Source organism: Pristis pectinata, chromosome 30, assembly GCF_009764475.1.
Source record: "Pristis pectinata isolate sPriPec2 chromosome 30, sPriPec2.1.pri, whole genome shotgun sequence".
NCBI lineage: Eukaryota > Metazoa > Chordata > Chondrichthyes > Rhinopristiformes > Pristidae > Pristis > Pristis pectinata.
The window spans coordinates 21,314,696-21,603,053 of NC_067434.1; the positions used below are offsets into that span (position 1 = coordinate 21,314,696).

Consider the following 288,358-nt stretch of genomic DNA (forward strand, 5'->3'; position numbering starts at 1 on the left):
CTTTTTAAAAACTACTCTGCTTTTGTATTTTTTCTACTGAATTGATGCCTTCACATTTTCTACATTATATTCTACCTGCCATGTCTTTGCCCATTCAGTCAGCTTGTCTATATCTCCATTAAATCTCTTGGCATGCTCCCCACAATCACAGCTTTGCATAATCGGCAAACTTGGATACATTATAGTTGATCCCCTCTTCCAAACCATTGAAAGATTGTGAAATGGGCCTCAGCACAGAAGGAAGGATGTGGAGGCTTTGGAGAAGGTGCAGAAGAGGTTTACCAGGATGCTGCCTGGATTAGAGGACATGTGTTATAAGCAGAGGTTGGACAAACTTGGGAGTTTTCTCTGGAGCGGCGGAGGCTGACGGGAGACCTGATAGAAGGCTGTAAGATTATGAGAGGTGTAGACATGGTAGACAGTCAGTCTCTTTTTCCCAGGGTCGAAATGACTCATACCAGAGGGCATGCATTTAAGGTGAGAGGGGGAAAGTTCAAAGGAGATGTGTGTGGCAAGTTTTATTACACAGAGAGTGGTGGGTGCCTGGAATGTGCTGCCAGGGGCAGTGGTGGAGGCAGATACGACAGTGGTATTTAAGAGGCTCTTAGACAGGCACTTGAATATGCAGAGAATGGAGGGATATGGATCATGTGCAGGCAAAAGGGATAAGGTGACATTAGTTTAATTAGTTTGGCACAACATCGTGGGCTGAAGGGCCTGGTCCTGTGCCGTATTGTTCTAAGTTCTTGAGTGGCGTCTTATGGCACCTTATCAAACACCTTCTGAAAGACTAACTGCACCAAATCTGCTAGGCACCTCTTTTCTATTCTGCTAATTACAGCAATAAAGTACTCTTACAGATGTGTAAAATATATTTTCCATTTCATAAATCCATGTTGACTCCGCCAAATTTGATTAATATCATCTAATGGCCTTAATAATAGAATTTAGCATTTTCCTTGCAAACCTCAGGTTAACTGGTCTGTAGACCCTGATTTCCTCTCTTCCTCCTTTCTTAAATTGTGATGTGGCCTTTGCTACCTTTCCATCCGTGAGAACCGTTCTGGAATCTATGGAATTCTGGAAAATAATAACCAATGCATCTTCCATCTCCATAGCCATTTCCTTCGAAACCTTGGAATGGATGTCATCAGCTCTCCATTTGCAATGTTTTAGATTTGCAATCTCTCTAAATATGTTATTTTCCACTATCACTGGACTCTTTTTCTGTCCCGTGGACTCAAAATAGTTGTTTAATTTCTCAGCCATTTCCTTATTCCCCAACATAATTTCTGCATAAAGGACCCATGTTAACCTTAGATGATCATTTCCTTTTCCTTTATCTGTAGAAGTTTCTAAGTTTGTTCTCAGGTCTCTCGCTTGATTTCTCTTACATTCTAATTTTCCTTCTGTTATTTATTCACGCTGCTTAATGCATACTTGGTCACGCATTGGCTGGTGTTGTGAATAGGAACACTTTGTCACACCTCATCACTAATGGCATGCCTGAACGGTTGATCCTGACCTTGGGAATTTGCAAATTTCCCCAGGATGCTCTGGTTTCCTCCTACATCCCAAACACACATGGGTTAGTGGATTAATGGTTACTGTAAGTTGTCCCTGATGTGTAGGGGGGTTGTAAGATCTGATAGGAATTCCCTTGGGCAGGTATGTGGATTGGTAAGGTCTAGAAGGTTATGGGCCAAACACTGGCAAATGGGACTAGCTTGGATGGGGCATCTCAGTCAGCATGGACCAGTTGGGCCGAAGGGCCTGTGTCCATGCTGTGTAACTCTATGACTCTATGAATGCGGGGAGAATTCTTTTTTATTCATTCAAGGGATGTGGACTTCGCAGGCTGAGCCAGCATTCAATTGCCCATCCGTGACTGCAGCTGAGAAGGTGGTGGTGAGCTGCCTTATTGAACCGCTGCAGTCCTGAAAGTGTGTGTGTACCCACAATGCTGTTCGGGAGGGAGTTCTAGGGTTTCGACCCCAGCGACAGTGAAGGAACGGTGGTATATTTCCAAGTCAGGATGGTGTGTGGTTTGGAGGGCAACTTATAGTGACAGTGTTCCCATGCTTTTGTTCCCCTAGACCTTCTAGCAGGTAGAGGCCGTGCGTTTAGAAGGTGCTGTCTAAGGAGTTCTTGGGAGTTGCTGCAGTGCATCCTGTAGATGGTACAAACTGCTTCTACTGTGCATTGGTGGTGAGTGAGTGGTTGTGGATGGGGTGAGTTACTTGCTGCAGGATTACTAGCCTCTGACCTACTCTTGTAGCACATTGTGTATATAGCTGCCCCAGTTCAGTGTCTGGTCAATGGTAACCCCCAGGATATTGATATGGGGGATTCAGTGATGGTAATGCCATTGAATGTCAGGGGGTTAGAGCTGGATTTTTTTTTGTGTAGGATGTCGTCATTGCCTGGCACTTGTGTGACGTGAATGTTACTTGCCACCCATCAGTCCAGACCAGGATATTGTCCAGGTCTTGCTGCATTTGGATGTGGACTGCTTCATTATCTGAGGAGTCATGAGTGGTGCTGGACATTTTGCAATCATCAGCGAACAACCCGGCTTCTGACCATATGACTGAAGGAAGGTCATTGATGAAGATGATTGGCCTAGGGTACCACCCAGGATGCTCTGGTTTCCTCCTACATCGCAAACACACATGGGTTAGTAGATTAATCATTACTGTAAGATGTCCCTGATGTGTAGGGGCGTTGTAGGATCTGATAGGAATTGATAGGAATTCCCTTGGACAGGTACATGGATTGGAAAGGTTTAGAAGGTTATGGGCCAAACTCTGGCAAATGGGACTAGCTTGGATGGGACAACTTCGTCGGCATGGACCAGTTGGGCCAAAGGGCCTGTTTCTGTGCTGTTAACTCTATGACTCTATGAATGTGGGGAGAATTCTTTTTTTTTATTCATTCAAGGGATGTGGGCTTCGCAGGCTGAGCCAGCATTTAATTACCCATCCCTAACTGCAATTGAGAAGGAGGCAGTGAGCCACCTTCTTGAACCACTGCAGTCCTTGAGGTGTGGGTATACACACAATGCTGTTAGGGAGGGAGTTCCAGGATTTTGACCCAGGAACTCCTACAGAAATGTCCTATGGGGTGAGATGATTGACCTCCGACCATCACAACCATCTTCCTTTCTGCTAGGTATGATTCCAACCAGCACAGCGTTTTCCCCCAAATCCCATCGACTCCAGTTTATCCGTACTCAATCAAATGTTGCCTTGATGTCAAGGCAGTTCCTCTCACTTCAAAATGTGAAGAGTGTAAGATTAGTGTAAACGGGTGCTTGATGGCCAGAGCCAACTCGGTGGGCCAATGTGTTTATTTCTGTGCTGTATGATTCTGTGAGCACTTCAGAAACCCAACTTTAATATGGCAATAATATTCTGAGGGGGTTGACAAGGGAGATGGTGAGAAGATTTGGAGCAACAAACAATCTGCTGGAGGAATTCAACGGCTCGAGCAGCATCTGTGGGAGGAAAGGAATTGTCGACATTTCGGGTTGAAGCCCTGCGTCGGTAGGTAGGTAGTTATTTATCCTACCTATTTATGGTAGGATAGGTACCTACCATAAATACCAGGTGACTCTACACATTCATCTAAAATCAATACACATGTTTAAAAATAATACAATTCCATCAGCACAAGTACAAAACATTTCATGAACCTAAACGACCAGAAACATTGACACTTCTTTTCCTCCCACAGATGCTCCCCGACCTGCTGAGTTCCTCCGGCAGATTGTTTGTTGCTCCAAATCTGCTATGTGGCTATGTGGGAGGGAAGGGTTAGATAGATCTCAGAGCAGGATAAAATGTCGGCACAACACCGTGGGCCGAAGGGCCTGTACTGTGCTGTAATGTTCTATGTTCTATTGTTTGTTGCTCCAAATTCCAGCAGCTGCAGTCTCTTGTGTCTCCCTGGTGAGAAGATATCTCTCCTTTGGAGATATCTGGTACTGGAGAAAGCTTTGGAATAATCAATGGAGATGTCGAGAAATTTCTTCTCTCCGAGGACCATGAATCTATGGAATTCTTTATGTTGGAGAGCAGAGGTGGCTGAGATATTGAATATATTCAGGGCTGATTCAGACAGATTTTTGGACTGCAGAGGATTCAAAAGGAATCAAAGGGAACAGGAAGGAAAGCGGAGCTGAGACCAAGATCAGATTAGTAATCGAATCATATGGGAGTAGCTGAGCTGATGGCGCGTAGAGCTGGTACTGACATTACAGGATAAATGGACTTCTTACATGCAGCAACCATTCATGATCTTCAAATTCTTGTTGAATGGTGAAGCAGGCTGGAGCAGCTATGTGGTCAACTCCTCCTATTTCTTATGTCCTTAAGTAATCACCCACTGTGATATTGCTGTTAAGTTCAATAAATGGTAACTAATAATGAATCAGTGTGTAACTAAACAGCCAGGAAAACCTTCACCACTGTCAACAACCCTGTGTATGAGGGTTCTAAGTTACACAACGTATTTTCTCTTAGAACCATAGAATAATACAGCACAGAAAAAGGCCCTTCATCCCAACTCATCCATGCTGACCAAGATGCCCATCTAAGCTAGTCCCATTTGCCCATGTTTGGCCCATATCCCTCTAAACCTTTCCTATCCATGTACCTGTCCAAATGTCTTTTAAAAGTTATTGTACCTGCCTCAACAACTTTCTCTGGCAGCTCGTTCCATAAAGATAACATTGCATATTCCTGGGGCCATGACATTTAATAATTGTTCCCTAAACATGGTCCAGATAAACAAATCAAAGTTTAATCATTGTTCGCCCTGACAAGCAATGATTGTTAACTACTCATAAATATCAGACTTCTAATCAGTAGAAAGCAGGATTAAGTGACCACCCTACTGCTGTTTTAAGATTATTTTGCATCTCCACCAAGACTTGACTTTTGAATGATGCAACAATGTCACAGGGAGACACAAATTATCAGTTACCATCCTTAAGTGTTGAAAATTTAAAACAGTAGAAATTCTGTGATTGTTTAGTAAGCAGGTGTAAGAAATATTCAAAGCAGCTTTTATATTCGTACAGTGTCAGTGGCTTGCTGTCTTGAAAGCTTCTATTTCCTTCAGGGCTTTGTCAATCATGAGGCAGTGAAGCAGTGAGGAATTCCACAGGGGCATCATCAGTGACAGGAAAGGGTCTGCATGATTGACACCTCATGTGCAAACCTCTTCAAGCTCGAAACTATGAGCGCTCGTTAACTGTTGCTCAATCTGTGGATGTTATTATTGCAGGTGTGAGCCTGGTCTGTAGTGTTGACAACTCCCCAGTTGGACACTAACCGTGTAGTGAACCAAGAACAAAGGCTTATGTACTGTCGGTTCATTTGGTCTAAAGGGTTGCAGTGCCCATTTCAATGTGCTAAACTCTTATCAGAAATGCTAGATTAATTCTAGTGATTAGGGGGTGGCACAGTGGTTAGTGGTGCTGCCTCACAGTTCCAGCGACCTGGTTCAAACCTGACCTCGGGAGCTGTCTATGTGGAGCAAGCTCTCCCAATGACCGTGTGGGTTTCTTCCGGGTATTCTAGTGTCCTCCCACATGCCAGAGATGTGCTGATTGGTAGGTTGCTGTAAATTGCCCCCAGTAGAAGTGGCTGATGGGAGAATCAGGAGTGGAGGAGTGGACGGGGAAGCAAGAGGGAAGATAGGTTTAGTGTAGAAGGCTGCTGGATGGTTGGTGTGGATGCAGTGGACTGTAGGGCTTGTTCCCATGGTGTAAGATTCTACGACATCATCTCACTGATTTTATACAAGTTGCTTCTGAATTCATTTGTGCTGTGATATTGGCATTTTATGACATAGAACATAGAACAGTACAGCACAGGAACAGGCCCTTCAGCCCACAATGTTGTGCCGAACTAATTAAGTTAATGATGCCTAACTGCACTAATCCCTTCTGCCTGCACATGGTCCATATCCCTCCATTCTCTGCATATTCAGAGCCTCTTAAATACCTCTATCGTATCTGCCTCCACCACCACCTCTGGCAGCAGATTCCAGTCACCCACCACTCTCTGTGTAAAACACCTGCCCCGCACATCTCCTTTAAATTTTCCCCCTCTCACCTTAATTGCATGCCCTCTAGTATTAGATGTTTCAACCCTGGGAAAAAGGGTTGCCAAAACTCCACATAGACAGCTCCCAAGGTCAGGTTTAAACCCTGTCTATTCTGTCTATGCCTCTCAGAATTTTATAAACTTCTATCAGGTCTCCCTTCAGCCCCACCACTCCAGAGAAAACAATCCTAGTTTGTCCAACCTCTTCTTACAGCATCTGCCTTCCAATCCAGGCAGCATCCTGGTAAACCTCTTGTGTGGCCTCCCCATCTTTCCTGTAATGAGGCAACCAGAACTGAATGCAATGCTATAATACCATCAGCTGTGGACCCCAAGTCCTGAAGTTTATCTTATTGTCTCAAGGATATGGATCATGACAGTAGCAGAAAATGTGATGGGCTGTACCTCTGTACAGTAGTGTTAGAGCTTGTAGATTGACCCAGCGACTCTGAAGTTGAGTTCAAATCGGGCAGGGCAAGTACTGAAGTTCAGTTTGGAACAGATGGGAACTTGTGGCTGAGGAAGAAGGAGATGGTGCCAAATTGTCACCAAAATGCTTTGATCTGGATTCTGTGGCAGTAATTTCTCATATTTTACACAGGAGGCTATTCAGCCCTTCAAATTTCTGCTGACTCTCAGAGCAATCCCACCACTCTCATTGTCCCATTTATTTCCCTGTAACCTTTTCTCTCTCACATGCTCATTGACCCCTGCCTGAATTCCCCTACTATCCACCTCCACCAGGGGTAGTTTACTGTGGCCGATTAACACACCAGCTCTGCTTTGGGATGTGGGAGGAAACCAGAGCATCTGTGGCCGACCCATGTCTCCACACAGGGAGCGTCCAAAGTTCCTGGAGCTGTGAAGCAGCAACACTAACCACTGCGCCTCCTGAAGTTATTGATGTTTACTGCCATTACTCAGAGAAGCCGACAGCAGCTTCAGGATTTCCACCCTGTGCTCTGTTTAATATGGAAATCTCTTCAGTGTCATTCCAGCTGCTGCATTGCTCCAGCCTTCACCGCTGACAGCAACGGAAATCACTTGAATTGGTGTGAACTTCAGCTCTTTACCAACTATAAAATACTCTGGAATGTCAGGCTTTATTTCATGAGGTCTACTTGAGTTTACAATGTCACAGTTTGGTTGAAATGTTTCAGTCTGGTTTCTGCGCCTTTTTTGCATCTTTCCATCTTTAAACATCGACACTTGACCACATAATTGAAGAAGGGTTTCAGTTAAAGGGTGAAAGAAGTGATTGTCCTTTGCTGCTGAAATCTAATGAAACTCTAGCTCTAATTTTCCTGAGTGGTTTTGTCTCTTCCTTGGTTTTGCATTTTTGCAACTCAGATAAATCTCTGCACGAAAACTCCTTATGCAATATTTATAACTGGTAGGAGTAATCAGGGCTTAGATCAGGTAATTCAATTCAAAGTCTGTGACTTACAGCCCTCCCCCCTGTACACGCTCCACAGCTTCTCCTTACAGGAATGATGTTCCTTCCTCATCCTGCCACTGTTGCTCTTAAACAGCTTGAATGAGACCCTCAGCACTTTCATCTCTTCATACCACAGCTGCCATCTTCGCCTCCAAGGATGAGAGCGATGACATGTCTTTGATGAGGAAACATCATTAGGAGAAGCTTGAAACCATGTCAACTGACCTGGTTAATTTGGCTTCTGTCTCTCTGATGTGTATTTGCCCTCAAGGAATTTGTGTGTGTGTGTGTGTGTGTGTGTGTGTGTGTGTGTGTGTGTGTGTGTGTGTGTGTGTGTGTGTGTGTGTGTGTGTGTGTGTGTGTGTGTGTGGTGGTTGCCTCTGTGTGTGTGTGTGTGTGTGTGTACGCACCTCTGTGTATGTGCATGTGTGCCTGTGCATGTGTGTGCAACTCTCTGCATGTCTGTGTGCTTCCGTACGTGTGTGTGTGCGCACATCTGTGTGTGTGTGTGTGTGTCTGTGTATTTGTGTTTCTGTATGTGGTTGCCTCTGTGTGTGTGTGTGGGTGTGTGTGAGTGTGTGTGTGTGTGGGTGTGTGTGGGTGTGTGTGTGTGAGAGAGAGTGTGAGTGTGAGTGTGAATGTTTGAGTTTATGTGTGTGTCCTGTGTGAAATTCAATCACCCAGATATTCAGGGCTGAAATATTCTCATTATATGAATGCACAAATGCACAGGAACTAATCTTCTAAGTAGATATCTTAATAATTGGCTTTCCTTCAGTGCAGTATTTTGCCTGTAAATCTGTTGTGCTCTGGGACTCTGCCAATGGTGCTAATGTCAATGTTGAGGATGGAATGTGTGCACCAAATGTGCAACAAATCAGCGCAGGTCATTCTACAACATTTCCAAAATGGAACCGACTTTCAGAAGTGAAGGAAGACATAGAGGTGATAATCTACCGGGAATGGAATTCATTCTTATAGCTGGTGAGGTTAAATAGTAGGTGGGCTTATAAAGGGAGCGACTCCAGCATCAATCTTTCCTCAGTTCTGGAAAGACAAATGACTTGCATTTCTATAGCACCTTTCACAACCTCACCCAAGTGACAAAATACAGCTGGTGAGTAGACACAGACTTAAGGTAAGGGGTATGAGATTTAGAGGGGATCTGAGGGAGACCTTTTTACACTCAGTACCCAGAGTACACTGCCAGAGAGAGTGGTGAAGCAGAGTCACTGACAGGTGTCCAGGTGAGCACTTGAATTGACAAGCCATTGAAGGCTATGGGCTAAGTGTTGGAAGATGGGATGGGTGCCCGCTGGTCAGCATGGTCATGGTGGGCCAAGTGGCCTGTTTCCATGCTGTATGACTCCATGACTCTATGAACCAAAGAATCAGATAAACTATAGTCACAGCTGTACTATGCACATTAAGGACCCATAACCAAGGAACCAGATGATATGATTTACTTTCCTTAATTTATTCATGGGATGTGGCTGGTTCTAGCAAAACCAGCATTTATTGTCCATTCCTAACTCACCCTGAACTGAGGAGTGATTCAGAGACAACCACCTTAGATGGTTTGGAGTCACATATAGACTCATGGAGGGCAAGGAAAGGGGATTTTCTTCCCCGAAGAACATTAGTGAACCAAATGGGGTTTTACGACAATTCAACAGCTTTATGGTCACTTGCTTTTTTTTAAATATTTAGATTTAAATCAGTGATCACAGTTGAGAGGAAGGTGTCAGAAGGGCTGCTTCAGTAACTATATGACATTTCAACAAGTATAATCCAACATATATTAATTAAACTGCTCCTAGCTTAAATAAGAAATCAGAAGAAATATTTCCTATAGAATTTCTTAGTAAGCAGGAAACAAATAAAAAACTAGCACAAGGTGTGTAACTGCTCTACAGAAAGCTATGTTTAGTCCGCAAGGGGGAGTTGCCTGTCACTTTAATTCCTCCCCCCTCCCACCCCCCCAACTCTAACCTCTGTCTTCCATCCCTGTTCCAGGAACTTCAATATCAGCTCAACATTCATCTTCTTACAGTTGTCCACACTTAACACCAAATCCAACAACTTTGGAGAATGATTCTTGTACCTTACATTTCCAACATTCATAGTTATCAACGTTATTTGATCACTTTGCACTAAAATAGACTTTTTTTGTTCTAACTGTGTTCTTTCTTGTAAAAATTGTGTATAATTTATGTTGAGTTTATGTTTTTCTTGTGACTGCTGCTTATCTGATGCTATGTACCTGTGATGCTGCTGCAAGTAAGTTTTTCATTGCACCTGTGCACACATGCACTTGTGTATGTGACAATAAACTCAACTTTGATTTTTCTCCCCTTTTAGTAATTTCATTTATTATTTACTCTTTATACTTGACCAGATATATCCTTAGTTATTCACTAACCTTTACAACCCTCTTTTGGTTGGTTCCATTACCTCGCGGGTCTTTCAATCTTTCCTGGTCTTCACCCTTACACAGATTTTGTTCATTTTGTTCTCTTTTGTTCTCTCCATTTTGTTCTCTTTGTCCTTCCTTTCTCTGAATCTTGAAGACTTTCCTTCTCTCTAACTTTTTCCAGTCCTAATGAAAAGCCATTGGCCTGAAACATCAACACTGTGTCTCCCTTCGCAGACACTGCTTGAGGTGTGGAGCATTTTCTGTTTCAATAAAAATAAAAACTGCTCATCCGAATTCAGTCACACTCTCAGTGCCGGCTCCAAACTCGTTCCTTCTCTCTTGACCATAAGGTTCCCCAAAGGTCGATGGTACCCTGAAATTTCCTCTCATGTTCTGTGTAAGGTCAGAGTTCCCCCTTCTGCCAACCCTTCCTCATCCCAACCCTCCCATCCTCACTCTCAGTTAAGAAACAACTGGGAAGGGTTAGTATTTTGGAACCTATATGGCTATCTCATCAAATATTTGAGATCGGTATATCTGATTAGAAACAAAGAAACATAGAAAACCTACAGCACATACAGGCCCTTTGGCCCACAAAGTTGTGCCTAACATGTCCCTACCTTAGAAATTACTAGGCTTACCCATAGCCCTCTATTTTTCTAAGCTCCATGTACCTATCCAAAAGTCTCTTAAAAGACCCTATCGTATCTGCCTCCACCCCCGTTGCCGGCAGCCCATTCCACGCACTCACCACTCTCTGAGTAAAAAACTTACCCCTGACATCTCCTCTGTGCCTACTCCCCAGCACCTTAAACCTGTGTCCTCTTGTGGCAACCATTTCAGCCCTGGGGAAAAGCCTCTGACTGTCCACCCAATCAATGCCTCTCATCATCTTATACACCTCTATCAGGTCACCTCTCATCCTCCGTTGCTCCAAGGAGAAAAGGCTGAGTTCACTCAACCTGTTTTCATAAGGCATGCTCCCCAATCCAGGCAACATCCTTGTAAATCTCCTCTGCACCCTTTCTATGGCTTCCACATCCTTCCTGTAGTGAGGCGACCAGATCTGAGCAAGGTACTCCAAGTGGGGTCAGACCAGGGGCCTATATAGCTGCAACATTACCTCTCAGCTCCAATTCAATTCCACGATTGATGAAGGACAATACACCATATGCCTTCTTAACCACAGAGTCAACCTGTGCAGCTGCTTTGAGCGTCCTATGGACTCAGACCCCAAGATCCTTCTGATCATCCACACCCCCAAGAGTCTTACCATTAATACTATATTCTGCCATCATATTTGACCTACCAAAATTAACCATTTCACACTTATCTGGGTTGAACTCCATCCGCCACTTCTTAGCCCAGTTTTGCATCCTATCTTTTTCCCACTGTAACCTCTGACAGCCCTCCACACTATCCACAACACCTCCAACCTTTGTGTCATCAGCAAACTTACTAACCCACCCCTCCACTTCCTCATCCAGGTCATTTATAAAAATCACGAAGAGTAAGGGTCCCAGAACAGATCCTTGAGGCACACCACAAAACACCGACCTCCATGCAAGCTAAGAATATTAAATTATCTATTTTACACATATCTAGTTGAACAAATACACAATTGGATTGCAATTGTAATTCTACCCATAGATCAACATATATATAATTATTTCATTAGATATAAAATATTAACAAGTCAATTACTTAAAGGTTATTTCTAAAAATCCATATCCACCAAAATAGTTAATTGAGGCCTCAGGTAACTATCCCTTACAAATGATTAAAGCAGTATATGTTCAATAAACATTATTTTACAGTTTAGAAGAAACCTATCCTGTTAACATATAGAAAAGGCAGAGTTGCTGACGGCTATAAAGGAATGTGATTTAATAAATATGCCTCTTATATCCAAGCAATATTTTATTGCTAAGGAATGGGAGTTATGTTCTATGTAATACCTTCAACACACCCTTGGACCTAAAGTTAATTTGGTCAAAATCAGGTAGGTTCTATAAAAGGCATATGAACCACATGCCAAATCATTATCAGATTTAACAAGGAGAGTACAATCCAGATGGAATTAATGTTGAAGGTCACCAAGTTAGTGTGCCATTGAACAGCATTCTTCCTAACAGTGAAATGCAAAGGTTTAATTCACTGGGAAGGAAATCACCAATGGAATAAAACAGGATATTCTAAAATCTCTGAAATAACGACTCATCCCAAAGCATTTATTGACACTGCTGTATCAAAATGTGAACTAGAGGGAGACTAAGATATGGAAGATGAAATGTATTAATCAGTCTACTTGATAGTAATGTTTGTTTTACTCAGCAAACAGTACAGTTATTTTAAACATATCTGTGAACTACACAACTCAAGAATAAAGCAAAGTCCCTCGATGAAAGCAAATATTTCACAAGAAAACTGCGGTTAGCTACATGATAAAACTTATAAAACAGAAGATGCTAGAAATACTCAGCAAGTCACGCCTCATCTGTGGGAAGAGAAGCAGAGTGTTATCAGGTTGAAGACCCTTTGTCAGAACTGGGGAAAAAAACTTATCATTGATAAAATTCATAAAACTGATAAAATTTATTTTAGCCAGAAATTCATCTCCAGACAGCAGTGCTAAATATGCTGTATAGTTGGGCAAGTGCATGAACTTTGCCTCCAAAATTCATTCCGTCAACTGCAGTGGAAATGAATTTCAGAGTACAATATGAGAACCTGACTATATAATGTGTTTACTGGTAGTGATCAGGCATGAATTTCCAGACTATGGACACTTAAAGCTGTGTGGAATCAGGGACAGGGAAATGAAACTATCACCTCCTTTCTGGCTGTGATTATATGCATCATTCCTGGGTGTTCCAGCTAATAATGAATTGGACCACTGGTATGACCCATCCCTCTAATACAAACTGAGTCAAGCATCTATCTCAAGCCAAAAGGGACCAATAATATCCTGAGAAGGGAGAACATTTCTACAGGAGAGAAAGGAAAACATAACAGAATCATCCAAGTGAGGCAAAGAATGAATCTCCAAATAATTACCTCCACTAATCACATTGTAAAAGAAGGTGATGCAGCCCAGAGGATAACTTCACCTCAAAGATTTTGACATTGAAACCGGCAGTGCAAAAGCTTCAGCCTTGTTACTTTGACTTGACATTGTAATTTTCCAAACTGTGCTAAGTAATCGACAAAGTAAAAGCCATTCTCAAGTCTGTAATGAAGGATCATCATTTCATCATTGTAATTGGACTGTTGGAATGAATTGTGCTCCTACAGTTGAGTGCTGGCTTGTGTCTGATGAAGATGAGTAATTTCTGCTGTCAACACTTGATTGCCACAAGTCAAAAGAGCTACAATTAGGATTGGACATGGACAAATCAATATTGGATTGAGTCTCAAAGTTAAAAATCTCTCAGGCTTAGTCAATCCAACATGAAAGTATGGTTCAGATACTGTTGTTGAATAATGACCTATTTGGGGGCGGGGGTGGGGCGGGGTGGGGGGTGGTCACAGCTCCTTTCAGCTGGGTTACAAACATCACTTCAAGTTACCAGGATGGAATCTGACAACAGCTCATTATACTATAAAACACTGGAACGATCATATTACAATATGAACCTCTCGCTGCCTTGGTGCAGCAGCCAGCATAATCAAAGACCCCACCCACACAGGTCATTCTCTCTTCTCTCCTCTTCCATCAGGTAGAAGATACAGGAGCCTGAGGGCACGTACCACCAGGCTTAAGGACAGCTTCTACCCCACTGTGATAAGACTATAGAACGGTTCCCTTATACGATGAGATGCACTTGACTGCATGATCCACCTTGTTGTGACCTTGCACCTTATTGCACTACACTTTCTCTGTAGCTGTGACACTTTTCTCTGTACAGTTATTGTTTTTACCTGTACTACATCAATGCACTCTGTACTAACTCAACGTAACTGCACTGTGCAGTAAATTGACCTGTACTATCGGTATGCAAGACAAGTTTTTCACTGTACCTCGGTACATGTGACAATAATAAACCAATTCCAATACAATAGCCTTTACATTTCAAAAGTATTTCACCACTTTTAAAGCACTTCAGGACAACCTTAGGTTGTGAAAGGCACTGTGTAAGTGCACATTTTGCTTTGAAAAGCAGCACTCATCCTGCCTGATGTAAGAACAGAAAATGCTGAGCGGGTCAGGTGGTATCTGTGAGCAGTACAGCAGGTAACGTTGCTACCTTACAGCTCCTGTGACCCAGGTTTGATCTTAAGTGGTCGAAATAGGTACATTAACAACTTTTGAAAGGAACTTGTTCAGGTACTTGGAGAGGAAAGCTTTAGAAGGATATGGGCCAAATGTAGGCAAATAGAACAAGCTTAGATGGGAATCTTGGCTGGCATGGACCAGATGGGACACAGGGCCTGCTTCCATGCTGTATGACTCTATGACCTTGGGTGCTGTCTGTGTGGAGTTTGCATGTTCTCACTGTGCATTTCCTTCAGTTTCTGCCAATGTCCAAAAACGTGCTGAGAGGTTATTTAACTTCTGTAAATTACCGATAGTGTAGATGGATGGTGGAAGATTTTTTTGAGGGGGGGGGAGTTAATGGGCATGTGAGGGACAACACATTAGAAAGAAATGTCAGAGAATGATCTGAGAGCTAGCATTGTCTCAATAGGCTGAATGGCCTCCTTCAATGTCATAAGAATATATGAGAACTTCCTATTATATTTATTTACTTATATTTGGCCATATGGGATTCAAACCCATGTCTCTGGGTCAATAGTTTGTAAGTCCAATAACTTAACCAATACCTGACTAAATCCTCCGCCATTCCACTATACCCTGCCTTTTGATCCATTGTATATATTCAGCCAGAAAGAATTATGTCCTTACAAGATGCTGATCATTCAGTGGTCAGATGCTACTGTAAGTTATGTATCAGAGTCTAAGATATTTTCTTGTTGAAAGCAACCAGATTCCTGTGCATGGAAGACCAGCCAGGGCACTGAGCACCTTCTCACCCACCCCAACCTCTCATAATATTAAGTATTTTAAGGATGTGTGCATATACATGCATATGAAGGGCATGTTGTTTGAGGACATCACGATTCTGCGACAGGATGGAGACGGATTGAGTGACTGGATGAAAACCTAGTAAATGGAGCTTAATGTGGGGAAGTGTGAGGTCATGCACCTCGGTGAGATGAATCAAAAGGTGGATTATTATCCAAGGAGGGAGACTGCAAATGAGTGAAGTCCAGAGGGATCTAGGTGGTCTAGTGCATGAATCACAAAAAAATTAGCAGGCAGGTCCCACAAGTAGTTAAGAAGGCAAACAGTATGTTGGCCTTCATTGCAAAGGGGTCAGAGTAGAAGAATAGGGAGATTTTGTTGCAGTTGTACAGGGTGTAGGTGAGGCCACACCTGGAGTACCATGCTCAGTTTTGGTCCCCTTACCTAAAAAAGAATATAGCAGCATTGGAGGCAGTCCAAAGGGGATTCACCGGGCTAATTCCTGGGATGAGAAGGTTGACCTATCAAGTGAGGCTGGACAGTTAGGGTCTGTATTCCATGGAGCTTAGAAGAATGAGGAGTGACCTTATTCAAACATCAAAGATCCTAAGGGGGCTTTACAGGGTGGATGTTGAGATGTTTGCACCAGTGTCTCAAACAAGGGGGTGTAACCACAAAATAAGGGGTTGGCCATTTAAAACTGAGGTGCATAGAATTTTTTTCTCTCAGATAGTAGTGAATCTCTGGAACTCTCTGCCCCCGAGGGTGGTGGAGGCCAGATCATTAGATATGTGTAAGGTGGAGATAGATAAATATGTAATAGATCGAGGAATTGAGGGTGATGGGGAACTGGCACAGAAGGGAGCTGAGGCCAGCGTAGATCAGCCATAATCATGGTTTATGGTGGGAGAGGATTGAAGGCCCTGGTGGCCTATTCCTGCACCTCTTTTCTTGTGTCCTTGTGTAAAATACGTGGTTTAAATTGTCCCTCCAAAAGCTGTCAACTTGAAATTCCTTCAAGTTCCCTGATAGCAACAAAGATGTTTTCGAATTCAGAGAAGGAAAGGGTAGCTTAATTAAAAGTTGATCACATGTATAAGCATTTGCAACACCAAATAGAAATACAGGATATTTTGGTTACATCAGATCCTTATCTTAATGTGGTCAGTTGGAAGGTAAATTGTGAGTGCTCCATTTTTAATTGCACACCTATTTGTGTGCACCACTTTGCTCATAGATGCAGGGCTAATGAAGTTGAGTTTATTGTCATATGCACAAGTACATGTATGCACAGGTGCAATAAAAACCTTACTTGCAGCGGCATCACAGGCATATGGCATTAGAGACACAACATTCACAAGAAAAACATCAATTAAACACATACAGGAAACGGCGCAATTAGAACAAAAAAAAACAAAGTCCATTGTAGTGCAAAGTGGTCAAAGTCTTGCTATACAGGTAGTGACAAGGGTTGCGCAAGTTGGTTCAAGAATTGAATGGTTGAAAGGAAGTAGCTGTTCTTGAACCTGGTGGTGTGGGACTTCAGGCTTCTGTACCTCCTGCCCGATGGTAGCTGCAAGAAGATGGCATGATGGGGATAGAACACAGAACATAAAACAGCACTGCACAGAACATGCCCTTTGGCCCACAATGTTGTGCCAACATAGCTATTCCCTCCTATCTACAGAATGCCCATATCCCTCTATTTTCCTCTCATTCATGTGCCCATCCAAGCCCCGCTTAAAAGTCCCAATGAATTTGCCTCCTCCACCCCATCAGGCAACGCATTCCAGGCATCCACCATTCTCTCAATAAAAAATGCACCCCTCACGTCTGTTCTGAACCTACCCCCTCTCACCTTACATGCATGACCTTTGATGATAGATGTCACCTTCTTGAGGAAGCGCCTCACATAGATACTTTCGATGGGGGGGGGGGGTGGTGGGGGTGGTGGGATGTGCCCGTGATGTATTGATTGATGTAACCTCCTGCTGCTGAGCTGCTTCACCCATTGCCAAACACACATGGAAATGACGGGAACTCTGACTGCGCCCTCTCTCTGCTGACAGTCACTGGATATAAATTCCAGGCAGCATGCCCACTTCTTCCTGACATGGAAAATAGTGAGAACTCAGGAAATTGGCCCTGTTTTCAACCTTTTGTGCATGGTTAAGTCTTCACAAGAAATGTAATTTCTCTACGGAGAAGTATTTATGTTGTTAAACTGGGGGATAATTACATTCTATATAAATGATTAAAATACCCAACCAAAATAAAATTCAATCAGACTTCTCTAGATGGAAGTTATTTCACTGAAATAGAACACTGGCAGGAAACCAGCACAGTAGTGGTAGGGCTGTCAATGCTCAAAGCTTTCTAACAGATGAAGTTGCAATCACGTGTTATTTTCGGTGAGGATTTGCGGGAAAATAGATGATTGTAAAGAGGTGGCACATGCTGGAGGCTGGGAGAAGAGATATACGTATTTTGCTGCAGGCCAAACAGACCACTGCGCAGCAAATAAAGTGAGTTTACGGAGAAACAGATTTGCCTAGAGGTTACATCAATCAATACATCACGGCACATCCCTCACCACCATTGAAAGTATCTACATGAGGTGTTTCCTCGAGAAGGTGACATCTATCATCAAAGATCCCCATCACGCCATCTTCTTGCAGCTACTATCGGGCAGGAGATACAGAAGCCTGAAGTCCCTCACCATCAGGTTCAGGAACAGCTACTTCCCTTCAACCATTCAGTACTTGAACCAACCGGCACAACCCTGATCACTACCTCAGTATAGCAAGACTATGACCACTTCAACAACGTTGCACTACAATGGACTTTGTTTCTTTTGTTCTAATGTGCAGGTGCCTAGAAGGTGCAATTGTGAAAATCCCCACTCACAGCACTAAATGTGCTGAATAATCACCTCAGCACATTGTAGTTTGCCTCTGAAATAAAGAAAAGAACTTTGTATGGGGACCAAGGTCAGTCTTTTGCCCTTGGAATAGGTGAACTGGGAGCCAAGCCTGGAATGGGTGAATAGGAAAGGGGGAACTAACTAAAATGGGGTCTTCACATCTGGAATGATTAAGTGGCTAGGATATCCAACCTCTTTGGCATAAGGCCACAAGATATAAGAGCAGAATTAGACCATTCAGCCCATCGAGTCTGCTCCTCCATTCAATCATGGCTGATAATCACGGCACGGAGCTGCATTTTCTGTGATCCTGAGAAGAAGCCAACAGTTTGGAAGGACAAATGATGGAAGGAAAGGTTCTATAAGGTGCTGAAAGCTGGGAGGCTACTCTCTGTGATTAAGGGCTTGAGTGTGAACTTATGATTGATTAAAGAGAGCCTCAGAAGATTTTCATTATAGTGGGGTCTTGATAGTAAAAGTGCAGGAAACATCAGACAAGTTTTTGGGCAGCCAACAGATAAGTTGGAAGCAAGAGCCAGATGATGAGGATACATGTAGTTGCGTCACCTAGCTAGATCATAACATGTAAGATACAGAACCACCTATCAGATATTGGAATGTATCAAGTATTTCTCAGATGGTGACAAGATGGTGTACAGGACTGAGCTAGATCAGCTGGATGAGTGGTGTCACAACAACAACCTTGCACTGAACGTCAGCAAGACTGAATTGATTTTGGACTTCAAGAAGGGGAAGTCGGGAGAACACACACCAGTCCTCATTGAGGGGTCAGCAGTGGAACTTCAAGCTCCTGGGAGGATCTACCCTGGGCCCAACACATTGATGCGATCATGAAGAAGGCACACCAGCAGCTCTACTTCGTTAGGAGTTTGAGGAGATTCAGTACGTCACCAAAGACTGGTTGCATCACCACCTGGTATGGAGGCTCCAACGCACAGGATCGCAAGAGGCTGTAGAGGGTGTAGACTCAGTCAGCTCCATCACGGACACAACCCTCCCCAGTATTGAGGTCAGCTTCAGGTGGCGGTGCCTCAAGAGGGCAGCACCCACCACTAAGGATCCTCACCATCCGGAACATGCCTCTTCTTGTTACTACCATCGGGGAGGAGGTACAGGAACCCGAAGAACCAAACTCAACGATTCAGGAACAGCTTCTTCCCCTCTGCCATCAGATTTCTGAATGGTCCAGGAACCCACGAACACTGCCTCGTTATTCCTTTTTTGCACTTTTTTTATTTTGTAATCTACAGTAATTTATGTCTTTGCACTGTACTGCTGCTGCAAAACAACATATAAGTCAGTGAAAGTAAACCCGATTCTGATTAAAGAATGGTCACTTTCATCACCACAAGTTGACTTAGAAGGGTTAATTAACACAGACCTAAAATGTTTCAAGACCAGAGACGTTGTTCAGCTTGATTTATACTTTAATACGTTATTTAAGAACTTAATAGCATTATGTTTTACAATCATTTTAGTGGAATAAGCAGGCAAGTACCTGAAGTTAACATCAATCAGGGGATTGTCAATGCCGACAGCCTGCGGAGGATCAGGTATTTCTGGCAGCAAGCTCTGATGTTCACCTTTAACTCTGCATTTCCAGATACCAGAAGCTGCTGCCAGATATAAGGGAAAATGCCAAGAGGCTTGCTAATATTACAGTAAAATTAGGGACAATAAAAACGAACAAGGCTTCTAGAGTGCACTAGGGTAGCTTCACCCCGGCTTCAGTAGTGCGTCGGTATTACTACTTGCTTTTTAGTTTGTGTTCAAGCAATGACCCAGAATTATGTGGGGGGTTAGACAATTTTAATTGAAAATGACTTTTTCTTTGTTGGATTCTTATTTTTGACAAAGATGAAGTAAGAGCTTCTCATATTTGGCATCTTATTAATACTATTCATCTTAAATGCCCTGAAGCAAACATGAACACAGTGATTTATGGAATTGGACATTTTACAACATAATTACCTTGCAATGTTAGATGTGAAAGTTAGCCCAGTCTTTCTTAATGTTATTCTGCTTATTATTTGTATAAAGCTCGTCATATGATATAACGTATTACCATGCCCCCAATTTCATCTCAAACACTCGCTTTGGCTGGAGAATTGTCTGGACATAAACCGTACAAATTAATTTCATTAAGGGATGCCGATAACATAATCAGATTCCAGCAGTGCAATTAATTTCCTGAGGGTTCATTTTGATGTTTTGCACCTTTTAATAGTAGGGATTTAGTAATCCATGAACAGCAAACTAAGTATACACAGCAAGGGGAACAAGTTTTTTTTATTCCAAAAATAAATTTTATTCATATAAAATATGTACATGAAATACAAAACAGTACATGGCTTTCTTTACCTTCGTGGTATTGTCAAGTCAATACATTCATAGTGTAATCAAGTTAATACATTCTATGTACAAAGGACCAATGCCACTTGTGTGGCCTCTTTAGACAGTACACCCTTCCAATGTTTGAGGGGCTGTTACACAGGACCCAGTCCTTCAGTGCCCAGTGGCAGCAGGACCTTAGACTGCAGTCCTTCCCCACAAATCCTTTGCGTTGGCTGCACCTTTCAGTGCATCCTTTAGCACGTCCTCTTGCAGCCTGGAATGTCAGTCGGCAGCTTTCACTCACAAACATCTCATTGTACTGGAAGACCAACAAGTTCAGATCAAAGAGCGCCCTTCACCGAGTTGATGACCTTCCAGCAGCATTTGATGTTTGTCGATGTGCATCCCTGGGAACAGCCCATAGGTCAGTGACTCCTCTGTTCTGCAGCTGCTGGGGATGGACCTGGACGAGGACCCTTGCATCCTTCCCTAGACCTTCTTTGTAAACGCACAGCCTGCAGAGAGATGGACGATCGTCTCGTCCTCACTGCAGCCGTCTTGATGACAGCGTGCCTTGGGAGTGAGACTCTGACTGTTCAGGAAGGACCTGACTGGGAGGACACCTCTCACTTCCATCCAAGCGAGGTTTTGGTCCTCGTTGGTGAGCTCTGGCGATGAGGCATTCTGACAAATGGTCTTGACAGACTGCTCAGGAAACCATCCCACAGGATCCACTGTACCCTTCTCCAGCGGAGCCTGCAGGATGTTATGTGATGCAGGGTCTTGACCAGAAATGCTGACTTTCACCATTTGCCTCCATAGATGCTACTTGACCCCTTGAGTTCTCCCAGCGTTCTTGGTTTTGCTCAGCTGGTTAGTCTTTGCTTTCAGGAGTTTTATTCATCTCAAGGGAATGGATGGAGCCTGTCAGCTCCCCCAGGGTCAGTGGGTGGTCCAGGTTCCCAAGCTTGTTGTTGTCTAAAACCTCTGTGACAGAGGGCAGGAAGTTTCAGGAGACTGTGCAGCCTATGGCCTTACTGTCGTACAGATCAGATAAGGATTTGTAGATCCTCAGTGTGTCCATCTGAGGATGTTACTCAGCCATCCTCTTGCCCTGGTGAACCTTTTGGAATAAGAAGCACAAGCCCAGAGTAGACTCTGGATTGGAAGATGACCTTGGAGGGTTTCCCAGATAATGAGAGAGGCTTGTGGGCTCTTCACCTCTTGAAGTTACTCTCTCCTCACATCCACCCCTCTCAACTGCAGAAGAAGAACGTTCTGCAAGTTATTCCTTGATAAAATTCGGCAGATTAAACGGAAGGAAACCCTGGAATGCCTCATTACTTGCACATGATGGTATGCACCTGATGTACAAATAGAATTTCACAGCAATATGGGCTGCCACATACCACCGTTTCGCACATTCTTCCAGGTAGCAAACAATTCCTAGGTCAAGGTATTTATACACTGCATGAGATTTAAATAAGCTTTCTAATTGCCTACTGAGCTGTAATTAGTGCTTAACAAAACCTCTAACTCTGACATTAATTTTATTTATGTGGACTATAATTCCCTCAATGTAGCGGTTAGCGTAACGCTATTACAACACCAGTGACCCAGGTTCAATTCTGGCCACTATCTGTGAGGAGTTTGTACGTTCTCCCCGTGTCTGCGTGGGTTTCCTCCGGGTGCTCCAGTTTCCTCCCACATTCCAAAGATGTACAGGTTAGGAAGTTGTGAGCATGCTATGTTGGTGCCGGAAGTGTGGCGACTCTTGCGGGCTGCCCCCAGAGCACTCTACGCAAAGATGCAGTTCACTGTGTGTTTTGATGTACATGTGACTAATAAAGATATCTTATAAAAAAGTATAATAGCTTTTAAAATGATATTTTTAAAAGTCTAATGATTTTTTTTTACTTTCTACCTTTATATGTATGTTACAGGTGAAATGTTCCACAAAAAAGTTTAAAGTATTAGCTAAAATTTGCCCTTTTTTCCCCTGGTTTGCTTTCTGTGAGAATTCATAAATGTCAAGAGGTCTTCAGAATTAAAGATTAACTTCTTGGGCATTGCTGTGATCAACCTATGAAAATAATCACAGAAGCTTTGAGATTCTTTACATTTTTCCATTTTGTTTAAAGATTCTTATTATGTATAAAAGTGAAGTGGGGAGAAAAGTTGCTTCTCTGCAGGATGGTTGGAGGCACGAGGTCTTTTGATGGATGTTTCTAGTGTACATCCACCCAGAGCTGGGATCCAGAACTCAACACACCATGGGTGTTTGGGTGAGAAACCAAAAGATCCTGAACTTGTGATTCAACAACATTATGCATGTAATACCTTTTGGACTGTTCCACATGTAGTAGGATTACTGAAGCTCGACGGATACATGAGGGACTGCTATGCTGGAAACTGGAGCAAACCACAAACTGCTGGAGGAACTCAGTGGGTCAGGCAGCCGCTGTGGGAGGAGAGGAATTATCAACGTCATGGGTTGAAGCCCTGCAATGGGGGAAAGATAGCCGATATAAAGGGAGAGAGGGAGGGGTGAGACAGGGGCCGGTAGGTGATAGGTGGACTGAGGAGGGGTGAAGGAGCCAGGTGAGGGAGGGGGAGGGGTGCAGTTGGGAGACAGAGGCAGGTGGGTGATAGGTGGAAGCAGATAACGGGGATAAAAGAAGAGGCAGATGGAGCCAGATTGAGGAAGGGGAGGGTGAAGGTGGAGGCAGAGGCTCAGGGTGTTAAATGGGGACAAAAAGGCTACAAGTGCTGGAATCTGATGCATGGTCACCTAGATGTCTCCCCTCCAGCTCCCGCGAGCAGTTGGGCACAGCAGTGGTGTAAAGGATTGCAGGGACTGGAAGCAGAGTCTCAACCCAGAACATAGACAACTCCTCTCCCCCCACAGATGCTGCTCGACCCACTGAGATCCTCCAGCAGATTGTTTAATACTGAAGCTCAACATGGCTGCATCTTTACAGTTCAATTTATTTCGATGTGTCTCTAACTGCTGACTTTTAAAATAATTGTTTCCTTAACAACTTTGGCCTGCCCCCATTACAGATGCCCCCCTGCGTTCTCTCCATCCATCACGCAAACCAGCCTCCCTTTCATTGACTCCGTCCACACTTCCCACTGCCTCGGGAAAGCAGCCAACATAATCAAGGGTCCAGTCATTCTCTTTTCTCCCCTCTCCCGTCAGGCAGAAGATACAAAAACTTGAGGACATGTACTACCAGGCTCAAAGACAGCTTCTATCCCGCTGTTATCAGACTCTTGAATGAGCCTCTTATACGCTAAAGATGAACTCTTGATCTCTCAATCTGCCTCATCATACACCTTGCACTTTATTTGTCTACTTGCACTTGCACTCTCGCTGCAACTGTAACATTATATTCTGCGTTGTGTTTTTCCTTTTTGCACTACCTCGACGTACTTATGTATGGAATGATCTGCCTGGATTACACTCAAACAAAAGCTTTACACTGTATCTCGGTACATGTGACAATAATAAACCAATTACCCTCTCCATCTCTGCATGCTTGTCTTCTTCCCACTCATGGGCTGAGAGAAGATCCTTGACCTGAAACATCAACCGTTTCTCTCCCCACTGATGCTGCTCAACCTGCTGAGTGTTTCCAGCATTTTCTGAATTTGTTTTGAATTTCCAGCATCAATTTTTGCTCCAATTCCTAAAGTTTGCTTTCTTTTTATATGCTGGGAAACCAGGACCTTGTCTGTGTGCTATGAACAGGAGGTACATGAAATAATCAAGATAAATCTAGTGGCTACCTCATACATGTTTTAAGAGCTTGTAAATTGCAACCGTTTTATGTGCATATACATCTTACAATGTTAAATAACCCCAGTTTGCTGTCATACTATATAACCCTGGTATGGATCTAATATCCTCCCTACAATGATGGGCAGAGCTAGTCTGGTTTTGCTTCTTATTTGGTACTTATGAACAGATCAAAAATACTAGGAGTCACAGGGAATATACAAGGGGAAATAAGAGGTAAAGTAAGAAACAAATGACAAATTCAGATAAAGAAATAAAACTATGAGCTGATATGGTCTTATTATTTAAATTACATTTGTCTCTATGTGTACCAGTGATGTGGTTGTTCATTGGAATTTCTGTATAATTTACAAGATTGCATATGCATTAACAACTATAAACCTTTGGAATACGAGTGAATTTGTAATGGATGTGCTATTTCTTGCTAGCCCTCAGGCTAATCAGCGTCATACACACTCATTGAATTTATTAAAATTTTAAGTAATTGAAGTCTCCACATTAGTAAATATTGATATAATGATAGTTTAATAAAATCCATTCAGAAATGCAAAAGGACAATTATTTCCTTCATTTTAACTTATTGATGGGATCTCAGGAAAGTTCAGTTCGGAGATACGAGCTGTGTAAAATTGCAGTTGCAGTAGGAACATATTAACATACAAAAATTGTTGCATGTCAGTGTGAAAAGTACTTTCCAGCTGACATATTGATCCAGATTTCAGATGGAAGAACTATCACAATGGGGATTTTAGACAGACCTGCTGTAATGACAGCTTGAGTTGAATTATTTTGGTTTTCCTAAAAGGATAATTCCTTCCCTCTGATGCTCTGTGCTAAAAATCGGCAAAATATTTTGTTCATCAAAAGGAGGCTACGAACAATCGAAATTTATGAGGATGCTGTCAGAACTCGAGGGGCTAAGTTATAGTTAGAGGTTGAGCAGGCTAGGACTTAATTCGTTGGAGCGTAGGAGACTGAGGGGTGATTTTATAGAGGTGTATAAAATCATGAGGGGCATAGATATGGTTAATGCACACAGTCTTTTCCCCAGGGTTGGGGAATCAAGAACTAGAGGGGATAGGTTTAAGGTGGGAGGGAAGAGATTTATTAGGAATCCGAGGGACAACTTTTTCACCAAGAGAGTGGTCATTATATGGAATGAGCTGCCAAAGGAAGTAGTTGAGGCAGGTACATTAACAACATTTAAAAGGTACTTGGACAGGTACATGGATAGGAAAGGTTTAGAGGCATATGGACCACACGTGGGCATACGGCATGAGCTTAGATGGACATCTTGGTGGGTATGGACCAGTTGGGCCAAAGGGCCTGTTTCCACGCTGTGTGACTCTAGTCTAATTGAGGATCGGTACCAGCTATTGCAGGTGCTCTTGGGTAAGTTACCATCTCAGATTTTATTGAATCATTGTCCCACAATTATAACAGATTAATGGGCATTACAATATTAATAATAGTCCAAGAGCTGGTAGAGATTAGTGTTCATGTTATTGTTGGCTGATCTATTTTACTTTCCACCAATGAGATTAAACTGTCAGATGACGCACGTGTGAAATTCATGAAACAGTTCAACAGCTTAATTAAATAAAGCCCGTCTCCTGTTTGCTTCTCTCCATCCTGCCAAATACTCAAAAATACAGCCACTATTTCATGAACAGGGAACAAAAATCAATAAGAACACTGCAGATGCTGGAAATCTGAAATAAAAACAGAAAATGCTGGAAACACAGCACGTCAAGCAGCATCTGTAGGTAGGGAACCAGAGTTAACATTTTAGATCAGCGAGACTTTTGTCAGCACTGGGGAACAGACAAAAACTTGTTTTGAGTTGCAGAGAAAGTGGAAGGAGAGATGGACAGGACAAAGGAAATATCCATGAAAGGCTGAGGATAGGGTCACCATGGAGATAAGCTGTAGAGATCCCCTGGTCAAATGTGTTATTAGTGAAGTGTCGGCTGACACTGTGGTTCTGGAGATTGTAGGGGGCAGGAGTAATGACAGAAGATAAAGTTCCAAAGTTTGTGCAGAACATGGCAATTCCAGCACAAGAAATATTCAAGAAGGATACAGGTTGATCTATTTGGAGCTTTAGAGGAAAAATAGGAGACCATTTGGAGTGGAAATATCTATGAATTGAACAAAGGAAAATACGAGGGAGGTGTAGGAAGACTGAAGGTTGCATGGCTCAGAGCACAAACCTGGGTGGGATTATGAGGATGCAGCAAGGTTTAGACATTGGGTAAATACATGCAAAATGCAGTATTATGTGGATAACTGTGAAGTTATCTAGTCTGGTAGAAAAAATGGAAAGGCAGAGTATTAGAGAGTCATACAGGAGGCCAGAAACAGGCCCTTTTGGACCAGTTCATTCCGGAATGAACAAACACTAATAGATGGAGGAACATTCAGCTCTTTCAGATCTCATTCAAGAAAATTAAATCTCTTTTATTTACGAACTATTATCATAGACTGATGCATTCATAGAGTCATAGAGTTGTACAGCATGGAAAAAGGTCCTACAGCCCATACACGTCTATGATGACCAAGATGTATATTCAAGCTAATCCCATTTCCCAGCACTTGGCCCATATTCCTCCAAATTCATATTTCTTTAAGTGTACCTCATGTACCTGCCTCAACCACTTCCTCTGGCAGCTGGTTCCATATATCTACCATCCACTGTGTAAAAAAGTTACCTTTCAAGTTCTTACTAAACCTTTCACCCCTAACAAATCTATGTTCTCTAGTTTTCGATTCCCCTACCCTGGTTAGAAGACCGCTCATTCCATTTGGAATACATGATAACAAATTAGGGTTTATATGCACATAAGTTTCATGTTTGTGAACTTAACCAGATGATGGGTTTTCCATCTCCATTTTCTTATTCTGTGTCACAAAATCCTCACTCAGCACAGGTGGACTGAAACCTCTGCTTCAACTACACATCTGTCCACAAAGATGGGAGAAGATTCCTACTCTATCGTTCAGACACCATCTCAGAAAGATCTTCTTCCTTCAGTAAAATTATGACTACATGGGCAGCTCTCACACACAAGAGTGCTGCAGATTGTCTGATCGTCAGTAGGCTGGTGTTTGTGGCAGCTTCCTGTGCACAAATTGGCTATTCTCTCGTTCTTCATTAGTTTTCAGGGGCTTTCGGATGTTCTGGATGGAAAACGTACCTGAGAGATGTCTGGCTTTAAAAAAAAATCATAGCCCAAAATGTACTGACATAAGAATGGAGGAAATAGGAGCAAGAACATTTAGCCCCTCGAATCCTCTCTGCTATCCGACAAGATCATGGCTGACTGGATCGTTGTTTCAGCTCCAGTTATGGGTCTGTTTCCTATAACCCCCACCACCCCAGTGAGGACCAGAAATCTGTCTGTCTCGGGCCTGAGTAATTCATTGACTCAGATTCCAGTGTCTTCTGGGTACAGAATTCCAAAGATTCAGAGAAGAAGTTCCTCATCTCAGAATCAGGTTTATTGTCACTGACTTAGATGACGTGAAATTTGTCGTTTTGCGGCAGCAGCACTGTGCAAAGACATAAAATTACTATAAATTACAAAAATAAATAAATAGTGCAAAACAAAAGGAATAAAGAGGTAGTGTTCATGGGTTCATGGACTGTTCAGAAATCTGATGGCAGAGGGGAAGAAGCTGTTCCTGAATCGCCGAGTGTGGGTCTTCAGGCTCCTGTACCTCCTCCACGATGGTAGTAATGAGAAGAGAGCATGTCTCCATCTTAAATGAGTGACCCCTTATTGTGAAACCATGACCTAGACTCCCTCATGAGGAGAAACATCCTTTCCGCATCCGTCCTGTCAAGCACTCCCCCCACACCTCAGAATCTTTCAGTCAGATCACTTCTCATTCCTCCACACCCCAGTGGGTACAGTCCCAACCTGCTCAGCTATTCCTTACATGTTAATCCTTACATCCTAGAAATCAACCTGATGACCTTCCTCCAGAACACCTCCAACACAACTTTAATTCTTAAATGAGACCAAAATTGCATGAGATATTCCATTTGTGGTCTCACCAACACCCTGTACGGTTGGAGCACAGCTCCCCTATCCCCAACTTCCATCCCCTTTGCAACAAAGGTCCAGGAAAACTGCCGGCATGGAACTCTGCGTAGGTCATTTCACCCTGCCTTCTGTGCTTGCAGTTGAGGTACAGGAGTCGGAGGAGCTGGTGTATCTGACCTGCTCTCTTGCCGGGCTCAGCACGGCTTCCAGAGTTGAAGCACAAAGCTGACGGGCCAGGTACACTTGGCATTGGGTCCCTCAGCCTTCTACCAGGCACGGCTGGTGCATGTAGCAGAGTTCCATTCATTGTATGAGGTGGCAGAAAGGCAAGTCTGGGTCAGTGGTTTGTTTTCCTAATGTTAACACTTCCAACTAAGCCTACTTCAGGATATTTGTTGTCATCCAAATATCTCAGAAAACTTCACCGTAATTGTTGCCGATTCCTGTGATCACAATTGTTAAGTGTGAAGCAAAATTGCCAAGGTTCTAACTTCTGTGCCAGGATGACACTTCTCCCACTCTCGGACCCCCTCCGGTACCCAGGAAGAGCGAAGTCATGAAGCAGACTAAGTATCCAATCACATTGAAGAAATCTAACGGACAGGAATAAGTCCTATTTTAAATTAACTTTTAAACATGTTACAAAGTATGAAGTAAGGATTATAATACATTTAAATATCACAAACTTAATTTATGAATTATTTTAAACAGATAGGGAACTTTGAACTATTTAACCAAGGGCAGGCTAGTTCATAAATAAAAATTTAGTTTCTTGGGGCCAGAGAACTTGCAATTATCAGACAGCAAGTCATTAAAAACAGTTATGTTTCGAGGAATGAGATTTTTAGGGAGGGTCTTGCAGTGAGAATATGATGTAGTTTGCAATTGTTCACTAATTTCCAGATTACTTTGAAGGTTGCACACGTGGAGCCTTAAGGATAAACTGTAGATTTGTTGGGAAAAGGAATCACTGGCACATATGGACATAATGTTTAGTAGCTTACATGTATACTTTGGAAGCTGCAGTCAGGCTTGTTTATTGCCATGGTGAGCATCGATAGATCCTCTGCTATTTTCCACCACATGCACCAGGACTTTGTCTTTCTGCGTGTGCACTGTTGCAAATGCATTTGGATAACCTCCTCCCTTTCGAAACCTTTATCGTGCACTGATCACCATCCTGGTTACTACTGCCTTGTCCCTGGTCAGACTACAGGCCCCCTGCCAATGGTGCTGATTACTGACCCTTCCACTGTCTAGTTGGTGTTTCAGCCCCGAATGCAGCTTCCAATCCTGCCTTGAATCCCAAACAACTGACATATCAGTCTCGTGGGCCGAGGAATTACACAGTGTGAAAGGAACATAGGAGTAAAATACTTTATCAAGGCAGTTTAAATGCTGCGCAAAATACAGCGCTTATCAAAGGTACAATAAATGAATAGAAACCTTGCTGATAAAATTGCCAGTTGCCTTATTCCTGAAGATATGGCTTTGCTAGCAGAGGGCAAGCAATCTGTCACATGTCATTAGCGCATCCCATTATATTTCACCTGCAGCCAAATGTCGCTCATCATGGACATGTCAAGAGTTCAAGTAATATCCCAACAGAAAACTGGCTGCTCAATTAACTAGAGATCGCCAGCAAGCTAAAGTGATGAAGCAATCTGAAACAGCCCCCTGTCATCTGGCGTTCTCTCTTATTCCCTAATGGTTCCTGCCTTCTCTCATTCCAGTATTACGCATTTTACTGATTTACTGTCCTGTACATCCTCAGCATTATATTTGCTGTATGTCATTCTGCCTGACACACAGTGATTCTAGTTCAGTGTTTGAAGGCAATTCCCCCAGCCCCCAGAAATCAATATCACTGACCAGCTTTCTATACACATCTACCAAGATATATTGAGCTAAACCTTTAATTAATTGCACATGGTGAACTATTTGCTTGAGGATGAATCCAGTAAAGAGCGTTAGCGTAAATTTTGATGTCTAGATTTTGGAGGGGCAGGAGTGCCTTCCAGCTAGACATTATCATTTGAATCCATCACCCGGACCTTTTTTGAATGATTATTCAGGTGGAGGGGATCATTACACCTGCTTGTATCCCCTCACCATGTCCTGACTCATGTCCCTGAAGCTACTTAAATTGATAAAATACAGCTTCAATGACATCGGGGAACATTGCATTGAAATTAGAACATGCAATATTGATGATGAAGTGCAAGAAAATTATTCAAAAACATGTTAGATGTATACAGTATTTCTGGAAAGTTGCGACACAGGATGAGAGGCGACTTGACAGAGGTGTATAAGGTTATGAGGGGCATAGACAGAGTGGACAGCCAGCACCTTTTCCCCAGGGCGGCAATAGCCAATACCAGAGGACATCATTTTAAGGTCAGAGAAGGAAAGTTTAGGGGAGATTTCAGAGGTAGGTTTTTTATACAGAGAGTGGTGGGTGCCTGGAATGCACTGCTGGGGGTGGTGGTAGAGGCTGATACAATAGAAGCATTTAAAGGACCCTTAGATAGGCACATAGATGTAAGAAAAATGGAGGTTTATGGGCTGTGTAGGAGGGAAGGATTAGACTGATCCTAGAGTAGGTTTATATAGGTCAGCACAACATCGTGGGCCGAAGGACCTGTACCGTGCTGTACTGTTCTATGTTGTATAACTATGTTTGTTAAGTCCTGAAGCAGGGTTTCAACCCGAAGTGTTGACAGTTCCTTTCCTGCTGCTCGATGCTGCTCGACCCACTGAGTTCCTCCAGCAGATTGTTTGTTCCTGTATGTTTGTTAAGTACCTTGTCATCAGAATGCCTCACACTATTTTGCAAGCAATTAGTTTTGAAGTGTAGCAACTTCTCTAATGAGAGGCCATATATGTAACACAGGTAAATGACCGGTTAATCATTTCATAGTTTTAATTATACGATAACTGTTACTAGGAATCTGACAGAGCTTCCCTTTTTTAAAATCAATAACGTAGCACTTAATTCATGCACTATTCCTACGGTTGCAATTATGTTTTGTGGGTCCAAATGCTCTGCGGAGTTAAATGTTAAATATCCCAACTAAAACCAGATCCTCTGACAGTGCAGCACTCCCTCAGTGGTGTACAGAACTAACAGCAGACAATCTACTCATATTCCTGCAACAGATCTCAAACCTGTTTTGCTAGACAGTACTCCACTTAATAATCTAATCAAGACTTAGAGCTCCACCAATGTGTCAAATCATTTGGTTTTCTTTCAATATAGTGAAGAGCCAGCCAAGAAATACAATCCCTAGTATTTTAGTATGCACCAGTTAGTCAATTAGGTTTTGATGCCATTTTTGAAATGTACCTCTCGTATGCACAGGTCAGAAATCAGTATCTGCATTACCATATGGTCTGTCAGGCTGTCTGGTTATTCAATGCTTCCTTTATTCCTGTGCTGTGCATAAACTGATAACTTCCTGGACAAAGTTTGTGCACTACAAATAAACAGGCATTTACAGAACAGACTCTATCAAAAATGACAGCACTGGTGGTGAAATGCAGAACTTAAAAATATATGCATTTCAAATAAAAGTGCTTCTTTATATAAATAAAAGGATTTGCAAAACTGCCCAAGCTCTGATGGTTGTCAAATGTCAATCATCGAACTTCAGTGGCTCTTCTTACATTCATGAAAGCCCTTACAGAGGTGCCTACTGAAGATGATGATCTCAATTCATTGGTGATGTCTATACAACAAAAGTTAGTGCAGTTCAAATTATCTGTGAAGAGCTTGGAGACAATTTTGAAAGACATGCCATTCAATAAGCATTGTTCTGTAACAACGGCTGTTATTTTTCAGTTCATTCTTGTGAATGCCTGTCACTATTCCCTTAATAGGCTGACCACAAAATTCTGCTTCATTGTGTTAAACTCTACAAGTAGTTTTTGATACTAAATCCCTATTTATCTAGACTGTACATACTTTGTCAAGAATTATCAAAACACACACACAGCACAGGAATAGAAGTAACAGAAGACTTGACCCTTTGATCTGTAAATTCATTTAATGCTGATGTGGTAATGCAGAATTCTGCCTTGTGCCTACACCACTAAATACTGTACACAAGAAAAAACACTGCAGTTAAATATGTCACAGCAATATACAAGTCAATTGCAAGTTTAATAAGAGAACATAGCATTTACCTCAGCAAGTGGATCAAGGCAGGCTTCAGGATGATGCAAATTCTACAGTGGACTTTTCCAGTATACCTAGAAGAGCTTGGAACTTTATCTCTGCTATGTATAAGAAAACTTTGTTAGCAATGCACAAATTCTTCAAAAATTCTTGAGAGATTTGCTCATGATATTCGAGGTTTATTATGTAATGAATTACCATACCAAAAATCCTCATAAATGTTGTCACTTTTTTTTAAATAAAAGAATTTAGGAGATTACTTGACACAGATCGATCCAAGCATATGTTGACACCATGAATTGATACGAGAAGACTGTGATCAAGATGCAGGATGTGATCCATAAATGTCATGTGTGTCCAATTTAATGTAGGTCACAGTTTAAATCTTTACACGACAAGGCTATCACAGATAGAGATGTATGATGACAAAGAAAAAGGGGATCATATAATGCGATGGAGAATCTTATGGAAAACTGTCCAAGGGATCACCGATTTGGAAGTATTGATCTTGCTATATTTTGTTTTAGGGAAGCAACTTCCAATACTTGTGATTTAAATAACATACAACTATTTTGATAAAATATGAATTAAGAAAAGGGGTGTGATTTGGTAGGCAATTTACCAGATTTACTATGGCAGGTGGGCTTCTCAAAAGGTCAGAGCAAGCAAAGAGCTGTCCTACTGTGCTTTCTTTATTGACCTCACACTGCCACACTCTGAACATAATTTATGGGCTATGCCTTTGATGTCAGTTAACTTTAAAGAGTTATATTTACTTATCTCTGTGGGAAGATTTAAATGCACCTATATAACCTCAACTTTAAAGCGTTCTTCCAGTTACTGGGGAAGAACAGAAATCAAAGCAATTAGAGGAGAAATTATTTTCTGATCTGCAGATATTTTTGGATTTACTCAGCAACCAAAATGTTTATCACACTGTAGAATAGATTATTTGATCATACAGCCATAGCTAAGGAGTTTTAGATCATGAAAGGAAATGGGGATATCTCAATCAGAGCATCCGAAACAAAATGGAAAATCAGAATACATAATCATTAAGTTCTCAATGAAGTGTTAATTTTGCTCAGTTACATTTTGATGTGGTGTACCTGCAAACCCAGCACACAAATAGGTCAGAGCACAAGTTAAAGCAGAATGAAGAGGATTTAGGGTATCCAGCAAAGCCTGCAAAAATGAGAAAGGCAGTGGACTTTACAATGAATGCGTGGGCGTGAATAAAAATATTGAAAGGATCAGCACAGAGGCAGATAATGTAGCGGTAGATTTAAATAAGAGATAGAAGGAGCAGGCCATTCTGCTCCTCGTGCTTGTCACGGTCATAGAGTTATACAGCAAGGACATCGGCCAACCTGTCGTTAAGCACCCATTCATTCTAATCCCAGTTTATTTTCCCTACATACCCCCAGATTCTATCACTCACCTACACACTACGGACAACCTAGGGTGGACAATTAACCTACCAACCTGGTATGGGGTTTCGACGCAAAACGTCAACAATTCCTCTCCTCCTGCAGATGCTGCATGATCCGCTGAATTCCTGCAACAGATTGCCTGTTGCTCCAGATTCCAATGTCTGCCTCTGTGTCTCTAACCCTACCAGACTGTAGGTCTTTGGGATGTAGGAGGAAACCCATGTGGTCAAAGAGAGAACTATAAACTCCACACAGAGGGCGCCGGAGGTCATGATCAAACACAGGTCATTGGAACTCAGAGGGCTTAGCTCTCCCAGCTGCACAACTGTGCTGCTGTTGCTGAATTGCTGAATTGCTCTGCTATTCGGGAAGTTCATGCTTAATCTTTAAGCTTGGCACCACTTTCCTTCATTAACCCCATATTACTGCATTCTCAATGTCAAGAAAGCTATTGACCTTGGCCTTGAATGTACTCATGACCGAGCCTCCAGAGTTCTCTTAAATAGTGTAGTGGTTAGCGTTACGCTATTACAGCACCAGCGACCCAGGTTCAATTCCAGCCACCGTCTGTAAAGAGTTTGTACGCTCTCTCCGTGTCTGCGTGGGTTCCCTCTGGGTGCTCTGTTTTCCTCCCACATTCCAAAGACGTACGGGTTAGGAAGTTGTGGGCGTGCTATGTTGGCGCCGGAGGCGTGGCGACACTTGCGGGCTGCCCCCAGAACACTCTACGCAGAAGATACATTTCACTGTGTGTTTCGATATACGTGGGACTGATAAAGAAACATCTTCTCCCATCCAAAGATGCACCAACCTCTGGGCAGCACAGTGGTGCAGCTGGTACAGTTGCTTCCTCACAGTGTCAGAGACCAGGGTTCAATCCTAACCATGGGTACTGTCTGTGTGGAGTGCTTAGCACACTGCTCCACTCTTTCCACACTCATGACTGTGTGGCTAAGCACAGCTCAAACACCATCTGTAAATTCGCCGATGACACCACTGTTGTTGGTAAAATCTCAGATGGCGATGAGGAGGCGTACAGGAGTGAGGTAGATCGGCTGGTTGAGTGGTGTCCCCACAACATCCTTGTACTCAATGTCAACAAGACCAAGGAACTGATCGTGGACTTCAGGAAGGGGAAGTCAAGAGAACAAATGCCAATTCTCATTGAGGGGTCAGTGGTGGAAAGGGTGAACAGCTTTAAGTTCCTGGGTGTCAACATCTCAGAGGATCTATCCTGGGCCCAACACATTGATGCAATCATGAAGAAGGCACGCCAGCGGCTCTACTTCGTTAGGAGTTTGAGGAGATTTGGTATGTCACCAAAGACTGTTGCAAATTTCCATTGATGCACGGTGGACTGGTTGCATCACCGCCTGGTGTGGAGGCTCCAATGCGCAGGGCCGCAAGAGACTGCAGAGGGTTGTAGACTCAGCCAGCTCCATCACGGGCACAACCATCCCCACCGGCAGTGCCTCAAGGTGGGGGCATCTATAATTAAGGACCCTCACCATCCAGAACATGCCCTCTTCTCATTACTACCATCGGGGAGGTGGTTCAGGAGCCCGAAGACTCAAACTGAATGATTTAGGAACAGCTTCTTCCCCTCCACCATGAGATTTCTGAACAATCCATGAACTCATGAACACTACCTCATTATTCCTTTCTTTGCATTATTTATTTATTTTTGTAAGTTATAGATTTTGTGTCTTTGCACTGTACTGCTGCTACAAAACAACAAATTTCATGTCATATGTCAGTGATAATAAATATGATTCTGATTCTGTGACTGTGTGGGTTTTCTCCAGGTGCTCCGGTTTTCTCACACATCCCAAAGACATATGGGTTAGGAGGTTAATTCGCCACTGGAATCTGGGGGGAGTTGATGGGGATGTGGGAAGAATAAGTCAAAGAGGTTAGCGTAAATGGGTGGTTAATGGTCAGCACAGACTCAGTGGGCTGAAGGGCCTGTTCCCGTGCTCTCTCTCTCTCTCTCTTTGACTCTGGGGGAAGTAGTTTCTTCTCATCTCAGTCCTAAACAGTCAACCACTTATTTTGAGACTGATCCAGGTTCTAGACCACCAGCCAGGGAAACATCAATGTTGCATGTACTCTATCAAGTCTATTAAGAATTTTGTACAATGTGATCAAACTCTCATTCTTCTGAACTCAAGTACAGGCTTAATTTGCTTATTCTGTCCCAATACAACAAAAATTACCTATGTTGCCTTGTATGCACAGGAACAGGAAAATGACAGAGGAAAGGAACAGCCACTAGAAGGAGAATGAATGCAGACAGGAGAAATGAGGCAAAGATAAACTAAGGAGAAAAATGGAAAGTAAATTAGAACGGTGTGGAGAATGGATAGGAGAAATTATTGACGATCATGCTGTGCCATCAAACAGTGCCTGCTGCTTCCATCAAGGTTGAGATCATGGGTTATTAAAGGAATAACAAACAATTATTATCCTGTACAGCAATATGTGGTAGCTTAGTCGCTGTACAAATAGAAGAACAGAAAAAGGGGGAAGGACAGAGGTGGGAGGAAAGGTTACAAATGATACAGCAGAATATTGGCAGAAGAATCAGGAAGCGGTTAGTGGGGAGATGAAAAATCTGAAGGGCAAATGAAGAGACAAAAAGAATAAACACGATGAAAGCTCAGTGAACTTGCAGCAGTGGATGTTTGGAAGGTTTGGGTACTTGTGCTCCTGGTCCTCAGAATTGGTACTGACCATTCTCAAACACATTCTTTAAAAATTACAGTTTTTCTCAATTTGACTTAATTTTATTTGGCTAATTAGTTTACATCAAGCTAACTTTCCTGAAAAGTTAATACCAGCTGTAATTTCAGTCTCTTTGTTAACACACACAGGTTATCTTGTGATCTATATTGAGACTTCTGGTTTGAACCATCACCTCTTTTTCCTTTTTTGGGTCAATTGTCTCGAGGTGTTCCTTACTCTGAAGCTCACATCAGGATCATTGTCTAGTCCAGTTTACACTGAAATTCAGTCCGGCAGCATCAATGGTCTAATATTTTCTTATCAATGGAGATAACCAAATTAGTAACAAAAGAAATCTGCAATCTGTCATTGCCTTTATTCACATCCTTTTATTTAATAAACCTTATCAGTAGCTTCCGGCTAGGACACTGTATAATTGTCTTCTAAAGTTGAGGAAGCTCATCAACAAAACCAGTAGCTGAAAAATAAAGTTACAAATATCTCCTATTTGAACTCTGGGCTTGATTCAAATTGGGAAGAACCATTCCACTAAGTGCACCAGACTTACTGCAGTTAACTTGCTAAATATACAAACGTTCTCACTGTGTCTCTTTATTTTATACTTTTGACTGGTTTCTTGGTCTTAACGATGCAACATGTTTCCTCCACCCAGATGTACTTGGTAACTTGATTTCTGCAAATAATTTGGCAAAAATTATAAAAAATTACACGTGTTACACTGTTGCAACTTAGAACCTGTAGGGACGCCAATGTCAATATAATAAATCAAAAGTGATGACTTACACTGCTCTACTGATATTACTGACAGCTGATGCTGGTCACGTGCCAGCACTGCTTCATATTTGGCAGATCAATCCAATCTTTTTGCCTTTGAAAAAGAACTGAAATCTACTCATTTCTGTTCCTGGGCCGTTGCAGACAACTAACATCGCCAAAGTCTGTGTGTACCTGCATCAATGCAGGTGCCAACTTCCAATTTTCCACAATGTAGTGGCCATCCATCAGGACTAATGAACCTTTCCAACAATCCCTCAATAGTCTTGAGTATTTTAGAATAACGAAAACATCATCTTTATTTTGGAATACAAGGTAGTAGCCAATGCATTCACTCAGCACTTAAGTACTACAAACACCACAAAGTTGGCTGAATGACTCCCAAGAAAGGAAACATTAAACATACGGTCAACTTCTTTTCATTTGGCTGCCATGCATCATAATTTGATTGGCTACAATAGGGTATCCAAATATCTAGGGAGGAAAAAGGTCCTCTCTTTCAGGAAGTGATAGAAAACACACACAATGTTCTGAAAAGTAAAATGCAATTGATGTCCATTTGTTGGAAGATACCACGTCAAAGTGCACAATTAAAATGTCAGCTTCAGTACTGGATTTCCTTTTTTTTACTGGGGAGTTAGAACAAGACCCTTTTGTAAAAGCAGAAGTCCAAGATTATATGGAAAGAACAAATAGATTATAAAATAGATGATATATGGGAAAACAAGCTGCTTCAAATTTTAATCCTCGTTTTTAACCACGATTGCAAACATTGCAAAATGGTATTTTCTGTCAAATATTGGCAATTCTCTGCAACTGGCTGTTCTGCTGGTCATGGGTTTATATTCGTAGTTGCTTTATGAATAATCTGAGGCAGTACTGACCCATGCTGTCCTAGAATGAGACATTATTCATAACGCAACAGTGAGCAGAGTCCTATTCCATAAAACAGTTTAATATTAGACTCAAGGTTGGGCTAGTTGCTTTTTTTGTAATATTAAAAACTGAGTCCATTTTCTGCTCAATGAAGTTTCATTAGAGAGAATAGATAAGCAGAGTTATTGGCACACTACAGGTTCTGTGTTACAGGAACTGCAGCGTAAACTAACCAGGAGCACTCTGAGCTAGATGCAGTATGATCTAGAATGGCATTGATGAAAAATCATGACAATTTTACAGACTGAAATTACACATGAACTGCATCTGGAATAGACTAAAACAGTCACATAAATGTCAATGTGCTGTTTCCTCAGGGTGGTGAGATTTTCATTCCATGTGTTTCAGACAGCCAATGCTCTACTATACATGAAATGCATGAGAAATAATTAAAATGGACATACATTATTCTGAAAGTTTTGCTTTGCAAAATTTGATAATGGTGCTGATCTTCTGCTGCCTTGAGCTCACTTGCTCCCATTCCAGTGTGGCTCCTTGCACATTAGCACAGCATAGGGACTCTCAGTTGCAGTGCACCGTCAGATTAGACCCTGCTCCCTAGGCTACTGCTATCCCTGAATGTGTCTAAATGTCTTTGGCATTTTTAAAAAGATTTCAAATAATTTTGAAAATGTTAAAAGTTCTGAACACTTAAACTAACATAATCAAATGAAAATAAGGTATACTTATCCTTCTGCAGCTGGCTTCTCTCATTCACTTGGTGGGCTACTGCACTTACGGCACATCCAATAAGGCACTGGCTCTGCAAGCAGAATTCCCAGCCTGTGGAAGATGGCTATAGGACACTGGACTCAGTAAGAGGACCACCAGCACAGTGCAGGTATTGTGGGGCCAACACTCTGCTGACCAGAAGGTTGTGCTTCAATCTACTCTTGGGGATGGCCCGGTTAGGTTATTCTGCTTTCATATATGATCTCAGCCGAAGATCTGCACTATAAAGCTGTTTGCACTCCATATGTCATGTGAACCTAAAACCCACGAAACACATTGCTACCATTTTTAAATCTTCCTCTTCTAAAATGTTTGATCATTTTGGTATCATATCACAATCATTGTAGTTCATCTGTAGTTAGTTGAGGATGTGGCTTGGTTTCACTTCATAATAGGATGCACCTTATGGCGATTCATTTATAGTGCTTTGATGAGACCACTGGGACATGTCACATGTTTTCAAGGTCTCTCAAGTCAGTCAGTTCCATAAGGATTTCTGCCAAATATGTATTGAAACCATCTATGTTTTCCCTTCTTGAACCTAACCCTATCAACAGTACGCCGAATTCTCCATATTATAGACATTCAATCTGGAGATGGGAAGTTGAGCATGAGCACAAGTCCTGTGTAATCCCGACGCAGGGTTTCGAACCAATCCGCCAACAATTTCTTTCCCGTTAAAGCTGCTGCTCGACCTGCTGAATTCTTCCAGCAGATTGTTTGTTGCTCCAGATTTCAGCATCTGCAGTCTCTCGTGTCTCCTGTGCAATCCTATTCTTGTCCTTTTTCAGTCTGCAAATAACTATCTTTCATCTTATTCAAGAGGTTTATGACCAATCCTAAACACACAATGACAAAGAATTCCCCAAAACCTTGTAATCAACAGAAGGTCTTTATTTGGACAATTAAAAAAAAATACTTTACAGAATTTCCCCTTTATGATTGCTAGCAATCAATTGGACAGCAACTAACATTACTGAATATTTTCAGCATTGCGCTCCACAGTCTAACAGAATACACAATTGGTATTTGAAATCTTAGGTATTTTTAAAACAAAAAAAAAGACACCCATTTTATTGTTTTGCCTTGCGATACAAGCCCAAGAGGATGAAGTGCTTGCTCCTCCAATTTGCTTCTGACATTCTCACTGCCAGGGTTAACAAGGGCATGCTAAAAGCATGCTGGGATTTCAACTTTGACTCAAGTCATTTAAAAACAGTTTATTCCAAAAAGAAAATAGGTAACTGGTTTATTCCTTCAGAATAATTGCATTCAAGTATAATTTATATCGGTAGCTTGTCTTCTATAATAATTGCATAATATGTACTATATAGAATAGGTATATATTGCCCTGGTTAGCCCATGGGCTAACAGATTCACACGGTTACTCTCCCTGAATTTCCACTTTAGGTTTGACTGCTAGCACTGACAAGAGTTCCTACCAAAAATACTTCAGGAAATATTCACCGTCAAAATAATGGACTGTGTTTTGCAAGAATTTTTACACAAGAATGGGCCCCGTGTTTTGCAAGAATTTCTACATAAGAATGGGCCTATAGTATCAAGATCACTTGGAAGGATAATTTTTATGACAAGTTTAAAGACAGCCTTTAAAATGTTATGGACCTTGAAGTGTTGTCAATCATCATCCTCATCTGTTGAATCTAGATACAAGCCTACAGAATCATAAATGAAGTTGTACAGTTTAATGTTTGGTCTTGAAAAAGAACAGGGTCTGCACACTTCACTCCAATATCGTTCCAAAAGTTTGTATATTTGACCTGGAAAAGAAAAGGTAGAAGTAGTTTACTAGTTAGTTCAGTATTTTAAGACTTGAGCATTTGTATTAGAATTTGTTCTGCAAATTCCTTGTAGAATCATGAAGAAACCAAGGGAGAGTTATTCAGAGATTTAACAGAAATGTTGCACTTTTACCATCAATCTACAGAATTTAAACTCTTTAGATGCAAAGGATCTTTTACAATAAAACAGGAAAATGTTGCTGTCACTCACAATCTGCTGTTACATGCCTGGGCTGTAAAGGTTGACAATTACACTCTGCATTATAAATGAGTTTGGCTTACCAACAGTCTGCTCTTTCTCAATTAGGAACTTATGCATGTCGTGTATCTCGGTCATTAATTCTCGGTCCCCGAAGGTGAAGTAAACCACATCTCGCCCTGCTTCTGCTGCTGCCATCATCTGCAACAAGGCTGCAACAAATTCACCTTATATCAGTGTCCTTTGTTTGGACTGTAGTTGTTGAAAGAGGAACTCATCCCCAATGGAGGATCCTCCCGAACCATAATCTATTTCTTGCTTTCAAATGCTGACTGACCTTAAGGATTTGTACCAGACAATATTTTTAAATATACATTTTAAATAGGAGGCTAAAGAAATTCAGCATGTCCTCTTTGACCTCACCAATTTTTAATCGATGCATCACAGGAAGTATCCTATCTGGATGCACCATGGCTTGGTATAGCAACTGCTCTGCCTGAGACAAGAAGAAACTGCAGAGAGTTATGCTGAGCTGTGTCCACATCACGGAAACCAGCCTCCCCTCCATGGACTCTGTCTAACCTACTCCCTGCCTCGATAAAGCAGCCAACATAATCAAAGACCCCACCCACTCCAGACATTCTCTCTTCTTCCCCTTCCCATCGGGCAGAAGATACAAAAGCCTGAAAGCACGTACCACCAGGCTCAAGGACAGCTTCTATCCCGCAGTTATAAAACTATTGAATGGTACCCAGTACGATAAGATGGACTCTTGACCTCGCAATCTACTTCTTTATGGCCTTGCACCTTATTGTCTGCCTGCACTGCACTTTCTCTGTAACTGTAACACTTTATTCTGCTTTCTGTTATTGTTTTCCCTTGTGCTACCTCAATGCACTGTTGTAATGAAATGATCTGTCTAGATGGCACGCAAAACAAAGATTTTCACTGTACCTCGGTACATGTGACAATAATAAACCAATTTAAAGCTATCTTCTGTCTGGCTACAACATTATCCTCCAGTGCTTGCAGTAAATGTACATTCAACAATTTAAAGTTAAATAGCCCACCAGCTAATGCATGAGAGCTGTTTGAATACAACACTATTCTTGGTTGGATCAGCATTGAAAGAAATACCTCCTGGATACACTCATTATCAAGCAAAACTTAGTATTGTAACGAGACCCCTGGGACCAGTGATGAACTCTAAAATAACATCACTACCGTCAAACTGCACACATAATGAACACTATTTTTCCATGCTAAAAACTTTGAAATATTTAGGTGTTTACTCTATGTGGGGGTGACTTTTGCTTGACCTTCTGTACTAAGATTGCCAGACCTACATGTCTTGCAAAGTGACGTGCTATTGTCATTTAATAAATGTCAATGAACCAAAGACAATGTTCCTCTGCATGAATTTTCTACATCTAAAAGTGAGCAATATTCATCAGTTATTTTAATGGAACTGTCAATTCTTTGCACAAATCGTGGCTGTATTACTTGTTCTCACTATGAAGAATTTGGAAAGTACTTGTAAAATGTGCAATATCTATATATTTTCAGGATGGCCTCAAAAGCATTTTATTACCAAAAAGTTATTTTTGAAGCACAATGCTATTTTGTATGCAAATTTCCACGTAAAGGAATAGGATGAATCCCCAAAATATCTTTGTTAAAATGGCACATCATTTGGATGTATTTTAATAACAATTTACTTACACTTTAACTTGGCATCCCCACCAAAAGCTCCGCACCCCCAGTTCCCTGTAGCTATTGCTGAAAGATTCCTGGGATCAACACCTGGCCGGACAAACCCACAAAAAGCCTGAAAAATAGTAAAGAGCAAAAGACAGAGGAAAATATTTAATCTACAAAATTGACAAAGAAGAAGATCTGCTTTTTAAACAGTTCTAATTTTTGTTCACTCTCAATGCATTAAGAGGAGAAATCCTGCAGTCTTTATTAAATACTTCAACAGTTTGCACATATGCTGCAGATATGGGAATATTTGGTTTGTAACAAATTTTTCATTACGGACATTAGCAAGGACGACTCTTTCTGCTTGGTGCAGTGCAATCAGAAGATTAGTACATTATTGTTCTGTGTCTAATTAGCTAATGGCAAACTCTAGTATTTAGTTTACTTGACTCCTGAATGGCTATTTATTCCAGAACCATTTTTATCTTGTACTCTCAGAAAAAGGCAGTAACTTTCTCGTTCTACTTACTGAAACCCTGTGGAGAGCATTAGGGATCATAGAAATCACAAGGGGGAGCATTTACGCAGCAGCACAGCTGCATTTACAAGACTTGAATGCACACTGGCTTTATGTGCAGATTTTAACTGTCCCAAAGGGTTTCAGCCCTACAGAAGTCACATTTTGGAAATATACTTTATTTAGTTAGGTTTTTAAATCCTCTTCTTGCTGTTTTTCCACAAGTTTTAACATAGTTGTTCCATAACAATTTGATTAAAATATTAGTACTTCATCACCATGGGAGGAATTAACTCCTGCTCCCCAGTGGAAAGGTGCTAAGAAGTGCCGCTTGGAGGAGCTGCCTTCTTTACCCGCTACTTAGATTTTATTCAGCATAAATGGATTGAAAATCATGCTCTCTCTCTCTCCTTAGTTGTGCATTGGATACAATGTGATGGTGATGAAAGGGTAATGGAATTCATAGATTGACAAAACCAGCTCATTCGGTGTCAAACGGTGCAATTTTTCAAAAAAAAAAATCAGAACAATCAACCACTGGAAAATCAATACTTTAGATACTAAAAAGCTCATTGATTTTTTGTGATGGCTATGTGGTCTTCTATATAATTTTTCTCAGGACTATCATTATACATTTAAGGGCATATTGCCTCCTTGTTGGAGCCTGCACATTTGAAAATATAAATTTAATTAAACCTAATCATCATTTTACTTCAGACTTGTTGCTTAGTCTGCATCACTGACATTTCACAAGAAACCGAACTGAAATAATTTGGCAATATCACTGGTTGCATCACAGACCAGTACAGAGGGTCCAATGCGCAGGATCGCAAGAGGCTGCTGAGGGTTGTTAACTCAGCCAGCTCCATCACAGACACAACCCTCTCCACCATCAAGGACATCTTCAAGAGGCGGTGCCTCAAGTTGTCGCATCCATCACCGATGATCCTCACCATCCGGAACATGCCCTCTTCATATTACTACTATCAGGGAGGAGGTAGAGGAGCCTGAAGACCCACACTCAATGATTTAGGAACAGTTTCTTCCCCTCTGCCATCAGATTTCTGAATGGTCCATGAACACTACCTCGTTATTACTCTTTTTGTACTATTTATTTTGTAAATTATAGTAATTTATGTCTTTGCACTGTACTGCTGCTGCAAAACAAATTTCACTTCATTTAAGTCAGTGATAATAAACCGGATTCTGAAGTGTTCTCCTACCAAATGTCTTTTTTGAAATGTAACCACTGTTATGTAGATGCTAATTTGCAATGAAACTGTAATGTAATAACTGGAAAATCTGTACATTACTTGAGAAATAATCATAGTCCAGGATTGCAAAAGCATGTAAAGCTCTTCATTACATTGTACTGTGCAACATATAGAGAGCATACTTGGACCATACTTTTAAATCTTATCTAAAAAGATGACATCTCTGACAAAGCAGCATTACTGCACTAAAATACGAAGCAAGCTTATAGCTCAAGTTTCTGGAGTGCAGCTTGAACCCGTGTCTCTGGAGATGGAAGTGCTACTGCTGAGCCAAGATGATAATCTTTAGGCATTGTACTTATTGCAATGAGGAATGTCATTGCTCATCTTGCAGTGGCTTAGTTAGATGGGCATAGTGTCTAATGGACCATAGCTGAAGGTACAGAGAGGTCCAGAAATATCTCAGACAAAGCTACACATTTGAAATCCTTGGAGTTGTCAGAAATTCTGTAGGAAGGCAAGGTAGTTCTTGAATTCTGTAACAGGGAAGCATTGCATTATTTCATCTGCTATACTTTGGATGAGCTATTAATCAGAATTCTCATGTTGCCATTTAAGTGGACATATAGTAATCACAGCCTTATATAACAAAGGTTGAAGGCGTCTCTAATTGATAGAACAGTATCTAGTCCAAGTAGCACAGATTGATTGGAGATACAAGAGACTGCAAGATGTTGGAATCTGGAGCAACCAACAAGAAGCTGGGGGAACCCAGGAGGACAGGCAGCATCTGTTGAGGGAAACAGACAGTGGAGATTCTAGGTTGAGACCCTTCATGATTGGGTAGTTAACTTATTTTCTGTTTGTGGGACCTTTCCATTGGCTACTCTATTTGTCTATATTTCATTTGTTGGCTATGCAGCCCTTTGAAGGCTTCCTGAAGCTCTCTAGTGTGGTTTCTTTCTTTCTGAATGTTGTACAATTTTTCAGCAAGTTTGCAAAAGAAATGCAGAGGGAGAGATGGAGAGGAACTTTGATGGGCATGGTTCGGGAATCCAACTGGTGGTGGCAGACAAATGGTAGATGTCACGGTGAGAAAAAGACAGCACAAGATCATCCATCTTAGAGCACCGAAAATTCATTTACAATTTTTATGATGATAAATATGAAGTTTTAACTGCATTACATAAAACAGATAAAAAGTTATGAAATCTACAATTGAATAATCTCATTATTTACAAAGAAAAAATGACAAGATTTATAGCAAGATAGACTCTGTAAGTAGTAAGTTATTGCTGTATACCCCCCAAAATTACACCTAAACATGACTTCAGTAACTCAATCAGTGCTAAAAGTTCTTGAAATTGCAACAGAATAAATTTTCATTTAGCAAGACACTCTCTGAAGCAAGTACTTTTAAAAAGTAATTTTCTTCTCTATCAGTGAAGATATACTTTACTCACTTTATATAATTTAAATATTATGCATTAATCAAAAGGTTGTTAAAAACAGCTCACAAATCCAAGCCAATGAAAAAACAGACAATTATAGATTATCTTCCAGTGGGAGCTCTTCATTGACATATGTAGGTATAATGCAATCTATTTTATGACCAAGCTTATCTCTCACAAAAATAAGTTGTCATATTTATTCCACAGCAAATATACAATGTTGTAATGGGTTAGCATCAGTATGTGCCCCCAGTCTGACTCAATTACCAAAGAGATATGTGTGAGCTTAATAGCCATCTGAACAGAGACAGGGCTTTGTGTGCTGATGTGATATCTCACAGGAGTAATTCAATCCAGGTAAAGTAAGTTGCTCTTTGGCTGGAGCAACAGCAGTCACTAAATCATAATGTTTTCAAAACCCACACAAAATTAGGGTCTTGTACAAAATTAAAAGCACAATGTTAAATACATTGAGTTCATAAAACTAATATTAACACTAATTTTGACACTGGCAAAGGATTATAAAAATGCAGACTTCAAAGAAATATCACAGCAAAAGATATTTTTGGTTACAGTAAAACAAAATTTGTTGGCCTGCAGTCAACATCATCTCTGAACAACAATGATCAATTACAGTTAACACAATTGGATGAGAATATAAGAAGATTTTGGGCGGGGGAGAAGAGAGAAAGGGGAGGAGAGAGAGAGAGAGAGAAAGGGGAGGAGAGAGAGAGAGAGAGAGAGAGAAAGGGGAGGAGAGAGAGAGAGAGAGAGAGAAAGGGGAGGAGAGAGAGAGAGAGAGAGAAAGGGGAGGAGAGAGAGAGAGAGAGAAAGGGGAGGAGAGAGAGAGAGAGAGAAAGGGGAGGAGAGAGAGAGAGAGAGAAAGGGGAGGAGAGAGAGAGAGAGAGAAAGGGGAGGAGAGAGAGAGAGAGAGAAAGGGGAGGAGAGAGAGAGAGAGAGAAAGGGGAGGAGAGAGAGAGAGAGAAAGGGGAGGAGAGAGAGAGAGAGAAAGGGGAGGAGAGAGAGAGAGAAAGGGGAGGAGAGAGAGAGAGAGAAAGGGGAGGAGAGAGAGAGAGAGAAAGGGGAGGAGAGAGAGAGAGAGAAAGGGGAGGAGAGAGAGAGAGAGAGAAAGGGGAGGAGAGAGAGAGAGAGAGAAAGGGGAGGAGAGAGAGAGAGAGAGAAAGGGGAGGAGAGAGAGAGAGAGAGAAAGGGGAGGAGAGAGAGAGAGAGAGAAAGGGGAGGAGAGAGAGAGAGAGAGAAAGGGGAGGAGAGAGAGAGAGAGAGAAAGGGGAGGAGAGAGAGAGAGAGAAAGGGGAGGAGAGAGAGAGAGAGAAAGGGTATGAGAGAGAGAGAGAGAAAGGGGAGGAGAGAGAGAGAAAGGGGAGAAGTGAGAGAGAGAGAAAGGGGAGGAGAGAGAGAGAGGGGAGAAGTGAGAGAGAAAGGGGAGAAGAGAGAAAAAGGGGAGAAGAAGAAAGATAGATTAAGAGTGCAAAAGAATGAAAGAGGGAGAGGAAGAGAGAAAGCACTTCTATAAAAACTTTGCACAATTTCAGGATGTTCCAAAGCGCTTTCCAGCAAATGAAATAGCCATTGAAGCTCTGTAATGTAGAAAATTAGTAGAGACAGGTTGTCAAATTCAAGTTATTAGTTACTTCTCAGCTGTTTTTCCTCCTCAGAAACAGGAATGAAAGGTGCTCAAACCAGATTTCCAGAAAGGCTGAAGAGAACCTCAAAAGGTACGGTGATATATGAAAAGCCAAAAACTGTGGATGTGGAAAATCTGAAATAAAAGCAAAAAATTCTGGAACCACTTAGGTCAGGCAACATCTCCGGAGAGGGATCTTAAATTAACATCTTAAATTGATGATCATTCATCAGAATGATGATGCCCAACCCTCTGAGTATTCCCAGCATTTTCTGTGTTTGTTTTGGTATGCTGATAATGATGCATATAAATAGATAATTTAATCCAATTGTTATCCAGGAAATCTTTCTAATGTTGATAACACAGGACACCACAGAAAGTATATATTGGGGCCTTCAAAAGGAGGGGCTTTGAAAATTCAAGTTTATTGCCATGGTCATACATACCCAGGGCATAAATGCCACGAAAATTAGCTTTTTGCAGCAGCAGCACAGTACATTACAAACATAAATTGCATTAATATAAATTATACATTACAAAATATTCCTTAGTAACATTGAGAGCTAAGGAAGAGTCCCAGAAAACAGGGCAAATCACACAGAGCAGAAAATGAGTTTAAAAAACAACAAACAATTGCTAGTATTTCATCCACGGTTGGAGGTGACAAATGTGCTAGTGTTCAGCACTACTAACAGTGATTAATTTCTCGGCTCACTTAGGCAACTTGTTCGGCATGAATAAGTTGGGCCAAGGGGCCTGTTTCCATGCTGTGCAGCTCTACGACTCTAAATAGGTGACATTTTAGATGGAAAGAAGTTGAATTGTGTAGCCCAAGATTTGATCCCAACTCTTTTGTTCAAAGGTCTTAAGAAAAGAAACGATTGTAACTGGAAATTTCTGCAAACACAAATCATTAAGAATATAAAAAGGGATTCGGAAGAAATTAAAGTTTTCAGGTGACTGGGTTAATACTGATGCAATTCAGTATGAAGCAGGGAAAAATAACTAGTATTGAAGGCATCTGAAGATAGGGAAAAAGTATTCCATTTTTACAACCGCCTTATTACAACTCTTGGAAATGACCTGGTATTTATATACAACACCATGCTGAAATCTAGTGAATATATTGTGGTGGCCATTTTGAACTAACCAAGATTTCACTGCAGCAAAACTTTAGCTTGTGTATTGCATATTTAGGGGTGACTGCTGCATAAGGACAGCACGTTCAATGAATGCTATGGGGTCTTCAATATGCACCTGAAACACCTGAATGAGGAAACAGGTCTCAGTTTTAACGGCTCATCCACAGGATAGGAATTGTTATGTGAGGCAGTATGATTGCTTTCCCAAAACATTTCCATGTGGGGTTACTTTAAAGCATTATGAATGTCAAAATAAAAAAGGGAGACATTTTATATAAAGAACATCTTTCAACAACAAAATTCAACTAATTTATGCAACAGTTGTAAGACTCAATTTAAAAAAAGGGGTGACTGACAGTTCTTTGATCATTTGAACACAAGAACATTTTGCTGGTGAGACAGTCGTGGGTACTTATGCAACATTCCTTGCTAATTCAAATTAAGGTATTAACTGATGCGTTAAATTGGGTAAGGTATTTCAGACAATACACATTTCATAATATTGCAGAATAAAGCATCACCTGATGATGAGCCAACAGCAGAAGAAATTTAGCACTGTTGATCTGGAGGTTTGAATTTTACATCTATGATTTGCAGACAAGGGAAATAATAACCAATTGACAAATACAGTAAGAAATCAAAAGCATTACGTTGAAGCTACACAACTCAGCACTGGCCTTTTTGACTGATAGAGTTACAGTTGAAATGAATTAATAGCTGCATATCAGCTCTACAGAGACTGCTGAGTTCCAATGTTCTGAAAAATTGTCATGATTTACTAAACTCAGGTTTACATTAATTAATGGAATGTGAAATCTCCCTACTCAGCACTTTCACTAACTTGATGAATTACTGACAAACAAATCCTAGTTACAAGCACTGTTCATCCATTCACAAGTGAAACTTAGTAATTCATAAATCTACCCCAATACAGATGAAAATACTCCTTATATGATTGAACAATTTGTCAACAAAAAAAATGTGGTTGGCCTGCTAATTTAGTTTTCCAATTAAACTGCCACTAAACTTTACTCTATTCATTTATTGTGCATTTGGACCTCAGGCATTTTGACCAATAAGGGGTGCGATATTTCTCTTTGTTACTTGGACAACTGCCAAATCTCCAGAAAGTACAACTTGAAATTAAAAATTTTATATTATAGATCCCACACACTTAGAACTTCAATGTTTTACTGTCTACACAGTTCTAAGACGTTCAGCAATTTGTAATGGCAGGAACTTCTAATTCAGATAAACATTTACAATATGATCTGAATAAATTAAGATGGAGAACTTGGTGGTAAAATTATGTTCCTGATGTGTCAAATGAATTGTGCATACTACCAACATCAAATTTATCACAAATGGTTAATTTAGCTGATTTTATTGTTCTAAACAGTACCTGAACATTAGAATAGAGCATTTTCCTGCAGCTGTTTGGTGTATTGCTTTTTTCTCCGATCAGCCACCTGCCTTTAGGTTCCATTTAAAATGGAATTTGTGCCTGTGCCATGTATCCTTAATGTGGATTTTTGTATGTGTTAATTCTAATTTCCCACTGGTAGAGTGATACAGCACGGAAACAGGTCCTTCAGCCCAACTCAACCATGCCGACCAAGGTGCTTTCCTGAGTTAGTTCTACTTGCATGCATTTAAGCCCATCTCCCTCTGAACCTTTCCTATCTGTGAACGTGTGCAGATGTTTCTTCAAAAAAAAATGTAATTGCATCTGCCTCTACCACTTCCTTTGGCAGCTCATTCCATATACCCACCACCCTGTGTGTGGAAAAACTGGCCACTCAGGTCTCCTTGAAATCTTTCCCCTCACCTTAAACCTATGCCCTGCACTTTTAGGTCCCTGTTCTGGGAAAAAGCCCACCCACCCTCTCTGTGGCCTCGTGATTTTTTTTTTATCAGCCTCTATATGGTCATCCTTCAGCCTGCTTTGCTTCAGGGAAAACAGTCGCTGCCTATCCAATCTTACCTTATAACTCTAGCCCTCCAGTCCCAGCAACATCCTTGTGAAACTTTTCTGCACCCTCTCTAGCTTAATCACATCCTTCCTATGGTATGGTGACCAGAACTGCACATAACATTCCAGGTGCACTCTCACCAATGTCTTGTACAACACGATGCCCCAACTCTTGTACTCAATGACCCGTCCAATGAAGGCAAGTGTGCCCTATGTCTTCTTCACCACCCTGTCTACCTGTGTCGCCACATTCACGGAACTATGTACCTGTAACTCTTAGGTCTCTGTTCTACGACATTTCCCAGGGCCCTGTCATTAACTATGCAAGACCTGTCCTAGTTTAACTTCTCAAAATGCATCACTTTACACTTGGTTGAGTTAAGGTCCATGTGCCATTTGTTTGTCCACTTTCTGGGTGATTTTTTTTCCCTCATCTCCCTAAAACTTCTATTAATTACCTTAAATCTACAACTCCTGGTATTTAACAGAGCCAAGGGAAAAAGCTCCGTTCTACTTACTCTTGCTAGCCCCCTCATCATTTTATAAATCTCAATTGAGATTCTCCCCTGCCTTTCTCTTATCACATTCTATCTAATCATAGTTGCAATTTTCCAGCCCTGGCAAGTCTTTGTAAACTCCTCTGCACCCTCTTCAGTGCAATCACACAGTTGCTGTAATGTGGTAGCCAGCACTGTAAGCAGTACCCAAACGCATACAGTTCTAGCAGTACCAAATGCATACAGTTCTAGCAGTACCTCCCTGCTTTTAATTCCATGCTTGAACCGATAAAGGAAAACATCCTAATTGCCTTTTTAACCACCTTATTGATATCCAGCTCCCTGTAAGAATCTGTGGATGGGGACTCTAATATCCCTCTTTCTTCCCTTCTATTCCCTTGCCTTATTGCTCATCCACACATGCATTCCCTCAAACTTTTCTGGGACTAAATTCCACTTTTCTGATCAACTGTTCAGATAGTCTCTACCCACCTGCAGTCTAAAGCTTTCTTTTTCAGTGTCAACCATGTGGCCAGTTTTTGCATTATCTGCAAACTTCTTTATTGTACCCCTAAATTTAAGTCTAAACCATTAATAGACATCACAGAAAAGGAAAGGAATCGACTACTGAGCTCTGTGGAACCTCACTAACAACAACTTTTGAGTCACAAAAATCCCATCAACAATTAATTTGGTTTCCTGCCACTGAGCCAGTTTTGGATCAAATTTGTCACTGGTCTTTTCCTTTTCTGATTAACCTTTCATGTGCGACTTTGCCAAAAGCCTTACTGACATCTATATAACCCACTTCAAACATACAGGCCTCCTTATGATCTCAAAGAATTCAAATCAAGTTAGTCAGACATGACCTTCCTTTAACAAATCCATGCTGACTGTTCCTGATTAAATCAGTCCCTTTCTAAATGAAGGTTAATTTTGGAATCCATTCAGAGTCAGTAATCTGCCCACCACTGAAATTAAACTAACTGGCCTTCAGTATTTTTTCCCTAAAATGGAGGAAGGCATAAAAAAAATGCCACGTTAACAATCCTTGATCCTTCTGGCAGCACGCCTATAGCCAGAGAGGACTGAAAAGTTGTAGTCAAAGCCTCTGTAATTTCTGCCTTTGTTTCTTTTAACAATCTGGAATAGTTTGGGCTTGGTAATTCATCCATTTTCAAAAAATTATATACTCCTTACTAAATTCCTCCTGAACTACGTTTATTCCATGCAATATTTCACACTTGTTCACCTTAATTACATCGGCATCCTCCCATTCTTTTCAAAAGATAATGTTGAAATATTCATCAAGAACCTTACCCACATCATCCACCTCCCCAAAGGTTATCTATCAGTCCTTTATAAGCCCTACTCCTTCCACAGGTATCCTCTTATTCTTTATGTACTCATGAAATATCTTTTAATTTTTTTTTGAATGGGCATCTTCTCTTCTGGTTCCACAGTTACCACTCTTACAATAACAAAAACTCTTAATATGATGGATTCTTTAAAGCATTGAGTTGGTTGACTGAAAATGCATGGAAGACATGGTTACAATGAAGAACAACAGCCTGCTACAGTAACAGCAGGAAGGACAGAGAACAATTAAAATTCCAGAGGAACATTTGAGCATTTTTTTTTAAGTAACAGTATGACAGCTAAGGCAAATAATTTATTATTCAGAGGAGCTCAAAACCTAATTTTCACTCCTGGGACTTTTTAAATGTGTTTCTGTTGTTCTCAGGCAGAAATATTGCAACATGAAGACAACAGATCTACAGAACTTAGAAACAATCTCCCACTACTTTTCAATGGTTTTCTCAAACTATATCATGTTTAAACTTAGAAAAAAAATTAGGAGTGGCACTGTTGATTCTTCGCTTAAATTTGAGGAAGTTTGGAGTCCATTCATTCAATATTTTCATATGATATAGATCCCTTTTCAATAATCTTTGAACAGAGAAGTGGAGTTGACGACATAATAATGCTCTTTGTTCATCAAGAAATATCAGTCCAGTTGTTTTCTTTTGAATTTTTTTTTGAAGTTTGTTTTGTTTTATTTCTTATAATTTTTTTTTCCGATTTGGGTTTTTTTAATATATAAATCTTTTTCTTTCTCTTTTTGATTTTTTTTTGTAATATATTCGTTTACCAAGAAACCGTGGGGCCTAGAGTATATTTTTTATTCATGACTATATGTTATGATTGTCCTCCCGATCTCTTTGTATTATGTGTACAATTACCGATGTTATATGTATTAATCTGTATTAATTTGAAAATTAATAAAAAGATTGAAAAGGAACTTAGAAACAAGCCAGGTATGGTATACTAATAACAATTAATAGCACCATGATTATTGCCTCAAGGATGTTTTTTGTTGTTGAAAATTAACCTACCTTTTAAATATAAAAGACAATATATTAAAACAAAATTGGAACGCAAGAACCTGGATTGAAAAACGAAACCAGAGTATTTTTATAGCACAACACTCCTCCATTAGATCCACGTTACTAGTAATTAATGATCTTGCTCGTGTTCAGGAAGTTTTAGAAATCTAAATTTAACATCAAGAATTCTGCTGCAAATTTTGTACATCACTCGCTACACTTTTGGAAATCTGGTATTTATTTCAAGTAGCAATTTATGCAATGATGTTCTTAAAAATAATCTTAGCTGTCAGAAAACCAGTAAGGATATTATGAAATCTGTATGATCAGCCATCATTAAAAATCTTCAATTATAAGTGACTGTGATTGAATACCTTGTGTATCATGAACAGATTATATTAAAAAAAATCTGATACCAATTTACTTTTCATCCACTTTAAATGCAAAAAATGTCATTCTTAAACCTCCTACTGAGTAATGATATCAGAACAAGAATTCTGGAAGATTGATATTCACAGGAACATTGTTAGAACCATGGAAGGTTGCAGGGGGAGGTTTTTCACCCAGAGAGTGGTTGGTGCATGGAATGCACCGCCTGGGGTAGTGGTGGAGGCAGATACATTGAACAGGTTCAAGAGCTTGTTGGATAGGCATATGGAGGAGTGTGGGATGGGGGGATATGCGGGAGGAAGGGGTTAGGTAGTGTGAGGGTAGTTTGATGGACGGCACAACATGGTGGGCCGAAGGGCCTGTTTTGTGCTGTATGGTTCTATGGATCAATACAGCACAATACAGGCCCTTTGGCCCACCATGTTATGCCGACCTTTAAACCTCACTTAAGATGATCTAAACCCTTCCTCCCACATATCCCCCTATTTTAAATTCCTCCATATGCTTATCTAACAATCTCCTGAACTTGACCAGTATACCTGCCTCCACCACTACCCCAGGCAGTGCATTCCATGCACCAACCACTCTCTGGGTGAAAAACCTCCCTCTGATATCTCCCTTGAACCTCCCACCCATTACTTTAAAGCCATGCCCTCTTGTATTGAGCATTGGTGTCCTGGGAAAGAGGTGCTGGCTGTTCTGAACACAGTTGGTAAAAGTGTACTACAGGGGTAAAAAGAGATCTACAGTTTCATAAATTATCTTTGATGGTTCAGAAAAAGATATGCTGACCAGAATACTGCAGCAAAAACACATCAACATCCCCCTATCTGGAAAAAAAAGCAAGCTCTTTTTGGAACAGTGCTCACAAAGTGTACTTTCTGCCTATAGAGTTACAGCTGGTTAGATGTCCAATTACATTCTTATCCTTACATTTCTCTCTTGCTTATTATGAATGCCAACGCACACTTCAGAGGGTTACAACTCCCATGGAACTCAAGAATCTCTGCAATTGACAAGATTGTTTTAGGGCAATGGGAAATTTGGCTGAATTGAGCTCATATTGCATGAGTAATTACCATGTATGGAAGGATCGGCTATTTTAATTAAACAACCAGCAACTATTGAAAAAATATTTCCATCCATCAGCATCATATTGCACGTTCAGGCTATGGATAGGAAGAAATGGAAATTTTCAAAAGGAAGGAACTGAAGTTAATAAGTAAAACGTTGTGCTTTAATTCTGCTTCTGGAGATAATGGGATTCGATGTCAGTCTTTGGAACTTTGTTTCTTTTGAAAAAAAAAGCGCTTTAGAGGGCACTGTTACTGCAGACAGGCTACCACAAGATACTCTAGATCGAGATTGTCTAGATTGAGAACTGGAGATTTGGACAGGAACTAATTATGTTTTATGAGATCTAGAACTAGTTTATTTCACATTTTTCATTTTAACAGAAACTGCACTTCAAAGTATTTCTTTCATTATAAAATACTTTCAAGGACTTACACTATACAAATGCCACTTCTTTCTTTTGCTAGCTATCAATTCACTAGGCATCAATTCCAGGTGCACATTTATTCCCCCAGTCATTTTAGGAACTCCTGAATATTCTAGGGCAGTGTGGGATCTCCATTCTCATTTCCTCTTCACATCATCGGACACCAAAAGGATGACAATTTTAGATACAAACACTAGAAACTTTCTCCATCTTTAAATCAGTAGGATTTTTTTTCTAGAGATCCTTACACTGTTGCATTTGGAGAAATATAATAGAATGCTTTTCTAGGTATCTTATAACAATTCATGACAAAGCAACAAAATGCTCAACAACAGAATGAGGTTAAACCAGACTGTGGAATACACAGATTATATTTTCTAGGTAAATTTTTACTAGAGTTGTACAAGTTAACATTATAGTAAAGCTCATTTGACATCTCCCTGACATTGTGACAACTGTAATATATTTATGAGAATGTGGTTTCAAATTTCCATTTTTATGGGAGAGGAAATTGAATTGAACAGTGCACCCAATGTATTTTTTTCCCCCATCATTTCTGAATCAAGTGAAGCAGGCAGGCTAACTCAGATTGCGCACTGCAGAAAGTCAAAATAAAGCAACACTTCTATCTTCATAATCTCAAAAGTGTAACCGCTCTTTTCCGTGATGAACAGAACACCCTATCAAATACAGGTTACATTTTATTTTCTCTCGGCATGGAAGCAAATTATATGGAGAAACTGGGACAAGGGAGACAGCAACTATTAAATTCAATTAGCTACGTTATGATAATGATGTAATTCTCCCATCTTAAAATCCCCAACACACCAAGGCATGGAGTGATGGTGATATGCTTACTGGAAAACTAATTCCAGAAAAAAAAATTACTGGTGGAAAATGCACTTGTTCTCCAAGAAAGTGTCTGAAGCCAGAATTTCCCATTCTATTCCTTACTTGCATTAAGCCAAGGCAGAATGTCTCAATATAAAGTAAAACAAAAAACAATTTTCTCAAATGTTGATGAATTACTATTATTTTCCTTTTAAAATTGTAAGAAATTGCATTCTAAACACAACTATAGCGATAAAGGCCAGAGTCATATAGGATACAAAGAATGAGTTGACTGCTGTGACTTTGGTAGTTAGAATGAAAGACTAATTGGAAGGCTTTAAACCAGAAGCTGCGCAAGTGTAGATGAATGGCTATGCCTATGCCAAGACTTGAGAAAGAATGAGTACTCGTGATCAGTAATTAGAAAGGTTGCCGGTGTGGAGGATATTTTTAATGTCACCCCGGTTCAATATCATTCAAAGTTAAGCCCACTTTAGAGATGTGACATTGATGCTTCCAGGGACATTGAAGAGTACTGTACTATCAGGGGTGTCTTAGGCAAAATGTTAACCTTGTCACCTCTTGGGTGGACTATTTAAAGAACCTAAAGGAGGTTTTACCAAAACTTACTCAGCTAAGGTTATGAGATTGGCTAGTCATTTACTATTTGTGGAATGTTGAGTAATTTTTTGCCTTTACAATTACAGGAGGAGCTCTGCCTCAAAACAGCAAATTCCCAGATGTTATGGAAGATATTACACTAAAGCAGGTCCCTTCCTTCGCTTTTTTTCCCCCCCGAGCAGGAGATTGAAGATAGTAGGGAACCAAAGCACTGCAGATGCTGGAATCTAGATGAAAAAAACAACAAGATGCTGGAGGAACTCAGCAGGCCAGGCAGCATCCGTGGAGAAAAGCAGACGGTCAACATTTGGGATCAAGACTGTTTTGAAAGAGTTAAGACTCAGCCAGAGAATGGAAGGGAGTCAGTGGATAACTAGTGCAGGGTATTTTTTCATGTACTTTTAAAGTCAAACTACCCCTTTTTGTATTTATTTAGTATCACCAAAGCATGAATTTTCACATCACCTAATGCCCCACACTTCTAAAAGATTCGTCCAAAATAACAATTACTGACAATGGGAGCTGTGGTACTTTTCTATCTCTACTCTTCCAAAGTATATCATTTCTTTTAGGTCACAAAAGCCGAGTTGCCTGGTGTAGTGAGCAGAATGCTCTCAGCCTAAGTGGCTCTAGAACAGTTCAGCTACAGATCCTGAAAATCAGTAACCTATACAAACAAACTCCACCCATCCTTATGAGCAGCCAATGATTAGTTTATCCTTCCCGAAAAAGGCCCGACTTCTGGGTTGTGTGAACGATGACAGAAGGTAGAACAGCAGTGTAGGAACAGACACTTTGGCCCACCATGTCTGCATTGACCATGTTTGCAATCTAAACTAATCCCATCTGACTGTGCATGGTCTGTATCTCTCTATTCCCTGCCTGTTCATGTATCTGTCTTAAGCATTGCTAACATATTATGCTACTCGCTCTACACTCATGACTGTATGGCTAAGTGCAGCTCAATGTAATCAACCCATTGCCTTCTTTATTGTGAAGGCAGCAAGGTATCTGTCTAGGGGAAATAATAGAAAATAATGGCCCAACTGCCATGAGGTACTGATCTGGGGCCCAAAAGATCACTTAAGCAGCAGCATTTTTTTTTGACCACTAGACCCAACAGAATCAGGCAGATTCTATTATAGACCATATATAAGAGGCTTTTGTCTGAGAATTTAGGGATAAAACTAGGCACGTGGAAGAAAGATTCACACAAGCTTAAAGATTGACATGGGCAGACAAGAAAGAGGAAGCCAGTGAATATAATGTCTGAAGGCTGTGAGCAACTTGTCAACTATCACCCATTAAGCAGAGCAGCATTTAACTCTTGATCTTGTGCACAAACTACTAACTGCTGCTCATTTTGTCTTGTTGAAGGATGGTTCAAGTCATATACTGGCTTTAGTTTTTATGCTAATATTAACCCATTTGTTAATTAAGAAACTTTATTATTAACTATTAACTTCATAGCTGAAGTCTTTAAAATCATAAAAAAAGCCTCAATAGGATATATGCATAAAGATACCTGCCCTTGTGGAAGATCCAAAAATAGCACTAATAAATACAGTTAGTAATATATCCAGCAAAGAATTTGTGAAAATTCTTTACTCAAGTGAGGTTAGAATGTGGAAACTGAGACCATGTGTAGTAGCTCAGGCATTATAGATGACTTTAATATACGTGGGTGGGATAAATGTATTGGTAATTGCAGAAGTCCAAGACTTAGAGGGACACCATCTCAATATGCCAGTGACACCACTGTTGTTGGTAGAATCTCAGATGGTGAGCAGCTTCAAGTTCCTGGGCGTCAACATCTCACAGGATCTATCCTGGGCCCAACACGTTGCTGCAATCATGAAGAAAGCACATCAGCGGCTCTACTTTAAGAGTTTGAGGAGATCTGGTATGTCACCAAAGACTCCTACAAATTTATATAGGTGTACAGTGGAGGGTATTCTGACTGGTTGCATCACAGCCTGGTATGGAGGCTCCAATGCACAGGATCACAAAAGGTTGCAGAGGGCTGTAGACTCAGCCAGCTCCATCACAGGCACAACCCTCCCCACCATTGACAACACCTTCAAGAGGCGGTGCCTCAAGGTGGCGGCATCCATCACAAAGAACCTTCATCATCCAGGATATGCCCTCTTCTCATTACCATCATCGGGGAGGTGGTACAGGAGCCTGAAGACCCACACTCAATGATTCAGTAACAGTTTCTTCCCCTCCACCATCAGATTTCTGAACAGTCTATGATCCCATAAACACTACCTCTTTATTCCTTTTTTTTTTGCACTATTTTTGTAATTTATAGTAATTTTATGTCTCTGCACTGTAACTGCTGCCGCAAAACAACAAATTTCACATCATCCAAGTCAGTAATAATGAATTTGATTCTGACATTTGCTTCCGCCACCTCCCAAGCATGTACTCAATCTGAGCTCTTGCCACTATATACGGAGTTGATGCTTGCTGCTATTAGACAATCAAAATGCCATAAATTTGTTTCAAGCGACAATTTACTTTCCTTACCCAATCTGTACTTTAAGCTGTCACTATTCCCACTGTTACTTCATTTTTCAGTGAGTGAGAGATTTAAAGATGCAATATTACTGAATTCATAAATATTGGATTGGTTGGTATCAAATCTCTCTGATGTATGAGGGGCTCTAGTATCTCTCAAATGGTTTATCCCAGTTTGATAGATTATTACCTGATAAATCTGCATTGCAAAAACAACAAATATGTACTAGTCACTGGAAAACTTAACATATTGTTGATCCTGATGCTTTTGGTAAAGATATCTTGCAGAATTCATAAAATATTTTTATAGATAAAAGTACAAAACTTTCATAACTTTGAATCAAAAATGAAATCTTTTACATTATGCTTTGGTGTCAAAGGTGGATTTCAAATTTACTTTTGCATTTTAATTTAGAAACACATCAAACCATTAAATTGTTTTTAAACAAGAATTGTCAAGGGGCTCAAGGTTTTTTCTGAAAAAAAAACTTTTATTTACAAATGGGTTTCTCACTTTTGTAATGGGAATGTACATTTGCAAGTTTAACACACTCAGAAGTGACCTGTTTAACACTTTTTTAAAATGCTATTTATATACTAGTACCAAAATTTCAGTTAGCCATGAATTTACACACACGCCTCATTTATTCTGTATTCTTACATATAGTTGAATGAGTCTCAATACAATTGACATTTCCACAATTTTTAAGCAAAGAAAGTCTTGAGTTTCATTATTGATTTAAATTGTTTTGACGTTTTTCTTACCAAGGCTTTAAGTTAATTCTAATAAATCAAACCTTCAGATTGAAGTGACATTTAAACAATTGCTGATACTATAAGAACTCATTTACAAAACTGCATTTTGGTTCATTTATTAAAAAAAATTATAATTTTAATTTCCCACATCAGGACAGATTGTTCAAAAGTACGAAGGAGATACAAGATAAAACAGGATTTAATTAGAGGGAAATCAGAACACACAAAATAATGAGATTTAAACACTCACCTTATTAATTTCTCTCTTTAAATCAGATGGCGAAAATTGATCTAGATAATGGTTGAAAGGTAATGCATCTATGGCTACAATCTCTGTGTGGTGTCTCTGCCAAGCATCCCTGCATAAACAACAAAGAATCTTTTTAAAAGAACATCTGAGTTTGTATGCTAAATCTAAACTGGCAATTCATATGCACCTATATCATCATGAATACATGAATGAAACAAAGACAGGACTATTCCCCATTAAATTATCAAAGTCAGCCTCGAAGAGTAAGGTAGGGGATAAGAATTTTTTATCCCCCAAAATATATAAAAGCAGATTAAAATAGTACATGGCAATTGATAAATTATACTGTCCTTGCATAATACAATGATGAGACCAACTACAGTTAATAAATCTGGATAATTTCAAAGTCTTACAGAATACACGGATTTTTCTTCTTGTTCAAAACTTAATGCAATAAGAAAACAAATTATATGAATTCAGGAAATCACATCTTATTACGAGGGTACTGTAAGGTTTTTATTTCAATAATCAAAGCATTTACAGCCAATGAGCAGCATGTGAAATAATTTTGTAAATCAACTAACATTTTCAACAATGATACAGATTAGATTATGCCTCTGCTTAATCAGAGCATGACACCAATTATTCCATTTTCTTTAATTCAGCTTGTATAAATTGTCAAGAAATATTTCTCCACGGTGTCTCTTCACCATTTGTAGTGAAATAGGCAGTCTGATAAACTACTTGATGTGACTTAAAGCTACTCAGTGAAACCAATCTTCCAGACCTGGTCTCCAGGGAATTCCCATTTCCCTTGTGTAAGGTAACACTAATGAATGATCTGTACAAGAATGTAAAGGCTTGCACTGTTTTATAATTGTATATAGTTTGTCTTTTATTATGAATAAAGTTTATTTTGATTTAAAAATTTCCCTTGTGTATGCCAAGAGAAAGGAGCAGAAGGTAATCTGGCTGGATGTTCATTACCGAGATCTTCTGAGCACAGTACAGTGCAGCTTGGTATCTTATTTTCCCAAAGGAGGGAAGGCTAATATTCAAGTGCAGTCATTTGCAGATAAAATGACACTGTGACGTGCTTCTGCATCCTTAATGACCAGAGTTTAAGAGTGTTCTAGCAAAATATTAAAGCCTTGAAAATATACATGTCAGATAGCAGATATGCTGCCGGAACCTGATCTCCAAGGCCTGATGTAAAGTTACAGGCCTGAGAATACCTTGCCTCCCTACTCCACTACTACTTGCCATGTATTATAGATATCGCCAACCATAAATATCCTGGAATGGAAAGCTCTGGTGCTACTGTCTTAATAGGGATACACGGCTGCCATATATTGCCCAAATAATTCATTCCTCCAAGGTTTAATCACTGGCTTCTGTCTTGCAACACATAGCCAAGGACAGGTAATAACAAACTTTTCTCCATGGTAAAGGTGTCCAAGACTAGAGGGCACAGGTTTAAAGGAAGGAGCAATATATCTACAGGGGATCAGAGGAAGAATTTTTTTCCACTTGGATGATGGTTGCAATCTGGAATGCATTACCCGAGGTGGTGGTGGAGGCAGGTACTCCCATGTTATTCAAAATGAGCACTTGAATCACCAAGAAATAATAAGGCTAGGGAGAAACCGCTGGTAAATGGGATTAGTATAGATAGATATGGTGGGCAGACAGGCTGTATGACTAAGATCTCCAACCCACCCATTAGAAATGTGAATGAAAGTCTTGCCATATCCAGTTTTGGCTGTCCATACCCTGATGCATCTTTTATTAAACAGTCAAAATCTCAAACAGAATAATTTATTTTTCAACAGATTTTTAAGTTTGTTTTATTTAATGAATGCTCTTATTTTTCAGCACAAAATTAACTACAAGTAAACAATTAAAATTATAACTGTATATATATGGAGACTAGTATTTTGCAACTTTTTCAAATTGTGTGCACAGGACGTAGATTTCACAGAAATACTGGCATTTAGTGTCTATCCTTAATTGCCCCTGAACGGAGGGGCTAGTTAATGATCAATCACATTGGTGAAACTGAAATCACATCCAGGTCATATTTACCCAGAATGGCAGATTTCCTTCACTGAAGGACACAAGTGAATCAAATGGGTTTTTACAAATCCTGCTTAATGTTACTAAAACTAATTATCTTTTAAAACTCAGATTTATATAATACCCAAACTTAATGTCCCACTGCCATGGTGGCATCGAATTTCATCTCAGGATCAATGGTCCAGGACTCCAGCTTCTCACCCAGTAAAGTAGCTGCCATATTACTTGCAAACATACCTGTCTAATACACATCATTCATCTATTATCTTATGCTTTAGAGAAAGCAAGATGCTATCTTTGAAGAACAGACATTATTTCTGCAGTGCAACCGAAACATTCTTTAAATAATACCTTGGAATCAGATCATTGCAGCTCCCCACCCATCTGTAGGTGTCTGCATAGCCTTCGTAGATGCTGTACTGCTCTGCACCTACAAATGGAAAGATTGGTTGTAACAAATTAGAATTCTTTTAAAAATGATCAGCTACTTAATTTTGAAATGCCAGAAATTTAATGTCAGTGCAGATCAGAATGATTCCAACACTTGCTGAGGTAAGTCAACTTAGTTACCAGAAAGTCCTTCAAATAAATAAATAAATGCAGAGATAAAGGAATGACAGAACAGTTTTGGATATATGACATTCACATTCAGATGCACTTCAGTTAAGCTCAGTAAGAACGATCCTGCATTATAAAATGAATGAACCACCTTAATGCAGATTTGACAGATTTGAAGTTTTATTTTTATTGGTGGATGTTGACTAAGGTCCAAGATCGTCTAGGGATGAAGGTTGCTAAGTGCACAATTGAAGATGAAGCAAGTCAAGACAGTGTGGCTGGATGTTGCTTGCATCGGTCACTTTCAGCATCTGACTCCCTCAAACGTCACCAAGGAATTGTCCCACTTATTGTAACCACTCCATAAAAAATATCCTTTTGCAAATTTGGAAGTAAGTCAATTTTAGACAAACTAATTAACTAAATAAAATGTCACAAATAGGTACAAATTTAGGATACATTTCAGTTGCACTAATGGTACGAACATAGCAATATTGACATAATAATAGTAACAGTATTCATATTGACTGTATAATTGAAGCAAGCCTGGAACAGACAAAAAAAAGTCCTTTTAAGCTTTTGATCAGCACAAAATCCTTAACTGCAACGAGTTACCCTTTTATTATTTTTCTTTTTTCTTCTGTTCGCTTAAATTATACAATATTCTTGACTTGATGCCATTTTAATAATAGCCATCTACAGTGACAACACTGTGGCCATGCAGAATTGGCAACTCCCTTGTCAATCAAGCTTGCTACGCTTATTGTGGCAAGAAAGATTTAGGCACAAAATTTCTAAGCAACCATTTTCCATTCACTATCTCTTTATTTTTGAAAAGAGGAATTGCGATGCTATGCTGCATATCATCTAGCCCTTCCCATCCAACTCAGTGGGATGTTGTCAACATATAATTTAATGGTCTGGATTTTCCAGGAAATAGTATAGAAGGACTGCGGGGGGAAAAAACCTGCCTATAAAGATCAAGCTGGCTCTGTGGTACAGATTTCCAATTGGGCCCTATGACAAGGAATCTGTGACATCAAAGGTGAGCTGGTCAAGTAACTAAAAGGCTGAAGAAATTTCACTGGCAGCAAAATGGGAAGTAAGAAGCTGATATTACTTAATTTTTTTTAAAAAACCCTTTTACGAAAAGCAAAATAAAGGTTTGAAAACAAACATGGAATTGAACTAATCACTGAAATATCATTCAGAAACTTAAAAAAATTCTTATACTTAAACCATGTAATTTGCAAGATCTTCTGTCAGTGTAGACTTTTTGATGGGTAGACTACAGTGACTAGAAGCCCTCTGAAATCTCCACCATTAGTGACCACTATTTGTAGGTGAACCTTGTAAGGATCAATTGCAAGAAATATCACAGCCTAATCCAATTCTGACCTGAATTCTCAGAAGTCCGGTAACTGGCTAACAATCAGGATGAATCACCATGACTGAGCTTGCAAGCTACTCACCAGTGTATCTTCGAACTGACTTCTTATTAAACATGATCATTCAAATATGTGCATACCATCAAAAAAAGGTCTTGCTCAAAGTTTTAAAAAAATTCAAAAATCATTAAAAAAAGAAAATCATCTATATTTATTATTAGTGACAGGAATTAATGTAATTGAATCCTGAGATTCTGATGCTTTCCTCTTGCTATTCATGATATTGTTTCAAGCTTGAGATTAGTTTTGTAACCCTATTAGTTTTTAGTTGCTCAAAACAATGTAAAATAATACAACTCCAAATGTAAACACCATCTGTCTGTAAAATGAAAGTACTGTAGCTTTCTGTTTTAGCATTTGACATCAAATTGCACTTGGTGGTAATTTTCCGTCAGGATTTTCCCGTGATCCAGCTACATAATTTACTCCGGTCTGAAAAGAACTTGACAAAGAAAAAAAATCCAAAGATAATTGGCAAACTCAATCATTAATGCAATAGTTCCCTTTTCAGTGAATGATAATAAGCAAATCACATTAAAATTAAGCTTCATGGTGCAGTCACTCTGCTCTGAAGTAGTTAAATTACAGACAGCTGCCAATTTATTACAATCTTCAACACTGCATTTGATTCCTGACCGTCAAAATACAATAGCTGTAAGCTTCTGACAACCAAAAGGTGTAGTATATTCAGAGGTCTGCGTGTTTAAAGCTATAGTTATTAAGCCAAGCATATATGGTTTAAGACTAACAAAAACTGATTTCCGCTGTTAGAAATACCAACTACAGCTCCCTCTACTGTTGAATCTCAGTTCTGCTGCCTACTTAGTGTAATTTTCTTCCAGTTTGAACAAGAATCATCTTGCATCAGTCACTTAAAGAAAACAAGTCTAACTGGAGCTGTGGATTTGTTAAAATTGATCCATTTTCCCCAATTAACTCTTTGTAGGTCTGAATGTTTTGATAAGAGAGATTAAAACACAATTTCACTTCAGCTTGGACATGTTATTTTGAGGAAGATTCTTTGGTGGAGATGCTATTTGGTGCACCATCAACTGACTGATGTTTATAACAGAAGGGAAAATCAGACTGTATGAGGCAAAGTTCAGATACCAGAAAAAAATTACTTGCTCTAAGTATCACGAAAAGTACATCTGTTACTTTCATAACAAATGACAAAATTTCATTAAAATTGAATGTTTATCACTTTTAAATTATTCTAAAGTGCTTCAAAAGTACTTCTGTAGTATAGACACTGGTAATAGAGGGGAGCCATCTTGTTTAGTATAATGTCTGACAAATAACTTTCAAACAAATAACAGTTTTAGTAATATTCAATTTGAGACAATCTAAGATATGTAAATAATGTAAATAAAGTATGTAAAATAATATGGCTAGTTTGCCACTCTTATTTAACTAGTAACATCTTTGTTCTATCTGCCTTCTCAGGTAATTGTAAAATTCAACAGCTGATTCACAAAACAATCTCAAGACAACTCTTTCACCAATGTGGATGACTCCTGAAGTGATTGACTAGATAATGTGTTCATCCATAGAAAGGACATGGAACCCAATTTCCTAACTCTGAAGTGAGAGTGTTACACTGAGCCCAAGTTGATAAAAATATTTCACACCTGAATGAAAACTAAACACAAAAAAGTTTTATGCACTATTGAGCCACTCCATTCAGGTGTATCGGTACCATGACAATATGAAAACAGTGATTTCCAAACATTAGCATTCCAGGCTAAAATTTTCACTATTCATTTTGCAGTTTATTATATGTACCAATGTCTGCTGTAAATACTTTGAAATAGAAAATAGCACCAAATGTATTTTTCATACCATACTTTCGTTCCTAATTTATTTGGAAAAGCAGTAATATCTCAATTGTGCACAGGATACACTTAAGTCTGGGACATAATCAAAAGATTTATGACCAAGACTGAGTAATGAGGGCAATAGTGCTTCCTTTCACACCACATCCTTCTATCTTCTAATTTCCTTGATTTTTTATATGTTAGAATGCTAATTAAGTAAAATAGAGAGCATGTCAAATTTATATTAAATGCAAGTTCTGTATAATTGTACAGAAAAGCTGTGCAGAAGAGTTTGTCGATTTTGATCTTGCCTAAGAAAACAGAACTAGTTTACTTATCTATTGCCTACCATTTTGAAATTTTAGATAATTACAAATCAAGGTTATTTAATGAACGCTACATTTATTTGCCTATGTTTTAACCATTGAAAACTTTCAGTCCTTCTTTCCACTGGAACTACAAGAGAGCATCATTGAAATGGGTAGTTTCACAATATTACCCAAACACAGAAAAACAAACACTTGTAAGATTTACAATAACAGTATTAACAGCATCACAGACAGCAGCATTCAGTTATATATTCTTTTCAATGGCTAAATATAAATAAATCAAATTAAGTTGATCCAATTAATAAGAATGACACAAAAATCCATTAATGGGATGATGCAATGTACTCCGTAACGGCTGAATCATAGAATGGGTATAGAACAGGAGGCAGCCATTTGACCTATTGCGTCTGCACCAGTTCTCTACCAGTGAAATTCCCTCCTTCCACCCCCTTCTATATACCTTTACAATTTTTTTCCACACCATATATTTATCCAATTTCCTCTTGAAGCCACAATGGAGCCTAGTTCCACCACATCTGCAAGCAGTACATTCCAGATTCCAAACACATGCTGCATTAAAGTTTTTCCTGGTGTAACTATTAATTCCATCCCATTTTATACCTGTCACTCCTAACCCTCAATCCTTCCACCAACAGGAACACCCTCCCACTATCCATTTTGTCCAGACCCTTCACCATTTTATACATCTGTCAAATCTCCTTCATCCTTCTCCAAGTAAAACAGCCTTTCTAATCCAGTCTTGTAACTGCAGGCTCTCATCCTGGGAACCATTCTTGTAAAGACCTTTACTGGACCCTCAGCATTGCCTTCACACCCATCCTGCAATGAGGCAGCCAGAATTTAACACAATACTGCAGCTGAGGCTAGACCAGTGTTTTATAAATGGGTTAGCATTGATTTCCCTGCTTTTGTGCCTCTTTTGATAACACTCAGAAGTCTGCGTGCCTTATCAACTGCTCGCTCAACTAGCCCTGCCACCTTGTGACTTGTCCAACCATGCCTCAGGTCCTTCCGCTCCTGCTCCTTTTAGAATAGTGTTCATCATTTTGTCGTGCCTCTCCTAATTTTTTCTAACAAAATGCAGCACCTCAGAACCCTCCGCATTATGCTTCACATGACATACGACTGCCATTCCACCAGCCTGTCTATATCCGCCTGCAATTTCTCCACTGTCCTCTTTACAGTTCACAATACGACCAAGTTTTGTGTCATCTGTAAACTTAGAAATTGTGACTTGCACCCACAAGTCTAGGTCATCAATAAAAGGCAATGGCCCTAACTTATCTCCTTGGGGAATGCCACTATTCACCTTCCTGCAGTCCAAAAAAAACATTCACAATGGCTCTCTGTTGTCTATTGCTTAGCCAGATTTGTATCCGTGCCATCAATGTCCCTTTTCTGCTTTGTGCTTCACCTTTGCTGATGTCTGTTATGCAGCATCTTTTTGGAAGCCTTCTAGAAGTCCAGGCATACCACATCGACTGCATTGCCCCCATGTGTTACTGGAGGAGGTAATTAGTCAATGGGACATTCAATGAGTCAATAGTCACATTGGGGAACTGAAATGCGAAGAGAAAAGTGTCACTTTGGCCAGACCCAATTGACAAGGATGGTATATTTTACTGGGAGACTAAGGGCAGGCCACATCTTAGCAAGAGGACAAGTAGGTCCTCCCCAGTTATAAACAATTGTTCTGCTCCTCAAGCACTAATCCAGAACTTACCTGTTAACATCCCATCATTACAAGTTGTGAAATTAAACTCAATAGGTTTGAGAATTTGAGAATGATCATCCAAACAGTCACTGTTGTCTAGAGGTCGAATCGTAGTAAGCGAGGCCCTTTAATGTCAATAGCTCCAAGATAACATGACTAGCAATGGAAATCCTGAACTAATTCTATCACCTTTGCCGAAATCAGTAATCTGACGTCAGGGTTAAGCAATTGCCTTGTAATATGGGGTGCTGCTGTTGATTGACCTGCCATTTAGGAGAGGCATCTCACCACCCAGTGCTGCCATTTTGAGGTTGGCATCTTTGTCCCCACTTTACTCCAGAGAATTCTTAAAATCAAGTGGGCAAATCTAGCTGGACAAGCAGAGGGAAGCTCAACAGTGCAAAAGCTGCACTGCTTTGGATAGTAACATTACAACAATATCCCAAATACACTTCAGGCCTTGGTTCTGCCAAGCTGTGTCTGACTCCCTGCACTTAATTATGTGCAGTATGTCTATGGATGGGTTTTTATACAAAGAGGAGTCCAAATTACATAAATAGAAATTCTGCATCCAGATTACTCAGTGGTTTGATGTGGAGACCTAAACATCGCAACTGATTTTCATGAACTTCAATTTTGACTAACATTACTTTATCAGTTGCACATTTTATGTGACAAGATATTCTTAGAAATGGATATCTTTGTTAAAAACAATATTTTAAACCAGGAAGCATGGTAATACAATTGTTTCATGAATAGGATTAAGTTTAATGTGCTGAGCAATGATTTTCTGTTTACTGACCCACTATCTTTCTTTTATTAAACCATTTAATGCAGACATATGACTTGTTTTTCAATACGTAATATTCAAAATGACAGACAAATCAGGACAATGCCTGTTAGCTGACAGAACAGAAAGAAAATGCATTTTAATCATGACAGAAAGAAACTGATATCAGCTTCATGTTTATTTACTGCTGTGGGCAGTGAACTTCAAACACCAGCAGCTCTTTACTGCTCAGAATTCTGACAAATTGACAAGCTGGAAAGGAATGTCTCTGTTAAGTGAACGGTAACAAAAGCAAGAAAAAAAAGTGCGGCTTTTTTGTCTGCTCTCCAAGGACAATCTCAAAATTAAAGTGCAATGAAATTTAAAAATTGCTTTGCAATAAATCAGTGAAACAATTTGTTTTTAGCTTCTTGAAAAACATTGTTAAATATATCAGTTAAAAATATTTAAAATTGTCACACAATAAAATTTGCATTAATTTAGGCCTAAAGTCAGCTTTATAAAATTCATTCCAAGGAAATCCCTATCAGTTGAGAGTGACCTTTAAGGGCAGTATATGTATTCAAATAAAATGCTGTTATTCATTAAGATCTAACAATCCAACTTCAGCATAATCATCAAATTCCTAACATTTCCTCCTTCACCTCCAAAATAATTTGCTTCTTCTTGATACGACACAAATTTATTACCAAAGAAATTCTTCCCATCTCTTTCAAGCACGGTATTAGCAAAGAAAAATTTAATCATGTGCTTTTGAAATGCTCAGCCCCTTCTTAACAGCTAGCAACTTGATTACACCCATTAAGCCTTCGGCAAGATTTATCAGAGTTAAGTATAATGAAAACATCAGGCAGACATGACATTAAGGAGACTTGGTTAAAGTCAGGTAGAGAAATAGATGTGCTGGACTTTGCATAACAAGTGTGATGAAATATTCCTTTCCATTAAGTGGCTGCAAGCTTCACTGTTGATAACTGCATAACAACACTAAGTGGCCCTTAACTGTAAATCCCTGAAAATGGTAGGCACATCACAGAAAGTGAGTCACCACAACCCATGGCCATTTGGCTTAAAACACAAACAGCTTGAAGGGTGCTCAAGGTAATTTCAATACCACTTTCAAATCACTCGTTCTTTAACGATGAGCCTTTCAAGTAGGATTTCACACTCTGCTATAAAGCTACATCCAAAATTATGCTCATTTTGCAAAAGACCATCGAGATCTAAATTTTATGCAAACTTATGAATATTTCAGATTGCATAAACAAGCAGAGTGCCAAATTCAATCCATATAATCTTTTTATAAAAAGCAAAATTAAACCTTCAATCTATCCAACAACCACTCATACAAATTAGGGACAGCACATTTGTCATCTAGCCCTGACATTTTTTGAATTTATAACTGGATATACTAATGCCATAAAATGCATTTACATAAATAGAATATTCATTGCAAGTTTTGGCACAGATAAATTAAAAAACACACAGAAATAGAAAGAAAAAGTGATGTGCCAAAATTATGTCCTTACTATTGCAGCTGCTTTGAACCGAAATACTTGTAGCAATTGTTTTTGTCTCATAAAAGACACAAAATGATGACTAAAATGCCTTTTGAGGAAATAGATCAATGGATGAGAGGGAAAGGAAAAAGAAAATGTATTTGCTCCAGTGCTTCCTCAATGTTTTGTGCTGATATTTACTTCATGTCTCCGTATATATCTCTGGTGAAAACTGACAGTGAAAGTTTCATTCCCCACCATTTGGTTTCACCTGTTGCTGTTGTGACTGGCCTGGTATGGAGGCTCCAATGCAAAGGATCGCAAGAGGCTGCAGAGGGTTATAACCAGCTCTATCAAGGACACAACCCTCCCTACCATTGGGGTAGTGCCTCAAGGCGGCCATATCAATCATTAAGGACCCTCACCATCTGGAACATGCCCTCTTGGCATTACTACCATCAGGGAGGAGGTACAGGAGCCTGAAGACCCACACTCAACGATTCAGGACCAGCTTCTTCTCTTCCGCCATCAGATTTCTGAATGATCCATGAACACTACCTAATTGTTCCTTTTTTTAAAAAAAACACTAATTATTATTGTCATTTCTCGATTTTCACTGTACTGCTGCGGCAAAAACAAATTTCACATCATACAAGTCAGTGATAATAAACCAGATTCTGATTCTGTAGAAAGAGTGCACTTGTTGTACGTGTGACAACTTCAAATGATACACAGAATAAGAGAGTCATGCAAGTACAAAATAGAAGTATTCAAAACTTTGTGTACCAAAAATGTTGATACACAACAAATTTTTGAATTGAAGCTACATTTTCTTAATGAAAAAAATGGTTAATATACCTGGAATATAATTTTCAACTTCGAAGTATTGATGCCAATCTAGTAGTAATGTGATGGGAAGTCACACAGGGCAGTATAAATACTGAATTGAACAATGGCCCAAACTAAGTTAATATAATGATTTATCTTTGGTACCTGGATGCAGAATTTTTGTTTTACAATATTGCATGAATATTGAAAGATCCATTGAGGATGATGCAAATAAGGGACAATGCACTTAATAATAAACAGACATTCTAAATCTTGCAAATAGTAACAGCTTCTACTACACTTCTAATATTTTTCACCTCCCAACAATTATTTAGACCGCTAACAGCTTTATAACTCAATTTAATTTTGAACTACACAATCAAAGATGATGCATTTCCTGTTGTAATAGATGACTATGCAATGTAGTGGAGCCTTGTGACAACAATACAGCAAAGATTACAGTTTAACATCCATCAAGTGAAGAGGAATAAACTAAAAACCAGACGTTATTTACTATCAGCAGAACAAAAGTAAATTGAATTTTATCGTGTGAAATGACTAATCAGTAATTCTCAGAGCAAAATGTCATATTTGCAAGAATCTTGCACTTAAAACTATTTGGCCACTGCATTCTTAAATGTACACCTGGTATCTACATGTATGCAGATGACATCCAGCTCTAACCCTTCACCATTTCTCTCAAGGCCTCCATTGGAAAGATTGAAGTTACTGTATGCTACTGGTTGGTGTACATCCAGATGTATAAATACTGAAGAACAACAGAAAAGTGGCATTATCACTGCCTTTAATGGGATAGATTCAATGCAGATCTAACAGCTCAAGACAGGGCATCCATAAGATACAAGACAACAGCAGAACTGTATTCCATCTTAACCTGTAATCATAAGGTCTGACATGTCCCTCATTCTACCACTGACAAGCCAGGGGATTGATCCTGATGCAAAGTGGAAGAGCATGCCTGGAGCAAAGTTAAAATAGTCTAAAGGTGAGGTGCCGATCTGGGTAAAGCTGTAACACAGGACTGTATACAAGCTAAAGTTAAGTAATTCCACAATCAGCAAATTGCGTCAAGCTTTGCAGTCCTCCATACCTAGGTCAGAGGCCAAGTACATTGCAGCATGATTCAACTCCTGAACCTCATTTGCCTTTCCACCATATACAAAGTACAAGACAAGAGAACAATGAAATACTCTCCAACCGTCTTGATAAACTTGCCTCCCAACCATACTCAAAAGTCAATATCCAGCACAAAGCCCATTTGACTTGCATGCCATGCACTATTTTAAAAATTCAATCACTCCACAATTTATGCAGCTTGGCACTTGAAGGAGAATAATTTTCAAGGCCATGGGGAAAGAGTGGCAAACTGATGGGGTTGCTCTCCTAAGATATGGGGAGAGCATTCTGGCACAGATATACATGAATAGAATCATAACAATTCTACGATCACCAACATCTTGCCAAGAGCTCTTGGACTGCAATTCACAAACCTGTAATCTTTATCTCTTGGAAGAGGATAGTGGCACTTGAGAACACCATGACCACCAAATCACACAGCAAACTGACTTGGATGTACAACATTCCAGAATTTCCTAACAACACTTTTACCCCATGCAACCCATTCACGTGGTTGTAACAATTCTTTCAATTTGTTACATTTCATTTGTTCTATCATTTTGGTTCAACGGTTGTTTTTAAAAATAATTATTACTTTTGTTACGAACCAGCAACAAAAGAAACACACCGAGTCATGATTCAGTGTTAAAAACTACTTTATTAATAGCTACTTATGATAATAAGAAAAATAAAAGTAAAAATGTTAGAATGTTAGAAGTAATAATGTTAGAATCTTAAACATTAACCCCAAAACTAAACTCGTAGTGTGTGTGTGGCAAACTCCCAAACTCCAAGTCCAAGAATGGTTCTTAAAGTTCAGTTCAGCAAGCCATACGGTGAAACGTGAGCAAAGGCTTCTTCAACAACCACCGTTGACTGAAGACAAACCATAGATGTAGATATAAAATAGAGAGTAATTACAAAATCCAAATGGTCCACTTTGGAACCAAAATGACACCTCAGTGTTTACTCCGCAGTGACCACTCTACCGCATCTTCCTCACCCCGAAAGGCTCTTGAATCGTGGCCGTCCACACAAATACCTGTTTCCTTCTACAGGTCAACAACAAAGTGAACTCCACTGCTTTGTTCCGAAGTATCTGCCACCCCAAAAGGCATCCAAATCATGGCCATCCACACAAATACCTGTTTCCCTCTACAAGTTAACGACAAAGTGGACTCCACTGGATTCCTCCAGAAATCCATACGTGGATTGTAGTGACAGACACAGTTACTGTTTCTCATCCATTGATAGAGAAACTAGCAGGCTGGTGTCTCTCTCTCTCCTCTGACTGACTGCTCCAAAAACGTCATTATGTCCTTTATCTTCTGTTGACGTAAGCACGCCACACACACACACACACACACAACTATGCTCTATCTTAAAGGGACATTCACCAATAGTAACCTAGTCCGTAACACTTTGACAACTTTGGTCTGCACTCTACTACAGACACTCACTCAACTCTCCACTTTTCTGCAAATTAAGAACACTCGTCCTCTCACTCTTCTCTGCTTTTCTCACCTCTGATGCTGCTTGACCTGCTGAGCATTTCTAGCATTCTCTGTTTTTGTTTCAGATTTCTAACATCTGCAATTTTTTTGCTTCAACCTCAGAAGTAATGACCTACATTCATTCATCATCGATCAAGAAGTATTTCCTCAATATAATAATGTCTGGATCTTACAGGATTGACAATGTTTTGCTTTAAAACTTCCATAGAGGATACTATCAAAATAACATGGTATACCATGTATAATATTGCATCACCCTGATCAGTTTTTGTTACAATTCAACGCCTAATTGTTAAAAATGCTGAGTTAGTCAGACTAAGTATGAAATCAGTGCAGATTGGTAATAACATCTCCTCCCTGCTGAGGATCAACACAGGAGCACCTCAAGGATGTGCACTTAGCCCACTGAACAACTCTCTCTACACTCATGACTGTGTGGCTAAGCACAGCTCAAAACACCATTTATAAATTTGCCAATGACACCACTGTTGTTGGTAGAATCTCAGATGGCAGCAAGGAGGCATACAGGAGTGAGATAGATCGGCTGGTTGAGTGGTGTCGCAACAACAACCTCACACTCAACGTCAGCAAGACCAAGGAATTGATTGTGGACTTCAAGAAGGGGAAGTCAGGAGAACACACACCAGTATTGAGGGGTCAGCGGTGGAAAGGGTGATCAGCTTCAAGTTCCTGGGCATCAACATCTCAGATGCCCAACACATTGATGCAGTCACAAAGGCACACCAGCAACTCTACTTCCTTAGGACTTTGAGGAGATTCAGTATGATGCTGGAGGAACTCAACAGGCCAGGCAGCATCCGTGGAGAAATGCAGGTGGTCAATGTTTCGGGTCAGGGGTCTTGACCTGAAACATCGACTGCCTGCTTTTCTCCACAGATGCTGCCTGGCCTGCTGAGTTCCTCCAGCATCATCATGTTTTTCATCTGGACACCCTCCCCACTATCGAGGACATCTTCAAGAGGCAGTGCCTCAAGAAGGCGGCATCCATCACCAAAGACCCTCGCCATCTGTGATATGCCCTCTTCTCGTTATTACCACCAGGGAGGAGGTACAGGACCTGAAGACTCACACTCAACGATTCAAAACAGCTTCTTCCCCTTCGCTATCAGATTTCTGAACGGTCCATGAACACTACCTCATTATTCCTTCTTTTTTGCACTATTTATTTTTGTAATTTATAGTAATTATTTGTCTTTGCACTTTGCTGCTGCCACTAAACAACAAATTTTACATCATACAAGTCAGTGATAATAAATCTGATTCTGATCAAGTTTCATCAGTGGAGACACAAGAGACTGCAGATGCTGGAAATCTGGATTAATCAGTGGGATGCCAATGATTGCTGTAAAATGAAAGAAAACAAGGTTGGAGAGATACAGAAGTCAATTAATGGTGAATAATTGTTGCTTCTGTGTACCCTCCTCACAAACAATGCTTTGTTCAACACTGAAGAAACAGTCAGGCAGCGTAAAATCCTCCTGAGAATAACCCATAAGCAGCTCTTGGTACCCATCTTGTAACTGACAGATGAATGGGTGTAGTTGTGATTTATTCACAGGGATCTGTTCATACCTGCTTGCACAGATAAAAGAATGGCAGAGGTAAAGTGGTTGCTTCCTCCATGGATAAAACTCAAGAATCTGCTTTAATAACCAAAATAACCATACACACATAACACACAGGCGCTGTGATAATGATTTTCAAGACTTGACATCTTCTCAGTGACAACGCAGCACTGATACGGGATTATTTTATAAAATGTCTGAAATAATGACATTTCCCAATTTTATGACATGTAGTCACATACAGCCATTTTCTGCCTATTATTTCACATGTCCAAGTTTAAATTGGCAGGTTGTCAGCTGGCAGAATGCAAGTAACAAGTTACATAAGCTGCATAATCAAACTTACGGACATGCAAGTCATTGCTAAACCTATGTTACGTAAACAACTTCCATTAGAAACATTCTACCATGGTGTAGAAATGCAAAAATGGAAAAGGAGAAATCACTAAACAGTGAAGAGATTGCTTTCTGTAATCTGTGCTCTTAAGAATATGGGGAAAAGAGTCATAAGGTATTGTAAACTACACCAGATCACTTCCAAAACCAAGTTTTTTGTAGAATTAATATTCAGAAGTTTACCAGGTTCCAACAACATTGATTATATCTAGTTATACCTAGAAATTCATTAAATTTAAAGGATGCCTCTTTACGCTATGCAACTAAACAATGAGTTACAATTTACAAAATGCCAAAAACAGAAAACAAACCAGTAATGATGAGACATTCATTGTGGTCCAAGGCTTCTGTAAACAGTCGTGAAACAATGAGTTCAGGGTTTATCAAAAACCGTATTTCTTCCTGCACAAGACCACCACGTGTGACACCACCTCCAACAAATCTATTTGCAAAGTCCACCTGCAAATAAAGATAGATATCATGTTTATTCATTTTAGAGTTTGAAAACAATTGATAAAATTTGTATGGATATTTTTCTGGGCATTACCAGATATCTGCTTGTAACCATTGTAACCACTCCTGAAGCAAAAGCCCACTTCCTATAAACCACAGCGCACCATGGCTTATGGGTGTGTACTCTGGGTTAGGAATGTCAGTTAGGGTTAGGATGAGATAGTGTTGGCAGATAAGTTTGTACAAGTGAGAATATCTGTGCTTAGGTTGGGCATGGATACGGGAGTCAAGGATCACTGCACTGCAGTGGAATGACGGGAAGGAATTCAATTCCATTGCCTTGTTATTAAGTTTGAAGTTGCGACCTTCCCAAATGACCAAGTATTTATTATTCTCCTGTCTCAATTGATAATTTCACCTTCTCTAGGTTTATTATTGCCTGGTTAACAGGGATGGCATCTTGCTAAAGTTATGCAAGAACATATGAAAATAGGAGCAGGAACAGGCCACTCAGCCTCGATATATCCTACCATTCAACATGGTCTTGGCTGATCTTCCTCAGGTCTCAACTCCTTTTCTGTGCCAGTTTCCCATAGCCTTCATTTCCCTGATCATTTAAAAATTTGCTTCCTGTTCAAAGCTCAATGATCTAGTCTTTGCCACCCTTCAAGGTACAGAGTTGCTGAGATTCTACTCACAGAGGATGGTGAGGTTCCTAAGCAACTCAGTTTTAGATGACCATCCTCTTATCTTCAAGGTTCTCCCATGAGTGGAAACAGCTCAGGATCTTGTATGTTTCAATGAGGTTACCCTTCATTCTTTCAAACACCAAAGGATTATAGATCTTGTAAATGGAATGGCCACCTTGGAAGAAAGTTCTCCCATTAATGAATCACTTATCTTTGCCCAAACTTCACTAATTCAGCACAGTCCAGTTTATGGACCTTGCAACTAACCAATGTGTACATCAACAGTGCATCATCTGACCAGCTAATTGTCATGAGCCAACACAAATCAGTCAAAACCGAGAGTTAATCAGTTTCCAAATATACTCTGTAGTTTTGGTAATTTATATTAATTTACATCTGCTGAATCCCTAGTTTACTGGACACATTTGCTTTGTAATGCAGTTAACTCTAATGGATACTTAAAAGTAATTTACTAAAGACCTTCCCAACAAAAGCCATTTCAATGTGTAATACTCTGTCCAATGGGGGTTCTTATCTGTTTTCATAAAAAGTGCCATCATTAACCCACACTTTCCTGGATACATTCTTCTAGCACAATAAATGAGATCACCAAGCCCAGAGTACAGCTATACAGACAGTTCCTGGGTTATGGAAGGGTTCCGTTCTTGAGAACTGTTCTTAACTGATTTCTCTGCGTCAGAAACACTACCCATAATTAAACTAATGGAATACATACTGTATTCAGTCATTAATAAATACCATGAAACAATTTATTATTACTAGCTTGAAAAATGCTTTAAAAAGCATGGGAGAATTTGCATGGTCAGATTTCCATAAGTCAGGTCATTTGTAACAGGAGGGTCCCCTGTATTCATTTTAGTCTTTCAGCTTAAATGCAGATAGAAAAAAAAATTATAATCACAATGGAAACGGGTTTTAAACAAAATACAGTGGCATGGCACATGTAGAAAACTACATTTTCTAAATTGAAGGTATTCACACAAATCATGTGACGTAAGCAGCACTATAAGCCAAGCTGTCCAGTAATTTAAATGATTAATTAACAGTTTCATTAATATTTATACTAATCAATAAAATATAGGTTTTAACCTCATTACTTTTGAACAAGGCCAGCAGCCTATTTTCAGAGCATATTCTGTTTTTAAATGCAGTAATCATCCGTTTTACTCAAGTATGCACATTGTAGCACTAATTAGGTAGTTTAATTACACAACACAAGTCACAGCACAACATATCAGTTAGAAGAGCAATAAGGATGACAGAGTTAACACAAAGGCTCTCTTCCCTGTAAAACAGTTGGATTTTTATGACCATCTTGCAGCTTAAATAGCCACGTTTTCCAAGATTAACTCTGTCACAAATCACATCCCTCCTCAATGTCAAAGGACCACCAGCAAACATTTGGGAACAGGTAATGCAGACAGGTATTGTAACAGAAAATGGGAAGGAAATGGGAAAGTAGTAAGATACTTTATGAAATAGCCAATCAATCTGGACAGGTTTCAAAAATTAGTAAAATAGTCTCAAGATTTCAATTAAATTACTGTTGGTTCTAGCTCACTACCGTAACTACTTAATCGAAATAATGGAATGAGCACAAAACCTTCTATCATTTATGATCTAGTTGCATTCTGTAACCAGTATTTAACAAAGAATGGGATTGAACTAAATCAAAGAGATGAAATAAATGTTAAAAAAAAATGTTTGATTTGCTCCAGATTTCTGCAGGTTTCTAGTATAATACATCTGGTGTTGTTTTGTAAAATTCTCAAATTCACAAAGTGAATTCCTCTAGAATGCCTCTAAATAGGACTTCATGACATTACACTCCAGCAAAGAAAAAAAATCAATGCTTTCAGAACAGGATAAACATGTGCTTGAAAAACATATCAAGTCTGCAAGATTACACATCATACTTGACAGACTGGACAATGGGTCCAGAATTCTGGCATCAGAGTGGGCACTATTCTCAATGTTGTACTTAAGTGCATTGTCCACAGAAATTGAGAGAGCGCGAAAATGCCTTTCCTCCATGTAGCTTAACTGAACTTAACAACTTGCAAGGAAGGAAAGACTTTATGCACTTTGCTGTCACTGTTTCGGGCATCAATATAGTTTGAAGTAGTGGAAGATCAAAGACAAAATCGGTCTTGTATTTAACACCAAATCAATAAAGCCTCCAGTTTAAGGCTGTAAGGGTTAACTGGTCAAATCACACTTCTGGGTTTCAGATTAAATCTGCACTTCTGTAAATCAGTTCTGATGCTGTCACATTGAAAGCCACAGGATCCTTTAAAAGCTCTTTGCACATTCAAAGAAAAAAAAAAGGAAGAAAACTGATATGAAGCTATGATCTCATCAGAGCTTTGCTCTGGTCTCCGACTTGCCAGATGACAGCTGCCATTGCAGTTCCTTCAAGCATGTTAAAATGAAGTGAAATGATAGAAACTGCCTCAGGGACAAAATTTTAAGTAGACTTTTCAATGACCAGCAGCATCTTCATTTTTTTGTAATTCATTCCAATTTGCAGCAAGCAGAATGCACTTTTAAAAGGCATTGCACTATTCAGATTCTAATCTGTTTCCCTCGGCAACTTCAGAAGCACTTTTCATTTCTCATCTCTAATCACTACATTAAATCAGACAGGCTAAAAAGTTACACAAAACATTTAATTCTTGATAACTTACTGTCTATTTTATGTACTTCCTGAAATAATGTTTTATGAGAATAGGGAATCTGGAAATGATAACAAAATTGGACTAATTTCTTAAGACTTAAAATATTGCCAAATAACTCTTCCTTTTTAATACTACATAAGACTACTAGATATGGGACTACTTTGATCTTTTTCAATAAGTTAATCCCTATAGTGTACTATGATTAAACATTCTCCACACAGTGGTAGTTTATGGTTAAGCAGCCGTTATTCCCTTAACTGTATTTGGTTCGATTCCCTTGCATTACATGTCTGTGCGTTATCCAATTAGGCACATCTTTGTTGTTCAATAAGAACCCAATACAATATATCCAGCTGTTTCCTCTCTCCCATCCATCTTTTACCCCACCAGGAGAGAATACAAGGCCTGAGATTTCAACCGCCTGGTGATGGAATGGCTGACACATGTTGACACCTGTCTTTAAGCTTTGCCTCAATGGATAGTGAACTCTGCAGAATAGCACAAACAGTGCACTTATCACAGTTGTTGGTAGACCTATAAACTAACCACAAGCAACAGAACATCACTCATGCTGCACTAATAATTCAACAGCATGCTTGACCAAAAAAAAACTTAAAATCAGCCTCTCCATGTACATATCCACTGCCATTTAATAAGCAGAAATGCGTTACAAGACAGACTTGGGAATCTAAGCTCAATTTAAATTCCAAATGCCCTCTACATGATACCTTCAATCAAGATCTACCATGGTTGAATTCACACACAGGTGTATTAATGGCACAAAATCAATAGAGTCGCTAAATGTTTGAGAAAGAGCTGCATACGTATCACTGGAACTCAAAAGGAGATGCAACTGTATTGAAATATTCTGTAACAATGCAGAACACCTGAAAATACCAAAAACCTCCACAATATTTCACTTGGTGGAAAATTATCCCAGATATCATGGGTGCCACAACAAACACTTAATGAAAGCAGGGCATTTCTCAGGTTATTATTATAGACTAGACAGCTGAGAAATGTTAAAAATACAAGATTGCAGCACAATATGCCAGCTGAAAACATTGCTACATGTTTTCAAAATTTTGAAGTTGGCTGACTGAAATCCCAAATATAGCTTTGGATTGCTTTCAGTTACCTCTAAGTTTGGGAACAGACTCAATTGCCCTATGTAGCACAATGGCTGAAGTAAGCAGAATATTTTCATACTGGCAGGAAAAGATTATAAAACTTTAAGATTACAGAACAGTGAAAAAAGATCTGCATATCTAAAACACTGTAATGTCTCTTTCAGGATGTCTCAAAGTGTTTTACAGTTGAAGTATTTTTAAGATGTAGTCACTGCTGTAATGTGGGAAATACGATAACCTCAGACAACAATTTCCATAAACCGCACTGTGTCAATGGCTATCTAATCTGTTTGATAGAGTATTTATAGAGGGATGGACATTGGCCAGGACACTGCACAACTCCCCAGCTCTTCTTCAAAATAATGATTGTTTTATTATACCCGAGTGCACAGACCTATTCTTACTTTAATAGCTTATCTGAAGTGTCTTTAATAGTGCAGTACTCCTGCAATATTGGGTTGATTTGCTCTAGTCACTAGGTCCAGATTACCCGATAAGATCCTCACTTTTATTAGTGTGTTGTTCAGCACTTATGATGCATCAATACATTTTTAAGGCAGCAATAGATCAAACCTTGATAAGCAAAGGGATGGAAGGACACTGGATATGCAGAGTTGAGGTTTAAATCACATCAGCCATGATCTTATTAAATGTAGAGGGAAGGCTGGAGGGGCCCAGTGGCTCACTCCTGATCCTAATACACAAATTTGTCCAAATCAATATACTGAATGAACTTTTGAAATAGTGGCTACCTTTACGTAGTCTTATATTCAGGTGAATTTTGCCTAAGACAATTCACTGTTTAAAAGCTTGTAAATGTACGCCAGTATTTTATATACCGTGCTTTATTAGAAATTACAGTATCTTAATTAGAAAGTAAATGTTAGTTTAATATTTCATTTACATATAGACCACTATTACTTGTAAGAAGATGGACAAACATCAATGCGATCTTGATGATCAGTAATTTTCATGGCTTTCCTTAATTATTGTACTTCTACCTGTAACATCCCATGTCCATTATCTTCGATTGTGCCTTCACATGTGATGTGTAGCCTGGTCAACTTCTTTGTAGACCTGACAGAAATAAAATCAATCAATCAGTTTGCATGAGAGCAAACATGATGCTTAAATTTAAGGAAACAGATCTTTGGCTACTCTAGATATTTAAGCATTTTATGAGAATATTCTACTAATATGATTGTCTGCATTCTGCCTTAATCTGCCATTTGTCCCAGTCTGATTTTTTTTTATATTGATAGTGACTGCAAATTTATATTAAAAATAAATTAGCTTACTGTAGAATTCCAAGTCAGCCTTTTGTTTTGCTTACTTATAAATGCAATGATATTCTTATTTTTCATCTCAAATATTATCTTTAAAAGTCCTTACACAAGTTGGACAGAAATAACCTCTTTCAAAAAATAAATATTGTACAAAGAAAATTGAAAGAAACTTTCAAATGATTAACTTGAAAAACCAGGGGAAAAAAACAGCCAATTATAAACAGAGTAAACAGTAGCTTGGTTCTGAAATTAAGCACACCATTAAAACAATCTGCACAAATCAAAGCATAATTACATTGCTGTTAATCTTATCTTTTCTGAGAACAAAATATGGAAAAATATCCAATTATATCCTTCCAAATCTCCATTTCCAAGTATTTAGAGTATCAGGCTGTACGTATTTGTGAAATGAACTAAAGCTATGAAATTACATGTATGAAATTAAATATGGATAAGCAAATTTCTTTAAAGAAAATTGAAGCTAGTTATATTAAGAGAAATAAGAATGCTGGGGCCCTTAATCCTTGTACATTTACTCAGCATAGTGTCATGCTTATGAAGTGCATGTATAACCACACAGCACAATTCCTTTAAGAAATTAATTTTCAAGACCAAGTTATTGACCATCACCAACAAAAACAAATTTGCAGTGTCCAAATTAAAGATAATGGTTGAATAATGCAGGAAAGGACAAGCAGTCCTGAGAAACAAGCAAACTATCTGCAGTGGAGCAGTACGAATAAAACAGCCAGTATTAGCTTGTCTCAGTAAATATTTTTATTTTAGAACTCAAAAAAGACGACTAGAATTTCTTCAAAATGCTAATTTCTTCAAAAGTTTAATTATGACTTAATCACAAAATAACAAAAGTATTATAATCCACTTTTCTCAGTCCCTCTTCCCATTTTGTAAGTGAACTGTTCCCCCTTTTAGCGGCTTTGAGTTTGTAACAAAGAATTAGGTCTCCGCCTATTACATTGAACTAAAGAATGTCTCAGACTAAGGAACTGAGATGAGGAGTAATTTACTCCAGAAGATTGCAGGTCTTTGAAGTTCTTCAAAGTCAAAGTCAAGTTTATTGTCATATGCACGTACACGTATGCACAGGCGTAATGAAAAACTTATTTGTAGGTCAGTTGTTAAAGCATATTTAATAATGAAATTGATAAGATTTGTGAACTCTTCAGAGAATTATTCAACATGGGAATCAGGCACAAAACTGAAGACAGAATACCAGCCATAATCTTTAAATGGTAGAACATGCTTGAGGGCCTACAACGTCTCCCCTTTATAGAAGTCAAAAGCTTTGAGAGCCTAACATAACTTGGCCTACTGACGATCTCAAATCTCATCTCTGCTTAGATCCTCTCTCATTCTACCCTAATGAGGGTTAGACCTTTTCAATTGTTTTAAAGCACAAATTTTCTCAGACCAAAGAATTACAACAGAAACCCATGATTTAACATTGACAATGAGATTGCCACAATATGTTTCTTCTACAAAAATTTAAAATTTAACCAGATTTTGTTTGGGGGAAAAAGGTAACTTTTCAATAGAGTTATGTCATACCATCTCCCATGGACAAATGCATTGAAATACAAGTGTTGATCTCTGTGCTCCAGTTCTTAAAATATATTAGCAAACTGCCCTCGAGTTAAAAATAGAATTTTTTTCACATCAGCTTTACTTAAAGAGTAGAAATTAATTAAACATACATAACAGAACTTCCATGCTAAATGCACTATAGAAATTTTACTTGCTTTCCTTGCTTGCTATTTAGTAATTCTGTCCTTTGTATGTTCCTCTGAGACCTTTTAGCTGATGTAAATGCTTGTGTTTCATAACTCATGCTTTCAATAGAACCCTGAAGGAATCTGTCTCTCTTGCACTTTAGTGAATTAAATGCACTGTCTAATAATGCTGGGGGACTGGGATGTTGGGTCACCACGCATCTCAAGTCACGTTGCTCTTAAGTAAACTCCAAAAATACCTCCTTAAGGCTATCCATTTGTCAAGCACTAACAGTAACATGGCAATACGAATCAGCAAGACTAAACAAAAACAAAATCTGATTTATGAGATTAGTTTTTACAATGCCAAGGCACAGCAGATGCCAGTCCAATAACCACATTTTTCCTACATCTTAGTTTCTCATAAAAATTTTAATCTACTAACAAGGAAGAGAAATTACTGTGCTATTTTATTAATGCTTAATCTATACCACAATAGAAAACTATTCAACAATAAACATCCTGAGAGTTGGAAAATGACAATCATTAAGTGTTGCTTTATTAAATGTAAGCTATGTCAAATACATGCGCAAACAATGTCACATTAATGCCTTCTAAGATTAAAAGCTTGTAGGTCGTCAACATAAATTTTCCCCAGAGACACAAATTCTGCCCACAGGTTTGGACTAAGTGGCACAAGTACAGGAATTTTCTTCAACAGTTACACCAAGGTCACAACCATGCTAAACGTGAGATTAGATAATGATCGCTGGGTTGAAGTTGCCTGGATAAAAATGCTGATATAATCAAAGAGTTTTGTTACCGTTCCCATTCAGGAAAGTTCTGCAGACATTGTCTCTGAAAAGTTACCAGACCAGTAGGTTCTGCGAGAATAAAAAAATAATTAAAATGACAAATCAAAAATAATACACGAAGACAAATATTCTAAGAAATGCAACATTACTTTGATATGTACATTTTACACTTCTAACATTTACCCCACAGAAAAACCATATAATTGTTTTAGGAATTCCCCTTTGCAAAGGTACTGGCCTAATGTGTGATTGAGATTTGAAACGACTGTGTAGACTCAGCTGTTTAACAAGCTGGCCATTCTCTTTTCTCTTCTACCTTCTGGGAGAAGATACAGGAGCTTGAAAGCCCAGACAACCAGACTTAAGAACATCCCTTCCCCCACTGCTATCAGATTTCTGAACCAATTACCTCTTTCACACTGCCTTCCCAGTGGTGCTGCCACATTCTCGAACACTTAAATTGCTTTATTATGTAACGAGGTACAGTGGAAAACTTTGTTTTGCAGGCTATCCATACCGATCATTTCATCACATCAGTACATTGGGGTAGTACAAGGGAAAAGCAATAACAGAAATCAGAATAAAGTGTAGCAGTTACAGAGAAAGTGCAGTGCAGGCAGACAATATGGTGCAAGGCCACGACGAGGTAGATTGAGAGATCAAGAATCTATCCTGTCGTACTAGGGGACCGTTCGATAGAGTTTTAACAGCGGGATTCTTCCATTATTGTCAATTTAGCATGTGTTTTTGCACTTCAGTTTGCACTTCTATACTTCACACTATTCCGTTATTTTTATGCTCGCCACTATATTTATTGTTCTATTTATTATTACCATGTACACTGTTTACTCTGCAAGCTTCATGTGAGCAAGGAACTTCATTGCACCCTGGTGTATATGACAATAAACTACCCGAATTTTACAAACTGCTAATTTCCTTCGATAATTCAACATTACCCGAGGAAATTACAACCCACTTTATAAAGTGATAGCGATAAATTGGAAGAAAGCTTCCCAGAAAGATCCTGCAATCACGGTGGTATGGATTTCAGCATTCACCTGCTCTCATTGTTTCCCACTGGTCACCGTTATACCCCTTTCTCATCCTGTTTGTTTAAAATGTCTTGCTAATACTCAACAGTCCTGCTCCTTATCACCTGATTTATCTTATCGTATCTCCATTTCCACTTTTGTCTTGCACCTCACTCTCCGTCCCTCCCCTACCCCAAGCAGCTCGGCCTTAGAACACAGAACGGTACAGCACAGCACAGGAGCAAGCCCAGGTTGAACATGATGCCAAATTAAACTAAATCTCTTCTACCTCCATATGATCCATACCCCTCCATATTCATGTGTCTATCTAAAAGCTACATAAACACCACTATCATATCTGCTTCCCCCACTACCCCTGGCAGCCTGTTCCAAGCACCTACCACTCTGTGTAACAAAACTTTACCCCCTCACCTTAAATGCATGTCCTCTAGTCTTTGACATTTCTACCCTGGGATAAAGATTCTGACTGCCTACCCTATCAATGCCTCTCATAATCTGATAAACTACTATCAGGTCTCCCCTCAGCGTCCGACGTGCCAGAGAAAACGAGCGAAGTTTGTCCGACCTCTCTTTATAGCTTATACCCTCTAATCCAGGCAGCATCCTGGTACTGCAAGCATCCTGCTTTGAAAACTGTAAACTTTCTACTCTCTCCACCCCCACCTCCTCCCCTCAGTTCTGAGGAAAGGTTGCTGACCCGAAACATTGACTGGTTTCTTCTTCCACGGTTGCTACATGACTGGCCAAACTCTTCCAGTATTTGTTTTTATTTCAGGTTCCAGCATCTGCAGTTTGATTTGTTTCTCAAAACTATATGGTCATTAAGTTGGCAGAGACAAGGGGATATGACTGAGTGTTCTCAAGATCGAAGGTTTGCAAGAAGGAATGGATGGTCCATGGCTCACACGAGGGGGCATAATTTTAAGTTGATTGGAGGAAGGTATTGGGGGGATGTCAGAAGCAAGTTTTTTTTTTACACCGAGAGTGGTGGGTGTGTGGAATGCACTGCCGGCAGAGGTGGCGGAGGCAGATATATTAGGGACATTCAAGAGTTAGTCTACCACAAGAATGATAGAAAAATGGAGGGCTATGTGGGAGGGAAGGGTTAGATAGATCTTAGAGCAGGATAAGATGCCGGCACAACATCGTGGGCCAAAGGGCCTGTACTGTGCTGTAATGTTCTATGCTCTATGGTGTAAGAATGGGTGTGAGAGTAGCAATAGAAAAGCAGGAACAATTAAAGAGAGACTGGGATAGTAGCCTTCCTATGTAATAACCTTTTAATGTAATTAATATATTGCCTTCTTTATTGTGAAGGCAGTGAGGTATTTGTCTAGGGGAAAATAATAGAAAACAATGGCCAAACCACCATGAGGTGCTGATCTGGGGCTAAAAGGTCACTTAGACTCTTAAGTGGCAGCAGCATTTTTGACCACTAGAGCCAATGGAATCAGGCAGATTCTATTATAGACCATATATGGACACTGAGTCATCTTTGTCTGAGGATTTAGGGATAAGCACATAGAAGGAAGTCCACACAGGCTTATAGACTGCTATAGGAAGACAAGAAAGAGGTAGACATAGTGAACTTACTATCACCCATGTCTGAAGGTTGTGAGCAATTTGTCAACTATCACCTACTATTAAGTATAGCAGCATTTAACTCTTGATCTTGTGCACAAACTACTAACTACTGCTCATTTTGTCTTGTTGAGGGATGGTTCAAATCTTATATTAGATTTAGTTTTTAAGCTAATAATAACCCATCATTGTACTACTTCATTAAAGTGACATACCTGAAACCTTTATCATAAAAAAGCCTCAATAGGAGAAATGCAGAAAGATGCCTGTCCTTGTGGAAGATCCAAAAATAGCACTAATAAATATAGTTACTAATATATTCAAAGAATTCTGGTGATTTTTTTTAAACTCATGAGGTTAGAATGTGGAAACTGGGATCACATGTAGTAGCTCAGGCATTATAGATGACTTTAATGTAGGTGGTGGGGTGAATACATTGGCAATTGTAGAAATCCAAGACTCAGAGACAAACTGCAGTTGAGTTTTGCTGGGATTCTCCAGTTGAGAAAATCACCTACACAAGAAAAACAGAAAATGCTGGAAAAACTCAAGTCAGGCAGCATCTGTGGAAAGAGAAAGTGTCAATGTTCTGGGTCTGCGACACTTTGTCAGAATAACCTCTCCGATATTACACAAAGTCAGACCTAAAACAGGATTAGAGACTTCAGATTTCAATGGGCTTTCAGATTAGGAGGCAAAGGGGAAGGCAAGTAATTTTCTTTCTAATTATTTTAATTTAATATTTTAATTACTTCTAAGTGATTTCAAAAGTGCACAATTTAAAGAATTAAAAAAAGAAATTTACTTAATTGAGAGCTTTTAAATGTCTCTGAATGTCAAAGGCCCAATTACCACTGAGACCTCACTGCCCGAGTGGAGGGTGCATTGGGCTAGCAAGATTAGCCTTCGACAACTGGACCACATAAGTCCTGGGGACATTGACCAGGGGCAAGATCCAACATGATCCTGCTCACTTCGCATAATTCAGGAATATTGATAATCCCAAAACTGAGCTATCTTTTCTCAGAGTGAATAATGGCAATCTGTGACCACTAACTGAAATACACTGCACTAATGATTCATTTCTGGTGCATGGGTAACTGGGCCAGTCTTGATATTATTATGTTTTGCACATCTGCTCTTTCACTATGAAGTTCAAACCATTTCTTGTGGTCTTCTTGTCTTCTTAAAATTTTTTTGTTTTTACATGCAAGGATCTGTTTCCTGTTACTGGATGTAATGAAAGCTGGTCATGATGAGGAGTCTGCTTATAACTTGTGGTACTTCAAAGCCTAATCTAATAGGAGAGTCATTCACATGCCTCCTATCACCCACCTTCCTTCAAACACATTCTCAAAATCTATTTTCTTCTGAGCACACACCAGGCTACATTATCATCTCCCAAGATTTTTGGATATTAAGTGAACCAAGAGTTACATCGTTCACGCAAGAAAATGGCACTAAGGCGCAAGATCAGCCATGAGTTGGTTGCCTGGGAGAGCAGGTATGGAGGAGCCAAATGGCCTGTTCTGATTCCATGTCTTTTGTCTTGTATTCTCACATCACCTGGTGTTCAGATATCTTTGTCATTCACTGGGATGTATTAATTTGCTAACATATCCATCAAAACACAAGCTGCTATACCAGAAAAAATAATCTCCAAACTGCCTTCATATTGTAACAGATTATAATAATTTATACAAAAATTAATCTGAATGTTATTAGAGAGAGGTCAGATTTCTATTTCATTTCCTTTTAAGTTATCTTTTGTTTACTAATTCAATGTCGTGGCCTTTCTCTCCAGAAGTTTCAAAAGGCTTACTGTGCAGAAAGCAGACCTACCTTATACATTCACTTAACTAAAATCAGATAGGTAACTTGTCTGTAGGAACAGAATTTAGAAACTTCTATCTGATCAAAAGATTTGAATACTCAGCCCTACATTTTGGTCAATTTTAATCAAAATTCATTTTATAACTGGAAGATTAACTGTAAAACTGGAATCTTAAAAAAAAAACTGACACATTTTTGAAGGATACTTCCTTGCTGTAGAGATAATTTAGGATTCCTTTTATAGTACTTTCCTTCTGCTTGCTCTTACATGCCTCTAGTAATGCTACTTACTAACCTAGTAGTCAGAAGCATGGAACAAGAGGAACTAGGTGTACTTCTGGATTAATGCTCACTGTCGTGAAGATATTGATTTCTGTTTACTATGTAAAGGCCAAGTCTAGAATTTTGGGTATGCAGACTCAAGAGTATGAAACCATATTTAATTACTGCTTGGCTCTAGAGTCAGCTATGTTAAAAGATGTTCTATAATGTTTAAATGCTACTGCCACACCATCATTATAGGATTTCAAATAGCCTGTGCACCGATGCTTATATCCTTCAATTTTATTTTATTTGCAGAAATTTAATGAGAAATATTATTGCTTATTCCTAGTAGCATGAACTTACTTTTCTCTGTGACTTTTCTGAAATAGCAGAAGAGTGTTTTAAGCTTTTCGGCTTTCTTGAGTGAAGATCCTTCAAACAATCTGAGAAAATAATTAAGGCAATAATTTACTTTAAAAAAAATCAATTGTTTACAAAATGAAACTAAATACAAAGGAAAAAGACCCAAGAACATTAAAATTTGTATAAGTGGCTGAAATCATATAGCCACATCAAGCTGGTTATATATGACATTTGCTGCAGTAACCTTGAACATTGTAATGAAATGAAACAGGAGTGCTGGAACTGCAACGAAGAACTGCACATTAATTTTCATCTCATTTTGAAAAGTCTTTGAAACAAGAAAATTCCGAATGAATTGTGCACTTTCAAACTTAATTAAATTTTGTATTAATGCCTCACGTAGTATTCAAAATAACCAAATGCTTCACCTGAAAACCCTTGAATACCTCCTGTGGCCAAATCCAAGCAAATGCTAATCTAGTATATGACAAGCAATTCCTCCATCATCCAACTACACAGCTTATTTAGTTGTTTCATTGTTCCTAGATATAAATATCACTCTCAGGACCTTTCAAACAACAAGGCTGGGAATTAAATTGCTAAATCTAGGCTGATGCAGTAAAAGCCCTTCAGGCTAGAGATATAATTTCCGAAAGCTGATTCCAATATACGACAGATTTCAATGCCAAACTAAAGTGACATGATGTTTTTCATCAGGCAAGTGAACTGCTGCATGCCTTACGGACAGACCACTTTCTCTGACAGAAGGAGGTCTTCAGGACAACTAGGTTTCCTGGTTAATCCCTGCTCCCATCACTGGCAGTTAACAGTGACAAAACAGTAACTGAATTTTACACTTTCCTTCTGAAGTTACTTATTATACATTACATTTTAAAAGGAATAAAATTATTTCCAATTTGCTTACCCACAGATATTTAACATATCCATGCTCAAAACTTGTACAAGTCCAGTGTGTTTTCCATTAAGTAGACTGCTGTCTTAAAGAAGCCATTTTCTAAGAGTAATTCGAGTGATTTTCATGCTTTTGTCATGAATGAAGTTACCCATTTATGCAAATAAGAATCTACCTGGAATATTTTAATGATGCTAATTAAATGCAATTTTTCAGATCTAACTTTATCATTTGCAATATACCTAGGGTTCATTAGTTTTTATTGATTGCACCTTGTCGTTCTTTTCCAATTGATCAATATTTCATATTTTTATAAGTCTCAAAATATAACTACTAAAATTCCACTTTGGGGATGCAGCCTGTTGCCCACATCTATTTTTCTCCAAAGTAGCAAACATTTGGGGTGCAATTATATCACTATTTTTCTGTCAATGCAAAACAGTTCACATTTGAGAAGAGCAGGAAACAGAAGTTAATCCAACTCCAAAATGTACTTAGTAAAATTCCTGGGGGAGGGCTTGCATATTTCAGTCTTTGAGATCTGACACAGTGTGAAGTTGGAGCTTGGGGGATATTGTACTGATCTACACACATGTTGAGAATGGATTTACTGTCTGTGGTCTCAAAGTAAACATGTTGGTCAAGGTATGGGACCAATGACCCAGAGATGGTGATTGTAACTGACAAACACACCAAACTGAAATAAATTAAATAATTCTGGCAATTTGGGCATTGTTACCAGAAATAAAAATGGCAAGTATAGCAGGATTGATATAAAAACTAAACCAAAGACTTAGAAGGAAACCTGTCTGGTTGGCTTGCATAGAACAGGGCAGCAACATCAATACACAAGGCAATGAAACTGGTACTACTGGCTGTGGAATGGACTCTTGACCTCACAATCTAGCTTGCTATGGCCTTGCACTTTATTGTCTGCCTGCACTGCACTTTCTCTGCAACCTTAACACTTCATTCTGCATTCTGTTATTGTTTTACCTTGTACTACCTCAATGCACTGTTGTAATGAAATAATCTGCATGGATAGCATGCAAAACAAAGTTTTTCATCGTACCTCAGTACACATGACAATAATAAACCAAGTTAACCAACCTGTGCCTTCAAGTTTCAAACAAAAAGTATAGCACAACTACAGCCAAAGGGTCCTTTCATATTCTGAACTGAGGTATTTACTATAGTAGTCTTAATACAAGTCAGATGGAGTTGGTACTTCAAATGGTGGAGAGATCCAACTTTATCTCATCAACAATTCCTGTTGGAGTTGCTATTGGTTTTACAAAACTTCCCTAATTGACAGTAAAAAAAAAGCCCACTTGCACCAATATTAGTCCTCAAGAATCACAAAACAATTGTTTATTAATCTTTTAGGTACAATTTAGCCAAGGGGCACAGATGTAAAAGCCTCATTACCTGATCAACCTCTGATTAAGAAATTAAGTCTGATCTCCACTGTGCAGTCGAAAGTGCATACATTGTAGTTATTTTCATTTTATAAAGTAATCTGATGGAAAACTCTGCTTTGTTTTTTGTCTTCCTCTCCTCTGCTTGTGAAGGTGCAGAATCTGGCTGAAATATTGTTTGCAAAGCAATGCATCTCTCTGCCTTTTCCTTCAATCAACCAGTCTTTGTATGTGAGCTTATGGAGTGTGCACCATGGGCAAATAATTATCATTTGCCTGAGAACACAGAGGTTGATCCTGATAATAGGTACTACCCCTGCAGAAACAAGATCAAATCACAAAAGCACACAACTGGAATATGTTGCAAATACAATAGTTTGAAACATAACTTTTAAATATCAGATTTTTCCCTAGTTAAAACAAAATATTTGAAGCCTGCTTCTGAAAGTGGATGTGATAAAATTTATAAATAAAAAAATAATGTACTGAAACAAATAAAAGTAGCAAGAGATATTTTATTAAAGAAATCTCTTATGGAGATGTTTTCAAAATGATAAAGCAGGTTTTTGTTAGCTATTAAAAAAAAGGCTAGCACTGGTGAACCAGCAGGTTGCCATTGTTCTATGAGATTTTTTGTAAACAAGGCTTGGTTCTGACCCCGTTGACATGGTTTTGTGACCCTGTCAATGTTCAGGAGCTCAGTGTGAGGGATGGAACAACACAGGACCCTAGTACTTGTTAATATTTAATATGTTTTTGTTAATAAATTACAACCACTCCTCCCCCGCAACCTCCACCATCACCCCCACCACCCCCCCCCCACCCCCCACCCCCGACCAAGCTGAATCCAAATGCTTCTGTGGCAGTTGCTTTGGCGGGGTGAGTTCAGGTACTTGTGCTGTACAACTTATGTGGGCAGTCAAATCTATCAGGTACTGCCCACACCCCTTCACCATTCCCCCACACCCCATCATGAGATGCAATACTCAATCTGGGTTTCAGTACTTTCAGCTAGGTTTGTGCGAGTCATGTTGTAATTACAATGGTCTGTTTAGTACTTACAGACGTTACCCATTTAACCTAAAAATTTCTGCACGTACACATTGGGAAGTTACAGTTGACTGTTTGTGGTAGTATTCCTGCCTCCACTCCCAACACAGGAATGAGCAGACTAGTAGAACACAGAAGTGCTGCAATTTCCCAACACCTACAATGAGGAAGCTGTTTGAATATTTGGTACTAAGGTTATTAAAAGTTATCAAGAAATATTCAAACCATTTGTTCAAAATAGATAATTGTCATGTTACAACGTTGTGAAACATCAGTTAGACCGCATCTGGAGTATTGTGTGCAGTTCTGGTCAACAGACTATAGGAAGGATGTGATTGCGCTGGAGAGGTTGCACAGAAATTTCATCAGGATGTTGGCTGGTTTGGAGCAGTTCAGTTATAAGGAGAGATTGGATACATTGGACTGGTTTTCCCTGGAGCCAAGGAGACAGAGGGGTGACCTGATAGACATATACAAAATTATGAAGGGGACAGTTAGGGTAGATAGTAAGAATCTTTGTGTCAGATGGGGGTGTCTAAGACAAGAGAGTGGGAGGGGCGACTTAGAGGGGATTTGACAGGGGACAACATCTCACAATATTTAAACATCTAGACAAGTACTTGAATCATCAAAAGGTATAGAAGGCTATGGTCTCAATGCAGGCAAATAGGATGAATGCAGGTAGGTACAATGGACAGCACAATACATGGTGGGATGAAGGACTGATTTCTGTGCTGTGTGGCTATGACTCTACAAGAACTAACATTTCACGTTAGCAACTTTTCAGCAGCTCTGCTTCTACCTCTAAATGCTTCCTGACTTATGATTTCCAGCATTTGCTAGTTTTATTTCAGATTTTCAGCATCTGCTATATCATGCCTTCCTATTTTGTCTATGGCTGGTGTGTGATATAAAATCATTGATTTTATTATTATCATCGATTATTAGTTTTAACCATGTCGTTGAGATTAGATAAGCCTAAAAATAAAACCATCAACTATGATTAATTTTGGGCTGGGCGTATAATTCACATATTACAACAGCAATAGATTTATGAAAACAATTTACTCAGGAGATCAAGGACAGCAAAAGTCATGCTGCGTGGAGCATTCCCAAATTTGATATGGTGCACTGCAGGGCTCCATCTGCATCATGTTACTTCAGTGAACAACAGTGTTCCAACCCCTCTGTTAGTCCCCTTACGTTTTTCTATCCGCTGTAAATTTGAAGATTGTCTATAGCTGTTGATTTAAGATTAATCAGGCAGTGTTGTATGACAAACAGCAGATAGAGAAGTCTGTGTGTAGCTGGGCACATACAGGGACAGTGTTACAAGTCAGACAATAGAACCTGGCTAGAATATTTAACAGAAAGACAAAAATTAGCTTAATAACTAATCAGGATAACTGTTTAAATGTGAAAGCACTTAAGCAATTACTAGGATCATAAGTCACACACTTTATTCCCAACACTTTCAATTTTGAGAGTTTCTTTTAAGAAATGCGGTTATTTTTGGAGACGCTAATGTCTTTTTGGCACTGCTTTACATCAGAGTACTATACAGCTAATTCCATTACCTCAAGAAGCACACCATGAAGGCCACCACAGCTTGTCTCTGACCTTTTCACTGTCAGTGTGGAGCAGCTGCATCAATGCTAATCAAATATATTCCTTTACTTGGATAATCAGACTCTGAGCTACCCTGATGCAGACAGGACAATGGCATAAAAATACAGCACTGTCAGTCATTAGTATGAAAAGCACAAAGTGAGGAGAAACAAATTAGTGCAAGATTATTGTGTCTCAATATTTAAAAGTTAACATTTGAACCTCTTAGTTATAACTTTTACATTAGATTTTCTTAGTTTAGTAAATGCGAGAAATATACTGCGGTTCCAGTTAAAAAACCATAAAATATTAATTATGTATACTTAGTAATAACAGGAGTGTATCTCAAAAGCTGTTTTTAACCTGTAGTGATTGTGGTAACAGTTTGTTTTGCTTTAGTAAATCCTTAAAGAACTAGACCATCCTTCAGGCAAGGTGGACGATCAGTTCAGTTCATTCAACAATAACAAATTTCCACATTGCTCCTGACAAGGAAGAAAGCAGCAACTTCAAGTCTTTCTTGAGCTGACCGTGAGGAGGGAGTGTTGAAAACAAGTCCTCAAAATCTCAATTATATTTGTATTTGGTCAACTAATCAGTAAGACATCCAACATAATGACTAGATGAATAGTTCATCAGTAAACATATTCCAGCACTTTGTTTAATATTTAATAAAGTATTAATTTTAAGATTCTGCAGCTTGATATCTATTTCCAAAGCCCTGAACTCTCTAAGTACCATCTAAAGCCAACAAAGTTAAAAGATATTGTAAGAATAACACTAACGCCAACTGACTGTACTATTCAAAACCAGATACAGGCAGTCCCGGGTTAGGCAAGGGTTCCATTCCCGGGAACTGTCCGTAAGTCAATTTTTTTTTGCAACTCAGAAACATCCATCTTCTTTCTCTACCCATACTGTCTCGTTCTATATATACTTGCTATTATTCAGTCACTTATAAATACCATGAAACATTTTATTATTACTATCTTAAAAAATGCATGGGAGGATTTGCTTAAAGTCAGGATCCCGCAAGTCAGGCTACCCCTGCATTCTTAATTTTCTTCAGTTTTCAAGACCTCCTTGCACGTTACAAACAGAATTAACTTGCTTAGCAAAGGTGCTGGCATGTCTTCAGAGTACAATATATTGATGTTAACTTTTAGCAAGTGGCATACTTCCTATTAAAATTCAAACCTCTAGAACGGGAGGCCTGAACTTGTGTATAATCACACACAGGCACATTCTTGGGCCAGAAAATATAAACTTCCTACCAAAAACTGACTTGTTAGACTCTGATGGCAGTTGCAGAATAACTGCACCCTTACAGAAAGGTTTGTTCTCTGGCTGGAGCACATTTATCCACGAAGACACAGGGAGCAGCTGCCTAATAAAAGCCAGGAAGCCAAGAAGACTATTTTTGAACACTTTGTGGGCCTTCAACAAGAATTATATCAAGACATTACTCTGTTATCTTATAACTATGTTAGATTAATTGAATTGGTTAATTTACTCTTAAGAATCACCAGATGATGCTTATTACTGCCAATAATTTATGTTGTTCACTGTAATGCGTCTTTTATAATCATTTTGTAATACTAAATTGAAAATCATTCTAAATACAACATGTTTAATTACCTTTCCTTCAGGCAAACATAAACAGAAATGTCCAATGTCTTATGAATGGAATACTCATACTCATCTGCTTCTCATTCATAACAGAACATTTTCTTGCCTCTTCTTCAATACCACAAGTCAGGCTTCAACCTTTGTGCTCACTCCACCTGCTTGTCTATGGTGACTGGAAATAAAATGTTAATTGAGGGAATCTTCTTCATGCAACAGCGAGATGCTGCCAACTTCATGAATGCCATCTTAAAAGTAGCCTGGCACACAAAAGTTTGTTGTCGTAGTCATCTTTACATCTACAATTCTATCTGTAGTAGATGGTAGACTCAGTGAGACCTCATTAGTGATATGCAGATGTCTCACGGATTGTTCCTCACTGAGGCTCAAGTAGAACAATTGAGTATGACCTCCTCCCGAAAACCCTTCTCCATCTCTTTCTTTTCTGAGCTAGATCTTTCAGTGTGTGGGTTTTGCTTATTCTGCTAGCCATACACCATTTCATGGGGATGTCCCTATTTGGAAGCAGCTGGTCTATGTGCAAACCTTCTAGACAGCAAAAAGTACTTCAGCCCCCAAAACAGTAGTCTGTAGACTTTAAAAGTGACTAAGGATAGCACCAATAGTAAAGTTGTAGCAATTAAAAGTAAATTAACAACCAACTGAGACACTACCACAACAGAGCTTCAGAATATAAGAAACAAAAACTGGAGTAGGTCAATCGGCTTCTGATGTCTGTTCTACCTTTCAATAAGATCATGAGTGATTTTCTTACCTCAGTGCCACTTCCCTGTACTTACTCCATATCCCTCAATTCCACTAATAGCTAAAAATCTCTGATTTTCTCCTCGAATATACTCAGCTGAGTTAACACAGTTTTGGGAACAGAATTTCCAAACAAGTTTCTTCTCACTTCAGTCCTGAAAGGCTAATCCTTATTTTGTGACAGTGATCCCTGGCCCTAGACATATGAGCAAAAGAAAGCATCATTCCTGAATTTACTCTGTTAAACCATTTTAAGAATTTTATTCAATAACCTCAAGGTGGAACCTCATGAAAGCCCAAATACATCACATCTATTTGTCTCCATTGCCTATTCTGCTAGTTACTGCCCCAGAAGACATTCACAGATTTTTCAAATATATTGTCAAAGGTTTCTCTTTCCCAAATCCCAAGCCCAATCCTATTATTTTCAAAAGTACAGTTTCTACTTACGAATAAATTCCAACATTTTCCCTACTACTGATGTCAGGATAAGTGGTACACAGTTCCATTACATCGCTCCCTCCTTGCTCAAGTAAACAGTTTATATTTGCTACCATACGAAAATCGATTGAATTTTAGAAAATTCCAATCAGTGCATCTCCATAACCCCTCCCTCAAAATCTTAGGAGGCAGGTGATAAATCTTATCACCTTCCAGTCCAATTAATTATTCCAATAGTAGCTATTTATTAATGCTACTTTCTTCGAACTCATCATTCACATTGCACTTGTATTTTGCTACCATTTCCAGAAGGTTTTCAGTATCTTCCACAAAACAAGCACAAAAAGTGTTTAATTTCTCTGCCATTTCCTTACTTCCCAATATAATTTCCCCCTTTCTCAGTTTGCCCCCCATTAATGTTTGCTAATATTTTCCTTTTTACACATCTGCAGAGACTTGCTTTTAATTTGTCTTGCCAGAATACTTACATATTTTACTTTTCCTTTCTTTATCAATGCCTTCTTCATCCTCTACCGAATTCTGAAATCTTCCCCATACTCATGCATTGTTTGTTTTGGTAACATTGCAAGCTTTTTCCTTTGGTCTAATTCTACTTTTAAACTTCTCTTGATAGCCACAGCCAGGTCATTTTCCTTGTTTGTTTTGCCTTCATAAGGGATACATATGACTAAGCAATAGCTTGTTACTGCTATATCTTTCAATGGAGTTGCCCATTCTACCACAGCCAATTCACACCTCATGCCTTGGTTATTTGCTTTATTCAGATTTATGATTGTGATTCCAGATTGAACTAATTCACTTTCCATTTTTATATAAAATTCTATAAAATCATATTCACAGGTCCCCAAAGGTTCCTTAATTACCAGAACACCAATTAATTCTTTCTCATTGCACAATACCAGATCCAAAATAGCCTGTTCCCTTGTTGGTTCTGCAACATACTGATCTAAAAAAAAATCTTTATACTTTCTGCAGTTAATATTATAATTAACAATTAATATTTTTGACATTCGGAAGCATTTAAATAGTTCTGGTGGTGATGCTAGTTACTGAACAATGGACAAATCAGATACACGAGCTCCAGAGAGGACATCAGCAGGAGCACTGAATTTCGAAATGGCAGCAATTACATCACATTTTGATCTGCCAATAGTGTCAACAGAACTTGTGTGTGTACTAACAACTTTACTAAGATGCAGTCTGGCATGCCACATGTCAGGGGTGTGTACACATGGCCCATAAATGCCCCTTTGTCCCTGCAACCCCCCAACAAAAAAATGGTGCCAGAAAACCTAATTTCATCTTTGTTTTTGAACTACTTTTGGAACTATCTTCATTCTTTTAGTGGGATAAGAATGGACTTGCATTTGTAATGCACCATAACATATCCATTAAGATATCTCACAGCACGACACATTTAACTCATTGAGGTAAACCGATCATTTTAATTGGAGTTGTCCATGTATTACAAATTCCTATTCACTCACTCAAAATGTTGAAGTATACTCAGAGTTTGAGAGGTTAACATGCAGGTCAACAGAAAACAAATAGGTAAGATAAATTATTTCTCCCATCTGCGTACTTCGTTGCATGTATATTTGGATTTGGTACATGGTATTGTTTTAGTTACTGCTGCTACTATTGTGCAACGTTCACAATTGCAGTCATTCATTTTCCATTAGCAGTGAGGTTAGAATAGACAGCTTCAGTTGAAGGGCTTGACCTTGCACAGCGAAACACACTGGCCATCTTTCTCTCATACTGTTATGGTACGGTTCAGAATATTTAAATGCTGGATGAAAACCATCTGCTGAATTGGACAGAATATTGCTCTGCATTTTGGGAGTACACTGAAAACATGCTTTATACAGAAGAACAATAGATCTTATGGCTCAAAAAATTTCAAATATTTTAAGATTTTCTCATGTTTCACTGGATGTCTTGTGGCATTATATAACAAGTTAGATGGTAAACTGTTCCAATTACAGGAAAGTTAGACAACACATTACTGAGGGACCACTTCACCAGTCATTTTCTTTTCCAGAAAGGAGTTTCAAATGAACATGGTTAAAATGTATTATTTTCAACTAAGCCAACCATGCTGGATTAATGGAGCTTTATTACAAGGAGAAATTGATACAATTGCAATCAAGAAATCTACAGTAGAGCAAATCTGCTTCAAATTGTTTAGATTTTAAATAACCTTTGCAGAAGATCCTTAGAAGTATGGCATGGAGGTAATTGTCCACAGTGCAGCTCAGATGTTGATGCTTAACCTGGCAGGTCCCTTTAAGCCTTGAAGACGAGCTGGATCAGATGAGAAATCTTGTGTTTACCCAAACAATGGCTCTGTGGGGCATGCTTGTAAATAGAGTCAGATTGAAGCCAAGCAGTGACTATTTGATGTGATTCCTGGTTAGTGAAGTTTTAAGACACGCTACGTTTATCTGTAGGGCTTCCACATACTCAGCTGTGACTAGATGCTTTTTTATGACTATCATAGTTGTGCCAATTGGTTTCAAAACATGGACCTACCCAATTATTCCTTACCAGGAAAGGGGGCTTAAAATGGTGCACAAGACAACATGACACAATGAAACATACATAAAAGACTTATCTTCTGCTGTCTCCAAAACTGAGGACATTGATTGTAGGTCAGGAATTCAGGATCAAGGTTGGGGGAAGCATCCTCAGGCCCACTCTGCTGGTGGAAGGCCTGAAGGAGACGCACGGCGAGGGGAAATGAAGGATGTACTAGGGGGCCTACATGCAAGAGATAACAAAATCTTAAAGGCTTCTCTGCAGGAGCATCAAGCTCTCCAGTTACAGACCAGGTAAACCAAACCTACAATTATACAGAAGCAGGACTCTCATGAGAAATCTTTATTAGTCATATGTACATCAAAACATACAGTAAAATGAATCTTTGCGTAGAGTGTTCCGGAGGCAGGCCACACGTAGAAAAACCTTCTACTGAATAAGGGGTAGTATAGTGGTACAGCTGCTGCCACACAGCTCCAGTGACCTGAATTCAATCCTGATGGCAGGTGCTGTCCGTGTGGAGTTTGCACATTCCCTCAGTGACCACGTGCGTTTCCTCTGGGTGCTCCTCTTTCCTCCCACATTCCAAAGACTAAGTTAATTGGTCACTGTAAATTGCCTCTAGTGTACAGTAGAATCTGAGGGTTAGGGGAATGGCATTGATGGGAATATGGGGTAAATACAATGAGACTAAGGTAGGATTAGTGTCAATGGGCATTTGATGTTGCTGAATGGCCTGTATCGGTGCTGTATAACTTGATGAATCTATGAGTGGCCCGAGCCATTTTGTGGACCACAGATTGCCAAGATAATTTTAAGCTAGTGGTGATCAAATGTGCGCTGTTTAGTAAAACACATGTCCCAGCGTCACGTGCAAGTACACGGACAACCCAGAAGCAATCCAGTGTTGGACACAACTTGTGAGGTAATGCAAATGGGGCTTTTGATGAAACTATTAGAGCTGAGAAAGATTATGCTGTGTGAGTAAATTTCTAAACCCTGGCTACATTCAACTACCATATTTAATTAATATCTTTCACAGAATTCTGATGTACAATACTTATACAAATGGTGCTTTGAAAACAAACACCTTCTCTCATAGAACTCAATTCTTCCCCAAGCATGACAGTCCCCTCCAATTATCTTCTCACAGTCAACATGCCTTATAAAAATACCATCTGCCTAACATGTTTCTGCTTCTAGGTAATCCATCATAGACCCAGATGTCAATTGCACATCTGAGCTGCTTAGCTAGCAGATCACAATACTATATAAGACTAATACCTCCATCTTTATCATAAAACTCACAAGTGATTAAATATCCAGGCAAGCAAGTTAAATTACACCACATCCCATTATAGTTCAATGGACTGTCAAAAGCAAAATCCCTAGGGGCCCTACTTATTCTCTTTTTACTTACATCACTCATTCTCAATACACTTTTTCCTTGCCAGTTTGTACTTTCCTGGTTCCTCCCATTATCTCTCTATATAATATTACTTAAGCTAAGACAATGAGCCCAAAATCATTTTCCAGAACTTCACTATTACTATTCTTTATCTAATCACATGACCATCCACCAACACTCGTCACATTTCACTCCTTCCCACAAGGAAACCACATATGGCTTCTAAACTGCAGAGCCTTTTGGGTAAATGTCTGGCACACTGATGTGTCAATATGTAAACAAATAGGACATCTTCCAGTGTGACTGAAGCACAGTTCTCCATATATGTGTAAAGTTATAGTAGAAAATCCTAGTAGTAACAAAATAATGTTGACAGCTTATATAAAATGGCTTTATAAAATCTGCATATTGTGCTTTATGCAGCAAAGGAATTGTTTATACTTACTTTTTGAAGTTTATGTCCGGGAAATTAGAGTACTCAGGTTTTGCTTTGTTACTCCGTCGAGGGAATGTACAAAAAAAAGCATTGGCCAGAAGGCAGGCTATTTGTTCTTGTGACATTGTGATGGAGTGATTCATCTTCTGCTTAAGCAATGGTATCGGCTGGCACGGAAGGAGGCAAGGCAGAGGTAATTAGTTTATTAATTTAGCAAACAGAAGCAAAATTACATTTACCAAATTATAGTACATATGGCAATTTAGCAACACTACAAGCAGTACTGTGGTAGTAGTTTTATTTATTTCTCTCAATTGATTGGAAAATCTTCTTATTTGAGGTATTACTGATTTCCAATGTTTTAGAAACCCTCAAATCAACCTTGTTATAAATTGTACACAAGTCACAATATAGTCTGGATGCTTTTATTCTTTTTTTCATTGCTGTGTACATGATTATTTAAAATTATAAATTAAGAACTTGATTAACTAAAGAGATTGTACGATTTTATTGTGTGCTGCAACGTTGGCCTGGGGGATAGCTGCACTGAAATTTTATATGGACGTCTATGATATAGAAAACTGAAATGAGCTAACAACAACCATCTCTACCTCATCGCCACCTCTCTGGACCTCTCCGTTGCTTCCAAATTGTCAAACTACTTTTCTGACATGCAGCACCACAAGAGCAGAAATTTCATTCAACTAAAGTAAAGCTATTCTGCTCAATTCCCACCTCTCAAACTCTGTTCCCTATCCACAAACACTGTCTGAAACAGAACCATACCACTCACAACCTTGGAGTCATATCACACTCCAACAGGCGTTTGGACCACATATCCATGCCATCGTTAAGATTGCCTTTTCCCACCTCTGTTGCATTGCCCAGATGCACCTGTGTCAGTTTGTCCACTGCTGAAACCTCACCCATGCCTTCATCATTTCCAAGCCTGACTATTTCAGGGCACTCTTAGCTAGCCTCGTTCACTCTACCCTCTACACACGAGCTCAGGCAAAACCTTTCTGCTCTTTATCTTAATTTGCACTATTCAATTCATTACAAAATTTTGTGTTTACTGACCTGCATTGCCTCTCAGTTTAGGAATGTCATGATCCTCATTATCAAATCCATCCACTGCATCTTCCCTATCTCCGATCTCCTTCAAACACCCAAGTTCAAGTTCTCTGCACCCGTCCAAAGCCTCACATCTGGTATCTCCTCTTTAACTCTCTCTCCCCCTCTAATTCTTCTCCTTTGAATTTCCTTAATACCTCTCCCTCTCTTTGACCAAATATATGCTAATATCTCCCTGTGATCTGATGTCATATTTTGTTGATAACACTTCTATGAAGCACCTTTGGATGCTCTACTGCATTAAAGACAAGATATAAATACAAGTGATGGTTTTCATTGCTGCTGCAGCAAAAAAAAATAACACTATTCAAACAGAATTTCAAAATCTATTAGCACAACTCGAAATGAGATTTCATAACATTAAGTGTTAACTTTTAACTTTACAGTCAAAGAATAGAATGGTCACTGTGCAATTTTGATTAATGAAATTGACTTCAGCTCAAATTTACAAACAATCAGCTTTCTCCTAGCCATCTTCTATTTTTATATCGATCTTGGAGTTTAGGCCAAGCAACAGACCCTGGAAAATTGCTATCCTTTACTGGGATAAGAAAAAAAAATTGCTAGATCAATATATAAGAGGCAACAAACTATTCAGAATAAAAAGGATGGAACTGCTAATTTTGTGTATTAACAATCCCATTCATCTATTACTTTTACAACTAGTATTGTAGAATACTTTCCAACTCTATAAAAAAGCAGATATATGTTATTACAAAATTACAATTTTTGCATGCAAATTCATTAATAACCGTTGGTCTAATACTTTAGCTTAATAATGCAGAACTTTACATATGGGGAAGTTGCCATTCCATGCATTCAATAACGGTTAAAAGCAAGAACAACCAAACTTTCTTTGCATTTTTGTTTCTAGCTGTCACCTGGATATCAAATTACAAATTGATTGGAATTCTTGTAGCATAATCTACACCAAACTTCTACTGACCAATTTCCCGATTTGGTTTGTCAAGCACTGACATTTTCAACATGGAGAGACAGGAGGGATTTATTCACAATGCCACAGCACCACTGATTTATTCTTGCATACGAGATGCTAAACAGCAATGAATTACGCAATTATTTGAATTTATATAACCTGGAGAAGGAAGCAGCATTTTTCAGGTTCCAAATGAAAGTAACATATTCGTGTAGTCAAAAATATACGCATGGGTTTAAAAAAATGACTGATTTGATACAAATCTACCTTCCTTTAATACAGTAAAATTCTGATAGTCTGCTATATGACTATTCAGAAATCCTGAGGGTGCAGCATCTTGCTCACTGGCTGATGTTTGCCATGTTCCCCGTCCACTTACTGGGCTCCCTGGATCCCATCCACTCACTGGGGCCCCAGTTCCCACACTTGCTGACCATTCACCAGGACCTTGATGCTGCACTATCATCGGGCCCCAGTTCCTGTGCTCCCCTCCACTCAATGGGCCTTGGTTTCGGCTATCAACCTGGAACTCTGACAACTCTCCTCTTCCCCCCAGCCATTATTGCTCCAGATTCCAGCATTTGCAGTCTCTGATCTCTCCTTCGTGCCTGTGTTCCCTACCACTCAATGGAGGCCCAGCTCCTGATCGCCTTTCTACTCGTGAGCCTCAATTCCTGCACTCCCTTGCACTTGCTGGGACCCCAGTTCCCATGTTCCCCATCCACACACTGGGACCCCTGGATCCCACAGTCCCTGCTTACAATCGACAGTGCTGAGGTCGCGAGGGTTGAGAGTTTCAAGCTCCAAGCTCCTAAGTGTGAACATTACCAATAGCCTGTCCTGGTCCAACCACGTTGATGCCAGAGCCAAGAAAGCTCACCAGCACCTCTACTTCCTCAGGAGGCTAAAGAAACTCATCATATCTCTTTGACCCTCACCAATTTTTATCAATGCACCACAGAAAGCATCCTATCCAGCTGCATCACCACTTCGTATGGCAAATGCTCTGCCAGTGACTGCAAGAAACTGCAGAGAGTTGTGGACACAGCTCAGCACATCACGGAAACCAGCCTCCCCTCCATGGACTCTGTCTACACTTCTCACTGCCTCGGCAAAGCAGCCAACATAATCAAAGACCCCACCCACCCTGGACATTCTCTCTTCTCCCCTCCCATCAGGCAGAAGATACAAAAGCCTGAAAGCACGTACCACCAGGCTCAAGGACAGCTTCTAGCCCATTGTTACAAGACTTTTGAATGATCCCCAGTATAAGATGGACTCTTGACCTCACAATCTACCTCGTTGTGATCTTGCACCCCACTGTCTACCTGCATTGCACTCTCTATACTGTAACACTTTATTCTACATACTTATTATTTTTACCTTGTACTACCTCATGCACTGTTGAAATGAGTTGATCTGTATGGACGGTGTGCAAGACAAGTTTTTCACTGTACCTTGGTACACGTGACAATAATAATAAACCAAAACTCACCTGGTTCTTTCTATTGGCCGTACTCCTCTGAAACTTACTGATAAGTGTTGGGCAACATCTCTTTTTAAAAAAAGTGAATTAAGAGTGTATTGGAGTACTAATAATTCAGATAGTCTGTTAATCCAGCACCACTGAAGTCCCTTGTGTGCCAGATTAACAGTTTTTATAATGTTTACCCAGCAATATTAGTTTTGTCATGAGCTTTTTGTTAACTTCATGTCATAGAACCATGGATTATCATGTATATAATACAATTTATTGATATACATATACAAAATTCTAGCCAAAAGTATTTTAAAGCCAAAGTAAATTGTCAACAAATGTCACTTTACTGAATCCAAAATTTCAGCTAGAATAAATACAAATTATAATTAATTGGAACTATTTATATCCCACAAGAATACAACTGATGTCAAAGCAATTTATTTTCTTGCTAATAACTATATTGCATTAAAAGTATATCAATCAGTTTGGATCAGAAGGCGGCTCATTAATCTCTCTAAATTTATGCACCTTATACAAGTGAAACATATGTTGCCAATGGAACATGCAGAAATGTGGATCACATGAAAGGTGTTTACGAACATTATGCACTCCAAAAAGAATATCCAAATACATTTTCAATTCTACAGTAAATAAATAATTGGAATCCATCAGAAAAAAATCATGAAATGTTACTCTCAGTTAGGCTACTGGATAGAAGTAGACTGCCAACATTTCTTGCATGCTCCTGATTAGCATTCATTTCCTGGTGAAAAAAGATAACAGAAGAAAGCTTTGAGGAATATCAGGTCTCAAGCTAACAAACAGCTTTGTGAAATATTTCCTCAACCAAGTGAAATGGCTTACTAAAGGGGTACCAGTCAACAGCTCTCAATTCCTGCAGCACTGTGTGACTGTGGCAAAATCTAGTAAACTTCTATTTCCTCTCCAATCACATTGCAAGTATATCAAGGATATCTGACCAAGAAAAACTTATAAAGGGGATCTTCTGCTTGTACTGAACTATTTGAAAATCACTGATCCAAAGATTGATAAATTCTACCAAAATTGATATTTATGAAGGTGAAATTTCTAAAATGTATATGTAACATTTGGCAAAGAATATGAACTGTTGTTCATTAGTCCACTACAAAGATCCTGAAAGGAGACACAAGAGAGTGCAGATATTGGAATCTAGAGCAACAAACAAGATGCTGGAGGGACTCAGCAGGTCAGGCAGTGTCTGTGGGGGGGGTGGTGGTGGTGTGCTTACCTAAAATGCATCAATGCATCTGTGCTAATGTACAGTTCATTACCTTGTGGTAATGTAGGCACGGTAGTGTAGCAGTTAGTGTAACGCTTTACAGCGCCAGCAACTCAGATTCAATTCTGGCCACTGTCTGTAAGGAGTTTGTATGTTCTCCCCGTGTCTGTATGGGTTTCCTCTGGGTGCTCTGGTTTCCTCCCACATTCCAAAGATGAATGGGTTAGGAAGTCGTGGGCATGCTATGTTGGCGCCAGAAGCGTGGCGACACTTGCAGGCTGCCCCCAGAACACTCTACGCAAAAGATGCATTTCACTGTGTGTTTCGATGTACATGTGACTAATAAACATATCTTATTTTATCTTACCTATCCACTCCTTAGGCAAAAGAATTCTCAAAAGGGTAAGTTAGTTACTTCTTTGTATTTCTGAATCCTAGTTCAGGTTTTCCCAGCAGCTAACAAGTCAAATGCTTCCATAGTCTTAAAATGACGTCAATCAGGACAACCTCCACACCACCACCCCCCCCCCCCCACCCCCCCACACACACACACTTACTTCTATTTTAATAGGTTTAACTTCAGGCAACTTCCTGGTACAACCTCCCCAACCCCTTTCATTCCATATTTTCTCTTTTGTAGCCTGCTTGCAATTCATTTTGAGACATGTCCCTACTACCTTGTGATAATGAAAAACCATTTCTACTGTTCTAGCAAAAGTCAATTTACCAGTCTTTTAATGCACTTGCATTACTTCACACTGGGCAGTACCCAAGAGAGTCTGTGCTGTACCCTCCCTGAAGCTTCAGCAGCCTTCCATTAATGAGCAACCCAAAATGACACAAAACACTTAACTCTACTAATAATTTACAACAGTTCAGCATTACTTGGGGACCTCTGCATTCTTTGCCTCTTGTGGTAAAAAGAAAAATTGCTTTAACTTTTACAGTTGCTGTAGAAGTCATGGATAGAAGCATCTTCAAATTCCCTTGCTTTCCCACACCACTGCCTACCCATTTGCTTAGATCGGGATCAATCAGGCAGCTGCTTCCTACTTCCAGCAGGTTCCTCATGACTACACTTAACTTTTGCAAATACTAGTCTCCCTACGTCCTAGAGGCATGACTGTTGCACCATCCTGCAAAGTGAAGTCAGCAAGCAGTGAGAAGTCCTCATGCATCAACTCCTGACGGCCATTTTCTAAATGCCCGATGATTGGATACAATTAGACATAGCTGAACTACATTTAGATAAATCTAAAATAATTTTAAATGATTAATTTGAAAACACTAACCTCATTTGAATTAACTAAAAACAGTAATACTAATTGAGAAAAATGGGAAAACAAACCACTTGACTTCACTTAATGAAGGCTGGCAATCCCAGATACAAAGTGGATCTAGAGGTAGAATTCAGATTTCACTACGATAGATTTGGAACATCAATTAGAATCAAAATAAATAAAGCATGCCAGCATTTGTAACACTGACCATGAAAATACCATATTGCCATGCAAACACTTAACTGCCTTCTGAAATGGCCTACCAAGTCATTAAACAATTCTTCAGCAGCCCCATGGAATTGAGGATCACTGCTTCCACTCCAGTTCTGTGGGTGCCGAGGTGAATGATGAAACCGATGTGGGCACTGCAGACTCTTCCACCAATGAGGGAGGGGCAAGTGGTAGTTTGTGGGGTGACGTATTCATTCTGCCAGGCTTCTGCATGCTCCTTACACATGGACTTAAGGTTCTCAGTGCCATTTCAATATTCCTTCTCCGCTTTGAGTGGTCATCAGCCAGGGATTCGCAGGAATCAGTGGGGATCTTCCCTTTCTTCAAGGTGGCTTTGGGGACATCCCCAAATCTTTTCATTTGTCCACTTTTGTATGACAGGGCTTGGAATAGAATATCTGTTCTCGGGAATTTGGTGTCAGCATTGCAAATTATGTATCCGTCTAATAGTACAAACTGAGGGCATTTAGAGCTTCAATGCTAGAGAATTTAGATTGGGAGAGGACACTGACTTTGGTTACTTACCTTTCTGATAGACTTGGAAGATTCAGTGGTATCTTTCCAGTTGCCTTGAATTATACACTATAGGTAATCCAAGTCTCAGAAGTATATAGGACGGCAGGGATCACAAGTTCTGTGCTAGGTTTGATGGCTTGATCTTCAAACATTGATGGCTATAAGCTGTCAGGGTGCACTGAAGGCAATGGTGAACTTCATCATCAATCATTGACTTCGTTGAGAGGTTACTAAGAAAGAAGTGATCCATGAACTTGTATCATGAGGGCAGTGTTATACAGCAGGGTCAGGTTGGTAGAGAATCTATGCCTTGCATATATAGAGTACAAGGCCCACCCTCTTGTACGCTTTAGTGAAGAAGTCAGTAATGACTCTCCCAAATGTGGGGTCAATGTGCACAAAAGCATACGTTATCTGCATATTCCAGCTCAACTTCTGACATTGGAATTACTTCTGAACTCCAGCAAATAAGAGTCCAATACATCCTAATCTCTCATCAAATGCCCAACCTGCCATCCCAGGAATAAGTCTGGCGAACCTCTGCTGCACTCCTTCCATAGCATGAACATTCTTCCTCAATCAAAGAGACCTAAACTGCACACAACATTCAAGGTGTGGTCTCACCAAGGACCTGTACAATTGCACAAGGCATCCCTGCTCCTGTACCAAAAATATTATGAGAAAGTGTAACAAGAGTAAAACCGGATATGCTTGAATTGGACAGTCAATCAGCACAGTCAATTCAGTAAAGTCCACCTCACTCACACCTGGGGACTTGTGCCAAAAGTGGGAGAGTCACCTGCAGACCAGCCGATCAACAGCTAGACCTAATGCCGTTCAGCGAACACATACAACTTTTCCGTTAACATCCTTGGGTATGCTCTGTCCCAAATACAGGACTGTTTTATCAAAGGTACTGTGGTACAGTCAGGGGACAATGGCCCTGCAGAATCATCAATGTTGATCTTGGGACACAATTCAACAGTTTTCACATTAGTGTAGAATTTTAACTCTGTCCTGCCAGTTGGACATTGACATTACACCCTTGGTCCAAACATTGGCAAAAGAGCCAAGTTCCAAAGGTGATGGTGACTGCATATGACATCAAGGCGGCACCTGACCTAGCGGTGCATTAAGCAGTCTATGCTGAAGTTTAAGTCACGGGGTGTTGGGAGGAAATTCTCTACTGGTTGGAGTCACGTCTAGCACAAAGGAAAATGGTTATAAAAGGTCAATCAATCCACCCCAAGGACATTCCTGCAGGTTTCCTCCAGGCAATGTCTTAGACTCAAAACATTATCAATGCTTTGTTAATGATCTTCTTCATATAGGAGAAGAGTAGTGAAGCTCAATGAGAATTGCACGGTTTAACTCATTTGCAACTGCACAGATAACAAGGCACGCAACACAAGAACAATATACAGGCTTTGGCTGATAAATGGCACATATACTGAACAATAATCATCTCTAGAGTCTAATCCCTTCAACAAAACTTCAAAGACTCAACACCATCTACAACAAAGCTTGACTGTTACTGATCCATTACCTGAAACATCCACTCCCTCCACCATCTATGCATCTTTGAAGAAGGATGAAAACAGCAGAGACATGACCACACCACCACTTACAAGTTCTGCTCCAATTCACATACTATCTCATAGAATAGTACAGCACAGGAACAGGCCCTTTGGCTCACGACATTGTGCCAAACTAATTACACTGATAATTAAATGCCGAACCAAACTGATCCCTTCTGCCTACACAATGTCCATATCCCTCCATTCTCTGCACATTCATGTGCTCATCTAAGAGCCTCTTAAGCACCTCTATCGTATTACTTATCTCCACTTGGAAATAAATGTTACTTCATTTCTAGAAGCACTGTGAGAGTATCTTCATCACATGGGCAATAGTACATGAAGGAGCGAACTCACTATCACTCTACCAAAGGCAGTGAATGATGGGCAATGTATAATAATCTTGCCAGTGAATGAGCAATAATCCTGTGAATGAGCAAAACAAAATCCACTCGATATTGCATTAGAGCGTCAGTCAAAATTATGGGCTCTAACTCTCCCACACCCATCTGAGTAAAAACTAAAACTGTTTATTATCCAAGCCCAGTTATTTTAATTAGCCACATATTTCACAAGAAAGGGAAAGTATATATAAAGATCACAATCCAGTGATCTCCATAGTATGCCTATGATGAGTAGATGTACTCCAAGGACATCCTTATCCTTGGCCTTTGTGACTCCCAAGATGACACTTTTTTTTGTCTGAACAGCAATATCTGGATGGAACACCTAAGGGAGGCTGTAGAACTGTCCTAGTGCGAGTTTATGTCTACAGAAGCAGATAGGTGTTCCCTGGTACAGTATTTCTACAGTATCCTTTCTACAGTTACGTTAATATTATTTTACTATTTTAAAGGCAATAAAAGCAGCAATAAAGGAAAATACTAGCTGTGAAGGTAGATTTGCAAGATGCATTCACAATCAAGTAATTCATTTAAATTTAAGGTATCAGATTTGGTTTGAACCAAGTACTGGGCATCATTATGAATGAATGAGTGAACAAGCAAACATTTAGGAGATTTTAATCAAGATGATAAAAGTGTCATTTTCTTACACATTAGCAAAATAAAAAATTAAGTTGGAATGACCAAAAGCAATTATTGTTCCACAGTATCAACTGGTTGTTTTGGCTGAGAACCATAAATCAAAGTACACAAGAACATTTGGTATGAGTTTATCATTAATCTCTGCATTAAGTCCTTGGCAATCACCAATAGATTCCAATCAGACCTGAAGAATGCGCAGCATCTTTATTGATCCATATGTGGCCATTCAATTTTCTGTCCTATTAAATCCATGGTGGGTCACAGGCACAAAGAAACCACTTCAGCAACCTTGTTACCATGAATCCGGATTCTGCCCTTTATCACATGAGGAGCTTCATCATCAGGTTAAATTAGTGGAAGGCAATCTCCAGAAAAAAACAACATTAACGGTAATGCAGCACTGCTCTGATTCACTAACTTAAATATGTCCACTGGACCACTGTCGCTTTAAAGCAGTTTAAGGAATATCAGTGCATAGTGGTGGCTGTTTCCTTTTTAAAAGGCAAGCTTAATAATGAAAATGATATTCATTTTTTAAACTTAATAACTGAATCAAATAACCATCTGAATTTAAGGGGAAAACAGAATGGCTATGCCAGATTGAACAGGCTTGCTTTTAATATTTATGTGAGGGCATAAAACATTGGGAGTAAAAATAAAAGGATCAATGTCTAGTAACCCTGAAAAATGTAAACATCACTAGAAAACAGAATATTTGTACATGTTCTACATAGATTAAGCTGCACAGTTGAATGGCAATCAGGTGCTAGGATTAACAGGGGATTTTGTTGAACTTAATCCATGATGTATTTTAGAAGCAAAATATGTAACTTGAAAGTCAAAGTACCAAAAAGTGGAATATCATATTGCTTGAAAACAGAGGACCAAGTATAACTTCATTCCAAACAGATTGCTATGGCTTTGAATAAGAGAACTTCATGTAACAAACATCTGAAATTAATATTAGAAATAAGCGGCAAGAGCTTGACCCAAGGTCCTCAAATGAACGGTACATACATTTAAATTTAATGTAACATGCTGCGATGGCTCTGATCAAAGTCCACATCAGTGCACTTTGCTCGCATGCTTTCTTGTCTTAGGAAATACACTTGAAGAATTTGCCACTTTCCCACCCACTGCTCCAAGTCTTTCACTCCTTCTCCACCCCAACAATCTCAGTCCATGGGTAATTTATGGCCTCCTCAATCATTAAATCAACATTAACTGGAATATCTGAATATTGCACTCTTGATAAGCTTCTTTCCTGGAGGAACAGAAAGCCACCCTCGTTATTCCTGTACCCATTTTTCTTTTCTGTCAACTTTCCAAACGTTTACGTTTTATTTTCCAGGTTAAGATTCTTTTTAAATAATTATTTTAATTTTGCTGTTTCTTTCAACTTTACTATCTGTAAAGGGATTAGACAAGGCATGGGTTCAAACCCTGCCCTTTCACTTTCCTGGACCTGTGTTATAATCTGCATCACATTTTACATTGGATATTCTGATGATTATACAGCCCCCAAGAAAAATGTTCACAATATAAAATAGGATTAAATTGAATATCACTGACATGAAAAGTGGAAAAGTCTCATTGACATATTTAGTGATCTGTAACGTTGGGTTTGGTAAATGCAACTAGAGCAGACCCAACCAGCTTTCTTGAATTTAATCTACAATACACCATGTCATAGGATGATTATTGTGTAGAAAGAGGTTATTCAGTACATTAAGTCTGTACTGGCTCAGTGCAAGAATATTCCATCCAGTCCCATTCCTTTGCCTTCCCTTCATAGTTCTGCTGGAAATGTGGAAATAATAATAGCAGTGCTGGATTCAGAAAATCATTCTGTTCCAAGCATTGGTATTCTGTACTGAGCATTAAATATTCACCTATTTCAAGAACAGAATTATATTTCAACATCTTAATCTTTGCACTGGATGTATTGCAGATTACTTGACTGGAGCATTTCATTATTTCTGAAGTATCTGAAATGTGATAGGGTGCAATATAAATACAAGTCATTCTCTGAACATATGACTTGCTATTTTCCACAACTAATACACTATTACGAAGTTGTTTAATTCATGAATAACAGAGTATATTCATTTTTACTCCCCTTACTGGCAATGATCTAAATGATGAATATGATTAGGTATTGAATATGACTTTTACTCATAACATCGTTGCATCCGACACAAAAGGCTGACCACACTCAAAAAAAAATTCAAAGCAGGCAACTCAGTCAATCTAATGCGCTCAGTGGTAATTAATCCAAAGCAATTTCAAAGTTCAACATTTTCTCCTCTCACTTTTCCAACTGCAAAATTTACTCAAACATTAGGGGGAATACCCAGTTCTTTTCCCCCTGAATTTCCTACTGGACTGCCCACATTTAGGCCTGAGATAAAGATGCATTTGGTTAGCTGCAAACACCATTTACTACTGATATCAGCCTCGTGTAAATTGGAATCAATAAGCTTCTGGTCCTAAAGAAAGGAGATAGTCATCCATGAAGGAAAAGGTCAGTAATCTTGACAGGACACTAATTTTCCAAGACAGCTGTCATCAAGGACACTTGTGTACTTATCTAACACAGGTTTTGGGAACGAATGCCCACTCTAGATGAAAACCAAGGAAAGCACAATACCTTCAAAATCAACATTCAATTATTTTCCAAACCAAATGGAAGTATTCACATTAAGTTAATTATAAAACCTACCGCATCACAATAAAATTGATAACACCACAACAATACTCAGGTTCAAATCAAACTACTTCATGCAACTGATTGTTCACCACAATAAGCTAATCCTCAAGTTCATTAAATTCTTTGATTCAAATAGATATTTAAAATTTGTTATTAGCCCAATGTACAAACAGAATGGTTTTCATGTTAATTTAAACAAGTGGATCTAACCGTAGACTGTAATAGTGGAATGCAATAGTGGTTACAGCTGTTGGGAACCATTATGTGGGAACAACAAATTGTTAAAGTGCTATTATTAAATGTGTGTCAAAGACAAGATTGATGTCCTTGATGGTTAATTCCATTTCTACATCCTCTAGAGACCAGCCCCCTCCCCCACCATCCCAGAAGCCAGTCTTCAACCATTTTGAAGCAATTTACATGATATCAAAAGATGGCTGAGAGCACTGGATGCAGCAAAGATAATGGGACGACGAAATCGGAGCCTCTTTGCTGAAGACTTGTACTCCAGAACTAGTTGCCTCGAATCAAACTAATTCAGTACGGTCACAACAATGCATTTATTTGACAATTATGCAGGCATGCTCTGCAATTAAATCCAATATGACTAATTACCAACTTAAGTGTATTTTCAATCATCAGCAAAGTAATGGAAGATGCCATCAACAGTGCTATTAAAGCACTTATTCACAAATAAGCTACTCTCTGACGCTCAGTTTAGCATCTTTCAGGACCAATTTGCTCCAGATTTTATTACCATTTTGGTTCAACTGTGGCAAAAGGCAAGGCAAAAGTGACTGCTCTTGATATCAAGACAGAATCTGATGAGTACGGCATTAAGGAATCATGGAAAAGATGGTCCATGGGGATCAAGGGGAAAAGCACTCCTCTGGCAGGAGTCATACCTTGTACAAAAGAAGATGGATGTGGTTGTTGGAGGTCAATCATTTCAGCCCCAGTGCATGACCACATGAATTCCTCAGGTCTCCACCTTCTTCAGTCGCTCAATGCCCTTGTATTCCATTACAAGGATAGAAGTGAGAAGGTTTGCTAAAAATTGCACAACGTTCAAATCCATTTCCAGCTCTCAGAAAATAAAGCAGGCTTTACTCATGTGCATCAAGCAGAACACATGAGCTGATAAATGGCAAGTAACACTCATGCCACACATGCTTGACAATGACTATTTCCAACACGCGAGTCTGGGTTTATCTTGGCATTTGCAATCCATCAACACCCACATTATGGTGACTGCAAATTCTGTAATCTGTTGCAGGGCCATGATCCAAAATGCCAACCATCCCTTTGCCTCCACTGATGCTGCCTGATACCACCTCCCCAACCCTCAAGTTCCTCCAGCACTTTGTTTTGATTGTGGGGATAACCACTGACCAGAAACTAAACTGGACTGCTATATAAATACTGTGGCTATACAAGGTTGGAGGCCAGGTATCCTATGGTATAATTCACCTCCTGATTCCCAGGATCTCTCCACCATTTAAAAAGGCTCAAACCTTTATCTACAAGTGACAAGTCAGGAATGTGATGAACTGTTCTCCAACTACAACAACACTTGATATCATTCAGGACAAAGCAATCACTTGAGTTAACGTCCCATCCACCATCTTAAATATTCACTCCTATATACTCTGTGCTTTAACTCCAACGTGTACCACTTGCAAAATGCCTTATAGTTAATTATCATGGCTATTCGGGAAGAACCTCCCAAATTCACAACCCTGGCATCAAGGTAAAGGAGAATATAGATGTGGGAATGCCATTACTTGCAGCTCCCCCTCAAAAGCTAAATCATCCTAACTTGGGAAAATGACATTGTTCTTTTATTGCTGCTGGGTTTATCCCGAATCTCCTTGCTTAACAGCACTGTGGGGCTACCTTTACAAGATGCACTGCTGTTGTCCAAGATGGCAGCTCACCCTCATCTTTTCAGGGGTAATTAGGCCTAGGAAAAATGCTGTCCTGCATCACAATAATTAATAAAAGGAACAATAGGTTTAGTACGTAATAGCCAGTTATTCATATGCTAATCTGCTGTTCCTGAACATAGTTCCTACTGTTGGGCACAATAATACACAATGAGAGAACAGATTGTTGAAGACTCCTTTCACATTCTACTGACAGGTTGTCTCATTTTAGTATGCATTGCTGTTCTTATTTTGAAATAACAAAAAGGTGTGATAATCACTATTTATAAAAAGTACCACCAGACTAGCTCTGCTATTCAGAAATTAAGTGAATTTTGTACAGGCTTCAAGAAAGTCTTGTTGATTTTTATTGCCTACCTGAGTACAAACAGCAGGTAGTCGTAGTGCTAGTTGAGCCATCTCCGGCAAAAGGGACTGTAGAAGGTGCTGCGTTTCGACATCATTTAAATCCTAAAAAAAAGACATTTTATCAACGTTGCAGTAATTGAACAGTGTTGCAACACTGCAAGTATTGTCACACAAAACATAACTGTTAAAAGGGATTTTAAAAATTCAAAGTTTGTTCACATGTATCACACAGTTCATTACACAATAAACTGTTAGTAAAATCACTGCCATAGAATTACATCAATACTCCATGGTCTAATTTATGAATTAAAGAAAGTGATTGGGTAGGTAACTATTTAAAATTTTTTTAAAAAATCATCTTCATTAAAACCTGGTTTCATAAAACCATTACTCATGTTTATTCATGACTCACTTCAGTTTCAAAGAAGTTTTCAATGCAAGGATGAATTTAAGCAGGTCATTTCTAAACACTTGTGTTAAAATGTTTCTAAAATCAAAATTAAAGAGCAGGTTTGCAGGAATCACAATAGTGCTTATGAAATGAGTAAATCCATTGGACAGGAGTTTGCTTCAATAATAATAGCAAGGTTGTCAGTACTGGATATTATTACAAGGTACATCAGACAGCAACATCTGGTGTCCGCACATGCGCTGTTAAACACAGAGATCCAAAAGTTGCTGTCAAAGATGTGTTTTCCAGTCTTTGTTAAAATATGTGCCACTGAAATCACTTTAGAGACATACTCTTCCATTAAACCACCACTTAAATCAGCAACAAAGGAGATTAGGATCGCTTAATGGTGCAACAGACGTTATGATCCGACAAAATAATTTTGTAAATACGGAGTCTAATTTCCACAAAACTAATCTGTAAAAATAATAAAAATTATGCTGTAGGTTAGCCACCTGTAATATTAACTCAGCTTTTTTTTCCCTTCACTGATGCTGTCTGATTTGCTGGGCACTTCCTACAGCTCTGACCTGCACTTCACAGTATTTACATGTTCCTCTTGTTTTTCTGTCTCTCTCCAACTGACTTCAGTTATATATCAGCATGGCAATCGTGGCCTTACAGACACATTTTGTGTTATCAATCCCTCCCCCCATCCTCTCTGCAACTTAAAACTACCATGTTTTCTTTCTTTCTTTCCCAGTTCTGATAAAGGATCTTTGCTCTGAAACATTAACTTTCTCTTTCCACAGATGCTACCCGATCTGCTGTGTGTTTCCAGCAATTTTTGTTTTTATTTCAAATTTACAACATCCAGCATCCTAGGGCACAATGCACTGGATACCATTAAAGTTCCTCCAGCAGATTGTTTGTTGCTCCAGATTCCAGCATCTGCAGCCTCTGGTGACTCAAGGCTTCAAACCAAGGTTAGTTAGCCAAGAGATACTGTACCTTCAGCATGGAGGAATGAGTTACACAAGCAGCCTGCAATACACCAACCACTTCAAATCCTGAATACTAGAACAATTCATCACAACTTTAGTCCAGCCCTCCAAATACTCTGACACAAAGAACAAAGAGCAGAATTATATCATAAAACGACAAGAAAATCCATTATCTCGAAAACTAGGAGACAGAAAAAGAAAATAAACAATTGGAGTTAGGATAGACAGAAGAGATTTATTTGTACAGAATAAATAAGGAAGAAAATATTCTAATCTTTCTTTTATAAACTCCACCTATCAGCATTGTGGAAACATGAAACTCTCAAGGCCAGAGGACAGTGCAACTGATCTCCCAGTCTGCTGCTGGACTCAGCACCGTATATCATCAGGTATTGAGCAGGAGGGACAAATATACTTTGTACACTCTTTATGCCAGCCACAGCTAGTGCATTTAGCATGGCCGCCATTATGTTGAATGTGGTTTTAAATATGAGATAGTTCAATAAAACCACAATAAAAATCAAATAAAGTCATTTAAAAGCGAGTAATAAAAACCTGATCACTTACTTTTCTCTCTGGAGCTGACGACTTCCAGATATGTGAATGGGGCTATTGTGTTTGCAGCAGGTTTATCTCAGTACAGGCTCAGCAGCAGATTGCCCAGCCCGAGAACTTGGAAATCAATGGAAGGCTGGTCTGCCTCATGGAGAAAACTGGGCAAGTTTCAGAATTAACACTGATGTTCGGGTAGATGGTGGATCCCTATAAAGCTGGCAAATTATCTATTTCTTTCAATACTATTATCATCCCCAGTGATTTCAGTCAATATCTTGCCATTTTTTTTTCCCCAGTCATTAGTACCTGACAATCTTAAATCAAGAAAATGAAGTTCTACACAACCACAGCTTTACAACCAGGACATCTGGTAATAGCTGGACCATTTAAATACCGACAACTCCTGAGAAATACCATAGGAGAAAAGACAATCAGCCTTCAGCTTGTGACCAAAGGGTGCAGCTTTTTTATTGTCCAATTGATTTCTGGCACCTGTCAGCAGCTTCTATATACTGTACAGCTCTACCATCCAGAATAATCAATTGTCCTTTGAATACTAAAATTTCCCTACGTTGTAATGCAACTCTGGAATGCAGAAAACAGCAACAGGCTCATCCGATCTTGATGTTCAAGTTTCATCAGGCAGAATGACCATTTCCAGTGGCAAAGGGCAAAAGACTTTGCCTCACCCAAACTGAAAGATGCTCCACGTACTTTGCATATCAGTGTTATGCAGATACTGCTTTGTGTAAGGAAAATCATGGAGTTATATAAAAAAAATTCTTGCCATAAGCACTGGGTTATAATTAAAGAAAATAAAAACAAAGAGTGGGCTCCTCCGTATTAAATCCAAAACAAAAATATTCAGAAACCTGACCTGCACAAGTATTGATTTACAGAGATATTGGCTAGAACATGTCAGCACAATCAATCACTCAGTAATTTTATCACGGCTGGTTTGCAGGATGTTGATTAAATGGAGGCAATGCAAATGGCTTGATTTAGTTGGAGGTTGGCAACTTCCTGGGCAGACAGCCTTGACTAGCAATTTAGTAAAGTGAACATTTATATTGCTACAAAGAGGCTTGACTAAATACTGTCATAACTAATGACTGCTTGTCACTGTAAAATTGTTCTACTGTGGGTAATGAATGAGTACCCCTGACGGGACGAGATGAGAAGGCGCTGAGGCAGCAGGCCTAGCAGGTTTAAATCAAAACTTGACAATGCATCAAATCAAGTAAACCAAGATCTGTCACATGACCACAGGCATTTCCATACATCACTAAGGAGAAGCAGTAATCAAGTAAAAAGGCAGGTTTAATGCCCCTGCGTACATAAAGGTGGAGATTTACAGTATTTTATTTATCCATGCCAATAAGCTGACTTGCTTGATTTACTTTGACAGACCTTGACAATAGGATGAATGAACTCTTTGAATTGCTATGTTCTAAACATTTCAAGTCAAATTTGTAATCAAGCATGCACCAAGTAAATGTTATTTCAAAGAACCAAGTCCACTGAAAATACACTTATCCATCAGGCTTTGACTCTGTTATCTCGCAGACTGTAAATCCACATCTGCATTTCAGCTGAACCACCTCTTTCCTTTTGCTCAAGAGCAAGGCTGACAAGCGTATTTTTTAAAAAGTTATTATTCATCCTTCTCTGCTGAGAGCCAAAAGCATCAGTAAGTAGACAGCGTTCCTTTGTTACAACTCCCCAGACTCTTCTATATTTCAATGTCATCAAAACCGGAGACTGCCGCTAGACTTTTTACTCAAAAGGTTAAGATGCATTTTTAGAGAGAAAAAAAATTATTGATTGCGATTTACATTTAAAAACAAGTAGTTACTGCTTTAAGGAATTTAATAACTATGAGTGGTTGCCAGCATGCTGAGTGCTTTGACCAACACCTATGCTGGGAAAAAGACTGACCATCCACCTTATCTGTGCCCCTCATGACTTTATAAATCTCTACAATGTCACCTCTCAGCCTCCTTCAGTGATATGTACAGTTTTGGTGTCCATACTTGGGTAAGAATATACTTGCATTCAAGGTGGAAAAGGTTCATTAAGTTGATTACCGGGACAAAGGGGTGGGCACATGAATTGAGGTTGAACAGGCTGGGGCTGTACTCACTGGAATTTATAAGAAAGAGGTGAACATGATGAAACACACAAGAATTTAAGGGGGACATTGACAAGGTGGATGCTGAGAGGGTAGTTAACACTACGGGGCAATTTTTCAAAGGTGTTGTCCATTTACGACACAGATTAGGAGGAATTTCTTCTCAAGAGGGTCACAATACTTTGAAATCTCGGAGAGCTGGAAGCAGACATTGAAAATATCCTAGGTAGGTATTTTGAACTGTAAAAGGGAGTCAAGGTATATGGGAAAAGCATAGGAAAGTGGCATTGATGCCATGTTCCCACTAAATGGTGGGGTAGGCTTGTGGAACCATTTGGCCTACACCTGCTCCCATTTCTTACATTTAAAATTTTAATTTAATTGTGTGCAGGTAAATAATTTAAATCCCAATTCTAAAATGACATGAACTTTTCATTTTTCCCATCTGACTCATCAGTCACTGTACAATATTCCCAAACGTTCCCCTACAAGTAAGACCACAAGACATAGGAGCAGAATTAGGCTGCTCGGTCCATCGAGTCTGCTCTGCCATTCGATCATGGCTAATTTATTTTTCCCTCTCAACCCCATTCTCTTGCTTTCTCCCTGTAACCTTTGATGCCCTTACTAGTCAATAACCTATCAACCTCCGCTTTAAATATACCCAATGACTTGGCCTCCACAGCCGTCTGTGGTAATGAATTCCACAGATTCACCATGCTCTGGCTGAAGAAATTCCTTCTCATCTCAGTTCTAGAAAGACGTCCTTCTATTCTGAGGCCGTGCCCTCTGGTCCTAGACTCTTCCACTGCCAGAAACATCCTCTTCACGTCCACTCTATCCAGACCTTTCAATATTCGGTAGGTTTCAAGGAAATCCCCCCTCATCCTTCTAAACTCCAGCAAGTACAGGCCCAAAGCCATCAAACGCTCCTTGTACATTAACCCTTTCATTCCCAGGATCATTCTCGTAAACCTCCTCTGGAAACTCTGCAATGCCAGCACATCCATCCTTAGATATGGGGCCCAAAACTGCTCACAATATTCCAAATGTGGTCTGACCAATGTCTTATAAAGCCTCAGCATTACATCCTTGCTTTTATATTCTAGTTCTCTCAAAATGAATGCTGACATTGCATTTGCCTTCCTTACTACCGACTCAATCTGCAAGTTAACCTTTGGGGAATCCTGCACTAGGACTCCCAAGTCCCTTTGCACCTCCAATTTCTGAATTTGCTCCATTTAGAAAATAGTCTAAGTCTTTATTCTTCCTACCAAAGTGCATGACCATACACTTCCCTATGCTATGTTCCATCTGCCACTTCTTTGCCCACTCTCCCAATCTGTCCAAGTCCTTCTGCAGACTCCGTTTCCTCAAGGCCTCCACTTATCTTTGTATCATCCACAAACTTAGCTGCAAAGCCATCAATTCAAGCAAGATGTTACTGACCAATCACATGCTCACAAACACTAGAGAATGACAAAACCCAGTACTTTTAGTTTAGTTTGCCAATCCTGATCAAGATCCTGACCATTTTATTTTAGTTTGCACCACATCAGCTAATATCAACCCAGGCAACACTGAGATTCTACAATTAATATCCTGATGAAAAGAGATGGTTGGAAGAAAGAGGCAGGTCTTAAAAGATATCAGAATGCCAGTGACTCATAACAGAGGTTCTTATGAATCGTACCTAGGCAGTTAAAGAACAGGTCCAAAAGTAGGACGAGGGAAAAATGGATGTACAAGAGAACTAAAATGAAGAGTTCTGGAATGGCTATAAGGTTGGTGGAGGTCACAAAATGCAAGTCTTTCCTTTTCGCTGATCGAAAACCTAGTATGGTGTCACTTTAAATGGTAGTGGAATGATTTAAACATCAAATTGAGGGTATGGGAGAAAACATTTTTGTTTTTCAACATCAAACATTTTCAGACTGGCCTTTGTTGCTTACCTGCTGAGTATCAGGCTCTGGAGGAACACAAAATTAGATGTATTCATTAATTAGGAGATTTTAAAAGGCAGGCATCATGTGTGATACAACTGCCAATATTATAGTTGTCATTTAGACAAACAGTCAGTCTCAACATCACTCAAACCTCCTTCACCTCCAGGCTCAACCTTGACAGGCTCAGCAGGAAATAATTAACTGGATCTTCTCTCGTCTTTATTTACTTGCAGGGTAATAAACTCAATTGTATTAATGTGACGTGAGTTGTCCACAAATGTCAACCGTGCACCTCAATTACTGTTTTCTGATTAGAAGCAAGAAAATTGTAAAATAATTCTGAACAAAAGTGTATCTATCATTTCTACATTTAATTATATCACCTAATTATGCAGCTTTAAACCCACTCTAGAAAAAGGTTGTGTTTTTCTCCCATACAAAAACTCAACTAGAGACTTCATTTCAAAAGAAAATTGTCAAACATGACAAGATGCATTAATTAAATCATCTCATTAAAACACTGACACAATGATCCCAATTATATGTGGTATTTACTGTTAGCAAACATCTTGTTCAATCCAAAGAAAACATCTATAATTAAATCAGGTTCAAATGTTTTCTTTTTAAATGCAACTTTATTTTCTTCCCAAATACAAATTTAAATCAACTTGCATTTCAAGTTTCATAGCAATGAAAGAATATTCCAAGATAAATTTAATTATGCATTTTCAAAAAAATGTTATCAGAAAATTCAGTATTATTATCATTAGTTATCATGTAAAGTACTATCCTTTTATTTTGAGTTCCAACTGAACACTGTCAAGTAATTTTTTTAATATATATGTAATATGCATTGCTGAGGTATAAAATTAAAGCATTCTGGTTGGAATCTGGAATCAACCGAGATCCCAGGGAGTATTTTTCAAGTGTTCCATCCTTCACACTTTTCAGTTCATGTAGTGGATGGTACCGATAGCATTTGCTACTGACACAGAGAAATACGGCAAGGGTTGCAAGGGGAATTGATACTATTCAGAGACAGAAAATGATTAAGTGAATGAGCCAAGAGGAAATGGACAGTTTTGACTCAGCAACAATTAATGCTTGTGCATGATGAAAGTAGGAGGAACAATAATGGAAATAAATTTATCACTTCCTATAGGCAACTAATTTACAAACAGACTGCTTCATAACCTGACCAGCTCACTATTTGTAATAAAGCTGAATATCGGCTAAAGGGTGGGGAGTATGAAGGATTCAAAAAGGAACTGCATTTACCCAGCACCTTAACATGTCCTGGCAATTCAGATCTGACAAATGAAGTATAACATGGAAAATTGCAAAATTTCCCATTTTAGCAGGAAAAATAAAAATGGATATTATCTAAATAACGGAAGATTGCAGAGCTGAGATGCAGAGGGATCTGGCTGTCCTAGTGCCTAATTCACAACAGGTTAATGAGCAAGTAATTAAGTTAACAGGATATTGTCTGTTGTGAGGGGAGTTTAATACAAAAGTGGAAAGGTTATGCTTCAGTAATATGGGATAATAGCGAGACCACATCCGGATAACTTTGCACAGTAGTAGTCTCCTTATTCAAGGAGGGCAATAGGGCTTTGGAAGCAATTCAGAGAAGGTTCAGTAGACTAAACAAATGGGTGGATTGTCTTACAAGTAAAAGTTGGACAGTCCAGGCTTGTATCCAATGGAGCTTAGAGTAGCCAGAAGTGATTTGATGGAAACATAGCAATGCTCAGGGCTCTTGACAGGATGGATATGGAGAAGACATTTCCTCTTGTCTGAGAATCTAGTATTATGGGTTCTAGATACTCACACACAGGTGGCAACATCTCCATATCCATCATGTCATGTTTCTGGCTGCTCTAACTCCAGTGGAAACAAGCCTAGCCTGTCCAAAGATTACTTATAAGACATTTATGGAAGAGATGAGGCAAGTTTTTTTCTCCAAATCAGAGAGTCACAGAGCACGGAAACTGGCCTTTCGGCCAAACCGGTCCATGCCAACCAAGATTCCAATCTAAACTAGTCCCATTTGCCCGTGTTTGGCCCATATCCCTCTAAACCTTTCCTCTCCGTGAACCTGTCCAAGTACCTTCTAAATGTTGTCGATGTACCTGCCTCAACCACTTCCTCTGGCAGCTCATTCCATATACTGACCACCCTCTGGGTGAAAAAGTTGCCCTTAAGGTTCCTATTAAATCTCTCCACTCTCACCTTAAACCAGAGGATCAGGAGCATTTGGAACTCTCTTCTTCAGAAGGCCAGAGGAAGAGGAGTCTTTGAATATTTTGAAGGCAAGGGGAGATTAATCCTTGATTGGTTACCACAGGACATGGGGAGCAGAACTGAGAATATTAAGTGGTGGAACCACATTGAGCTGCTGAGTGGCCTTCCCCCACTCCTAATTTGCATGTTCATATGTGCTCTGGATTAACTCTCAGTATTTCAGACAAAGAGGGGGCTATGGTAATTTTTCAAAGCAATTAAGGATGGGCCATGTGCAGCTTTGTCTAACATCACCCACAAACCAAGGACACATGCTTTAGAGAGTTTTTACAAACATTTGGGTGCAAAGAAATTAAGCTTTATTAATAGGATAACAGCTGAAGCAATAATTAAATATCAGGAAGCTCATTCAGTTCATGTCTTTTGCAGTTGAAAATATTTTCAAATTCTGATGTCAGAGCTATTCAACCAAGATGGGTAGAGTGTAGCAATAATGGGTGGTCAATATTTAGATGCAGCAGACCTTGTAGAAATGATGGTAATCATTTAAGAAAAACAAATAAAGGTGGCAATCAATGTGAAAGCAATAACAGATTTATTTTTAAATGCTGGAAAGGGTGTAGCCTCAATGGAAAGACAAGTGAAGAACTGTAGTAAGTCAATAGAATGCCAAATGTTTTGTGATTTAAGAACTTAAAAGCAAGGAACTTTGATGCATCATTGGGATATGCAGATCATGAAAGTCCCAGGCATAATGCCCAACTGTGCCAATTTAGGCTATCTCAATGTGGATAAAAGAAAGGTGCATAGATTTAGTCAATGGCCTGAACTAGGGACAAAAGGAAACAAAACCTTCTGTGGTCTTATTCCATTTACACTCCAATTATCCCTTGTGGGTTAGGTATGTTTAACTTGCACAGGGAAAAACGAAGCTCATTCTCCTTAGGAATGACCATTAAATAAGGCTCTAGATCTTCAATGCCCTCAAAACACAAAGTTTGCTCTGCCAAAACACTAGGGAATTAGAGGGGGTTGATAGAGTGGGAGCATAATAGCAAGTGTAAATCATTTGTTCTATGAAACCTAAACAGGCCATATCAATTTACAGTATTGCCCAACTAGAAATGATAGACAACTATTAATCCTCACTTCTCTGCCTTCTTGGTCCTGAACTCCTAGGCTTTGTGGTTAACTGAAGGAGATTCTGAAGCAGACAGTAAATGCAGAGTGGATTCTTCCTCCAGCTGCAGAATCTACTGGACAAAAACTCAGGATAAGGGATCTGCCATTTTGGATGGAAGGAGGACTGTAGGAGCTCAGTTGTTGGCTACATACAAGTCTGGGATCAATAGTGGATTAATCACCCTAGTACAGATAAAACTAGTTTACCATTTTGACCTCCTTCTGTCCATCTGACAAAAGGTATTTAATAGTGCTCTTGGTTAAGAATTCTGGTTCTAAACTGGCAAGAACACAGAAACATAACACTTTTAAGTCGGGATGGTGTACAACTTGCAGTGCAACTGTAGGTAAGGGTCTCTCACCTGCCACTGGTCATGACCTTCTGAGTGACAGATGTCGAGTTTGGGTGCTATTAAAAAAAACTTTGGCAGTTGCAGCAGAACATTTGGTGGATGCTTGAGATACAGCCTGAGGAACTCCTACAGGAGTGTCCTGCACCAAGAGGATGGATCTCAAAGAAACACAACCTTTTTTTTGGTGTTGGGCACGAGTCCAGGTAGTGGAAAGTATTCCCCTTGGTTGACATAGACTTCAATTCTACTTTGACTTCTTAATGCCATACTTGGTCAAAATGCTGCCTTGAGGCAGTAACATTTCATCTCACCATTGTAATTCAGGCCAGTGGACTGCAAAACACTTTAAACACAATTCTGCCATGAGAGTTTTACATATGCACCTACATGCTCCCTGGTTGTAAATTGGACCTTTTTTTAAAATAAAGAACACTGTGGCCATAGGAGTCTATTTACTCAAAACATTTTTTATCACCAAATTATTGCAATGTCATTTAAAAGAAGTCCAGAAATATAAAGTCTGCTTAAAAATTACTAAAAAATTCAGCTTCATACCACACAAGTTTAATTCTATACATGCCAAACCACGTACCATTATCTGCATACCATGGGCTTGGATCTGTTCAAATCTATACTAAAATTGTGCTTTTTTTAAAAAAAAAATGCTTTTACTCAAAGTCCAAGGTCTTTGCAAAAGCACCAAGTTTCAATTTGAGTTTCTTGACAAAATTCATGCACTAAGGTCCATTTAGTTTGGACCCCAATGATACAAATGGGAGCAAGTCAGACTCCTTTGAGTTTTATTTTGCATGAACCATCATTAGTTAGCTCAATAATTGTCTGCATGGGGATGCTTTTGTTTACTTTATGCTGATGAAGATCACAAAATTTCAGTTTTTAAAAAAAATCAAAAGTGAATCTGGCAAGATTTTCCCCCATACATTGATTTAAGCTTCCAAACAAATAAATTGTTAATATGTTATATATAGACATGGGACTCTTACTGTTCGCATCAAGACTTGCATGGACAACCCAGTTTATTCTTTTTAAAGCAGGAATTGGGAACAATGACACTTCCTCTATCACTGTAGTCACTGCTTGATGACTCAAAAGGTAATCAAATTTTCATGGAATACCTTTATTAAATTTCCATTGATAAGAAAAGGTTTTAAGCTATTAGCTTTCTCTTATTTGATTATCCACAAGGTCTCTTTACTGTAAAGATCTGGTTTAAGCTTAGCAGTTTTTAAATAACTAAAATTTTTACTTAAATGTTTCTGACAGCAATTCAACTGACAAATGCACATTAGAATCAATGACTTTCAATGGCATACATTTATATATTTTGCCAAAAGTCAAAACAAAACTTAAACAGCAACATTACCAGGATTTGAATGAAACTATATCACATTAAAACATTTTAAAATGCTTCACAATGAACTACTAGAGTGGTAACATTTACATTAAATGCCATTGCAGCAATTACCAAAAACAGACGAGTTGGGTCATCTTTTGAGCATCTTTGGAGGGAATTGAACCTTTGCTGGGAAAGTGAACTTCGCCTCTACCTACCACCTCCCAGCCTCTGTCGTTATTTCCACTCTTCCCTCCATCTGTCTATCATCCCTCCTCACCTGGATCCAGCTCCATCCCTTCCCCTCAGATCTTTATGCTGGTCATCTCCCCTCTATCTTTCAGTCCAGATGAAAGGTCTCAACCAAAAACACCGACTGTCCATTTCCCTCCACAGGTGCTGCCTGACCTGCTGAGTTCCTCTAGTATTTTCTTTCTTGTTGCAGATTCTGACATCTGCAGTATCCTGCCTCTGATTCACCAGGACCTGAGAGAAACCAGTTATTTCCCAATACCAAACTATACCCCCAAATACCATCAACACTTGCCTCCCCGAAGCTATAAAGGCAAATAATCATTATAATGTTTTGGTAACATTAGTGAGAAAGGAATGTAGTCACAAAGCCTGATGTTGACTTTAGTATATTGCTTCAGGACTGTTAAATGGCAGACAGATTCCAATTTAAATTTCATATAAGCATTACATCTCTTGGAATTGCATTACAGTATCAGCTATGCTAATATGCTCAGTAACTTCTTGGTAAAAGACTTGAAAAATACCTGTTTTCTAACTAAGACAGAAGTCCAGGTATATTAAACTTGCAGATATGGGAAATATATTATTCAGCTTGATGGGTATGGCACTGTACATTCACTACTTGCACATTTTGATGTACATTTATCTTTTAATCATTCTAATGCACTGTTAAATGCAATTAATCAATTATGTAAACATCAGTGACACAGGTGACTATACTACAGAAGTAATTCTTTGGCACCGAGGACAGAGGACAAAGGCAATAAAATGCAAAATGATTGAACAGTGCCATCTGTTGGCAGGTACACATACTGAAACAAAAATCCATTGTGTCTCTGAAGACTGAATCTTCTAAATTTTCCCCTCATTTTTGCCATTTTTTTAAGTGAATATTACAAATATCAGAACAGGGCAATTACTAATGAATCAGATTACAAACAAATTTGAACCAAAATAGTTCTAACAAATGCAGCAACTAAATAAGTTCTCATTTAGTAAGCAAGGACAATTTGCAATGAAAGTCTGAACTGTTTCCTTCTCAATTATCCACATCCATCTCCACTATTTGAAATAAATCTGAAATGTTGTAAATGTTATTTTCTCAGCTATGATTCACTTTGGATGGATAAGGGTCCTTACTTCTTTTGCTTGCTGGAAGGAATCATTACTGGCTAAGTTCATGGCACTTGGCCAATGCTGAGTTTTGTTGTTTCAGAGGTAAACAGAATGATCATCCATCACTGGACCGACTTAATGCACTTAAACCTAATATTACCTATATAATTTTTTGGACCCCAAGGATGCCACAATGTAAGAAAATGATAGCAGGAACATAAAAAGAATACACGACAGCAACCAAAATATTCCCTGTTGGTTTCTGTTCAGTTTAAATAAAAACGAAAGATCCAGTTTTGAACTAGACGAGAGACAATCTGCTGTACGATGGCAAAGAGAAATCCAGAACAGTATTTTGAACTAGATGCCAGTAGAATGATAAGGTCACAGACTCAGGGTAGTCAAAATACATTCACAAACGTCAGCAAGTTTTTCTTTATATGAAGTATGAACACACCTGGAACAGTATTCAGGCACAGCCTTGACAGAACAAAAACAAAAATTCTTTTTTTTAAAAAAATGAGTAATGGCTGTGATATTTAGCTGGTTTACTTATAAGCTGAAATGGCTGTATTTATTCTTATAGCCTCACCTGTAGCTTTACCATTCCTTTGCCAAAATGCATTTAGATCTAAATCTTGGGCTTAATTTTATGTGCAGTTTCAGAAGTAGACGTGCTCAGTACTCTGCATTGGCAAAGGGTTTCAGAGAGGACACAAATACACTGGTAAACCTTCCCTCTACTTTTCATCTTCATCATCCTCCCATTCACTTCTCAGTAATGCACATATTCTTAAACTGGCAATAAAATTATAATGATACACTAGGTAGCTACTGTACCATAAACTGAAGCAGAATTATTCTCTTTCCCACTAGAGGGCACAACACCCAAATCAGAGCACAACACTACACCAGCACTTCAAAACCACAAAATCTATCCCAGCTTTAAAATATCGACATTTTAAACAGATGACTACTACAAACTTCAAAATATGGTGAATTTTTCTTTGGAAGGACAGATGCCAAATAGAACTGTAGTTTAAAATTTGCACATAGTCGCAGTGTGCTTGACCATTTAACCACAGAACTGCTGTGGACCCTGTAGAACCACTTAAGGGGGAAAATATGCATACCACAAAGTGAATGATCCCTGGATTCAAAGTGTGCACAGCTGCTCATGACAAGTCAATAACGCGGTAAATTTATTCTTTTTGAATTAAATGCACAATATCAACAGCATTTCTTCTGAATTGTAGAGCTGATTGGATTTTAACACTTATCTCCATTTGCAAGCATGTATGTGTGCACGTGCATGAAAACATCTCACCCCAGAGATCCTGCAGAGAAAAACCAATTGTCACCACTAATACAATTGCTGTACCTACAGGTAAGCTATATCCAATGTTTCCCAAAAGAAATTCGAACCACAAGGGTAACTTAAACGAAACCACGAATAAAAGAGAAACAAATTAACAACTAGAAACTGGTTCATAAATTACATAAAAATTTACCTTTTAACACATATGCACAGTCCAGATTCCAATATCAACTTTGGAATACTTTCTCTACTCTACTGGAAATATCCCACTTCCTGTTATCATAAGGTTGCTCAGTTTATTGGTTTTAGTCTGCTCACCTAGCATTTACTAAAACTAACCAACCTATAATTACAGAAGTGACTGAATTAAATTCATTATTGGGTCATTCATAACTGGTGTTAAGAACTTAACATTCTTGTGTGAAAGAGTAACAGCTGCTGATTTCATGCTCCATCTCTGCACCTTGCATAATTATTTGTCAGTATACTTAAATCTTGAAAGAACATTAAGTTTATACTTTAGTTGACAGTGTGCTCAGATTCATCAACATTACGATAAGCTCTACTGCAGGCTGCGCAATTTCTTTCACTGCACATCTCAGACACAATAAAACACAAAATATAATAGTTCATCCCCCACAAACAATATTAATGGTAATGACCAAGTATTTGCATGTTCATATTTGCAAGTTAATAAAAATGGTGTGCTTAGTGCCAGATCTAATAAACCATAATGTACTTATTTAAAAAAACTGAAAATGTAATTCTAATACGATGCCTTTCCCTTATTTGCAACTAACCCACTGCTTCACTCCTCCTGCTAAAACTTACAAGACAAAGTCTGACCTTTCAAAAAATTATTATTGGCAGCCCTCAGGATAAATGTTTATTCACCGAAAACATTGTTTTTCCAAGTATGGGGCATACATGAATAGACATGTGACAATTCTTTCTCAACAGTATCAATTTATTTTCATCCAGTCAAGTCAATTTGAAATGTAAGTGTTATTACGGTCAACAGTCACACAGCATAGAAACAAGACCTTCGGCCCAGCAGGCCTATGCAAACCGTCAATACTAACTCCACTTCCCTATATTAATTCCACATCCCTCAATGACCTGTTCATTCAAGTCCCTGTCCAAATGTCTTTTAAATGTTGTTACTGTTTTTGCCTAAATAAAGGCACCATCTACATGGCAATTTTGAGGAGGTTTGTGCTAGAAGCCAAATCTCATGAGATGTGGACTGTCTTGGGCCAGGTCATCAGAGCCAAACGCCCCCAAGCTCACCCTCACTAAATGCCCAGTAAGGGAAAGAAGCAAAATGACAGAGATGCAGCCACAGTGGCGCAAGAGGAGAGATTAGTGGGCAAAATAAAAGAACAAGGGATTGGGATAATATACTGACATCTATTGAAAATCGGTTGACAACAAGGAAATGGCAGGAATGAATAGTTCCCCTCCCCCAGAGTGCCAGGCAGTGGAGAGTGGGTGCTGCAGCGATCAGTTCCTGGGCTGAGCTACGCATTATATCAATCATTTGGATGGGGGAACTGAATTGTGATATCTCCATGTTTCCTGATGGCACATAACTGTGAGGGATGCAAGGTCTGAATGCAAAGAGGCTTCAAGGTGATTTGCCACAAGTTGTGACTGGGTAAATATAGTATAAATGTGAAGTTATCCACTTTGGTGGGAAACCAGAAAGGCCGGGTGTTATTTAAATAGTGATGGACTGGGAAATCAAGTAGTACAAAGGGACCTGGGTTTCCTTATAGACAAGTCATTAAAAGCAAGCACGTAGGTTCAGCCAGCAGTTAAGGTGTCAATGTACATTGGTTTTCATTGCAAGATGTTTTGAGTATTGGAGCAAGAATGTCTTAACATAATTATACAACGTCTTGGTGATACCACACCAGAAGTGCTTTGACTACTTACTGAAGGATATACTTGCCATGGAGCAAGTGCAAGGAAGGTTCATCATAGTGACACTGGACAGGGTGGCACAATAGACAAGTGCTGCTGTCTCTCACTCCAGGAATTTGGGTTTGATTCTGACTTTGGGCACTGTCTGCATGGAGCTTGTACATTCTCCCTGTCAACACAATGCTTCTTCCCATATCCGAAAGACACGTTGGCTATTGTAAATCATCTCCAGCAGAGATGAGCAGCAATTAAATCAGAGAGACTGTGGGGAGGGAGGGAGAGAGAGAGAGAAAAAAAAAGGTTTTGGGTAAGTGGAGGGCGAATGAGATCGGAGGGAATTCTGTGAGAGTCAGCATAGACTCGATGAGCCGAATATTACAAGGAAATATAAGAAATACCTAGGACCAAGACTGTCCATTGGGAAGACATTGAGTTGATTTGGTCTGCATTCACCAGGGCTTAGAAGAATGAGTATAGATCTCATCAAAATATACATATTTCTGACAGGCTCACCAGACTGGATGCAAGGAGGAAGTTTCTCCTGGTTCGGGGATCTACAGCCAGTGGTCAGTTTCAGGATATGTGGGTGCGTCATTTAGGACTGAGATGAAGGATTTTTTTTCCAGGCATAGAACAATAAACCTGTGAAATTCGTTAACACAGAAGGCTGTGGAGATCAAGTCACTGAATAAAGGAGGAGATGGACAAGTTTCAAGATGCAAAACACATCAAGGAATACAAGGAGAGAATGCAAATATGGTATGGAGACAGAGGATCAGTCACAATCATACCAAATCCAAGAGCAGGCTCAAACGCCAGTTCAATGTGGAGGGATTGGGTGAGGTGTCAATAATTTTCAGAAACAATTAAATTGGCGAGTGTGTAAATGGAACATTGAAACACCACAGTCCAGTATATATACAAAAACACAAGTATTCTGACAAAGCCATGCGGGGAGAGTAAAAAACACTGAAGAATGCTTCTGAAGATAAACAACGTGACCCAGTGGGAGTGGCTCCTGCTGCCAAGTCCACTCACTTTTAGCAAATCTTCTTGTGAAAATTTCACCAGCACCAGCCTCATCAAAAAGATCTGTGCGATTTTGCAGCCTGCTGGGTATAAATGATACCTTGTGGTTTGGCTTGAACAAAGCCCATTCACTGAATTGTTGAAAAACTTTGACAGCCAGTTAACTTGCACCCTCAGGCTCAGCCAGTTGTTAGAACTAGCAAATATAATGAGCTTCAGAGACAATCAAAAGCTGTTAAAAATGATCAAAGCTTATGAATTTTCAAAAAAAAAATTAAACTAAGTTAAAAACAAATAAATGCAACACCATAATAAAATGTGAATTGCCTAATATTTACCCTAACATCTGCATTGAAACAAGTGGAGCCATGGCACCCCGCTTAAAATCTAACCTGATCTGGGCTCAGCAGCGGATTCCCCAGCTAAGTGCTGGGGAATTGTAGAGATTTAGACTCCTTCACTGAATGAGATCAATGGTAAAGCATGGTCAGCAAAACCACAGTGGGCACCTATCAGAAGTTTATGACTTCAGCATTCACAGATGCTTGCATGGAATTGAGAGCTTCCAGATACTTGGGGAAATACCAGCAATTCTTTGTGGATTACATTCCAACTAACAGCTACGTGATGCAATGTTATGTATGGCTACATCTTTTGGTGGGCATACTTACAAGCAATGCAATGAAAAATTAATTATTTAGAGGGCAACATTAAGTGACCAAGAATCCAAGAATAGCATTCACCATTCCCTCCCCCCCCCCCCCGAGACATTAGAGCTTTTCAGATTCAACTTTAGGTCAGAGCATCCTTGATCTGGTCTGCTGTCCTGCTGTGGACACAGAAGGCTGGGTGTGCAGATGGTCCATATTAGAGTCATCCTGCAAGGTGAAGGGCAACTAAACTCCCCAACCCAACCCCAATAACACCAAAAGCATTCCGATTGCTTGCTGCACCATGGTTACACCTCACTGCTCCAAGAGTCCAGGTTCAGTTCTGGTTTTGGGTGCCAGCTGTGTGGAGTTTGCAATTTCTCCCCATTGATCAAACGTATTACTGCTGGGTGCTTTGGTTTCCTCCTGGATTCCAAAAGACATGCTGGTAAATTGACTACCCTCTGTGGCAAAAGAATCGATGAGTTAAATCGATGGGTGCGAGGGGGAATAAGTTATAGGGCTATGGGGACACGAGGGATTGAGAAGGGGACTAATGGGACAGCTCTGTTGGGAGCCAGTGTGCACCTACTGGGTCAGTTAGTCTCCCATGTGTCATAATAAGGTTATTCAAATATTTCAAATTGATTTCAATCATTAAAAAAAATCAAATTTCCTTTAAAAAGGTACTAGAAATTAAAACCAAAGTAAAAATGAAATTTAAAAAAAATTGTGTACACTTACCTTTTCTTTAAACATAGGGTCAGCAATTTTTTTTATATATGCCAGCCATATCTGGCATAAAGACAAGCAGCCACATATACTTCACATCTGGCCAGCTTCTTCAGTGGTGAAGTAAGAAGTCAAATGCACTGGCATCAGAGCTCCACTTTGTTTCCGACTTCCAGGACAGCCAGCTAAAAGCACTCCACACTTTCAGGTAATGATTCTGCTGTTTTCATTCACAAGGTCTCCTGACCAATATTTTGTTTCTGTACTTGTCAAAATACCTCTTTGCCTTGCACCATCATCCCTTTCTGTTTAACCTCACCAGACTTTTGGCCTATCAAAGACCTTTGGCTTTCCATTTTGTTCTCTGCTCCCCTTCCCATCTTTCTCTGAATCTTAAAAACTGTTCATCTCTTTCACTCAGTCATGAAATATTAACTCTGCCCCTCTTCTCAGATGCAGACAGACTTGATGGGTATTCCTGGTAGGTTTTTAGTTAAAAACTTAAAGTTCTGTGCTCCCATTGAATTACAGTATCAGCTTCAGAACAATTCTTAAGGATTGTTCTAAATTACTATCTACAGATGACTACAACTTAAAATAGAACTTCATAAAACAGCTTTCCCATCTATGCTTCACTAAAGTACACCAAAGATAATATCTTGCCTTCTGTGAAATAGCATTAATTTTGCAGCCACATACAGAACAATTTATGGATCTGGCAAAACAAATTACAAAAAGCAATCAAAGTTCAAATTAAAATGGGTGAAAGCATGCTTGCAAACCTGCATCTCAGGGATATCATGTGAATTTCTTTTTCTTGGCACATTCAGAGTGCTAATTAACCTTTCCAGCTGCAACGTTAATGGACTGTTGCTGTTAGATTGACTAAGTGTGCTCTGTGATAAGTATCCACCTCAATCCCCTTTTAGTTGAATTTGTTGGCATAAACATTATTTTATTCCACGCATGTGTCCGAAGTTTCAAATTGACAAGAATGTCAGGTAGTTTAGTAGTGCTGGTACCATGATATACTTTCACATCTGTGGTTGTTTAGATTTTAAGCAAAACTACTCGATAAATGTTTAGTCAAAGCATATCCAAGGTTCAGAAAGCTGAAATCAGACATTTCATGTCCCTTGAAGAATATAAAGGAGCAGAAAATAACTTGAGAAATTAGGAGGGCTAACAAAAAAAAGGAGCCATGAAATCTCCTTGGCAAATAGGATGAAGGAGAATCCCTGAGCATTTTATGTTTATTAAGAGCAGGAGGGCATCTAGAAAATGATTCATTCTGACTAAATTATGAAGACCACTACAAATAAAACAATACTTACTATGTTTTGAAGGTGTCAAGGCTAATGGCACAGAGGTAGCTTGAACACAAAGTTACCGGATTTTACCTGGACCTCTGGATATCTTTAAATACAACCATACAAATTGGGACTCTTTTGCCCCCTCAAGTCTGATTTTAAACTCAACTCTATACTCCTGTCAACCCTTGGTACCCTTCACCCCCTTGATAATCAAGGATCTATTTACCTCTACCTTAAAAATATTTTAAGGCTCTGCCCCCACTGCTCCTTAAGAGTTCCAAAGACACAAATCCTTCTGAGAGAGGGAGATAAAAAATTCCTGACCTCAATGTGTGACCCTATATTTTTAAATAATAATGGTCCCAGTTCTAGATTCTCCCAAAAAAAGGAAACATCATCTCCACATCCATCCTGCAAAGATCCCAAGATCTTTCATTTCTTTATAAGAGATCAAACTACAGAGCTAAGCCAATTTATTTTATTTTTACACCTTAAAGATTTTTTTTAAAGTGAAGTTCTTCATTGGTATTGGCAGATCAGTCCACACAAGCGTACTTGAAAAAACAGTTACAGAGAAAGTGCAGTGTAGGTAAATAGAGTGCAAGGGCCCCGATGAAGCAGATTGGGAGATCAAGAATTCAGAGTTAAAGAAAGTATTTTGAACACAAAAGATCCTTCCTTAGTGGACACCATCGAGCTCCAACATATTTGAGATTAAGAGTGCTGTAGCAATTTTAGTTGGTGGAATCAGATTCAATGTCTATTTTTGTAATTTATGGTGGAAACAATTGCTGGAAATTCTCAAATTCAATACTTGGGGAAAAATTGAAAAATCCTTAGCACCGGGGGCTGCATTACCCTAGATTGAGATGTCATAGACCTGAAATGACTTCTCTGCTTTCTCTCACCACTGTTGCTGCATGACCTGCTGAGTATTCCAGCATTTTCAGAGATAAATAATTCTCATTCAGATAGGACAATTCACTCATGGGTAGCTCAACTGATATTGAAAGTAATGCAAAAACAAAAGCACGAAGCGCTTTGTTAAATCTCGGAGAGAACTACAATTCCTAAGATAAGACTGTCACTAGGCTCAAAAGTAGCATAGACTGTAAAAAGCTGGTGCCCTGCACTGACACTCAAAATGAAAAGGTTATGGGCAAATTTTCCAGAGACACGATTTAGAAAGGTTTTCCTTGTGACAACAAATAGCACCATTTCAAAATAGCTTCAGTATATATTTGGAAGCCACAATTCTTTTTACCCCCCCAAATGAAGTTGGAGGAAGCATCTTCTTAGCTAGTTGAATAATACAATAGAAAAATCACTTCTGATTTTAGTGTTAGATTAAAAAAGGATTTCCAGCTACTGAAATCATTATTTCTGATTGCACAAGCCTTCAGGCAGACAGCAACTTAAAATATCAAAAGAAAATCTTTTCTTCAAGCCAGTGCAGATTAATAGACAAGATGCTGGGTCTTGTCACAGTTCATCACTGAGACTAAACACAACAGAAGTTAGCTTTAGCAGAAGAAGAAAAAAAAAATTAGACTGCAGGCAATGATGATATGAAGCACCATTAAAGTCAGGTTTTATTACCCATTTTAGAAAGGTTTTGTTTGGGGGTGGGGGGAAAAAAAAGGTTTCCACGCTCTCAATTTTCAGTGTATGAAAGCAGGCGGAAAAATTGTGGAAAATTTCAGAGAAAATGAGCTCCCAGCTTTTTTCTCCCCCATGTCTACTATTATGTAATAATAACCATTTAACGATGATAGTAATAATGACGATAGCAATAATGAACAGCAAGATAGAAGTCTGAGAAGGTGATAATCTGAAATCCAATGTTTACTGGAGTATTTGGCTGAGACAGCCTACACTAATTGGTATGATAACTTTATGTCCAGTGAACTGCTGCCCTTGTTTCACACCTAACTGAGAAAGGGCAGCAAATGCCATACTGTGAAGGGTCCTTACATTATTTCAGTTAATGCTGCTCTGTTTGAAAAAAATCCAAGCTTACTATTTACATTTCATGGTGCAAAGCAGCTTCAGAAATACTTGTACATTACATACCAGGGAACACCAGATTCATTACAAAAGAATCGGAAATTAAAATGAGGGGCAAAGACTAAGTGAAAATAGTTGCTGATATAAATAGTAGTCCAAAAGTGTGCTATAGGCATAGAATTAATAAAAGGATAGCACATGGACGAGTGAGGGTCCCTAAATGAGTACTTTGCACCTGTCTTCACCCAGAAAGAGGGAGCTTCTAAAGTAACAGATAGTTGAGACACTGGATCAGTTAATAAGTGAGGATAGAGGCACTAGAAAAGCTGGCTGATGCAAGTCAACAGGAATGGGATGGGATGCATGCTTGGCCTTTGAGGGAAGTACGAGAGAAAATCATGGGGCACTGACCAAAATATTCCAATGTTGTTTGGGTATGGTGTTATCCCCTTGTTCAAAAAAGCCCAGCAACTACAATGTAACCTTGGTGGGAAAGTATTTGGATGCATTGATCTGGTTTAAGGCAAGCCATTACAGATTTATTGAGCACAGATTGTGTTTATCCAATTTGAGAAATTTTTTTGATGAGGTAATAAAGTTGAAGACATTAATACAATTGATGTGGTGTATCTGGACTTCCAGAAGGCTTTTCATAAGCTGCCACATAACAGGGTTATCAGCAAATTTGAAGTGCCCGGCATAAAAGAGAAATTGGTAGCATAAGATTGGGCAAGTAACAGGATCATGGTTTTTGGACTCTGGGAAGGTGGAGTGCTGTTCCCCAGGGATCAGTACTAGGGCTATCACCTTTATTTTGATCTACATTAAATGATTTGGGAGTGCAAACCACAATTTCAAAATTTGCTGACAACACAAAACTTGGCAATATTGTCATCTGCGAAGCGGGCAGCGATAGGTGCATTTTAACGCAGAGAAATGAGAGGTGATGTACTTTGGTAGAAATAACAACAACAGGTAATATAGAAGAAAGGATACAGTTTTAAAAAGGGTGGAAGGGGCATAGGAACCCGGAGTTATGGATGCGCGAGTCATTGAAAGTGGCAGGCATTATTAACGAGGCATACACAATTCTGGGCTTTAACAGTATGGAGTATAAAAGCAAGGAAGTTATAAAGCTTCCTTTATAAAACACTAGTTTGGCTTCAACTGGAGCACAGTGTTCAATTCTGGTCGACGTATTGTAGGGGGGGATGTACTAGTGTTAAAGGTGGTCCAGAAAAGATTGACAAAACTGGTTCCTCGGATGAGGGGTTACAGTTACAATGATAAGGGAGGGACCGTTGTCTTTGATTAGGAGGGCGAGAGAAGATTTAATGGAAGGATATAAAAATAACAAGGGAGTCTGGACAGAGTGGGTAATTGGAGACCATTCCCATAATGGAGTAGAAGCCACAAGTAAAAGGGGAAGTGAGTTAAGGGCAATATGAAGATTTTTTTAAAAATATGAACAGTGTGTGGTGGAGGCAAGTTCCACTGTGGCCTTCAAAAGGTGATTTGATAAATATCTGGTGGAGAAAAATTTCCAAGGCCAGAGAAAAAGAGCTGGTGGGTGGAACTAAATTGTTGCTTTGGTGGAGAGCTGGCATGTTCACAATGGGCCAACTGGCTCCTTCTGCACCATCATTCTATAATGCTGAATGCTATAATGTAACAGATACACTGACACCGTGGGAGTGATGTCTATCCTTCACTGGACCTCATTTCTGGCAAGAAACCAACGGGATATTTTTGGTCACTTATCTCCAACTAGAAAGCAAACTTATTTTTAATTGATTCATCATCCAAAAGAAATCAAAAATTTGAATGGAAATTGGCAATAAATTGATTTTAATGATCCTAATAATGAGCTATGTGTTCTTTAGATATTGAATGGACAGATACTACATCAAAATAATTTTCCAGTAATGATTCTTTGTTTCCTTTCATTAAATTAGATAAGTATTTAGTTTTCCATTCATTTGCTGTTGTTTTAATTATAGTGGACAGTTTCACATGAACACAAGTTTGCTCTTATGCACAATAGCTTTTATTATTTGATTTCCCCTTCCTCAGTTCTCATTGGCACCATTTTCCACCTTCCCTCTTTTGGCTCATGTAAACACTATTCTTTCTCCAATCCTTCCTTTAGCCCTACCTGTTGTTCCATAGGAAATGAAACTTTCCTGCATGCTGCCGGCAATAGATCAGGAAATTCTGTACACAACTTGCAGCAGATGTTGGATTCTTAGAGAGTGACATCAAATAGTGGAAGGGAAAATATGGGGAGATCCACCAACTTTAATCCACAAATGCAGACAGCAAGTCTGAAACACAGGCAGCTGCTATGTGCAAGCAGGGGATGTTAATGATTCTGTGGTTGTGTACCATTGTATCAACATATGGTTCGTTGATCAGGAATTACAGAAATTTACAAAGCCTAAAACTGCCATTAAAGTAAAGCATTTTGTAGAAGGGAAGCACGTCATATTATTTGAGGAACAACTAAATTTGAAGACAGTCTTGCATTCTAGTTCACCTTAACGAGGTGTCAACCACTGATTAAACGCGGCCATTTCTGTGCAAATTAAATGGAACACAAAGTATCAAAATTGTGCAGGAATTTTTTTTAAAGCTATTACTACACAAAATGATTTTAGGACTGAGCATTCCTGCCTTTCTGTTGCTATGAATGCAATCAATGCACCTGGTGAAATGCAAAAAAGCTAGGATTATGTACAAACATTTAAAAAGCACTTGGATTTTATCAAAACAGAAATGAATATTATGATTTCTCCCATAAAGATTTAACTGAGAGCTAACTAATTTCAATGAATTACTTTCCCAGGAAACTGCATTCAGATGCAGTAAAATATTTGGTCATTTCCACATTATCAATGTACTTAGAGAGAAGGTTATCCTGAATCTAGTTTCAATGGCTAATTAGCCTTGCATTAAAAATTACATTAAACTTATCCAATAAATTAAATAGCCATATATTTAATTAAATTTGAACAGTAATTTTGTCAACCCATTAATATTGTTTTTTTTTACAATTTGCAAATTAAGGCAGCTTTTGAACTCATTTCATACAACAAATATTTGATACAAATCTTAAAGTACTTGATGATATTTCAAAATCACTTCTGGCAAAAGTGGTGCTTTAAACCACATCCCCCTACAATGATTAAAGACACATTTCTACAGTGCGAAAAATTACAATCCATATTAATAACCGGATAAAAGTCAAACTTGAATTTAATGTAATGCAACATAACATTTAAAATAGTAAAATATCAATAATTTAGAGAAAGTGGTAAATATTGAGAAAAGACGTCACTTCCATTCTCCATCCGTCAACATTAAGCAAATTCGCATGCACAGAAAATGTTTGACCTGTGCTCCATGTATTTTCATTATGACAGACTTGTGCTTAATAAATTTGGATGATGATATGATTGCATCTTCGTGCGTATGAAAAATTCTTGCTCAGAATTGTCATTATTTTTGCTTAACAAAAGTCACTGGAGTAAACAGGGAAAAAAAAAATTGGCCAGTAGTATGAAAGAAATAAACTGTAAAAAAATTCAACATTAATAAAAAAGCTCCTATTTCAATTTGCCTTCCCTCTTCTGGCCTTTTAAAAGATTTATACACTTGCATTAAAAAAAATGAAAGGCATGCAGCAGCAATCATCACAAATAGATCGGTTTCTAAAAAATAGAAATTTACTAACAGGCACCTCATGCTCTTGCACTACATAGTCCTGACTATTTTATATACACCAGTACACTAAAACTTTTAGATTTCCAATTTTTCTGCAGCATGTAAGAATGCAGGATAGAGTCTGTAGGCATGACGTTTACGAAGCTGTACATCTTGTGACTACCTGTATGACAATACTGCTTTTCCCCGACATGGATTATACCTTCAATTCTACATGTGGTTTACAAACTGTAAAGTACAGAGGAAATATGAAGTCCTTAGGTGCAGAATAGCAGGGAGAATATATCTGGAAACAATTGTATGTTTTGATCACAATTTAGAACAAATTAATGGTCAATTAAAGAGAAGATTCAATTAAAAGAATGGAAGAGAGAAACATGTCAGGAAGATTAGATGAAGAGCAGTGGGAGGAGGCTCAAGTGGAGCATAAACAGCAGTAGACAACAGCTGGGCAAATAAACAGTTTAGTGCTGTAACTTCCATTTCAACCTCTGCTGGGATTCACTGGCTATTTATGGTTCAGTTTTCACTAGTGAAACATTTACACACAAAACTTGCAGAGTATTTCCAGTATTCTAATTTCTTATTTTCAGCAATGGCATGATTTTGATTTTTGACAATTATTTTGACCCAATAAGTGATCCAAGGGGAACAAAAAAATCTCCATCTAATTGAGACAGCTGAGGGTTACTAACTAAACAATATACGAAAGGATTACCTGGAACTTTCATTTTAAAATTTCAGGATTATTTTCCTGATAAATGCAACTGTGCACACACACAACATGCAGGAAAATACTTCTCAAGCTTACATAGACTTGAGAATTGTTCATCTATAATCCAATTACTTACTCAGCAGCTTGAAGGTGTTTCTTTCAAAAATAATAATACTTAGGAAATTAAATCATCATCTTAAACTTATACTGGGAGAACTGCAAAATGATAATGTACCATCTGCTTTTAAATGGGGATTTTGACAATTATAATAACAGGCAATGGAGATCAGTTTCTCTGGGGTTTGTGTACCTTCTGTTGTCTGACATCCCCTTGCATTGAATTGCTATACAAGTACAGCGCAATCTTGATAAATGTTAAGTGAAGTGAAAATGAACTATTCATGGATTAGAAAGAGAATGGTAACTGGATTCCACTGCAAGGTCTACAGCAATAGAAGAGCAATGCTGTGTTTTCTGAAACACAGAAGCTACTGAAAGCAGCACTAAAATTTAACTGCACTGCAATATTTAGTTATGTCAGAAGAACACACTAAATACGATGGAGTTTTGTGTTCTTTCACATGACTTAAAACACAAGAAGCAGAAGCAAGCCATTCAGCCCCTTGAGCTTTTGCTATCATTCAATTAGATGATGGCCGATCTTTTATCTTAGAACTACATTCCAGGACTATCCCCATTTCTCTTGATTTCCTTAGTATCTAAAAGTCTACCAACCTCTGCCTTGAATATACTTTGCAACACCCACGGGTAGAGATTTCCAAAAATCCACCACTCTACAGATGAAGAAACTTGTCAGCTCTTTCCTAACTTTCTGACCCTAGCCAGGGGAAAACATCATCACTGCATCTACCCTGTCAAGTCCTGTGAGAATTTGTGTTTCAGTGAAATCCCTCTCATTTTTCTAAACTGCACTGTTCAACTTCTTCTTATAGCAGAATCACAATCAACCCGGTGAACCTTCACGGCACTTCCCCCATGGCACGTACATCCTTTCTCGAGGAAGGAGACAAGACCTGCACACAATACCTCAGGTGCAGTCTCCCCAAGGCCCTAAATAACTTCAGTAAGAAGTCTTTCCTCTTGTAAATCCTCCTGTAATGAAGGCCAAGTGCCTTCCTAATTGTTTGCCTTTAGGAGGAAAATGCAACAGGAAATGACTACTGAAAATAAAGTATATAGAATTCTCTATTCCTTCACAACTCAAAAATGAGCTACATAAACATCTGCAACTGTAAAGTTCTTGAAAGTAAATAGTGTAATCCAGAATTCTAGAAGGCGTCCATAGGAGACGATACTTTTGCACAGCTTCTAGTAATTCTATCCTTTTAATTAAGCAGAACCCAAAACAACTTGATCCAACCTATATTAAAATAGGTTCTGAAATTCTGACCACCTCCTGTGATCCTCAGACATGACAGTATTAGCATTTGATTTTAAAAAGCAAAATAACACTTGAAACAAAACTCTGTACAGTAAATTCTTAATGTTTGTGGGGGAAGTGTTCCAGAAACAGGCATAGATCCAAAAAAAAAAATCACGTGATTCAAGTTCTTTCATATCAACCTATTTGAATTATCCAATAATGTGAATTGACATAACACAGCAGGCATGCATTCCGTACTCTAAAAATTGATTATACATTCTGAATGGAGTAAACAGTACAGCACCTCATTAGCAGGTCCCTGGCATACTGGTCTTTTATGCATTCGGACAGAAGGGTCAATTGTAAAATCAGTGTTCTACTGTTTCCTTCACTGCACCACAATACATTCCTTGGCCAAGAGAGAAAGGAAGCGGCAGGCAAAAAGTTTAGAATTCATGCATTCAATATATTATCAACGTCATTTCATCTTTCAGCAAGCAATTCACTGTCTATAACTGATGTCTTAAAAGACAAGCTGAGGTGTTGGTGGGATAAGGTGGGGGTGTTCCATAATCTCATCTGTTTCTTCATCTCCCCATTAACTGAAGATCTTAAAGTGCAGTACTGAAATTCATTGAATTTTCAGAGTGTGTTGAAAAGTAATTAAGAGCTTCTTTTCAGTAAAAACATTAAAAACACTAAAATCCAAGTGACCTTGATGTTGTTATGACTAAACATCAACTGAAATTACTGAACTATTTGTTAAAAGTATAGAGCCTGATTTGGGTTAGCCAATGTCATGCCAAAAGAAAAATTATTACTATCGTTTTAAAAAAAATTGGAAGAGGACTTGTCACATTCCCCTTAACACACACAGTCTACATTGCACATTTTTCCTAAGTAGCAGCATTATGCCAATGTGGGATTTCAAAACAGCATAGTACTGCTTCATATCCTTACAAGCTCATCAGTAATCGCCTTACCTTAGTACAAAGGTAATTCAGGATAGTAAAATCCCATTTTTTTGCATATCCTGCATTATACTTCAGTATTGCATCCTGAAAAAACAAGCAATAGTTATTTAACTGGTTTCATTTTAAGAATACATTTACCAATTTGTTATTTGTTAAAAGTAATATCAGCAAAATAACAGTAATGTAAAAACTTAGAGTGACAAATCTCCAGAAACAGTATGTTTTTATCCAAAGGCTTAAAAGACAAAGAAGAAGAGAACATTGCAAGCGTCTGACTATAACAATTCTCTGGATTCAACAAACATTCCTTTAAATTGGAAAACTGAGCACATCACTCTGCCATTTAATTAAGAGAATAAGAAATCAGGGTACTGTAAACAGGTTATGTTAGAAACTTTTTGTTGCTAGGTATATAATTAAGTATAGAGTACCTAAACATCTTGAAAACCTGGAGTTGATCACGAAGAGGCAGTATGGATTTTTGAAGAGTAGGAAGTAACTGAAGAACCCGATTGTTTTTCCCCCAGCACCTCCAAAAGTAGTAATTAAATTAGTTGATTAGATAATACCGATGGCTTTTATTCTTATGGAATGGACTTCCAGAGGTCATTTGATAAAAATTCCCAACAAAATAACTTTGTTGGCTTAAATTGAAGCTCATGGGAGAGAAAGCAATTTTTTGATAGTCTAGAAAAATTAGCTGAGTAGGAGATCACAGTGCATGATGACAGTGAGCTGGACTTGATGAGTGAGGTCCTGCAAGAGCTACAACTATTCATTATATTTATAGGGATATTAGATGGGATGATAGAACACCCATGTATTCAGTCCATGATACGTTATAGGCAATATGAATGGCAGCATTATTATTCAACAATACAGGCAAATGAATTTCAACACAAACATATGAAAACATCTACATTGGACAAAAAGAAAAGTTTGAACAATGTTCTCTTTCAATGGTGGTGGGTTAAAAGTGGTCTAAAAGGAACTTAGGGTTCATGAACATTGTTGTTTAAAATGTACTGGTGAAAACCAAAAATAAGGCTTTTAAATTCATTTTTTGGGTTGTGGGCACCACTGGCAAAAACAGGTCCTATTTTCCCTCAAGATAAGCCATGTTCTTGAATCACTGCAATCCTTCTGAAGGTGCTCCCACAGTAGGGTAGGGGAATCCAGGAATTAGACCCAGCATGGTGGTGCAGACGGTAGGTTTTGGGAGCTGCTGTTGGAAGTAGCCTGGCTGAGTAACAGCAGCACATTTTTCAGATAGTACACAATAAAGTCACAGTCTACTGGTGATGGGGCAGTGAATGTTTAGGATGGTGGAAGGGATATAAACCAATAGCTTGCTTTGCCTCGATACTGTAACACTAAGTATTGTTGGAGGTGCACTCATCCAGGCAGTGGAGAATTTTGGGTGTTAAGGGCAAAGTCACCTGCTGCCTCTAAGCTGCTCTTGCATCAATTGTATTTACAAGGCTGGTTTAGCCAAGTTTCTGCATGGCTGATGTTTAAATGCAAGCAGTTCTACATACCAAACTTTCATAAGAATAAATTGGTTTTGGAGAGAATGCAGTGTAGATTCACTAGCATGATAAATAATAAGAGATTAAAGAAACTAGCTTTGTATTCCAGGGAATTTAGAAAGGGTCAATTTGCCTGAAGTTTTCAAACTTCAACAGCGTAGACTGAGAAAATCTATCCTGCTGATTGGGGAATTTAAAATCAGGGGACAATTTCTAACAATTAGAATTACACCTTTCAGGAGTGAAGTTAAGAAACTTTTCTACACACAGAAGCTGGTAGAAATTTTGAATTCTTACTCAACTTGCAATTGACTCCAAGTTAACTATTAAACCTTTAACCTCAATTGAATGCATCTGGTCAAATGAGGGAAGGCAGATATGTGGAGTTAGGCTACAGATCAGCCTTGATCTTATGGAATGACAGAATGAATGAAGGGCTAAAATGGCCTTCTGCCATTCCCGTCACACCAGTAAATCTACTTCCCAACTGACAGCATTGTGCATGTGCCCAAAAAGAGCAAAAGCTAACAACCAAGTAGATTACAGTTGATGCAAAACACCTGCTCAACATACAAGTATAAATGTGATCAAAAGAACTTACTACAACAGCATTTCAAATTGAGAGAAATCCCTCTCAAGACCTGCAACACATTATAGCAGATTTAATCTTATTTCACACTGCACCTTAACATCCAGTGAATTATCAAACTTTCTTGACAATGCTATTTGAATCAATTCCCATCGACTGCTCACATTCTTGCTTCCGTCCTGAAGAAAAAAGCATTCGTGTTGTAGTGTGGTGTACATTCACAAGCAATGCAGTAAAATTTACACAAAATAATCAAATAACGTAATTCAAAAGTTCATCCTTTAAAACTCAAATGTTTCCAAGGAAATCAAATACCAGTTGAATAAAATTTATAAACTAGAGTAATTTTCCCCAATTGTAGAAGTGAATCATGTAATATTTAAAATGCAAGTCGTTCACTGAAGCACAAATCATGTAGGAAAATTCCCCATTTCCAAAAATTTGCACTACCGAGTCCACAAATCATGAAAGCCAGAACGGACACGTACACATCCTGATTATCACTCTTTAAAATTCACCAAATGTGGACAACGAACATGATAATGTTCTTGCAATCCATTTTTCAGAGAAATGGATGGTAATTTAGAATAGTGCCTTATGACACATTTACTCAAGGCTTTCTGATCGGCTAAATTTCAAGTACAGCCTCTAAATGATATCTGGAGCTGAAGCCTAATGCCAAAATTCTGTGCCAAGGATTCCCAAGCGTGAAATGGAAATGCAATGCAATGCAAGTTTTTGCCATTGGTAGTCACTGTATTTTAACGCCGCAACTGTGCCATGGCCCCTGCCGAGGAAGAAGTGCATCCAACAGCATGCACGCTCCACGTTCATCAGACGGAATTAATCCCCAGATTCTCACCCACTCAGTCCCCTCCGCATTTGCCATTCTGCCTCTACTAACTTAACTTTCTTCTCTCTGCTCTTACCTTCAGACTAACTTTTAATGCACATTATAACAGATAAAACAAGGTATGATTGTGACTTGAGAGGCTTTAAGGTGCTTTTGACAAATTGAGTGAATAGCCAAAGAACAGAAGCATTTAAAAAGGTAGATACATACAAAGTTATCTACTTCAGTAGGACAAACAGAAGGGAAGAGTATTATTTCAATGGTGATAGATTGGGGACCTGCGTGTCTCCGTACACCAGTCATTGAAAACAAACAGGTAGGTGTGGCATGTAGTTAAGGCGGCAGTTGGTATATTGGCCTTCATTGCAAGAGGGTTTGGGTGCAGGAGCAAGGAGGTCTTAATACAATTGTACAGGGCCTTGATGACACTACATGTGGAGTATTGTGTACAGTTCTGGTGGCCTCAGCCAACAAGATATACCCATCATAAAAGGGGGTGCAGCAGAAGATTCAATAGGCTGATTTTTGAGAAGACAAGATTGTTGCAGTACGAGGAAAGATTGAGTCAACTCAGCCAGAATTTACTGGAATATAGAAAAATGAAAGGGAATCTTGCTGGAACACACAAAATTCTGATCAGGCTCGGGTTGGATGCGGGGACAATAATTTTGCCTGGCTGGGTGGGTGGGGCTGTGTCAAGAAATGGTGGGGGGGGGGGGGGGGGTGGTGGGGCACAGTCTCAAAATATGCAGTAAGACCAAAATGAGGAGAAACAGAGAATGGTGAACCTGTGGAATCTACACCAGAAGGATGCAACAGGGAAAAAAAAACTGAATATATTTATGTTAATACATAGATTTCTGGAGAGAAACAGCATCAAGAGTTTGAAAAGAGCTCAACAATATGGTATGGAGATAGAGGATCAGCTAAAACATCCCAAAAAGGGATGTTCGAAATCACCTTGGCCCAACCAGATCAGGTCATTGCAGATGACCATTTGTCCCATTCTGTTCCACACTGCTATGGAAGAGCAATCCAACAGTTCCATTTCATGCAACAAACAATCTGCTAGAGGAACTCAGCAGGTTGAGCAGCATCCGTGGGGACAAAAGGAACTGTCGACATTTCAGGTTGAAACCCTGCATCAGGAGTGATGCAGGGTTTCAACCCAAAATGTCAACAATTCCTTCTCCCCACAGATGCCTCTTGACCTGCTGAGTTCCTCCAGCAGATTGTTTGCTGCTCCAGATTCCAGCACCCGGAGTCTTGTGTCCCTGAATCCCATTGCATGGGTCCTTTCCTATAGGCCTGCAAATTTTCCCCTTTTGAGTATTTATCTAATTCCCTTTGAGTTATTAAGAGACCTCAAAGCAATCTTTCACTCAGTTTGTTCCAGATCATAACCACCAACTGCTTAAAAGCAATTTTCCTCTTGTCACCATTGATTCTTTCCAAATTAACTTAAACCTGTGTTCTCTGGTTTTCACTGTGCTGCTGGAAACAATCTCTCTTTGTCAAATGCTTCATGAATTTAAACAGCTTAAATTTACTCAATCTTGTACGCTTTAAAGAGCGGAGCACCACTCTGTCTGGCTTATCCATGTAACTGAGGATCTGCACCACTGATTTCATGCCACGTGTTCAGCTTCTCAAAAGCCTTTACATTCTTCTTAAAGTGGAGCATCTAGAAATGGTTGCAACAGCCTGCTGGGGCCTCCCACTTTAAAATTTTTTTTTAAATTTTTATTTACAACGTGGTAACAGGCCCTTCCGGCCCAACGAGTCCACACCGCCCATTTTAAACCCAAATTGACCTACCCATACGTCTTTTAGAATGTGGGAGGAAACCAGAGCACCTGGAGGAAACCCACGCAGACACGGGGAGAACGTACAAACTGCTTACAGACAGCGACGGGAATCGAACCCCGATCGCTGGCGCTGTAATAGCGTCGTGCTAACCACTATGCTACTGTGCCACCACAGAATTCATAAAGAACAAATTCCCATGCAAAAATCTTATTTATATATTTCTAGTAATGAAATAAATAGTTATTTAACAACAGACACTCAAACATGCTAGTGTAAGATGTTTCACAAAAAACATTTCCCCATTCTACTTGTAGATATGCAGTCTCATTTTTCCCTCAGAATGCTGATACAAAGGCATATAAGTTAAAAAAAAGAATCAAAGAAGGTAGTTGAATAATAAATCAAAATAGGCATATTAATTCTAGAAACATGAAATTGAAGACATGTCCAGCTAGGGTCCATGTCATTCACCTAACAGCCCAAAGACAAAAATGTTGAAAGAATTGATCCAGGAGATAAAGCCCATTTTCATCCTGATCTTAAAGAGACACCTGGTGACAAAAGTTAAAAACTGCAATTGCAAAAACCTACTATCCAATTCCTAAAATAGAATATTAATTCTAAATGTTCTTCTTCCAATTCCTGCATTTTAATAACAAGGTACCCATTTTTTAAAAATAATCTTTCAAGATTACCCTGTGGTAAATCCATCACTCCAAAACCAAATACTATGGAAATCTAGAATAAAAATAGAAAAAGTTGGAAATATCAAAATCAGACAGCATTTGTGGAGAAAGAAGCAGAGTTCATGGTCCAGAGTTCTGGAAGCTAATGAGAAAACAGTAATAAATAAAAACACTAAGTAAAACTAAAATAATTAAAATAGGAACATACTTCCCTTTTGCCTCTCAATATACAGGACAATAATCCTCATTGTAATCAATGGAGGAATCACATACCCTGGGCCAGGTCTAACCAAGCACAGGATCTGCAAGGCAATTTCCCAGTTTAAATCCTGGGAGATCAGAACAAGGCTGACCTCTGCTGTTGGGCACCATAATTGCAAGTTAACAGCTTTGGGATTCCAAACTTGGAAGTGCAGGACTTTCACGTTTGACAGTGGATACAGAGAAGCCCTGCGTGTGTGCTGCCATTTCAACAGATGACGGACAGCAGGATCCAGGCCAAAGTTTCAAGCTCATGACCTTTCATCAAAAGTTAGAGATGTAAAGCATTTTAAGATGAGCCAGAAAGAGTTTAGAGTGGATGGGGAGTTACTGGTAGAATGAAATGGAAGCTCGTTAAAGTGGAAATAAATCAAGATTAAATATCAAAAATGACAATAGTGCAAGGCAAAAGGAAGTGGTAATGGAACAAGTAGTAAAGAATGGGTTACAAAAGGGTAAATAGGAATTGCAGAAGCCTAATCAAATTTTTTAACTCAATCTCCAGTCCACAAGTCTGAAACTTAACCAATTGAAAGATAAGCTCCTGTTCTTCCAGTTTTCATTGAACTTCATTGGGAAAGTATAGAAGACAGGGCAGAGAAGTCAGAATGGGAGTAGGTTGAAAAATGAAAGCAACAGCTGATCAGAAACATTTGCAGACCTTACTTGGGGTCTCTCCAATGCAGGAAAGACAGCATCAAAAGCAGTGAATCTAGTGTACTAGACTGAAGGAGGTGCTTGAAAGCTCAAGGGGCAATGCTTTATCTTCCAACACAGCATAATCTCAACTCATCCAAACTCAGCAAATCCAGACAAGCATTCCCATTAACACCTTCTTGACAACTATTTTCTTTCTTTACTTCTATCTTTTGCCTTGTACTATCATTTCAATTGTTATTTAACCTTTGCCTTTTATTGTACCACACACATTTACTCTACTCACCCTAACCCTCCCCAGCTTCTCTTCTATCCTTTCTCTCTGTACATCAAAACATTTTATCTGTCCGCAGATAATACCTGACGGCTTGGTTATTTGCAGCACTTTGTAAATCATTTTTTGGTCTTTATTCAATACATTTTCAAGCAAACTAGTTCTAGTCTGGAGATCACTATCAGCATAATTGAACCGGCTTTTATCAAGTAAATTTCAACAGCTCATACCTGAATCATCCGGTGGTAACATTATTTCAAAATAAGTTTAGGCTTGGGAGAAAATTCAATAAATAGCACTTTCCCACTTGTTGCATTTGAAAGATCCATGTTAGTAGTTAATTGATGAAGAATATTTGCAAGTGTGCAAATATTCTTCATCAAATAGTCTGTAAATATCCTTCATATCTTTCAGATGTTAGTCTGAAAACAATTAAGTTCCAGATTATTGTTCCTAGTTCATTGCATTGCAGCTTACATCTGTTCCCAGATATAAAAACTACATTCTAATATGTCAAATAAATAACTTTCACACATTTAAACTTGCGAAATGAACTATTTCCCAATTTAGGAAGCTGTTATTATAAACATTGCAAAAACCTAGAAAGATGTGGGATTCTGACCTGGAGTTTGATAACTGACAATACTACTCTTTTGGTTAGAGCGTGTATTTTTAATATGGAAACAGGTGTATTTGTATTTAAAGTATGGGCAGTCTTTACCTCATTTTCAACAGGAAAAAGATTTTGCTCAGAGCAAGGCATTTTCACATGCTTGTCATCCCAGATATCTTTGAAGTATGTGGGAAAGGGTCGAGGAACATCACCACTTTTCAACAAGTCCGTCTGCAATACAAGCATAGAGGTAACAGTAACAATTATAGGAGAAATTAGAAAAACAAGTTTGCACATCAAGTCTACAGAAATGTAAAATTATTTATTCATCTCATATCTTTTAAATGTTTAAATGAGGAAGCAGCACACCTATACAATTTAAGACAGGCTTCAAAACAAAAATTAGGGAAAATGTCTCAGTGCAGTTTCTAATTTATGGTATCATTCACTATAGTCACATTTTAAGTTTGTAAGTGTTCAGATTGACAAGCTTATAACTATTGGATGAATTTTGTTAGATTTGTACAAACTCATTCGAAATGAGTTTAACACTCATCTTTGAGGACTTAATCCTAAAGCGCAGTAATAGGTCAGCACTGTCACAAAGCCTCAAATAGATCCCAATGATTTGGTTAGATAAGAAATAGCTAAGTTTCTGTCAGGCTGCTAATAATTAAGCAAATGTAGATAGCATTACATATTTTCAAAAAAAACCAGCTTACTATACTGCTTGGAAAAAGACTTAAGGATTTTAACTTACTCGGATGGTTACTGAATGGTTGGCAGATGCTCTTAAAACTGGCAAAGTGCCACTGCATTCTGGCATTCTTCTCATCTCACTGATTGGAGTTCCAAGCCATTTGACATCTGCAGTATGCCTTCCTCGAGTAGGCCTCTTATCTTCCATGCAATTCCCTCTTCTAAAAGTCAAACATTTGTTAGCATAACAATACTATAACCTACATCTGAAATTCAGTCAATAATTTGCTGTTCATATAATCCAACTTTTCCATTCAAATTAGAAAAAGGTAATAAAAAATCTAGCCTATACTACATACTTTTTGTGTGGACTACTAATTGCAAAGTGAGCATAACTTTGCAGGGGAGCAAACAAAAACCCCTCATTTGATGCAACCTTCATGTTTGCCTTCCCAGTTAAATCAAGGTTGTAAAAAAAGTCTCACATGGAAAATGCAAATGCTTCACAAGCAGACACTGTTATTCTGTAACTGGCTCAGCAGGATACAGGTGATCCCCGTATTATGGGGGACGGGGGTTGAGTTCCCTGAAAACTGTATTGCGATTTTCCATAACGCAAAGCAATATCATCTGCGTATTCAAAAAAACATGAGTTGAAAAATTTTATTTACTATTCTCCCCCCACATTAAATTCCATGAGAGCGAATTTTATTCTGTATCTCAAATTTTAATGAATTCTGCAAGGGTGAATTTTGGTTATCCAAACGGCCGCAATGTTGGCAGGTGAGGGGGTGGTCGCCTGTGCAGGACAATTTCAAATCAGGAGATCAGAGGCACATGTAACAAAAGTAACAATAAATTGCACGGATGTTTTAATCTCTGCACAGACAAGGCAAACCAAATTATCAGCAATAGCATTCAGGGGAAATTCATGGAGTATTCAAGAGAGACCTTTTTATTTCAGTATGTTGAGGAATCAATAACAGAACAAAATATTTTAGACCTAGCATTCTGCAATGAGAAAGGGATAATTAACAATCTGCTTGTTAGGATGCATTTAGGGAAGTATGATCTTAATATGACAGAATTTTACATAAATAGTGCAGGTGATTTAGTTCAATTTTAAACCATGATCTTAAATCTAAGCAACGCAAATTACAAAAGGTACGAATGAGAGTTATGTATAGTTGATTGGGAAAAGTTATTAAAAAAGATATGACAGTAAACAAGCAATCGCTAACAGAGTTACAGCACATTTTACAACACACACATACATCTCTTTAAGACTCAAAACCCATCAGGAAAAGCGGTCCAGTCGTGACTAACAAGTTGAGGGCAGAATGAGATCAAAGGAGGATGCTTATAACATTGTCAAAAACAAGCAAGCCTGAACATTGGGAATAAATTAGAACTTGAAGGAATACCAAAAGATTGGTGTAAATACATATTAATCTGGTAAAAAAACAAAACTTATTGCAAAACTTCAATAGAAATGTAAAAAGGAAAAAAAGGTTACCAAAGTTGATACGGATCCCTCACAGATCAAGACAGTAGAAATTAAAGGAGGAAATAAGAAAATAATAGGGGAAATTAAAAGGATCATTAATTACCCCTTTCTCATTGCATAATATTAGAAGAAAAACTCCCAGTAATGGCAGAGAACAGGCCTAGAGTGAATGAGGAGCTGACAGAACGCTGCATTTGGAAAACAACAGCATTGGAGAAATTAGTGGGACTGAGACCTAATAACTCCCCAAGACATAACGATCTGCAGAGCAAGGTTTGGAAAAATATGGCTACGAAGGTAATAGATGCACGCATGGCCATCTTTCAAAAGTTCATCGATTCTGCAATGGTTCCCATAGATTGTAAGGCAGCAAATGTAGCCCCATTATTTAAGAATGTGGGTGGGGGAGGAAAGAAACAGGGAACTATAGACCATTTTGCTCAACATCAGTAGTATGTCAAACTGCCAGAATATATTAAGGAAGCAGGAAATAATGATAGTATTTGGCAAACTCAATATGGATTAAGAAATGGAAATCCTGTTTGACAAACCTGTTAGGTTTTTTATGAGACTGCATATAACAAAATAGATAGGGGGAAACTGTGGATATGATATTTATGGGCTTTCATATGTCCTTCAGTAAAAAGGTTTGACACAACAGATTTCAAAACAAAATTAGATTACATGGGCTTGAGTGTAGTGGTTTGCATTGAAGATGGGTTAATGAACAGAAAACAGTTGATATAAACCAGCCTAATGGGATACCACAGGGATTGGTGCTGCTGCCCAGTTGGTCACCATCCACATCAATGACTTGAGTGAAGGAACCAAGTGAAATATATCCAAGTCTGATGATACAGACCTGGGTGGTAGAGTGGGTTGCAAAAAGGATGCAGGAAGGCTAAATGAATAGGCAAGGAAGTGGTAAATGAAGTATAGAGAAAAGAGGTCATCCACTTTGGTAGCAGAGTATCTTCTTCTCAAATGGTGCGAGATTGAAAGGTGTCAGTGTTCAGAAGGACCTGGTGTCCTGCACAAAAAAATCACTGAAAGTTAACATGCAGGTACAGCAAGCAATTGGAAGGGAAGCATATATTGATCAATATTGAGAGAGAATTTGAATACAAGAGCAAGGACAGCTTACTGAGTTATACAGGGCCCTGAAGACACTTGGAATATTGAATAGGTCTGGCTCCCTACCCAACGACGTATATAATTATGATTGAGGGATGTAAAAAAAGTTCACCAGATTGATTCCTGGAATGGGGGAAAAGAGATGGGAGGTTGTTTATTTCCCCCTTTTAAAAGTGATGAAGCAGCCAGGGATTATAAGATATCTTTATTAGTCACATGTACATCGAAACACACAGTGAAATGCATCTTTTTGTGTAGAGTGTTCTGGGGGCAGCCCGCAAGTGTCACCACACTTCCGGCACCAACATAGCATGCCCAAAACTTCCTAACCCGTACCTCTTTGGAATGTGGGAGGAAACCCACGCAGACATGGGGAGAACGTACAAACTCCTTCCCGCCACTGTCTATAATTTAGAAAAATGAGGTGACCTCATTGAAAACAGTCAAAATTCTTATGGGGCTTGTCAAGTAAGAGGTCAGTCATTTAGGCTAGACCCAAATTTCTTCACCCAGGCAATAGCAAATCTTTGGAATTCTCTAGCCAGGCAGGCTGTGGACGCTCAATTACTCATTATAATCAAGACTGAAATAGATTGATTTTTGCATGTTAAAAGAATCAAGGGACATGGGGTTAGCACCGAAAAGTGGTGTTAAGGTAAAGGGAAAAAATAATTACAGTAGCATAAGTTACACTAATTAATACACTATAGTTGTGATCAGTAGTCAGTGTCTCCACGAGCTTCAGTTGACGCCTTTACAGACAAAGATCAATATTTTTGGTATATTATTTGAATGTTGCTTTGAAAAGTTGACAATGTGCTTTTCAAAACAAACTTTTCCCCCCTTTTGTGAGGTGCTACATGCAGGACTGGCCTCTGTTCCTCTGGTTAAACCAGAATGTTGAACATGTTCAGAGATCATCAGGAAAGTAGACGAAAGAGGAAAATTATTTAACCATTAGTCTACACTGTATTAGTAATGCATACATCTTGGCTAAGAAAAAAAATAAATATCATTGTCAACTCAAGATACTGTTGTCTTAATCCTTACAAATGATGTAGCCAGCATATTACTAAATTACTTTCCAAGCACTCTTATTCTCTCATCTCCCTTGGAACTATTGGGTAGAAGAGGTAAAAAAAAACAGCAAGTGCCTTGTCCAAAGAAAAATTCTCCCATTGGTAGTCATGGTCTCTCCCATAACTCGTAAGAGTAACAGCAGTATAATGTAGCCTTCTAAAGAAAATGGAGGTGAAACTAGTGAGATAACATGCAAAATACTGTTCACAAAGCTCAAATGAACATAAAAAAATGTAGAACACTTTTTCCCCTCATCTCAAAATTATGTCAGCACATGCTTGTACAAGTTACAAGTTACGCAGTCAATGATACATTTCCAACTTTGACAAACAGACATAGTGGCTTCTCAGAAATGTGCCAATAGTGCCATATTTTAAGATCAAGTGATTACAGAATATGCATAATGCAATAAATGTATTGGGGATGTTAAAAGCTCAAACATTCACTTACAGATTGTTCCATTTTTGACGGCACCAGCTGAACAGCCCAGAAGCAGATGAGTGCTCCTGGCTCCCATTCCCTCCATTGCTGGACATACACATTACTGCAGCACCTCTGCAGATGTAGTACTTTACTATCTGTCAATTACACAACATGCTGAGTTCAATGCAAATATACCCCTGAATGACAAGCTAGATTGTGCAGAAACCTGTAACTGTGTGATACCTATTTTACAAGCTTACTTTAATGACATTAAGAGCAAACTACATGCTGCTATTCCTCAATGACATTTAAAAATGCTCTGACGAAGGGGTTCCACAAAAAAAGTTATTTAGAGAGCAAGGTAAAAGATTTACTTGAGATGCAAGCAAAATTGTTTCAAAATATGCAATAGAAAAGTAGTTTAATTTAAAGCTTAACAAATAATTCTTGGAAGATGTATTTTAAAAATGGGGTTAAATGCAGTAACAGCTGGCTACGTCAGCGTCAGCATGCTGAAGTTCTAATTCCACATAGACCAGCATCACTCATGTTGAAGAGCGTCTTCCCTTCTCTTCAAACCAATTCTAAGCATTGATGCAAGGTCTGCATCGCACTGACAACTGAATGAAGTTAATGGAAACTCAGCACTGATGATATGCCCAGTTGTTTTTGGATTATGATCAGTGGCTAATGTGCTGAGCATCAAGTAAGTACATGTTTCAATAATGAAATGCAATCATTTTATATATTTTCCAATTCCAACTTGACTTTTAAAAGCATGAGTTTATTCATATTTCATTTCTGTTTAAAAGCTTTCAATTCAAGAATAATTAGACTCAGAATTCAGAAATCCTGTCATGTGTGAGGGTGGTTTGATGGACAGCACAACATGGTGGGCCGAAGGGCCTGTTTTGTGCTGTATGGTTCTATGGTATTTTGCCAGTTTACTTCTCCTTGTTCTTATGTAAATGGACTCCTGCAAGGATATAGTTTCATGGGCACTTAAATTCTTTTTCCAAATGACCATTTTCATAAGAGCAGCAACAATGAGTAACAACAGATTATTCAACTATAGAGAATATAACAGTTAAGCTCAGCCAACTTGCACACTTTCCAGCATGGACGCTGAATAGCAATTCCTATCCAACTGGCAAAGAGGACCTTGCCTAATCTAATAAACTGCTGTAGGAACTCAGCAAGCCAGGCAGTATCTGTAGAGGAAAATGGACAGTCAACATCTTGGGTTGACACCCTTCCTCTGGGCTGAAAAGGTACAGGGGAAGTCCTTCAGTTCAGAGGGTCTTGACCAGAAATGTTAACTGTCCATTTCCCTCTACAGATGCTGCCTAACCTTCCGATTTCCTCCAGTAGTTTGTTTTTTGCTCCAGATTCCAGTACATGCTGTCTTGTCTCTCATTGCCTCATCTATTCTGTTCTTATCAGTACACCACATTATCCCCAAGCAGGCTGGCAAGATGAGCAAGCTAAGTAGGCATAGGGAATCAGATAACAAAGAAAACTGTTAGGAAAGTCTTCCTAAATTTATCATAGGATGAGAAGTGGCAGGCAGAAACCACCGCTTTTTAAAAAATTTTATACCACATTTGCAAAGTATTGCTTACAGTGGGCATGCAAATGTGATGGAACAATGGTTAATGCTCTTGGAACTGTGTACAGTCAAGTTTTAGATAGCAAAAGAATGGGTTTACTTCCTTTTTCATGACAGGAACCATAGATGCTACATTTTTGGTGCCAAGATGATGCGACATTTACAGTTTTCAAATCTCAGGACACAAGGAGTATCTGGAGAGCTAATTCCACCCCCCCCCCCCACCAAGTACCTAGAAATTTTATTTAACACTGTCCACGGCCACAGTTTTCATACTCAGAAGTTTATCAAAAGGAAATTGTGCACTTATTCTTAAAATGCTAATATGACAGAAAAACAATTGAGAACACCCTGTAACAATGGTGTTCCAGAGGCAGATTGCTGCAAAATTGAGTTATGCTTGGGTACAAAATTACAGCTATTTTATGTACACAGCAAAACAAACTTTTTCAAAAGGGAAAATATCAAGTCTTGTTTTATAAGATTGGCAGCACCAATAAGAGTTTTTATTTTGAGACCAGTGAGAACTCCAGCAACTGCAGCAATTGTTTGCATTGAGGGATGTCTGCTCAGTTGCTGAAATGCAGTACGAACCCCACACACTGCATTACATCAGGGAGCTTGATCCCACTTATCATCTTAAGCCTGGTCAATGGTCAGCAAGAGAAGGCAATGTGATTGTTGCCAAGAGGGGAAAAAAAGGGGTTAATCTACTTGACTTCATCCTCAACTATTGCTCTGTCACTAACGCATTTGTCCATGATAGGATAGGTTGGGCCAACTGTTGGAGAATGTTTGAGATCAGGTCCCTGCTTCACATCTTTGTTTCATATGGGACTACTACCTTGCTGACAGTGGCAGCTTATGAATAGAGCCAGCACTCTCAAAAGAGCAATAAGATATTGTGCATCATCATCTGCAATGAAGTTACAATTTCACCACAATCTATAACCATACGAGTCAATATATTCTGCCATGCCCTCACTCAGCTATCACCAAACCAAGTGACCAATCCTGTTTCAACAAGTGAAGAAGAACATGCCCAAAGAAATACTGGGGTTAAGTGAAGCAGCAAAACTTGGACTGATATAGTGGCAAGTAACGATCGTGGCAGGAAAAAGAAGCTTGTAATAAATATTTACAATAAGAAACTGGAGAACAATTAGGATGAGTAAGCAGTCATGGCCCCTCACACTCCTCTGCTATCCTATACCCCAAATCACTTTGCTACTTGATCTCCCTACCCCATGATTTCTTAATATCAAGGTGCCAGTGTTGAATATAATGTCCGAGTAGCCACAGAGTTCTGGATTAGAGGATACTAGAGATTTCCAAGCAAAGACATTTTCATCTCCATCCTAACTTGCTAACCCCTAATCAAGACTCTCTAGCCTGAGGAAACAGCCTTTCAGCAGTCACCCTTCCAATCTCCCTCTGAACTGAAACTATTTCACTGCTCAAAATCTTCTAAACACCAATTACTACATGAAAAACTTCCTTCCAAAGATAACACCCTCAGTCCAGGAATTAATTTAGTGAAATTAGGTTGCACCCACTTCATTCTTTAGGCAGAGACCAAAACTGCACCCAATATCTCAGGTGATGATCCCACCAAAGTGCTGCAAATCTTCTTTATATTAATTTTGCAGTGAAGGCCAATATATTGTCTTCCTTCTTAATAGCTATCTGCACCCACTTGTCTACTTTCTGGGTCTCATGAATCAAGTAGACCTTTCTGTAAGCCGACAATTCTCACTATTTGAAAATATTCTGTTTTACTATTCTTCCTATTGAAGTGAATAACCACAGTTACTTTATTCTATTCCAACAGAATCCTCAAACCTACCCTTGCTATTCAGTTGTTTGAATGCCCACTCAACATTTCATCCCATGTCCTAGCAAGTTAAAATTCTCATCCTCGATTTCTCCCACCTTGCATGCAATTTCCTTCAACTTTATGTACCCACATACATACACATATTAAGATTTTAATCCTTGTGTTTGCTCCATCCAATCCATTGTTTAAAAAGGCCATTTTTCCTGTCACCTAGAATTTAAGTTTGCAACTTCCTTCTTGAAGAAATCTCAGAACTTTTGTCCTTTAGGCAACCAAACTACAAATTTTTCCTTTTTCTTCAGCTTATCATCAATCGTTCCTCTCAATGTAGTGTTTTGTGACTCCTTCCGTACTTGAACAGCACAGATGGTGTTGATTTGCTGACATTTATATACATTTCCAATTGGTTAAGTGTAGAAGGTGTCAAATCAATGAAAGCAGCTGCTAAGCAACTTCACTGAAGATTAGTTTTCATTTAGCTACACATTACCTAAAACCCCAAATGCTAAGAGTTCTAAATATTTCCTTACATTACCAATGCCCAATTGGAAAAAAAATACACTGTTCAAATCCAAAAGCAGTAATTCTCCAACAAAATGCCTGTTACTAAACACTGTTTAGACATTATTTGATTTCTCAACAAGTGCCAAATCTTGATCTTGGATGGCACAAAATTAAACTCAAAAATGCAAAAAAAAACAAGAGTGTAACAAAGGAATGTTGTAGTTGACTTGTGACACTCACATTCCTAGTGATGTTAAATTATTGACTACAATTTGGATAAAAGATAGGTTATAAAGTGCAGATTTAAGTATTAAAAATCAATACTTAATTTGGAAAATATTATAGAGTCAGTTGTACAGCACAGAAACCACACTTGGAGTATTATGTGCAGTTCTGGTGATCACACATTATAGGAAGGATGTGGTTGTGCTGGAGAGAGTGCAGAGGAGATTTACAAGGACGTTGCCTGGATTGGGGGACTTTAGATATGGAGAAAGATTGGATAGGCTGGGTTTGTTTTCTCTGGAGCAAAGAAGCCCGAGGGTAACCCGAAAGGAAGTATATAACAGAGGATTATAAGAGACATAAGATAAGGTTTGAAGGAAAAAAGTTTTTTTTTGAAGAAGTGATTGACATCTGGAACTCACTGCCGGAGGAGGAGGTGAAGTCAGACACAATCACTATATTTAAGAGACATTTAGACAGGCACTTAAATAGGCAGGGCATAGAAGGTTACAGATCAAGTGCGGAAATTGCCCACACTTGATCAGTAACCTTCTATGCCTTGCCTATTAATTGAGTAATTCCAAAGTGAATGCTACTTCAATGCTGCACACTTTCATTACACTTTACAAGTGTCAGGTAACACTTTAGAACAAATAAAACCAAATTCACTTAGATTCAAAGTATCTGTAATTTAGTGATCTTAGTAAAATTCTCAGCAATCTGCACTGAAAACGCCAATTCTTTGAGATAAAATAACCATACATGTTAATGTTGACATATGTAAATCAACATCGGTTGTGCCAAATGGACATTAAAGATATCTTAAGTGGCTGATCACATGTATCACTGTCCTCTTAATACCTCACTATGAGACATTTTCCTTAATTTATGAAAAGTAGGAGGTACATTTACTCTGAAAAAAAGTAAGAATATTTTAACACCAAGATCAAACATTGAGTGCTCATTAAGTTAATTTAAAAAAAAGTTTGCCAGCACCCTACTATCACATACTGGAAGCATTGTTTTTTAAAGGATTCTGTCAATCAGCTTCCAGGTGGAAATGGGCTGCACCTTTGTTCCCAATTATCTTGATGAACAATGGATTTCACCAGAGGCCAGTCACTGAAACTTTTATTAAACTGCACCATCTCATCTATAGAAAATGACAGACAGATGACTCATTCCCTACATACCAAAATCAAGCAAGCATTTAAAACACAACAACTCAAGCAAAAATAGTATTAACATCCAAAAGAGATTCCCACATGATAAATGACTACTACATTACACCATCGGAGTATCCATGTTCATTGTACCACTAGTTTGGACAGCACTTTAACCCTACTACAGTAAATGCTATTTTACATCTTTTTATGTTCCACAAGTCTGTACACACTAAACATTCTGCAGTAAATACAACCGCTAGTCACAAAGGGAGCATTGGTGTTAATACAGTGTACATACTATAAGAGGCAAATGCTAAAATATGCTTAGTTAACTGCTCCAAAAGAGTAAAAAAGAATTGTATGTTTAAACCCATAATACAATTCACCCAGAATAGTATTAAATTTCCTCCAAAAGAGAACTCATGGATCTTGTTTGTGCCTTTACCTATAGATTACTTTTAAAGTGAATCTATTAACTGGGTACTGATCTCATTTGTTGTTGAAATATATAATGCCCATTAACATGCCCCTGTATCCTTGGCCTACTGGGAACAATGCCACATGAAGATATAGTAGCCCACATTTTTTGGATTTCATCAACTTTGCAAGATAACTGAAGTAAAAGTGAATACTGTCATGTTAGTTTCACTTTCATTTACAGCTCCAATACGGAAAGAATAAAACAGTGTATAATCCTTAATTATTTCAGAGCTGCTGTGGGTTCAGATTTCTAATTTAGTTCTTTTAACATTTAACCGAAAAAAAAGTTTTACTTCCAAGGATCCTGACCTAACTAGCTCCATTCAAAATCAGAAAGATTTGTACTCTGCACTATTGCTGCAATTGGTTTCTTTCCAGCACAACTTTTTCAGAAGCTTCTGTAATACCAGACAGCTGGAGCAGCAATGTCAACATATCTCCCAAGAGGTACCTCAAACATTTAGAACACAACTATTTTCAAGAAAGCACTCTTCTAAACCCTTCCACTTAAACTGATGATAATACACAAGTAGAACATTACTATTTGTGCCCTCTATATGTACACTACAGGCAGACTCACCAACTCTGCAACTAACTGATAAACTGGCAAATTCAACAAAACTACATCATCTTTCACAACCAAACCAACATCACATTTGCTACAAACCTTCATGATTGCAAAACACAAAAATAACTACAATGCAGCAGCAAGTGTGAAGTTATTCTATCCAACAATACTTTCATCAGGTGTCCAATTTACAGCAAGTTCAGCTAACTCATTCTGCTGCAGTGCAGGTTTCAGGCCTCTGCAGAGTCGTGAATTCCTGCAATTTGTTCAGCAAATCAACTTCAGGCAGACACAGGAACCACCGCCCACTGTATATTTCCTGCTTCCAAATCAGACCCAATCAACCAATCAAGATGTCCCTAGATAAATATTAACGTACAAACACCTTGGTGTTTCACTTGTAACTATTTTGCAATCTTACAAATTTTAAAACAAATGAGCTTTATATCATAAGTAATATCTAATTTAATAAGAGGAATATAAAACAATATGTAGAATATTATCTACATCATACTTCCCATCAGTTATACAGCACCTTGCAGAGGAACTGTGCAGTTCCATACTCACTGCTTTCCTTTGTACGTTTCGATTACTGGAACATGGAAAAGTTTATAAAGGAACCATACCTCTTGTCATTTATCCTTTGTGGCTTCCTGACCAGATACTCAAAATGATCAGTGATTTTTGTAGGTATCTTTGTGGAAACTTTCCAACTTGCCAGCTTTGAAGGTGAACTCGTCGATGGGTACATTTTTGCTCTGGCTTCCGTGCTCCCTCCTTTCCGTTTTGCTTTTAAGAATGAATCCTCACATTGACATTGTACATCCCTGTCCACCTCCATCATATCTTCTTCATTTTTATTACCAGAATAAGAACCAACACAATAAGCCTTGTGGCAAAGGGAAGTGTCCTCAAGACCTTCTGAAACTTTGGTTGTAAAGCATGCAAGTTCAGCATTTGATTCATGAGGGTTATTACCTGCAAAGTCTAATTGCACAGGAAAGATGGACTCAGTCTCTTTCTTAGTAGTGAGCCAATCTGTTGGATTCTGCTTCCCACTATCTTGTTTCTCACTTCCACTTGTGCCAGAGATATACTGTTCACAGCCAGAATCAGAGAGCGGACTCTCAGGAACAACATAAATTTCCTCAAGTGGATCTTCAGCTGAGTTTATGGTCTCAAAGTCTCTCAAGTGATGATCCTCTTCAATAGTGCTTTTTTCACCGGCCTGAGTGACTACAGTGTTCCTCAGGCCTTTGAAACCAGGAGGCTTTATTACCCATTCCTCAAGTGTCTTGCACTTCTTTTTATCTGGAATAATGCCCTTGGCTTTGTCTATAGAACCAGAACTTTCTAAATTGGGCTTTGGTGATTTTTGATTACCTCTATCATTTTCAGAGGTGTGCCTGTCCACACTTTTGATGGTCTGTTCAAATCTCTGAGCCCCTGAGCCAAAGGGATTTTTCCATTTTTGTTTTCTGGTCTTCTCTTCAGACTCACAACATCCTGCGGATTTGCTACTTCTGGACTCATTTTCTGAAGCATTATACATCCTGTCCTGTTGCATAAACTGGACCGTCCACGTGTCTTTGCATCCTCTCTCATCAGATGATTCTTCTACTTCTCCATCTTTGACTTCGAGTTTTTTCTCAGCGCTGCATGATGCAGAGAAGAATGATAAAATACTTAAAAACAAATGTGACAAACTCAATCGTGATAAAATGACAACCAAGTTAAACTGAACTACATTTTTAATTTTTTGTGTCTTTAGCTACTTTACCATCCCCCTTTCAAGCAGAGTCCACAAAGCTTCATTTGATCGCCAGCTCACTTTAATCCTGACTAAATTTCAGTCAATGAAATCAATTGCGCTGACATTATTTAGGGTTAACTGCAGATGGCATGGTATAGGGTTGATATCAAAAAAAGTCCAGACAGGAGTGAATCTGTAGAGCTTTATGATAAAAGAACATTAGAAAACAGAGCAGTAGGCTCTCAGTTCCTTGAGCTTATTTCTTCATTCAAGATCTTTTACCAAAACAGCAAATTTTTTTTACCCTACCCCCACGTCAGTTACTTGCTTCAACTCGTCTGCTTCTGTTTTAAATCTGAGGACTGAGCCTCCACAGCCCTCCAAAAAAGAATTCCAAAAATTCACACCCTCTGATTGAAGAAACTTCTGTATCCTCAAATAAAAAAAGCGATAGATTAGCTAAACATTTCCCTTTCACAAATTCAATGACGCTGCTCAAATCATGATTTAAATGGATTGTTCGCACATTCTTTATCACATCAAGGATTTACTCATCTACTGGTGTCAGGGTAACAGGATGGTAGCTCCCTGTTTTCTTTCCCCATCCTTTCTTAAAATATGGGTTCATTTGCTGCCTCCAATCTGCAGGGACAATTCCAGAACAACAGTATTTTGGAAGATGATAACCAGAGCATCCATTGTCTCCACAGTGATCTCTTTCAAATGTCTTGAATACATATTTCATGTTTCCTCTCAACACAGAAGGCAGCCATTCATTCCAATGAGTCCATGCTGGCTAGAAGAGCAATCATACCAATTCCATTCCCCCAGTTACTTCCCTGTAACCTATTCCCTTACCTATGCCCACTAACACTCCTTGATTTCTCCACCAGGAGCAATTTACCACAGCCAATTAATCTACCAATCCAGCATGTCTTTGGGATATGGAATGAAGTCAGTGCACCCAGAGGAAACACACATGGTCACAGGGAGAATGTGCAGATTCCATTCAATGAGCATTGGAGGTCAGAATTGAATCCGGGTTGCTGGAGCTGTGGGTCGGCTATGCTACCTGCAACCCCATTGTGCCTGACCCTGCCGTGCAGAGATAAGGCCACTTATTATTTGTCTCTGACTGCAGCTGAACCTGCTCAGAATACATAACAATTTTTAGGCTCCTTAACAACTTTGGCAGTGTTATTTCTCCCCATATACTGATTTCCACCTCCCCAACCACTTTTTTTTAAAAAAAATATACATTTGCACTGGACCCTTGGTTCACCAGTGTTTGAGTTTTTGTGCCTTTTTTTCTGTGCAGAGACACAAAATATTTGTTAATTCCTCAGCCACTTCTCTGTTCTCCATTATAATTTCTCCTGTAAGAGACACATTTGCCCTCACCTGTCTTTTCGTAGTTTACATAAGAGTCAGAGCAATACAGCATGGATACCAAGTCCTTCAGCCCACTCAGTCCATGCTGTTCTCAGTGCCCACCCAACTAATTCCAATTTCCTGAGTTCTAAAATTATCTACGTTCTAAAATATTTACAGAAACTCTTCCAGATTGGTTTACTTTCATCTTTCATTAATATTTTACCTTATACCCAGCAGAAAGTAATGAGATTTGGTATTTCAGAAAGTTCCCTGGTATAATAGAAACTCAACAACTGAATGCTAACCTAGTACCCAAAACATTGTACCCATGGCTCATCCTGAAATAAAACTTTATCAATCTGGTTCAGTTCTTTCATCTTTACTCAAACTGTCTTGTGCTAATATTTTCAGATATTCTGAAAAACAGTATGCTAGCAAGATCAAGTTATCACTGGGGACGGGAGCCGTGAATTTTCATTCCAGTCATGCTCCTTGTGATTTCACTGTTGAACAGACTCAGACCTGGTCAGAACTTGGATTGAAGACCACCTGAGTACACCAGGTTCGGTTGTCTTGTTGCCTGGGAAAAACAGGATCCAAATCAGCAGGCAACATTCATGTTGAAAAAGGAATCTCAGTCCTATTGCACAAGCTAAAAATAAAATCACTGGGAAGATAGTCAGTGAGTCAACATCATTCGAGAAACAAAGGACTGCAGATGCTGGAATCTAGAAGAAAAACACTATGATGCTGGAGGAACTCAGCAGGCCAGGCAGCATCTATGGAGAAAAGCAGGCAGTCAACGTTTCTGACCCAAACGTTGACCACCTGCTTTGCTCCATGGATGCTGCCTGGCCTGCTGAGTTCCTCCAGCATCTTAGAGTCAACATTATTGGTAGATTGTGGAGCTTAAAGCACATTCATTGTTGCACCAAATGCTTGGATAAAGTGACTTCACCACAAGCAATACATGCTGCATATAGATTATACCTGGCTTGGTCCATCCTTAAATCTTTAGTTTTGTCTGTGGTCAAATCTGCCCACTTTTCTTTGTGATCTGCAAGATTTCAAAATACATGTTAATACACATCACATAATTTCAAACATAATATCTGAAAAGTCCTGTTGTATTAATTCCACTTTTGACCAAGCTTCTGGTACTATGCCTAACTGAACGGTCATAACCTTCAAGCAAGGATTACTTAGTAAATAGGTTGGATTTTTTTCCCCCCTGACTGCAAATCATTTTTCCATTTCCAATTAATGCCAAACTGGCTGTTCCCTTAAGTAACTGCATCACCAACATTTAAAAGCTGTTCTGTCCCTTCTAAGTAACAAACTGTCAAACACTTTCTGAAGTCAAAGAACGCATGAGAAACTTGGGTCTTACTCATTGAGCGCACCAGGTGCAGTCATCCAGAGCAGGAAAGACTCTTGACCAACAGAACATGCTGCAAAATGGTACCGACACAGGTTTGTTCCAAAGTGAAACAGCTGGAAGTGCAAATTTGCACATCCTTTATCATTTTACAGCCATGGATCTTGAATATCTGACTGGTTTGCATGACTTCATCAACAGCACAGAAAACAACTTGTATCCAGTCAAATTAACCCCAGTGGCATTAAACAATCAAGAAACACAGTCAAAAATCATAGATCATTCTGCTCTATTGCAAATAGTTGAACTTTGGTAGGTGGAAAAGAGGCTGAATGATAGAAGGAAAGAATAAGATTTACCTTGTGTTCTCCCAGTCAGGCACAGCCCAATTAGAACACTAAACACTTTGGGAGTGGCCAGTGATAGATTCACCCAAGATTATATAAACTAATTTCCCTGGCAACATTCCATAAAGAGCTCAGGGAATGATATAATTTGATGTGCAAACATCTTTCTGTAACATACTTTATGTTAAAAAAAACACAGAACAACACATTAAACACAATCAATGTTTTATAACACAGATGGTTAATACTTAAGACAGCAGTGTTGGTACATTTAGTAATAATTCATAGCATTTGTTTCAACTGGGAGAAACGTAGAGATAGAACTTGAGCCATTTATATACAGACTGTCCCCATAGTAACAAACATATTCCATTTTTACAGACACCTGTAAGTCAATTCTGTCCATAAGTCAGAAAATACACAAAAATCACTTGATATGGTAATCATGTCTCTGCAGCATTGTAATGAATGGTATCAAAAGCTCACAAGACTGATAAGAAAGAACAATTACTAAAAGTGAAGATAAAGAGGAAACTAGATCTGCTGTTCATAGGAATGAATGCACGTACTTCTGAATACATTATGGGAGCTGGTTTGTGTGTAGGAGTGTCTATAAGTCGGGCAGTCATAACCCAAGGATGGCTTGTAGGATGTGTAACTTTCCCAATTGCTAAGTATATCAAGTCACTAAAGCACAGCGTTGCTCCTCTATGTGTTTGATCCCCATTCTATGTTAATTAGATGCAGCAACCACTCCCATTGGAGAGTTCAAAGTTTGCATTCTCATTGCTATTCAGCATCTCAGTAGAAGTGCATGGAATGGAAAGCAGAGAATACAGCTTGGATTCCAGGATTAAATATCCTTTAAGAATATGGTATTTGCTTTACACAAGAAAAATAGGCTTTCATTCATGAGAGGGTCACAAAAGGAACCTGTAGAATCTCAACCCCCAGAAGGAGACAAATGTCATTAGGAGGGAATGAGAAAAGAAAGCCTTTTTTAAAGACGAGAGTAGAGAGCCACGATCAGTTGTTGGACGTTTTACTAAGACGATGATCAGTTGTTGGATGTTAGAGCTTCAAGCTATCACATGAATATTTGTAAAAGGATTGCTTCCAGAAAAAGTAGTAGCTTCTACAATCAAAACATATGACTGTAGACTAAAATGTACAAACAATAGCTTTCATGTGAATACATGGGAAAAATGAATTGCTGATAAGCACACATTGAACCTATGAGCTATGCTCATGTTTTCAGGGAATGCTTTATACCACTAGGTATTCACAGAAAACAGGAAAACAAAATCTTTTTAATGACAACTATTCACAAGAGTTGCTTTGTTCTCAGGCCAACTCAGAGCATGGTATGTACACACACAAATTCATTTAAGGATGACTAGGAAAACTACAACAATGTCAGAGTATAACATCTCGCAGGTTGAATGGCACCAGGTGTGGCTGATAATTAGATCTTTAAAAGGGGATAAACAGATCTCTTTTTTGGGAGAAAAAGTACTACGTATTCAAATCTTAAAGCACCAAATAAAGAATGGGCAGGAAACTGGCTAAAGCAATAGGGATCAGTTAAGCTATTATGTGATTTTGCCTGCCACACATAACAGGTCGCTAGTTCTTCAGGATTATCTACAACAGTCTGGGAATTTGATTAAATGCAAAATTGAAAGAAAAATTGACGATGAACCCTATTTGAAAATAATCTGCAAACCCTTGCATGTGCACAGAACACTGCAGCCAAAGGTACTTCATTCCAATATTTTCTGCAGATCATCCCCATGCAGTTTCGTGGAAGAGATCTGCAGTGAACACTGTCACGTTAATGGGAAGAACCATGCAGCAAAATCCACTGCACAGAAACAATTTACAGCACGTGCAACCTGCAACAAGTGCTGTTGCATTGCATGGAAATCACAAGCAGCAAATGCTGCCCAGTTGTATGGAAGCAACCCCCGTCAAGTGCTGTCAAATTGCATGGAAGTAACTTGCAGAAAATGATAGTGTTACATATATATGATTGACAGCGAAGGCTGTGTGCATGGAAACAATGAAAGCACAAACATCAAGTTTGCAACGTACTGACACGTTGCATGGAAATAACCTACAGCAAATGTTGCCCAAATTGCAGGGAAGCAACCCCCTGTAAATGCTGCCGAATTGCGTGGAAATAACTTGCAGAAAATGCTAGTGTTGAACACATACACGACTGACAGCAAAAGGCTGCTGTGTTGCAGAGAAATAATATTGGCACGGAAACAATGAAAGCACAAACATTGCTGCATGAAGGTTGCAACATGCTGACACGTTGCATGGAAATAACCTGCAGCAAGTGCTGCCGCTGTGTGCACCAAGGCCGGGCACTGCCTGCTTACAGACCTTTGCTGCAGCCTGCAATGCCAGAGCTGCTCTCCTCCGGCCGGGCCTCGCTGGGAGAGGAGAGCTGCTGCGGGCAAACCTCCGGCCTGAACCTTTTCCTCGCCGGCGCCGCACTCATGTTAATTTGGAAGTAAAAGTTACAATTGGAGTTACGGACGGTGCGACTCGCAGGCGGCCAGAGCCGAGGGCAGATGGGGAGCCACTGCCGCCATGGCAAACGCCAGCCGCTGACGGCGACCTTCTCAAGATGGCGGCGGGGGTGGGACGGGGCTCCGGCAACTCTCGCGATGGCTGGGCGCAAAAGGGCCTGCCGCCGAACTTTTCGGACACCGCCCGAGGTTCAGGCGGCCGCTGGCGGGGAGGGAGAGGCCCCGCTCCGGCGGAGTTCCGCCCGAGTAGGTTCAACGCCCGCAGCCGCCTCACCAACCGACATTCGCCGTCGGCAATTTCATGTTACCTGTCGCGGCGCCTTTCACTTCCTCTCCGTCCTCGAGTGCTGTAGTTCCCCACCGGCAAGGCGGAGCCGAGACCCAATTGCGAAAGCCTAAGCGACGGACTACAAATCCCAGCATGCCCTGCCGCCTGGTCGTGCGTCATGACTGACAGCTGAATGCACCAAACAGCGAGGAACGCGTTACGTCATGATGGGTGGGTTCAGCTACCAAGCTGCTGGACCTCCAGCCATTCAAACTGACTGGTAGTGATAATGCTGCTAAGTGTTACCAGAATTATATTAAACATATAGGTAAACATCTGTTAAAACCTGAGGCAATGCATTCTGATGCATTTGCACTCCCAAAATCTTCCTGGTTGTTGTCACAATTAACAATGCATCATTTATTTCGTGCAGTTGGCATTAGCTATGGAACAATTAAGATGATTTTCTTAATCATGTGATGCATTTTTTGGTGTTATTAAAGTGTACCAATATCATCTGTCAGATGATTTATCTGATGGGTAGGGAAGGAAGTTGCCATCTTCTGGCTTAGCTTGTTTGTGATTCCAGACCCATAGTAATGTGGTTCCCTTAACTGTCTGCAAAATACAGAGGAAATTATAGATGGGTAATAAATGGAACTTTACCAGCAATGCCTTCCTCCCGCCCACCACTGTGCACTTTTTAAAATAATCAGACTATTGAGCAATTTCTGCTGTCTCATTTTATACCAGAATGTCCTTGACCTGAGAAGGTCATTGACCTGAAACATGAGCTCTGTTTTTCTCTCTTTACGGATAGAGGTCTGCTTGATAGAAGTGTACAATGTCATCAAGGAATTGGGTATCATAGATAGTAGGAAACTATTCCCCCTAGATAAGACAATAACTAAAGGACGTGGGTTTAGGGTAAGGGCTAAGAGAATTTGATTTTTTTTCATCCATGCTTGGAATATCAAACCTACTGCATGAATGAGTTGTGGACACAGGCACTATCACAAGAGTCGAGTTTATTGTCATGTGCAATGCACATGTATAATGCACAATGAAAAATTTGCTTGTAGTAGCATCACAGGCAAGTAGGTACAGACAACACACAGAATGTAAATTATACAAGACAGTGAAGAGAGAGAAGAAAAAAGACAGTGCAAGATTTAAGAAGCATCTTGATGAGCACTTGCATCGTCAACGCATAGAAATCTGTGGACCAAGTGCTGGTAAATGGGATTAGTATAGATGCGTACTTGATGACTGCCATGGATATGATAATCTAAATGGGCTGTTTTCTGTGCTTTATGTCTCTGACAAACACTGCCTGACCTATTAAGTATTTTCAGTATTCTGATTTTATTTCAAAAGTTATGCTGCTGTTTATTAACATCATATTTCCTTATTGTTGTGGCCACTGGTAAATGTACTATTTCCAGCATTTTTTATTATTTTCAATAGTAATGCATATCTTGCTTTCATAGTTTAAAAATATACAAAGCAGCCACTAATTTCAAATAGACGTGTACATCCTCAAACACCCGTACCCAAAGAAAAATGAATTTCAAGGATTGAGGCAAATAAAAGTTTCTAAGCAGGCAGTAGGATAGCCCGTCCCCGGAACCCGCGCCCATTTGATTGACAGGCGCGGGGTCCTTCTCCCTTTCCCGAGCCCAGCACCGAGGCGACAGCAGAGATGGTGAGCGGCAGCCGGCGAATCCGACCCAAATCTCCGCCATCCGCCGTCTGCCCGGCCCGCTCCCGCCTCCCACCGGAGCCGGGGGCTGCCCCGAGTGGCGTGGCCCGTGTATTGTATCCCGTCGCGCGTGTGTTTTATCGGCCGGAGGCGCGGGCCTGCTCTTAAAGGGGCCCCGCTCCCGGGACTCGGGCTCTGCAGCCCCAGGGACCCGGGGCTGCCGCTGCCCCCGGGGACCGGCGGCTGTAGAATGGGGCTGAGCCTCGGCTGCTTCGTTGTAAACGCCGGGCTCAGGCTGAACACCAACCAGCCCGGGCTCTGGTGGTGCATCAGCTGGTAAACTTTGTTCTCGCCTGCATATAGAGTGAGAGAGCTTCATTTATTTCAGGAGTATGATATAACTTGTTAAACTTCATCGTCCCTAGGCATGCAAGGTATTAATTACTGTTAACTTATAAGTCTGACTCGTGATATACTGATGAATTTTATTGCATTATGTCTGATCACTGGAATGAATGAATGAATGTAGACTGTAAGAGCAAACTTTGTAAGAATTAGAGGGGATGGGTTTAAGTGGAGAGATTTGATAAGAACCGGAGGGGCAACTTTTTCACCCGGAGAGTAGTCAGTACATGGAATGAGCTGCCAGAGGGAAGTGGTTGAGGCAGATACATTAATGTTTTAAAGACACGTGGACAGGTATGTGGATAGGAAAGGTTTGGAGGGATATGGGACAAACGTGGGCAAATGGGACTGGCTTAGCTGGGAATCTTGGATACTTGGGCCGAAGGGCCTGTTTCTATGCTGCTGTAACTTTATAACCTACAAAATGCTGGAGGAACTCAGCAGGTCAGGTGACATCTGTAGAGGGGAATGGACAGTTGATGTTTTGGGTCGAGACCCTTCATCTGGTCTCATCATTTCAACAGGTGCTGCTTGACCTGTTGAGTTCCTCCAGCACTTTGCTGGTTGCTCCAGATTCCAGCATTTTCACTTGTCTCTTTATGTAGATTGTGAGAGGTAACTAAAAACTGGTTGTATTGGATTCTGAAAGCTGGCCAGGGAGTATCCTCATACTTCAGAAGGAAATTGTGTAGGCATTTGAGGAAAAATATTTATATAGGAGTGTGGGAAGAACTGATGGGGCTGCTCTACCAGAAACATGGAACTTGATGGGCTGAATGTTCTGGGAAGAATCTCGTAAACGAGAGAAATATAAAACAGAAAGTAAGGGAAGGAAAACTATCTGGAGGATGTGGCCAAGATAGTTTATTTCCTCACGTGGTTTCATTCTGATGTGGGGAACAGTGGAGGTGACAGACTACTGGGAGAGGATGTAGATGGTGACAGAAGCAAGGTGATGGGTTTTACTATTGGGAACTGGGAATAATTACATGTTAATGTTTTGGATCTGGAGCCTCAACTTGGGCAAAGAATATGCTTGCACCTGCAGATTGAGCAAGCTTCTTAAAAAAAGGATGAAGTTTGGGGAATGAATACAATGGATATAGTTCAGGCATTTAGGAAGGGTATGTATTTTTGTTCAATTGGCAAAGTTCTAACTTGTCTTTGAATATTTTAGCCAGTATGAAAAATAGAATATAGCAGGAAGGAATAAACAAAGCAGGGGTCAGTACTGTGGCCCAAGCTATTCACAATATATGTCAATAATTTGGATGAGGAAAGCTGAGGTAATATTTCTGGTTGGGATTGTGAGCTGTGAGGAGGATGCAAGGAGGCTGCAAAGCAACTGAGACAAATAGAATGGGTGGATAAAATACTTGGCAGATTGAGAGGCAGAAGTTGGGTAGGTGATCAGTCTTTCTCCCACAATGGAAATGTCAGATACTAGAGGGTATAGGTTTCAGGTAATATGGGGTAAGTTTAAAGGTGATTTTTCAAGGCAATTTTTTTTTAAACGGTGAGTGATAGGTGCCTGGAATGTGCTGCCAGGAGAGTTGGTAGAAACAGATACAATAATGGTGCAGTAAACCACTTTGGTAGGAAACAAAAACAAAGAGGGTATTATTTAAATAGAGATAGATTGGGAAATATTATGTATAATGGGATTTGGGTGTCCTTGTACACTAGTCACTGAAATTAAGTGTGCAGGTGCAGCAGGCAGTTAAGAAGGCAAATGGTATGTTGCCGTTCATTGCAAGAGGTTTTGAGTACAAAAGCAAGGCTGTCTTACCCAATTATGCTTTCGTGAGTCCATACTTAGAGTATTGTGTGCAGTTTTAGTCTCCTTGCCTGAAAAAAGATACATGTGCCATGGATGAGGTGCAATGAAGGTTCACCAGACTGATTTCTGGGATAGTGGAACTGTTCTGAGGAGAGATTAGATCAATTGGAGTTTAGAAGAATGAGGTGCAATCTTGTTGACATGTACAAAATTCTGACTGGGCTGTACAAGCTGGTTGCAGGGTGCTTGTGTTCCCTGCCTGGGATGGTCTGAAACCAGGCACAGTCTCACAGAACGGTACAGGAACAGGCCCTTCTGCTTACTTGGGTTCACACAAGAGGTTCTGCAGGTACTGGAATCTGGAGCAACACACACAAAATGCTGGAGGAACTCAGCAGGTCAGGCAGCATCTATGGAGGGAAATAAACAGTCAATGTTTCAGGTTTGGGTTGTTGGTGTGGAGAACTTAGCGATGCTAATATTGTTGAATGTTAGTAGTTAAAGTCTGGTGTGTGATTTTGCTTGTGGGGAATTGTTCTCCACTTTTATTTCTCATAGTTCAACACTAAATAAATGTGCTCTAAATATTTGTTACATTTTGTTTCACAGAATGACACTGTGACCATCAGAACCAGAAAGTTCATGACAAACCGCTTGCTCCAACGCAAGCAAATGGTGAGTAGAAATATTTTCTTTTCCCTTGGATGTAATTATCTGCAGACAGATGTGAAAGTTTGATTTCTTTTTCCTCCTTTTCTAGCAGTACTCAATACTCTTAACTTGCGCTGCTTGATCCTCCAAAACTGCAAGCTTGAAGGCTCTACCTATTCACCTGCTTCATTGTGAATCTGTTGACGTTGTGATATCCTCCTGCTCTGGTTTTACTTGTTCTTTATCAAGGCTCTAGAGTTCCTATTTTACCTGAGCTCCTCAGTTTTTGAATAGCCAAAACTTAGATGAATTGGGCAGTATGAGACAACATGTCATGACTTGAAATTGCATTTCTCTGTTTTAAAAACAAATGATTGTGCTAAATTAACAAATAAAAATTGTATCATTGCAAATCCAGGGACAATTCTAAACCTTCAGTAAATAGGTTGGCTTTGCTTTTCTGGATTGGGCCTGGAGAATTCTGTCCTACAGCTAATTGGAAACATATTTTAAATGGACTAAATAATCATGCCTATAGACTTGCTTCAGTATAGGCGAATCACTGGAATGATGATGGAATAATTGGATTTTTTTTAAGGCATTCCCATGTCCCATGGTTTGTTAAAGTGACAATTGTTTATTACTGTGGTTGTGCCTGCTGTGCTACTTTAACTCTTAATGTATTCTAGGCTATTGTGCTTTAAATGTTTATGACTGCTTGCTTCATCTAATGTGTCATAGCTTGTGATTGAATTTTGTCATGCAGTGACACTAAATTTATGGGCACTTAAAGTGTGGTCCCCTTCAGTTTTTGTTTGGGGGGGGGGGGTGGGAAATATAGTGCAGTGGGCTAGAATTGTAAAACAGAACTAGAGAGAAATACTGCACAGAAACAGCCCCCGTCCACACCAAACATCAGGGGCCCATTTTTTACACTAAGCCTAACCTAATCCATTTTATTCTCCCCATATTCCCATTGGCCTCCCCTTCCCAGATTCTACCACTCACCTCCAGACTGGGGGCAGTTTACAGCAGCCAATGAATCTCCCAACTGTACATCTTTTTGAGATGTGGCAGCATCCAAAGAAAACACGTGTTCAAACTCCACATAGCAGCAGAGGTTAGAATTGAACCCAGATTACTGGAGCTGTGATATAGCCAATGTTCGAATCAAGTAAGAAGCAGGGGTGTCTCTTGTGCAAGTGAGGAATTCAGTTTAAGAAACAGTTGCATTTATGGGATTAACCATAGAACGATACGGCACAATACAGGCCCTTCGGCCCACCATGTTGTGCCGACCATCAAACCACTCCTAAGACTATCTAACCCCTTCCTCCCACATATCCCTCTATCTTAAATTCCTCCATATGGTTATCTAACAATCTCTTGAATTTGACTAACATATCCGCCACCACCACCCCAGGCAGCGCATTCCAACCTCCCTCTGATGTCTCCCTTGAACTTCCCACCCATTACCTTAAAGCCATGCCCTCTTGTACTGAGCATTTTTTTTATCATCTTTACAGACAGTAAATATTACTTGGCATGAACTAAAGATTATTTCTGTATAATTGTAGAAAATTATACTTGACATTTTCACTGATTTCCGATTCCGCCTTCTAAAGGGATACAGCTCCTGGGGGGCGGCGGGGTGGGGGGGGGGGGGGTGGGGTTAAAACCATCCATTGTCTGTCTGACCAGCTGTGAAGTAGGAGAGAACTGCCTTCTTTTGAGGTCATTCTCCACAGTTTCTATGTTCCCTCTTGATGCAGCACCTCTGGGCTATTTTAAGCAATTAATTTTATGTTCTTGAAAGTTGCTGGTATGAATTTCAATTCTGTACTTAAATTTTCATTTCAATGTAGGTTGTCGATGTCCTCCACCCTGGCAAACCTACGGTTCCCAAAACAGAAATCAGGGAAAAGTTGGCAAAAATGTACAAAACAACACCAGATGTTGTGTTCGTTTTCGGCTTCAGGACACAGTTTGGTGGTGGCAAAACAACAGGATTTGCCATGGTCTACGATTCCTTGGATTACGCCAAGAAGAATGAACCAAAGCACAGGCTAGCAAGGGTGAGAAGGCAAATTATGTACCTCCTGGGATTTTAGGAATACTTTCTGCCCTGTGTTTTTATTGATCTGTATCCATTCGTTTCAGCATGGTCTATTGGAGAGGAAAAAAGTTTCCAGGAAACAGCGAAAGGAACGAAAGAACAGAATGAAGAAAGTTCGTGGTACAGCTAAAGCTAACGTTGGTGCTGGCAAGAAGGTATGAGAGCTGTTGTTGACAGAGAAAATACAATCCTGTTGCATTCTGTATCATAAGTTAGCTTCCTACTCAATTGTTTTACTTCCGACTATCTGATCGGGGACGGGTACCTTCCTCCCGGCTGTCAGCAAGGCCCTGAACTCCCTCTTCACTCCCATTGCCATCTCCCTCCTTCCCTCCCTCAAACAACACCCTCCCTCAAACCTGCTTCCTTATTGGTCACCTGTCCTGCTGTCTTTATGTGGCTCAATTTCAAATTTTGTTTCAGCTTTTGTGAAGCACTGTGATGTTTTAGTTTAAAGGAGCCATTAATTAAATTTTGTTTTATCAACTGTTTCCATCTGAGAACTTTGCTTTTCAGTTTTGTCTTTTTTTTGTTCATTTTGCTATCTTCTTCCCTTTGGACCACAGAAGGTAATATTGTTGTTTTGCATGTAGGTACTTCAGTGTTCTGTTCACTAATCTGTTTAGTTCTTCTACAGCTAAGTAGAATCTCTAATACAAATGTGTGTTTTTATAGTTGATTGTTATAGCATGGTGCAATGTGAACATTTATCCCACTGACTCAGCTGCAACACGTAGCATGTTTTTGACAATGAGCTTACAACGGCCATCAAAGTAATCATCTATCGGAGGTAGTAGTTGGTGCAGTTTGGCAGGAGGATTGCTCAGCTGTGGCTCATAAGTGTCTGAGCCAGCCACAAAACTCCTTTTGGTCCCATGCACCAAATCAAATTCAACTTTTCAGTTCCAGGGCCAGATCCGCTGGCAGGTCATGGGTTTCACCAGTCTTTGGAGTACAAAAGTCTTTCGAGTTGAAGCTGCAAACTCTGCCTTTCTGGACAGGAGAAGCTCATTCTTGCATTCTTGTGTGCTCTTGTGCATGGAAGGCTGGACTCTTTTTGATGTCCTTATCCTTTTCCAGAAGAGGCTCACATTTTAGTTTTGACATCTCCTGGGAACAGCTGCCAGAGAGTGGACATCTCTGTATTAATGTGTCTTGCTAATTCTTTCACCCGTAAAAGAATTTGGTAGCAAGCTAAATGTGTGAACTGGTGTAACTTTCTCACAATTAAACTAGTTGCTGTGAGTTTTGATGTTCTTAGCTATTTGCCAACATCTGTTTTTAAGACTTTTGGTTTGATTTGTTCCTCTATTAGTTAATAACTTTGTTTTGCCTCTTTTTATTGCTCTTGTGGAATATGTCCTTCAGAAATGAAGCATCAGTGGCAGGTACTGAAGTCTATGCATGAGTGTGGTGATGTGCACTGCACGTGACTTTGATTTGCCCTGGGTGTTGCTTAATGTTGTTCTGTTCATTACTTTGCATGTTACGCTTCACGTGGATTTGGTGCTGGTCCTGATCAAAGCCAAGTCAAAATTTCTATGCAGTTTTTTTTATTGGATGAAGCCTTAAATACCATTAAGAAGAGCTACAATGATGTCTAAAAGGATCAGTGTTTAGTTTCACTAATATGTTAAAGGGGCGTGGCTTCCCTGCTATTTGGAATTATGAAACTTGATCTACACAGGTGTCCCTATTGTCCAAAAATAACCTCTGTCAGAATTTCATGCCAGTGTCCTAGTTTTGAGATGGTGTGAATGTTTTTGATTGAGCTTTAACCTGGCTCCAGCACTTTTGAGATGCTAGAAATATAAATAATAATAGAAATAGATTAGAAAATATTCACAGCTGCTATCGGTACAAGCAATGCCAGAATTAAAGTTTGATATAACCCTAATAGCTCAAGAACATCTTGGAAATTGAAGCAAATGTGCTTTAAGTGAATTGACGTTTCATTCTTTTGAAGTCTTCACTTGGGACTGAAAAGTCGTGTTACTTTTTTAATTCAAATAAAGCAAACATGATCTACCTGACTGGAAAAAAGAAAACTTGGACCTACATGTATCCACATGCTTTCATCTACAAAAATAAATTTAATTAAAAAGAAATTAACTCTTATAATTAGGTGCAATGATTTGAGCGGTGCAGGATAATGAATCACCAGCGGATAAAGATGAGATTGAAAAGAAACTCTAGATTCATATATTGAGCTAATTTCTACTAATCCATTTGTATTAAGTTTGTAAAACAAAAAGGCTGTCTTAACTTATGTTAAATAGTAGGCTATATAGTCAAATGAAGCCTGACCCTCAATTTCAGTTAAGGGTAAAACAGTATTTTTGTTAAGTTTAGGAGCAGCATCTTTAAACTAAGTGCATGCTTTATTTCAAGTGCATCTTAAAGTTAATCATGGTGCAAAATCACATTCAATGCTTTGAATCTTTCACTTTCTTTTGTGTTGTGGTAAATTTATTTCTTTTTTGAATGTTCAGGGGCTATCAATCATTCTAAAATAAAATTGTGTGGTCAATCATTCTTGCAGAATACAAGTTTTACTTCTACTGTCTTGATGATTTGGGAATGCCTTTTTCTCCTTCGCAGCACGATTTAAATTGTTGTTCTTTCCTGCAAAATTTTCAATGTCGGAATTTGTCATGCTGGTTTTAATTACTGATTGCATGTGATATTGTACATACGAGGTATAACTTTTGTGACTTTGTTTCTATTCCTTTCATTTGTTTATTTTTCATGTACGAGTGACCCCCGCGTTACGGAAGGGTTGTGTTCCTAGAGAACAATCCGTATTGCAATTTTCCGTAACACGAAATCCTGTTTCCCATTGAATCCCATGTTATAAGTGGCAATGCATTCCTACGGGATGTTTTTCTCACAGCAGTAATGATAGTACTGCAGCTACTGGTTCATGGTGGGGAGCCATTTAAGTGATTACCTTGTCAGTTTCCAATGCCTAGCAGCTGCATTTAGAGACAAGCAACTGCAAATGCTGTAATCTTGAACAAAACACAGATTGAAGGTTGGAAGGTGATGGTGATAGAGACAGATTAGGAATTCACAAATCACAAAACACTTACCAGCTTCCAGCCTTCAGTTTAGGTTTACAACTTGCTGGCCCTGTTTCAGACATCTTGGGAGTAAATAATATGGAAAATTCTCGGGGGAAGTGGGGTTAGGGACTACCAGACAGGAAAATGAACCTACCACACTAAAGTGAAAACCTGCCACATTATCTGCACATTCATCAAGAAATGCGAGTTTTGAAAAAAGACAATTTGTTGTTTATTTGCATGTTTTGTGTTTTTTTTAATTTCCCCCCCCCCCCAACACCAAACACACACACACACACATTCCGTCAGGTTGACTTTCCGTAACATAGCGGTGGCCTGTAGTTGGAGTAAGCATTTTATATAATAAATGATAAAAGTGCCTGAAACATCACTCCTGCAAATTTGTGTAATTTTATTTTGTTTTCTTTTGTTCCCTACAGTAATGTGGCAATACACGTGAAGGCTCCAAAATGTGAGTATTTGACAATGAACTTGCTGATGCCAGATTGTTTTCTGAGATGGTATATGTTGAAGAATTATTAGTCTGTAAATGAAATGTGGCTACCAGGTGTTTCCAAAATGTATTTTAAAATTGGTAGTTTAGAAAATACCCAATTTTTTGAACCTGCAGTCCTCAACATTACAGATATCAGGCCAATAATGTACAAGATGCAGACTTTAATGTAATTTTTCTTTCACCAACAGGTAGCGTTAACCATGGATCACCACCTCTGATTACTTGTCCTCGTGCTCAAATAAATACTATAAACAGTGGAAAGTTGTCTTCTCTTGGTTATATAGTACTGATTTTACTTTTTACATGTATGGGTTTGAGCTGTTGAGGATGTACATAAAAGATATTAACTTATGATAACAAAACAGTTTGTGGCGTTATTTTGAACAGAAAACATTTGTTCTGGCCAGTATGAATAGTGTAGCATGGAACAGTATAGCCCTTTAGCCCACGATGTTGTGTTGACCTATATAAACCTACTCCACCATTAATCTAACTCTTCTCTCCTATCTCAGGAGTGCCTATCTAAGAGTCTTTTCAATGTCCATATTGTATCAGCCTCTACCTCCACCCCCAGCAGTGCGTTCCAGGCACCTACCCTCTGTGTTTTTAACAAAAAACATACCTCTGACATCTCCCCTAAACTTTCCGCCACTCACCTTAAACGGATGTTCTCTGGTATTGGCCATTGCCGCATGAGGAAAAAGGTGCTGGCTGTCCACTCTGTCTATGCTTTCAGAATCTTGTACACCTCTATCAATTCGCCTCTCATCCTACGACGCTCCAAGGAGAAAAGCCCTAGCTCACTCAAACTTTCCTTATCAGACATGTTCTCTAATCCAGGCAGCATCCTGGTAAATCTCCTCTGCACCTTTTCTAAAGCTTCCACATCCTTCCTATAATGAGGCAACCAGAACTGAACACAATAAGTGGTAACTTTCTGGGTTGAAGGTTTATTGTGCAAGTTTCTTGTGTAAGGGTTAGTTTTTGTTAGGGTTTTTAGTGTAAGGGTTAGATTTTTATAACTTTAGTAAGTGTTTTAAAAGTTTTTTCTAAGTAGTCGAGTGGGGGCTGGACTGTGCAGACGCGGCACAGGCAGCTTAAGAAAACAAACAGCCTTTGGAGCGGGCAGCAGAGTGAGAGGCAGCAGAGTGGTCGGGCTTTGGCTCAAGGGGCTTCGGCGTGAAGGGGTAAGGAGGGTAAGTAGCTGGTAAGTAGGTAGAGGTAAGGTTTGTTGTCTATTATAGATTTGTAGGTGGGACTAACTAGGGAAAAAAGAAAGGTAGTCAGATGGAGGACATGGTCATATGCTGCAGCTGTTTGACGTGGGAACTCGTGGACCTTGCTGCGGTCCAAGATGGCCACATCTGCAGTAAGTGCTTGAGGCTGGATGAACTTCGGCTCAGAGTTGATGAACTGGAGTTGCAGCTACAAACACTGCGCAGCATAAGGGAGGGAGTGAGTTATGTAGACATGGTCCATCAGGTGACAGTCACCCCCTTTAGAGCAGGTACATCTGAGGTTCAGGATGCAGATAGAATTGTGACTGTCAGGGGAGGGAAGAGGAAGAAGAAGTCAGGCAGGCAGACAGAGCAGGGAACCCTGGAGGCTGTTCCCCTTAGTAACAGGTTTTCTGCCTTGGAGGCTGTTGAGGGAGATGACCTGCAGGGGCCTAGCTGCAGTTACCAGGTTTCTGGCACTGGGACTGGTACTGCTGCTCAGAAGGGAAGGGTGGGAAAGAGACGTGCGGTAGTGATAGGGGACTCGAAAGTCAGGGAAACAGATACGAGGTTCTGTGGCAGTGAGCATAAATCCCGGATGGTATGTTGCCTCCCGGGTGCCAGAGTCCGAGATGTCACTGATCGGGTCCACAGGATTCTTGAGCGGGAGGGAGAGCAGCCAGAAGTTGTGGTCCATGTTGGCACCAACGACATAGGTAGGAAGGGGGATGAGGTCCTGAAGAGTGAGATCAGGGAGCTAGGCAGAAGATTGAGGAACAGGACCTCAAGGGTAGCAATCTTGGGATTGCTACCGGTGCCACGCGATAGTGAAGGCAGGAACAGGAGGAGATGGCAGATAAATGCGTGGCTGAGAAGTTGGTGCAGGAGGGAGGGTTTTAGATTTCTGGATTATTGGGATCTCTTCTCGGGAAGGTGGGATCTGTACAAAGAGGACGGGTTACACCTGAACCAGAAGGGGGCCAATATCCTTGCGGCTAGGTTTGCTAGGGTGGTTCGGGAGGGTTTAAACTAGTTTGTGAGGGGGAAGGGAACCGGAGGAGTAGGTCAGAGGAAGAAGAGGATGGGGAAAAGTTAGATCAAACAGGTAGAGAGGCTTTGGGGAAGGAGAAGCAGAATACAGGCTATGAAAGTAGTAAGGTAGATGGACTGAAGTGTGTTTACTTAAATGCAAGAAGTGTCAGGAATAAGGGGGATGAACTGAGGGCTTGGTTAAGTATGGGGGACTATGATATTGTGGCTATTACTGAGATGTGGCTGACATCAGGGCAGGAATGGATATTGAATGTTCCTGGTTTTCGGTGTTTTAAGAGGGATAGGGAAGAGGGGAGAAGAGGAGGAGGGGTGGCAGTACTGGGCAGGGACACTGTTACGGCTGTGGAAAAGATGGATGTTGTAGAAGGATCATCTCTAGAGTCTGGGTGGAATTAAGGAACAAGAAAGGAGCTGTTACTCTGCTAGGAGTATTCTATAGGCCCCCCGGTAGCAGTAGAGATATAGAGGAGCAGATTGGCAGGCAGTGTTTGGATAGAAGCAAAAATAACAGGGTTGTTATAATGGGAGACTTCAACTTCCCAAGTATACACTGGAACCTGCTTAGTGCCAAAGGTTTAGATGGGACGGAATTTGTTAAATGTGTCCAGGAGGGATTTCTGACGCAGTATGTCGACAGGCCGACTAGAGGGAATGCCATGCTAGATCTAGTTTTAGGAAATGAACCGGGACAGGTGAAGGATCTATTGGTGAGCATTTGGGGGACAGTGACCATTGCTCCATAACCTTTAAAATTGTCATGGACAGGGACAGGTGCAGAGAGGATAAGAGGAGTTTTAATTGGGGAAGGGCGAACTATGAGGCTATAAGGAGAGAACTTGGGAGTGTAAATTGGTATGTCCTTTTTGAAGGGAAATGTACTATGGAGTTGTGGTTGATGTTCAGGGATCTTATGCAAGATGTTAGGGATAAATATGTCCCGGTGAGGCAGAGAAGGAATGGCAGGGTGAAGGAACCGTGGGTGACGAGAGAGGTGGAACGACTTGTTAGGAAGAAGAAGGTAGCATACATGAGGTATAAGCAGCAAGGTTCAGACAGGGCCTGTGAGGAATATAGAGTAGCGAGGAAGGAACTTAAGAAAGGGCTGAGGAGAGCTAGAAGGGGACATGAAAAGGCGTTGGCTAGTAGGGTTAAGGAAAATCCCAAGGCCTTTTTCACGTACGTGAAGGGTAGGAGGATGGCTAGGGTAAAGGTAGGTCCGATTAAAGGCAAAGGTGGGAGAATGCGCCTGGAGGCAGCGGAAGTGGGAGAAGTTCTCAATGAATACTTCTCTTTGGTATTCACCGAGGAGGGGGTTCTTGATGACGTGGAAGGGAGTGCTGGTAAGGGTAATGTTCTCGAGGTTGTAGATATCAAGATAGAGGATGTGTTGAAGTTGTTAACTAATATTAAGACAGATAACTCTCCGGGGCCTGACGGGATTTTCCCCAGGCTGCTTCGAGAGGCGAGGGAGGAGATGGTTGAACCGCTGGTAAGGATCTTTGAGTCCTCGTTGTCAATGGGGATGGTGCCAGGGGAATGGAGGGTGGCGAATGTTGTCCCCTTGTTCAAAAAAGGTAATAGGGATAGCCCAGGGAATTATAGACCGGTGAGTCTCACATCTGTGGTGGGTAAGCTGTTAGAAAGGATTCTAAGGGATAGGATCTATGAACACCCAGAGAATCGTGGACTGATTAGGGACAGCCAGCATGGCTTTGTGAAGGGAAGATCTTGCCTCTCAAGCCTGATAAGAGTTCTTTGAGGAGGTGACGAGGAAGATTGATGAGGGTAGTGCAGTGGATGTGGTCTATATGGATTTTAGTAAGGCGTTTGATAAGGTTCCTCATGGTAGGCTTCTTCAGAAGGTCAGAGGGCAAGGCATCCAGGGAAGCTTGGCTGTGTGGATTAGGAATTGGCTTGCCTGTAGAAAGCAGAGGGTTGTGGTGGAAGGAGTGCCCTCGGATTGGAGGGCAGTGACTAGTGGTGTCCCGCAGGGATTGGTTCTGGGACCTCTACTTTTTGTGATATAGATGATTTAGATGAGGGGGTGGAAGGCTGGGTTAGTAAGTTTGCGGACGACACTAAGATCGGCGGTGTTGTGGATAGTGTGGAGGGCTGTCGGAGCGGGGCTGACAAGTGGCAGATGGAGTTCAATCCGGAGAAGTGTGAGGTGGTACACTTTGGAAGGACAAACTCCAGGGCAGAGTACAGGGTAAATGGCAAGGTACTTGGCAGTGTGGAGGAGCAGAGGGATCTGGGGGTTCATATTCACAGTTCACTGAAAGTTGCCTCACAGGTGGATAGAGCAGTTAAGAAGGCCAATGGGATGTTGGCTTTCATAAGTCGTGGGATTGAGTTTAAGAGCCGCGAAGTGATGATGCAGCTTTACAAAACTCTAGTTAGACCGCATTTGGAGTACTGTGTTCAGTTCTGGTCGCCTCATTATAGGAAGGATGTGGAGGCGTTGGAGAGGGTGCAGAGGAGATTTACCAGGATGCTGCCTGGTTTAGAGGGTATGGAATATGAGGAGAGGCTTAAGGCGCTAGGGCTTTATTCACTGGAAAGGAGGAGGATGAGAGGAGACATGATAGAGGTATATAAAATATTGAGAGGAATAGATAGAGTAGACAGTCAGCGCCTCCTTTCCAGGGCACCAATGCTCAAGACGAGAGGGCATGGCTTTAAGGTTATGGGTGGGAGGTTCAGGGGAGATGTCAGGGAGAGGTTTTTCATCCAGAGAGTGGTTGGTGCATGGAATGCGCTGCCTGGGGTGGTGGTGGAGGCAGATGCATTGGACAGGTTCAAGAGTTTGTTGAATAGGCATATGGAGGAACGTGAGATAGAGGGATATACGGGAGGAAAGGGTTAGATAGTGTGAGGGTGGTTTGATGGGATGGCACAACATGGTGGGCCAAAGGGCCTGTTTTGTGCTGTATGGTTCTATGGAAATATTTTATAATGAATATTTGCTGCACCAGCCATGCAGCTAGTGGACAGGCTGCTTGGGTCTTATTTGTTAATACCAAGTTAATGGCATCTATAAATGATACCTATTGTATTCTAGTGCCATGATTCATGGGTGCCACCATTTTTCTATGTCTGCTGAAAGCAGATGGTTTTTGGACTTGCTGGACTCCAGCAGTGACTTTTCCTACCCTCGTCTCCTGAAAGGATCCCCAAAGATCTGTCATCATTTCTTTGTTCACTCTTGGCAACGATATCTGGAATAGCACCTAGTTTTGTTCCTCTGCCTCTTGTTCACCCCTGTATGAGCTGGAATTTTGTTCATTTAATCACTACATCTCTGCCCTAGCTCCTGATTCCATCCCTTGCTGGTCACTGTTGGATTTCAGCAACAGGTTTGCACCCTTATCTTTCAGTTTTGAGTCTTATCTAACAGTTTCTTGCTAGCAGAGTCGTCCACAGCTGCCACCACTAATAATTGTCCATCTCCATTGTGCCTCATGCCATCAGGTTGTTTCAGTCTTCTCACCTGCTGCACTCATGAATTTAAGCTCATTCAAAACTCTTCTGCTTAGTCTGCTAACTTGCAGTGTGCCGTTCACACAGTTTCCTTGAACTTTGTATGTTATGGATTGAAGATTTTAAAACTTTAGTCCATGCATTCAGATAGTCCGTGACCACTGGAAAGGAACCAGCAAAGTATCGTGTGAAATAATATCTAAGTATTGAGGCTGGAAATCCCTCAACTTGATTAAATACGCAGGCGGAATAAACACTTTTCTAATAGAATGCTGTCTACAAGAAACCAGCACTGTGCCTCAAAAGCCCATTTAACTGTATAATAGAATCAGTCTGAAGCATCGACTCCGACCTCCTGAGTATTTCCAGTTCTATTTCTGATTTCCAGCAATTTTAATATATTACGTTTGGGAAAACTTGGGTCTGGCAGTATCCGAAGAGAGATGGTTTCAGAACAATTTTGTGTAATGGGCTCCCTGTCTTTTGCCCTGATAAATAAACTGATCTCTGGAATTCCTCACAGGCTTTGTAGTGTGTACTGGTTGTCTAAGCTTGGGTTCAGGTGGCATTTGTCACATTACTGATCTCAGCCTTCTAATGGCATGAATTCAACCATGTAAGCACTTCAATTCTCTATCCTACTTCCACTGACTTTGATCTTCATTGTTCGAACAACAGCTGATGTAAGCTCATCGCCAGCTTGGCACAAGTTTGTAAGAACAGAAACAGTAATAGACCATTTGGTTCCTTGTCTGTTCAGCTGTTCAATACGATTATGACTGATCTTTTATCTCAGCCACTCCTATGCAAATACCATGAGGGGTAAACAAAAATCTGTCAATTTCTGCTCTGCATATACTCTGCAACCAAACTCCTACACCTCTCCTGAGAAGAGAATTGCAACGATTTGCCTGCCTGTAGGTAAAGAAATTTGTTCTCCACCTGGTTCTAAATGGCTATCTCTTGGTTTAAGATGCACCCCCCTGCTTCTGGACAGGGAAGATAACCACCCTGCTTTCACTTTGTTAAGCCCTGTAAGAATTTTCTGTTTCAATGAGATTGCCTCTCATTCTTCTAAACTTGAGAGTGCATGATTCCAGTGGGCATAATCTGTTAAAGGACAGTTCCATGCCATTCCCATCCCAGAAATGTGGTGAGCCTTTGCTGCATGCTCCCTTTCTCAAGTGGGGAGAGCTGGCCTGTCCACTGTTCCAGGTGCAATCAGCAGCATTCTGTATAGTAGCAATAGGATGTCTTCAATCTTGACCTAAAGCCTCTTGCCATAAAGGTTAGTAGACTAATAGCCTTTGTAATTGCTTGCTACACCTTCACATTAGCTTCCAGCAACTTGTGTACCCATATCTAACTGAATACAAAATACTTTTCAACTTCTCAATTAAACAGGTGCACTGCTTTTCTATTTTTTTTCTACATAACTGGATGACTTAATCTCTTCCCAAATGTTGCATCTGCCATGTCCTTGCCCAGTCATGCAGCCTGTCTATATCCACCTGAAGCCCCTTCCCATCATTAGTCCACCTTGCCACCTAGCTTTGCATCAGTGAACTGGAGATTTTAGATTAGATCCCCCTCATTCAAATTACTGATAAAGATTGTGTGCACCTGGGGCCCAAGCATCAATTCCTGCAGCATCCAATAGTCACAGACTCCCATGGTTAAAATAACCTAGTATTTTCTGTCTTAACCAATCCTCGATCCATGCAGATGTATTGCCCCCAACCTCGTGTTCTAACTTTGTTCAGTCATTGTTGTGGCATTTGAAGGCCACTTGAAAGACCAATATCACCACATTCATTGGTTCCCGTGTTAGCATGAGAAATTAGAGTAGGCCATACAGACCTTTGAATCTGTTTCCCCCATTGATCAAGGTCATGGTTGATGATCTACCTTGGTGCCACTTTCCAGTGCAATTCCCATTTTCATTTGTTCCCTTAATGCGCATGAATCTTTTTTAAACAAACAAAATAATTGAGTTTCACAGCTATACAGGATGGAGAACTCCAAAGCTTTTCTGCCATTTGAGTGAAGAAATTTTTCATATCAGTCCAAAATGATCCCTCCTTTTATTCTCGATCTACCCCTGGTCCTTGACTCCTTGAGCAACTTCAGAGCCGCATCTAACCTGTCATGCCCTTAAAGAATGTTGTAAGTTTCATTGTGATCTCCTGTCCTAAATTCAAGTTCGGTCTGATGTACTCAATCTCGCCTCAAACAGCAAACCTGCACTCCCTCTGTGGTAAGTATATCGCTTCTTGGGTAAGGAAACCAAAACTACACAATACTTCAGGTGCAGTCTTACCAAGACTGCACCTGGAGTAAATAAGTTTTATTGCAATCCTATTCAATTGCAGTAAGACTAATTTACTCTGTATGAAACCCTATTGTTATAAAGGGCAATGTGCCATTTGTACTCCTGATTGCTTGCTGCACTTGAAGGCTGACTTACAGCAACTTGTGTACAAGCATACCTGGGCTCCTTTGAGCATCAAACTTCACAGTGTCTCACCATTTAACTAATGTTCTGTTAGGTTCACCACAAATAGTTAGGTTCTCACATGTTTCCAGATTCTAACTGTCTTGTTCTTGCCCACTCAACTTGTTCACATCCCTTTAAAACCACTTTACACCCTCTGTACTCATAATCCCACCCAGCTGGGTATGGTAAACCAACTTGGAAATCAGCCATTTTGCCCCCTCAACCAAATCATTGATGTAGATCATGACTAGCTGGGGCCTAGGCACTGATCCCAGTGGTACCCCTTTAGTAATGGCTTACCAGGCTGAGAATGATCTCTTCATTTCCATTCTGCTTTCTCAATCTCAATCCATATCAGTACATTACCACCAAATGTGCTCTAACCTTGTGACCTTATTAAAAGTTTTCTTGAAATCTAAACTCCACATCCAATGGTTCTTCCCTTTCTATTCCAGTGGTCACATTCTCAGGGAACTCCAAATGATTAATCAAATATGATTTTCCTCTCATAAATCAGTGTTGATGCCTTGTAACATTTCAAGGCATGTTACATCCTTACTATGGATTTCAGCATTTCTTCTGCTCCCACTGTTGTTAGGGTAATAGGTTGGGAGTTCCTTGTTTTCAGTTACTCTCATTTCTTAAATAGTAGTTACATTTGTTGCCTTCTAATCCATTGGAACAACTCTAGCATATGCAGAACCTGAGTAAATGATAACCAGAGCTTTCACTTTCTCGAAAAACAGTTCCTTCAAAACTCTGGAATGTAAATCATCATGTCCATGGAATTTACTAGTTTTCAGGCTCAGTAAGTTCTCTAGTTTTTATTAAAACTATTTTAAGAGCAGGATGCCATGGTGTTGTGCTGACCTACATAAACCTTATCCCCATTCAATCTATCCCCCTCTCTACTTCACCTCCCATAACCCTCTATTTTTCTTTCATCCATGTGCCTAACTAATAGTCTCTTAAATGACACTATCTTATTGGCCCCTAACACCACCCCTGGCAGTGCATTCCAGGCACCCACCACTCTGTTTAAAAAAAACCTACCCCTGACATCTTCCCTGAACTTTCCTCCATGCACCTTAAACGGGCGATCTCTAGTATTGGCCATTACCGCCCTGGGGAAAAGATGCTGGCTGTCCACTCTGTGCCTCTCATAATCTTATATACCTCTATCAAGTCGCCTCTCATCCTTTGTCGCTCCAAAGAGAAAAGCCCTAACTTGCTCAACCAATCCTCATAAGACATGTTCCTCGATTGCTGTGATCCCTTGGTTCTTTTGGGTGGTTTTTGTGTCTTCCATAACAATAGACACAAAGTACTTGTTTAATTCTATTGTCATTTCCTTACTGTCCAATATAAATTCTACCTTCTCTCTCTTTAAGGGTCCACATTTGTTCCTGGTAGTGCCTATAAAAGTTCTACGTTTATGTTTCTTGCCAGTGTATGCTTGTATTCTATTTTGCCTTTATAAACTTAGAGTCATACAGCATGGAAACAGGCCCTTCAGCCCAACTTGTCCATGTCAACCAAGGTGCCCACCTAAGCCAGTCCCATTTGCCTGCATTTGACCCATATCCCTCGTATCCATATACTTATCCAAATGTCTGTTAATGTTGTTACTATACCTGCCTCAACTACTTTCTCTGCCAGCTCATTCCACATGCACACCACCCTCTGAGTGAAGAAGTTGCCCCTCAGGTCCCTTTTAAATATTTCCCCTTTCACTTTAAACCTATGCCCACTAATTTTTGGTTCCCTTTCCCTGGGAAAAAGGTTATGTGCATTCACCCTATCTATGCCCCTTGTGATTTTATACACCTCTATAAGGTCACTTTGGTGGTCATGGAGTTATACACCATGGAAGCAGGTCCTTCAGCCCAACTGGTCCATGCTGACCAAGATTCCAATCTAAGCTAGTCCCATTTGCCTGTGTTTGGCCAATAACCTTCTAAACCTTTCCTATCCATGTACCTGTACAGTAAAGATACTAAAATGCTTACAGTCATCAGTCCTATTGGTATTGGTTTATTGTTGTCACTTGTACTGAGCTACAGTGAAAAACTTGTCTTGCATACCGATCGTACAGGTCAATTCATCACAGTGCAGTTACATTGAGTTAGTATATAGTGCATTGAGGTAGTACAGGTAAAAACAATAACAGTACAGAGTGAAGTGTCACAGCTACAGAGGAAGTGCAGTGCAATAAAGTGCAAGGTCACAACAAGGTAGATTGAGGTCTACCTTGTTGTGACCTTGCACCTTGTTGTCTACCTGCACTGCACTTCCTCTGTAGCCATTTCTGGTAACTTTGAGTCTTCTCTTTTGATTTAATACTATCTTTAATTTCTCTGATAAACCATGAGTGAATCACTTTTCTATTTGGATTATGTGACTCAAAGGGATATTTTGTTGCAACCATTTCCTGCCCATCACCATGCCTTTCGATGTGTTCTCCCAATCAACCACAGCCATCTCTCATATCTCATACTTGCATAGTTTGCTTTGTTTAAAATTAAGACCCCTTGTTTTGCACTGAACTACATCACCTTCAAATGCAATGTTAAATATTACATTATGGCCACTGCCACAGGTGCCCCTTGACAAAAAGCTTATCAATCAATTCCTCACTGTACAAAATGAGATCCAAACCGTTGTCTTTATTTGACTCTTCAAACTGTTGATCAAGGGGAGTGTCTCAAATGTATGTCATAAATTTATCTTGTACCTTATTACAGCAAACTTAATATGCCTGTCTCATAATTACTGTGTTTGAAACCTTTGCTTTGAAACCTCAAAAAATCAACAGATTTGTTAAACATGATTTCTGTTTCATAAATTAATTAACTGCCAAATGTTCCAGTCTAGCTGTCCTGTTACCTCTTTAAGAAGAAGTTATGTCCTCCTCAACCACTTCCTGGCAATGGCTTGTGAGTTCCTGATTTGCAATGTGGATTCCATTCGGAGGGTCAATGGGAGGTTTCTTAATCACCTGACATTCCCAAAAGAAAGGCAGGGAGAATCATCAACCAATGTACATAGCCTTTTAGATCTTACAAATGCCTTTTTGTCTGGGGTATTCTCAAATTTGCTGCAATCAGAAATTCATCTCCATTCTCTGCTACATGATAGCATTCAAGCTGTGATCTTAACCAGTTCATCCACAACAGGCCCAATCTTGGCACAAACTGGCATCAAGCATAGCAGCTTTACCCTGCCAAATATTTTTCTCAACCATTCTTGCTGCAGTAGACTAGCTGGCCTTCAAGTAGTTTCATACTATTCTGGAGCTAATTGACATGATAACTGAGACACTATGCAAACTACATTACCTCCATTGTAGAACCAAGCTCATTCTGACCTCAAGTCACTTGATGCAGCATGTCAACTTCCTAACTATTGTCTCATTCACCAAGCATTAGAGAGAAAGGGCCTTGTATCTGCAAAACAGGGGCTAACCTACCCCTGTTGCATAACATCATTAAACACCACATCACAATTCTTAAAAATGTAAATCCCTACAGCTTGGGGTCACTTGTCACCAAAGGCAGGTATCAATAATGAAATTTGCTGTCACCTTCAGTGCAATAATAACAGCCTTTGACCATCAGAGGGAAAGATTGCTTGAAGATCACTTCAAATCTGGAGCATGTCTCAATGTCCACTAAGCAGTGGTGATTCTTACCTGCAAACTTCTGAAACGTGGACTGCTTATAGCCATCACCTCAAAGCAATGAAGAGAAGCCACTAACACTTACCCTGCAAAAGCCTCCAAATCCACTGGCAACATTAGCAACCCAATATTCCCAACTTTATTATATTGTGAAATAAGGAAAATTCCTCCTGGAAATTGTGGAGCACTGCAGGTCAAGAATAACTGAGATCAGGGAAATTAGAATTATGGAAGAACTAGTATGAGAATAAAAACGGGAGACTAAAAGCCAGTAAATCCCCTGGAAATGTTAATCTGCATCTTAGGATTTTGAAGGAAATAGCCATGGAGACAATGGATGCACTGGTTGTCATTTTCCAAAATTCCACAGATTCTATAACTATTCCCACTGATTGAAAATATGCTAACTGGTTGCATCGTGGTCTGGCACGGCAGTTCGAATATGCAGGAACCTAAGAAGCTGCAGAGAGTAGTGGACTCAACCCAATACCATCGGGAGTATCTACAGGAGACGCTGCCTCAAGGAGGCAACATCCATTATCAAAGATCCCCACCATCTGGACCATGCCATCTTCTCACAGCTACCATCGGGCAGGAGGTACAGAAGCCTGAAGTCCCACACCACCAGGTTCAAGAACAGCTACTTCCCTTCAACTATTCAGTTCTTGAACTAACCAGCATAACTCTAAACACTACAGTTTAGCAACACTATGATCACTTTGCACTAAAATGGACTTTTTTTTTGTCCTAATTGTGTTCTTTCTTGTAAAAATTGTGTATAATTTATGTTTTTCTTGTGGACGCTGCTTATAGGCACCATGTGCTTGTGATGCTGCTGCAAGTAAGTTTTTCATTGCACCTGTGCACACATGTACTTCTGCATATGACAATAACCTCGACTTTGATTTTGATTGGAAGGTAGCAAAGCAGATCTAACCTAATTATTTGAGGAAGAAAGCATGAATTTATAGACCGGACATCAGTAGTGGGGAGATTGCTTGAACCTATTATTAAGGAAGTGGAAAGAGGGCACTTGTAAAGTAATAATAGTAATGGGCAGAATGAACATGGATTTATGAAAGGAAAATCATATCTTGACAAACCTTTATGTTTTTTGAGGTCATAAACAGAAGTATAGATAAAGGCAAGTCATTTGTGTATTTAGACTTTCAAAATGTGCCACATAAAAAATTACTTAAAAATTAAGAGTGCAGAGTTATAGAGGGTCATATCCTGGTGTGGACTGAGTATTGGTTAACTTACAGAAAATCAAAATGAATGAGTCATTTTTGGGTCAGTGGGCTGTGACCAGTGAGGTGCTGCAGTGATCAGTGCTGGGACCTCAGCTATTCATAATCACTGTCATAGTTTTGGATGAGAGGATCATAAAATGGATTAAAGTAGGTGGGGTGTCCAAATGGGCTGTGAAGAGGATGCAGAGTGGCTTTAGGGTTACAGAGTAGCTAGCTGAATGTGTAAGGACATGGCGGATGGAGCATAATATGGAAAAATGTGATGTTATTTACAAAAACAAAATAGGAAGGTCAAGATTTTTTTACATGGTGAGAGATTGAAAGGTGCCAGTGTCCAGAGGAACCTGAGCGTCTTGTCCTTAATGTGCAGGTTTAGCAAGCATATGTACTGTATATATGTATAAATTAGGAGCAGGAGTAGGCCATTCAGCCCCTCAAGCCTGTGTATAATGGCTGATCTTATTGCAACTTCAGCTCCACATTCCTATCTTCCTGATGTAACCCTTCACCTCCTTGCTAATCATCTATTTACCTCTGCCTCAAAAATATTAAAAAAAACTTTGCTTCTACCGCCGTTTGAGGAAGAGAGTTCCAAACACATGCAATGCTCTGAAAGAAAAAAATTCACCTCATCTCTGCCTTAAATTTCTAAGGTAATCTAAATTTCTCTCCCTTTATTTCTAAACACTGACTCTTTGTTCTAGATTCTCACACGATAAAACATCTACCCTGTCAAGACCCCTCAAGATCTTGTATATATTATTAAAGTTCCTTTTTGCTCTTCTAAATTCCAGAGATGCAACCCTAACCTGTCCAACCTTTCATCGTAAGTCTACCTGCACATGCCAGGCGTTAGTCAGGTAAACCTTTTCCTGAATAGCTCCCAATGTTTTAACATTTCTCCTTAAACAAGAGAATAATTACTGTACACAGTACTCAAGACATGGCCTCACCAAAGCCCCACGTAACTGAAGCGTAACATCCCTACTTTTGTATTCAATTCCCCCACCAATAAACAAAAGCATGTTGGCTTTGCTTGATTTTGCCTGTTATCTTGATTTTTTCTAAGTGCCCTGCTATAATCTCTTTAATAATATCTTCTAATTATTTCTCTATGACAGATGTTAAAGTTATTGGCCTGTAGTTTCCTGCTTTCTGTCTCCCCCTTCTCCCCTTTTTGAATCAAAAAGTTACATTCGCTATTTTCCAATCTAATGGAACCTTGCCCGAATCTAAGGAATTTTGGGAAATCAGAATCAACACATCAAAAATCTGAAAAGCTATTCCTTTTAAGACCCAAGGCTGAAGTCCATCTGGATCCAACAACGTGTCAATTGCAGGTCCAGGTATTTGCTTAGCCGCTCTGCCCTGGTGTCTTGCAAGAGGATTTGAATACATCTTGCCCCAGTTATATAGAGCCTTGGTGAGACCACATCAGGAATATTGATCTCCCCGTTTAAGCATGTACTTGTGATAGAGTGAATAGAAGATTCACAAGGTTGATTCCTGGGATGGTGGGCTTGTTGTACAAGGAGAGATTAAGCAGATGAAGCCTGTTCACTCACGAGTTTGAAAGAATGATGGGTGATCTTGTTGAAATGTAACAAATTCTTGGGAACCTTGACGGAGTAGATGTGGAATTGATATTTCCTCTGGCTAAGTTTTATAGTCTCAAAATATGGGGTCAGCCTTTCAGGACAGAGGTGAGAAGAAATGTCTTCAGCTGAAGGGGTGGTGAATCTTTGGAATTCACTGTCCATGTGGGAGCTCTGTGGCTGGGACTGTTCAAGATGGAAATCAATTGATTTTTTGACATTAAGAGAATCAGGGGATATGGGGGTTAGGGCAGGAAAGCAGCACTATGGTGAGAGATCAGCCATGGTCTTCTTGAATGACAGAGCAGATAAAAGGAATGGGACGGGTCACTTCATATCCTGATATTTGTATGTTGTGTCTCTTTGAAATAGCGGTGTTATATTTGAATTCAGCAATTCTAGGGAATTAATTATTCCAGCATTCAGTTTTTATTTTCTGGTAATGTACGCATCTTCTGTTTACACCTCTTCCAATTTAACCTGCTCTTCCTTTGTCTTTTACATCCTCATGCCCTGCTCCATGGCTGCCTTCATCCCGCAGTCTCTTTTGCTCGGAAGTCTTTCACAGAACTTTCCTTTTCTTCTCTCTGCCTCTGCTTCTCTGCATCTTAAAACATATTTGTAACTTTTCCTAATTCTGATGAAAAATAATTAACTCAGTTTCTCTCCATGGAAACTTCCAGCTTTTTCTGTTTTATTGCAGATTTCCAGCAACTGCTGAGTTTTGCTTCTGACATTCTTTTATTTTGTGTATAGTGAAAATCAAGAGCCTCTTTCAAGTGTTCTTAAAGGCTTGAGAATCCAATTAACATAGGTAAAGACTGACTAAATTGTACATGATCAAGGGCAGTGTCTCACATCTTAATGGAAGAGTTCCTTCATATAATCATAACATTGGAATCCCCGTGTCAAAAGAGAATGATTCAGTTAGTGTGAAGCAGCCATCATTCATTCACTGCTTTTTCCACATTTAAATTTACAAGGCAACAGTTTGACAAGATAAATATTCAAAGAGATCAAATGTTTATACAGCTCTTGTATTTAGCATTTTATTCTAATTAGGGCATGAATTTTAAGATTTAACTGATTAAGAAACAAAAATCACCCCCAAAAGCTTCTGGAAAATCTAGGATTTAGAGACTACTCACTGATAAAATTCCGATTTCAGCGATAAGTCTCAAGCATTCACAATTTGCATTTTTGTTCATTTTGTTTTAAGAATGCCACCACCCCTTCACAAAGGTTACAAACCAGGCATTTGCCTGGGGGATGTCAGTTGCATAATGATGGTCAAAACAAAAATCTAAAGTGTGGACAGAAATGTGGTGAAAAGCAAAAGGTTCTTGAAAGAAAATAATATTTTCAAAGAAATAATTAAGGAAACGTTTGAAGTTCTTAACACTGATTTCCACTAAGCTGTGCCTCATTGTGACTGAAATGTCTTGAGTAAACTTTGTTTTAGCAATTATAGCTACTGATTGTGCCATACACCAATTCAAAACAAAAAACTCTCTCCCCCTAATCTAAGCTAAAGTAAAAACAGTAAAATTCAAACCCAATTTTAATACACCCACTTCCTTTAAATAGTGTCTGCTATGTTATGGTAGGGGGCACTGTAAGCCAACTTTCAATACCATTCCTCAGTATGATTTGAACAAACAAAAGCAAACGTTGCCTGCAAACTGTTCCCTTCCATTCACAGTGGTAGACTCTAGCCTGATGACCTCAGGCAATGGTTTCACTTGAAATTTTTGCTCTGTTTATTTTCATCCCAGGATTTTAGGAATATGTTGTTCAAATCTGACCCAGTGATGATTCATTGAGTTGTACAGCATAGAAACAGGCTCTTCGGCTCACAACATCTAAGCCGACCATCATGCCTATCTATAACTAATCACACTTGACTGTGTTAATTCCATAATCCTCTATGCCCTGCTCATTCAAGTACCTGTCAAGATGCCTCTTAAATGTTGTTACTGTTCCTGTCTCCACACCTCCTCTGGCAGCTCATTCCAGATACTCTTTGTGTGAAACATTTACCTCTCAGATCTCCTTTAAACCTTAAACCTATGCCCTCTAGTTATCGGCACCCCTACTATGGGAAACGGACACTGGCTACCTACCCTGTCTATGCCTCTATAATTTTATGTATCATGTCACCCCTCAGCTTTCTTCGCTCCAGGGAACACTGACCTAGTCTATTCAGTCTCTCCTGAGAGCTCAAGCCCTCCAATCCTGGTACCATCCTCATGAATCTTTTCTGCACCCTTTCTAGTTTAATCACGTCCTTCCTGTATCGTGGTGACCAAAACTGCACACCATACTCCAAGTGCGGCCTAACCAGCGTTTCGTACAACTGTAACATGACATCCCAACTATTATCCTCAGTGCCTCGGCTGATGAAGGCAAGCAAACCATACATCTTCACAGAAGCATGCACTCCATGAGCATACCTCTTTCATTTTGGTTCAGTGTTTAAGATCTGCCAAATAGATACATATATTCGATAATTCATATACATTGCTGAAAACGATTTAACCTTATCCCCATTCAATCTATACACCTCTCTACTTCACCTCCCATAACCCTCTATTTTAACAAAGATTTAACAAAGATTTCTGCATTGCATTCTAATATGGAAATGATTCCTGTTTGTATGAATTAGATTAACTGCAGATCAGTTCATGTTCTTAGCATATATTGACAATTAGCTCTGGTTTGCTACTAATGATGCATTGGTTAGCGTAAGAAATTGTAACTAGTGCAGCATGTGATCTTATAAGATATTCATTTTGCCTTCCAAACAGGGTAACTGTCTATCTCCAACCAATGTTCCTAAGAATAGAGTGATTGGTAATGGGGCAAGGTAATGGAAAAGTGTGCTATTTCCAGCACTCTAATGAAAGCAAAAAGTATACATTTTAAAGAAAGCAAAATACATTCAATAAACAGGAAGGAACTATACAGGTTTTTGTCCATCTGACTTTGACATGGAAAGTACATTTACTAATCTGACTTTTTTAACCAAGCTTTAGAACATAGAACAGTACAGCACAGCATGGGCACTTCAGCCCACGATGTTGTGCCGACCTATATAAACCTTATCCCCATTCAATCCATCCCCCTCTCTACTTCACCTCCCATAACCCTCTATTTTTCTTTCATCAATGTGCCTATCTAATAGTCTCTTAAATGGCCCTATCGTATCAGCCCCTACCACCACCCCTGGCAGTGCGTTCCAGGCACCCACCACTCTCTGTGTCAAAAACCTACCTGACATCCCCCTTGAACTTTCCTCCATGCACCTTAACTGGGTCCCCTCTAGTATTGGCCATTACTGCCCTGGGGAAAAGATGCTGGCTGTCCACTCTGTGTCTCTCATAATCTTATATACCTCTATCAAGTCGCCTCTCATCCTCCTCACTCCAAAGAGAAAAGCCCTAATTTGCTCAACCTCTCCTCATAAGACATGCTTTCCAACCCAGGTAACATCTTTGTAAATCTCCTCTGCACCCTCTCCAAAGCTTCGAGAGGCGATCTGAACTGAACACAATATTCCAAGTGTGGTCTAACCAGAGTTTATAGAGCTGCAATATTACCTCTCGGCTCTTGAACTCAATCCCCTGACTAATGAAGGCCAGCACACCATACGCCTTCTTAACTGCCCTATCCACTTGTGAGACAACTTTGAGGGATCTATGTACTTGTATCCCAAGATCTCTCTGTTCCCCCACACTGCTAAGAATCCTGCCATTATTCATGTAATCTGCCTTCAAGTTCGTTCTTCCTAATTGTATCACTTCACACTTCTCCAGATTGAACTCCATCTGCCACTTCTCTGCCCAGCTCTGCATCCTGTCTAAATGCCTTTGCAACCTACGACAACCTTCTTCACTATCTACCACACCACCAACCTTCATGTCATCTGCAAATTTACCAACCCACCCTTCCACTTCCTCATCCAAATCACTTATAAAAATCACAAAGAGCAGGGGTCCCAGATCCCTGCAGAACATCAATAGTCACTAACCTCCAAGTCACTCTCCTTCTACCACCACTCTGTGCCTTCTGTGGGCAAGCCAATTTTGAATCCACACAGCCAATTTTCCATGGATCCCATACCTCATGACTTTCTAAATGAGCCTACCATGGGGAACCTTATCAAACGCCTTGCTAAAATCCATTTATACCACATCCATACACGACCTTCATCAATTTGTCTTGTGACTTCCTCAAAAAACTCTATTAAGCTCATGAGGCATGACCTGCCCTTCACAAAACCATGTTGACTATCCGTAATAAGACAATGCTTCTCCAGATGCTCATAAATCCTGTCCCTAAGAATCCTCTCCAATAGTTTGCCTGCCACTGACGTATGACTCACTGGTCTATAATTCCTGGGATTATCCCTTTTACTTTTCTTGAACAATGGATCAATGTTTACCATCCTCCAATCCTCTGATACCACTTCTGTGGCCAGGGAGGACTCAAAAAACATCGTTAACACTCCAGCAATCTCTTCCCTTGCTTCCCATAATAACCTGTCTGACTCAGGGGACTTATCTATCCTAATGCTTTTTAGTAGCTCCAGCACTGCTTCTTTCTTAACCTTGACATGCTCCAACACATTTGCCTATTCTACGCTAACATCACATTCGTCTAAGTCCCTCTCACTGGTGAACACTGAAGCAAAATATTCATTCAGGACCTGCCCTACCTGCTTCGTCTCCAGACACATTTTTCCCCCCTTATCCCTGAGTGGTCCTACCCTCACCCTAGTCATCCTCTTGTTCCTCACATATGTGTAGAACGCCTTAGGGTTTTCCTTAACCGTACTTGCCAAGGCCTTCTCATGTCCCCTTCTAACTCTCCAAAGTCCCTTATTAAGCTCCTTCCTGCCTACCTTATAACTGTCAAGAGCCCTATCTGATTTTTGCTTCCTAAACCTTAAACATGCTTCCTTCTTCCTCTTGACTAAATCTTCCACCTCTCTTGTTAACCATGGTTCCTTCACCCTACCATCCTTTCCTTGTCTCATTGGGACAAATCTATCTGGAACCCCTTTGCTGGGTTAATTTCAAATCATCTTCAACCATATGGTTTACACTTCACCGTAAAATGTAGAAATGGGTAATGGTGTGACATGGACCAGAATGGATGTGCTAAGTGGCTTTGACTTTGAGTTCCAGCAATGCTCTTGGTTAGGGTGTTGGGAGAGGGTGCACATTTGTGTTCCATCTCTCCTTTATCCACAGCCCTCAGTAGACCTGTCGTAGACTATCTCTGGATACCACTTCCAAGCAAAGAAGAACAAAAATATACATGTTTTGTTTGAAAAACCGACAAGAGTTTGTAATGGGTATGGCAGTCAATGCTTGAACTGTCAGTCAGTGGAAAACAATTAAATAACTTTTCAGCTGAAGGGAAAACCTTGTAGATGAATATAGCGATATTCTATTTCTGGCTCTGGACTGACTCTGATTTGTACAAATATAGAGGGAAAAGATGGTCTGTGACATTGTAAATTGTGTGATATCAGTCACAGATACTATTGAGTTTATTAGCAACATTTAAAAGCCGTCTAGATAAGAACATGGATAGGGGAGGTTTGGAGGGCTGTGGGCCAAACACGGGCAGATGGGACGGGCTCACTGGGCAAGACAGTTGGCATGGACCAGTTGGGCTGAAGGGCCTGTTTCCATGTTCTGTGACTCTATGACTAAATACCTAGTGAAAGAAAACAAATACTGATAAAACTGATAAAAGTACCTCAAGTATATATAAATATCATGCCTGTCACATAGTGATCTATCCCAAACCGTTTAACAAGCATATTCCCAAACAAAAGTTGACACCAAACCACATGAGATATTAGGAAAGAAGACCAAATCTTTAATTAGAGCAATTGGTTTATGCAGTGAATTATGGAAGGAAAAATAACCAGAGGTTTCAGAAGGAGATTCCACATCTTAAGACTGTATCAGCTGTTACCAATGTATGGTGATTAAATTCAGGGAAGGTCAAGACCCAGAGTTGAAGGGGTGTAGATATCAGAGGATTAAAGGGTTGGAGATTACAGAGAAAGGGCAGAACAAAACTATGGTGGAATTTGAAAACAAGGGAGAGAATTGCAAAATTTTGGCTACTTAACCAGGAGTAAAGGAGTGAACGGGACTTGGATGAGAATGCACAGGAGTTTGGATGACTCCAGTTGCAGAGAGTAGGATGAGGGAGGCAAACCAGGAGTGTCCTGGAATTACTGAGTCTGAAGGGAACAAAGGCATGGATGGTTTCAGCAGCAATTGAGCTGAGACAGGGGCAGAGACGGATGATTTTGCAGGGGTGGAAATCTTGAGCAGGTACTCTTGAGGTCCTCTTAAGTAGGATTTGAGCATGTGCTTCAAAATTAATGTTGAGGTCAAGTATTTCAAAAAAAGATCGCAGACAACATTAGTTTCAGACCATGGCCAGGGAGAAAAATGGAGCTGGTACTTGGGACACAACATGGGAAGCAGGAGCAGGGCTGGACTATTTGGCCCATCGAGTCTGCTCTGCCACTCAACAATATCATGACTGATTTTCTACCCCCCCCCCACGTTGATTTCTTAAATGCGCAGAAATTGATGGATCTGTGTTTAGAATGAAATCAAAGACTGAGACTTCAGAGCAGACAATTCCAAAGATTCACCATCCTCTGAGTGATGAAGTTTCTTCTCATACCAGTCCTGAATGGCCCTACCCCTCATTTTCAGAGTATGACTCCTAGTTCCTAAGTCTTTACCCAGGGGAACATCCTTCCCACATCTCCCCTATCAATTTTGTATCTTTCAATGGGATCACCTCTCATTCTTCCAAAGTCTGGAGAATAGTAGCCAAGCCTACTCAATCTTTTCTCATATGTCAGACCTGGCATACCAGGAATCAGAGTGATGAACATCCACAACACTCCCACCATAGCAAATACTTCCTTTTTTAGGAAAGGAGATTAAAATTATACTCCATATTCTAGGTGTGGTTTCATCAAGCCTCTATATAATTGTAGAAAGAGAACATTAGTGTTGTTCTTAAATCCTTTCACAATTACAGCCAATATCCAATTTGCGTTCCTAACTGGCAGCATGTTAGCTTTCTATGACATGTTCTGGGCCACCTCACTCCCTTTGAACATGGACATTTCGCCACCTCTCACCTTTAAAAATGAAATTAAACATCTTGTTTTTTTTTCTCCTGAAGTGGATAACCCCATATTTGTCCACGTTGTACTCCATCTGCCCCTTAGCTACCCCTGCCCTGCCAACCTTTCTCTCCTACCTTCATATTTTCCCCCTTTTTTTAAGATTGGAAATCAAACATTGCTAGATGTAAAACAGTCTGTTCCCTAGTTGGTTATTCAACATACTGATCTTGAAATCCATCATATATACATTTCCAGGAAATCACCCTCTACCTTGCTAATACTAATTTGACTTGTCCCAATATGTAGCCTCCACCATGTGTATTACCCTGTTACATGCATCTCTAATCTCCTTATTAATCCCATGGCCTAGAACACAATTACATTTCAGAGGCCTATCAACAACCTCCTCTCCCCCCACGCCCTTCCCCCACCATCCGAACTGAGTCTGATTCTCTACTGCAATTTGCCAAGCCAAGACCCTTTTGAAGTATTGCATCGATGGCTCAGTCCCGCTCAGCTGGACATTGTCAGTGAGGTGGAGGTGGATGGTGTGCTCAATCAATCAATCAATAAATGCTAAGTAAATTATTGATACTGCTGTACAACCCCGATTACTTAAATTGACACTTATCTTTGTTAAATCAGCTAGAGAGCTCAGTCACACTACGTAAAGGCTAATTTGAATTATATCTAAGTACTTTAAAAAAATAGAAACAAACAAAACATGAAGTAAGGAACCAAGTACTGGCAATGCACTATAGTTATAATATTGGAGATGACACTTTAAAGGAAAGTCTTGTCTGCTCTCAAAAGATTCAATGATACAATTTTGAAGAAGAGCAGTAGAGTTATCCTAGGTGTCCTGACTAATATTTATCCCTCACAGGGCAACTCTAAAATGGATTAACTCATCATTATTACTTTCTTGTTTGTGGGAGCTTGGTGTATGCAAATTGACTGGCACACGTTCCCACAGTGCAACAGTGACTAAACTTCAGAAGTACTTTGACCATAAAGAACTTGTATAGAGGGATCTTGGGGTCCAAGTCCATAACTCCCTGAAAGTTGCCACACAAGTAGACAGTGCAGTAAAGAAAGTGTATGGCATGCTTGCCTTTATTAGTCAAGGCATGGAGTTCAAGTGTCAGAAAGTTATGTTGCAGCTTTATAAAACTCTGGTTAGGCCACATCTGGAGTATTGCATTCCATTCTGGCCTCCCCATTATAGGAAGGATGTGGAGGCTGTGGAGAGGGTGCAGAAGAGGTTCAGCAGGATGCTGCCAGGATTAGGGGGCATGTGCTATGAGGAGGGGTTGGACAAACTAGGGTTGTTTCCTCTGGAATAGTGGAGGCGGAGGGGAGACCTGATGGAAGATAGCCAGCATCTTTTCCCTGGGGTCGAAATGTCTAATATTAGAGGGCATGCATTTAAGGTGAGAGGGGAAAAGTTTGTTTTTACACACAGAGTGGTGGGTACCTGGAATGTGCTGCCAGGGGTAGTAGTGGAGGCAGATATGATAGAGGCATTTAAGAGGCTCTTAGATAGGCACATGGATATGCAGAGAATGGAGGGATATGGACCACGTGCAGGCAGAAGGAATTAGGTGTCGTTAGTCTAATTAGTTTGGCACAACATTGTGGACCGCAGGGCCTGTTCCTGTGCTGTACTGTTCTGTGTTCTATGTTAACCTCAGGACAACCTGAACAGGACGCAAAGGCTCAATATTAACACAGGTGTCCTGAAACATATGTATCACTGTTTGGGGTGATAGGTCTCCATGATGTTTAAATACTTGATGCTCCTAAATTTAGTGGCACCAATCACTCAAGCAAACATCACTTAACATGAATCAAAACAGATATTTTTTGTCAAATTTTTTAAGTAAACGCAAGGGAACCTAAGATGCAAATAGAGAACCCTTGTCACTATTTTGTTATGTTCTTGATTTTAGGAGATTTATGACATCTGCATGTTAATCAGGCCTATAGTGGAAACCTCATCCAATGTTTGATTAATCATTGTTAATGCCATGATCAAGAGCTTGGCAGGTTGGAGGTGGGAGTGTGATTTAAAGGTGTTCACCCTTCTTTATCCACTGGCTGCCCCTGCATTTCAGAGAACGACTTGCTGCTTTAGAAGAAAATTCTTCTCATTTCCCCACAAGTTCATCTGATAATTATTTACCTGGATGCTTATGCACACAATGCATTGAGCTTTGCAAGATAATTTTATGGTGGTGGAAATATTCCACAGTAGTTCAACAGATTATTTCGGTCCAGGTTTTCCACGACAACTCTTAATCGTTGCATAGGGTTAGAGAGTAAAATTGCCTTCCATCTGGTACAGAGATTACCATTGAGGGCTGAGAAATAAGATAATCCACTTGGACTGAGTGAACAATCTCTGCCCAGAATTTCACCCTTTAACCTCTCAAAATTCTCTCTTCTCCCATCAGGTAGAAGATACCAAAGCCTTACAGCACATACCACCAGGCTCATGGACAGCTTATATCCCACTGTTATAAGACTATTGAATGGTTCCCTAGTGCGATAGTTGGACTCTTGACCTCACAATCTACCTTGTCATGGCCTTGCACCTTATTGTCTGTCTGCACTGCACTTTCTCTGTAACTGTAACACTATATTCTATATTCTGTTATTGTTTTCTCTTGTGCTACCTCAATGCACTGTTGTAATGAAATGATCTGTGTGGACAGAACAAAGGTTTTCACTGTACCTCAGTACATGTGACAATAATAAAGCAATTTACCAATTTAAAACAAAATTGCAGGGGTGAGGAAGAGCAAGGTGGTGAGAATATATAAACATTACAAAGAGCTTGCAAAGGTTTGATGGGTCAAATGGCCTTCTGCTATGTGGGGAGGTTCTCTAATTCTGATTCCAGCTGTGGTTGCAGGTTTCCTACATTCCCTGCTCCACCACAGATCTCCATTACTGCTAATGACATACCTCTTGCTTTGGGGCGCCCTGTAGTTTAACTTACATCAGCACCTGGCCTGATTAAAGGTGTGATCTAGAAACTCAAGGGCAACACCTGGCAACTCCAACTGTCATTATGACCATGATGTTCCTTTCTTAGCCAGTCTTTTTGATCTGTGCCATGGAATTGAACACCTCTTGATTTGGCTACTGGCTGTCACTCTCCATGGGGTATTGGTATAAGCAAGCTTTTGCCTCCTCATCAGTAGACTTCACAATGTTTGATGCTGTCAGTTCACATCTACTGATCAGAGATGAATTTAATCTTCCTCAGTATTTACAGGACATCTTCTCCCTAAAGCAAAACATGTATTAGGACAACACAAAATACATCAGTTGCATGGACTATGTTGTACAATGGAGCAGAAAACCAGAGGGGATTTGCAAACTGTTCTCGCCACACATGTGTTTCGCAGCTGATTTAAAAACAGTGATATAAGTGAGGTAGAATGGCAGAGCAAACATGTTTGCATCATTCACACAGTGAATTTTATTTCAAAGTAGCTCAGTGTTATTCCAGATCAGCACTAATGGTTGCCTTGATGTAAACTGGACATTAGAAGATCATCATTCTTGCTGTGCAGCAGAGTAAATCATAGGGTGTATGATGTGGACAAAATCGATTCTGTGTTCACTTAATAATAGAATGAGGGAATGTGTTAACTTAAATTTGTTGTGTGACTAGGGAATTTGTCCTGCTTTAGAAACTAACCAAGGCTCCAATTTGCAAGGATTTTATTTTGTCTCGCAGAAGAGAGGATAAAAAGGGAGAGGATGATTCACATGTAATTGTGTAAGTTGGCTGCACTATCAATGAAAGGGACTCCGGCTAATCTAATCTGATGAAAGCATCAAGAAATAATTCTTCTAACTGTGTTTTTAAGTGGCATTTTTAAAACCAAAAAGGAGAGTGGCCATGAATATTTAGCAAATTTTAGCATATTACTTGGCAACTATTCAGAGACACTGAAGTAATTAAACTCTTTACCCCTCATCATACACATTATACACAATATGTGTACGCACAGATTTATACCTTGTTTGCACTGACACCATGCCCTATTAGTATCTTATCCACTTTATATATCACTTCGTATATCCAACGGGATCCCATCACCAGGCACATCTTCCCCTCCCCCCCCTCCGTTTTCCACAGGGATCGCTCTCTCCGTGACTCCCTTGTCCGCTCGTCTCTCCCCACTGATGAACCCCATCCCCCCAGTACATATCCCTGCAACCGTACAAAGTGCTACACTTGTCCCTGCACCTCCTCCCTCGCCACCATTCAGGGCCCTAGACTGTCCTTCCAGGTGAGGCAGCGCTTCACCTGTGAATCCGAGGGTGTCATTTATTGCATCGGGTGCTCCCGGTGTGGCCTCTTCTACATCGGTGACACCCGATGCAGATTGGGTGACCGCTTCGTCGAGCACCTTCGCTCCGTCTGCCGCAAAATCAAGGATCTCCCAGTGGCCATCCACTTCAGTTCCACATCCCGCTCCCATACTAACATGTCTGTCCATGGCCTCCTCTACTGCCACATTGAGGCCAGATGCAGGTCGGGGGAACAACACCTCATATTCCGCCTTGGGAGTCTCCAGCCTGACGGCCTCAGCATCGATTTCCCTAACTTCCAATAACCCCTCCCCTCTTCCCCCCTTTTTTCCCTTCCCTTTGTTTTCCCTCATTCCTGAGGCCCCGTCACCCGTCTCTTTCCCCTCCCCTGCCCTCATGATCCGCTCGTCCTTTCCCCACCTCCCTCCCTTTATTCCATGGTCCATTGCCCTCTCCTACCAGATTCCTCCTCCTTCAGCCCTTTGCCTCTTCCACCCATCACCTCTCAGCTTCTCACATCACTCCCTTTCATCCCCCCTCCCCCACCCACCTACCTCCCCCCTCTCACCTGGACTCACCTGTCACCTGCCACCTTGTGCTCGTCCCCCTCCCCCCACCTTCTTATTCTGGCTTCTGCCCTCTTCCTTTCCAGTCCTGATGAAGGGTCTCAACCTGAATCGTCGACTGTTTATTTCCCTCCATAGATGCTGCCTGACCAGCTGAGTTCCTCCAACATTTTGTGTGTGTTGCTCCAAATTCCAGCATCTGCAGAATCTCTTGTGTCTTGGAAAAGGACTTGTAGTTTTCTCCAGATACTAATCTGAATATCTGCTTCCAGTCCCACTTTCATTGCCTGTTCTCCATCTGCCGAGGGTTGGATGAGTGAAGAGGATGAGAGAAGCCTCCCATGGTGCATCCGACTATCCATGCTGAATGGCTTGACTCCAGCAAAGGAAGGAGGCGAGCGAATGTTTGTGATGGTGATGTTGACTTGTTTTGGGTGCCTAGAGCTCTCCAGCCAGTAACCTTTAGAACGGTTTAGTCATCGTGTTGGCACAATATTATTTTACAGGTGATAAAATTGTCAAAAACAATTGTTTCTTCATCTACATATAGACACGTACCCACTCGTGCATCCATGGATTGTGGACACAGCTCAGCACATCATGGAAACCAGCCTCCCCTCCATGGACTCATGTCTATACCTCTCGCTGCCTTGGTGAAGCAGCCAGCAGAATCAAAGACCCCACCCACCCGGGTCATTCTGCCTTCTCTCCCCTCCCATCAGGCAGAAGATACAAAAGCCTGAAAGCACCTACCACCAGGGTCAAGCTTCTATCCCACTGTTGTAAGACTATTGAAGGGTCCCCTAGTACGATAAGATGGAATCTTGACCTCACAATCTACCTCGTTATGACATTGCACTTTATTGACTGCCTGCACTGCACTTTCTCTGTAATTGTAACACTTTACTTTGCATTATGTATTGTTTTCCCTTGTACTATCTCAATGCACTGTGTAATGAATTGATCTGCATAAACGGCATGCAAAACAAGTTTTTTGCTGTACTTCAGTACAAGTGACAATAATAAACCAATTCCAATTCTAATGTGCTAGCATGTGTATGCATATGAACACACATGTACACACACACCAACACAAACATGCAGGCACACACACACACACACACACACACACATATGCACATACACATATATGCACACACACATGTTAATGAACTGCATTCAGGAGCAGAAATGAGACTAATTTTTTATTATCCAGAGCCAGAATGCAAATATCTTAGCTTGTCGTTAATGTGATTTTCTGCTCCTTGGTTTACCAGAATTTCAGCAATCCATTCTTCTACTTGGCCACTGAAGAAGCAGCCTGAATAATAATTACTGTGCCCAATTGATCCTTGTCCTCCCATATGCTTCTGAGAACTGTACAACCTACAGCAAGCACCTTAAGGCACTGGAAAGATGCCACCAATTCTGCATCCGCAAAATCCTCCAAGTCCACTGGAAAAATAAGTGAACTGATGTCAATGTCCCGTCCCAGGCCAACAATGAGGTTCTAATTACACTAAATCGTCTCCATTGGGCAGACCACTTTGTTCTCATGCCTGACACCAGATTCCTGAAATAAACACCTGATTCCAAGTTCTGTCATTGGAAGAGATGACCAGAAAAAGATTCAAGGATGCATTTAAAAAACTCCTTGAAGAAACCACTGGCCCATGATCACTCAAAGTGGAGAAAGAGGGCACCACCTCACAAACTACTCACTCACCCACCCAACCCACGGACCTCCTGCCCCATCTGTAAAAGTGTCTACAGTTCCCACATCAGCCTCAAGAGTCACTTCAGAACCTTCAAAACTGGAGTCATCCTCGTTCACAAAGACTGCCTAAGAAGAAGAAGGTTGCCACTATTTTTCTGTCTAATGTCATTAAATTGCCAGTTTGAAATCATTTGTTGTGTTTTCCTACATAACAGTACGGACCACAAAAGGCTTTTATCTTCTTAATTGAAAATCACATGAGTATTTACTTAGCTTCAGCTTGTATAGAAGGTTGTGGTTTGTGCTTAGATAGGTTTGAGCAATATTGACAGGTGCAGCAATCTTCTTGATGAGTGGAAAATGAGAGGCTGATCCCACTGTAAATGTGACATGCATTTTATTCATTACATCACTGATCAATGTCCACTATCTTACATAGGATGTACTGACATTGTATGTCAAGTAGCTTTAACGTCCTTAGCTGATTGAGTTGTGAGGATACTTTGATGGACATTCGTAATGGCATTGTTTCTACTCTGAGACCAATGGCTTTGATTATTAATCCTCTCCAAAGCATTACATTTCTCTCAGATATATGAACAAAATGAGCAATATTAATATTTAATGGCAGTTGATATCTTTTAACTAATGTAAATAATTATAATGTAATTAATTTAATCTATCAGATCCATATATACCCAGAGCTGCTTGAATTTAATAAAAGTAACATATCACAGATTTGTTAATCAATTTGATTTTAACTAATCATTTTCTTAGGATAATTAAACATTTGTTGATTATTCAAAGAGAGCCTCAAGATTTTTAAAGCAACTTCATTATCTCATGCAATATTAGCTGAAGATACTTCATTGCAACAAGAATGAGGCAAATTGCTAAACATTTGCGAATAAAGTAAATACACTTTTAATATGTTTAAGTAAAAGTAAAATACTGAATGTGGTTAGCAGGTCTGGCAGCACCTGTGTAGGGGAACAGAGTTAAGGCTTCAGGTCAATGACTCTTCATTAGAGTTGAAGAATTTGCTGTTCTGGTCTCTTAAAAAGACATCGAGGTGGTAGAGAAGATGCAGTTGATTATTGATTCCCTCTAAAGCAACTGAACAAATTATTCAGCTTCTTTCCAAAGAGAAACAGTCAATGCTTCAGGTCAATGACCCTTCATTAGAGCTGAGAAAACAAACTTTAAGTTGCAGAGAGAGCAGGAGGAATGTCTGTGATAGGGTGCAGACCAAAGTTGCCAAGGTAACCATTACCTTAAACACCAGTCATTAGAGATGGAAGAGAAAAGAAAAAGAGGTCAAGATCACCAGTAGTTTTCTTGTTCTGATGAAGAGACCTTGACATGAAGTATTCACTCTGTTTCTTTCTCCCCAGAGGCTGCCTGACTTGCTGAGTGTTTCTGGCATCTTCTTCTGTTTTTGTTTCAGATCTCCAGCAGCTGCAGTTTCTTGCTGCACTCAGCAGTAAGGTTTGGAATAACGGAAGCATTGGTCTGTGAGTCTGTGGGCTACCCAGCCTGGTCCAGGTACATGACAGTCCTCATATCCCCACTCAGCTTTCTTTCTGCCAAGTGGTTCAGATTTGGAATTTTCTACTCTTCCTTGGGCAGTCTCTCAGGATCAAGACTGACTTACTTTCATTCCAGTTTTGTGGGTCTGAGTTACGGCTAATACACCCACCCAAACCCAATCCTCACACTGTTTGCTGAAGCAAACGTAGCTGTTATTTCAATTGCCAGAAAAAAAATCTCCCACTACTAAATGTACAATTACAAACTCGGAATTTTACCTGTTTACTGCAAATAAGATTTAAAAAAATATTAATTTTATTGTCTAAAGAAAGAAAACATTGAATCCATGCACTAACAATTGATATATGTGAATGATTTGGAAGTCAGTTTAAGTACTATCATGTGATAAGCATGGGTCATGTAATATTGGGTGTGTACCATACATGATATCAGAAATGCAGGGGATAAAGTGATAAGATTTAGATGCTGTGCTTGAATCTGAATATTGAGCTTCAGGTGGGATTCCTCCGGATTTAGGCATGGATTGTACCAAGCTGTGTGATTAAGACAGGATACCACCCCAAAGAGTGAGTAAGTGACCTAGGTGAGGAGAGTGTGAGCACTCTCCTCACCTTAGTTCACTAAGTTTGGGACTTGGAGCAAGAGTGGGAGAATTGAAAAAGAGTTGAGTCTCCTCGCTTGCTTGTGAGTCTCACTTGCAGGAATTTAATAGGTAAGTCAGTTAATTGTGAGTTAATAGATGATTGGCTAATTAGTTAATTATCAGCAGCTAATAAAAAGAAGCTAGACTCAGCTAGAGTGGCTATTTTGAGGGGGCTGTTGTTTAGTCAAAGTGTTGCTGGGTGTCTAAGTGTGGGCTTGGTGCAGAGGGTGAGCAACACCTAAGGTGAGGGTGGGTTCTTATTCTTCTTTTGTCTCTTTATTTTTTTTCCCTCAAAGCTTTTTAGTCATGGCAGGTGAGCTCAGACCTGTGTCATGCTCCTCCTGTGCAATGTGGGAGCTCAGAGGTTGCCAGTGTCCCTGATGACTCTGTGCAGGAAGTGTGACCAGCTGCAGCTCCTGACAGACTGCATGATGGCACTGGAGCTGTGCATGGATTCACTTTGGAGCATCAGTGATGCTGAGAATGTTGTGGCTAGCATATTTAGTGAGTTGGTCCCATTGCAGTTTAAGGGCCTAGGGAATGGCTGACCAACAGGCAGAGGAGTAGCAGGAAGTTGGTCTAGGACTCCCTTGTGGTCATTTCCCTCCAAAACAGATATATTGCTTTGGATGCTGTTGGGGAGATGGCTCATCGGGGAGGGCCGCAGTAGCCAGGATCATGGCACTGTAAGTGGCTCTGCTGCACAGGAGGGCAGGAACAAGTGCCATAGCTCTAGTGGTAGAGGGTTCGATGGTAAGGGGAATAGACAGGTGCTTCTGTAGCTGCAAATGGGACTCTGGATAGTGTGTTACCTCCCAGGTGCAAGGGTCAGGGATGTCTCAGAGTGGCTGCAGGGAAATTCTGGAAGGGGAGGGTGAACAGCCAGTTGTTGTGGTGTGTAGGTACCAGTGATTATAGGGGAAAAAGTGGGATGAGGTCCTACAAGCTGAATTTAGGGAGCTAGATTAAAAAAAGTAGGACCTCAAAGGTAATAATCTCAGGATTACTACCTGTGCCATATGCTAGTCATAACAGCATAGTTAGGGTGAATATGTGGCTTGAGCAGTGGTGCAGGAGGGAGGGGTTCAAACTCCTGAGGCATTGGAACCAGTTCTGGGAAAGGTGGGACCAGTACAGACTGGATAGCCTCCACCTGGCAGGATTGGGATCAATATCCTGGGGGATTGTTTGCTGGTGCTCTTGGGGAGGGTTTAAACTGATAAGGCCAGGGGATGGGAATCCATACAGAAAGACAGTGAAGCAAAGAAACCAGAGTAAAAGTTAGAAAGGAAAAGTAGGTATGAAGTACAAAAAAGTCAAATGTACGAAGGTTACTGGATGTGAAAATGACAGTGTAAAGGCACTTTATCTGAATGCCTGTAGTATTTGAAACAAGGTCAGTGAACTCATGGCACAAATCCATACAAAGGGGTATGATTTAGTGGCCATTACAGAAACATGGTTGTAGGGTGGCGATGAATGGGAATTAAATATCCAAGGGTATCAGGTAATATGGAAGGATAGGCAAGGAGGTGGGGTAGTGCCCCTAATTAAGAATGAATAGGGTGATAGTGTGAGACAATATAAAATCCAAGGAGCAAAATATTGAGTCCATCTGGGTAGAGATTAGGAATAGTAAAGGGGACAAAAATCACTGGTGGGAGTTGTCTATAGGCCACCGAATAACAACATTACAGTGGCACAGGCAATAAACAAAAACATTTGATGCATGTGAAAATGGAATGGCAGTTGTCATGGGGAACTTTAAATTCCACATAGATTGGGCAAATCAAGTTGGTTGAGGCAGTCTTGAGGAGGACTTCATGGAATCCATCTGTGCTAGCTTTCTTGAAGAGCATGTTAGTGAACCTACAAGGGAACATGCTATCTTAGATCTGGTCCTGTGCGCTGAGACAGGTAAAATTAATGATGTTGTAGTTGGGATCTCTCTGCAGACTCTCCACATCCTCTACACTATTTGCTTTTCCATTCAATTTAGTGTCATCAGCAAACTTGGGTGCACTATACTTGGTCCCCTCTTCCAAACTGTTAATGTATATCATGAACAGTTGCAGGGCCCAGCACTAACCCCTGCAGCACCCACACACCACTGATCGCCAACCAGAGAAACACCCACTTATCCCAACTCTCTGCCTCCTATTGGTTAACCAATCCTCTATCCTTATCAAGTGCCTTCTGGAAATCCAACTATACAACATCCACCTGTTCCCCTCTATCTACTGTGCTCATTATATCCCCAAAGAACTCCAGTAAGTTTGTCAAACAGGATCTGCTCCTCCTGTGACCTGAGGTATACAAAATCATGAGGGGGGATACATAAGATGGATGGTAAGAATATGGGATCCTGATGCAAGGTTAAGTGAGTGGGCAAGGGTTTGGCAGATGGAGTACAATGTTAAATGCAAAGGAAAAATAGAAGGTCAGATTATTATTTAAATGATGAAAGATTGCAGCATGCTGTTGTGCAGAGGGACTTGGGTGTGCTTGTGCATGAATTGCAAAAGGTTGGTTTGCAGGTGCAACAGGTTATCAAGAAGGTAAATGGTAGAGGGATTGAATTTAAGAGCAAGGAGGTTATGCTACAGGGTACTGGGAAGGTCACACCTGGAGTATTGTTGTCAGTTCTGGTCTCCTTACTTGAGGATGGATATACTGCCTTTGGAGGCAGTGCAGAGGAGGTTCACCAGGTTGATTCTGGAGATGAGGGGGTTAGCCTATGAGGAGAGTGAGTCACCTGGGACTATACTCGCTGGAATTCAAAGGAATGAGAGGGGATCTTAGAAACATAAAATTTTGAAAGGGGTATGTGATAGAGGCAGGAAGGTTGTTTCCACTGGTAGATGAGACTAGAACTAGAGGATATAGCCTCAAGATTCAGGAGAGATTTAGGATGGATTTGAGGAGAAACTGCTTTTCCCAGAGAGTAGTGAATCTGTGGAATTCTCTGCCCAAGGAAGCAGTGGAGGCTACCTCATTAAATATATTTAAGACAGTTAGATAGATTTTTGCATAGTAGGGGAATTAAGAGTTATGGGGAAAAGGCAGGTAGGGAATTTGAGTCCATGGACAGATCAGCCACAATGGGCCAGATAGTCTACTCCTGCTCCTGTTTCTTATAAAGGCATTCAAACTGTTGGCCTTCCAGGCAAGTGACATGTCTAAAGAATAGAAACTTTGGAGAGAAAACTTGACGGTGTATTGAGTTAGTGAGTCAGAGCTGACAAAAACAAAGGTACTGTTATATCTCAATGACCACAAGGGCAGAATGTCAGAGTCATTGAGCACAGAAACAGGCCTTTGGCTCACCTTGTCCATGCCAATCCTTGCACCCATCTGTACTAATCCCATTTATCCACATTTGGTCCATAGCCTTCTGTTCCTTGTCGATTCAAGTGCTTGCTGGATGCTTAAATGTTGAGAGTACCTCTCTCTATCACCTGCCCAGATGGTGCATTCCAGATTCTGACCATTTTCTGTGTGAAAATATTCCGCCACAGATTCCCTCCGAACTTCCTACCTCTTACCTTAAATCTATGTGCTCTTGTCTTAGACACCCCACCATGGAAAAAGATTCTTACTATCTGTGGAGACACAAGAGACTGCAGATGCTGGAATCTGGAGCAACAATGTGCTGGAGGAACTCAGTGGGTTGAGCAGCGTCTGTGGGAGGAAAGGAATTGTTGACATTCCGGGTTGAAGCCTTGCATCAGGATCCCGCATTCTTGCTCTCCAACATGTCTACCCCCCCTCATGATTTTGTATACCTCTGTCAGGTCACAACTCAACTTCCTCTGCTCCAGGGAAAACAAACTCAACCTATCTGATCTCTCCTTGTAACTGAAATGCTCCAATCCAGGCCACAGGCCAGTGAATTTCTACACCCTCTCTGGCGCCATCACATCTTTCATCAGTGTGGCCAGCTGAACTGCGCACAATACTCCAGAGTGGCCTCACCAATCTCTTATAAAGTTGTAACATGACATCCCAGCTCATATTCTATGTCACAGACAATGAAAGGCAAGCATTCCAGTAGCCCTCTCCAGCTGTGCTACCACTTTCAGGGATTTATGGATGTATCCCAAAGTCCCTCCATTCATCAGCACTCGCTTGAGACCCACTATTTACTTTGTGCATCCTACTTTTTGTTTGCCCTCACAAAGTGAACCACCTCTGTGCCAATGGTGGTCATGAAAGAAAAGGTCCATCTGTCCCTAAAAAGCCTTTTGGAAAAAGTACCAAGTAGCTGTTAGAAAAGGTAAATACTCAGAAGAGAAAACCAAGTTATTTACAAGGAGTACAGGCAAATGTACAGAAGTGAGATCCGTCCTGCCGGAATGGCACGCAGATCCACATCCCTATTGAACACTCACTCACAAGTGTGATCTGCATTAGAGGCATCAATAGAGTTGGGTGTTGAATCTGCAAGGTGCTTGCAACTGTGTCAGATCTTCAGTGGGGTGTTTGTGAAACAGAATAAGGATTGTGTACTGCAGAGCCATACCTAGTAAGGGAATATCCAAATCTAAAATCTGTCTGTGAATTGCTCTTGAAGCATGCCTATGGTAAGATCAGACTTCAATTATCCAATTATAGACTGGGATAGTGATTAACATAGGGGGCCAAGAAGGGGTGGACTTCCTGAAGTCTGTTCGGGTGGACTTCCTTGATCATTATGTTTCTGGCCCAACAGAAGTGTTGTCAATGCTTGTCCTGGTTCTAAGAAATGAATTGGTTATTGGCAAGATGCCAACATTTTCCCTGGATTTTCCTCATTTCATAGTACAAAATTCACATCTATGACAATTTGATTGATGCAGTGTCCCACTCGATTGCACCATCTCCACTCTGCTGAAAGAACATGAACCACTCGATATAGAAATGTTTGATGGTTGGTCATTAGTGAAACAAAGGTTTTAATGGAAACCAGTTTCTTATCAGCAATCTGACAGACCAGTGAATGTAATTTACTCTGGTGATGATTCTGATGTTTACTACTTTCATGGTCTGATGTGGACAGCTGGTATGATATTTGTTGGCATGTGTTGACTTGAAAATGTTGAGTGCCACACAGCAAGGATGTGGAGACGGTATGTTTATGTTTGCATAAGGTTCTTCAGGATTTTCTCTTAGTAGTCTTTTGGTCCTTCACAGTATCCTAGGTTAGAATTTTTGGTCAATTTTTAAACACACTTGAAGATTTACTTCAGCATTTTGTTGAAAGTGGCAGGGCAGGTTAAGAAAGTGGTTGAAAAAGATACTAGACTGGGTTTTACAAATGCAAGAATGAACCTCTAAAGCGACACACAAAGGTGCTGGAGGAACTGGTCAGACAGCATCTCTGGGGTGTTATGGACCATGGATGTTTCAGGTTGAGATCCTTCATCTGGGACTTCTATAAAGCACTGGTTTGGTCACAAAGATTGGAGAATCTATGGTTGTTCTTCCTTGGAACAACAAAGTTTGTGAGGGGATCTGATGGAGGTTTTTAAAATGAAGAGTTTAGTCAGAGTAGGCAGAAAAGCTGCTGCCATTGGTGGAGGAGTCAAGAACCAGGGGACATAGAATGAAGGTGATTAGCAATAGAACCAAAAGTGATGTTAGGAGACATTTTCTTGCTCAGTGAATTTTTAGGGTCTGGAATGAACTGCCAGGGAAGTGGTGGAGAGAGGTTCCACTGCAGTCTTCAAAAGGGAGCTGGGCAAGTATCTGAAAGATTTGAACTTGCAGGGACATGGGAGCGTGCATGAGAGACACTAACTGAATTAGCCTTGCGTGAAGCTGGTATGGACTCAAAGGGTTAAATCGCTTCCTTCTGTATTACAACCATTCTGCACTTCCACAGATTTGAAAGACTTATGCCCCAGATAAGATTGTTTATGGAATCTGGGAGTCTAGCCAAAGGCAACAGCTACCACTTGAGACAGAGTTAACGCTAGGAAAGTATTTACAGACAGGCAAAGCCATAGAGCTATCCAAAGCGAGGGTGGAAATGTTGGATGAAGAAAGTATATGTGGAGGATTGCGAGACACAAGGCACAACAGAAACTGCAGTCAGGATGGCTTAGATGTTGCGGATGATGTGGTCATCAACATGAGTGACAGAAGGAATTGCTCTGTATGTGGGAAGAGGGTGCAAAACATGGATTGGAAAGTCATTTCCATAAACAAGATGTAATTAAGAAGGTAACAAAAGTCCATTGAGTGGATGAGGGGAGCCATGCTGGGACAGAGGATCAAGTTCAGAGCACCAGACACAATGCACTGGATGGAACTCAACGGATTGAGCAGCATCTGTGGGAGGTAAGGAATTGCTGATGTTTCAGTCTGAAATGCCAATTCCTTTCCTCCCACAGATGCTGCTTGACCTGCTGAATTCCTCCAGCAAATTGTTTGTTCCTCCATCTCCAGTCTCTTGTGCCTATAATATACCTGGTGCCAAGTGAGGTCTGTTCTGTGGAAGGAACATCTATTAGATATATTTAGGCCAAGATGTTGTATCACATTTTAATTTGACTCAGGATCAATGAGTGATGTTCTCCCAAAGTAAACCACCAACCTTGAGGTGGTGCTGTCAAAACCAGAGTCATGTGCTGTTGACAAGACAACATTGAAATCTGGGGGATCCTCTCCAGAAGAGGTGAATCCAAAGAGTCAAGAGAGCTATAATGTGGATTTCACCATAGTACACCAGAAAGCTGTCACACCATACTTGGAAGTAGTACAGTACAGCAGGTGGCTTGATAAAGACACCACAACGGGACCCTGGTGGTGAGCAGTGAAGACTGGCACATGGCGAGCAGTGAGGTGCCAGTGATCTGTCACCACAGTTGGAGATTCAGTGAGGATCAAGACCACCTACAACATAGTAGATGGCTTGGTGACTCAACACACACCACATCGGACAAAGTCATGATAGCTGATATCAGAAGATTTTGTCCATATATCTTGAAGTTAAACCAGGTCAGGACATGCATGGTGAATGGCAGGGCTCTGAAGAGCATTGTAGAATGGAGAGACCTAGGGCTACAAGTACATAGTTCCCTGAAAGTGGTGACAGCATGATGAAGGGGTATGGCACACTTGCCATCTCTGGCCATGGCACTCAGTACAAGAGTCGGGACATCATGTATTAGTTGTTCAAAATGTTGGTTCGACTGCACTTGGACTATTGTGTGCAGTTCAGGTCTGAAAGGGAAGGATGTTATTGAGCTAGGGTTATTGGATGGCTTGAGTTATAAGGAGAGACTGGATGAACTGGAACTGTCTTCCCTGGAGTGAAGGAGGCTGATGGGTGACACAGAAGTTTATAAAATCATGAGAGGCATAGATAGTCACAGCCTTTCTCCCAGGGTAGGGGAGTCTAAAACTAAAGGGTTTAGGTTGAAGGTGACAGGGAAAAGATTAAATGGGAACCTGAGGGGCAAGTTTTTCAACAGAGGGTGGTGAGTATATGGACCAAGCTGATGGAGGAAGTGGTAGAGGCGGGTACAATTACAACATTTAAAAGACATTTGGACAGGTACAGGGATAGGAAAGGTTTAGTGGGATATGATTCAAACACAGGGAAACGGGACTAGCTCAGAAGGCATCTTGTTCAGCATGGATGAGTTGGGCTATAGGGCCTGTTTCCATGCTGTATAACTCTAGAATTGTAATCTTCTAGTATCTTAGAGTGAAAATAATATACTGACCTGAACATTTAGCTTCAAATATGGTGATAGTAAATGAAATGGATTCAATGAACCAGGGGTTTATTGTGAAAAAAAAGAGCTCTATATGTACATAACTTTCAGCCTTTTGTTACCTATACTTCTAGTGTATTTGTCATAGGATAAAGCTTTCATGTATACTACTTCTTGAAATTTCTTTCTAAACCATTAGATTTTCCATCCGGAGGCAGGAATCAACATTAACTTTCAAGGTTTGTACAAACACAAGCATTTGTATCAAATTTCAAAACTGAATTGAACAACTTTTATATAGAATTTAGATGATTGGATTTGATTTGTCAGTTAACCTTTCTTATTCTTCAATGAAGTGTGTATCATAACCTAAACTGAGAGGGATTAGAGTAAATTCACACAAACGCAATAGTCGCTGAATGCAAAGCCTGAGGTGTCACTACTTGTCTGTAATTAGTGTTTCAAGATGCAGCATTGGTTTAATGATGGGCTGATTTTGTCTCGGTTACAAGTCCATGTGTTCAAGTCACACTTCAGAGATGTGAGTGCATATCTAGGCTGGCACTCCTGCAAAATACTGTGGGAGGACTAACCGTCTGAAATGCCATCTTTCAGTTCTGATAAATTATGGGCCAGATTAGAAGGTAAGAAATGGGAGCAGGCGTCATTGACTCCTTGTGCCTGCTCAATAAGATCAAAGTTGATCTTTTTCCTCAGTGCCACTTTTCTGCGCTAATTTCATATCGACTAATTCCTTTCATATATAAACATCTATTGATCTCTTTCGTGAATGTACTCAGTGACTGAGCCTTGGTAGTCCTCTTGTGTAAAGAATTCCAAAGATTCACTACCCACTGGGTGAAGAAACCCATCTCTCTGGTTCTGGATACCCTACATAAGCGCAAAGCAAGTTCCTTGTCTACCCTGTCAGGAAAAGTTTTGCTTGCTTTGGTGAGATTGGTAAATTGGTTTATTATTGTTACATGTACTGAGGTACAGTGATAAACTGTTTTGCATGCCATCCCTACAGATCATTCCATTATAACAGTGCACTGAGGTAGTGCAAAGGAAACAATAACAGAATGCAGAATAATACAGAAAGTGCAGTGCAGGCAGACAATAAGGTACAAGGCCATAATGAGAGATTGAGGTCGAGAGCCCATTTTATCATACTGGGAACTGTTCAATAGTCTTATAAAAGCAGGATAGAAGCTGGCCTTCCTTAACTCTTATTCTTCGAAACTTAATCAAGTACAGGCTTGGCTTAATTTCTCCTCTTACAACAAACCCACCATCCCGAGAATCAATCTGATGAACCTTCTGTCTGGTGCAAGAGCAGTAATGCCTCTGTTTACAAAACGTCCACATTCCTGGAGAACATCCTATTAAGCATAATTTTGTAAGTCCAAAAGGCTGGCTGACCCCTATTATGGGTGGTCTGATACTGTGTATTTCTACACATGGACAACGGCATGCTATTCACCATAGTGAGGAATGGCTTTATAAATTGAAGACACAAACCAAGAGTCAATCACATTGAAGGTAAGTTTCATAAATCAAATGTTCAGGAATTACTAAATATCCTTCCTTAGGAAAGGAGACCAAGCCCATGCACAATATCACAAATGCACTCTGAGCAGGTCCAATATAACTGGAGGAAAACCATACTATTCCAGTACTCAAAATCCTCTTGCAGTGAAGGGCAACACACCTTTTTGTCTTACTAACTTCTTGCTGAACCTGGATATTAATGTTCAGTGATTTGTGTACAAGGACACTCTGGTCGCTCTGAACACCACCTTTCGATTTTCTTTCCAAAGTGGATGACCTCACATTTTTCCACATTTTATTCCACCTGCCACATCCTATTGACTTTGTGCCTGATTCTGCTCACTGCCCAGACCTGCTCCCTGTGTTCTAACTTAGTCTGACTGCATAAATTCAGTCATCAGCTGCCCATTTCGCTACAAGTTGAGTTTATTGTCATGTGCACAAGTACATTGAGGTACAGGTACAATGAAAAACTTGCTTGCAGCAGCATCACAGGCACGTAGGTACAGACAACACAGAATGTAAATTATAGATAAATTATGTATAAAATTTATGCCATACAGTGAAAAGTAAGACTGTAAAAAGAGCTTAGTGCAAAAAAAAAGACACAATCAAAGACCAGTCCATGGCAGTGCAAGAGGTGGTCTGTAGTGCTCTGTTGCTGAGGTAGGGTTAGAGTTGTGCAGGTCGGTTCAAGAATCAGATCGTTGTTGGGAAGTAACTGTTCCTGAACCTAGTGGTGTGGGACTTGGTTTGACTGAGCCTTTTTGATGCAGCTGATGGAAGTGGGTGAATTGGGTTTGACGTTAAGAAGCTCTGGGTAATTAGGTTAAAGCCCAATCCTAAACATTTGGAGAAATGATAAGTTTCCTTATCCATGGCTTTCATTCTCTCCAATTTTGGAATGGTTAGAAGTTCCAGTTGCACAGGGAATAGAATATGAAAGAATTAATGTCAGGATGTATTCAATGAGCTCAATTAACTTCTCCACATTAAGCATAAAAATTATTTATTTTGGACTCTGCTTATAGGAGATGGAACAAGAGACTCTGTCCACATGATATTAAAGGCATGGTATTGATCTCTATCAATTATTTAGTTATAAAATCTATTAGAAAAGTGTGTCGGAAGAGGATCAAGCATCCTGCTGTATGTGAATCTGTAAATCTCAGGTAAAGGCCTTAAAGGTGGTGTAACTTAGAGGTGCTTGTTAACGGGAACAAGAATAACTGTTCTCCACCAAACCTGTAATTCTGTGGAGCAGGATCAAAGTTAAAAGGAAAACCCCTTGCAGTCACAGAATCTGAGTGATACAGCATGGAAATGGGCCTTTCAGCCCAATGCATCCATGCTGACCAAGGTGCCTACCATTTGCCTGCATTTGGCCCATATCCCTCCAAAACTTGCCTATCCACATACCTGTCCAAATGTCTTAAATGCTGTAATTGTACCCACCTCTATCACCTTCTCTGGCAACTCGTTCCATATACCCACCACCCTCTGGAAGAAGTTAACTCTCAGGTCTTCTTTAAATTTTTCTCCTCTGACCTTAAACCTATGCCCTCCAGTTTTAGTCTTTCTTACCCTGGGGGGGGGAAAAACTGACCACTCACCCTAATCTATGCCCCACATGATATCATAAGGTCATCCCTCAGCCTCTCTCTAGGGAAAATGGCCACAGAAACAGGCCCTTCAGCCCAATGTGTCCATGCTGACAAAGCACCTATCTCTACTATTCTCATTTACATAGAATATAGAACATTACAGCACAATACAGGCCCTTCAGCCCACAATGTTGTGCTGACCTTTAAACCTTGCCTAAGACTATCTAACCCCTTCCTCCCACATATCCCTCTACTTTAAATTCCCCCATATGCTTATCTAGCAATCTCCTGAATTTGGCCAATGTACCTGCCTCCACCACCACCCCAGGCAGCGCATTCCATGCCCCAACCACTCTCTGGGTAAAAAAACCTTCCTGATATCTCCCTTGAACTTCCCACCCATTACTTTAAAGCCATGCCCTCTTGTATTGAGCATTGGTGCCCTGGGAAAGAGGCTGCCTGCACTTCACCAGCACTTGACTGTATTTCTTCATATTTCATTTGGCTGAATTCTGCTGATTATGATTGGTGGTTCTGACCTTGGATCTAGAAGGGAAAAGCAAAGCTATTTTTTATTTTAATGCTTTTAATTGTTTCTTAATTTTAATGTACTTTTAAACAATATATTTAGTTGCAACTATTGTAATAGATTTTAAATGTCCCTGTCATTTTTTTAAACAACTATTACAAACCACAATTGACTTTGACAGGCTCAAGGCTCTGCTCCTACTTTTGTCCTATCAGAGGCTGTCAGGTCTTTTCAGAAGGTCGGGCAGGGGGGAGTGGTGTTGCCACTGAAGCCTCACTATGCCTCCTGGGTGTTAGTGGGGGCAACTGAGGGCTGACAGTCAGCTCAACCACTGGGTTGGTAAGTGTGTGTGAGCAAGGGCTGCTGGCACCGTGTCCTGGCGATGGATCAAACCCACCATAATTTGGCCAATTAACATTCAGAGGCTTCACCTAAGATGAATTACTTGGAGTGCAGTGACTGGGTTGCAGGAAAGCAATCAGCTTTCTAGTGATGGCTGGATCAGAAGTGGTTTGCCAAGATGACATGAACAATAAACAACAAACAGTCTGCTGGAGGAACTCAGTGGGTCAAGCAGCATCTGTGGGAGGGAAAGGAACTGTTGACGTTTCAGTTCGAAACCTTGCCTCAAGACTGAGAGTGGAGAGGAGAGATGGCCAGTATAAAAGGGGTTTGAGGTGGGGGGGGGGGGGTGGAAGGGAAAGTGATACGGGTGATTGGTAGACTGAGGAGGGGTGAATGATGGTGGGCAGTTTATGGTGGGGAGGGGGGAGTGGGGATGGGGTTGGGATTGGGAGACAAAGAGGCAGGTGAATGATAGATGGAAGCAGACAGGGAAAAAATGAGTCAGCTGGAGCAAGGTAGGGGGGAGGGGGAAGGTTGGAGACAGCAGCTGGAGGGAGATGAGCAGGAACACAAAGGGCTGCCAGTGCTGGACTCTAAAGGAGGTGAGAATGGGAACCATCAGGGGAGAGGTGCATGGCAGATGGAACCAGAACCAGATAGGGAAGGTGGGTGGGGAAGAGATCCAGTGAGTGAACTGTTTGTAGTGGGTGGATAGAACCAGAAGTGGGGGGGGGGGGGGGGGGGAGAATGACAATGGGGGGGGAATGGAAGGGGTGTGGGAAAGGGGACAAAAAATGCAAGGATCGGAAGGAGAGTGGGGAAGATGGAGAAGAACACTGGAGGTGAGGAGTTACCTAAAGCTCAATGTTCACGCCGTTGGTTGGAGACTAGCCAGGTGGAATAGAAGGTGTTGTTCCTCCAGTTTGCCTCGGGCATGACCCTAAGTGTGGAGAAGGCTGAGAATGGGCTGGTCAGTGTGGGAATGAGAAGGGCAGTTGAAATAGCATGCAGCTGGGAGCTTGGGATGGCCACTGCGGTACTCTGCATAAGTTGCCCAGTCTGTGCTCAGTCTCGCTGATGTAGAGGAGGCCACATCGGGAGCACTGAGGTTGGATGAGGTGCCTGTGAACCTTTGCCTCACCTGGAAGGGCTGTTCAGGTCCCTGGATAGTGGGGAGGGAGGAGGTGTAAGAACAAGTTTCACACCTACAGTTGCAGGGGAAAGCTCTTTGGGTCCGGGAGGGGTGGGTAGGAGCAACACCTGATTTCTTCCAATGGTACCATGAATCATTAACATCCAATGGAGTATGGCCTTTGTTTGACATCTCACCCAAAGGACAGCACTTTTAGGAAGGACCTAGAGTGTCAGCCCCAATTACGTGCTTTCCTTCCCTGAAGTGGAACTCTCACAATGTAGCTCTCAAAGGAGGCTCCCTATTGATTGTGATATTGAAGTCAGAGGCCTGATCATGCTGGTCCTGGCCCGTGCCTTTGTAGCTGAGTTTTTGTAGCTGGACACCTTTCAAAAACTTGCTAGCCTTGCTGTTCTGTGAGGTGGAGTGGGCCGTGAGCAACAGTAGGCCCCAGGCAGCAAGGCCTGAGACCTTGGCCTGCTGACAGTTCAAAGGTCATCTCACTGTTTGTAAATGTCTGGTTATACCATGAAGTAAAGAGAAAAGAAATTGGGGGGGGGATAAAATTCCCCAACTACAATATCTTTCTCCTTGGTGAATTCAGTTGAAATGTATCCATTTAAAACCTCTCCCTTGTCCTGTGTCTTCATGTAGATTGTCCCTTTGGTTCCCAATGGGCCCCATTCTATCCCTGGTTACCCCCTTTCTCATAATATTTACAAAATGCCTTAGGATTTTCCTTAGTTTTATCTGGCAGTGATATTTCATTGCCCCTCTTTCCCCTTGATTTCTTTAAGGACCCCTCCAACACTCTTCATTCTCCTGACAGGCCTTTGCCATTCTAAGTGCTCAGTACCTACCATAAGATTCCTTTTTATTTATCAAACCTTCAATATCACCTGGACTTTCCATCCTTGCCCTTCACACCTTTGGGAACATGTTGGCCCTGGATTTTCATTATTTCACTTTTAGAAGGCCCCGCTACCCAGATTTGTATTTACCTGTAAGTGGTTGCTCCCAATCTGTTTGCCACACTGAAATCAGTCCTTATCCATTTCTTTGCCTTTGTTCTTGTCCATTTCCATAACAACTTTGAAACTAAGTTACAATCACGAACCCAAAGTGCTTGCCCACTGACACCTCATCCATTTTCCTGGCTTCATTTCCCAGGATTGGGTACAGCATTGCACCATCCTATCCCTAGCTGCATTATCTGCAGACTGGCACAAAAATCTCCCCTAGATATACTTTAAAGTTTCCACCCTGTTTAATCCTTTCACACCAAGGTGATCGCAGTTAATATTGGGGAAGTTGATATTCCCTTCTACTACAGCCTTGTTCCTCTTGCACCTCTGTGATTTGCCTCCATATCTGCTCTTCTATCTCCCACTGACTGAAGGAGGCCTGGAGTATAATCCCAGCAAAGTGATCACCCATTATTTCTAAGTCCTACCCACATGGCCTCATTTGAAGAGATTTCTAAAACATCATCCCTCACTAATGCAGTGATGGCTTCCTTGGCCAATAATGTAACACCCTCCACACTTTTACAAAGCCCACCATACCTGAAACTTTTATACCTTTGAATGTTGAGTTGCCTGTCCTGCCCTTTCAACCATGTCTCTGATTGCAGCAATATCACATTTGCCCTAAGTTCATCTGTCAGGTTCCTTGCATTTAAAAAAATATGCAATTAGGCCTTCTAATCATCCCACATGTCTTATCACACCCATGTCTGCTCTGCCAACTGGACTGACATAGTTATTCTTATATATTTGACTGAACCTCACCCCCAACTGTACATCTACTTTGTGTCCCATCCCCATGCTGAACTTGGTTATAACCTCCCCAACAGCATCATGACCAGCATGGCTGCTACAAACCTGATACTGGTATTGGTTTATTATTGTCACTTGTACTGAGGTACAGTGAAAATACTGATCATACAGTTCAATTCATTACAGTGCATTGAGGTAGTACAGGTAAAACAATAACAGAATACAGAGCAAAGTGTCACACTACACTAAGGTGCAAGGTCATAAGGTAGTTTGTGAGGTCAAGAGTCCATCTCATCGTATAACAGAACTGTTCAATGGTCTTATCACAGTGGGATAGAAGCTGTCCCTAAGTCTGGTGGTATGTGCCCTCAGGCTCCTGTATATTCTGCCTGATGGGAGAGGAGAGAATGACTCAGGTGGGTGGGGTCTTTGATTATGCTGGCTGCTTCACCAAGGCAGCGAGAGGTATAGATGGAGGTTATGGAGGGGAGGCTGGTTTCCATGACGTGCTGGGCTGTGTCCACAACTCTCTGCAGTTTCTTACAGTCCTGGGCAGAGCAGTTGCCGTACCAAGCTGTGATGCATCCAGATAGGATGCTTTCTATGTTGCATTGATAAAAGTTGGTGAGTGTCAAAAGGAACATGCCAAATTTCTTTAGCCTCCTGAGGAAGTAGAAGTGCTGGTGAGCTTTCTTGGCCGTGGTGTCTACAACTGCTTGTAACTGACATGAACACCAGACAAGTAAGGATTTGTATCTGGAGGAATGAGAGGAGGATTGGGACAAAATTGTTGCAGATTTGCCTTATTCTGTGTATTTCCTGCCTTAGTCAGTTGTTCTTCACCACAAGATAACAAGTGAATGAAAATAAAAAAGCAAATGTTGAAAATCTAAAATAAAAACAAAATGCTGAACATACTCAGCAGGTCAGGCAGCATCTGTGGGAAGAGAAGCAGACCTAACATTTCAGGTCAAAGACCCTTCGTCAGATGACTTGAAGTTACTATAGTTTCTCTACCCACAGATGCAGCCTGACCTGCTGAGTATTTCCAGGTAACAGGTGAACCTTGGGGTTGCTGAAAACCTGGGTGCACTGATCCCATGTCCTGTCACCTCTCCCAGTCAAACAGTTGGTCCCCTGCACCAACGTGCCCTCCAAGTTGAATATTCCCAACAAATCAGCAAATGTGGCCTAATCAAATGATAGCAAAACAAACAATTACTTCAGAAATGTGTTTTCCCTCCTGGTGTTTGATTAATTTTTCTTTCCAGGAGATTTCAGACCAATTCTGGAGGCCAGGCAACTTTTGGAGGCCCTGGTGTTTGAATGTTAATGCTGTAGTGAGCGCCAGGAGTGGGAGACTAACAGGTGGCACCTCTAGTAAAGCAGTTGTTCCATTCGAATACCTCTCAGGTGAAAGGGTTCAGAGTTTGAAATTCAGCTGTGTAAACAAGCATCTCCCCCCCCCCCCCAACCTCATTGGTTGCTGCCTAAAAAATTTTGAGGAATGTGGGTGGATTAATTACTTAACTGAATTTAAATTCCACAGCTGCCAGGTTAGGTCTTGAGAGCACACCTGGTTGTTAGTGCAGGTGTTTAGTGAAGCTCTCCAATAACATTAACTGCTGCATCACCATGTTCTGTCAGGTGTAGCCACCTGTAGCTAAGGTAGTGCAGGTTGTCTTAGTCACCATCCAGTTCATTCAGGTGGGGGGTGCGGGTGTCAAAATGACAACATTGCCGGCATTTGAATGAATGTAAGTCTTTGATCATGTGAAACTGAACTTTGTTGTCTTAGAATCATAAAATGGCTACTTCACAGGAGGAGGTCATTCAGCCCACTGTGTTGACAGCTGTCTACCAGAGCATGTCTGTAGTTCCACCCCCTGGCCCTTTAACCTTGCACAGCAGAAACGTGGAGGTTGTTTAGGGACCACTTGCACAGTGTTCTGGATAGGTTTGTCCCACTGAGACAGGGAAAGGATGGCAGGGTGAAGGAATCGTGGTTGACAAGGGAGGTGGAACATTTCTTCAAGAAGAAGAAGGAAGCATACTTAAGGTTTAGAAAGCAAAAATCAGATAGGGCTCTTGAGAATTGTAAGGTAGCCAGGAAGGAGCTTAAGGGACTTGGGAGAGCTGGAAGGGGACATGAGAAGACCTTGACAAATAGGATTAAGGAAAATCCCAAGGCATTCTACACATACGTGAAGAACAGAAGAATAACTAGAATGAGGGATAAAGGGGGAAATATCCCTGGAGGCAGAGAAGATAGGGAGGTCCATAATCAGTACTTTGCTTCAGTGTTCACCAGGGAGAGAGACTTTGACAAATGTGTGGAACATGTCAAGTTTAAGAAAGAGGAAGTGTTGGAGCTGCTTTATTTTAAAAAATAGGATATATAAGTCCCTGGAACTGGATGGGATATACCCCAGGTTACTATGGGAAGTGATGGAGGAGATTGCTGGGACATGGATGATCTTGGCATCCTCCCTGGCCACTGGACTGGTACTAAAGGATTGGAGAATGGCAAATGTTGTTCCCTTCTTTAAGAAAGGTAATATGGATAATCCTGGGAATTATAGACCAATGAGTCTTGTGTGAGCGATGGGCAAACTACTGGAGAGTATTCTTAGGGACAAGATTTACGAGCATTTGGAGAAGCATAATCTTATTAGGGATAGTCAACATGGCTTTGAGGGGCAAGTCGTGCCTCACTGGCCTAATGAATTTTTTGAGGAGGTGACAAAACAAATTGAAGGTAGAGCAGTGGATGTGGTGTATAAGGTAGGCTCATCCAGAAAGTCATGAGGCATGGGATTCATGGAGGCTTGGCTTGCCCACAGAAGGCAGAGGGTGGTAGCAGATGGAGCATATTCTGCCTGGATGTCTGTGAGCAGTGTTCTGCAGGGATCTGTTCTGGATCCCTGCTCTTTGTGATTTTTATAAATGACTTGGATGAGGAAATGAAGTGGTTGGTTAGTAAGTTTGCAGATGAAACAAAGGTTGGAGGTGTTGTGGATAGTGCAGAAGGTTGTTGTAGGTTACATTGAGATGTAGACAGGATGCTGATTTGAGCAGAGAAGTGACATGGAGTTCAATCCAGAAGTGTGAAGTTTTACACTTTGGAAGATCAAACTTGAAGGTGGAGTACAAGGTTAATGGCAGGATTCTGAGCAGTGTGGAGGAACGGGGATCTTGTGGTCCAAGTCCATAGATCCCTCAAAGTTGCCTCACAAGTGGATAGGGTGTTAAATTAAGACCTTCATTAGTCGGGGGATTGAGTTCAAGAGCTGGGAGGTAATGTTGCAGCTCTATAAAACTCTGGTTAGACCACACTTGGAGTATTGTGTTCAGTTATGGACATTATAGGAAAAACAAAGAGATTCTTTTGCATTTGTACAGGGCCCTGGTGAGACCACTCCTGGAGTATTGTGTACAGTTTTGGTCTCCAGGGTTGAGGAAGGATATCCTGGCTATAGAGGGCGTGCAGCGTAAGTTTACGAGGTTAATTCCGGGGATGTCGGGACTGTCTTATGCTGAGAGGTTGGAGAGACTGGGATTGTACACGCTGGAATTGAGAAGATTGAGAGGGGATCTGATTGAAACATACAGGATTATTAAGGGATTGGACAAGATAGAGACAGGAAATATGTTCCAGATGTTGGGGAAGTCCAGGACCAGGGGGCATGATTTAAGAATAAGGGCTAGGCCATTTAGGACAGAGGTGAGGAAAAACTTCTTCTCCCAGAGGGTTGTGAATTTGTGGAATGCACTGCCTCAGAGGGCAGTGGAGGCCAATTCTCTGGGCACTTTCAAGAAGGAGCTAGATAGGTTTCTTATAGATAGGGGAATCAAGGGATATGGGGACAAGGCAGGAACAGGATATTGATTGTTGAGGATCAGCCATGATCTCAAAATGGCGGTGCAGACTCGAAGGGCCGAATGGTCTACTTCTGCTCCTATTGTCTATTGTCTATAATATGGAAGCTTTGGGGAGGGTGCAGAGGAGATTTACCAGGATGCCTGGATTAGAGGATGTGTCATGTGAGGAAAGGTTGAGCGAGCCAGGGCTTTGCTCTTTGGAGAGAAGGAGGATGAGAAGCAACTTGATAGAGGTCAATAAGATTATGAGAAGCATAGATAGTGGACAGACAACATTTTTTTCCCCAGGGTGGCAATGGCCAATACAAGAGGACATCCATTTAAGGTGAATGGAGATAAGTTTAGGGGAGATGTCAGAGGTCAGTGTTTTTACGCAGTGGGTGCCTAGAATGCACTGCTGGGCGTGGTGGTAGAGGCTGATACAATAGCGACACTTAAGAGACTCTTAGATAGGCACTCCTTAGATAGGAGAGAAGGGTTAGATCGTGGAGTAGGTGTTTATATAGGTTGGCACAACATCGTGGGCTTAAGGGCCTGGACTGTTCAATGTTCCAAATGTTTCCTCACCGTTTTAATTAACCCAATTCTCTCTTGAAGGCTATAATGGAACCTGCCTCCATTACATCTGCAGGCAGTCCATTCCACATTCCAACCACACTGAGTTAAAACTTTTCCTCACACTCTTAATTCTCTTCCCTTGTATTTTATATCTGTGGCCTCTAGCCCTTGACCCCTCTAACTATGGGAGCAGCCTTGCAAAATCCACTCTGATCATTTCATAGACTGCTGTCAAGTCTACCCACATCAGTCCCAATCTCTATTCTTCTAACTGTGGTCCCTCATCCCAGGAACAATTGTAAATCTTTTTGGGCCTTTCACTAATGCCTTCACATCATTCCTAGAGTGTGGCAATTCCTAGAGTGTGGCAACTAGAATTGAACACAGTACTCCAGTTGAGGCCAGACCAGTGTTCTATAAGATTGAGATGACTTGTTTTTATGCTCTGTGCCTCTCTTGATAAAGCTCAGAATTACATTTACCTTATCAACTGCTTTCTCAACCAGCCCTGCCACTTTGACTAACTTATGCACCCATGCCTTGGGTCCCTCTGCTCCTGCACCCCTTTTAGAATCATATCCTTTATTTTCTATAGCCTCTTCTCAAGCTTTTGATGAAAGTGAAGCACTTCACATTTCTCTGCACTAAACTTCATCTGCCACACATCTGCCCATTTCCACCAGCCTGTTTATATCCTGCTGCAATCTGTCGGAGTTCTTTTTGCCATTCACAATATTTACAAATTTCATGTCATTTGAAAAGTTAGGAATTGTGGTTTGCACCCTAATATCTAGGTCATTAATGTAGACCAATAAAGCAATGACCCTAACACACATTCCTGGAGGATATCACTATTCACCTTGTTCCAGATTGAGAAACAACTGTTCATGACAACTCCTATCTGTTATTTCATCACCTCTGTATCACTGGATACATGGGTGACTAAACTAAAAACTGTAACTAATCGAGTGGTGCTCTCATTAGGAATGAGTGCAGTAGGTTACTGTGCAGGTAACACAGATGCTTGGACTATCTATCCAGAGAATGAGCTCAAATCCTACCATATCAATCGTGGAACTTAATAAAGACTCAGTAGCAATGATGATCACAACTGGCTTGTTGTAAAAAACCCACCTGATTCAGTCATGCTTGTCAGGGAAGGAAATCTGTTCTTATCCAGTAGATCTGTTCTTACTCTTTACTGAATGTAGCCTATGCATGACTCCAAACACTCCTTTGTTAGACAGCCTTTCAGTTCAACAGCAATGAAGGATGCACAATAAAATGCCCACCTTGCCAGTGGCACCTGGATTCCAAACTATGATCTTTACACAAAGCCCTAATTCAGTACAGTACTCAGGAACCTAAAGGCACCATTGCTTGGGATGTAGAACAGTACAGCCCAGGAACAGGCCCTTAGGCCCACCATGTCCGTGCAGGCCATGAGCGGGATCATTCTGCCGGCACATGGTCCATATCTCCTTTCCCTGCCTGTTAATGTGTCTCAAGTGTTGTACTTGTATCTGCTTCCACCACCTCCCCTGGCAGTTTGTTCCAGACACCCACCACTCTCTGGGTTTTTTAAAAAAAACTTGCCTTGCATATCTCCTTTAAACTCTCCCCCTCTCACCTTAAACCTATGCCCTCTAGTATTTGACATTTCCACCCTGGTGAAAAGACTCTGACCACCTACCCGATCTATGCCTCTCATAATTTTATAAACCTCTATCAGTCGCTCCTCAGCCTCTGACTCTCCAGAGAAAACAATCTAAGTTTGTTCAACCTCCCTTTATAGCTGATACTCTCTAATCCAGGCAACATTCTATTGAACCTTCACGTCCTTCCTATAGTTTGGTGACCAGAATACACAATGCTCCTAATGCAGCCTAACCAAAGTTTTATACAGCTGCAACATGACGTCCTGACTTACACTCACTGCCCCAACTGATGAAGGCAAGCATGCCGTACATCACCTTTACCACACTATCTACTTGTGTTGCCACTTTTAGGGAGCCATAGACTTGGACCCCAAGGTTCCTCTGTACATCAATGCTCCTAAGGGTCTTGCCATTTTCTGTGTACTTTCCTGTTTGATCTCTCAAAGTGCAAAACCTCACACTTGCTCGGATTGAACTCCATCTGCAATGTCTCCACACACATCTGTAACTAAACTATATCCTACTGTGTACTTTGACAATCTTCTTCACTGTCCACAATGCCACCAATTTTTGTGTCATCTCCAAACTTGCTAATTAGCCTGTCTACATTTTCATCCAAATCACTAACATATATCACAAACAGCAAAGGTTCCAGCATTGATCTTTGTGGAACACCACTGGTCACAGACCTCCAGTCAGGAAAACACCCCTCCATCACTACTGTCTTCTATGATCAAGTCAATTTTGGATCCAACTTACCAGCTCACTATGGATCCTGTGTGACTTAATCTTGTGGATCAGCCTACCATGAGGGACCTTGTCAAACACTTTATAAAGTCCATGTAGAAAACATCCACCAATCAAATTATCTAGTGTTTGACACCATCTACCTGCACAGGTGGATGTTAAAAATATCATGGTTCAATTCAGAGAGGAGCAATCCTATCACAGGAACTTGAGCACAAAACTTCGGTTCACTCCAGTAGTAAGTGATGCATTGTTGGAGAATGTACAACACAGAAGGAAACCTTTTGGCCCATTCTGAATGTGCTGCTTGAAAAAGACCTTCTCACATGTCAGCATACAGTCTGTAGACCTGCAGGTCACAGCTTGTCATAGACACATCTCAGCACTGTTTACATATGATTGTTTCTGCTCCCACCGGCTTTTCAGGCAATGAGTTCCAGACTCTAGGTAGTTTGTTTTTTCTCATATTCCCTTATCTCCCTCTAAGTTTTTGATTGTTCTACAAATGTGCTCCTATATACTCTCTCCAGGCCACTTCCTTCAATGTCTTCTATTCCAAGGAAAACAACCCCAGTTCAATCTATCTTTCTCCATATCTACAACTTTCCATTGCTGTTGGAAGTGCTCCCCTTTGGATGAGACAAAATAAGGCCCTAACCACTTGGAATCAGTCAGGTTCATTGTCACTGACGTATGCCATGAAATTTGTTGTTTTGTGGCAGCAGTACAGTGTAAGTTATAAAAATTACTATAAGTTACAAAATTAAACATAGTGCAAAAGAGGAATAACAAGGTAGTGTTCATGGACTCTTCAGAAATCTGATGACAGGGGAAGAAGCTGTTCCTAAAATGTTGAGTGTGGGTCTTCAAGCTCCAGTACCTCCTCCCCGATGGTAGTAATGAGAAGAAGGCATGTCCCAGATGGTGAGGGTCCTTAATGATGGATGCTGCCTTCTTGAGGCAACGCCTCTTGAAGATGTCCTCAATGTTAGGGAGGGTTGTACCCAGGATGGAGCTGGCTGAGTCTACAACCCTCTGAAGCCTCTTTCGATCCCATGCATTGAAGCCTCCATACCAGGTGGTGATGCAAACAGTCAGAATGCTCTCCACTGTACTTTTGTAGAACTTTGCAAGAATCTTTGGTGACGTACTCTACAAGGTCTCATAACACTAGATTGAAGAAAAGAAGGGCACTTCCCCACAGAGTCCTGGCCAACATTTAACTCTAATGTTAATAAACAAAACACTGGTAACTTTGTTATTATTCCAATGCATTTGTGGGAGCTTGCACTGCATATATTTGTGGCTGTAATTTGTATATTACTTTGTAGCTACACTCCAGAAATCCTTTAAAGGGTGTTAAACACTCCAAAGAATCCTAAAGGGACAGAAAAAATATTTTTATAAGTTCATTTAGTTTTTTCATTTTCTCATTAAAATGCTTCCCTTAATCAATGCAATCAATCATTGATTCACTGATCTTTCATCACTTCTGTGGGAATTTTCTGTTTTCAGAATGGCTGCTGCCTTTGCCTTTTAAAAGTCAAGAAATTTGGTACAAGTTGTTCTATATTATGGAGGCATTGTGGCACAAAAGGAAGCCATTCAGCCCATGATAAAGAAATCCCACTAAACTCAGTCTCCAACTCTTAGCCCTGCAAAGCATTTTCCCTCATATATCTATCCAATTCGGATTTGCTCCAATTATTATTTAACTCGCTTCTTTCCAGGAAGATGCATCTTGAAGTTCTGCTTGTGTCTCCATCTATCTCTTTTACCTTATTCACCTTCATCCTCTATCCTCTACACCTGCCCCTCTGTACCACTTAAACATGCTTGTCTTCTAACTTTTCCAGTTCTGATGAAGAGTCCTTGCCCCATTTCTCCTTCTCTCCACAGTGACGCTGCCAGAGCTGCTGAGTGCTTTCAGCATTCAGTTTTTGTTACGAGAAAGCTTTCATCTGTTTCCATCAACCTTACAAAAAATACGTTCCTGATCATCACAACACTGTGTATAAAGTGAAACGGCATGACCTAAAAGTGAATCCTTTCATTTACCAAAGACCAAAACGAGGATTAAAGTAATCCACAAATTTAGGGATGGGAGTTCCACAGATCTCTGCCCTCATACTCGACCACCAAGTACTGAGGTTCAGTTTGTCAGTGAGCCCATTGACACACACTCACCTATCCATTGGGACCTCTCTGAGCCCCAAGCCCTTCCTCACCCCTTTGGCCAATAGTTTCAAGGAACTCTTCCCACAAACCTGGCCTGGTCAAAGTTGAGTTTATTGTCATCTGCACAAGTACATGAATGCACAGGTTCAATAAAACTTACTTGCAGCAGCATCACAGGTACAAAGCATCAGATAAGCAGCATTCACAAGAAAAATATTAAACACAAATTATACATAATTTTTACAAGAAAGAACATAATTAGAGGAAAAAAAATGAAGTTCATTTTAGCGCAAAATGGTTATAGTGTTGCTATACTGAGGTAGTGATTAGGGTTGTGCTGGTTGGTTCAAGAACCGAATGGTTGAATGGAAGTAGCTGTTCTTGAACCTGGTGGTGTGAGACTTCAGGCTTCTGTACCTCCTGCCTGATGGTACAGCCCGGATGGTGGGGATCTTTGATGATGGATGTTGCCTTCTTGAGGTAGTGCCTCATGTAGATACTACCGATGGTGGGGAGGGATGTGCCCACGATGTATTGGGCTGAGTCCAGTCTCAACAATGACACTAAATGGAACAAAGCCCACACTGAAAACAGTGTTCGGTACAAGGAACTCATTCAAGACCCAATGGTGAGGCTCGATGGATCTCATCACGCTTGAATGATGTGTTCACAATGCATAAACAACAAATCAAAACCCTCCTTTGTTTGTGAATGCAGTAAACCCGGATCAAATACTGGACCCCATTGTCACATCTTGTCCTCAATGCAAACTCAATGAAGATATCTTTGAGGGAAACTTCCTCTTCGAAAAGGCCATATAATGTTTTCAAACTCAATTTAGTATTATTAAATATTATGCCAGCCACATACAGAAAGAAGAACCATGGAACCTCACTTACAGGACACTGTAGTATTAGTGCATCTTTAAGAACTATATGAACCATGTGATATGACTCTTGATTCATTGTTGTACCAGCTATTGCTGCAGTGTTGATGCCTTCAAAAGATGATATTTTGTTGGTAACTCTGTCCTTGTTATTTGACTTGACAATCGGCAAAATGAATCAGCCTTGGGGCATGGCGTTAACTATTTCCCTTTCCTGACCACAGACCAACATTTGACGTTGACAATATGTCCAAAAGTGTCCAGCTCTTGCAAGAACAATTAACATTTGTACAGCATACTTAGTTATAGTTGTAGAGCCATCACGAGATACAGCACAAAATCAAGTCCTTTGGCCTACCAAGTCCAAGCCAACCATCAGGCACCCATCCACACTAATCCTATGTTAATTCCATTTTTTATTCTCCTCAGGTTCCCATCAACTTCCCCAGATTCTACTGCTCACTGCTCACCTACATGTTTGGGGCAATGTACAGCAGTCATTTCACCTACCAACTTGCACATCTTTGGGATGTGGGAGGAAACCAGAGTGCCCAGAGCACACCCACGCTGTTACAGGGAGAACATGCAAACTCCACGCAGACAGCACTGGAGGTCAGGATTGAACTTGGGTCTCTGGTGTTGTGTTGCCCCATATTTCATCATGGCAACAATGTCTCAACGAGCTTCATAGGAGGTTTTCAAGCAAAGAAAAAGGTGCTGAGCCACATGGCATAAATTAGAGAAAATGACTAAAAGTTTCGTCAAAGGGGTAAATTTTAAAGAGCTTCTTAAATGAAAAGAATGGGGTAGAGAGATTCAGAAAGGGAATTTTGGATCTTAAGGCCTTGGCAACTGAAGACCTGCTACCAACAGGGAAGTCATTTTAATCAAGGATGATGAAGAGGACAGAACTGGATGAGTTCAGATTTCTTGGAGAGTTGTGAGTACAGAGGACAATGAAGAGATAAGGAATTTTAAAATTATGGCAATGCTTAACAGGCAACCGATGTAGTGCAGTGGTGGTGGGCCTTAGACCTCCTGGGATTTAGGAGATGGTCAGCAGAGATTTGGATGCCCTCAATATTTTGGAGAGTGGAATGAGGCAGCCTGACCATGAGTGGTTTGGGATTGTCAACAATAGACATAACAAAGGCATGACTGAAGGTTTCGCCAACAGATGAGCTGGAGCAAGGGTGGAATTGGGTGATATGGAAGACAAAATAGGTGGTCTAATGATGGGATGCATATGAGGTCTGAAACTCAATTCAGGCTCAGGTAGAACACAAAAGTACAGTGAGTCTGCTCCAAAAAGATACTTAGAGGAAAGATGATGATGAATAAGGTTTATGACTTTGGGTTTTATCAGTGTTTAGTTGGAGAAATTGATTGATTTAGTCTGATGATTTGGATAGTGCAGGACCAAGAGAGGTGGCGATGAGAGTGAGCTAAGCACACAGGTTAATCGTATGGTTTCAGATGATGTTGGTGAGTGGGTTGCATCTAGGCTTGAAATTGGTATTGGTTTATTATTGTCGCTTGTACCGAGGTACAGTGAAAAACTTGTCTTGCATCCCGATCATACAGATCAATTCATTACATGATGCATTGAGGTAATACAGGGTAAAAACAATAACAGTATACAGAGTAAAGTGTCACAGCTACAGGGAAGTGCATTGCAGGTAGACAATAAGTTGCAAGGTCAAATAAGGTAGATTGTGAGGTTAGGAGTCCATCTCATTGTATAAGGGAACCATTCAATAGTCTTATCACAGTGCGTTAGAAGCTGTCCTTGAGCCTGGTGGTACGTGCCCTCAGGCTCCTATATCTTCTGCCTGATGGGAGAGGGGAGAAGAGAGAATGACCCGGGTGGGTGGGGTCTTTGATTATGCCGGCTGCTTCACCAAATCAGCGAGAGGCATAGACAATGAAGTCCATGGAGGGGAGGCTGGTCTCCATGATGCGCTGGGCTGTGTCCACAATGGTCTGCGGTTTCTTGCGGTCCTGGGCAGAGCAGTTGCCATACCAAGCTGTGATGCATCCAGATAGGATGCTTTCTATGGTGCATCGATATAAGTTGGTGAGTGTCAAAGGGGACATATCGAATTTCTTTAGCCTCCCGAGGAAATTGGTGGGTCACAGCAATGGTGTACCCCAGAATAGGGACTCTGCTTTCAGCTCTGTCATGAGCAAGAATTTCTCGAAGGCCAGAGAAAATTCTTCATGAATGTCCTCCAAGCTTCCTTGAAACAAGGTAATATCCTCATCAACTCATGGGAATCACTGACCTGCGGCTGTTCAAGATGCAGCATCTGGGAAGGCTCTGAGAACTTTGAGTCTTCTCATTGGGAGCACGTTGAATTCCAGAGCAGTGTCAAAGTCCATTGGAAAGAGAGCAATACTACCCACCCCAAGTGTAAGTCGAGTTTATTGTCATGTGTACAAGTACGGTGAAGTACAGAACATAGAACAGTACAGGTCCTTCAGCCCACAATGTTGTGCTGACATCTTATCCTGCTCTAAGATCTATCTAGCCCTTCCCCCCCACATAGCTCTCCAGTTCTCTATCATTCATGAGTCTCTTAAATGTCCCTAATGTATCTGCCCCCACAACCTCTGCAGGCAGTGTGTTTCATGCACCCACCACTCTCTGTGTAAAAAAACTTACCCCTAACATCCCCCCTGTACCTTTCTCCAATCACCTTAAAGTTATGTCCCCTCGTATTAGCCATTGTCGCACTGGGAAAAAGTCTCTGGCTGTCCACTCGATCTATGCCTCTTATCATTTTGTACACCCCTATCAAGTCCCCTCTCATCCTCCTTGTCTCCAAAGAGAAAAGCCCCAGCTCGCTCAACTTATCCTCATAAGACATGCTCTCTAATCCAGGCAGCATCCTGGTAAATCTCCTCTGCACCCTCTCTAAAGCTTCCACATCCTTCCTACAATGAGGTGACCAGAACTGAACAACAAACCTTGCTTGCAGCAGCATCACAGGCATGTAGGTATGGACTACACACAGAATGTAAATTAAACATAAATTATACAAGACAGTGAAGAGAGAGAGGAAAAACAAGTGTGCAAAGAGTGTGCAAAAACAAGACCTTAGTGCAAAAAAGACACAATCAGGGACATGTCCATGGTGTGCAAGAGATGGTCCATAGTGTTCTGTTGGTGAGGTGGGGTGAGGGTTGTGCTGTCTGTTCAGGAACCTGATGAAGATCAAGCACCTCGCTGTTCTGTCAGGTACCTTCTACCCCACCCCTAGGAGAGTCGACATTGGCTTCATCAACCTCCCCAGAATCAACAGGGGTGGACTGGAAGCAAGTCATCCTCAACCCCAAGGGACTACCCAAGAAGGTGAGAGGATGGACGGTCAGTGAAGAGGGAGAAATTCTTCTTAGTTGTTTAAATTAAGGAGAACAAAGGTTCCTGTGTGCATGTGAATGTAGAACAAAGGTAAACATAAGGGAGGTTTCCTTTCTATTGCGGACCTCTAGAATGCTGTTGTCTCTTAAATAAAAAGCACAATCGTCAGGGAAAAGCAACAGTGGTATATTTAATATAGGCTTTCGATCGTTCTTTTTCTCAGTAAGTTCAATATTTTGCCTACATCAGCCATCTGTGATGTGTTTAGTTTGGAGTTCAGGAGATCATTCCTGCCCTCCTTGCATTTCTGGGCAGAGTCAGCTCCTTACCTCCAAATAATGGGCATCGCTGTTATCACTTGCGATTCTGGATGCATTTCTGATGTTGCTGGTGTAACAAAACAAACAATTGTTCCTCTAGAGATAGTACTGTTCAATTTTCAAAAACAATCTGAGATTTATTTTTACTGATTTTCCATTGTGCGGGGAAGGGAGGCTTGATTACAGCAACAGAACAGTGTGTATCAGCAGCAAGGAGGATCTATAACACGAAATCCATAAAGTTATAAAAGAAGTAAGAACTGTGTTCAACTGCAGTCATTATTTCCAGCCTGAACCAGTGGTGTTTTAATGAGACCTTGCTCCAACAACTTGTCTTTAGTTTTTGTTCTTTGCACTAATAAACACAAGATGTCAGCTTTTCAAAAGATCTTTAATCAATATCTTGCCACTGCACCATATAAAAAAAGCTGACTTCATAAAATTCCAGTCACAGTTTAGCCAGTCATCCCAATTTCTGTGATATTCCCTGTGAGCCTTTGCTCAGAGTCTGTGTGTGTGTGAGTGTGTGTCTGTGTCTATATGCATACGTGTGTGTGTCTCTGTGTATCTGTGTCTATATGTGTGTGTGTGTCTATCTGTGTCTATATGCGTGTGTGTGTGTATCCGTGTCTATATGGGTGTGTGTGTGTGTGTGTGTGTGTCTGTATCTGTGTCTATATGTGTGTGTGTGTCTGTATGTGTCTGTGTGTGTGTGTATCTGTGTCTATATGCATGTGTATATGTGTGTCTGTGTGTATCTGTGTCTATGTGCATGTGTGTGTGTGTCTGTATGCGCGTGTGTGTGGGTCTGTGTGTGTGCACAAACCGTGTTAAGTGTGCAATTGGATTAATAACTATACACAAACTCTCATGCAAGAAACACTAGAAAAGGTTGTAGCAAAATATGGTAAAATACATGTGAACAAAATCTGCCATTTATTTTTGCACTGCATGGTATTTATGTAAAAGGTGATGATTATATATGTCCACCTTTCAATCAGCTCATGTTGAAACGTAAAATGGCTTATTCAGTGCCCCTCAGTGAGGGACAATAGACCTCCTTCACTGCAGGGCAATATTTAAATAACATCAATTATAATAACACTATAAATCTTCAATTGCCTATATCACTGTACTCCATCACTATGGTTTCAGTAATTGCTTAATTTTATCTTTGCGCTAATTAGGAAATATAATCAGAGTCCTGGAAGTTTATAATGACACTGTTGTCTCTTATGGGTGTGCTGTACATAATGCAGGGAGGTGACGAGACTGAGGGAATCAGGATTAAATAATGACTTCTCCTGTCAGCCACTTGCTTACAGACATTGTGAAAACAGCTGATCTTAATCTGTGAAGAAATTAACTATCATAGCCAGTAATTTCCTTCAGTAAGCTGTGGGACCAATTTGACGATGGTTCTGCTTCATGCAATAGATTCTGTAAAACAGTGTCTCAGAAAATAGGCTTGTTTTCCACACTTGTGCTCTTTCGTTCCCACAACACAAGCGATGGCACAGGGCTGCCACCAGGGGACTGTCGGGCTCCACAACACCTACAGGCAAACAAAAGAAAATTCCTCTCATACTTTCCAATGTACTTGTGAACATTGCATGCACACACAAACAGACACACAAAGGTTTGCACGCACACACACACACACACACACATGCATGCAAAGATATACACATATACACACACGGACACACACACAAAGATATATACTCATGCAGATAGACACACATGCATGCAAAGATACATACAAATGTAGATATACATACACACTGACACCCACACAAAGGTACATACAAATGCATACACAAACATATGCAGGCACACGCACACACACCCTCCAAACACACACGTGCACACACACACTTTCCTAACTGAAGAGCAATATACAAACAAAGAATAAAATGAAATTGTGTCTTTAACTTTGAAAAGTGACTTAAAATGTGTGCTTGAGAAATAAGAGCTTTTTCAGATAACTGTGAGTGATTTCTGCACAAACAAATGGCAGTAACTGATTCAATTTATGTTAAGTAAAATGTGCCATATGCTGCTTTTGCAGACTTTGACATGTAAGTAAAAATTGATCTCTGCTTAATGAATAATGCAAAACCATTTTCCTTTTAATGCATAATGTTCTGTGGTCTGCAAGTGTACACATGTATATTAAGAAATCGCAACAATGCTTTTAAAGAAATTTGGCCTCACGACAAGAAATAAGATGCTGCTTACAAATAAGTCCTAATAATCTTCTGATTTAAAATCTGGTTTAAAATTAAATTCACAGTATAATATGCCATCTGATTGGAAGCCAAAATGTACATAGTGCAGGGATTATACACTGCTTAACAAAAAGAAAATGTTTTCAGATTTTGTGTTTGCCATGGTGAATTGAGGGGAACTGAGACTGTAGCAGACCAAAACCTACCAGATGTCCTGCTAATAAAGTATCTGAGGTGACTTGTCATTACTAACTACCTGACGGCCCCAGTTAAGCCTACCTTCTGACATTGAGAACTGGATTCCTGTTTATTTTGTTACACTGGAAATTTACAAAGAGTCATAGCGTCAAACACCACAGAAACAGGCCCTTCAGCCCAAATAGTCCATGCCGACCAAGATTTCCATCTAAGCTAGTCCCATTTGTCCATGTTTGGCCCATATCCCTCGAAACCTTTCCTATCCATATACCTGTCCAAGAGCCTTTTAAATGTTGTTAATATACCTGCCTCAACCACTTCATTCCATGTACTGACAACCCTCCTGGTGAAAAAATTGCCCCTCAGGTTCCTATTAAATCTCTCCCCTCTACCTTAAACTTATGTCCGCTTGTTCTTAATTCCCCAACCGTGGGGAAAAAAGACTGTGTTTATTCACTCCATCTATGCCCCTCATGATTTTATATACCTCTATAAGTCACCCCTCATTCTCCTATGCTCCAATGAATGAAGTCTCAACCTGCTCGACCTCTCTCCATGATTCAGTCCCTCGAGTCCTGGCAACATCCTTGTAAGTCTCCTCTGCACCCTTTCCAGTTTAACGGCATCTTTCTCGTAGCAGGATGACCAAAACTGAACACAATATTCCAATATATATATGATACCAGGTTATACAAGTACACTAAATTCAGGATGTACCATCTGATCTGTCTGCACTTTGAGGAAGGGAGCTTCACACAGTGACCAACCCACTGTTGGTCCCTCAATCAATGTAACTGACTAAACCAGATTATGTGCTGTCTTGCATAAAAACAGAGAAACCTGGAAATATTCAACAGGCTGGGAAGCATCTGAGGGGAGAGAAACAGCAATGACTTCTAAGGAAATCAGAATCAGTAATGCTCTCTAGAATTGACAAGTCTTATTAGTAAAGGAGCACATTAGAGTCTCACATTAGACCCTAACACCTGCCATGCATTAGTCACCATTGATGAGTCAAAGCCCCACCAGCATCAATCCCACCCCCTGCACCCCCACTACAGCAAGCCCTGCCCACTCACCATGCACTCCCATAACATCCCTCATCACAAACATGGCCCTCAACATGCCACTCCTGGTCACCACACTGAGTAAAACTCTGAAAAGCCGCTATCCAATTGTTTGGAATTCCGGACGGTTTGCTATCTGGCTCACCAGGTGCTGATTCCCACAATCCCATTAACACACAGGGGCCCTGGTTCCTGTGTTCCATTAAAAGGTGGTCCTCTGGTTGTCTCATTATAGGAAGGATGTGGAAGCTTTAGAGAGGGTGCAGAGGAGATTTACCAGGATGCTGCCTGGATTGGAGAGCATGTCTTATGAGGACAGGTTGAGTGAGCTGGGGTTTTTCTCTTTGGAGAGAAGGAGGATGAGATGTGACTTGATAGAGGTGCACAAGATGATAAGAGGCATAGATCGAGTGGACAGTCAGAGACTTTTTCCCAGGGCGACAATGGCTAACACGAGGGGACATAATTTTAAGGTGATTAGAGGAAGGTATAAGGGGGCTGTCAGGGGTAAGTTTTTTCACACAGAGAGTGGTGGGTGTGTAGAATGCACTGCTGGCAGAGGCGGTGGGGGCAGATACATTAGGGACATTTAAGAGACTCTTAGACACATAAATGATAGAAAAATAGGGGGCTATGTGGGAGGGAAGGGTTAGATAGATCTTAGAGCAGGATAAAATGTCGGCACAACATTGTGGGCTGAAGAACCTGTACTGTGCTGTAGTGTTCTATGTTCTATGTTCTAAAAGCTGCAACTCCCGCACTCCCATTGATACACTAAGGCCCCAGTCCCCTCACTCCCTTTAGCATAGTGAGGCTGCAGTTCAAATGCCCCTATTAATATCCTAAGGCCTTTAACACATCAAAGCTCTGGTTCCTGTGCTTCCATTAACACATCGTGCCCTGGTTTCCTTTCTCCCTAAGAACTCACAGAGTTCGGTTTCCCATACTCCATTTAACTTTGTTTGGTTTGCTGAAAAATTTAGCACACTGTTGTATAAGATCAAAACAGAAATGTGTTGGAATAACAATCAGAATAACATCCAATAGTCTGGAAAATCTGCCTGTCTTGCACCATATAAGTCCAAAGTGTGTCGTATTATTGGATAATAAGTTAAGATAAGATACCTTTATTAGTCACATGTACATCGAAACACACAGTGAAATGCATCTTTTGCGTAGAGTGTTCTGGGGGCAGCCCGCAAGTATCGCCACGCTTCTGGCGCCAACATAGCATGCCCACAACTTCCTAACCCGTCCATCTTTGGAATGTGGGAGGAAACTGGAGCACCCGGAGGAAACCCTCGCAGACACGGGGAGAACGTACAAACTCCTTACAGACAGCGGCTGGATACAGCAGGACTTGTCAGCGAAAGTTCAACACTGAAGTAAAAGGCAGATCACCGAAAGCTTGGTCATGGACACAGCTTTTAAGGACCCTAAGGGAGAGGGTGTGTAATGGAGGGAAGTCTGAGAGAAGAAGAATGGTTTTATAAAGCACCTTTCATGGATATCCCAAAACATTTCACAACGGAGAGAATTCTCTTGAAATGTAGTCAGTGCTATAACATAGGAAACACAGTAGCCAATTTGTGCACAGTAATTGTGGGAAATCATGTCTTATGAACTTGACTGAGTTTTTTGAAGAAGTGACCAAGAGGATTGACAAAGCTGGGGTGATAGACATTATCTACATGGTCTTTAGCAAGGCCTTTGACAAGATCCCGCACGGTAGCCTGGTCCAGTAGGTTAGGCTACATGGTATCCAGGTACATGGATAGGAAAAGTTTAGAGGGATATGGGCAGAAAACAGACAAGTAAGACTAGCTCAGGTAGGCAACCTGGTCGGCATGGACGAGCTGGACTGAAGGGCCTGTTTCCGTGCTGTGTAACTCTGTGACTCTAAACTCCCACAAGTTGATAATAAATCCATCCTTGGTCAGTGATGTTAAATGCATTACTTATGAGTAAAAATTTCAGAACTCCCTTGGAGGTTCCCAAATGAGACGTGTCAATGGCTTTAATGTGTTGGAACTGCTACAGGTTTGGCCTTTGTCCCAGTGCATCTTAGTTCAATTACAATGGAAATATTTGAATGTCAAGGTGTTGCACACTTTTATGTTCAGGAATGTGGCTGGTCTTGGAAGAGGGAAGGGATTACTGGAACTCAGTGGCCGCACTGTGAACTCTGGGCAACGTGACACTTGTGTTGAGGAGTTGTGGTGGCTGGCAGGTGGAGGTCAGGACCTCCTGGGGTTGGGAGTGTGGCAAACAAGATGGGGTGACATGGAGAGTGGAGGCTTGGTGTGCAACATCTACACCAGGGGGAGAGCAGATTGTGGGTGGAGCTGGTCGATGGTCTTGTTGTACATCAGGGAGGGGTGGCAGGGGGTGGATAGAGGGTTTCAAGAGTTGGTTCAGTGAGAGGGAGAAGACGTTCAGGGATTTAGGTACGAATTTAACAGATATCTGGCAATTTGGGAATCAGACCATGTAACTCCAGACTTGGCCAGCCTCACACACCTACAGGTCAATGTGATCCAAGTTCTTCTGCAATACTCTAAAAGAAGCTTTATCCAAGGAACTGAGTCATCCTGAACACCCTGACACAGAAATTGTGTTAGGATCTCGCATCAGAATGTGCACAGCTCAATTAGATCCAGAAATGGTACAAACTCAATTCATTCTGGGCTGGGTCAATCCTCAATGGTGTAATGCTGGAATAAATCTGTGTTAAACGACTGGATTTCCAGGCAATTCTTGCATCAGCATGTTGCAGTCTGTCTCTGAAATTCATTCCATTGAAATCAATAGAATGGATTTCACAGACAGAATATGTGTGCTGAGACGGTTGTTTCACCTGTTTTGGACGTTTGGCTGAGGATGAATCTCTGGGCAAATCTCTCTTCAGATCATATAGATTAAGGGATTGTTTTTGGTCAGAACTGGAGGGGAACCCTCCTGCTCTTCACTGAAGTAGTGTCTTGGGATGCTTATTAACATTGGGAGAGTGGACAGGACCACAGGTTAACATCCCTGAAAGAAGGCAGCTTCAACACTGTGTCGCCCCCTCAGTTGTTTCTGCCTGCTCTTGCCCCACTGAACATATTTTATCCTATCTCAGCTCCATCTTCTCCCCCCTTGTCCAGTCTCTCCCCACCTACATCTGGGACACTTCACTTGCTCGCCACCATTCTAACGACTTCCTGGCTCCCACCGCCACATCTTTACCCTGGATGTCCAGTCCCTTTACACTTCCATTCCCATTCAGGAAGGCATTAGGGTCTCCGTTTCCGTCCAGGTCCCACCCCTGCTCACACTCTCCTCCACCCGGCAGATCTTGTTCTTACCGTGAACAACTTCTCCTTTGATCCTTTTCACTTTCTACAAATCAAAGACGTAGCCGTGAACACTTGTCTGCCTTGTCTAGTGAACTATAACTGCAAAATAATAGCCCGACTTACATTTAGCTAGCATTTAAACTGCAGTTGGTGCCCAAGCTCTGTCTGCCTTTTTGTTGGCTACATGAAGCAGTCTTTGTTTCAAACCTCCACTGGCACCACTCTCCAACTCTTTCTCTGCTCCCTTGGCGCATCCGTGCGGAACTCATCAGTCTCATCAACTTTGCTCCTAACTTCCACCCCACTGTCAGCTTCCCTTGGACTGTTTACGGCACCTCTCCCTCCATTCTTGATCTCTCTATCTCCATCTCAGGGGACTAACTATCCACTGACACTTCCTACAAACAGTCCAGATCAAAGTTTTCAACCCGAAACATCTACTGTCCATTTCTCCCCCACAGATGCTGCCTGACCCGCTGAGTCCCTCCAGCAGCTTGTCTTTTGCTCCAGATTCCAGCATCTGCGGTCTCTTGTGTCGTCACTCCCTCAGGACCGCATGAAGCACCAAACTACATTCAGTCTCAAGGGTTGAGCCTGACTTCTGCTCCTTGTAACTCACGCAGGAGTTCACAGAGAACATGTGGAACATGACCCACACTCTGCCTGCGTTTCCCCAGGGACCCAGCACCATGCGATAGAGGATCCTACCCCTTTCTTCAGCGGGCTTGTCCCTCATTGAGGCATCACTGTGAAGGCTGACACTGCTGATGTGAAATGCACAGCCACAGGAGTGTGTGACATGGCGAGTGGAGGCTAGTTTCTTCTTTGCCAGGTCTTCATGAAGCAACTGACTCAGCAGAGATTAGAGAACCAAATGATGGACCTTTATCCTGTATATGTTATTTGTGGATGGTCTGTGTGTATGGTTGATGTATATGGTTTGTGTGTACAGTTTGTGTTTATGGTTTGTGTATATGATTTGTACGTATGGTATGTGTGTATCACTTGTACATATGCTTTGCGCACGTGGTTTGTGTGTATAGTTTATGTGTGCATTTTGTGTGCACAGTTTGAGTGTATGCTTTGTGTGCTTGGTTTATGCTTATGGTTTGTGTGTACGATTGTGTGTATGGGTTGTGCGTACAGTTTGTGTGTATGATTCTTGTAAGGTTTGCATGCGTGGTTTGTGTACAGTTTGTGTGTGTGGTTTATGCATACGGTTTGTGTATATGTGTGGTTTGTGTACAGTTTGTGTGCATGGTTTATGCATACGGTTTGTGTGTATGGTTTGTATGCACAGTTTGTGCATACAGTTTGTGTGTACTGTTTGTAACGTTTGTGTGCACGGTTTGTGCACTGTCCATTTACCCCCAGAATTTTTGCAAAAACGAGCATTTATTTTGTAAGATTGAGCATGCTGTACATTTCCTCCCGTTGGCTACAAATGACTTCCCCCAAACGCCATGATAATACAGGTCCATCACACTGGACAAACCATTTCCAAAACCGTGCATCACCATGCAGGAGAAAGCCATAAAGTTTGACCTGAACCTTAAATGGTAAGAATGACATACTGAACTGCATTAAATATTCCAGAGTGTTTACTACACAGCATCACTCAGAGGCGGGTTAGACAAATCATGGTGCAACCTACTGCACCATGAGGCTCCCAATCAGCCGGATTATTTAGCAACAAGTAATAATGCAATCTAACCTGGTTATTTCTCCCGTATAATGCTGGCAATGAAGCATATGTTGAAGTTACTGCTGTAAAATCAATTGCAGGCAGATCTCAGGTGTAACTGGAGTGATTACCAGTCGGGGTGGGGAAGTGTCAGGGAATACCCTGTTATCCAGTCTTTATCAGAAAATAAAATAACAGTTCAAATTCCTTGCAGGTTACTCTTTAAGTTTAGGCTGCTCAATGAACTGCTCCAGTAATGACAGGCCTTTCACTTACTCCTGCCTAACCGTTACTCTGTATTGATTTTTGGATGAAATATCAATCCAGTAAGTGGCCAGGTTGCTGGTCACACCCACAGAATAACCACAGCTGTCTCTTCTAAATGGGACTTCTTTTTATTAAAAAAGCATTTGGTTTGATGTGCTGTCAAAATATTTCTGGTCTCTTAGTCGGTCAGCACTCCTTTTAATGTGTTTTTAATGGAGTTTGTTGTCTTATTTTGGTGCACTGCATGGCAGCCAGCCTGGAATATAGTCGGTCATCTTCTAGAGTGTTAGAACGTCGACTGATCTCCATGATGTGGAGGCTCGGGAGGAGGGAGGGGTCTCAGCTCGGCTTCAGAGGGGAGGGGGAAGTGGGTGGTAACGGTGTTTTGGCAGATGTTATCAGCCCAAAGCTCAGACCAGGAGTCACTGTGGAATCAAGGATGCATGGATGGTTGGAGCTCGAACATGGTTTCGTTGAATTACAGAGCAAACGATGGGCTGAATGGCCTGCTACTGTTCCCAATCACCAAGCAGAATTTAAAACAACTATTTTTCTCCCTTCTGCTCTCTGGCATAAAGCTGTTGATTTCTCGCTGGGTTTTATTCCGGTAGGTTCTTTATTTTGCTCGTGGCCATAATTCATTGGGGAGCCTCGGCAGTAAATGTTGCCAGACTCTTTGACTGCACAGCAATTATTCCTGTCAAGCCTGATGCTGTCCTTGTCTGGCAATCACACACACACACACACACACACACACACACACACACACACACACACACACACACACACACACACACACACACACATGAAATATGCATATTAAAACTCACACACTTGTATGCACACACTCCCCAACATATACACAAATGATATACACACATTCAAAATGTCACACACTTGTGTGTGTGCACACACACACACGCCTACACATTCCCTTGTGCACATAGGCACACACAAACACACATCCATGCCCACGAATACACATGAGCACATACATGCTCAAGCACACACAATCACAAACACACATGCAAACACACACACTCAAAACACAAAGACACAGTCACAAACTCACACACACAGAAACAGACACACAGACAAGCACATACACAAACACACACACACACACACACACACACACACACACTTTCTCTCTCTCTCTCTCTCTCTCACATGCATGTCCATAGTCATGTGGACACAACACACTGGCACATATGCACACACAGGTACACACACAAAATACAGGCCAATAGATAAAAATGCATACACACACACATAACCAGACACAAAGACGTATGCAAGTACATATGTTTGTGCACAGACACACATACAAATGCACACAAAAACACACCCAATTAACACTTACGAGCATTCTGTCTCCTTTTTAGTTAGTCCCTTGGGATAGAGGATGATTTGCTTCCGCCCCGGTTCTCTGGGTTCTGATGAGGCCATTCTGACACCTGCAGACTCTGCCACAGGTGAGGTAGGGGGTGCTTGATGGGACAGGTGGGTGGACAGTCTTGGAGCTGGTTCACTTCTTCCTTCATTTACTCTGAGCTTCTATGTGATCGTGATGAGTAAAGTTCTCAGCGAAATCCCAAATGCTCCTTCTCAATGTTGAGTCGTCACGAGCCAAGTATCCCCTGGAGTCCGTGGGGGTACTACACTTGAGAACATCCTTGAATCATTTCCTTTGAATAGCTAGTAACCTCCTGCCATGATGGAGCTCATAAAAGAGTCCCACTTTTGGTAGTCTATCGTCAGTCTGCAAGAGGTGTGAACTGCCCACTAGAGCTGACATCCTTTACCACTGACAGCCAAAGTCTGTGCTAGTGCACTGAAGGCTTTGGTGACTTATATTGTTGAGGTGGTTGTGAGGTGGTTCCTGAGGGATGGAAAGTTGCTCCCAAGATTTGTCATCGTGGATCTTTCAGTGGAGGCAAGATGCTGGAGGAGACACAAGAGACTGCAGATGCTGGAAATCTGGAGCAACACACACAAAATGCTGGAGGAACTCAGCAGATCAGGCAATATCCATGGAGGGAAATGAACAGTCAACATTTCGGGCTGAGACTCTTTATCAGGACTGGAAAGGAAGAGGGTAGAAACCAGAATAAAAGGGCGGGGGGAAGGGGAGGAGCACGAGCTGGCAGGTGATGGGTGGGTTCATGTGAGAGGGGGGAAGGTGGGGAAGTGGGACTGATGTGAGAAGCTGGGAGGTGATAGATGGAAAAGAAGGAATCTGATAGGAGAGGACAGTAGACCGTGGAATAAAGGGAAGGAGATGGGGAACCAGATGGAGGAAGGTGTGGGTGAGGGGCAGGTCATGAGGGCGGGGGGGGGGGGAAGAGAAGGGGTAAAGGGGCCAGAGGATACTGTTGGAGGATCCAAGTTTTGCAAATGTAACTTATGAGGCCCACCTTCTCATGTGCTTCAGTGAATGTGGATAAAGAGTTTGGAGGGTGACCCCCGAATGTGTGCAAATGCAACGCTGTCTGTGAACTGCAGTTCGATGACTGAGGTGGGCTGTCCTGCAGTGACCACCCTCCAACAGTGGAGACACAAGAAATTCTGCAGACGCTGGAATCTGGAGCAATACACAAAAAGTGCTGGAGGAACTCAGCAGGTCAGGCAGCATCCGTGGACGGAAATAAACAATCAACATTTTGGGCCAGGACTGGAAAGGAAGAGGGCAGAAGCCAGAATAAGAAGGTGGGTGAAAGGGGAGGAACTCACACAGGCAGGGGAGAGGTGAGTCCAGGTGAGAGGGGGAGAGGATGTAATAAGCTGAGAGGTGATAGGTAGAAGAGGCCAAGGGCTGAATTGCCTTCCAACAATGAATGTCCGTGACTGACGTTGAACGGTTTCCCATTTGTCCTGAAGATCAGCTCCCACTCCAGAAGGAAGCTTGCTGGCAGTGAGCAAGAGCATTGTGGCTGGAGTGAGGTTGGAGCTGTGCTGGACCCACTGGTTAAGGTCATCATGCAGCATCTGTAAGATGGAGATGGATATCTGCAGGCAGACAACTTCAAGAAGGGTAAACCACAGCTCCTCTCCATCGACAGAGTCAAGGCTTTCATGAGGTCAGGAAGCGCCAGGTCTAGTGTCTGATGCCGCTCTGCCTTGGAGTTGATGCCCGATGAGGATCTCCCTTGTGCCTCAGGTTGGATGGAACCAACAGTGTGAGTGGGGGAGCAGTTCTCTGGGCAGGGGGTGGCTGGGGAGGACCCCGGTGATTACGCCCCCCCAAGGCAGACCGCAGGGAGACCCCTCTAGAGTTATTGCGGTTGGATTTGTTTCATTTCCTGAAGATGGTCACAATGACGGTGCCTTTGTGTGGCCTCCTTGCACATCCTCCATGTCCCCAGTGTGGGAGGTGAGGTTGTGAAGTTGGGGCTGAGGTGGTTCACTGACAAACTGAGCAGAGACTCTGAGGGTTTAAGTGCAGTGCAGGAGACACAGCCACAGCCACGCACACAGACACACAGACACACACCCACACAGACACATGCACGCACACACAGACACGCACACGCACACACAGACACGCACACATACACAGACACGCACACATACACACACACATACAAAGACACGCACACCCACACAAACATAGACACACACTCCCACACGCGCATGCACACACACACACGTGCATGCCTGTGCACACACACCCACCCACCCATACACATGCAGACACACACCCCCACGCGCGTGCACACAAAGACACACAGACATGCACAACACAGACACACACGTGTGCACGCACACAAGACACACACACCCACATGCGCTTGCACACACACAGACACAAGACACACACAGACACATGCACGTGCACACACACAGACACAAGACACTCACATCCACATGCGCGTGCACAGACACACACGCCCACATGCGTGTACACACACACAGACACACACGCACACAAACACAGCCATGTGTGCACGTCCTAGGAACCTCACTCAGATTGGCCACCAGCCTGGTAGCAACCCCACCTTCCAACCTCGGCGGACCTCTCTGACCTCTAACTTGCCCCCCACTGACCACACCCCAACCCCCGACACTCACCTGACCCCACATTGATCCTCCTGCCAGTCACTGTGCCAGCCCCTTTGGCTGGCCCCAGACATATCATCTCTGGCCTCGTACCCCGACCTGCCATCCCTGTGCCTCCACTCCCACCCCCAACCCCAGACTTTCCTGATGTTGGTGCCAGTTCCCACACCTCCCACACTGGGGATGTGGAGGATGTGCTAGGAGGCCACACAAGGGCACCGTCATTGTGACCATCATCAGGAAATGAAACAAATCCAACTGCATCAGTGCAGTCCGATGCACCACTGCATTTCCAAGTGGCAGCCCCTCGAACAAAATGTTTGCTGGGCACCTCAGACTGACTGTTTAACGTGCCTGACAGTCGTGTTTCAATTTCCAGGCATCAGACCCAGAACCTCATACTGGATGTTATGTTCCTTCCAAAATGAATGAGGAATAATACATGCCTGTCAGTTTAATCTCTCTTTTATTGAACTCATGACAAAGATTTGGACTGCTCTTTCACATTAGTGGTTCTTGCCAATCATCTTCTTATTTTGTCACTCATGAGACAGGGAGGTCTGTGTTCTGTGTGTGAGGACTCCTAGTGTTCTTCTGTGTGGAGCCCCCGACAACCATTGGCTCACTCCCAAGCACTGCTGAAGTTACTGACACAGTCTTGTGGACCTGCTGAAAGGAACAACTTGCATTTCTATTGTGCCTTTCATACCCTCAAAATACTCCAAAAGACTTTAACAGCCAAAGAACTAATTGTGAAGTTTAGTCACTGTTTTAATTTTCACACTGCTAACATCCCCAATTTTATAATGTGCTGTGGTGCTGTTGGACAAAGGGTAAATGTTGGCTAAGGTACTGGGAATAGCTCTGCTGATTTAAGTTCAAGTTTATTGAACTGCAGGCATGGTAGTGTAGCGTTTAGCATAACGCTATTACAGCGCCGGCGACCCGGGTTCAATTCCGGCCGCTGTCTGTAAGGAGTTTGTACCTTCTCCCCGTGTCTGCATGGGTTTCCTCCGGGTGCTCCGGTTTCCTCCCACATTCCAAAGACGTATGGGTTAGGAAGTTGTGGGCATGCTATGTTGGTGCCGGAAGTGTGGCGACACTTGCGGGCTGCCCCCAGAACACACCACGCAAAGATGCATTTCACTGTGTGTTTCGATGTACATGTGACTAATAAAGAAATCTTATCTTATTGTTGTCATAGGCATACGTACACAGGGTTCAAATGCCATGAAAGTTAACTTTTTGCAGCAGGACAGTACATTACAAGCTGAGGTCAAACATGAGTTAACATAAACATAAATTAACATAAATTATACATAAATATGTGCAAAGTACAAAATGGTGCCTTGAGAGATATTATGTCCACTTGGGGGAGCAGACAGGACTTTGGTTTATTGTCTCATCCGAAGGATTCTGCCTTTGATTATGAAGTCTGTTCTTGTCCCTGCCTCAGACTTTATGCTCATATCTCTGGAGTGGGACTTCAGCTCTCAAACTCTGACCCAAAGGTGCGAGTGCCCCCCACTGGGTCAGACATTAATTCCCAGATGGCGCTTTGCTCTCAGCAACCTCTGGAGATACCAACACATTTCCAGGAACCATGGGGGTTGTAATACATTTCCTGAAACTCCCTGAAGGCATCAATGCATTCTGAGATTCCTCTCTGAATATTTCAATGGAAACAGTAGTAGTTTTGTACATTCTTATATTTCATATTTACTTATTACACAGGATGAGACCATTTGGCCCATTGAGTCGATGCTGGCTCACAGACCAATCCCATTCCCACCCTGCAGCCCCATTTATTTCCCTAGAACCTTTTCTCCATCATCTCCTCCCAATTTACCTGACACTCCTTCCACCATTGGAAATATACAGTGGACCTTTAATCTACCAACGCGTCTTTGGAATAAATCAGAGTACCTGAACGAAGCCCATGTAGACACAGGGAGAACGTGCAGACTCCACACAGACAGCGCTGGAGGTTAGGACTGAACCTGGGTTGCTGGAGTTATGTGGCAGCGGCACTACCTGCTGCAACATTTTGCCACCTCAAATCAGTTGTTACACCCACGGGTTACATCTGATAAAGGGGTTTGGAGCCAACAGCTACTGGAATGTGCAGTTGTTACTGTACACTCACCAGTGGGGGTCAGGGTGGTTACCTAGACTCATAGAGCCATACAGCATGGAAACAGGTCCTTCGGCCCAACTGAAGAGCAGACTCAGTACCCTGGCCAATAGTTGTCTCTCAGCCATCCTCATTAAAGACACTGAAAGGCCTTCCATTGTTTGAGATTGCTGGTCAACTGCTCCCAGACTTTGCTGTCTTCGTCCTGACCACAGTCTTCCATTGGGAGCCTGGTGTCCATTGATTAAACATGGTGGAGAAGAGGGGAGGAGCTGGTGTGAGCCAGCTGTCAATGACGTTCACAAGCAATCAAAAGACTTGGGACCTGTCAGAAAATAAAAATAATGTGAAAAATATTAATTGATTTTAAAAATATTAAAAGTTGAAACACACACACACACACACACACACACACACACACACACACACAGAGGCATAAGATAAGATTTTTTATTAGTCACATGCACATCGAAACACACAGTGAAATGCATCTTTTGCATAGAGTGTTCTGGGGGCAGCCCTCAAGTGTCGCCACGCTTCCGGCACCAACATAGCATGCCCACAACTTCCTAACCCGTACGTCTTTGGAATGTGGGAGGAAACCAGAGCACCCGGAGGAAACCCATGCAGACACGGGGAGAACGTACAAAGTTCTTACAGACAGTGGCCGGAATTGAACCTGGGTCGCTGGCACTGTAATAATGTTATGCTAACCGCTACATCTCCGTGCCTGCATGTGCACACATACACCCGTGTATCTATGCATGCATTCATGCACACAAACATACACACACAGACACGCAATCACACATACACCCACACACATGCATAGATGCTGACACGCACACGCAGTCACATGTACACCCACACATATGCACAAATGATCAGACACACACACAGACTCATACACACAGATACACACACTTAAAAACAATGAAAATCTTTTAAATAAATTCAAATAAACTTTAAAAAGCTCCACTTACCTTTGACTGGGAAACCCTTTTCTTCCAATTATTTAATAGGCCACTGTACTTGGGTCAAGTCTAACCCAGTGGATGCAGCCATGAACCCAAATCTGCAGAAGTTTGTGCTGCAGCATTGGACTGCACTAGTGCAGTGTTGCAGCAACCAACAGCGCAGGCAGCAGGGGAGGGTGCAACCATGCCTTGGGCCACAGCACTGCTGTTGGATTCCGTGGGGAAATGTGGGTCACTGCCAAGGTCACCGTTGGTGAACGGTTGGAAGACCAGCTCACCGCCAGCTGTGTGAAAACTGGTGGTCACACTTCCTGCATAACAGCACTTAGCTGCAGTGCATCTTGGGACAGGTCCTGAGGTCAAAAATGTGCAACATAAATACAAATTCTTTCTTTACAATATAACTTCAGTCAACAGGTGTCTGCTGGTTTCATAAGCAGCTATTGGTTAATGCTGAACGTAATTAGCTGGTTATTAACTGAACATATGAAATATAAAATGTAGTGAGTTGCAGACACAGCTCAGCACATCACGGAAACCAGCTTCCCCTCCATGGACTCTGTCTACACTTCCCACTGCCTCAATAAAGCATCCAACGTAATCAAAGACCCCACCCACCCCGGACATTCTCTCTTCTCTCCCCTCCTATCGGGCAGAAGCTATAAAAGCCTGAAAGCACGTACCACCGGGCTCAAACACAGCTTCTATCTCGCTGTTATAAGTCTATTGAACGGTCCCCTAGTATGATGAGATAAACTCCTGACCTTACAATCTACCTCGTTATGGCCCTGCACCTTATTGTCTGCCTGTACTACATTTTCTCTGTAACTGTAACGCTATTCTGCATTCTTTTAATTTTTTTTTTATTTACAACGTGGTAACAGGCCCTTCTGGCCCAATGAGTCCGTGCCACCCATTTTAAACCCATATTAACCTACCCGTACATCTTTGGAATGTGGGATGAAACCAGAGCACCCAGAGGAAACCCACACAGACACGGGGAGAATGTACAAACTCCTTACAGACAGTGACGGGAATCAAACCCCGATCGCTGGCACTGTAATAGCGTCACGCTAACCGCTACGCCACCGTGCCGCCCTGTTATTGTTTTCCCTTGAACTACCTCAATGCATTGTTGTAATGAAATGATCTGTCTGGACGGCATGCAAAACAAAGTTTTTCACTGTACCTCAGTACATGTGACAATAGTAAACCAATTTAAATAAGCATTCAGACTGTATCCTAAATGCAGAATTTGGATGTTGCTGCAACTAGTAATGTGTTTTGGAAAAAGAAATCTATAATTTAAACCTTTTTAAGCTGCTGTCACTAGCAAGAGAGGGATAACTCGATAGGAGGGATTTATATTATACTGTGATATTCCAGAAGCCCAGATCTTGTTAAGTTTTTCCATTACCTTGGACTTGTATTGTATGACACATGCTTTCTGCCCTTGTCCACTGTGGCAATAATCATCTCTAATCAACCATAGGGTCTGATATTTTCCACAGAGAAGAGAAATTTATGGAGCTTAGCATCAGTGACAAAAGGACGAACTTCTGCCGGTTGGTATTCAAAGCGAACCCGGCAAATGTGTGGGAAATGAAGTTATCAAAATGGTGTCACCAGGGGGAAGGGGATAGGGGAGAGTCAGGCTGAGATAGAGGGATATAGTGGAGAAGGACATGAGGGCACATTTGGAGGAAGTTGGCCCACACGATTGAACCTTCGGGAGAGCCAGAATTGCCGAAACAGCCCTATTTATATGGGACATCCAAGGAAATGAGTTGGATAAATTCCGCTGCATAAAAAAAACTGCTGGAGGAACTCAGTGGGTCAACAGCACCTGTGGAGGCAGAGGGTTGGTCAATGTTTCAGACTGAGACCCAGCAGCATCCATAAATTCTGCTCATTGGTGAGATTCTTCATTCCTTTATATTATCCATATTTGGACGGGGATAGGTTTACCTGGACGGTAAACAGCTTGGAGCATTGTTCTTCAATATTTCTTACTGTTGAAATGAATGGGTTGAAAATCAGGTGGGTTTAATCAGGGGAGGGTGACTGTTTTGATCCTCCTTTGGTTACCAGATCCTTTAATGATCCTGCCTATCGCTTGAAAACATGGCATGATTTCTGTCTTGCTCTACACTTCCGACGCAAACTGGAAATTTGTGAAGACGAGGGAGAAACTGGAAAAGGGATCTTTCCAGGAGTGTGGAATATGACAGCTTTATAGCTGAAAGTTTTAAGTTGAATATCTAAAGGTGTTAGTGTTGATTTTTGTATCAGTATCTTCTATCATTCTCCCTTTAAGATATAAGAAGATAGCTGGTAATTTAAATTAAAAGAACTTACACTGTGCAGAGCAGCGTTTCCTATAGTAATTTTCTCTGCAGCAACAGATAACATTCAGCAACCTCTACAATGAAACATAGACTACAAGGAGAGGGCATTTGGTCACATGCTATAATTCTTAAAGTGGTACCAATCAATATTATATATGTTTCAATTTTCATCTTTGCAAGTGGCTTTTGCTAATGCATACAGGGAAGTAGCATGGAGTCCAGTTCCATGGGACATTGGTATTGGTTTATTATTGTCACTTGTACCGAGGTACAGTGAAAAACTTGTCTTGCAAACAGATCATACAGGTCAATTCATTACACAGTGCAGATACATTGAGTTAGTACAGAGTGCATTGAGGTAGTACAGGCAAAAACAATAACAGTACAGAGTAAAGTGTCACAGCTGCAGAGAAAGTGCAGTGCAATAAGGTGCAAGGTCACAACAAGGTAGATCATGAGGTCATAATCCATCTCATCGTATAAGGGGACTGTTCAATTGTCTTATCACAGTGGGATAGAAGCTGTCCTTGAGCCTGGTGGTACATGCCCTCAGGCTCCTGTATTTTCTACCTGATGGAAGAGGAGAGAAGAGACAATGACCCGGTGGGGGGGGGGGGGGAGGGTGAGGTCTTTAATTATGCTGGCTGCTTCACCAAGACAACGAGAGGTATAGATAGAGTCCAAGGAGGGGAGGCTGGTTTCCGTGACGCGCTGGGCTGTGTCCACAACTCTCTGCAGTCCTGGGCAGAGCAGTCACAATTTTGAGAAGTGGAAGAATTTGGTACAATGAGGAGGAGAAGAAGCTTACTGAATAAATGGAGGCATAGCAGGACATCTCAGCCCTGTGGAATGTATGTTCTCCGTTGTGTCCTGATGTTTTTCTGTCTTGGACAAGCAGAGGACCTCTGCCGTTTGTGGTATATATAAATGACTTGGATGAAAACATGGATGGGGGGGTGTTAGTAAGTTCGCAGATGATGGTGGCATTGTGGATAGTGTAGAAGATTGCCAAGGGATACAGGGGAATATAGATTAGTTGCAGATATGGGCAGAGAAATGGCAGATGGAATTTAATCCAGCCAAGTATGAGGTGTTGCACTTTGGGAGATCAAATGTAAAGGGACAGTACACAGTTAATGGTAGGACCCTGAACAGAGTTAATGTACAGAGGGATCTTGGGGTCCAAGTCTATAGCTCCCTGAAAGTGGCTGCACAGGTTGATAGGGTAGAAAAGAAGGCGTACGGCATGTTTGCTCTAATGTTAGAAGAATAATCAAATGTTGAACACAATATTGTCAGTCATACAGTTGGGAGTGAATTCTAGTACCCCAAATGGCTTAAGTAAAGAATAAGAACAAATTCCAAACAAATTTCTGGCAAGTACAAAAACTGAGCAGTAACAGTGGAGGATTTCAATTTGTCCAACTTTGGTTGAGATACATTTAAGGTAAGGGGTACAGAGGGAATGGAAACTCCTAAACTGCATCCGGGATAATTATTTAGCCAGTATATAGCAATGCAAACAAGGTGCGGGGGATTTTGGAGCAATAGAAGGAAGCTTGGTGGGAGAGAATTTTTGTGATAGTAACTCAATTAGATTTAACATAATTATGGAAAAGGTGAAACAAGAGTAGGTTGGCTAACTTTGTTAGAACACAAAATGATTTAGTAAATCATTTGGGGAACAGCTACTTGAAGATAAATCAATCTCCAAGCGACACAAGGAATTTAAGAAGGAGATTCAAGGAACTCAGGGAAACGTTCCCACAAAGAAAAAGACAGGATATACCAAATGTAGATTAACCCCTCTCCCCCTCTGAAGACGTGGTGTATGGAGGATAGGATAAGGCAGAAAAGGAAAGCTTTTGGAAGCCACCCAGAGATGACAACGGCAAAAACCCTGGAAGGGCTATGGGTCAAAGGCGGGCAGATGGCATTTGCTCCCTGGGCAACACAGTTAGCATGGATGAGTAGGGCCGAAGGGCCTGCTTCCCATGCTGTATGACTCTTATGAAGATCTTAGAAAGTGAAGAAGTGAAAGTAAAAAGGGGGGCATCAGAAAAGCTGCAAGAGAATATGAACAAAATATGGCAGTACTATCAAAGAAAACCCAAAGATGTTTTATAAGCACTTTATGAGGACAACTGAGGGGAGTGTAGGGGCACTCCCAAACAGGTAACCAGTGTGTAGAGTAAGTTCTTTATGAACTTCTTGTGAATGCAGGTGTTTGAATCCGGTTTTGGTGATGCGGATGTTGTAGTTCAGGTGAATGACTGAAGTATTGGATAAAAATAAAGTACAAAGCGGTTTAGCGCCTTTGAAAATGGGTGAATCACCATTCCAGATGAAATATACCCCAGGCTGTTAAAAGAAACAATGGCAAAGACTGACTACAATTTCCCATTCCACTGGTCGAGGAGGTTTGGAGCACGCCTAACATTGTGAAAAATGATGGGGTGGAGTCTTGACCCGAAATGTCAACTGTCCATTTCCCTCCACAGATGCTGCCTGACCCGCTGAGTTCCTCCAGCTTTTTGTGTGTAGCTCCAGATTACAGCATCTGCAGTCTCTTGTGACTCCTAACATTGTACTGTTGTCGATCAAGGGAAGAAATGACAGAGTAAAGACAGGCCAGTTGGTCTAACATCAATGGTTGGAAAATTATTGGAATCCATTCAAAGGGTCATGTGTAAACTTTCATTTATAAAGGGAGAGGTTAATCAGGGACAGTCAGCAGGGTTTTGTAATGGGAAGACACCAGAGACTACAGATGCTGGAATTTGGAACAAGAAACAATCTGTTGGAGGAACTCAGGAGGTCAAACAGCCAAAGCCCTGCATCAGGTCAATCCCTACAGCCCTGATGCAGAGTTTTGACCTGAAATGTTGACAATTCCTTTCCCCCCACAGATGCTGTTCGACCCACTGAGTTCTTCCAGCAGATTGTTTGTTTTGGGAAGCTTGTCTCTGACTAATGACTAATTTTTTCTGAAGAGTTAACAAGAAGGATTGATGAATGCAGTGTGTTCGAGATAGTCCACATGGATTTCAGCAAGGCTTTTGACAAGGTTCCAGACAGCAGGCTGGTCAAAAAAATTAAAAGCATATGGGATCCAAGGCAGAGTGGCAAATCGAATGTAAAACTGGTTTATTGGTAGCAAGCAAGGATTAATGGTTGACGGGCTTTTCTGTGATTGGAAGCTTGTTACCAGAGGCATTCCACAGGGCTCAGTATCTGGTCTCTTGTTTTCTGTAAGATATATTAATGATTTGGACTGAAATATAGAAGCATGATAAAGAAGTTTGGAGATGACACAAAAATTATCAGTGAAGAGAAAACTTCCAGACTGCAGGAAGATTGGCAAAACAAAATGGCAAATAGCCAGAGAAGTGTAAAGTTTTTTTTGGGGGAGATGTAACAAGGTAAGGGAATATACAACAAGTAGGAGGATACTGCATGGAAGAACAGTGGAACATGTAATGTTTGTCCACAGATACTTAAAGGTAGCTGGTAGGCCAATAAGTTGGTTAAAAAGTCAAATTGGATACTTTTGCTGTATCTGGAGTATTGCATTCAATTCTGCTCCCCCATTATAGGAAGGATGTGGAGGCTTTGGAGAGGGTGCAGAAGAGGTTTACGAGGATGCTGCCTGGATTAGAAGGCATGTGCTATAAGGAGAGGTTGGACAAACTCGGGTTGTTTTCTCTGAAGCGGTGGAGGCTGTGGAAAGATCTGATAGAAGTTTGTAAGATTATGAGAGGCATAGATAGACTAGACAGTCGATATATTTTTCCCCAGGGTCAAAATGTCTAATACCAGAGGGCATGCACTTAAGGTGAGAGGGAGTAAGTTCAAACAGGATGTGCGGGGCAAGTTTTTTACACGGAGAGTGATGGGTGCCTGGAATGCACTGTCAGGGCTGGTAATGAGGCAGATACGGTAGAGGCTTTCAAGAGGCTCTTAGATAGGTACATGAACATGCAGAGAATGGAGGGATATGGACATTTTGTAGCCAGAAGGGATTAGTTTAGTTAGGCATTTAATTACTAGTTTAATTAGTTTTGCACAACATCATGGGCCGAAGGGCCTGTTCCTGTGCTGTACTGTTTTATGTTCTATGTTTTCTTTATCAGATGAGCATAGATTATAAGAGGAGAGAGATCGTGCTGGAACTGTACACAACAATTGGGCCACAGTTTCAATACTGTTTGTAGTTCTGGTGAAAGATTGTGCTGGAGTCGATGCAAGGGAGATTTGTGAGGACTGGGAGATTGCAGCGATGGGAAAAGATTGGGACAGTTGATGCTGAGGGGAGACAATGCTGTGCGTAGAGTAAAGGGGAAGGACCTATTCCCCTTGCCAGAAAGGTCAAAAACCAGGGACCTTAGATCTAAACTAAGTGACAGAGGGATTAGAAGTGAGGTGAGGTAAAATGTTTTCACCCAGAGGGTGGTGGGGTCTGGAACTCACTGCCTGAAATGGTGGTAGAGGCAGAAATCCTTCTCACATTTAAATCACATTTGGATTTGCTCTTGGTATTGGTATCGGTTTTATTCTTGTCACATGTATTGAGAAACAGTGAAAAGCTTTTGTCTCCATACAGATCAACCAGATGTAAGTACATCGAAGTAGTACAAAGAAAAACAGAATACAGAATATAGCATTGCAGTTACAGAGAGAGTGCAGTGCAGGGACACAAATAACGTGCAAGGGCCACGAGGAGGTAGATTGAGAGATCAGGAGTTCAAGAGTTCATCTTGAGAGTCTGATAACAGCGGGATGGAACCGGTCCTTGAGCCTGGTGGTCTGTTCTCTCGGGCTTTTGTGTCTTCTGCCTGACGGGAGAGGGGAGAAGAGAGAGTGACCGGGGTGGGAGGGGTCCTTGATGCTGTTGGCTGCTTTCCCAAGGCAGCAGGAAATGTAGACAGAGTCAGTGGAGGGGAGGCTGGTTTGCGTGATGGACTGGGCTGTGTTCACAACTCTCTGCAATTTCTTGCTGTCTTGGGCAGAGCAGTTGCCATGACCTGTAGGGCTATATACCTGTGTTGGAAGGTGGGATCAGGCTGGGTAAGTTCTTGTTCTGCCAGCACAGGCACAATGGGCCAAATGTCCTCCTTATATTTTGTACATTTCCTGTGATCTTCCACATGGACATTAAAAGGAGAAGAGAGTGGAAGTAACAAATAGGTTCAAATTATGGCAGGGAAATTGTCCAGCTGCACCACTGGATTGTGCTCTTTCCAACGTGATTTCTTTTCTTTCTACTTCCCATTCTCTCTGTGTTCACCAAACCCTTGTGCTGCCTTTTAACACAGTAGTCAGATGGACACACAAGCAAAATACTGCTGATGCTACAAATCCAAGCTACAAAAGAACAGTGGAAACTGTTGGAAATACTCAGCGGGTCAGGCAGCCACTCTAGGGAGAGAAGGAGTGAATGTTTTGCATCAGGGCCAGCAAGGGGAATAGGTCCTTCCTCTTTACGCACAGCATTGTCTCCCCTCAGCATCAACTGTCCCAATCTTTTCCCATCGCTGCAATCTCCCAGTCCTCACAACTCTCCTCCTCTCTCCAGAGGTGCGACCTGACCTGCAGAATGCTTCGAGCATTTTCTCTTTACGTTGACGAAGGTTGATAATGTTTTGCTCAAGTGTAAGTGGGACAATTGTGTGAAATGTATTTCATTTCGAGAGGAATGGGGGATAACCACGATACAGCATTCAGGTGAAACACTGGTGAAGATGACCTTTAATAGTGGTAAAACTGACTTAATATTAGCCCTGTGGGGCTACAGTTGATAGCTGATTATTTCATGATATGACTGCAGATTCTGAGGGTGACTTTGAGTTTCAGTGGCAGTCAATCGACATGAGATGTGTGAAGGGGTAACATCATCACGTGTTTTGATCTAACTTGTGATTGTGCTTTTTTGTGCTCGAAATGATTCCCAAAGAATCAGAGAAATTTATGAGGCCGTTTGGCTCATCCTATCCATGTTGGCTTAAAATAACCTTTTGGTTAAGTGATTTCCCAGATCTTGGAACGTAGCCTTGTAGGTCACACAGGACTACACAGAAAATGTGGATCAGAAACAGACCCAGCCAGTACTGGCTGACATCAATGCTGCTTCTCAGCCTCTTCTCTTGCCTTATCTAAATCTATCAGCACTGTTCCTTCCTTCCCTATCTGCCAGTCCAGCCTCCCTTTAGTCATATCTGTTCACCTCATTCACCATTCACCTCAAGCGCTCCCTGGGAATGGAGTCCCACATCTCTTTGGGTAAAGTTTCTTCTGAATTTCTTGGTGACAGCCTTATATTGACGACCTCTTGCCAAGTTTAAGATAAGATATCTTTATCAGTCACATGTACATCGAAACACACAGTGAAATGCATCTTTTGCGTAGAGTGTTCTGGTGGCAGCCTGCAAGTGTTGCCATGCTTCTGGTGCCAACATTGCATGCCCACAACTTCCTAACGTCTTTGGAATGTGGGAGGAAACCGGAGCACCCGGAGGAAAGCCACGCAGATACAGAGAGAGCATACAAACTCCTTACAGACAGCGGGCAGAATTGAACCTAGGTCGCTGGCGCTGTAATAGTGTTACGCTAACCGCTACGCTATCATATTCTCTGCATCAACTGCAACAAAAAAATTACCACTCTTCAAATGGCCTCCAGGTATGTTTTAAAAGTGCTGAGGCCAAGAGGGTTGAGAGCTTCAAGTTCCTGGGAGTGAACATCACCAACAGCCTGTCCTGGTCAAATCACGTAGATGCCACGGCCAAGAAAGCTCACCAGTGCCTCTACTTCCACAGGAGGCTAAAGAAATTTGGTTTGTCCCCTTTGACTCTCACCAACTTTTACCGATGCACCATAGAAAGCATCCTATCTGGATATATCATGGCTTGGTACAACAACTGCTCTGCCCAGGACCACAAGAAACTGCAGAGAGTTGTGGACACAGCCCAGCGCATCACGGACACCAGCCTCCCCTCCTTGGACTCAGTCTTTACCTCTCATTGTCTTGGTGAAGCAGCCAGCATAATCAAAGACCCCACCCACCCAGGACATTCTCCCATTGGGTAGAAGATACAGAAGCCTGAGGACACATACCACCAGACTTAAGGACAGTTTCTACCCCACTGTGATAAGATTATTGAACAGTTCCCTTATACAATGAGATGGACTATGACCTCAGGATCGACCTTGTTGTGACCTTGCACCTTATTGCACTGCACTTTCTCTGTAGCTGTGACACTTTACTCTGTACTGTTATTGTTTTTACCTGTACTACATCAATGCACTCTGTACTAATTCAATGTAACTGCACTGTGTAATGAATTGACCTGTACAATCGGTATGCAAGACAAGTTTTTCACTGTACCTCGATACAAGTAACAATAATAAACCAATACCAATAAAGGAAGATAAAGGATCTCTGTCTTCACCAAGAACATTAGAGTATTGGAGCAGGACTGGACAACCTGGTCCCTCAAGCCTGCCCTGCTATTCATTAAGATCATGGCTGATCTACCCCAGACTTCAACACCTCTGTGTCAGGTCCCAAGAGCCACAATCCCCCAATCTATCCACCTCCACTTTAAATACTTCTAATGATCCAGCCTCTGTGACCCTCTCTGCTGGAGAATTCCAGAGATACACCACCCTCTGCAAGAATAAACTTCTATATACCTGGGGGTTGAAACAGTGACTAATGAAACTCCCACTAATGAATCAGCTTGACACCTACCCTGTCATGTTTTCTTGGGATTCCCTATGCTTCAATAAAATCACCCCTCATTCTTCTGAACTCTAAAGGATACAGAACCAACAGTTTAGTCTCTCTTGATAGGACAACCCTTTCACACCGTGAACCAGTGCTGTGATTTACAGTTTTCATAACTATCTTCACAGGTTTTGATGTCCATACATTTGACACGTTCTTTGTGAATTAACATAGTGTTAAACAGTTTTATTAGTGCAACTCTGAGAGAAGGGCCACACATGTCAATCCAAGAGTATATTTCAAGTCTTTTCATGGTTTTGAATTGGTAGTTCCCAGGCCCCACATGACCAAGGTGATGCTGAAGGAATTCTACATTATTGAAATAAGAACCTAGAAACTGGCAGGTCTTCGTTTTGCAATGATCCAATGTTCAAGGGAAATTGAGCCTTGGGAACCACCGATGAATTCACCTGAGCTGCCAAAACTATGATTCCCGATAGTTAGCTCTGTCCAAGTGAATGTTAAGTCACCTGCCTTGTTCTCAATGGCTTTTGGGTAACAGCACGGCTGTGAATTTTTGCACTTAACTGAAGTAAAAAGTGAAAAGGAAATTCTTGGCAATTCCCTGTCGTATTTTGGAGCAAGAAATGAACTGTTGGAGGAACTCAGCAGATCCAGCAGCATCTGTGGGGGGGTGATAAGAATTGTCAACGTTTTGAGTCAAGGTGCTACATCTCTTGTGTCTCCTTCAGCTGTATTTCGCTTGTTTAAGTAGGTGCAGTGAAATATAACTGCAAAATAATAGCCCTACATACATTTAACTAGCATTTAAATTGTAGTCGGTGCTGGATGGTACAGGCTAATCCATGTTAGTGCCCACCTTAAAGTAACACAGACCAGTATCTCCATGATAAATTGAATTAACTCCAGCAATTGCAAGATCTGTCCTCTTGTGAGCAATATCTTCAGAAGGTTGGGGGTGGAGGGGGGGCGGGGGGAGGCCACCAGAAGTTGCAAGCACTGGGAATATTGTTTCTTACACTTGAAAATATGACCTCATCTCTTCTTACAAAAGTTGCTGATTTCTGTATTCCATATGATTGATCTTGCTTTGTATTGGCAAGTTTACAACCAAGAGATTAGTGCTGCAAAATTTGGCCAAGTCAAGACGAGTCATGTGCATGAATACGGTGAGGTCCAGGTACAATGAAAAACCTGCTTGCGGCAGCATCCCAGGTACATAGTGCAGACAACACATGGAATATACAGCGAAAAAAATGACTGTGCAAAAACAAGACCTTAGTGCAAAAAAAAACAAAGACACATTCGAAGACAAGTCCATGGTAGTGCAAGAGGTGGTCCATAGTCTTCCATTGCTGAGGTCGGGTTAGGGTTGTGCAGGTTGGTTCAAGAACCTGATGGTTGTGGGAAAGTAGCTGTTCCTGAACCTGGTGGTGTGGGACTTCAGGCTTCTGTACCTCCTGCCTGACGTTAGCAGTGAGAAGACGCACCATGGTGGCTGTCTGTTCTTTATCTTTGTCCATGAAGATGATGCACTGGTTTTCCTGCTAAACTTATTGTAAATGTAAAGCAAGGGGTCTAGTAGCAAAGTAGTTACATTACTGGGCTAGTGAATGATAATTCTTTATGTGAGTGACTGAACTTGTTCCATCAAAAGCAGCTATTGGTTCAAAGGGCAATATGGCTCCTTATGTGCTGTGATGATTACAAGATTCTAAAAATCTGGAGCAATGGTTTCAAATCCCACGTGGCATCAGGGGATGTAAATTCAGTTAATTAAATAAATTTGGAATAAATGATTTCAGTATGGTCACCATAAAGCTGCCAGATTGTCATAAGTAACCATCTAAGTAACTAGACCAGTTTTTCTTGGAGACACAAGAGACTGCAGATGCTGGAATCTGGAGCAACACACAAAGCGCTGGAGGAACTCAGCGGGTCAGGCAGCATCTGTGGAGGTAAATGGACAGTTGACGTTTCAGGTCGAGACTTCACCTGGACCAGTCCTCCTTACTTGGTTAAGGTGCACATGACTCTTGATCCCCAGCAGAATGATTCACTCTTGACTGCCCCTTCAAATGGAGGTCAGTTGAACTGCCAAGGGCAGTTCAAGATAGGCAATAAATCCTGACCTTGCCAGCAAAGCCACCCTCTCATGAATCAATTGGAAAAACGTATTACCATAAGCCACTCTCTCGAAGTTGCTTCAAAAGAATGTTTTCTTTTACCATTAAGTACAGTCACGTTGTTGGATTATAGTGTGAACTGAATAAGGAAACTTTGTTCCTTCTACACTGAACCCCTTTGCCCCCACCACATCATAGGTTACAGGTCTAGGTACCTCACCACTAATGGCACTGTGTGCGAGGTTTAGAGGATATACCTAGCTGAGATTTGAGGCTGGCAATAGAACTGGGAGTATTTCAGCCTGTTAGCTAACATCAAGTAAACTGCATCCAGCAGATTGTTTGTTGCTCCACTGAGAATGTGTCCAGTGCAAAAGATGGAAAACCTGGTTGCAGGGAGCTGCCAGACACCCTCTCTCAGTCCCCAGCCTCTTCCCCAGCTGACAGAGTCCACCGATGAGGAGGCGGCAGGAGACTGGCAAGTGGCGAGGAGGAAGAAAATAAGAAAAGTGCTTCAAGTAAGGGTGCTGACTTCTGACAGTTCCAAGACCAGTGGCGAAGGTGGCAGATGTTCCAGAAAGACATCAGGAGCTGCTCCTCACCCGACAACTGAGGCCCACGAGCAAGTTGGCACCAGAGACAAATGAGGAGACAAAATGAAAGAGATGGAAAGGAGGAAAAAAAAGAAGCCACAGACGAGGACCTGCGAAGGAAGGTAAGAGGTCAGTGCGTCTCAGCTCCGGGAACTTGGGAGCAACACAGAATCCCACATACCCCATCTCTCCAAGACTGGGAGCAACCCAGTGTCCAATGTACTCAGGTCTATCACTGCAGGATCTCCACAGTGTCCAATGGACTCAGGTGTGTCACTGCAGGATCTACACAGTGTCCAATGTACTCAGGTCCATCACTGCAGGATCTACACAGTGTCCAATATGCTCAGGTCTATCACTGCAGGATCTACACAGTGTCCAATGTACTCAGGTCCATCACTTCAGGATCTACACAGTGTCCAATGTACTTAGGTCTATCACTGCAGGATCTACAGTGTCCAATGGACTCAGGTCTATCACTGCAGGATTTACACAGTGTCCAACATACTCAGGTCTATCACTGCAGGATCTCCACAATGTCCAATGTACTCAGGTCTATCACTGCAGGATCTACACAGTGTCCAATGGACTCAGGTCTATCACTTCAGGATCAACCCAGGATCCAGTGCATCTCAGCTGAAAGAACCTGGGAGAAGTACAGAAACACATACTGTAGACTTGCACATTCCAAGATGCAGGACTCCATGCTGAGGGACACACTGAAGCTTGGAGCAGCTACCACCGAGGTACTACGGGGAATGGACACAGTACAAGGTCCCCCCACCACTGGACACTGAGGGTCTTGGCCCCGTGTTGTAACCTCATAAATGCATCACCAATGGCAAGTCTGGGACTGAATAACTGACGACATGCTGATGTTTTGTGAGCTAACAAACAGTGAACAAAGACAATGCCATCTCTCACGTTGCATAATGGTATATTTCATGAATAAAGTATATTTTGGGGAAAAAAATGGAACTGGAGTATTTTCCTTCAGCCCTGCTATTATTTAGTTGATCCTTATTCATTAGAAAATGTAAAAGAGCATGTATTTTGGATGCAAATCTCACAGGAGAATGGCTCATTTTGCCAATATTTAATTACGGAGTGTCCCAAAATTGCTGCAAGAAAAACGCTTGCACTGAGGATGTTTGCAAACTGTTAGGAACGTTCTATGGGTTGTCCGTGACCAGTGGAAAGTCAGTGGAGACTAAATCTGTCTGAAACTCTCCAAGACTGTAATTTAAACAGTCTAAAATTATTAGCCAAGCGGAGACACAAGAGACCAGAGATGCAAGAAACAAACTGTTGGAGGAACTCAGTGGGTCAGGTGGCATCTGTGGAGGGAGATAGACAGTAGAGACCCTTCATCTTGGGTCAAGATGAAGGGTCTCTACCTGAAATGTCGACTGTCCACTTCCCCCACAGATGCTGCCTGACCCGCTGAGCTCCTCCAGCACTTCGTTTTTTTAAAATTATTATGCGTTTGCCTGGATATTTTGACCTGAACTTTAAGAGATCTAGTTTAATATAAAATAAAAACAGAAAATACTGGAAACACTCAGCAGGTTAGGAAGCATTTGTGTTTTCTGTCCACGAATGCTGTCTGATGTGCTGAGTGTTTCCAGTATTTTCTGCTTTTATTTCAGATTTCCAGCATCTACACACAGAAGAGAGACTGCAAACACTGGAATCTGGAGCAACACACAAAGTGCTGGAGGAACTCAATGGGTCAGACAGCATCTGTGGAGGGAAATGGGCAGTTGACGTTTCAGGTCGAGACCCTTCATCAGGACTGGCAGCCAGCATCTGCAGTTTTTTTTTGACCTTCAGGATCTAATTTATCATTGATGGTGCAGTTCAATTTGACATTGCGTTAGAAGGTGGTTTGTGTAAAGGCATCGGCTTTGAGCGCAGTAAATTTTCCATCTTCTGTGTGAAACAACAAACTAACAGCTCCCAATTAGTCAAAAATTAGCCATTAATTTTCCCAATGAAGTACTAATCTGCACAATATTTCGGGCGCAGCCCCTGCTAACCTCGCGCTGAAAAGGTAGTGGGAAATATTTTGTGTTAAAGATGTTTTTAGCGTAAAAGATGTAATTAACCCCCCTGGGCCAGAGTGGCTGCAGAAGAATTATTGCCCACATTGGTGCTCGGTAAGTAATGAAATCAGCAAGTGACCTCCATTACTGTTTCACCAGCAGAATGCACCTTTATTCCTACCCTCGAGCAGCCTAGACCTTCTGCCAGAATATGTCAACCCTTTTGATTATGAAATAATAAGATTTTAAAAAAACAATAAAATTAAATGAGCTCCTTCTACCATTGCTTCACCCACGAGGGTAGGGACTACAGCTAAAGCAAATTCTGCCTTTGTATTAGCAAACAACTGTGACACTTTGGGAGTCCGGCGTTCAAATTTGATTTCAGAATCGTTATTTGCCCTGGTCTTAATGGATGCTGCGATTGTTATTTTGACAGTCTGCCGTTTTGTCACTGCTCATATTGGGAATTGCACACGCAGTTGCTTTCTGTAGAGAACAAGGGTGGAGAGTGCGGAAGTGGGGTGGGGTGGTGTGTGTGGGGATCTGGGACTGGGGTGGAGGTGGGCTTAAAGGGAGAGGGGAGGAAGCGCACAAAGCAGCCACTCTGCTCACAGATATGAAGCCACTATTGATGATATCACCTGGCAGTATTCCTTGATCAGCATCCTTAAACTGCATGATGCACAAGGGTCTGCAGGAGTGTTAAACTAGGCTGAAGAAACAGGTCAGCTTGGAAGAGAAAAAGCAAGTGAGGCATATCTATAACAGCGATGCATACAAAACCCTATTATTTTGTTCTCGATCAGCAAGGCAAGCCACAGGGTGTTGATTAAATATTCTGCATTGTAATTTATGCAAAAAACAAAATCCCAACAGGCATCAGCGACTTTGCAAAATCTGTCATGAAATAATCGTCCCCCCTATCATGATAACAGCAGTCTGCAAGGTGTCTGTCAATAAAATATTGGACAACAGAATCAGCTTCAATTATACCTTTCAAGCTAACGTGGTTCCTTCACTGGATGAAACTCGAATGCAGTGCTTACTGACAGGCACCAGAACATAACCTCGACTCATTTAGCTGTTCACAGTACAGGCTCTGTGCTCAAGGGCTTTCTATATATTATTATTCGTAGCGAGTCAGGCAGGAGAGTTTAATGAGGAAGGTTTTCATTGAAAACTGCGTTATGTTATTGATTATGGGCTGGTAGCAAGCTTAGCTGAACTGGGACTTCCCTGCACATACCGTGATTTGCTGGGCGCATTATCTCACCATTTCAAATGCTGACCAGGTTTTGCAAGCACAATCCAAGAATAATGTGTTCTAGTTGTCCACAATTAACCACTGTTCAGAGAAAGAAAAACAACTCATTATTCAGTTAACCACAGTTAACCTTATTGCAGTCTCCTACGTATGTAATTGTTTACCTTGTGTCAGGAGTGGAGTTGAGATAATGATTAGCTGCAAAATAACTGAGTAATAGGATGGCTCTTGGGGGTGAATAACTTACTCCTGGTCTTACGATTTCACCCAATTTCTTTTTAAAGAATGTTATCGTCTTGCCCCTGACAAATGATGTCATATATCTCTGGGAGATTTTATCACCATCCTGGGTCCCATGTGCAAATCACACTACATAGTGGCAGTGTAGCCATTTTCAAGATCTCAGAACAGGAGACAGGGAGTATCTGCTACTGGACTGCTCATGTTGTACAAGGAGCTGAAGATGGATTTCTACCCTGCCCGGTTACGAGACGATAGTGAGGCCACATCTGGAATATTGCGTTGTTTTGGTCACCCTCCTGGAGGAAAGATGTGACTAAACAGGAAAGAGTGCAGAGGAGATTTACGAGGATGTTGCTGGGACTCCAGGGACTGAATTATGGAGAGAGGTTGAGCAGGTTAAAACTTTTTTCATTGGCGCGTCGGAGACAAAGAGGTGTATAAAATCATGAGGGGCATAGATAGGGTCAATACTCAGTCTTTTTTTCAGGGTTGGGGAGTCAAGAACTAGAGGGCATAGATTTAGGGTGAGAGGGGAGAGATTTAATGGGAATCTGAGGGGCAACTTTTTCACACAGAGAGTGGTCCGTGTATGGAATGAGCTGGCAGAGGAAGTGATTAACAACATTTAAAAAGCACTTGGACAGATACATGGATAGAAAAGGTTTAGAAGCATATGGGTCAAACATGAGCAAATGTGACTAGCTTAGACAGAATCTTAGACAGTTGTTTCCATGCTGTATGACTCTATGACTATGACCCTATGATAATTTAAGAATCTATGGAGTAGGTAGAATAGGTCATCTGGCCTTGTGTGTCTGCTCCGCCATTCATTAAGATCTTGGCTAATCTTCTACTTCAGCACCATTTTCTTGCACTATCCATTGATTCCATTAACATTCCAACATCCACTGATCTTAGTTTTGAATGAACGTACTGACTGAACCTTTACAGTCCTTCAGGGTAGAGAAATCCACAGGATCTGAGTGAAGAAATCTCTCCCTTATTTCGGACCTGTTTGGCATGCTGTTTATTCTGAGACTGTGACATTAGTTCTAGATTCCTTATCCAGGTGAAATATCCTTTCCAAAGAACAATGTTGCTCCAACCCTGGCAATTGAGGTTACTTGACTCTGTTGCAACTTTATCACCTTCCTGGTCAATATACGGATTTTATGTTTCAGTGAAATCATCTCTCATTCCACGAAACTAGAGAATATAGGCCTTGGCTACTCAATCTTTCCTCAGAAGGCAAACCCACCATTCCAAGAACCAGTCTGGTGAATTCTTGTTTCACTGACCCTATGACAATCATATCCTTTTTTCAAACTTTATTGCTGTCAGTTTTGTGCATGGAAGTGGGGACTTCACATTTTTCACATGATCACACCCACTCACTCAACTTGTCCATATCCCCTTGAAGCCTCTTTACATCCTCCTCCCTAATCTCTCCCTAGGGGAAAGACTTAACAGGAACCTGAGGGGCAACTTTTTCACCCAGAAGGTGGTCCGTAAATGGGACGAGCTGCCAGAGGAAGTGGGTGAGGCAGGTACATTAACAACATTTAAAAGGCACTTGGACAGGTACGTGGACAGGAAAGGTTTAGAGGGATATGGGCCAAACATGGCAAATGGGACTAGCTTAGATGGAAATCTTGGTCGGCATGGACCAGTTGGGCCAAAGGTCCTGTTTCCATGCTGTATGACCTTATGACTCTATGATTCTACTAACAATCCCATCTGGTTTTGTATCATCAGCAAACTTGGAAAAATGACAATTGGTCCCTTCAGCCCAATTGTTGACTGTGAATTATAGGGCCCCCAGAATTGATCCCTGAGGCACCCACTAGTGACAGACTGCCACCTGAGAAAGGCCCCAGTTATCCCCACTCTTTGCTTTAAAGATTAAAGCTCCTTGATAATTGTCCTACCTTTGTTTCATGTATCTCTAACTTACCAATTGATACCAGTGACTATGTTATCACTATGTGGAGTCTACAGTTTCCGCCAATGTTTTCTGCCTCTTGCAGTTCTTTAGCTCCACACAAACTGATTCTACTTCTAGATTATACGAGCTAAGCTCCTTTCTCTCTGCTGTCTCTGCTAATTTCCATTTTTGGTAATTTGTCTCATTTTGTTGGGTCTTAACCAACATTAAGCTTTTGCTTGCTGCACATATTTTCCACCAGAGTATCATTGATGACGGCCTGTCAGCCAGTGGGTTGGAGGTAAGGGGGTTTATGACTTGCAACAAACCAGTCGATTTATTCAGGAGAGAGCAACTACTTAAAGAATAAAGGAAACAAGATTACAGCAATTTCCTCCAGTAAAGAAAAGATAATTTCTCCAAAAAGTAGTAATATATAAATTCTGCGCACAAAATCAATTTCAGTCATTTGTAGTTGTGTGATCACCAAGGGTGATTAATGGTGGAATTGTTCAGTCCTCTCCTGCTTGCCTGGCTATTGTCCATTCACTGTGTGCAGCCATTTTCCTCACGCAGAGGGCTAATTCAAACGAATGGCTGGACACCATGCCATGCAATGTGGCCAGGTCCGTTCATTCAATCCTGGTAACATCAGCTTCTGGGCATATAAATAGACTTGGCAAACAGCATGAATACAATATACACTGAAACTTCATTAATCCAGCACACTGGGACTTGGTGGTGTCAGACTCACAGGTTTTCTGAACTATTGGATGTTTTTCCATTGATCAACACACCTTTAGTTCACTTTTTTATCGATATTACAAAGCAGAAAAATAAATTTTCTAGGGGACACGGTAAATTTAAAGGGAGCTCAGGAAACAAAGTGCTGATAAGTTTGAAGATATAAGATATAAGATTTCTTTATTAGTCACATGTACATTGAAACACACAGTGAAATACATCTTTTGCGTAGAGTGTTCTGGGGGCAGCCCGCAAGTGTCGCCACGCTTCCGGCACCAACATAGCATGCCCACAACTTCCTAATTCGTACATCTTTGGAATGTGGGAGGAAACCAGAGCACCCGAAGGAAACCCATGCAGGCACGGGGAGAACATACAAACTCCTTACAGACAGCAGCCGGAATTGAAACCAGATCGCTGGCACTCTAATAGTGTTACGCTAACTGCAGGGTAGGGAATGAGGGAAGAAGAACTGTGTGAGTTTAAAGGGAGCATGGGAACCCTGGCTCCAGGAAATGGATGGGGAGTGTGGGAAGTGGGCCCCAGTGAGTGGGCGGAAGACACAGGAACTGGAATCCCGGGTGAATTGACATGGAACTTGGCAAACATCACCTGGTGAACCGGATGCCAAACCATCAGGATTTCCAGATACATGGATGGCGGTTTATCGGAGTTTTATGGCAATTTGGTATTTGCTAAAACGCAGACAATGCTAAATCAGTAGGTCACAGAGTCATAGGCATAGAGTCATATAGCATGGAGTTGGCCATTCAGCCCAACTGGTTCATGCTGACCAAGATGCCCATCCAAGCTAGTCCCATTTGCCAGTGTTTGGCCCATATCCTTCTAAACCTTCACTGTCCAAGTACCTGTTCAACTGTCTTTTAAAATTTTGTTATTGTACCTGCCTCAACTACTTCCTCTGGCAGCTCGTTCCACATATGTACCACCCTCTGTGTGAAAAAGTTGCCACTCAAGTTCCTATGAAATCTCTCCCCTCTCACTTTAAACCTGTGCCTTCTCGTTCTTCATTCCCCAACCCTTGGAAAAAGATTAAGTGCATTCACCTTATCTACAGTATGCCCCTCATGATTTTATACAGCTCTGTAAGATCACCCCCCAGTCTCCTAAGCTCCAAGGAAAGAAAGTCCTGGTCTGTCCACCCTCTCCCTATAACTCAGTCCCTCAAGTCCTGGCAACATCCTTGTAAATCGTTTCTGCGCTCTTTCCAGTTTAATAACGTCTTTCCTAGAGCAGGGCGACCAAAGCCGTACACAGTACTCCAAGTGCGACCTCACCAGCATCTTATACAACCACAGAGTAACCTCCCAACTTCTATACTCAGTGCCCTGAATGATGTACGCCAGTGTGCCAAAAGCCTTCTTCACCACCCTGTCTACCTGTGACTCCACTTTCAGGGAACCTTATGCCTGAACCATGGCAGCCATCGTTAAATAAATCAAATTGATCTAAAATGGAGTCTTATTTTCAGAGCAGACATTTTGAGCTTGCATCCATTTCTTTGCCACCTCTTATTCAATATAACCCTTAAAATGCTTGCATAATTTATGATGTAAATATTTAGCCAGAAACATGCCAGGGATGCAACAGTGAGCAGGTTACACAGACTAATAACAAACACAGGGGCAATTTGAGTTTAGAATAGTTATAGTTTTTTTTTGTGTGGAGAGATAGAAACTATTTCCACTGGTGGGAACACCCAGAGCAGCAGGTGTGGGGAATATCCTCAACCTTGACATCAGAGCCAGACTGGTTGGGTGCGATCTAAGGAAGTGTTCCTACACACAGCAGTTGATGGAAATTTGAAACCCTGTCCCACAAAAGGCTTTTGGGACTCAGGATCAACAGAAAGCATTGAAAATAAGGTTGGCAGACCTCTCTTGGATGAGGGTATTCATATCACTCATGATATTCGTTTAAGGTGGCGGGGGGAGCTTAAAGGAGATGTGTGGGGCAAGTTTTTTACACAGAGAGTGGTGGGTGCCTGGAATGGGCTGCCAGGGTGGTGGTGGAGGTAGCATCAGTTTATGTGGAGCTAAGGAACTGCAAGAGGTGGAAAACATTGGTGAGAATTGTCTATAGACCCCACGGTAGTGATAAGGATGCTGCCTGGATTAGAGAGTATGAGCTATAAGGAAAGGTTGGATGAACTAGGGTTGTTTTCTCAAGAACATTGGAAGTTTAGGGGAGACCTGATAGAGGTTTATAAAATTATGAGCGGTATAGATAGGGTAGACAGCCAGAATATTTTTCCCAGGGTAGGAATGTCAAATACTAGAGGCCATAGCCTTAGGGTGAGAGGGGGGAAGTTTAAAGGAGATGTGAAGGGTATATTTTTTACTCAGAGAGTGGTGGGTGCCTGGAATGCATTGCCGGGGTGGTGGTGGATGCAGATACATTAGTGGCGTTGAAGAGGCTTTTAGATAGACACATGAATATGCAGGGAGAGGAGAGATATGGGTCATGTACAGGTAGAAGAGATTTAATTTAATTTGCCATAATGTTCGGCACAGACATGGTGGGCCGAAGGGCCTGTTCCTGTGCTGTACAGTTCTATGTTATATGTTATGGAATCAAGGCAGGTGGATAGAGTTCAGATACAGAGAAGCTGTAGACTAGCTAAATGATGGGGCTAGGTTTAAGGGGCTGAATGGACTATCCAGCTCATTCCAAGTAACTAATGCTGAAAGCAAATCAATAACAACAAGTGAAGAGAAATGAAGTAAGGACCCAGGGACTGGTGTGGGAATTGTTCTCTGCATTATTATTTACTCTCTAGCCCACTACTTCTGAAGATATTTCACTGACCTGGAATGTTAGCTCTGTTTCTCTCTCCAAGGGTGCTGCCTGACCTGCTGGTTATTTCCAACATTTTCTCTTTTCATTTGTTTCCCTTTGGTAACTGTTATGCTACCAGAAAACACCACTTCGACAATATTGCATTGCCCTTCATGACATTGGTCTGTACAAAAATCTGACTGGGTTGCTAAAATTATTGACTAGCACCAAACAGTGTTGTTTGAATGTTAAAGGGTCTTATTTAATGAGTGCAGAGCTTAGAGATCATTTTTGTAACAAAAAAATCAGCAATTGAGTGCCAGAAAATGATCATCTTTATTTGCTTTATTGTACCTTCTGGCACAGCTAACACAGAAAGCACTCAAGGACATCAATGATTGATTAGTGAATGCTTGGCATTACAGGTCTAAGGGGAGGCTAACACTAATTCACAGCACACTTCACAAGTCCATAAATTACTTCAGCAAACTCTGTCCTCATTTTAAATCAGTTGAAGTTGGTAACATTATGAATGAAACAGACTGTTGAAACTGGAGTGATGTTTCACATAGTGCATAGACAGGATAAGTGTCATCAGTAACCAGTTAATACAGCCTAACAATGCATCAATAATTAACCTGATGAGAAACACTACGATGCTGGAGGAACTCAGCAGGCCAGGCAGCATCCGTGGAGAAAAGCAGGTGGTCAACGTTTCGGATCAGGACCCTTCTTCAGGACTGAAGATAGGAAAAGTGGAAGCCCAATATATAGGAGGGAAAAGCAGCAGAAAAGAACAGGCATGGTTGGGGGTGGGTGTGGGGGGGTGGTATTGTGGGGATTACTTAAAGTGGGAGAATTCAGTGTTCTTGCCCACACACCCCCACCCCCACCATGCCTCTTCTCTTCATCCCTTTCCTAGCCTATCTCTCTTTTTTCTACCCTTTTTTCCCTCCTTACCTTTGACCCATACCCCGGTGGATCTGCTCTCCCCTCCTCCCCCACACCTGCCTATCACTGTCTCTTACCTGCATCTACCTATCACCACCCTGTGCCCACCCCGCCTCACCTCTTTTGTCCACCTATCACTGCTCTGCTTTTCCCTCCTATATATTGGGCTTCCCCCTTTTCTATCTTCAGTCCTGACCTGAAACGTTGACCGCCTGCTTTTCTCCACATGGATGCTGCCTGGCCTGCTGAGTTCCTCCAGCATCATCGTGTTTTTCATCTAGATCCCAGCATCTGCAGTCCTTGGTTTCTCATCAATAATTAAAAGTTTAGCCAAAAAAAATGAATATTTTCTATCACTCAATTGCTTTTTTTTCTTACAAAAATACATCACAGGAACATTATCAGTTCACATTTAACATGAAGGAATCTTCAAGATCCAGTAATAAAGTTCAAGTTTAACATATCTTTTTCTATCAGAATGCAGAGGTCATCTGCCTCTCTGCCCTTTAAAGCTCCAATAAAGACTAACCTGAAATGTTCGTTCTGTTCCCTGTCACCAGATAGTGCCCGGCTCTACCACTTCCAGCATTGTTTTTTTTAAGGATTTCCAGCATAACCCCATCCACCGTCTCACTAACATAAAAATTCTCAGCTTCCAAACCAGAGCTGAGTTTCAAGAGTCTTGCTGATCATGAACTTTCAAAAGTAGTCTGTCGGTGTACCTCTCTCACACTAGCAGGCAACTGAAGCCCTCTTCTGACCTCTCATCATTTAGAGTCTCCAATACCTTCCTTGCTGGTCTCCTGGTCTCCATCTTCTTCAATGCAACCATCCACATCTTGTTCCATTCATCCATTCACCCCGTTGTCTAGACCACATGACTATCCGTTTTCCCTGTATACTGATTTTAAAATCTTTTTTCCACAGCACAGGAGGGTTCTCAAACAAAAGATGACACCAGGAAGGTGTCAGGACAGGAGACAAAAGGCATGGCCAAAGAGTTTGGGTTTAAAGAACATGATTAAAGAGAAGAGAGAGGTGGGGAGGTTTAAGGAGGGTATTCCAGAACTCTGGGTCTGGGTGGTTGAAGGTGCAGCCACCAGCAATGGAATGAACCAAACTGTACCGTGTATGTTTGAGAACACGTACCATCAGGCTCAAGGACAGCCTCTTTGCTGCTATCACGGAAACCAGCCTCCCCACCACTGATTCCGTCTACACTTCCCGCTGCCTTGGGAAAGCAGCCAACATAATCAAAGACCCCTCCCACCCCAGTCATTCTCTCTTCTCCCCCCTTCCATCGGTCAGAAGGTACAAAACTTGAGGACACACACCACCAGACTCAAGACAGCTTCTATCATGCTGTTATAAGACTCCTGAACGGACCTCCTATACAATAAAATTAACTCAATCTACCTCATCGTGACCCTTGCACCTCATTTGTCTACCTGCACAGTACTTTCTCTGTAACTATCACACTATATTCTGCATTCTGTTATTGTTTTCATTTTGTACTACCTCAGTGAACTTATGTATGGATGATCCTTCATCTCAACTGTCCATTTCCCTCCATAGATGCTGCCTGATCCACTGAGTTCCTCCAGTCTTTTGTGTGTTTCTGCAGTTTATTTGATTGGCAGGTTGTAAATTACTGTTTGTACCAAAGGTTTGGGAGCTAGGAGTGCAAATTGAGTTAAACGGACCACAAGAAGCCCATGGTTTGTTATCATTGTTTGGGGAGGAAATCCTGATCTTCCTGCCATTTATGTGAAGACGTATTAGGTGTAATGAATTGGACTGTTGGTACTTCTCTGAAAAATCTGATCCAATCAGCCAGACCTTCCAGTGAAGTGTTGAATGTCTGGTTTTCCAGCACAGGTACAATTCTCCTTTGTGTTTGGCACTGTGAGAAAAATTGAAAGGCAACCTGCATTTCTACAGGTTTTTTTAAATCCAAGATGGTGCCAGAGCATGGTGACTCTTTGCAAGCTGCTCTCAGCAGATCTATTCATTACATCCATTATAATTGTCCTACTCTTTTAAAATCTAAATCCTATGACTTTACTGCAACTGTAACACTATATTCTGCATTCTGTTATTGCTTTTCCCTTTGTACTACCTCGATGTACTTATGTTTTGGAATGATCTGTATGGATGGTATGCAAAACAAAGTTTTTCACTGTACCTTGGTACATGTGGCAATAATAAACCAATTACCAATTACAAATTAAAAATAACCCATGAGGCATCGTCAGAAGTCTTCTAACATGGAACTGCACAGGGAGAAATCAGGATTGAAAGGCAAGAGCTTAAACAAGGAAAGCGATTTTAATGGGCACCTTTCAAGAGGAGAGAGAGGTAGAGAGACAGAATTGTTTAGAGAAGGAATCTCAGAGAATAGCGTTCAGACAGTTGACCACAGCTGCCAATAGCAGCACTTGAGAAGGAATTCAACCAAAAATTTAGTCACTACATGTGGTAGGGTACTCTGCAGCATTCTCATCTGAGGTGCTTCATAAGCATCATGGCATCAAGTCGCATTCAATGCATGGCTGGATTTCACTCATTTAAATTCCACAGGGCATGTGTGGCCCAGTGAGGGATCCGACCAAAAGCAAAAAAAAATCTGCAGATACCAGAAATTTGAAACAAAATCAGGAAATTCTAGAGATACTTAGCAAGTCAGGCAGTATCTGTGGAGACAGAAACAGGCTTCAGGTAAGTGAGGTTTCGTCAGTTCATCCACTTGTGTAGAAGCAGTTTTCATAACACATCTGAGGGCTACAAGTGTGTGTCGCACCCCTGTTGCCTGGCTGCTGTCTGAATGTCCCTTTTACACTTTTAATTCACGTCCTGCACTGACATACACCTCTCTTCTGCCCACCCCCCTCCACCAGGCAGAAGATACAAAAGCCTGAAAGGACAGCTTCTAGCCGGCTGTTATAAGGCTATTGAATGGTCCCTTAGTATGATAAAATGGGCTCTTGACCTCACAGAATACCTCGTTATGGCCTTGCACCTTATTGTCTGCCTGCACTGCACTTTCTCTGTAGCTGTAACACTTCATTCTGCATTCTGTTATTGCTTTTCCCTTGTGCTACCTCAATGCACTGATGAAATGATGTGTTTAGATGGTGTGCAAAACAAAATTTTTCACAGTACCTCGGTACATGTAACAATAATAAACCAGTATCAATAGTACTGCACACCCTCTTCAGCCCTCCACCCATCAGATACTGACCCAACCAAGTCCCCAGAAACCACTATCGCCCACTGTCCTAATTGTGACCTCCCCTTCCCCCAACCCTCACCACCTGCTAACTCACTAACGACGCCTCTTGTAAGAAGCTCCAAACTCCACCACACCCCCACCCTGGCTTCTGTCTACCATGGCCTCTCCATGTGACCCATGACTCACTATCCCAGATCTAACCAGACCATCCCCATAATGGCAGACAGTGTGGGGAAAGGCCATTGATTGCACCATGTCTGATCTATTGTGCATGGTACTTTGTACATTGAATACAATGGGCTTCACCATCTGACTGCTTTAATACAGCATCTTCTAGCCCAATGCCTCCTTTTAAATGAAGACACAAGAGACTGCAGATGCTGGAATCTGGAGCAACACACAAAATGCTGGAGGAACTCAGCGGGTCAGGCAGCATTTGTGCAGGGAAGTAGACAGTCGATGTTTTGCGTCGAGACCCTTCTCCCTACTTTGACAATTTTCAGTTCCCTGGCCCCCATTATCTCGTTTTCACCATGGACGTCCAGTCCCTGTACACTTCTATTCCACATCAGGGCTCTCCATTTCTTCCTGGAACACAGACCCAAGGAGTTCCCCTCCACCAACACCCTCCTCTGTCTAGCAGAACCTGTCCTTACCCTCAACAACTTCTCTTTTGGCTCCTCCCACTTTCTCCAAATCAAATGTGTAGCTATGGGCACTCACATAGACCCCAGTTATGCCTGCCCTTTCGCTGGCTATGTGGAGCAGTCCGTGTTCCCAACCTACCCGGGCACCACTCCTCAACTCTTTCTCTGCTACATTGACAACTGTCGCTTCCTGCACTTGTGTGGAATTTGTCAATTTTATCAACTTTGCTTTTAAGCAGTCCAGACGAAGGGTCTCGACCCGAAACGTCAACTGTCCATTTCCCTCCACAGATGCTGTCTGACTGCTGACATCCTTCAGTGTTTTGTGTTTCTTCCTTTTACATGGATGGATTTCATTTTCAACTCCAAATGACTCACTAAACACTGTGTCCTTTATAAACATTTAAAGTCGTCAAGGAGAGATCACATAGCCTTGAAAAAGAGGAATGGAATATATCACAATTCTGAAAGAAGGTGCATCCTGGTTCTGTCACATCTAATAATAAGAACCATTTTTACTTAAGTACATGGTTATACACATAATTTACATTTAAATAGCAGATTAACCACTGCATTCATTGCTTTGTAAATGCTAATCTAGTAAATGCAAATCCACATTAGTCAGTTTTAGCACCTCATTATTTATAATTGATCGGACCCATCTTCAGATAGCCTTAAGCTGCCTTATTTTTATGTTAAATAGCAAATAAGTGTCTTGTGAAATTTCTTCTAGATTACATCATATCTTCTTCTTCTTAGGTAGCCCCTGGAGAATGAGGAAGCCTTGCTTTCACGCCAGTTTTGTGGGTTTTAAGGTGGTTAATGAGACCAATGAGAGAATTGCAGATCCCTTCATGGATGGGACAGGAGGTGGCTGTTGGGATGGGCAGGTGGGCATTTAGTGAGATGGCACACACACACACACACACACACACACACACACACACACACACACACACACACACACACACACACACACACACACAGGATGTCTGTATGGTCCCAGTGCATGGTCGACAATTCCTCTCCTCCTACAAATGCTGATCAATCCACTGAGTTCCTCCAGCAGTTTGGTTTTTGCTCCAGATCCCAGCACGTGTTGCATCTCAAGCTTCTCTGGCACAGTGGCACAGCTGGTGGAGCCGCTGCCTCACAGCGCCAGAGACCCAGGTTCAATCCTGACCTCTGTGTAGAGTTTGCACGTTCTGCTTGTGATCGAATGGGTTTCCTCCACATCCCAAAGACTTGTGGGTTGGAAGGTTAACTGGCCACTGTAAGTTGCCCCTAGTGAGTAGGTGAGTGGTAGAATTTGGAGGGACTTGAATGTGGGGAGAATATAAAAATAGGACTAATGCAGGATTAGTGTAAATGCGTGGTTTATGGTCAGTGCAGATTTGGTGGGTTAAAGAGCTGTGCTGTGTATCTCTATGAATCATCCCAAATGGTCCTTCACCACTTTGAACAGCCACAGATGTGGGGTGAGGAGGCTAGAGGATCCCAGGAGGTATGAAGATGTTGTACTTCTTTGAGGATGCTTTGAGCTCACTCTTGAATCTTTTCCTGCACTGCTTTTAAATGATACACTGGATAATTTTATGAAATAAGGAGAAGTGCCACATTATAGAAATGAAAAAAAAGCAATAACATGTTTTACAATGTGTGTGAATATCAAGTAAAACTTCTGAATTAGAAATAATTTTGCAATGTAAATGGAGATGCTAAAATCCACTCCTTCACATATCTGTCTAGGTTGTCCTTTAAAGACCATGTAGAATACATTACACTGAATTATATTTGCAAAGGTACTGATTATTTTCCTAAATTTTCCAGTTTTGATGGAAGGTCATTGATCTACAATGTTAACTCTCCACAGATGCTGCCTGACAGGTAGGCATTTCCAGTGTTGGTGTGGTTCTGGTACATGTACACTTCTGATGAAAAGTCTTCGACCTGAAGCATTAATTCTTTTACTCTCCCCGCAGATGCTGCCTTACTTTCTGCCTGTGTCCATCATTTTCTGCTTTCTTTCCGTTGCAGCATTCACCATTTTTATTTCAGATTTCCACATTCTGCAGGATTTTACATGAAGCTTATCTCAGATGATTGATGTTTAGAACAGAGATCCAAGATGGCTGCAAGGATCACAGTGGGGTGACGATGGGGAAATGTAAACTCCTGCCACCAGATGAAGAACACGTGTGTTGGGATTGGTTGATTATTTTATTATTTATTTATACTTTACCTATGGGATGAGAGCGAAGCTGGCAAGGCCTATCCATAGTCGGCCCAGAGAAGGTGGTGATGGGTCAGCTTCTTGAACTGCTAGAGTCTTTCTGGTGAAGAAGCATTCCTGGTGTAATCTATCCCACTGTTATGACTTTTGAACATTTCCCTAGTACAATAAGATGGACGCTTGACCTCACAATCTACCTTATTGTAACCTTGCACCTTATTGTCTGCTTGCACTGCACTGTCTCTGCACTGTAACACTTTATTCTGCATTCTGTTATTGTTTTACCTTGTACTACCTCAATGATGTAATGAATTGATCTATATGGATGGTATGCAAGACAGGTTTTTCACTGTACCTTAAGATTTCTTTATTAGTCACATGTACATTGAAACGCACAGTGAAATGCATCTTTTTTGTGTAGAGTGTTCTGGGGGCAGCTATGCTAAACGCTACACCACCGTGCTGCCATGTGACAATAGTAAACCAATTTCCCAATTTCCCAAAAATATATCTGAGGCATGGGGTCAGGTCTGACAGGCTGCTGAGAAGCCACATCCAAACGCAAGACTATTTCAGGTGTCCTGCAATGAAACACAAGGCACAAACTATAGTAAGAACTCTGATTTCTATTGACCACAAGCATTCAAATAATCAAGCATTGAATGGATTTAGGGTTAGGGTTAGAGTTAGGTCCACATTACAGGATGAAGACTTCATGACTCTCGACCAATGGGAAGATGGAGTTGTAACTGAACGATATGGATCAGAGATCGTAGCTGTAATAGTGACAGAACTCAGGAGTTAGGGGAGTGAGAGTGGTGGGATTGTTCTGCTGGGATCTGGCATGGACCTGATGGGCCAAATATCCTTCTTCTGCATGAAAAGTAAGTAAGTAAGTTTGGTATTGCTCCTGCAAAGTGTGTTGGTAATTGGTTTATTATTGTCACATATACTGAGATACAGTGACACACACAGGATGCTGGAGGAACTCAGCAGGTCAGGCAGAAACGGTCGATGTTTCGGGCCGAGACCCTTCATCAGGACTGGAAAAGAAGGGGGCAGATGCCTGAATAAATAGGGGGAGGGGGAGGAGCACAAGCTGGCAGGTGACAGGCGAGTCCATGAGAGGGGGAAGGTAGGTGGGTTCTCTTACCTCTCCCCTGCCCTCACGATCTGCCCTTCATCTCCCTCTGGTTCCCCACCACCTTCCCTTTATTCCATGGTCCACTGCCCTCTTCTATCAAATTCCTTCTTCTTCAGCCCTTTGCCTCTTCTACCTATCACCTCCCAGCTTCTTACATCTCATTCCCCCCCCCCCCCACCCACCTACCTTCCCCGTCTCACCTGGACTCACCTGTCACCTGCCAGCTTGTGCTCCTCCCGCTCCCCCTATTTATTCCGGCTTCTGCCCTCTTCCTTCCTGGTCCTGATGAAGGGGCTTGACCTGAAACGTCAACTGTTTATTTTTCTCAGTAGATGCTGCCTGACCTGCTGAGTTCTTCCAGTGCTTTGTGTGTGTTGCTCCAGATTCCAGTGTCTGCAGAATCTCTTACAGCGCCAGCGACCCGGGTTCAATTCCGGCTGCTGTCTGTAAGGAGTTTGTACGTTCTCCCCATGTCTGCGTGGGTTTCCTCCGGGTGCTCCGGTTTCTTCCCACATTCCAAAGACATACAGGTTAGGAAGTTGTGGGCGTGCTACGTTGGCGCCGGAAGCGTGGCGACACTTGTGGGCTACCACCAGAACACTCTATGCAAAAGATGCATTTCACTGTGTGTTTCGATGTACATGTGACTAATAAAGATATCTTATCTTATCTTAAAAGCTTTTGCTTGTGTTCCATCCAGACAGATCATGCCATACATAATTACATTGAGGTAGTAAAAAGAAAACAGAATGCAGAATATAGTGTTGCAGTTACAGAGGAAGTGTAGTGCAGGCAGACAAATAAAGTGCAAGGGCCACAATGAGGTAGGTTGGGAGATCAAGAGTTCATCTTTTAGTGTATGAGAGGTCCGTTCAAGAGTCTGATAACGGTGGGATAGAAGCTTTGAATCTGGTGGTATGAGTTCTCAAGCTTTTTTATCTTCTGCCTGATGAGTGGGGTCCCTGATTATGTTGACTGCTTTCCCGAGGCAGTGGGAATGTAGATGGAATCAATGGAGGGGAGGCTGGTTTGTGTGATGGACTGGGATGCATTCACAAATCTCTGCAATTCCTTGTGGTCTTGGGCAGAGCAGTTGCCATGCCAAGCCATGATGCACCTGGATAGAATGCTTTCTATGATGCATCTATAAAATTGGTAAGTGTCATCAGGGACATATCAAATTTCCTTAGCCCTCTGAGGAAGTAGAGGCATTGATGTGTTTTCTTGGCTGTACCAGGACAAATTGTTGGTGATATTTACACATAGGAATTTGAAGCTCTCAACCATCTCCCCCTCAGCACCATTGATACAGACAGGGGCGTGTATTCCACCCTCTTCCTGAAGCCAATGTCCAGCTCCTTCATTCTGCTGATGTTGAGGGAGAGGTTGCTGTCTTGACGCCATGCAACTCTATCTCCTTCCTGTACTCCGTTCCGTCATTGTTTGAGATCTGGCCCACTATGGTGGTGTCACCTGCAAATTTATGAATGGAGTTAGAGCAGAATTTGGCCACACAGTCATGAGTGTATCGGGCGTACAGTAAGGGACTGAGGACGCAGCCTTGTGGGGCCCTGGTGCTGAGGATACTCGTGGGTTGCTTTACTAGGTTAAGGGTGTTATACAAATCAAAGTAATGGCTGAGGGACGTGTAAGAATACTGAGGTCCAAAGGTGGCAATGAAGTGAGAGATAATGAGGAATCCCTCTCAAGTCCTATTTAGAGCAGATTTTACCATATTGGAGTTAAACTCTGCATGGTGCCAAACATAAAGTAACATAAGGCAGATTACCCGAGGGAATCGGATTTCCCTACTGCACAGTGTGACACTGAGACTTCTGTGCTGCTGTGAATCAGAAATCGTTTCACAGCAATGCACAGGGAAATAAGACCTGGATTTACGCTCTCGATTTACACCCTTCTGCTACTTCCCAAAGCACTTTGCAGCCAATGGAAGCCCACTGAATTGTAGTCGCTGTTGCTGCATAAGAAATGCAACGGCCAATCTGCACACAGCAATTGCCCACCACAGCAAAGTGATAATT

General features: G+C 40.8%; 2 protein-coding genes across 6 annotated transcripts; one reads left to right on the top strand and one right to left on the bottom strand.

Annotated features, from left to right (window-relative positions):
- Positions 1-39,790: 39,790 nt before the first annotated feature.
- parga (poly (ADP-ribose) glycohydrolase a) lies at positions 39,791-171,298 on the bottom strand. 2 transcript variants are annotated; one of them, XM_052041635.1, is made up of 18 exons: positions 171,128-171,298; positions 167,545-167,611; positions 164,054-165,082; positions 152,956-153,115; positions 152,304-152,426; positions 147,138-147,221; positions 144,934-145,008; positions 116,629-116,721; positions 102,163-102,320; positions 89,927-90,006; positions 84,842-84,902; positions 82,004-82,079; positions 76,343-76,490; positions 62,746-62,824; positions 60,319-60,427; positions 42,643-42,748; positions 41,004-41,132; positions 39,791-40,700 (listed from the first exon to the last, which is right to left on the bottom strand). In XM_052041635.1, the coding sequence occupies exons 1-18, from the start codon at positions 171,240-171,242 to the stop codon at positions 40,558-40,560; spliced, it is 2,835 nt and encodes a 944-aa protein (XP_051897595.1). In that variant the 5' UTR covers positions 171,243-171,298; the 3' UTR covers positions 39,791-40,557. The 2 variants fall into 2 exon arrangements, with proteins under 2 accessions (XP_051897595.1, XP_051897594.1); XM_052041634.1 differs by lacking the exon at positions 171,128-171,298 and adding an exon at positions 170,671-171,114 and having other exon boundaries at positions 39,795-40,700.
- A 1,411-nt stretch (positions 171,299-172,709) lies between these two features.
- Positions 172,710-189,244, top strand: rps24 (ribosomal protein S24). 4 transcript variants are annotated; one of them, XM_052041507.1, is made up of 7 exons: positions 172,710-172,792; positions 175,584-175,649; positions 177,491-177,700; positions 177,786-177,896; positions 179,110-179,129; positions 181,247-181,278; positions 181,512-181,584. In XM_052041507.1, the coding sequence occupies exons 1-5, from the start codon at positions 172,790-172,792 to the stop codon at positions 179,113-179,115; spliced, it is 396 nt and encodes a 131-aa protein (XP_051897467.1). In that variant the 5' UTR covers positions 172,710-172,789; the 3' UTR covers positions 179,116-179,129; positions 181,247-181,278; positions 181,512-181,584. The 4 variants fall into 3 exon arrangements, with proteins under 4 accessions (XP_051897467.1, XP_051897468.1, XP_051897465.1 ...); XM_052041508.1 differs by lacking the exon at positions 179,110-179,129; XM_052041505.1 differs by lacking the exons at positions 172,710-172,792; positions 175,584-175,649; positions 177,491-177,700; positions 177,786-177,896 and having other exon boundaries at positions 179,108-179,129; positions 181,512-189,244.
- Positions 189,245-288,358: the final 99,114 nt, after the last annotated feature.

Coding starts and splice junctions, on each gene's coding strand:
- parga (XM_052041634.1), bottom strand. CDS start 170,788: ATGAGTGCGGCGCCGGCGAGGAAAAGGTTCAGGCCGGAGGTTTGCCCG. Junction 145,009..147,137: donor ATAATTCACTGGATGTTAAG/GTGCAGTGTGAA, acceptor TTGTTTTTTCAG/GATGCAATACTGAAGTATAA. Junction 84,903..89,926: donor CAGAAAAGTCACAGAGAAAA/GTAAGTTCATGC, acceptor TTATTCTCGCAG/AACCTACTGGTCTGGTAACT.
- rps24 (XM_052041505.1), top strand. CDS start 184,351: ATGGACAGGGACAGGTGCAGAGAGGATAAGAGGAGTTTTAATTGGGGA.